Source organism: Bos indicus, chromosome 2 (assembly GCF_029378745.1).
Source record: "Bos indicus isolate NIAB-ARS_2022 breed Sahiwal x Tharparkar chromosome 2, NIAB-ARS_B.indTharparkar_mat_pri_1.0, whole genome shotgun sequence".
Taxonomy (NCBI): domain Eukaryota; kingdom Metazoa; phylum Chordata; class Mammalia; order Artiodactyla; family Bovidae; genus Bos; species Bos indicus.
The window spans coordinates 2,162,644-2,451,001 of record NC_091761.1 but is presented as its reverse complement, the minus strand read 5'-3'; the positions used below and the strand labels follow the sequence as shown (position 1 = coordinate 2,451,001).

The following is a 288,358-nucleotide window of genomic DNA, read 5'->3' as shown; positions in this document are numbered from 1 at the left end:
GGCCGGGAAGAGCTACCCCACACCCGAGGCCAGAGTAGGCGGCTTGGAGGACCAACCCCCCATCCAAGGAGCGGTGGCTGCGCGGGCACAGGAGGGCCTAGAGGAGCTATCCCACATTGAAGGTCAGGAAGGGTGGCAGTGAGGAGATACCCCTCATCCAAGGTAAGGAGCAGTGGCTGGACTTTGCTGGAGCAGCCGTGAAGAGATACCCCACGCCCAAGGTAAGAGAAACCCAAGTAAGTCGGTAGGTGTTGCAAGAGGGCATCAGAGGGCAGACACACTGAGGCCATACTCACTGGAAACTAGTCAATGTAATTACACTAGAACCGCAGGCTTGTCTAACTCAATGAAACTGAGCCATGCCCATGGGGCAACCCAAGACAGGTGGGTCATGGTGGAGAGATCTGACAGAGTGTGGTCCACTAGAGAAGGGAATGGCAAACCACTTCAGTATTCTTGCCTTGAGAACCCCATGAACAGTATGAAAAGGCAAAATGATAGGATACTGAAAGAGGAACTCCCCAGGTCAGTAGGTGCCCAATATGCTACTGGAGATCAGTGGAGAAATAACTCCAGAAAGAATGAAGGGATAGAGCCAAAGCAAAAACAATACCCAGCTGTGGATGTGACTGGTGATAGAAGCAAGGTCCAATACTATAAAGAGCAATATTGCATAGGAACCTGGAATGTCAGGTCCATGAATCAAGGCATATTGGAAGTGGTCAAACAAGAGATGGCAAGAGTGAATCAGCGAACTCAAATGGACTGGAATGGGTGAATTTAACTCAGATGACCATTATATCTACTACTGCAGACAGGAATCCCTCAGAAGAAATGGAGTAGCCATCACGGTCAACAAAAGAGTCTGAAATGCAGTACTTGGATGCAATCTCAATAATGACAGAATGATCTCTGTTCGTTTCCAAGGCAAACCATTCAATATCACAGTAATCCAAATCTATGCCCCAACCAGTAATGCTGAAGAAGCTGAAGTTGAATGGTTCTGTGAAGACCTACAAGACCTTTTAGAATTAACACCCAACACTCTTATAACAACATACAAATCAAGAAATAGACTATCGGTACTCCAGAAGTCCTCTACACCCTCTTGCAGACACTACTAGCCTGCAAAGCCCACCACTATCTCACTTCTAAATCAGGTGTTAGTTTGGCCTGATTTTAAATTTTATAGAAATGAAATAATACAATACTGCATCTTTTATCCTTCTTTCACTATGTCTTTCACTCAATTTATGATGTGAATGAATTCACAGTATTTAATATAAGAGTAATTTGTTTATTGTTTATCACAGTACTCTAGTGTGACTGTAAGGAAATTTATTCAGTTCTATGGTATGAATATTTGTGTTCTGTTTAAAATACATACATTGGGGGCGGTCCTAAGATGGCGGAGGAATAGGATAGGGAGACCACTTTCTCCCCCACAAATTCATTGAAGGAACATTTGAACACTGAGAAAATTCCATAAAACAACTTCTGAATGTTGGCAGAGGACATCAGGTACCCAGAAAGGCAGCTCGTTGTCTTCAAAAGGAGGTAGGACAAAATATTAAAAATAAAAAAGGGAGACAAAAGAGTTAGGGACAGAGACCCATTCCAGGAAGGGAGTCTTGAAAGAGGAGAAGTTTCCAAATGCCAGAAAGCCTCTCACCAGTGGATCTGTGGGGAGTTTTGGAATCTCAGAGGGCAACATAACTGGGAGGAAAAATAAATAAATAAAACCCACAGATTATGTGCCTAACGGCAACTCCCAGAGCTCACATCGGCCACCAGCAAGCAGGGGCTGAACAGGGAGGTGTAGGCTGCATTGATTAGGGTAAGGACCAGCCTGAATGCCCTGAGGGCAATCTGAGGGAACTAACATGAGATAGCAACCCAAACTGTGGGATAGCCAGAGGGAGAGAAAAAAAGAGAGGGAGAGAGGAAGAGAAAACTATCCCACAAAAAGCCCTAACCTAAGGCACTGCCGGGTGCCCACAGAACTAAGGACTGAGCGAATACCAGAGGAGAGCTAGCGGGCTTCAGACCAGCCCATCCCCAGCTGGAGACTGGGAGGCAGGAGGGGGGCAGCCAGAGCCGGAAAGGGGCAATCTCGGTCCCAGAGAGGCATTCTTTACCAAACTGCAAGCAGGCTCCCAGTTGCTAGCCAAGATTTCTTGGGATTCTGGATGGTTGACATCTGCCAGGAGGGTCGCAGCCAGAAATCAGCTCCCTAGAAAAGAAACACACCACAGCTGAGACAGGTGCACCCGCTAAGCACCCAGAAAACAGCGGCTGGGACAGGGGAGATGATAAGATGCACCTCCCACCTGGGGAGACTGTGCTTGCCTAGCACCTGATCACCTGAGATGCTCGGACCTGGGAAGGGCACAAAACGCAGGCCCAACCAAGTCTGCACCTTTGTGGAGTACTCAAGAACCTGAACCTAAGCAGCTTAGACCTGGGAAGTGCACACAACTCAGGGCCTGCCTCAGACAGTTCCCTGGCAGAGAAATCTAAATCCTGAGAACTGTAGACTGGGAAAGTGCATGCACCGTGAGCAGGGGCAAATGCAGTGTGGCCAAGATGCTGCCAGCACTCCCCACACAAGCTAGTGATATTTGTTTGCAGTGTTCCTCCCTCCCCACAGCACGACTGAACACATGAGCATAAGTAAGTGACCACCTTCGCCCCCTTGTGTCAGGGCAGAATTTAGACACTGAAGAGACCAGCAAACAGAAGAAGCTAAAATAAACAGAGGGAACTCCTTTGGAAGTGACAGGTGCAACAGATTAAAATCCTGTAGTTAGCACCAACTACACTGGGAGGGGCCTATAGATCTGGAGAAGTATAAGCCGAATCAAGGAAGTATCTGAAACTGAACTGACCCCACACTGCCAGCAACAGCTCCAGATAAATTCCTAGATATATTTTTACTATTATAATTTTTAATTTTTTTTTTTACTTTTAAGTCCTCTATTACTCCTTTGATTTTAATTTTTATAACCTACTATTACCTTGCAAAAAAAAAAAAAAGAAGACCCTATTTTTAAAGCAAACTTCATATTTATATTTTATAATTTTTGTGACTGCTTTTTATTTAATATTGTATTTTTGAGAGTCTAACCTCTACTCTATATTTTTAATATTTGATTTTTGGTATTTGTTATCAATTTAGTATCTTTAAGAACCCAATCTTTAGTACCCATTTTTACTTGGGAATGTGATTACTGGCTTGATTGCTCTCTCCACTTTTTGACTCTACTTTTTCTCTACCAGGTCAGCTCTATCTCCTCCCTCCCTCTTCTCTTCTCTCCCCAACTCTGTGAATCTCTTTGCGTGTTCCAGGTTGTGGAGAACACTTAGGTAACTGATTACTGGCTGGATCTGTCTCTCTCCTTTTGATTCCTCCTCTTCTCCTCCTGATCACCTCTATCTGCCTCCTCCCTCTTCTCTTCTCCAAGCAACCTTGTGAACCTCTCCAGTTATCCCTCACTGTGGAGAATCTTTTCATCATCAACCTAGATGTTTTGTCATCAGTGCTTTATGGATGGAGAAGTCTTGAGGCTACTGTAAGAAAGACTGAAAACCAGAGGCAGGAGGCTTAAGTCCAAAACCTGAGAACACCAGAGAACTCCTAACTCCAGGGAACATTAATTGATAAGAGCTCATCCAAAAGCCTCCATACCTACACTGAAACCAAACAACACCTAAGAGCCAACAAGTTCCAGAGCAAGACATACCGTGCAAGTTCCTCAGCAATGCAGGAACATAGCCCTGAGTATCAATATGCAGGCTGCCCAAAGTCACACCAACGCCATAGACCTCTCAAAACTCACTACTGGGCAATTAATTGCACTCCAGAGAGAAGAAACCCAGCTCCACCAACCAGAACACCAATACAAGCTTCCCTAACCAGGAAACCTTGAAAAGACACCCATCCAACTCCACCCATAGTGAGGAATCTCCACAATAAAGAGGAACCACAAAACTGCCAGAATACAATAAGGTCACCTCAAACACAGCAATCTAAACAAGATGAAAAGGCAGAGAAATACTCAGCAGGTAAAGGAAAAGGATAAATGTCCACCAAAGCAAACAAAAGAGGAGGAGATAGGGAGTCTACCTGAAAAAGAATTCAGAATAATGATAGTAAAAGGGATCCAAAATCTTTAAAACAAAATGGAGTTACAGATAAATAGCCTGGAGACAAGGATTGAGAAGATGCAAGAAATGTTTAATAAGCACCTAGAAGAAATAAAAAAGAGTCAATCAATAATGAATAATGCAATAAATGAGATTAAAAACACTCTGGAGGGAACCAAGAGTAGAATAATGGAGGCAGAAGATAGGATAAGTGAGGTAGAAGATAGAATGGTAGAAATAAATGAAGCAGAGAGGAAAAAAGAAAAAATAATTAAAAGAAATGAGGACAACTTCAGAGACCTCTGGGACAATGTTAAATGCCCCAACATTCGAATCATAGGAGTCCCAGAAGAAGAAGACAAAAAGAAAGGCCATAAGAAAAATTTTTGAGGAGATAAGTGTTGAAAACTTCCCTAAAACAGGGGAGGAAATTGTCACCCAAGTCCAAGAAACCCAGAGAATCCCAAACAGAATAAACCCAAAGTGAAACACCCCAAGACACATATTAATCAAATTAACAAAGATCAAACACAAAGAACAAATATTAAAAGCAGCAAGGAAAAAACAACAAATAACACACAAGGGGATTCCCATAAGGATAACAGCTGATCTTTCAATAGAAACTCTTCAGGCCAGGAGGGAATGGCAAGACATATTTAAAATGATGAAAGAGAAAAACCTACAACCAAGATTACTCTTTCCAGCAAGAGTTTCATTCAAATATGAAGGATAAATCAAAAGCTTTACAGACAAGCAAAAGCTGAAAGAATTCGGCACCGCCAAACCAGCTCTTCAACAAATGCTAAAGGATCTTCTCTAGACAGAAAACACAAAAAGGGTGCATAAACTCAAACCCAAAACGACAAAGTAAATGGCAACGGGATCCTGCTTATCAATAATTACCTTAAATGTAAATGGGTTGAATGCCCTAACCAGAAGACAAAGACTGGCTAAATGAATACAAAAACAAGACCCCCATATATGTTGTCTACAAGAGACCCACCTCAAAACAAGGGACATGCAAAATCAATACAATACTGTAAAGTAATTAACCTCCAATTAAAATAAATAAATTTATATGTAAAAAAAAATTAAAAAAAAAAAAAAAAAAACAAGGGACATACAGACTGAAAATGAAGGGCTGGAAAAAGATATTCCACACAAATACAGACCAAAAGAAAACAGGAGTAGCAATACTCATATCAGATAAAATAGATTTTAAAATAAAGGCTGCAAAAAAAAAAAGTACACTACATAATGATCAAAGGATCAATCCAAGAAGATATAACAATTATAAACATATATGCAGCCAACATAGGAGCACAGCAATATGTAAGACAAATGCTAACAAGTATGAAATAAATTAGCAATAACACAATAATAGTGGGAGACATTAATACCCCACTCACATCTATGGATAGATCAACTAAACAGAAAATAAACAAGAAAACATAAACTTTAAATGATACAAGGGACCAGTTAGACCTAATTGATATTTCAACCCAAAACAATGAATTCCACCTTTTTCTCAAGTGCACATGGAACCTTCTCCAGGATAGATCACATCCTGGGCCATAAATCTAGCCTTGGTAAATTCAAAAAAATTGGAATCATTACAAGCATCTTTTCTGAACATAATGAATTAAGATTAGATGTCAGTTACAGGAGGAAAACTATTAAAAATTCTAACATATGGAGGCTGAAAAACATTCTTCTGAATAATCAACAAATCACTGAAGAAATCAAAAAAGAAATCAAAATATGCATAGAAATGAATGAAAATGAAAACACAACATCCGAAAACCTATGGGACACTGCAAAAGCAATGCTAATGGGAAGATATATAGCCATACAGGCTTACCTCAAGAAACAAAACCTCAAATAAATAACCTAACTCTAAATCTAAAGCAACTATAAAAGGAAGAAATGAAGAACCCCAGGGTTAGTAGAAGGAAACAAAATTTTAAAATTAAGGCAGAAATAAATGCAAAAGAAACAAAAGAGACCATAGCCAAAATCAACAAAACTAAAAGCTGGTTCTTTGACAAGATAAATAAAATTGACAAACCATTTTAGCCAGACTCATCAAGAAACAAAGGGAGAAAAATCAAATCAACAAAATTATAAATAAAAATGGAGAAATCACAACAGACAACATAGAAATCCAAAGAGACTACTACCAGCAATTATATGCCAATAAAATGGACAACGTGGAAGAAATGGACAAAGTCTTAGAAAAGTATAACTTTCCAAAACTGAACCAGGAAGAAATAGAAAATCTTAACAGACACATCACAAGCAAGGAAATTGAAACTGTAATCAGAAATATTCCAACAAGCAAAAGCCCAGGACCAGACGGCTTCACAGCTGAATTCTACTGAAAATTTAGAGAAGAGCTAACACCTATCCTACTCAAATTCTTCCAAAAAATTGCAGAGGAAGGTAAACTTCCAAACTCATTCTATGAGGCAATCACCCTAAAACCAAAACCAGACAATGATGCCACAAAAAAAGAAAACTACAGGCCAATATCACTGCTGAAAATGGATGCAAAAATCCTTAACAAAATTATAGCAAACAGAATCCAACAACATATTAAAAAGATCATACATCATGACCAAGTGCGCTTTATCCCCGGGATGCAAGGATTCTTCAATATCTGCAAACCAATCAATGTAATACACCATATTAACAAATTGAAAGATAAAAACCATGTGATTATCTCAATGGATGCAGAGAAAGACTTTGACAAAATTCAACATCCATTAATGATAAAAACCCTCCAGAAAGCAGGAATAGGAGGAACATACCTCAACATAATAAACACTATATATGATAAACCCACAGCAAACATTATCCTCAATGGTGAAAAATTGAAAGCATTTCCCCTAAAGTCAGGAACAAGACAAGGGTGCCCACTTTCACCACTACTATTCAACATAGTTCTGAAAGTTTTGGCCACAACAATCAGAGCAGAAAAAGAAATAAAAGGAATCCAAATTGGAAAAGAAGTAAAACTCTCACTGTTTGCAGATGACATGATCCTCTACATAGAAAACCCTAAAGACTCCAGTAGAAAATTACTTGAGCTAATCAATGAATATAGTAAAGTTTCAGGATATAAAATTAACACACTGAAATTCCTTGCATTCCTATACACTAACAATGAGAAAACGGAAAGAGAAATTAAGGAAACAATTCCATTCACCATTGCAGAGAAAAGAATAAAACAATTAAGAATATATCTACCTAAAGAAACTAAAGACCTATATATAGAAAACTATAAAACACTGATGAAAGAAATCAAGGAGGACAAAAATAGCTGTGAAATATACCATGTTCATGGATTGGAAGAATCAATATAGTGAAAATGAGTATACTACCCAAAGCAATCTATAGATTCAATGCAACCCCTATCAAGCTACCAACTGTATTTTTCACAGAATTAGAACAAATAATTTCACAAGTTGTATGTAAACACAAAAAAACTCGAATAGTGAAAGCAATCTTGATAAAGAAGAATGGACTGGAGGAATCAACCTGCCTGACTTCAGGCTATACTACAAAGCTACAGTCATCAAGACAGTATGGTACTGGCACAAAGACAGAAACACAGATGAATATAATGAAATAGAAAGCCTGGAGATGAATCCACACACCTATGGACACCTTATCTTTGAAAAAAGAGGCAAGAATATATAATGAAGAAAAGACAATCCCTTTAACAAGTGCTGCTGGAAAAACTGTTCAACCATTTGTAACAGAATGAAACTAGACACTTTAAAACACCATACACAAAAATAAACTCAAAATGGATTAAAGATATAAATGTAAGACAAGAAACTATAAAACTCCTAGAGGAGAACATAGGCAAGACACTCTCTGACATAAATCACAGCAGGATCCTCTATGACCCACCTCCCAGAGTAATGGAAATAAAGGCAAAAATAAACAAATGGGATCTAATTAAAATTAAAAGCTTTTGCACAACAAAGGAAATTATAAGCAAGGTGAAAAGACAGCCTTCAGAATGGGGGAAAATAAGAGCAAATGAAGCAACTGACAAAGAATTAATCTCAGAAATGTACAAGCAGCTATGCAGTCCAATTCCAGAAAAATAAATGATCCAATCAAACAATGGTCCAAAGAACCAAACAGACATTTATCCAAAGAAGACATACAAATGGCTAACAAACACATGAAAAGATGCTCAACTCACTCATTATCAGAAAAATGCAAATCAAAACCACCATGAGGTACCATCTTACATTGGTCAGGATGGTTGATATCAAAAAGTCTACAAACAATAAATGCTGGACAGGATGTGGAGAAAAGGAAGCCCTCCTAAACTAGTTGTGGGAATGCAAACTAGTACAGCCACCGTGGAGAAAATGTGGAGATTCCTTAAAAAACTGGAAATAGAACTGCCATATGACCAAGCAATCCTACTGCTAGGCATACACACCAAGGAAACCAGAATTGAAAGAGACATGTGTACCCCAATGTTCATCACAGCACTGTTTATAATAGCCAGGACGTGGAAACAACCTAGATGTCCATTGGCAGATGAATGGATAAGAAAGCTGGGGTACATATACATGATGGAATATTACTCAGCTATTAAAAAGAATGCATTTGAATCAGTTCTAAGGAGGTGGGTGAAACTGGAGCCTATTATACAGAGTGAAGTACGTCATAAAGAAAAACACCAATGCAGTATATTAACGCATATATGTGGAATTTAGAAAGATGGTAACAATGACCCTATATGCAAGACAGAAAAAGAGACACTGATGTATAGAACAGTCTTTTGGACTCTGTGGGAGAAGGCGAGGGTGGAATAATTTGAGAGAATAGCATTGAAACATGTATATTATCATATGTGAAATAGATCATTGGTCCAGGTTTGATGCATGAGACAGTGCTCAGGGCTGGTGCACTGGGATGACACTGAGGGATGGGATGGGGATGGAGGTTGGAGGGGGGTTCAGGATAGGGAACACATGTACATCCGTGGCTGATTCATGTCAATGTATGGCCAAAACCACTACAATATTGTAAAGTAATTAGTTTCCAATTAAAATAAATTAATTAATTAAAAAACAAACAAACAAAAAGAAAGCCTTCATAAGTGATCAATGCAAAGAAATAGAAGGAAACAATAAAATGGGAAACACTAGTGATTTCTTCCAAAAAATTTGAGATACTAAGGGAACAGTTCATGCAAATATGGGCACAATAAAGGACAGAAATCATATGAACCTAACAGAAATAGAAGAGATTAAGAAGAGGTGGCAAGAATACTCAGAAGAACTATACAAAAAAGATCTCCACAACCCAGATAACCACAGTGGTGTGATCAGTCACTTATAGCAAGACATCCTGGAGTGTAAAGTCAACTTAGCCTTAGGAAGCATCACTATCAACAAAGTTAGTAGAGGTGATGAAATTTCAACTGACCTATTTCAAATCTTAAAAGATGATTCTATGAAAGTGATGCATTCTATATGCCAGCAAATTCGGATAACTCAGCAGTGGCCACAAGACTAGAAAAGGTCAGTTTTCAGCCAATCCCAAAGAAGTCCAAAGAATATTCAAACTACTGCACAATTGCACTCATTTCACTTGCTAGTAAAGTAATGCTCAAAATCCTTCAAGCCAGGCTGGAACAGCATATGAACTGAGAACTTCAGGATGTAAAGCTGGATTTAGAAAAGGCATAGGAACCAGAGATCAAATTGTCAACATCTGTTGGATCATAACAAAAGCAAGAGAATTCAAGAAAAACAACTTCTGCTTCATTGACTACAGACTTCGACTATGAGGATCATAACAAACTATGGAAAATTCCTAAAGAGGTTGGAATACCAGACCACTTAACCTAGTTCTTGATAAATCCATATGCAGGTCAAGAGAAACTGTTAGAACCAAATATGGAACAATGGACTGGTTCCAAATTGGGGAAGGAGTACATCAAGTTTATATATTGTCACCATGCTTATTTAACTTACATGCAGAGTACATCATGTGAAATTCCAGACTGGATGAATCATAAGCTGGAATCAAGATTGCTGGGAGAAATATCAATAACCTCAGATATGCAGATGACACCACCCTTATGGCAGAAAGTGAAGAACTAAAGAGCCTCTTAATGAAAGTGAAAGACGAGAGTGAAAAATCTGGCTTAAAACTCAACATTCAAAAAGTGAAGATCATGGCATCCAGTCTCATCACTTCAGGGCAAATAGGTGGGAACAATGGAAATAGTGACAGATTTTATTTTCCTGGGCCCCAATATCACTGCAGATGTTGAATGCAGCTGTGAATTCAAAGATGCTTGCCCCTTGGAAGAAAAGCTATGACTAAGCTAGATAGCATATTAATAAGCAGAGATATTAATTTGGCAACAAAGGTCAATATAATTAAAGCTATGGTTTTCCTAGGAGTCATGTACAGATATGAGGGTTGGACCATGAAGAAGGTTGAGCACCAAAGAATTGTTGTTTTTGAACCGTGGAATTGGAAAAAAAAAAAAAACTCTTGAAATCCCTTAGATTGAAAGGAAATCAAACCAGTTAATCTTGAAGGAAATCAGCCCTGAATATTCATTGGAAGACCTGGTGCTGAAGCTGAAGCTCCAATACTTTGGCCACTGGATGGGAAGAGCCAACTCTTAGAAAAGACCCTGATACTGGCAATGATTGAAGGCAGGAGGGGGAGGGGATGACAGATGAGATGTTTGAAAGGCATCACATACTCAGTGGACATGATTTTGAGCAAACTCTGCGAGTTGGTGAAGGATAGGAAAGTCTGGCATGTTATGATCCATAGGATCACAGTCAGATAGGACTGAGCAGCAGAACAGCAACAGCAACAAAGGTGCACATGGTTGCGTGGTTTTATCTCTAGGCTTTCTATGTTGCAGTATTTATCGATATTTCTATTTTGGGTCCATTACCATACTATCTCGATGACTGCAGCTTTGCAGTATAGTCTGAAATCAGACACGATGTTTCCTTTAGTTCTATTCTTCTTTCTCAATATTGCTTTGGCCATTTGGAGTTTTCTATTTTTCCATGTGAATTGTGACATATTTTGCTCTAGTTCTGTGAAAAAATGCCATTGATAATTTGAAAATGATGACACTGACTCTGTAGCCTGTATTTGATAATGTAGTCATTTTCACAATATTGTTTTTCCCAACCCAGGAATATAGAATATCTCTCCATCTGTTTTTATCATCTTTGATTTCTTTCATCAGTGTCTTACCATTTTCTGTATACATCTCTTTTGTCCCTTGGGTAGGTTTATTCAAGGTATATTGCAATGACCAGCATGCTAAGCACAGGCGGCTGCGACGACCGGCGCGCTAAGCGCAGCCGAGAGGAGCCACCCCATGTCTGAGGTCAGGGGCAGAAGCCGGGAGGACCCCATGCCGGAAGGGCAGCGGCCAAGAGGAGTTACCCCACATCCGAGGTCAGGGGCAGCGGCGGAGAGTACCAGACTGCAGTGGCACAGGAACGGCAGAGAGGAGCTACACCACGTCCAAGGTCAGGGGGGGTGGCCGAGAGGAGATACTCGGTATCTGAGGTCAGGGGTGGTGACGAGAGGAGTTACCACAAGTCCGACGTCAGGGGCAGCAGGCAGGAGGAGCTACCCCATGCCCAAGGCCAGGGGCTGCGGCCGGGAGGAGCAACCCATGCCCGGGGCCAGGGGCAGTGGCCGGGAGGACAAACCCCACGTCCAAGGAGCCATGGCTGCGCGGGTGCAGAGGGCCTAGAGGAACTATCCCACTTTGAAGGTCAGGAAGGGTGGCGGTGAGGAGATACCCCTCGTCCAAGGTAAGGAGCAATGGCTGCGCTTTGCTGGAGCAGGCGTGAAGAGATAACCCACGCCAAAGGTAAGAGAAACCCAAGTAAGATGGTAGGTGTTGCAAGAGGGCATCAGAGGGCAAACATACTGAAACCATACTCACAGAAACCTAATCAATCTAATCACACTAGAAACACAGCCTTGTCTAACTCAATGAAACTAAGCTATGCCCATGGGGCAACCCAAGATGGGTAGGTCATGGTGGAGAGATCTGACAGAATGTGGTCCACTGGAGAAGGGAATGGCAAATCACTTCAGTATTCTTGCCTTGAGAACCCCATGAACAGTATGGAAAGGCAAAATGATAGGATACTGAAAGAGAAACTCCCCAGGTCAGTAGGTGCCCAATATGCTATTGGAAATCACTGGAGAAATAACTCCAGAAAGAATGAAGGGATGGAGCCAAAGCAAAAAGAGTATCCAGCTGTGGATGTGACTGGTGATAGAAACAAGGTCCGATGCTGTAAACAGCAATATTGCATAGGAACCTGGAATGTCAGGTCCATGAATCAAGGCATATTGGAAGTGGTCAAACAAGAGATGGCAAGAGTGAATGTCGACATTCTAGGAATCAGCGAACTGAAATGGACTGGAATGGGTGAATTTAACTCAGATGACCATTATATCTACTACTGTGGGCAAGAATCCCTCAGAAGAAATGGAGTAGCCATCATGGTCAAAAAAGAGTCTGAAATGCAGTACTTGGATGCAATTTCAAAAATGACAGAATGATCTGTTTGTTTCAAAGACAAACCATTCATTATTACAGTAATCCAAGTCTATGCCCAAACCAGTAACACTGAAGAAGCTGAAGTTGAATGGTTCTATGAAGACCTACAAGACCTTTTAGAACTAACACCCAAAGCAGATGTCCTTTTCATTATAGGGGACTGGAAGGCAAAAGTAGGAAATCAAGAAACACCTGGATTAACAGGCAAATGTGGCCTTGGAATACAGAATGAAGCAGGGCAAAGACTAATAGAGTTTTGCTAAGAAAATGCACTGGACATAACAAACACCCTCTTCCAACAACACAAGAGAAGACTCTACACATGGACATCACCAGATGGTCAACACCAAAATCAGATTGATTATATTCTTTGCAGCCAAAGATGGAGAAGCTCTATACAGTCAGCAAAAACAAGACCAGGATCTGACTGTGGCTCAGACCATGAACCCCTTATTGCCAAATTCAGACTTAAATTGAAGAAAGTAAGGAAAACCACTTGACCATTCAGATATGACTTAAATCAAATCCCTTATGATTATACAGTGGAAGTGAGAAATAGATTTAAGGGCCTAGATCTGATAGATAGAGTGCCTGATGAACTATGGAATAAGGTTCATGACATTGTACAGGACACAGGGATCAAGACCATTCCCATGGAAAAGAAATGCAAAAAAGCAAAATGGTTGTCTGGGGAGGCCTTACAAATAGCTATGAAAAGAAGAGAAGTGAAAAGCAAAGGAGTAAAGGAAAGATATAAACATCTGAATGCAGAGTTCCAAAGAATAGCAAGAAGAGATAAGAAAGCCTTCTTCGGCGGTCAGTGCAAAGAAATAGAGGAAAACAAGAGAATGGGAAAGACTAGAGATCTCTTCAAGAAGATCAGATATAGCAAAGCAACATTTCACACAAAGATGGGCTCGATAAAGGACAGAAATGATATGGAACTAACAGAAGCAGAAGATATTAAGAAGAGATGGCAAGAATACACAGAAGAACTGTACAAGAAAGATCTTCACGACCCAGATAATCACGATGGTGTGATCACTGACCTAGAGCCAGACATCCTGGAATGTGAAGTCAAGTGGGCCTTAGAAAGCATCACTATGAACAAAGCTAGTGGAGGTGATAGAATTCCAGTGGAGCTATTCCAAATCCTGAGAGATGATGCTGTGAAAGTGCTGCACTCAATACAACCAACAAATTTGGAAAACTCAGCAGTGGCCACAGGACTGGAAAAGGTCAGTTTTCATTCTAATCCCAAAGAAAGGCAATGCCAAAGAATGCTCAAACTACCACACAATTGCACTCATCTCACACGCTAGTAAAGTAATGCTCAAAATTCTCCAAGCAAGGTTTCAGCAATATGTGAACCGTGAACTTCCTGATGTTCAAGCTGGTTTTTGAAAAGGCAGAGGAACCAGAGATCAAATTGCCAACATCCGCTGGATCATGGAAAAAGCAAGAGAGCTCCAGAAAAACATTTATTTCTGCTTTATTGACTATGCCAAAGCCTTTGACTGTGTGGATCACAATAAATTGTGGAAAATTCTGAAAGAGATGGGAATACCAGACCACCTGATTTGCCTCTTGAGAAATTTGTATGCAGGTCAGGAAGCAACAGTTAGAACCGGACATGAAACAACAGACTGGTTCCAAATAGGAAAAGGAGTACATCAAGGCTGTATACTGTCACCCTGCTTATTTAACTTACATGCAGAGTACATCATGAGAAACGCTGGACTGGAAGAAACACAGGCTGGACTCAAGATTGCCGGGAGAAATATCAATAACCTCAGATATGCAGATGACACCACCCTTATGGCAGAAATTGAAGAGGAACTAAAAAGCCTCTTGATGAAAGTGAAAGTGGAGACTGAAAAAGTTGGCTTAAAGCTCAACATTCAGAAAACGAAGATCATGGCATCCGGTCCCATCACCTCATGGGAAATAGATAGGGAAACAGTGGAAACAGTGTCAGACTTTATTTTTCTGGGCTCCAAAATCACTGCAGATGGTGACTGCAGCCATGAAATTAAAAGACGCTTACTCCTTGGAAGGAAAGTTATGACCAACCTAGATAGCATATTCAAAAGCAGAGACATTACCTTGCCAACAAAGGTCCATCTAGTCAAGGCTATGGTTTTTCCTGTGGTCATGTGTGGATGTGAGAGTTGGACTGTAAAGAAGGCTGAGCACCGAAGAATTGATGCTTTTGAACTGTGGTGTTGGAGAAGACTCTTGAGAGTCCCTTGGACTGCAAGGAGATCCAACCAGTCCTTTCTGAAGGAGATCACCCCTGGGATTTCTTTGGAAGGAATGATGCTAAAGCTGAAACTCCAATACTTTGGCCACCTCATGTGAAGAGTTGACTCATTGGAAAAGACTCTGATGCTGGGAGGGATTGGAGGCAAGAGGAGAAGGGGATGTCAGAGGATGAGATTGCTGGATAGCATCACTGACTCGATGGATGTGAGTCTCAGTGAATTCCGGGAGTTGGTGTTTGACAGGGAGGCCTGGGGTGCTGCTATTCATGGGGTTGCAAAGAGTCGGACACGACTGAGCAACTGATCTGATCTGATCTGATTCTTTTTGTTGCAATGGTAAATTGGATTGATTCCTTAATTTCTCCTTTTGATTTTTCATTGTTAATATATAGGAATGCACAGTTATCGCTAATATACATTGTTAGTATATAAGAATAATGTATTGATATTGTATCCTGAAACTTTACTAAATTCACTCACTCAGTCAGTTCAGTTCAGTCGCTCAGTTGTGTCCGACTCTTTGCTACCCCATGAATCACAGCACGCCAGGCCTCCCTGTCCATCACCAACTCCTGGAGGCCACCCAAACCCATGTCCATCATTTTGGTGATGCCATTCAACCATTTCATCCTCTGTCGTCCCTTTCTCCTCCTGCCCTCAATCTTTGCCAGCATCAGGGTCTTTTCAAATGAGTCAGCTCTTCTCATCAGGTGGCCAAAGTATTGGAGTTTCAGCTTCAACATCAGTCCTACCAATGAACACCCAGGATGATCTCCTTTAGGATGGACTGGTTGGATCTCCTTGCAGTCCAAGGGACTCTCAAGAGTCTTCTCCAACACCACAGTTCAAAAGCATCGATTGTTTGATGCTCAGCTTGTTTTATAGTCCAACTCTCACATCCATACATGACTACTGGAAAAACCATAGCCTTGACTAGATGGACCTTTGTTAGCAAAGTAATGCCTCTGCTTTTTAATATTCTGTCAAGTTGGTCATAACTTTCCTTCCAAGGAGTAAGCGTCTTTTAATTTCATGGCTGCAATCACCATCTGCAGTGATTTTGGAGCCCCAAAGGATAAAGTCAGCCACTGTTTCTACTGTTTCCCTATCTATTTGCCATGAAGTGATGAGACAGGATGCCATGATCTTAGTTTTCTAAATGTCCAGCTTTAAGCCAACTATTTCACTCTTCTCTTTCACTTTCATTAGGGGGCTCTTTAGTTCTTCACTTTCTGCCATAAAGGTGGTGTCATCTCTATTAATTTTGTCATGGTATCTTTAGGGTTTTTTATGTACTGTATCATGTCTGCAAACACTGAGAGCATTACTTCTTTTCCAATCTAGATTCTTTGATTTTTTTTCTTGCTGTAGCGAGGACTTCCAAAACTATGTTGAGTAATAGTTATGAGAGTGAGCACACTCGTCTTGTTCCTGATCTTAGAGGGAATGCTTCAATTTTCCCACTGTTGAGAATGTTTACTGTGGGATTATCATATATGGCCTTTATTATGTTGAGGTATGTTTCTCTATGTTCATTTTTTGAAGAGATTTTTTATCACAAAAGGGTGCTGAATTTTCTTGAAAGCTTTTTTCTATTCTTGAGATTTCATATGGTTTTTAATCTTTCCATTTGTTAATATGATGCATCACATTGATTTGTGTATATTGAAGAATCTTGAAGCCCTGGGATAAATTTAACTCAATTGTGTTGTATGATCTTTTTAATGTGTTGTTGAATTCTGTTTGCTAAAATTTTGTTGAGGATTTTTGTATCTGTATTCTTCAGAGATATTAGCCCATAACTTTCTTTCTTTCTTCTTCTTCTTCTTCTTTTTTTTTTTTTTTTTTTTGGTGTTTTAGTTTGGTTTTGGTATCAGGGTGATGGTGGTCTCATAGAATGCATTTGGAAGTGTTCCTTCCTCTGCAGTTTTTTGAAAGAGTTTCAGAAGGATAAGCATTAGCTCTTCTCTAAATGATTGATAGAAGTCAGTTGTGAAGCCATGTGATACTGGGCTTTTGTTTTGGGGGAGATTTTTGATTGGTTTTGATTTTAGTGACTATTATTGGCTTCTTCATAATTTCTATTTATATCTACTGCAGTCTTGAAAAGTTGAACTTTTCAAGAATCTGATCAGTTTTTCAAGGTTGTCAATTAAATTGGCATACAGTTGTCCATAATAGTCTTATCATCCTTTGTACTTCTGCATTTTCTGTTGTGACCACTCCTTTTTTGTTTCTGATATTGTTAATTTGATTTTTATCCCTTTTTTTGTGAATATAGCTAATGGTTTAGCAATTTTATCTTCTCTAAGAACAAGCTTTTAGTTTTATTGATCTTTGCTATTGTATCTTTCATTTCTTTTTCATTGATTTCTACTCTCTTTATGATTTCTTTCATTCTAGTATTTTGTGGGTTTTCTGTTCTTTTTTTACCAGTTGTTTGGGGTGTAAAGTTGGTTTGTCAATTCAATGTTATCCTTGTTTCTTGACGTAGAATTATATTCCTATATAATTTCCTTAAGAACTTCTTTTGCTTCATCCCACAGTTTTCAGTCATCATGTTTTGGTTGTCATTTGTTTATAGGAATTTTTTGATTTCCATTTTTATTTTTTCCATAACTGGGTCATGGCCCCTCCCATCAGAACAAGACCCAGTTTCCCCTTCAGTCAGGTCTGTCCCATCAAGAAGCTTCCATAAGCCTCTTATCCGTCTCTGTCAGGGGGCAGAGAGACTGAAAACCACAATGACAGGAAACTAACCAATTTGTTCACACGGACCACAGCCTTGTCTAACTCAATGAAACTATGAGCCATGTCATATAGGGCCAGCAAAAACAGATGGGTCATGGTGGAGAGTTCTGACAGAATGTGGTACAATAGAGAAGGGAATGACAAACCACTTCAATACTCTTGCCTTGAGAACCCCATGAATTGTATGAAAAGGAAAAAAGATAAGACATTGAAAGGTGAACTCCCCAGGTTGGTAGGTGCCCAATATACTACTGGAGATCAGTGGAGAACTACCTCCAGAAAGAATGAAGAAACAGATTCAGTGAAAAAATAACACCCAGTTGTGTATGTGACTGGTGATGGAAATTAAGTCTGATGCTTCAAAGAGCAATACTGCATAGGAACCTTGAATGTTAGGTCCATGAGTCAAGGTAAATTGGAAGTGGTCAAACAAGATATAGCAAGAGTGAACATCAACATTTTAGGAAACAGTGAACTCAAATAGACTGGAATGGATGAATTTAAATCAGATGACCACTATATCTACCACTCTGGGCAAGAAGCCCTTAGAAAAAATGAAGTAGCCATTATAGTCAACAAAGGAGTCTGAAATGCAGTACTTGGATGCAATCTCAAAAACAACAGAATGATTTATGTTCATTTCCAAGGCAAACTATTCAATATGAGAGTAATCCAACTCTATGCCCCAACGAGTAATGTTCAAGAAGCTGAAGTTGAAAGGTCCTATGAAGACCTATAAGACCTTCTAGAATTAACACCCAAAAAAGATGTCATTTTCATTATAGGGGACTGGAATGCAAAAGTAGGAAGTCAAGAAACACCTGAAATAACAGGAAAATTTGGTGTGAAGTACAAAATGAAACAGGGCAAAGGCTAACAGAGTTTTGACAAGAGAATGCACTAGTAACAGCAAACATCCTCTTTCAACACCACAAGAAAAGACTATACACGGATGTCACCAGTGGTCAACACCAAAATCAGATTGATTATATTCTTTGCAGCCAAAGATGGAGAACCTCTATAAATGTAGCAAAAACAAAACCGGGAGCTGGCTGTGGCTTAGATCATGAACACCTTATTGAAAAATTCAGGCCTAAATTGAAGAAAGTAGGGAAAACCAGTAGACTATTTACATCTAAATCAAATCCGTTATGATTATACAGTGAAAGTGACAAATAGTTTCAAGGGATTAGATGTGATAGAGTGCCTGAAGAACTATGGAAGGAGGTTCACGACATTGTACAGAAGGCAGTGGTCAAGACCATCCCCAAGAAAAAGAAATGCAAAAAGGCAAAATGGTTGTCTGAGGACGCCTTAAAAACAGCTACGAAAAGAAGAAAAGCAAAACGCAAAGGAGAAAAAGAAAGGCGTACCCATTTGAGTGCAGAGTTCCAAAGAATAGCAAGGAGAGATAAGAAAGCCTTCCTCAGTGATCAGTGCAAAGAAATAGATGAAAACAATAGAATGGGAAAGACTAGAAAACTAGAGATACCAAGGGAATATTTCATGCAAAGATAGGCACAATAAAGGACAGAAATGGTAGGGACCTAACAGAAGCAGAAGATATTAAGAAGGGGTGGCAAGAAAACACAGAACTGTACAAAAAAGATGTTCACGACCCAGATAATTAGGATGGTGTTATCACTCACCTGGAACCAGACATCCTGGAATGTGAAGTCAAGTAGGCCTTAGGCAGTATCACTGCGAACAAAGCTATTGGAGGTGATGGAATTCCAGTTGAACTATTTCAAATCCTAAAAAATTATGCTGTGAAAGTGCAGCCTTCAATATTCCAGCAAATTTGGAAAACTCAGCGGTGGCCACAGGACTGGAAAATGACAGTTTTCATCCCAATCCCAAAGAAAGGCAATGCCAAAGAATGTTCAAACTACTGCACAACTGCACTCATCTCACATGTTAGCAAAGTAATGCTTAAAATTCTCCAAGCCAGGCTTCAACAATATGTGAACCATGAATTTCCTGATGTTCTAGGTGGATTTAGAAAAGGCAGAGGAACAAGAGATCAATTTGTCAACATCCATTGGAACTTTTAAAAAGCAAGAGAGTTCCAGAAAAACATCAACTTCTGTTTTATTGACTATGCCAAATACTTTGACTGTGTGGATCATAACAAACTGTGGAAAATTCTTAAAAAGATGGGAATACCATGCTACCTGACCTGCCTCCTAAGAAATCTGTATGTAGGTCAAGAAGCAACAGTTAGAACGGGACATGGAATGACAGACTGGTTCCAAATCGGGAAAGGAGTATGCCAATGCTGTATATTGTCACTTTGCTTATTTAACTTATATGCAGAGTATATCAAGAGAAACACTGGGCTGGATGAAGCACAGCTGGAATTAAGAGTGCCAGGAGAAATATCAATAACCTCAGATATGCAGATGACACCACCCTTATGGCAGAAAGTGAAGAGGAAGTAAAAAGCCTCTTGATGAAAGTGAAAGTGAAAGTTGAGAGTGAAAAAGTTGGCTTAAAACTCAACATTCAGAAAATTAAGATCATGGCATCTGGTCCCATCACTTCCTGGCAAATAGATGGGGAAACAGTGACAGACTATTTATTTGGGCTGCAAAATCACTGAGGATGGTGACTACAGGCAAAATCAAAAGACGTTTGCTCCTTGGAAGAAAAATTATGAGCAACATAGACAGCATATTAAAAAGCAGAGACATTACTCTGCGAACAAAAGTCCATCTAGTCAAAACTATGGTTTTTCCAGTAGTCGTGTATGGATGTGAGAGTTGGACTAGAAAGAAATCTGATCACCAAAGAATTGATGCTTTTGAACTGTGGTGTTGGAGAAGACTTGAGAGTCCCTTGGACTACAAGGAGATCCAACCAGTCAATCTTAAAGGAAATCAACCCTGAATATTGATTGGAAGGAATGATGCTGAAGCTGAAGCTCCAATACTTTGGTCACCTGATGCAAAGAGCTGACTCATTTGAAAAAACCCTGACACTGAGAAAGATTGAAGACAGGATGAGAAGAGCACAACAGAAGATGAGATGGTTGGATGGCATCAGCAACTCAATGGACATGAGTTTGTGTAAACTCTGGGAATTGGTAATGGAGAGGGAGTCCTAGAGTGCTACAGTCCATGGGGTCACAAAGAGTTGGACACGAATGAGCAGCTGAACTGAACTGAACCAGTTCATTATTTTGAAACATAATATTTAGTCTCCATGTGTTTGTGTTTTTTACAGTGCTTTTGCCCATAATTGATATCTGGGCCTGTAGGGTTGTGATCAGAAAAGATCAATATGATTTCACTTTTCTTAAATTTACTGAGGCTTGATTTGTGATCCAAGATATGGTATATCTTGAAGAACATTCCATGTGCACTTGAGGAAAAAGTGTATTCGTCTGAACTTGGATGGAATGTCCTGATGATATCATTTATGTCCATCTGGTTTAATGTGTCATTTTAGGCTTGCATTACCTTATTAATTTTCTTTTTTGGTAATCTGTCCATTGGTATAAGTGTGTTGTTACACTTCCCTACTATTACAGTGTTACCATCATTTTCCCTTTTTGTGTCTGTTCATGTTTGTCTTACGTACAGAGGTGCTTCTATGTCAGATGCATAAATATTTACAATTGTTATGTCTTCTTGGATTGATCCCGTGATCATTATGCAGTGTCTTTATCTCTTGTAATAATCTTTATTTTAAGGTCTAGTTTGTCTGATACGAGAATTGCCACTCTTGCTTTCTTTTGACTTCCAGTTGCATGGAATATCTTTTTCCATCCTCTTCCTTTTAGTCTGTACATATCTCTAGGTCTGAAGTAGATCTTGCTTTTGCTTTTGTATCCATTCAGCTAGTCTATGTCTTTTGTTTGAAGTATTTAATCCATTTTTATTTAAAGTAATTATTGATATATATCTTCCTATTGGCATTTTTTTAATTGTTTTGCATTTGTTTTGTAGGTCTTTTCCTTCTCTTTTGTTTCCTACCTATAGAAGTCCCTTTAACATTTGCTGTAAAGCTTTTTTGGTGGTGCTAAATCCTCTAAACTTTTGCTTGTCTGTTTAGCATTCGATTTCTCCATCAATTTTCAATGAGATCCTTGCCAAGTGAAGTAATATTGGTTGTAGGAAATCTTTGAGTTTAATAGGATTAATTTAACTGAAATATTGATGAATATAAAATTTATGTTTTATATGTTAAGATAAATTTGTACTTAAAGTTACACTCTTTCCATTTGTTTTCTATTTTCTCATTTGTTCTTGGAAAATTTCTTTAGTTTTTCTGCCTTCTTTTGTTATTAATCAAGTACTGTGCATTATACCCTTTCTCCCCTTTATTAAAAGCTTCTGAAAACATTTTCCAATATTTGTTTATACTTACTCTTTGACATGGAGAAGGCAATGACACCCCACTCCAGTACTCTTGCCTGGAAAATCCCATGGACGGAGGAGCCTGGTGGGCTGCAGTCCACGGGGTCTCGAAGAGTCAGACACGACTGAGCGACTTCACTTTCACTTTTCACTTTCATGCATTGGAGAAGGAAATGGCAACCCACTCCAGTGTTCTTGCCTGGAGAATCCCAGGGACGGGGGAGCCTGGTGGGCTGCCATCTCTGGGGTAGCACAGAGTCGGACACAACTGAAGTGACTTATCAGTAGCAACTCTTTGACATAATTATGCAGCCTTAATTCATTAATGTTGTTGTTATTTGTGTTACACTCTTTTGAAACCCCATGGACTGTAGCCTGCCGTGCTTTTCTGTCCATGGGATTTCCCAGGCAAGAATACTAGAGTGGGTTGCCATTTTCTTCTACAGGGATTTTCCTGACCCTGGTATTGAACCTGCATCTCTTTCTGGCAAGTGGATTCTTTACCAATGAGTGACAAGGAAAGCACAAGAAACAAGCACTATCCTTTCAGCCAGTGAACTAAGTATTCATTATAATCTGCCTTAAATTATTGCTTTAATACCTCTTACACAGTGAAACAACTTGAAAGTGACTTAATATTACTTACCTATCACAAACACTTTCTGATAATATTACTGTGTATTTTTATCGACTCTTTAACTCTATAAGGCATTTTAATGATTGTTTCCGTCATTATCCATTTGGATTTCTAATTGTCTTTTTCTATTCTCTTAAATCCTTTCTCCCTTAAGAGGCTTCTACTAGGAAATATTTTATTTCTTCATTAAGAACTCTTAAAGGAAATGTTCATTTCTTTACTGAAGGTCAAAACATTATTTGAGTTTGTGTAAAAGCTATATACAACAAACCCACAGCAAACATTATCCTCAATGGTGAAAAATTGAAAGCATTTCCTCTAAAGTCAGGAACAAGACAAGGTTGCCCACTTTCACCATTACTATTCAACATAGTTTTGGAAGTTTTGGCCACAGCAATCAGAGCAGAAAAAGAAATAAAAGGAATCCAAATTGGAAAAGAAGAAGTAAAACTCTCACTGTTTGCAGATGACATGATCCTCTACATAGAAAACCCTAAAGATTCCACCAGAATATTACTAGAACTAATCAATGAATACAGTAAAGTTGCAGAATATAAAATCAACACACAGAAATCCCTTACATTCCTATACACTAATAATGAGAAAATAGAAAGAGATATTAAGGAAACAATTCCATTCACCATTGCAACGAAAAGAATAAAATACTTAGGAATATATCTACCTGAAGAAACTAAAAACCTATACATAGAAAACTATAAAACACTGGTGAAAGAAAGCAAAGAGGACACTAATAGATGGAGAAATATACCATGTTCATGGATTCGAAGAATCAATATAGTGAAAATGAGTATACTACCCAAAGCAATTTATACATTCAATGCAATCCCTATCAAGCTACCAACAGTATTCTTCACAGAGCTAGAACAAATAATTTCACAATTTGTATGGAAACACAAAAAAACCTCGAATAGCCAAAACAATATTGAGAAAGAAAAATGGAACTGGCGGGATCAACCTGCCTGACTTCAGGCTCTACTACAAAGCCACAGTCATCAAGACAGTATGGTACTGGCACAAAGACAGAAATATAGATCAATGGAACAAAATAGAAAGCCCAAAGATAAATCCACACACATATAGACACCTTGTCTTTGACAAAGGAGGCAAGAATATACAATGGATTAAAGACAATCTCTTTAACAAGTGGTGCTGGGAAAACTGGTCAACCACTTGTAAAAGAATGAAACTAGAACACTTTCTAACACCATACACAAAAATAAACTCAAAATGGATTAAAGATCTAAATGTAAGGCCAGAAACTATAAAACTCCTAGAGGAGAACATAGGCAAGACACTCTCTGACATACATCACAGCAGGATCCTCTATGACCCACCTCCCAGAATATTGGAAATAAAAGCAAAAATAAACAAATGGGACCTAATTAACCTTAAAAGCTTCTGCACAACAAAGGAAACTATTAGCAAGGTGTAAAGACAGCCTTCAGAATAGGAGAAAATAATAGCAAATGAAGCAACTGACAAACAACTAATCTCAAAAATATACAAGCAACTCCTACAGCTCAACTCCAGAAAAATAAATGACCCAATCAAAAAGTGGGCCAGAGAACTAAATAGACATTCCTCCAAAGAAGACATACAGATGGCTAATAAACACATGAAAAGATGCTCAACATCACTCATTATCAGAGAAATGCAAATCAAAACCACTATGAGGTACCATTTCACGCCAGTCAGAATGGCTGCGATCCAAAAGTCTACAAGCAATAAATGCTGGAGAGGGTGTGGAGAAAAGGGAACCCTCTTACACTGTTGGTGGGAATGCAAACTAGTACAGCCACTATGGAGAACAGTGTGGAGATTCCTTAAAAAACTGGAAATAGAACTGCCTTATGAACCAGCAATCCCACTGCTGGGCATACACACTGAGGAAACCAGAAGGGAAAGAGATACGTGTACCCCAATGTTCATCGCAGCACTGTTTATAATAGCCAGGACATGGAAGCAACCTAGATGTCCATCAGCAGATGAATGGATAAGAAAGCAGTGGTACATATACACAATGGAGTATTACTCAGCCATTAAAAAAAAAATACATTTGAATCAGTTCTAATGAGGTGGATGAAACTGGAGCCTATTATACAGAGTGAAGTAAGCCAGAAAGAAAAACACCAATGCAGTATACTAACGCATATATATGGAATTTAGAAAGATGGTAACAATAACCCTGTATACGAGACAGCAAAAAAGACACTGATGTATAGAACAGTCTTTTGGACTCTGTGGGAGAGGGAGAGGGTGGGATGATTTGGGAGAATGGCACTGAAGCATGTATAATATCATGTGTGAAACGGGTCACCAGTCCAGGTTCAATGCACGATGCTGGATGCTTAGGGCTGGTGCGCTGGGACGACCCGGGAGGATGGTGTGGGGGGGGGGGGGGGGGAGGATGGCTCGGGATGGGGAGCACATGTGTGCCTGTGGAGGATTCATTTTTGTGTGTGGCAGAACCAATACAATATTGTAAAGTTAAAAAATAAAATTAAAAAAAAAGAGCAGTAAAAAAAAAAAGAAAATGTCTTAATTTTTCTCCTATATTTTTGAAGAATGACATAAATAGCATATATTCTAGATATTTTTACTATATTCAATATATCTCCTAAACTCCTATTTTAAAAGTTACAAAATCTCTCAATGATACAATTAGACCAATATTTCCCCTTTCCTCTCTATTTTCCTATCCCTAACATGCTAATAAAACCATGTACATTTCAACAACTCCTGAGACTTATTATTGTAGGTTTTAAGAATTTTTTAAGGATTACAAGAATATCTTGAATCTTGGCAGAATTAGTTAATGTTGGCATCCTATCTGCCTTAAGCAGAACTTTTGGGTAAAATATAATTTAAAAATAGTTGGTAGGTATTGAAAGAAAAAGTCTTCAGGAGAAGAAATGAATGAGGACTCTACTATTAATGTCATACACAAGTCAGGAAGCAACGGTTAGAACTGGACATGGAACAATAGACTGGTTCCAAATAGGAAAAGGAGTACATCAAGGCTGTATATTGTCACCCTGCTTATTTAACTTATATGCAGAGTACATCATGAGAAACGCTGGACTGGAAGAAGCACAAGCTGGAATCAAGATTGCCAGGAGAAATATCAATAACCTCAGATATGCAGATGACACCACCCTTATGGCAGGAAGTGAAGAGGAACTAAAAAGCCTCTTGATGAAAATGAAAGTGGAGAGTGAAAAAGTTGGCTTAGAGCTCAACATTCAGAAAACATAGATCATGGCATCTGGTCCCATCACTTCATGGGAAATAGATGGGGAAACAGTGGAAACAGTGTCAGACTTTATTTTGGGGGGCTCCAAAATCACTGCAGATGGTTTCTGCAGCCATGAAATTAAAAGACGCTTACTCCTTGAAAGGAAAGTTATGACCAACCTAGATAGCATATTCAAAAGCACAGACATTACTTTGCCAACAAAGGTCTGTTTAGTCAAGGCTATGGTTTTTCCTGTGGTCATGTATGGATGTGAGAGCTGGACTGTGAAGAAGGCTGAGCACCGAAGAATTGATGCTTTTGAACTGTGGTGTTGGAGAAGACTCTTGAGAGTCCCTTGGACTGCAAGGAGATCCAACCAGTCCATTCTGAAGGACATCAGCCCTGTGATTTCTATGGAAGGAATGATGCTAAAGCTGAAACTCCAGTACTTTGGCCACCTCATGTGCTGTGTGCTGGTGTGCTGTGATTCATGGGGTCGCAAAGAGTCGGACATGACTGAGCGACTGAACTGAACTGAACTGAACTGAATAGATGAACTAATGCTTCTGAGGCCCAGAGGAAGACTAGAGGTGAATATAAGGACTAATATTGAACCTAATTGTTAGGGATGTAGTTTGAGCAACCAAGTGAGAATATAAGATCCAGCTTTAGCTCAGTGATTGTCAAGGAGATAACACTAAGACCTCTTCATAAACCTAGTAGTGATCCATCATCCATAATAATTATTGAACCTTACCATTTCCCAGACGTTGGGGTAGGTATTTCAAACATATTGATCTATTTGATTCTCTTACTATATGCATGTATTAGGTAGGATGGCCCTATTTCAAACATACCAAAGCATGTAAAAAGGTTCCAACATAATAGGAGTTAATTTATATCACCAATTACACTATTGGATTGTATGGGTGTATAGGTAAAAAAGATAGCCCTTCTCCTTAGAGTCACTCAGGGATTCAAGTTGGTGGAAGCTCTACTATCTTCAAATTTGGTTTCCAAGATTACTTTCAAATTAATGTCTATTCCAATCAGTAGAATGAAGAAACGATATGGAATATACTCATAGAAGGTTTTTGTGGGCTAGGCTGGAAGTGTTTCACATCACTTATACCCATATCCACTGGCTACACTCAGATCTATGTCTAGAGCTAACAACAAAGGAGACTGGGAATTGTGTTCTAGTTTTGTACTCTGGAAGAAGAGGAAATAGATTCGGTGATCAGGCAACTGTCTCTGCTATAAATCTATGAGGTATGGGTCATATTATTAGCATTATTTCACAAATAAGGAACCTGAGATCAGAGCAGTTAGCTGACTGAGACTATAAACTGTGTGTGCTAAGTTGCCTCAATCATGTCTGACTCTGCAATTCTACGGACTGTGGTCCTCCAGGTTCCTTTGTCCATGGGATTCTCCTGGCAAGAATACTGTAGTGGGTTGCCATTTCCTCCTCCAAGGGTTCTTCCTGACCCAGGGATCAAGGCCATATCTCTTAAGTTCCCTGCATTGGCAGTTGGGTTCTTTACCACTAGTGCCACCTGAGGAACAGTAGGGATTAAAACCCCAACAGCCTAGGTCGCAATTCTCCATTGATCTTGTCTCTGGGACACATAATTATATTGTAGTATCTTTTCACAAGAGAGAAAATTAAAAACTAAAGATGGAAGACCAGGAGCGTGGTCTGGTAGAAAAGGCAGATTATTGTGGACAAAAATTAGGACTCCCAACTGTGTCATGAGCTAATGCTTATCATGAATTTATACTAGCACATGGTGTAAGATTTGAAACTAAAAAATTAGTATATAAACTGATTCTTTACTTAAAAGGGCCTTGTGATACGCAACAGAGGCAAAATAACTTTGAAAGTTCACTCCCACAACATACAGCTTACGTGTATAACAAAGGAGGAACACCACTGAGACTGGGTTCATTTGAAGCTACTTGAGAAAACTGACTAGGGGTAAAGATTGGGGTTGTTGAGTCTTTCCCCCAAGGCCGCAGGTGTGAGGCCTTGCACCAAGGCTACAGAAGCAGAGCCCAGAACCAAATTTACCTCTGAAGCTGATTGAGCCTCTTTGTAATTGTTGCCAAAAGCTCCTGATCATAACTAACAAGCTTCCTGACTCCCAATTAGACAAAGATGCCCACTCCAGTAAGCACTCTATATTGCCCTAACCTAATGCCAGCAGGAATTTTCTTTGTCTTGAGGCTATAAAAATTAGCTATTAACTCATGAAAACTGTCAACTCTCCTTCGTGTGACAGGAGGTCAGCCCATTGCACTCACAGTGCCCACTTTATCTGTTATTTGTCCTTAATAAACTCACTCCTTTCTGCAATACTCTATGCCTGGAAATTCTTTTCCAACCTTCACTCAGACTGTTTCAACACTTAGTGGCCCATATAGGGACTACAAGAGAATTCCAGAAAAACATCTACTTCTGCTTCATTGACTACCCAAAGCCTCTAACTGTGTGGATGACAACAAACTATGGAAAATATTTAAAGAGACAGGAATATCACACCACCTTACCTGCCTCCTGAGAAATCTGTATGCAGGTCAAGAAGCAACAGTTACAACTGGACATGAAAACAACAGAGTAGTTCCATATTGGGAAAGGAGAATATCAAGGCTGTATATTGGCACCCTGCTTATTTAACTTATGTGCAGCAGTGGCCACAGGACTGGAAAAGGTCAGTTTTCATTCCAATCCCAAAGAAAGGCAATGCCAAAGAAGGCTCAAACTACCACACAATTGCACTCATCTCACACACTAGTAAAGTAATGCTCAAAATTCTCCAAGCCAGGCTTCAGCAATACGTGAACCGTGAACTTCCTGATGTTCAAGCTGGTTTTAGAAAAGGCAGAGGAACCAGAGATCAAATTACCAACATCTGCTGGATCATGGAAAAAGCAAGAGAATTCCAGAAAAATATCTATTTCTGCTTTACTGACTATGCCAAAGCCTTTGACTGTGTGGATCACAAAAAACTGGAAAATTCTGAAAGAGATGGGAATACCAGACCACCTGACCTGCCTCTTGAGAAATCTGTATACAGGTTAGAAAACAACAGTTAGAACTGGACATGAAACAACAGACCGGTTCCAAATAGGAAAAGGAGTACATCAAGGCTATATATTGTCACCCTGCTTATTTAACTTATATGCAGAGTACATCATGAGAAATGCTGGGCTGGAAGAAACACAAGCTGGAATCAAGATTGCCGGGAGAAATATCAATAACCTCAGATATGCAGATGACACCACCTTTATGGCAGAAATTGAAGAGGAACTAAAAAGCCTCTTGATGAAAGTGAAAGAGGAGAGTGAAAATGTTGGCTTAAAAGCTCAACATTAGAAAACATAGATCATGGCATCTGGTTCCATCACTTCATGGGAAATAGATAGGGAAACAGTGGAAACAGTGTCAGACTTTATTTTGGGGGGCTCCAAAATCACTGCAGATGGTTTCTGCAGCCATGAAATTAAAAGACGCTTACTCCTTGGAAGGAAAGTTATGACCAACCTAGATAGCATATTCAAAAGCACAGACATTACTTTGCCAACAAAGTCTGAGTGAACTCCGGGAGTTGGTGATGGATAGGGAGGCCTGGCGTGTTGCCATTCATGGGGTCGCAAAGAGTCGGACACGACTGAGCAACTGAACTGAACTGAACTGCAGAATACATCATGTGAAATGCCAGATTGGATGAAGCCCAAGCTGGATCAAGACTGCCAGGAGAAATATCAATAACATCAGATAGGCACATGACACCACCCTTATGGCAGAAAGTGAAGAACTAAAGAGCCTCTTGATGAAAGTGAAAGAGGAGAATGAAAAACTTGGCTTAAAACTAAAAATTAAAAAAATAATAATAATAAGATCATGGCATCTGGTCCCATTACTTTTTGGCAAATAGATGGGGAAATAATGGAAACAGTGAGAGACTTTTTTCTTGGGCTCCAAAGTAACTTCAGATAGTGACTGCAGCCATAAAACTGAAAGATGTTTGCTGCTTTTAAGAAAATCTATGACCTACATAGACAGCACATTAAAAATCAGAGACATTACTTTGCCAGAAAAGGTCCTTCTAGTCAAAGCTATGGTTTTTCCAGTAGCAATGTATGGATGCCAGAGTTGGGCCATAAAGAAAGCTGAGAGCTGAAGATTTGATGTTTTGAACTGTGGTGTTGGAGAAGACTCTTGAGAGTCCCTTGGACAGCAAGGAGATCCAACCAATCAATCCTAAAGAAAATCAATCCTAAATATTTATTGGAAGGACTGATGCTGAAGCTGAAGCTGAAGCTCCAATACTTTGGCCACCTGATGCAAGGAACTGACTCATTGGAAAGACACTGGCGTTGGGAAAGATTGAGGCAGGAGGAAAAGGGAACGACAGAGAATGAGATGGTTAGATGGCATCACTGACTCTATGGACATGAGTTTGAGCAAGCTCTGGGAGTTGGAGACAGACAGAGATGCCTGGCATGCTGCAGTTCATGGGGTCACAAAGAGTCGGACACGACCAAATGACTAACTGAGGAGTAGCCTCTGAATCATCGAAAAGAGTGCCTTCCACATTTCAGGTAATCACCAAAAGATGAGTCACAGTTGGTTCCAGGAAAACTCTTCTCTGTCCTTTCCTGCCCTAGCTACCAGGTGCATTTTCACACGTTTGTGCATAGGTTTGTGCACAGATTTGTGTCACTCTCCATCGTACATTCAGGGGTCACCTCTCCCTCTCATTGCAATTGTTAGAACTGTTGGCTATTTGTGCCATTAGCCGTACTGTGCCTTGAGGCATGCAGCGATTTCACTGGTACAGTTGAGACACCTTCTAGGCCAGTGAACTTTCAGTACACCCATTCTAAGGATGAGCTCACGTACATCTCAAGAACCTCCCTCAGACTCACCTCTAGGCCATATTCTCAGGAACTGGGAAAGATCTGACCTTGAAAATCTTTCTTTCTTTTTTTTTTTTTAATGGCTGACTTCCATTTCAAAATGATGGAGTAGAAGAATGTGCGTTCATCACAGGAGGATGCTGAAACCTACCAAAAAAAGATACGCTACATCCAAAGACAAAGAAGAAGCTACAGCAAGACAGTAGGAGGGGCACAATCACCATAAAATCAAATCTCATACCCGCCAAGAGGGTGATCCACAAACTGGAAAATAATAATACCAAAGAAGTTCTCCCATTGTTGCTAAGGTTTGAAACCCCACGTCAGGCCTCCCAGCCTGGGGACCCAACAAAGGGACTGGGAATCCCCAGAGAATCTGACCTTGAAAGCCAGTGGGATTTGATTATAAAACTTCCGCAGGACTGGAAGAAGCAGAGACTCTAGTCTTGGAGGGCACAAGCATAATCTTGTGCACACCAAGGCTCAGAGAAAAGGAACAGTGACTCCACAGGAAACTGAATGAAAACTACCTGCTATTGTTGCAAGTTCTCCTGTGGACACATAGGTCAGCAAGGGCACACCACAGGGATAGGGGGACTCCAGCAACTATCTGGGAAGGTCTCCTTTGGTGTAAACCTTCTTGGAGAGCACCCTTAACCAGATCACGGAACCTGTAGACCCCAGCGCTGGGTCACCTCAGGCCAAAAATCTACCAGGGAAGGAACCCAACACCACCCATCATCAGATAATTGGATTAAAGCTTTACTGAGCAAGGCCCTGCCCACCAGAGCAAGACTCAGTTTTTCTCACCACCAGTCCTTCCCCAAAAAAACTGAAAGTGAAAGTGCAAGTCGCTCAGTCATGTCCGACTCCTTGTGACCCCATAGACTATACTGTCCATGGAATTCTCCAGGCCACAATACTGGAGTGGGTAGCCTTTCCCTTCTCCAGGGGCCCTTCCCAACCCAGAGATTGAACCCAGGTCTCCCTCATTACTGGCAGATTCTTTACCAGCTGAGCCACAAGGGAATCCCAAGAATACTGAAGTGGGTACCCTATCCCTTATCCAGCGGATCTTCCTGACCCAGGAATCAAACCGGGCTCTCCTGCATTGCAGGCAGATTCTTTACCAACTGAGCTATCAGGGAAGCCCCAAAAAGCTGAGTGCTAAAGAACTGATTTTAAATTGAAAAGACTCTTGAGAGTCCCTTGGACTGCAAGAAGATCCAACCAGTCCATCCTAAAGGAAATCAGTCCTGAATATTCATTGGAAGGACTGATGCTGAAGCTAAAATTCCAATACTTTAGCCACCTGATGCAAAGAGCTGACTCATTTGAAAAGACCCTGATTCTGGGAAAGATTGAAGGTGGGAGGAGAAGGGGACGACAGAGGATGAGATGGTTGGATGGCATCACTGACTCAATGGACATGAGTTTGTGTAAACTCCAGGATTTGGTGATGGACAGGGAGGCCTGGCATGCTGCAGTCCATGGGGTCACAAAAAGTCAGACATGACTGAGCAACTGAACTGAACTGAGTCCTTCCCATCAGGAAGCTTACACAAGCCTCTTAGCTTCCTCCATCAGAGGGCAGATAGAAGAAGCAAGAAGAATTAGAATCCCACAGAAAACCATGTTATAGAAAGTTAATCAGAATGAGAAAGCAGAAAGTTATGTCCCAGATGAGGAGACAAGATAAAACCCCAGAGAAACAAATAAATGAAGTGGAGACAGGCAATCTTCCAGAAAAAGAATTCAGTGTAATGATGGTGAATATGATTCAGGATCTCAGTAAAAGAATGGAGGCAAAGATTGAGAAGGTGCAAGAAATGTTTACCAAAGACCTATAAAAACTAAAGAACAAACAAACTAATATGAATAATACACTAGAAGGGATCCACAGCAGAATAACTGAGGCAGAAGCACAGATAAATGACCTGGAGGACAAAATGGTGGAAATCACTGCTGCAGAACAGAATATAGAAAAAAAAGAATGAAAAGAAATGAAGACAGCCTAAGAGACCTAACACACCAACAGTCACATCATAGGGGTCCCAGAAGAAGAGACAGAGAAAGGACTTGAGAAAATATTTGAAGAGATAATAGCTGAAAACTTTTTGAACATGGGGAAAGAAATAATCAACCAAGTCCAGGAAGCACAGAGAGTCCCAGGCAGGATGAACCCATGGAGGAACACACAAAGACATATAATAATCAAACTGATAAAGATTAAAGATAGAGATAAAATATAAAAAGCAACAAGAAAAAAAATGACAACATACAAGGGCAGTCCCATCAGTCTATCAGCTGATTTCTCAGTAGAAACTCTACAAGCCAGAAGGGAATGGCATGACATATTTAAAGTGATGAAAGGGAAGACGCTACAACCAAGAATACTCTACCCAGCAAGACTCTTCTTCATATTTGTTGGAGAAATCGAAAGCTTTCTAGAAAAGCAAAAGTTAAGGCAATTCAGCACCATCAAAACAGCTTTACAACAAATGCCAAAGGAATTTTTCTAGGCAGAAAACAAGAGAAAGAAAAGCCCTGCTGCTGCTGCTGCTGCTGCTCCTGCTGCTGCTGGTGCTAAGTCACTTCAGTCGTGTCCGACTCTGTGCGACCCCATAGACGGCAGCCCACCAGGCTCCCCTGTCCCTGGGATTCTCCAGGCAAGAACACTGGAGTGGGTTGCCATTTCCTGCTCCAATGCATGAAAGTGGAAAGTGAAAAGTGAAAGTGAAATCGCTCAGTCGTGTCCTACTCTTCACCCCATGGACGGCAGCCTACCAGGCTCCTCCTCCCATGGGATTTTCCAGGCAAGAGTACTGGAGTGGGGTGCCATTGCCTTCTCCAAAGAAAAGCCCTACCTATAGAATATCAACTCAAAACAATTAAGAGAATCATAATAGTATCATACGTACAGATAACTACCTTAAATGTACCTCGGTTGGTTAACAGAAAACTATAGAATTCTATATTACCAAAACTAGCATTTGGTAGAAAAACCTGCAATCATTTTTTTAAATCAAGATGCATATCAGAATTATCTTGGAAATTTTTGAAAAATACCAATGTCCAAGTGTTCAGGTATTGCTTTTTTTTTGGCAAGAGCTCCAGATGTTTCTAATGAGCAGTCATGTTTAAAAACAACTGAACTATATAAGGATATTTTACTTTAATCTAGTTTGTATCACTTTTTCTATGTCATATTCAGTGCTCCCCTTTCATTTAGTTTATGTTTTCCAATTTCTCCATCTTTTATTTTCTATTTTTTTTATATTCTTTCTCAAGGCTTTATCAAGCATAGTAGATAAGCTTTTGTATACACCTATATATAACATATAAATATTTTAGAAAACATGAATTTTTACCTAACTAAAAAATTTATGATATTTTGATTCTGCTTGTTTGACTTAGTATTAATAGAATGCTATATTTCTAATTTTAAAAAATAGATATGAAAAAAGCAATAAAGGTTTACTGTACAGCACAGGAAACTATACTCAATATATTGTAATAACCTATAATAAAAAATAATCTGAAGAATAACATATGTATATGCATATAACCAAATCAAACACACAAAAAGAATTCTACTCTTTGAAATTTTATGTTTATCTTTTTGCCAGTTTTTCTAAATGTCCTGTGAACATCTAATAACAACATGAGATACAAAATTTTAAAGATATTTGTGTAGTATATGATTAATATAAATTAATTAAATATAGATCTATTATATTTAAATTATTAATAACATCATTCAAGATGCTCTTCTTCTTACCTTTTCTGCACTTGATAAAATATTCTCAGAGAAATGTTAATATGTCTCATTATGATTATATATATTTTCTTTTCCTTTATATTTCTTTTGATTTGTGCTTTATGTATCTTTGTTGTTAAAGTATCTAATGGTTTATGATGTCTATCTTCTTTGTGAAATTATACCTCTTATCATTTAAAATATTCATCTTTTGCTCAACATTACTCATTATCAGAGAAATGTGAATCAAAACCACAATGAGGTACCATTTCATGCCAGTCAGAATGGCTACTATAAAAAAAGTCTACAAACAATAAATTCTGGAGAGGATGTGGAGAAAAGGGAACCCTCTTACACTGCTGGTGGGAATGCAAACTAGTACAGCCACCATGGAGAACAGTGTGGAGATTCCTTAAAAAACTGGAAATAGAACTGTCATATGACCAAGCAATCTCACTGCTGGGCATACTCACAGAGGAAACCAGAATTTAAAGAGGCACTTGTACCCCAATATTCATTGCAGCACTGTTTACAATAGCCAGGATATGGAAGCAACCTAGATGTCCATCGGAAGATGAATGGATAAGGAAGCTGTGGTACATATACACAATGGCATATTACTCAGCCATTAAAAAGAATGCATTTGAATCAGTTCTAAGGAGGTGGGTGAAACTGGAGCCTATTATACAGAGTGAAGTAAGCCAGAAATAAAAACACCAATACAGTATGCTAACACATGTATATGGAATTTAGAAAGATGGTAATGACGACCCTATATACAAGACAGCAAAAGAGACACAGATGTAAAGAACAGACTTTTGGACTCTGTGGGAGAGGGCGAGGGTATGATGATTTGAGAGAATAGCATTGAAACATGTACATTATCATATGTGAAATACATCGCCAATCCAGGTTCAATGCATGAAACAGAGCACTCAGGGCTGGTGGACTTGGATGACCCTGAGGGATGGGATGGGGAGGGAGGTGGGTGGAGGGCTCAAAATGGGGAACACATGTACACCCATGGCTGATTCATGTCAATGTATTGCAAAAACCAGTACAATATTGTAAAGTAATTAGCTTCCAATTAAAATAAATAAATTTTAAAAAATAAAATATTCATTTAACGAGATTCCAGTCCAGGTTCGATGCACAATACTGGATGCTTGGGGCTAGTGCACTGGGACGACCCAGAGGGATGGTATGGGGAGGGAGGAGGGAGGAGGGTTCAGGATGGGGAACACATGTATACCTGTGGCGGATTCATTTTGATATTTGGCAAAACTAATACAATTATGTAAAGTTTAAAAATAAAATAAAATTTAAAAAATAAAATAAATAAATAAATGTTTAAAAATGTTTCATGTGCACCTGTAGCTCACCATTCACATGCTTAGTTACCATAGGAAGGTCACTCAACTTCTCTGAGTTTCGTTGGGTTGTTTGTAAAATGGGAATAAGAATACCTACTTTTTGCAGAGACTGTGAGAAACAAGTGAGATAGCTCATGCCAGTGCTGGGCCCACAAAAGGCATTCGGCACATGACGATCCTCCCGCCACCCCTTGAATAATTTTCCCCCCACTGCTATGTTTTATTTAAAATATTTCAAACTACAGAAAAGTTGAAAGAATAAGTACAGTTAACACATTTATATGCTTTTCATCTGTTCTCCAGGCCAGAATACTGGAGTGGGTAGCACCCTTCCCTTCTCCAGGGGATCTTCCCAACCCACGGATTGAACCCAGGTCTCCTGAACCGCAGGTGAATTCTTTACCAACTGAGCTATAAGGGAAGCCCTTCATCTATTCAGCAACTGTTAATACTTTCCCATATTTGCTTCTCTCTTGTTTTGCTTTGGATTTTTCCTTCTGAATTATTTGAGTGTAGTTTAGTTCAGTTCAGTTGCTCAGTCGTGTCTGACTTTTGTTTGCAGTTTACACTCATATTTAATCTTCTCTTTACCTATTTTAAAATTAAATTTGAGTTTAGACTGCAAACAAAAGACCATTGTTGCTCTAACGCTTTTTGATGTATCTGAGAAAAATGAAGACCCTCTTCCACATAATAGCATTCCTACTCTACAGCTTAAAACGTAATATTCATAAAATAATATTCTTTAACATAATATTGCATTTCACACTTCCCAATTGTCCTCAAAATGTATTTTATGATCTTCTTTAATTCCAAATTCTGCTCAATATTTTGTAATAACCTAAATGGGAAATGAATCTGAAAAAGGGTAGATACAAGTATATGTATAACTGAATCACTTTGCTGTACATCTGAACTAACACAATATTTATAATCAATTATACCCCAATATAAAATCAAATTAATTTTTTTTTAATCACACACGGGACTTCCCTGGTGGTCCAGGGGTTAAAACTACACTTCCACTGCAAAGGCTCAGGTTCTATTCCTAGTCAGGGAACTATGACCCTCTAATCACACAGTTAGTTAAAAAACAAAAGTCTCATTAAAAAAAAAAAAAAGAAAGAAAAGAAAGAAAGAAAGGAAAAGCTCATATTTTTTTTTGTAACAAAACTTGGAGCTGATACAAATTTGGGAACCAAGAAAAATCAGCCTCTTAATGGCACACTAAATTACAACAATCCCCCAACTTTATCTCTTTTGTGTTCTTTATGCTCAAACTTTTATGGCACTCAGTCAGAATCTGGATCTTAGGGACTCATGCCACATATGTCTTTCTGTTGCCACTTTCTCCTCTCAAATCCCTCTGTCTCTCAGAGATTGCTGTCTGTCCAGATTTATGTATGTCTCAATGTGTGTTTTTGCCTTTTGATAATATTACTGAGGTTGTCAAAGAGCTCTATTTAATTGACCTAAAGGAAAGTAAGCACTTGCAAACTAAGCAATTCTAAATTCAAGAAAAATTAAACTAAATGACTAATATTCACTATTAAATTAATACCTGGTATTAATGTTTGTTTGAGGCCCCATGAACTGTAGCCCACCAGGCTCCTCTGTCCATGGGATTCTCCAGGCAGAAATGATGGAGTTGACTGCCATGCCCTTCTCCAGGGGATCTTCCCAACCCAAAGATCGAATTTGTGTCTCCTTAAGTCTGCTGCCATTACTTTGCCAACAAAGGTCCGTCTAGTCAAGGCTATGGTTTTTCCAGTGGTCATGTATGGATGTGAGAGTTGAACTGTGAAGAAAGCTGAGGGCCGAAGAATTGATGCTTTTGAACTGTGGTGTTGGAAAAGTCTCTTGAGAGTCCCTTGGACTGCAAGGAGATCCAACCAGTCCATTCTGAAGGATATCAGCCCTGGGTGTTCTTTGGAAGGAATGATGCTAAAGCTGAAACTCCAGTACTTTGGCCACCTCATGTGAAGAGTTGACTCATTGGAAAAGTCCCTGATGCTGGGAGGGATTGGGGGCAGGAGGAAGAGGGGATGACAGAGGATGAGATGGCTGGATGGCATCATCGACTTGATAAACGTGAATTTGAGTGACCTCCAGGAGATGGTGATGGATAGGGAGGCCTGGCGTGCTGCAATTCATGGGGTCGCAAAGAGTCGGACACGACTGAGCAACTGAACTGAACTGAACTGAACTGAACTACAGCTGCTGACCTTAAATATCCACTGAAAGGAGTTCAGGGTAGAAATCAGGAATGAGGCACTCTGTGCTCTGGGGAAAACAAGCAGGACAGGGCTTCAGTTTGTTAGATATTTTCAAGTAAAAATTTTCATGAGCCCCAATTCTTGCATTTTCTCATACCTAGAGAAACACCAACATCACAGGCCAATGTCTGGCCCTGGTTATCCTGCATAGCCCCTCTTCTAGGTCCCTTGGCAGCTTTTCTACTTCTGTTAATCTGTGCTATGTGTCTCTAACCTTCCTGATAAGTTTGTCACTTCTAGAATATAAGTAAAATCTCCAGATGCTGTCACAACCAGGATACCAGCAGGTTAATACATGTACTACTCTGAAAAAGCACTTTTATCATTCCATGGACTCTCATCTCTCTCCACAAATGCACCCTGACAGAGATTGATCCCTGGGACACAGGACCCTACAACATCCCTCTAGTAGGAAGAAGCCAGCGTGGTCTCCACCCCTTTCCTCAATGATCTGGGTCCCAATGACCCTAGACAGGGATAGACAGGTAATTAGACAGGAACAGGGTGTTAATATGTCAAAAATTTGGCCCATTGATAAGAAGAGGGGGTAATGTTAAGTCCTGCCCCCAAGGTCACAGGTGCAAGGTCTCGCACTTGTGGCCTTGGGGGCAAGACTCAGCAGGGATCAAAAGTACAACTGTTAAGATTTTTTTAATTGTTTTTAAAGAATTGTAATTTTATATTGGGGTATAGCTGATTAAGAAGCTTCCCTGGTGGCTCAGACAGTAAAGAATCTGCCTGTCAATGCAGGGGACCTGGTTTTGATCATTGGGTTGGAAGATTCCCTGGAGAAAGGAATGGCTGTCCACTCCAGTATTCTTGCCTAGAGCATTCCATGAACAGAGGAGCCTGGTGGGCTACCGTTGATGAGGTGACAAAAAATCGACAAACACTGAGTGACTAACACACACCTAGCTGATTAACAATATTGTGATAGTTTCAAATAAACAGTAAAGGGACTCAGCCATACATATACATGTACACAGTATCCCTCAAACTGTCTTCCTTTCCAGGCTTCCACATAACATTGAGCAGAGTTCCTTGTGCTATACAGCAGGTCCTCATTGGTTATCCATTTTAAATACAGGAGTATGCATACGTCCACCCCAAGCTCCCTGAGTATCCTTTCCTCCTATTCTTTCCCCATGCAACCATAAGTTTCTTCTCGAAATCTGTGAGTCTCTGAGTCTCTTTCTGTCTTATAAGTAAGTTCATTTGTATCATTTCTTTTTAGATTTGACACAGAAAGTGTGTCGTATGATACTTTTTAGCGGGACAAAAAGGTTTCTCGAAGTCTTTAGGTACTGTCCAACATCATTCTCACACACAGCCTGTCTCAAGAAGAAATGGAACAGAATTTTAATTTGATATGAAATGAATGTATATACTTTTTTTGTTGTTGTTGTTCTTTGAGTCTCTTTATGTTTTTTTTCTTTTTTTAATTTTATTTTAGTTTTAAACTTTACAATATTGTATTAGTTTTGCCAAACATCAAAATGAATCCGCCACAGGTATACCCGTGCTCCCCATCCTGAACCCTCCTCCCTCCTCCCTCCCCATACCCTCCCTCTGGGTCGTCCCAGTGCACCAGCCCCAAGCACCCAGTATCGTGCATTGAACCTGGACTGGCGACTCATTTCATACATGATATTATACATGTTTCAATGCCATTCTCCCAAATCTCCCCACCCTCTCCCTCTCCCTCTCCCACAGAGCCCATAAGACTGATCTATACATCAGTGTTTCTTTTGCTGTCTTGTACACAGGGTTATTGTTACCATCTTTCTAAATTCCATATATATGTGTTAGTATACTGCATTGGTGTTTTTCTTTCTGGCTTACTTCACTCTGTATAATAGGTTCCAGTTTCATCCACCTCATTAGAACTGATTCAAATGTATTCTTTTTAATGGCTGAGTTATACTCCATTGTGTATATGTACCACAGCTTTCTTATCCACTCAACTGTTGATGGACATATAAGTTGCTTCCATGTCCTGGCTATTATAAACAATGCTGTGATGAACATTGGGGTACACGTGTCTCTTTCCCTTCTGGTTTCCTCAGTGTGTATGCCCAGCAATGGGATTGCTGGATCATAAGGCAGTTCTATTTCCAGTTTTTTTTTTTTTTTTTTTTAGGGTTTATTTTTAATTTATTTTCCTCATATAAAAAACACTGGAAAAGAGTAATTTTTTAAAAAACCATATATTTGAAAATTACTCAGGAAAGTTTAAGTAAAATGAACAATAAGAAAACATGCACTGCCAGATATTAAAATTTTCTAAAAAGAGCAATACCCTTACAGCAACTCCAGCAAAAGAATCAATGCTGAGGAGATGATCTTTGAACAATGTATGGCCTTCCTCAGTAAAGTTGACTTCAAAAGTACTTAAGAAAGTGATTTTATTTGTATAATTCCATAGTGATGTTTATCATTGTTACTGTTATACTTATTTGTTGAGCCCTGCTTTGTGTGGGGTTTTGTACTTGGCACAGAAAAGAAAAAGAATTATAAGATGTGATCTCTGGCTTCCAAGGCTTTGGTGATATTTAGGATAGAATCTAAAGATAAAATTTCTCATTTAGTTCATTTATTTCATGCAATTTTTTCTACCTTTTCTGAGGAACAAGTGAGATTGAGATTTCACAGAGTTCATAGTAGAGTTGTACATATATAGACTATAGTGGTGCTTGGGGGGCCACAAATGTGGATTCTTAAAAATAAACTCTGCAGCATCTCATCTGAATTTTCCAAGTGCTGTTCATACAATCTATGGGCTTCTTTTAACAAAAAGGAAGGGAAAAGTTTGAAATGTGCATTTAAATGTCTCTCTAAAAAATTAACCCAATAGGAGAAAGGCACAGCGATGGATGTTTGCTTCTTTCAGTTTGTATTTTTGTTGCTATTTCCAGTTTTTTAAGGAATCTCCACACTGAATGTATATACTTTTAAAGAAATTGTACCAATTTGGCCTGATAGGAGATAATACAGTTCATAATGAAAATTGTTCTTTGAGACCTCAACCTTTTCTGGGAAGAAAACAGCCTAAGAATGCTTCTCAATTACAAACAGGGGCATTTCTTATGAAAGAAGAAGAAGGCAGAGCCAAGAGCCATGGAAGACCATTCCCAGGGTGCAGGATTAAAGATATGTGCGATGAATCAATTCCAGGATTGTGATGAACTGATTTCTGTATCACTATCTGTTTGGTGATGAGAAATAGAAAAGTTATCTCTTCATTTCACAGCTGTTCTATTCAGGAGGGACAATACCTGAGGTGTATCTGAGAGACTACATCCAAAAAGCTTTGTCCATATCTAGACCTCATTTGTGTGATGAGATCCTGGCTTCATATGTAAATCTGATATAATGCTGAAACAAGACTTGGAGAATTTTGGAGGAGGTGACTGTGTCTTGTATATGGAAAATATGAATTATTGAATACCAAAAGGGGAAACATGAAAACTAGTTGGCAATCATGCTCCACAGTGATACTTGCTCCTCCCCCATTGATTCTTTTATAGTCCATGACTCTGTGATCTGCCTTGAAAAATAGAATGTGACACAAATGAAGTTGTGACAATTTGGGGTCTTGGACTTCAAAAGGCCTGATGGTTACTTTTTTGCCTTTTTTGGAGTCCTAGACCATCATGTGAAAAGTCTGGCTATCTTCTGTGAGAGATGATATAGAGGTCAAATAGAGAAGTCCTAAAACCACATAGTAGAAGAGGGAATGGGCCAGACATTGCAAACATCTCAACTGAGTCTAAACTTCCTGCAATCTCTACAAAGGTGCCATATGTGGAAGTAAATCGTCTTACATATTCTAGTCCAGTGACCACTCAGATAATCACATCCCCAGTCAATCTCACATGGAGCACAAAAATAACCCAGCTAAACCCCTAAATAAAATTATTTTTGTTTTAAGCCATTACTTTTAGGGATGGATTTTTATGCAGCAATAGGAATCCAGAATAGTTAGTGGTTTAATCCATTCTATGCCAGAAGTTCCCAGGCTCATTGTGTACATTGACCACCCTCTAGTTCTCCAACATCTCCTCCCTCTCTTCTTCAAGATGGTTCCATGGCCTCCACACAGGCAATAAGCATGGCTGCCTATATGTCTTGATTGATACATTACTTCTTCCCCTAAAGACACAAGAACTCTAAGAAAGGAACTCTAATAAATAGCACAGAATTAAGTCAGGTACCCCAATTATTAAGCAAAAGGGATAGATTAAAAAAGAGAGAAAAGAGTAAGGAGGAAGTCTACTCTATGAATGTTAAGTAGTGAACCAACATATGGCACCTATTAAAGGTATATTTATGCATATAAATTTATGGTAAATGTTAGAATCCATATGGAGAAAGTTGTACATCTGCCAATAGGTGTACTTACCTGGAACAGCCAGATGTCTCTACCCAAACTCAGAGAGCAATTTGGACCCATGAAAAGCCAACTGACATGGAGTACACTTGCAAAGAAAGCTATTACATAAAGAGATTTCAAATTCCTTTTGACTTTAACAGACTGAGAAAAGTGAAATAATGACACAACTGGGTGTCTCAAAAAACACTAAGTTAATCTGAAACCAAGGTGTGTATAAGTGAATGAGTGAACACCTTATAATACTTTCAATATTTTTATTTTTGAAAATTTCAAAAATATACAAATTAAAAAATAACATTACAATGAACTTTTTCTTAACCATGTCCTTGAGTCAAAAATTATTCACTCTTTGTCAATCTTGCTTTATTTTTTTCCCACCCACATCCACATTTTTTGAATTTTTTTAAAATATTGGAATAGGAGTTGTTTACTGTCTTCAGCCCAAAGAGGGCTACTGCTAAGTCGCTTCAGTCATGTCCGATTCTGTGTGACCCCATAGACGGCAGCCCACCAGGCTCCGCTGTCCCTGGGATTCTCCAGGCAAGAATACTGGAGTGGGTTGCCATTTCCTTCTCCAATGCATGAAAGTGAAAAGTGAAAGTGAAGTCTCTCAGTCGTGTCCGACTCTTAGCAACCCCATGGACTGCAGACTTCCAGGCTCCTCCATCCATGGGATTTTCCAGGCAAGAGTACTTGAGTGGGGTGCCATTGCCTTCTCCAAAAGAAGGCTAATTTTGACAAATATTGGATGATAGCACATTTGTGGAAGTCTGCAAATCCAGCAAATAAGTTTCAGCCCATGATTCAAACAAGTAAAATCCAAGATCGGATGCCCTGATGGGGGTAAGATAAACATTTACACTATCTGTGTCATCCTTCCCTTAAAGAGATCAACTCAGTGCCAAAACCTTATCAAACTTTATTTCTCTATTGCGAGAAAATTGAGAACATGTGAGTGATGTTCTCAGCTTCCACAGCTATGTAGGACGTTCCAAAGATACACCCACTTCTTACTCCGTTCAGAATACTAAATATTCTCCCTGACCAAGGAGAGGGGAAGGACAAGGATAATAGGAGCCAAGGTTCTCAGAAGAGATCAGAAAGAAATGGCTCCTACTGAATGCTTTGTAGACTCCATCAGGAAGCCTGCCAATAATCTTCTGAGAATGTCTAACCCAAAGGTCCCCCAATTGTCTTATGAGCAATCCCAATATACCATGTGCCACATACACACACATAGACACACACTCACACAAACTATGGCCTGCTCCCTGGGTAGGTTCCCAAGGGTAGCAAGTATGAGAATTTTTAGATGCTAGTAAGTGCATGAGAAAAACTGGACCAACTCTATGAGGCTAGGAGAAAGCACACAAATTTGAGAATTCACCACCATCCTAACAGAAAGCAAACAGAAAACTATCAGCACCCAGGCTGACTTTGCAGGATCAGGAGAATGCATAAAATCCTATGAATTCTTCCCTCAAGAAAGAATAAGAATTGTGGGTTGGGAAATGGAATCAGATCTGAGACAAGATCTGAGAAAACTTCCTAATTCCTAGAAGGGCTAAACAAAAGGTATTTGTCTCTTAAAGATTGTCAGTAATGACTGGAGGAAGTGATGTTTTCTTCAAATGTGAAAACAGCAATGAAAGACTTCAAACAACATGAAAAATCAAGGAAACCTAACATCACAAAAGGAACACAATAATTTTCCTCTAACTAAGCCCAAAAAATGAAGATCTGCAACTTGCCTAATAAAGAATTCAAAATAGTTGTCTTAAGGAAACTTAGTTAACTATATGAAAACATAGGAATACAGTGTAATGAATTTGGGAAAACAATAAATAAAATTAATTTAACAATTAAGAAATAGAACTTCTGGAGCAGAAGAATATAATGAATTAAATTAAAAATGCATTTACAGACAAGATCATTCAGAAGAAAGAATCTGTGAAGTTGAAGAAAGCCATTTGACATTTTTCAATCAGAGGAGAACAATATATACAGTAGTGAAGAAAGCCTATGTGAGTTGTGAGATACCATCAAGTGAAATTATCTGCGCATTATTGGAGTCCCACAAGGAAAACAGAGTGAGAAAGTAGCAGGCAGTTTATTTAACATAAATATTCTCAAAAAAGGAGGAATAAATAGAAGATAATTCACTCAATTTAATAAGGAACAACTACAAAAACTCTCATACTTAACCAAGGATGTCCATGCTCACCAATCTAATTCATCTTCTAAAAAGGTCTTTTGGACTCTGTGGGGTGGGGGTGGGGGGTATGATTTGGGAGAATGGCATTGAAACATGTATAATATCATATAAGAAATGAATCACCAGTCCAGGTTTGATGCAGGATACAGGATGCTTGGGGCTGGTGCACTGGGATGACCCAGAGGGATGGTATGGGGAGGGAGGTGGGGGGGTGGGGGGGGCTCAGGATTGGGAACATGTGTACACCTGTGGCAGATTCATGCTGATGTATGGCAAAACCAATACAATATTGTAAAGTAATTAGCCTCTAATTAAAATAAATAAATTTACATTTAAAAAAATAATAAAAAAATAAAAGTTCTATCTATTGAATAAAGGCAAGAAAAATAGATACACAGAGCAGAAAGGAAAGAAATAAATGTATTTTGCATTTCTTTACTTGGTAAGTGGACCTATGTGCTGATGATGTGATAGTCTACATAGACATACAAAAGTACAGAAATATACTCCTCTAACTAGCAACTGAGTTTAGCAGGAGGAAGTTTTCAAATCAAGATCAACACAGGAAAACAAACTTATTGCCTATACAGTAGCAACAAATGCATGAAAACCAAGAAAATTTATAAGCAAAACTATAATTTGAAGAAATGAAACAATACCTAAAGAAATAGGTTTTAGAGGTGCAGTCCCAAGATGGCAGAGGAATAGGGCAGGGAGAACACTTTATCCCCCATAAATTCATCAGAAGATCATTTGAATGTGGAGCAACTTCCACAAAACAACTTCTGAATGCTGGCAGAGGACATCAGACAACCAGAAAGACAGGCCAATCTCTTCAAAAAGAGGTAGGACAAAATATAAAAGACAAAAATAAAGACAAAGAATTTAGGGACCAAAGGAGATCCATCCTGGGGAGGGAGTTGTGAAGGAGGACAAGTTTCCATATAATAGGAAACCCTCTCACAGGCGGGTTGGTGGGAAGACTTGGAATCTCAAAGGGCAACATCGCCAGAAAAAAAAAAGCTTAACCAACATTACCAGTGGAGAAATTGCTCAGAAACTCATGTCTGCCAGCAGCAAGTGGGGGCTGGGCAGGGAAGCATAGGCTACATCGTCTGTCCTTAGGGTAAGAACTGGGCTTGAATGCCCTGAGAACAATCTAAGGGGCTAATACAACAGTACTTTGGCTACCTGATGTGAAGAGCTGACTCGCTAAAAAAGACCCTGATGCTGGGAAAGATTGAAGGCAGGAGGAGAAGGAGACGACAGTTGATGAGATGGCTGGATGACATCACTGACTCTATGAACATATGGACTCTTTCAATAGAAACTCTCGAAACCAGAAGGGAATGGCAAGACATACTTAAAGTGATGAAAGAGAAAAAATCTACAACCAAGACTACTCTACCCTGAAAGGATCTCAATCAGATTTGAAGGAGAAATCAAAAGTTTTACAGATGAGCAAAAGCTGAGAGAATTCAGCACCACCAAACCAACTCTTCAACAAATGCTAAAGAATCTTCTCTAGACAGGAAACAGAGAAAAGATTTATAAAAATGAATCCAAAGCAATAAAGGAAATGGTAACATTATCATACTTATCAATAATTACTTTAAACATAAATGGGTAAATGATACAACCAAAAGACAAAGAGTGGCCAAATGGTTACAAAAACAAAACCACTATATATGCTGTCTACAAAAGACCCACCTCAAACCTAGACACACATACAGACTGAAAGTGAGGGGCTGGAAAAAGATATTTCATGAAAATGGAGACCAAAAGAAAATAGGAATAGCAATATTCATATCAGATAAAATAGAGTTTGAAATAAAGGCCGTGAAAAGAGAAAAAGAAGGACACTACATAATGATCAAAGAATCAATCCAAGAAGAAGATATAACAATTATAAATATATATGCACCCAAGATAGGAGCACCTCAGCACATAAGGCAAATGCTAACCAGTATGAAAGGGGAAACAAACAGCAACACAGTAATACTGGGGAATTTTAGTACCCCACTCACACTTATGGATAGATCAATCAAACAGAATGTTAACAACAAAACACAAGCTTTAAATGATACAGTTGACCAGTTAGGCCTAATTGATATCTATGGGACATTTCACTCAAAAACAATGGATTTCACTTTTTCTCAAGTACACAAGGAACATTCTCCAGGATAGATCACATTCTGGGCCACAAATCTAGCCTTGGTAAATATTTAAAAATTTAAATCATTTCAAGCATATTTTCTGATCACAGTGTGGTAAGATTAGATGTCAACTACAGGGAAAAAAAAAAAAAAAAACTACTATAAAGAACACAAACATATGGAGGTTAAAAAACACACTCCTGAATAACCAACCAACAGATAACTGAAGAAATCAGACTATGCATAGAAAAATGATAATGAAAACATGACAACCTAAAACCTATGGGATTCAGTAAAAGCAATGCTAAGAGGGAGGTTCATAGCAATACAAGAATACCTCAAGAAGCAAGAGAAACATCAAATAAACAACCTAACTTTATGCCTAAAACAACTAGAAAATGAAGAACAAAAATACCCCAAAGTTACTAGAAGAAAAGAAAACATAAAAATCAGAGCAGAAATAAATGAAAAAGAAATGAGGGAGACTATTACAAAGATCAGTAAAATTAAAAGTTGGCTTTTTGAAAAAATAAACTAAGCAAACTGTTAGCCAGACTAATCAAGAAATTAAGGGAGAAATATCAAATCAATAAAATTTGAAATGAAAATGGACAAATCACAACAGAAAACACAGAAATACAAAAGATCATAAGAGACTACTATGAGCAACTATATGACAATAAAATGGACAACTTGAAAGAAATAAACAAATTCTTAGAAAAGTATAACCTTCCAAAACTGAAACAAGAAGAAATCGAAAATCTGAACAGGCCAATCACAAGCACGGATATCAAAACTATAACCAAAAATCTTCCAAAAAACAAAAGCCCAGGACCAGATGACTTCATAGGTGAATTATACCAAAAATTTATAGAAAAGCTAACACCAATTCTACTCAATCTCTTCCAGAAAATTGCACAAGAAGGTAAACTCCCAAATTCACTATATGAGGCTACCATCACCCTAATACCAAAACCAGAAAAAGATGCCACAAAAAAGAAAGCTATAGGCCAATATCACTGATGAATATTGATGCAAAAATCCTTATCAAAATTCTAGCAAACAGAATCCAACAACATATTAAAAAGATCATACGTCATGACCAAGTGGGCTTTATTCCAGGGATGCAAGGATTCTTCAATATTTGCAAATCAATCCATGTAATATACCATATTAACAAATTGAAAGATAAAAGTCAGATGATTATCTTAACAGATATAGAGAAAGCCACTGACAAAATTAAATACCCATTTATGATAAAAACTCTCCAGAAACTCTCCAGAAGGCATAGAAGCAACATACCTCAACATAATAAAAGCCGTATATGACAAACCAGCAGCAAACATTATCCTCAGTGGCAAAAAATTGAAAGCATTTCCTCTAAAATCAGGAACAAGACAAGGTTGCCCACTCTCACCACTACTATTCAACATAGTTTTGGAAGTACTAGCAAGAGTAATCAGAGAAGAAAAAGAAATAAAATGAATCCAGATTGGAAAAGAAGAAGTAAAACTCTTACTGTTTGCAGATGACATGATCCTCTACATAGAAAATCCTAAAGATACCACTAGAAAATTACTAGAGCTAATGATTGAATATGTAAAGTTGCAGGATATAAAATTAGTACACAGAAATCCCTTGCACTCTTATACACTAACAGTGAAAAAGCAGAAAGAGAAATTAAAGAAATAATTCCATTCAACATTGCAAAGAAAAGAATAAAACTTAGGAATAAATTTACTTAAAGAAACAAAAGACCTATACATAGAAAATATAAAATGCTGATGAAAAAAATCAAGATGATACAAATAGCTGAAGAAATATACCATGTTCATGGATTGAAACAATCAAAGTAGTGGAAATGAGCATACTATCCAAAGCAATCTATAGATTTAACACAATCCCTGTCAAGCTGCTGCTGCTACTGCCAAGTCACTTCAGTCGTGTCCAACTCTGTGCGACCCCATAGACAGCAGCCCACCAGGCTTCCCCGTCCCTGGGATTCTCCAGGGGAGAATAACACTGGAGTGGGTTGCCATTTCCTTCTCCAATGCATGAAAGTGAAAAGTAAAAGTGAAGTCGTTCAGTCGTGTCCGACCCTCAGCAACCCCATGGACTGCAGCCCACCAGGCTCCTCCATCCATGGGATTTTCCAGGCAGGAGTACTGGAGTGGGGTGTCGTTGCCTTCTCCACCCTGTCAAGCTACCATCAGTATTTTTCACAGACTTATAACAAATAATTTCACAATTTGTATGGAAACACACAAAAAAACTCAAATCACCAAAGCAATCTTGAGAAAGAGGAATGGAACTGGAGCAATAAATCTTCCTGACTTCAGATTATACCACAAAGCTACAGTCATCAAGACAGTATGGTACTGGCACAAAGACAGAAATATAGATCAATGGAACAAAATAGAAACCCCAGAGATAAATCCACGCACCTATGGACACCTTCTTTTTGACAAAGGAGGAAAAAATATACAATGGAAAAAAGACAATCTCTAACAAGTAGTGCTGGGGAAATTGGTCAACCACATGTAAAAGAATGAAACTAGAACAATTTCTAACACCATACACAAAAACAAACTCAAAATGGATTAAAGATTTAATGAAAGACCAGAAACTATAAAGTTCTTAGAGAAAAACATAGACAGAACACTCTCTGACATAAGGCCCAGCAAGATCCTCTATGACCCACTGCCAAAGTAATGGAAATAAAAACCAAAATAAACAAATGGAACTTAATTAAACTTAAAAGCTTTTTGCACTATGAAGGAAACTATAAGCAAAGTGAAAAGGTTGTCTTCAGAATGGGAGAAAATAATAGCAAATGAAACAACTGACAAAGAATTAGTCTCTAAAATATACAAGTAACTCATGCAGCTCAATATCAAAAAAATGAATAACCCAATCAAAAAGTGGGCAAAAGAACTAAACAGACATTTCACTGAAGAAAACATACATATGGCTAATAAACACAAGAAAAATGCTCAACATCATCCATTATTAGAGAAATTCAAATCAAAACCACAATGAGGTATCATCTCATGCTGGTCAGAATGGCCATCATCAAAATGTCTATAAACAATAAATGCTGGAGAGGGTGTACAGGAAAAAAGAACCCTCTTACACTGTTGGTGAGAATGCAAACTGGTATGGCCACTATGGAGAACAGTGTGGAGATTCCTTAAAAAACCGGGAATTGTAAGACAATTGTCCTTCAATTAAAAAATTAAAAAAAAAAAAAAACTGGAATAGAACTGTCATATGACCCAACAATCCCACTGATGGACATACACCCTGAGGAAACCAGAATTGAAAGAGAAACATGTACCCCAATATTCACTGAAGCACTATTTAGAATAGTTAGAAGATGGTAGCAACCTAGATGTCCATCAGCAGACGAATGGATACGGAAATTGTGGTACATACACACAATGGAATATCACTCAGCTATAAAATGGAACACATTTGAGTCAGTTCTAATGAGGAGGATAGAACTTTAGCCTATTATATAGGGTGAAAAGTCAGAAAGAGAAACACAACTCCGTATATTAATGCACATATGTGAAATTTAGAAAGACAGTAATGACAATGCTATATGCAAGGTAGCAAAAGAGACACAGATGTGAAGAACAGATTTTTGGACTCTGTGGGAGAAGGCGAGGGTTGGATGATTTGAGAGAATAGCACTGAAACATGCATATTACCATATGTAAAATAGATGACAAATGCGAGTGCAATGCATGAAGTAGGGCACAAAAAGCCGGTGCTCTGTGAAAAATCAGAGGGATGGGGCGGGGATGGGTGTGGGAGGGGGTTTCAGGATTGGGGGACACAGGTGCACTTGTGGCTGATTCATGTTGATGTAGGGCAAAAGCCATCACAATATTGTAAAGTAATTATCCTCCAATTAAAATTAATTAATCTTTAAAAAAGAAATAGGTTAACATACTATGTTCACGGATTATGTGGCTCAATATAGGAAAATTCAATTCTCCAAATATTGATCTATATATGTAATCCAGTTCCTATCAAACTCCTACCAAGCTTTTTCATAGACATAAAAGCTTATCCTAAAATTTATCTGGAAATGTCTGACTGTAGTATAGCTAACAACCTTTACTGAAAAAACAAAGCATGAGGGAGTATTCTACTTGATATTAGATTTGCTATATAAATACAACAATAAAAACACCATGGTATTGACAAGGACATAGACATATTGATCAATGGAATGAAATAAGAATTAGGAAATAGACCCACACAAATATACCCAATTGAGTTTTTTACTAAGATGCAGGAAACAATTCAGCGGAGAGCCTTTTCAACAAATAATGCAATGTTTTGTAGTTTTCAGAGTATATGTCTTTCACATACTTAATGAAATTTATTCCTATTTTATTAATCTAGGAATTCATCCATATCTTTAGTTTGTCCAACTTGTTATCATATAATAGTCCTTTATGATCTTTTTAATTTTTAAGGCATCTATCATAATAGCTTTTCTTATTATCTATTAATTTTATTTCTGGTATAATCTTTACTATATCATTCTCTCTTCTAACTTTGGGCTTACTTTGTTATTTTTCTAGTTCCTGATGTGTTAAGTTGGATTTTTTATTTGATATTTTCTTCTTTTTTAATGTAGAGATTTTATGCTATATGCTTCTTTCTCAGTACTGCTTTTCCTGCATCCTATACCTTTTCATATATTGTATTATCATTTTCATTTGTCTTGTGATCTATCCTGAATAATATTCCATGTACACTTGAGAAGAATATTCTGTTTGTTTCTGGAAAGTTTTGTTTATGTCTGCTTGATCTATTTTAACTATAGGAATATTCAAGACTGCTGGGGGGGGTTGTTGTTGTTTTACTAATTTTCTGTTTTGATGCTCTATGCATTATTGAAAGTGGAGTACTGAAGTGTAACTGTCAATTTTTCTCTTCAAATCAATATTTTCTTTATATCTTTAGGTTCTTTGATATCTACCATATATATACTTTTAATTCTTGTGTCTTCCTTTTGAATTGGTTTTGTAACCATTATAGAATATTCTTATGTAATTCTAAAGTCTGTTTTGTCTATTTTTTCTGATAAAAGAATAATCACCCTTGCTTTTTCTGGTTACTATTTGCATGGTGTATTGTTTTCCATTCTTTCACTTTAAGTCTATATATGTCCTTAAATCTAAGGTGAGTTTTTTGGGTGGGAGTTTGGCACAGTGGGGAAAGGAGATCAGAAGGTACTGACTTCGTTTTATAAAATAAATATATCATAGAGATGTAATGTACAATATGCTAACTATACTGCATTGCCTATTTGAAGGGAGTAGATCTTAAAAGTCCTCATCACAGAAAAATAAAATTGTAACTATGTATGACAGGTGTTAACTAGACTTATTATGTTGATCACTCCATAATATATGCAAACACTGAATCATGTTATACGCCCAAAACTAAGATAATTTTTATATGTCAGTATTCCTAAATAAAAATAAATAAATAAATATAAGTAAGTAAGTTCTTCATAGACATCATATAGCTGATCTTGTTTTTGTTTTTGTTCTTAATCTATATGGCCACTCTGTGGCTTTAATTGTGAAGTTAACCTGGTTGTGGTTTAGTCACTAAGTTGTGTCTAACGCTTGCAACCTCATGGACTGTAGTCCACCAAATTCCTCTGTCCATGGACTTCTCCAGGCAAGAATACTGGAGAGGGTTGTCATGCCCTTCTGCAGGGGATCTTCCCAACCAAGGCATTGAACCCAAGTCTCCTGCATTGCAGATGCATTGTTTACCAACTGAACTACCTGAACTGAATCTAATTATATTTAAAGTAATTATTACCTGATAACCTTTTGTGGCAATCTGCTTTGATTCTTTTCCCCTTATCTTTGATGAAACTACTGTAAGTTTTTTCTTTGTGGTACCTTGAGGCTTGCATAAAGTATTTTATAGATATAACCCTCTATTTTAAGTTAGTAATTATTGAACTTCAATAACATACAGGGACTCTACACTTTTACTTCCCCATAACACACATTTTGTGTTAGAGTTTGCTCTGTTTTATACTATGTATACATTAACAAATTTTTGTCTTTTAACTTTTATATTAAGGTAAAACTGATCTATGCACCATTATTCAGTTCAGTTCAGTTCAGTCACTCAGTCGTGTCTGGCTCTTTGCAACCCCATGAATCGCAGCATGCCAGGCCTCTCTGTTCATCACCAACTCCTGGAGTTCACTCAAACTCATGTCCATCGAGGCAGTGATGCCATCCAGTCATCTCATCCTCTGTCATCCCCTTTCCTCCTACCCCCAATCCCTCCCACCATCAGGGTCTCTTCCAATGAGTCAACTCTTCGCATGAGGTGGCCAAAGTATTGGAGTTTCAGCTTTAGCATCAGTCGTTCCAATGAACACCCAGGACTGACCTCCTTTAGGATGGACTGGTTGGATCTCCTTGCAGTCCAAGGGACCCTCAAGAGTCTTCTCCAACACCACAGTTCAAAAGCATCAATTCTTCAGCACTCAGCTTTCTTCACAGTCCAACTCTCACATCCATACATGACCGCTGGAAAACCCATAGCCTTGACTAGATGGACCTTTGTTGGCAAAGTAACGTCTCTGCTTTTGAATATGCTATCTAGGTTGGTCATAACTTTCCTTCCAAGGAGTAAGCATCTTTTAATTTCATGGCTGCAGTCACCATCTGCAGTGATTTTGGAGCCCCAAACAATAAAGTCTGACACTGTTTCCACTGTTTCCCTATCTATTTCCCATTATTATAGTGTTACATTATTCTGTACTTGTGTGTATATCTACTTTTAACAGTGAGATTATGTTTTCATATAGTTGTGTATGTCTTTGCTTCAATTTGAAGAACTCCCTTAAACATAGCTTATAAGACAGACCTAAGGATGTCCACTCAAACTCCCTCAGTGTTTGCTCATCTGTGCCACTATGTCTCTTTCATTTTTTAAATTATAGCTTTGTTTAGTATAGTATTCTTGATGGGCAGGATTTTTTTTTTTTAATTGAAATACTTTGAATATATCAAGTCACTCTCTGCTGGCCTGCAAAACTTCTACTGAGATACTGCATTTTGTCTTGTGGTGATTCCATTCATTATATGTGAGTAGTTGCTTTTCTCTTGACATTTTCAAAATTCTCTTTTAATCATTTACTTTTGACAATATTATTATATGCAAAATTATAGTCTTATTTGAGTTGATTCTATTTAGGATTTTTTTGACCCCCATTAATCTGGATGTCCATTTCTTCCCAAAAGATTTGGAAGTTTCCAGTTATTATTTCCTTAAGTACTTTCTGCCACTTCTCTCTCTATCTTTTTGAGCTTCCTATAGTGCATGTATTGATTCTTTTGATGATTTTCCATATCTCATTGATGTCATCACTTTTTTATATTCTTCTTTCTTTTTTTTCTCCACTGACTGAGTAGTTTTCAAATGACTAGTCTTTGAGTTCACTAATTATTTCTTCTGCCTGATGAAGTCTTATATCAAAGCTCTCTATTACATTTTTCATTTTATTCATTGTATTCTTCAGGTCTAGAAATTTATCTTTGGTTCATTTTTATGATTCTTATCTCCCTGTTAAACTTTTATTTTGTCCATGTAAAGTTTTTCTGATTTTGTTAATTTGTCTGTGTTCTGTAGCTCACTGTATTTATTTAAAACAACTATTTTACTTCTACCATGCAATTTGTGGCTATCACCTTCTTTGGAAATTGGTTTCTTAAATTTTATTTTGCTTTTTTGGTAGTGTCATGTCACCTTGATTTTTCTTGTTTCTTATAATCTTGAATTGGTGCCTGCACATTTGAAGAAGATATAACCTCTTTCAGACTTTAAGGACTGGCTTCCTTGAGGATAGACCTTCACTCCTATGGGCTGTCTGAGTAGGGTGTGTGATATTACCAGGACTGAGAACACACACAGGGATGTGTAAGGCACTATTGCCAGGGAGACATGATTGGGTACCCATGGCCTGGGCATAGATATGTAAGACTGTGACTTCAGCTCTGGGCAATTGGCAGTGGTGGCAGCTATGTCTCCAAGGGGCCACAATAGTGGCTAAGGCTCCAGTGAAACACAACAGCAAAGCCTCAAGGCAGCTTCAACATCTGAAGTAGTGTCAGCATAAATCAAGACTACAGAAGTCCTTAGCAGCAAAGGCTGCCAATGCCCTTGGTGGTGGCAAAGGCTCCTCAGGTTCTCAGTGGCAAAGTCTGCTTGGGTCTTATTGCTTTCCTTTTGTCTTATGGAGAAAAGTCAAAACCAAGGGGTCCTTCTTGGTGCCAAGCTGTACCAGACTATGGGTTTGTGTGATGCAGGTAAATGCATCTTTGATTTTCTATGTGGCCACAATCAGTTTTTTATCTTCTTCTTGGTAGCTTAAACTTGTTAATTTTACTCCAGAGCTTTCCCAAGACAACTATTGTCCATGGGTAGCTGTTAAATTATTGTTTTGGTTGGGGCATAAGGGCTGAGACCTTTTTTTCTGCCATCTTGTTGATGTCACCGTCAACATATCCCATGGTAGAGTGGAAACAAGAGACCCTAATAACCACAGGAAGGCACCTAATCTGACATGGGCTGGCTGAGTTTTAAAAATAGTGAAAAGTATTAGATTACATTGATTTTATTTTATCCTGCTCAGAACAACTCCACCCAAATCAGAAAGAAATCAACATCAAATCACAGATTGGCTATAGGGTAAATCACAGCATTTCATCTACACAAAGTCCCTGACATAGAGCTGTAGCTAGAACCTGAGAAATCAGGCAGCTTTCTGCCTTAGTGAGCTCTCCACCTACTCAGGCCTTAGACCAGCTGCTTTCCCCATCCACTGTCTGGATTCCAGGTGCAAAGATTGGTCTTAGTAACATGATATCATAGTCTCCTGAACTCACAGAGTTTTATAAGATTAAAATGATATAATTGTGAATATACTTTGAGAAATCAGTTTTACAAATATAAAGGATCATGTATACTAATAATTTTACTAAAAATTAATTAAATTATCATTGGACTGGTCAGTCTCTTCTCTACTGATTTTTTTCCTATTTGTATTGAGGCTGGAATGAAAAAAAAAAAAATCTGGAACTAGAAGCACATATATAACAAACACACTTAAATAGAGGATACTTTGAAAAAAGACTACTGTGCATTACTAATCAGTCCAAGTTCCCTGAAAAGTAACTTATGGAAAGATAAGTTCTAGAATGCAGCATGCCTTAAAACCCCCTAAAATGAGGTAATCCGTGTAAAGTACTTAGAACAGTGTTTGGCACATAGTAGTTGCCCAAAAAATGTTAGCTATTGCTATTATAAGTATTAAAAGTCACTTTTGTGCTTAGGAATAATCCTATATTTCCTTACATGACTCTATGCATTCATTTAAGAATCAGTAAGCAACATCTTTTCTGTTGTGTATATTTGCTGTCTTTTTATTTTTTTCATTTTCATGTAGTATCATTAGCAGACATTTCGGAGTTAGGAAGATTTGAATTCTAACCCCAGTCCACTCACATACTAGCTCTACAGCCTTGAGGGAGTCTGTTTACATTTGGGTAATAAGGGAACAAATATAGGTGGTCCCTTCTCAAGAGCTAAGGTTACTATTCCCTCTCTGTTTTCCTCTGTATGTCTGCTTCATTCTTCTCTGCCACTTCATCTCCCCTTCTTAACTTTCTTACTTCCCCCTAGTATTTCCAGGCTTTCCATGTTAATTGGAGTCATCAACACTAGCGCTTCTTGGTTCTCTTTCATGAGAGAATAGAGAGAATGTGTGTCTATGCACAAATCAGAGGTTCTGGCTCTTGGACTGTGTACTCACTTTAGTATCAGCTGAATTTGGTTGGCAGAGGTAGGGAGGGAGGAAGTGGCTTTTGGCATGGAGCACAACCCCTGGGGCAGCAGGACTGTGGCCAGTAAAGCACATCACCTCCAGCTCACACTTTAGCCATCACATTCACATCCTCAATTCAAGTGTTTCCTTTGACATTTATGCCCTTTCCTGGCTTTCTGCCTTGGACATACCCAAGTTTCCTTCAAAGATCAGCTCCCATCTCAGTTCCTCTCTAAAATTTTCTCTGAAGTTCCTTATCCAGTTGGTTGAAATGGTTGCATCATGGTATATGTCATTCTAAAATTCCTCCAGTTCAGTTCAGTTCAGTCACTCAGTCGTGTCCAACTCTTTGCGAACCCATGAATCGCAGCACGCCAGGCCTCCCTGTCCATCACAAACTCCCGGAGTTCACTCAGACTCACGTCTATCGAGTCAGTGATGCCATCCACCCATTTCATCCTCTGTCGTCCCCTTCTCCTCCTGCCCCCAATCCCTCCCAGCATCAGGCTTTTCCAATGAGTCAACACTTCGCATGAGGTGGCCAAAGTACTGGAGTTTCAGCTTTAGCATCATTCCTTCCAAAGAAATCCCAGGGCTGATCTCCGTCAGAAAGGACTGGTTGGATCTTCTTACAGTCCAAGGGACTCTCAAGAGTCTTCTCCAACACCACAGTTCAAAAGCATCAATTCTTCGGCACTCAGCTTTCTTCACAGTCCAACTCTCACATCCATACATGACCACAGGAAAAACCATAGCCCTGACTAGCCGGACCTTTGTTGGCAAAGTGATGTCTCTGCTTTTCAATATGCTATCTAGGTTGGTCATAACTTTTCTTCCAAGGAGTAAACGTCTTTTAATTTCATGACTGCAGTCACCACCTGCAGTGATTTTGGAGCCCAGAAAAATAAAGTCTGACACTGTTTCCACTGTTTCCCTATCTATTTCCCATGAAGTGATGAGACTGGATGCCATGATCTTCGTTTTCTGAATGTTGAGTTTTAAGCCAACTTTTTCACTCTCTTCTTTAGCCTTCATCAAGAGGCCTTTTAGTTCCTCTTCACTTTCTGCCATAAGGGTGGTGTCATCTGCATATCTGAGGTTATTGATATTTCTCCTGGCATATCTTGATTCCAGCTTGTGCTTCTTTCAGCCCATCATTTCTCATGATGTGCTCTGCATATAAGTGAAATAAGCAGGGTGACGATATACAGCCTTGACGTACTCCTTTTCCTATTTGGAACCAGTCTGTTGTTCCATGTCCAGTTCTAACTGTTGCTTCCTGACCTACATACAGATTTCTCAAGAGGCAGGTCAGGTGGTCTCGTATTCCCATGTCTTGAAGAATTTTCCACAGTTTATTGTGATCCACACAGTCAAAGGCTTTGGCATAGTCAATAAAGCAGAAATAGATGTTTTTCTGGAATTCTCTTGTTTTTCGATGATCCAGTGGATATTGGCAATTTGATCTCTGGTTCTTCTGCCTTTCGTAAAACCAGCTTGAACAACTGGAAGTTCACTGTTCACATTGTTCACGTATTTCAAATCCTGAAAGATGATGCTGTGAAAGTGCTACACTCATTATGCCAGCAAATTTGGAAAACTCAGCAGTGGCCACAGGACTGGAAAAGGTCAGTTTCATTCCAATCCCAAAGAAAGGCAATGCCAAAAAGTGCTCAAACTACCACACAATTGCACTCATCTCACATGCTAGTAAAGTAATGCTCAAAATTCTCCAAGCCAGGCTTCAGCAATACGTTGATGTCATATATAGTAATAAAACACCAATTTTCTAAACTGTCACATTACATATGCCCATTAAGCATTGTGAACTCATTAAGGCCTAGAAATAATCTATAAACCAGGCTGATCTCTGGTTTTCATGGCCATGACCTTAAAGATAGATTCTGATATCAGTAACAGTAAATAGTATAGAAGGTGACTCAAGGTTGGAGGATAAACGAAAGGCCTAGAGAATGCAAAGCATGGACCACCCAGCTGAGCATAACATGCTGGAGAAATATACCTCAGGAGACAACATCCAAGCTGAGCTCAAAGTGATTAGAAATAATACACATCATTCAGAAGTAGGTAGTATATTCTAGAAAGGTAGTAGGGCTTATATGAAGGTATTTCAACAGGATTACACATAGTGAATTGAGGATTCTGCAACTAGTCTTTCTATGGCTACTGTTTGTATGAGTAAGGAGTATAAGGAGTGAAGATGAGAAAAAAATCTAGTGATGGGGAAGTGAACTAGGTCTCAGAGGACTTCAAAGGCCATATCTAGGAATTCAGACCTCTGCTGACACACTGGGGAATCAAGGGGTGTTAAACACAATAATAAGTAAAAATAAGCAGTTTGCTTTTAGCAAAGATGATTATTTTGGATGCATCAGCTTCAAGCAATTGAAAATCATGATTTTTTTGGTTTTAATACAAAGGAAACCTTAGATGATGATCAGTTAATTGCAACTCAAAAGTCTCCTCAAAATCTTTTTATCTTTTCACTCTACATGCTGAATTGTTCTTATGTGAGAATTCTTCACTGTTGCAAAGTGGTTGCAGCAGTTCCAGCCTTTGCATACTTTCGTCCAACATGCAGTACAATCTATTTTTCAACTCTATCTGTAGGAGGGAAAAAAATCTTTACTCTGTACACAACCCTAAGTAGACTTCTTGTGTCTCACAGCCAGATTTGCATCCACTCTTATGCCTAAATGACTGATTGGTCAGTACAGTTGACTTATATTGAATTAGGCACACTCTTTGAGTCTGGATGTTCCATGGTTTACCAGAAGAAGAGGAATACCTTAAAAAGTGGAATTCTGTTCACAAGGAGGCAGGAGTGAGGTACTTGTTGAGAAGACCACAAGCTGGATCTGCCACAATAACTCCAGATATGGATAAACACCTGAAGCAGGAACATCTTGTTCTTTTAAAGTACCCAAACAACATGTGATGAGGCGTGATGTGTTATAACATGAGTGAAGATAAGAAGGAAAATTAGGAAGATTTTTAGGACTGGAATCAAAGCAATTTTGTGGAAGTATTTCTGCAAACACACTCCAACAAGAAGTATTTGCTACTTGGATCGAGTTTGGTATCTACTGTGCTGTGCTGTGCTGTGCTGTGCTTAGTTGCTCAGTTGTGTCCAACTTTTTGTGACCCCACGGATTGTAGCCCACTAGGCGACTCTGTCTATGGGGATTCTCCAGGCAAGAATACTGGAGTGGGTTACCATGCCCTCCTCCAGAGTTGTCATCTTCTAGTCCTATACATTTCAAGTAAACTCAGAAAGTGTGAGAAGTTTAACCAGAAGCTGCTTCAACATGAAATCTCTGGCAGTCCAGTACAATAAGCTGCTCAGAAGGCTAAAAGAATATCAACCTAGAGGGTGCTAAATCACTGTTTGTTTTACTTAGCAATTTGACAATGAGCAACTTGAGAGAATCACTACCAAATGACTTGCAGGATAGAGTGCATTCAGCTTCAAAATCTGAATGTATCTATAATTACTGTGAGCCATGTGAATGCAGAAAAAGCGTTTACATAAACAAAATAAAGACAGGGCTTTAACTGCACACAATTTACATTAATAAGCATAGTTTTACTAATATAGTCAAATTCTAACATTTACAAATACAAATAGCTGAATCCCAGTTGTTTAATTAAAACATATTTGAACTATTCAACTGTCACTCAAAACTTCCTCTTCAAAAACACCTTTTTTAAAACTTTCACTCAGTTTAAACACTGGTTTTTCTTTATTTATCATTTTCATGGAATTAAATGTGTAAGTACAATGGTATTTCCACTTTTCTCCTGATTACCAGTAGCAGAAAACATATATCTTCTCTACTGGAGCTATAAGAATCATGGCTACAGGATTCATTATCAAGGCCCAGGGTGATATTTAAACTCTACTGTTCTTAATGGACACTTCAGCTCAGGAAAGAAATGAGCCCACTTAGTTGCAAATATTTGGTATGATATGATAACCATCAAAATTAAAGTCACAATTTAAAACAATGGAAGCTAAAAGATTTCTAGTGCAAGCCTTTTCATCTTCTCTGTAGTGAAGATACAAATTCATTCTTACTCACAGCAGAAATAGTTTACTTCAAATTCTTACTTAACTGAACTTGGATTCACTTACCTGACATACAGCAAAACCAATCTACTGACACCAGGTTGTGGTAAAGGAAAATACAGCAATTATTGAAAGGTGCGAAGAAAGAAGAATAGGTGCAAAAGACCAAACTCCCCAATGGCTTTCAGGAAGAGTTTTAAAAGATGAGGTTACTTAGTGGTGTGGGCTACAGGGAGCCTGATCAGCTCCTGCACAGTTCTCTGATTGGTTGATGGTGAAATAACCAGGTAAGGTCACAAGAGTCAGCATTATCAATCTTCTAGACTCCAGCCTATGTGGTGTCTACATGCTCACAGTCATCATGCAGTTAACCTTTTACACCTGGTGGGACTTCTAGTGTCTGCAAAACAATTCAAGTATATGGTTCAAGATATTATCTACAGCTCTTGAGGAGGAACTACAGTTGTTTGACTTTGTTTTATGACTAAACTATTTTTATTTTGTCTTGCTTGTCTACTTTATTCTCTTTCTGCATTTTCTCACTTCTTTGATTAAATGTGCTCCTTGGAATGCAGGGAAGGCCTAGGAGGTTAAAGCTTCTCTATAAACAAAAGGCAGAGGACCCCAGAGTGTCTGTCCCTGGGAAGGCCTTGAAGAGTCCTGTTCAGTTTCAAAATGCTACTTTGCACATGGATACAAGTGAGTTGCTGTTTTTTTTGTTTTGTTTTGTTTTTCTTTATTTAATGTGTTTAGTAACTCTTGGCCCCTTGCCTGGAGTCAAATACATTCTGCCATTATCTTTTAAGCCATCCTCAAAATATAATCTGCAACCCAGTCTAACAGTTATAAATAACTTCTCTCCACTCAGGACTTCCCTGATAGCCCAGTTGGTAAAGAATCTGCCTGCAATGCAGGAAACCCTGATTTGATTCCTCTGTCAGGAAGATCCACTGGAGAAGGGAAAGGCTACCCACTCTAGTATTCTTGGGCTTCCCTTGTGGCTCAGCTATTAAAGAATCTGCCTGCAATGTGGGAGACCTGGGTTCAATCCCTGGGTTGGGAAGATCCCCTGGAGAAGGATAAGGCCTGATGAATTCCATGGACTGTATAGTCCATGGGGTCACAAACAGTCAGACTATCACTTTCACTTTCTTTCTTCTCTCCACTCTAGGCAGCAACTTTTTGTGTGAACAATATGTTTCTCCATAATATCATCTTATTTCTTCAGCTATGCTCAGATTCAGTTTTTAAATACTCAGTTTGCTTTTGATATAGGCAATAAGGTTTTTTGTGTTTGTGCGTGTGTGTACATGTGTTTGTGTTAGTACTTTCTATGAAAATAATACCCATTAGGAATAAAAACTTGTTTTTAATAGCACATTATCAAGAATGACATTTTAGCCTAGGAAAATAAAGGAAAAAGGAGGTCAGATTCACTCTATCAAGAAGATTGTTTTTAGATAAAACCATGAGAAAGATGATGATGGGGCACTGTTGGAGTAGGGACACAATTTTGGACACACGGATATAACAGCCTCACATCTTAGATCCCAATGCCAAGTGCACACTGCACAAGTGCAGTTGCAGAAAGGCATTTCTTCAGGCATGGGGTGCAGACCCTCTGCTTCTCCTACAGCCTGTGATTCAGAGTGCCTATGGTATAAGTAATCTCCCAACTGAGGACTGGTAGCAATAAAAATGATGATTACCCTTTTCCCCTGGGTCCGCAAGGACTAGGAATCACTTATTAATTTTTCATGATGATTCTACTCAGTGTTTTCTACAAACTCTACACCCCTGTGTGAAGGGGAACACAAGGGTAGGGGTTGGAGAGTGTAGTGGTGTGCTCACCCAAAACTGCGCATCATTCTCCACACTCTTACGTCATGTCCTAGGGCCTCAGGACTGCCCTGAAGAATGGGTGCTCTTATAGAGTGAATTACAGGATCCTGGTAAAGGGGCAACTGAGGCTGAGCCAACCAGAGTAGGAGACACAGTCTTTATAAAAGAACTTTCTTTTCAAGTGAAATAAGCACCAACCACATACAATTGTTCTGAATATTAAATGAGGATATATATATATAAAGTAGTTAGGATCGTGATTAAAAACACTAAGCCCTTGGTTTTACATTCCCTATTTTACAGATTATTCTGAGGCTCAAAGTAAGTACTGAATGACATCTGCAAAACTCTGATTCCACCAGACCTGTCTGATTCCAAGTTTGTCTTTCCACAGCACCTTATCTCAAATAACAATACAACACATACATAACTAAGATGTTTGAAATCAGAAGTCATTTCCACTGCTTCAATAAATATTCCAAGCTTATTTAGAATCACTCCTCTTGCCCTTTGTTTTGTGTAGATATGCTAGAATTAGCAACACTGAAGCAATTATCCATGAAATTATCCCCAAATTATAATAGCATGCCTGTAAAATAGTATTTTGCATGTAAATTAATAGTGGGTGAGTTCAATAGGACTGTCTTTAAAATGAATCCCAAGGAATTCATAACAAGAAACTATTTACTTTAGCAATTCCAGAAACTATGCAATGTGTGTAATTACAAAACACATCAAGAGGAAAAAAGTCTACCTATCAGCAAGCTGAAAATATATAAATAATCCCTTGAAATTTATATGGTTTCAATTTCAGAAACAGATGTTCCTTTTTTATCATCTTCACTTATTTTCACATGTTGTTTCCTAGGGGAGAAAATGGCAACCCACTCCAGTATTCTTGCCTGGATAATCCCATGAACAAAGGAGCCTGAAAGGCTACAATCCATGGAGTCACAAAGCATCAGACATGAATGAGTGACTGAGCATACATACCTTATTACTTAGTATCTAAACACAGCAAACATTAGTAAAAGTAACTCTCCTTAATTTAAACATAAAAGATCATTACATGATCCATCATCCTATCTGATGGTAAGGGTTTTGCCCTGGTCACCAGGCATCTGAACTAGTGGATAATGTAGAGAAAACATGTGATTGGAACCAACTGACTAGAAACCAAAGGCATTGGCCAAGAGATCTTTGCCTCTGTCTTTAGTTTGCAGGAGGAATGCCTTAGGCCAGGATGGAAGTTGGGGAGAGAAATGATAGAATCAGTATTAGCATTCATCATAAAATTTTATTACCCTGAGCAACTTATATTTAACCCCACTTTGATCCTTTTTATGAGGTGAGCAAAGAGTTTAGTCTCACTTTACATAACAATCTGAGGCCCAGAGGTTTTTTAAAAAATTACAAATCTGTCCAACATGAGGGAGAGAGCAGAGATTTGATCACAGTTCTACTGGCCCCATCTGTATCTGTTTCCAGTACAGAGTCCTTGGAGCTTATTTACTTTAACTCAGCATCTGATACACAAACTCCCTGGACTGTAAAGTAAGGGTAATAATTGTCGGTGCATACCAGTTGGAAAAAGAACAAAACAAACTGCCTGAACTTTAACAACTTTAGTTCTTTCAGGGCAGACAATGAAGGATAGAGAACAGAAGGGTAAGTTGAGGAGAGAGGCAGTGGCGGGCACCTTCAAAACGGGAGAAGAAGAGGATGGAGCTATGGGTGTTTGAGCCAGAAGTTCAGTTCAATTCAGTCATTCAGTCATGTCCAACTCTTTGTAATGCCAGGGACTGCAGCACGCCAGTTTCCCTGTCCATCACCAACTCCCAGAGCTTACTTAAACTCATATCCATCGAGTCAGTGATGCCATCCGATCATTGCATCCTCTGTCGTCCCTTTCTCCTTCCGCCTTTAATCTTTTCCAGCATCAGGGTCTTTTCAAATGAGTCAGTTCTTCCCATCAGGTGGCCAAAGTATTGGAGCTTCAGCTTCAGCATCAGTCCTTCTAATGAATACTCAGGACTGTTTTCCTTTAGGATTGACTGGTTGGATCTCCTTGCAATAGAAGGGACTCTCAAGAGTCATCTCCAACTCCACAGTTCAAAAGCATCAGTTCTTCAGCGCTCAACTTTCTTCACAGTCCAATTCTCAAATCCATACATTACTACCAGAAAAACCATAGCTTTGACTAGATGGATATTTGTCGGCAAAATAATGTCTCAGCTTTTAAATATGCTGTCTAGGTTGGTCATAGCTTTTCTTCCAAGGAACAAGTGTCTTTTAATTTCATGGCTACAGTCACCATCCACAGTGATTTTGGAGTCCCCCAAAATAAATTCTATCACTGTTTCCATTGTTTCCCCATCTATTTTACATGAAGTGATTGGAATGGATGCCATGATCTTAGTTTTCAGAAAGTTTGGTTTTAAGCCAACTTTTTCACTCTCCTCTTTCACTTTCATCAAGAGGCTCTTTATTCTTCTTCGCTTTCTGCCATAAAGGTGGTGTCATCTGCAAATCTGAGGTTATTTATATTTCTCATGGCAATCTTGATTCCAGCTTGTGCTTCATCCAGCCTGGCATTTTGCATGATGTACTCTAGATATAAGTTAAATAAGCAAGGTAACAATATACAGCCATGATGCACTCCTTTTCCGATTTGGAACCAGTCTTTTTTTCCATGTCCAGTTCTAACTTTTGTTTCTTGACCTGCATACAGATTTCTCAGGAGGCAGGTCAGGTGGTCTAGTATTCCCATCTCTTTAAGAATTTTCCAAAGTTTGTGTGATCCACACAGTCAAAGGCTTTGGCAAAGTTAGTAAAGCAGAAGTAGATGTTTTCATGGAACTCTCTTGCTTTTTTGAAGATCCAATGGATGTAGACAATTTACCTCTGGTGCCTCTACCTTCTCCAAATCCTGCTTGAATATCTGGAAGTTCATGTGTTGTTGAAGCCTGGCTTGGAGAATTTTGAGCATTACTTTGCTAGCATGTGAGATGAGTGTAATTATGCAATAGTTTGAACATTCTTTGGCATTGCCTTTCTTTGGGAGTGGAATGAAAATTGACCTTTTCCAGTCCTGTGGCCACTGCTGAGTTTTCCAAATTTGCTGGTGTATTGAGTGCAGCACTTTCACAGCATCATCTTTCAGGATTTGAAATAGCTCAATTGGAATTCCATCACCTCCATTAGCTTTGTTTGTAGTGATGCTTCCTAATGCCCACTGAACTTCACATTCCAGGATGTCTGCTTCTAGGAGAGGGATTATACCACTGTGGTTATCCAGGTAATGAATCATTTTTGTACAGTTCATCTGTGTATTCTTGCCACCTCTTCTTAATATCCTCTGCTCCTGTTAGGTCAACAGTATTGCTGTCCTTTATTGTGCCCATCTTTACATGAAATATTCCCTTGGTATCTCTAATTTTCTTGAAGAAATCTCTAGACTATCCCATTCTATTGTTTTCCTCTATTTCTTTGCACTGATCACTGAGGAAGCCTTTATTATTACTCCTTTGTACTTTGGAACTCTGCATTCAAGTGGGTATATCTTTCCTTTTCTCCTTTGCCTTTAACTTCTCTTCTTTTCTCAGCTATTTGTAAGGCCTCCACATACAACCTTTTTGCATTTCTTTTTCTTCACCATGGCCTTGATCACTGCCTCCTGAACAATGTCATGAACCTTTGTCTATAGTTCCTCAGGCACTTTGTCTGTCAGATCCAATCCCTTGAGTCTATTTGTCACTTCCATTGTATAATCATGAGGGATTTAATTTAGATCATATCTGAATGGTCTAGTGGTTTTCCCTACTTTCTTCAATTTAAGTCTGAATTTTTCAGGAAAATGTTCATGATTTGAGCCACAGTCAGCTCTCAGTCTTGTTTTTGCTGCCTGTATAGAGCTTCTCCATCTTTGGCTGCAAAGAATATAATCAATCTGATTTTGGTGTTGACCATCTGGTGATGTCCATGTGTAGAGTCATCTCTTGTGTTGTTGGAAGAGAGTGTTTGCCATGACCAGTGTATTCTCTTGTCAAAACTCCGTTACCTTTGGCCTGCTTCATTTTGTACTCCAAGGCTAATTTGCTGTTACTCCAGGTATCTCTTGACTTCCTACATTATCATTCCAGTCCTCTATAATGAAAATGACATCTTTTCTGGTGTTAGTTCTATAAAGTCTTGCAGGTCTTTATAGAACCGTTCACCTTTAGCTTCTTGAGCATTACTGGTCGGGGCATAGACTTGGATAGCTGTGATATTGGGTGGCTTGCCTTGGAAACGAACAGAGATCATTCTGTCATTTTTGAGATTGCATCCAAGTAACTGCATTTTGGACTCTTTTGTTGACTATGATGGCTACTCCATTTCTTCTAAGGGATTCTTGCCCACAGTAGTAGATATAATGGTCATCTCAGTTAAATTCACTCATTACATTCCATTTTAGTTTCAATTCAGTTCAGTTCAGTCACTCAGATGTGTCTGACTCTTTGCGACCCCATGGACTGCAGCACTCCAGTCCTCCCTGTCCATCACCAACTCCCAGAGTTTACCCAAACTCATGTCCATTGATTTGGTGATGCCATCCAACCATCTCATCTTCTGTCGTCCCCTTCTCCTTTTGCCCTCAATCTTTCCCAGCATCAGAGTCTTTTCAAATGAGTCAGCTCTTCCCATCAGGTGGCCAAAGTATTGGAGTTCCAGTTTCAACACCAGTCCTTCCAATGAACACTCAGGACTGATCTCCTTTAGGATGGACTGGTTGGGTCTCCTTGCAGTCCAAGGGACTCTCAAGAGTCTTCTCCAACTCCACAGTTCAAAAGCACCAATTCTTCAGTGCTCAGCTTGCTTTATAGTCCAACTTTCACATCCATACATGACCACTGGAAAAACCATAGCCTTGATTAGTCGGACCTTTGTTGGCAAAGTAATGTCTTTGCTTTTTAATATGCTGTCTATGTTGGTCATAACTTCCCTTCCAAGGAGTAAGCGTCTTTTAATTTCACGGCTGCAGTCACCAACTGCAGTGATTTTGGAGCCCCAAAAAATAAAGTCAGCCACTGTTTCCACTGTTTTCTCCATTTTGGTTTACTTATTCCTAAAATGTAAATGTTCACTCTTGCCATCTCCTATTTGACCACTTCCAATTTGCCTTGATTCATGGGCCTAACGTTCCTGTTTCCTATTCAATATTGCCCTTTACAGCATCAGACTTCCATCAGCAGTCACATCCACGACTTGGTGTTGTTTTTCTTTGGCTACATCTCTTCATTCTTTCTGGAGTTATTTCTTCACTTTTCATTATGAAAGGCAAAAAGATAGGACACTGAACCAGAAGATGGAATCCCAAATGTGTACCAAGGGTCATACAACTCAATATTAGGGAAACAAACAACCCAATCAAAAAGTGGGGAAAAGACCTAAACAGACATTTTTCTCCAAGGAAGACATATAGATGGCTAACAAACACATGAAAAGATGCTCAATATCACTCATTATTAGAGAAATGCAAATCAAAACTACAATGAGATGTCACCTCACACTGGTCAGAATGGCCCTCATCAAAAAGTCTGCAAACAATAAATGCTGGAAAGGGTGTGGAGAAAAGGGAACTCTTTTGCACTGTTGGTGGGAATGTAAATTGATACAGCCACTATGGAAGAGGATATGGAGATTCCTTTAAAAACTAAGAATAAAACCACATATGACCAGAAATCCCACTCCTAGGCATATACCCTGAAGAAACCAAAATTGAAATAGACAGATGTATTCCATTATTTATTGCAGCACTATTTACAATAGCTAGAACATGGAAGCAATCTAGATGTCCATCAACAGAGGAATGGATAAAGAAGTTGAGGTATATATACACAATGGAATATTATTCAGCTATAAAAAGGAGTGCATTTAAGTCAGTTCTAATGAGATGGATGAACCTAGACGCTATTACACAGAGTGAAGTGAATCAGAAAGAGAAAGATAAATATCTTCTAACACATATATATGGAATCTAGAAAAATGGTACTGAAGAATTTACTTACAGGGCAACAGTGGAGAAACAGACATGGGGAATAGACTTATGGAGGAGAAGGGAGGAGAGAATGAGCTATATGAAGAGTAACATGGAAACTTACATTACCATATGTAAAATAGATAGCCAATGGGAATTTGCTGTATGGCTCAGGAAACTCAAACCGGGGCTCTGTATCAACCTAGATGGGCAGAATGGGTAGAGAGATGGGAGGGAGTTTCAAAAGAGAGGGGATATATGTATACCTATGGCTGACTCATGTTGAGGTTTGTCAGAAAACAGCAAAATTCTGTAAAACAATTATCCTTCAGTAAAAAATAAATAATAATAATAATAACTAAAACAAAATATGTCCCAAGGGAATAAAGGCAAACATCAGGTTGAAAAGGGGAAGTGCCTTTAGCAGAGAGAAAAACAAATGGAAATCATGAAGGTTAAGAAGTACCAGGCATGTGCAGGAAAAGTGAGTAAAATATTGAGTCTCACACACAGTGCATAGCCCTGAGCATGAGAGGTGTGAGGAAGGAGTCATACTGGGGCATACGGACTATGTTCTGCAGTCAAGGAGTGTCCATGTCAGTGGTGCTATGTGCCAAGTAAGTTACTACCAATAATGAGAGTGACAGGTTGTTGCTGAAGCACAAAAGATGCCAGGATTCTCAGCCTCTGGAGGAGAGGAATTCATTTGGGGGCCAGTGAGGAGGCTTGATTGCTCAGAGATTTTGTATAATAAAGTTTTAATAAAGTATAAAGGAGATAGAGAAAGCTTCTGACATAGACATCAGAAGGAGGCAGAAAGATTGCTCCCCTGCTAGTCTTTAGCCAGATGTTATATAGCTACTATCAGTCTGCTAATTAGAGAAAGGAAATGTCTCAAAATTCAGACAGTGGCACCAGGCCCCTCACCCACAACATGCATTTTGAGATAACATTGGCACAAGTTGAGTTGTCCTGGCCATAAAATGATTGACATGAATCTTAAAGAAAGGCAGCTTTCCAAGCAAATACAGTCTCACTAACATAGCTTAAGAGAACATTTGCATGAGAAAACATACTGGTTTGTTAAGTCAGTTCTGAGTCTTAGGCAGAACTGACTTGAAGACAGAGTCTAGGGTAAATACATAGTTCATTAGCATAGCTTAAGACAAACATTTCCATAAGAAAGAAGCATTGGTTAGCTCAAAGTTTGAGAAAAGTTAAGTTCAGATGAAGCCAGGTGTCCTCATGGCAACACAGAATTTTAAGAGAAACCTCTTTTTAAATTTGTATAGAGAAGGGGAAAAAATCTAACACTTGTAGTTTGTTTCCTCCTGCCACTTAAGAGAGAGATAAAAAAATGTCTGACACTTGCAGCCTATTTCCTCCATTTGGAGACCCCTAGCCTTCTTGCCTGTTACCCTCTCAAGAGGACATGTGTTTGAAGAATTCCAAAGTAGAAAGTGTTAGGGAATTCAAGAAGACTTGAGTCATACTTGCATTCTGATACTCTTCGTCAGTGGGAGAAAAACTGGGGAATTGTGTACGTGCCATAATTTTATTTTTGGTAGTGTTAAGATGATGTGAGACCAAGGGGCCCAGAATGCCCCAATTCAGCCTAAAATCACAGCTATTCCTTCCACAATGCTCTGCATTAGGGTGCTGATTCATCTCCATTAGCCTGGAAACAAAACCTTTCCCAGAAAGTGAAACTTTCAGTACTGAATTCTGGGAAAGTCCCACATACCTGACATGGTAACTCCCTGGTCACTCCCTCCTCATATATTCACAAAAGTCACTGGCAAGCAGGGATCAAGGTTCCGTTCTTACTTGGATATAATTTGCTAAAAGCTTCATGAAATACTCTTGGGAATGGGGTGGAATTAAGACAGAGTGTGCACTTTAGAATCAAGGCCTTAAAATGGGCATCCAGGTGGTTACTTCCTGCCGAACTCTTAGTGTCAATGAAGGGGATAGTCCTATCCTAGACTTCCCAAGTGCAAAGTGAAGAGAAATCTTACAGAGTATGTCAAGGCTGTGTATTGTCACTTTGCTTATTTAACTTATATGCAGAGTACATCATGTGAAATACCAGGCTGGATGAAGCACAAGCTGGAATCAAGATTGCCAGGAGAAATATCAATAACCTCAGATATGCAGATGACACCACCTTTACGGCAGAAAGTGAAGAAAAACTAAAGAGCCTCTTGATGAAAGTGAAAGAGAAGAGTGAAAAAGTTGGCTTAAAACTCAACATTCAGAAAACTAAGATCACAGCAGCTGATCCCATCACTTCATGGCAAATAAATAGGGAAAAAATGGAAACAGTGATTGACTTTATTTTGGGGGGCTCCAAAATCACTGTGGATGGTGACTGCAGCCATGAAATTAAAAGACATTTGTTCCTTGGAAGAAAAGTGAAAGTGAAAGTGAAGTCGCTCAGTCGTGTCCAACTCTTTGCAACCCATGGACTGTAGAGCACCAGCTTCCTCTGTCCATGGGATCTCCCAGGCAAGAATACTGGAGTGGGTTGCCATTTTCTTCTCCAGGGGATTTTCCCGACCCAGGGATCGAACCCCGGTTTCTGGCATTGTAGGCAGATGCTTTGCCACCTGAGCCACCAGGGAAAAGCCATGACAAATCTAGACAGCATATCAAAAAAGCAGAGACAGGCTCTACTACAAAGCCACAGTCATCAAGACAGTATGGTACTGGCACAAAGACAGAAATATAGATCAATGGAACAAAATAGAAAGCCCAGAGATAAATCCACGCACATATGGACACCTTATCTTTGACAAAGGAGGCAAGAATATACAATGGATTAAAGACAATCTCTTTAACAAGTGGTGCTGGGAAAACTGGTCAACCACTTGTAAAAGAATGAAACTAGAACACTTTCTAACACCATACACAAAAATAAACTCAAAATGGATTAAAGATCTAAACGTAAGACCATAAACTATAAAACTCCTAGAGGAGACCACAGGCAAAACACTCTCCGACATACATCACAGCAGGATCCTCTATGACCCACCTCCCAGAATATTGGAAATAAAAGCAAAAATAAACAAATAGGATCTAATTAAACTTAAAAGCTTCTGCACAACAAAGGAAACTATTAGCAAGGTGAAAAGACAGCCTTCAGAATGGGAGAAAATAATAGCAAATGAAGCAACTGACAAACAACTAATCTCAAAAATATACAAGCAACTCCTCCAGCTCAATTCCAGAAAAATAAATGACCCAACAAAAAATGGGCCAAAGAACTAAATAGACATTTCTCCAAAGAAGACATACAGATGGCTAACAAACACATGAAAAGATGCTCAACATCACTCATTATCAGAGAAATGTAAATCAAAACCACTATGAGGTACCATTTCACGCCAGTCAGAATGGCTGCCATCCAAAAGTCTACAAGCAATAAATGCTGGAGAGGGTGTGGAGAAAAGGGAACCCTCTTACACTGTTGGTGGGAATGCAAACTAGTACAGCCACTATGGAGAACAGTGTGGAGATTCCTTAAAAAACTGGAAATAGAACTGCCTTATGACCCAGCAATCCCACTGCTGGGCATACACACTGAAGAAACCAGAATTGAAAGAGACACGTGTACCCTGATGTTCATCGCAGCACTGTTTATAATAGCCAGGACATGGAAGCAACCTAGATGTCCATCAGCAGATGAATGGATAAGAAAGCAGTGGTACATATACACAATGGAGTATTACTCAGCCATTAAAAAGAATACATTTGAATCAGTTCTAATGAGGTGGATGAAACTGGAGCCTATTATACAGAGTGAAGTAAGCCAGAAGGAAAAACACCAATACAGTATACTAACGCATATATATGGAATTTAGAAAGATGGTAACAATAACCCTGTATACGAGACAGCAAAAGAGACATTGATGTATAGAACAGTCTTTTGGACTCTGTGGGAGAGGGAGAGGGTGGGATGATTTGAGAGAATGGCATTGAAATATGTATAATATCATAAATGAAACGAGTTGCCAGTCCAGGTTTGTTGCACGATACTGGATACTTGGGGCTGGTGCACTGGGACGACCCAGAGGGATGGTATGGGGAGGGAGGAGGGAGGAGGGTTCAGGATGGGGAACGTGTGTATACCTGTGGCAGATTCATTTTGATATATGGCAAAACCAATACAATATTTTAAAGTTAAATAAAATAAAATTTAAAAAAATAAAATAAATAAAAAAGCAGAGACATTACTTTGCCAGCAAAGGTCCATCTAGTCAAAGCTGTGGTTTTTCCAGTAGTCATGTATGTATGTGAGAATTGTACCATAAAGAAAGCTGAGCACCAAAGAATTGATGCTTTTGAGCTGTGGTATTGGAAAAGACACTTGAGAGCCCCTTGGACAGCAAGATCAAACCAGGCCATCCTAAAGGAAATCATTCCTGAATATTCATTAGAAGGACTGATGCTGAAGCTGAGGTTCCAATACTTTGGCCACCTGATGCAAAGAACTGACTCATTGGAAAAACCCTGACACTGGGAAAGATTTAAGGCAGGAGGAGAATGGGATGACAAAGGATGAGATGGTTGGCTGGCAGCACTGACTCGATGGACAGGAGTTTGAGCAAGCTCCAGGAGTTGGTGATGAACAGGGAAGCCTGGCATGCTGCAGTCCATGGGGTCACAAAGAGTGGGACAGTACTGAGTGACTGAACTGACTGAACTTGGCAGAAACAGAGCAACAGAGGAAATAGAGAAGCCACACCAATGCACATGAACCTCCAACCTATGATGAACCTGCCCACTAGTTGTGTGTATTGGAAATTGAATCAATCATCAGTATTCCCTCTTTTGGAGGGAAAGGAGGAAGAGTAGGATGGAACTTTTTTACCCTACAAAATCCGTTATAGGTTTTTAGCAAGGAAAGAACAAGATGATAGAGAATAGCCCTTCAAAAATTCATGCATTCATTCATTCTCTCACTGAATAAGGATTATACAACTAGTAAGTGTCATAAACAATCCTGTATACTGGGTATATAGCCCAGACCAAAATAGAATAAATCTTGCTTTCATGAAGTTTGTATTCTAGTGGGACAAGACAGACACCTCTGTCTCTGGCTCTGGCTCTATCTGTGTGTGTGTGTGTATGTGTGCATATATATATATATATATATATATATATACACACACATATACATATATATATATACAGAGAGACAGACAGACAGAGACAGAGGTGTCTGCCTTGTCCCACTAGAATATATACACACACTCAGGTGGGATAAATGCTAAGAGGGAAAACTGAGGGTAAATTAAAATTTTGGAGGTTGTTATCAGGAACTCAAGTGAATCTGCCTACTAATGCAGTAGACAAAAGTGATATGGGTTCGATCCCTGGGTCTGGAAGATTCCTTGAAGAAGGAAATGGCAATCCACTCCAGTATTCTTGCCTGGAAAACCCCATAGACAGAGGAGCCTGGCAGGCTACAGTCCATGGACTTGCAAAGAGTTAGACATGACTCACCATGCACACACATATTTTAAACAGAATATTTAAAGCCAGACTATTAAGTTGATATTTGAAGTACTGGGGCTTCCCCAGTAGCTCAGCAGTAATGAATCTGTCTGCAATACAGGAGCTACAGGAGACGTGGCTTTGATCCCTGGGTTGCGAAGAAGCCCTGGAGAAGGAGATAGCCTTCCTCCAGTATTCTTGCCTGGAGAACCCCATGGTCAGGGGAGCCTGGTGGGTATAGTCCATGGGTACGTGTGAAGTTGCAACTATTTCCCTGGGGGAAACATCTTAGACAAACAGAGTGACAAATACAAAGACATGGAAGTGAATAATGCTGCTCTATCCCACAGTAATGGGGAGGCCAATTGCAGGGAAGGTAATGGGCATTGACGGCAGAATAGATGCAAGAGACTATGAAGAGAAGGACTTTGGCAGACGTTGTAAAGACTTGGCTTTTCACTTTTTTTGTTTCTTCTTTTGCTTTTTTGTTTCTTGGTTTTGTTTGCTTTAATTTTTATTGGAGTAGAGGCACTGGCGACCCACTCCAGTACTCTTGCCTGGAAAATCCCATGGATGGAAGAACCTGATAGGCTGCAGTCCAGGGGGGTCGCTAAGAGTCTGACACGACTGAGCGACTTCACTTTCACTTTTCATTTTCATGCAGTGCAGAAGGAAATGGCAGCCCACTCCAGTGTTCTTGCCTGGAGAATCCCAGGAATGGGGGAGCCTGGCAGGCTGCCGTCTATGGGGTCGCACAGAGTCAGACATGACTGAAGTGACAGCAGCAGTAGCAGCAGCAGCAGAGTTGCTTTACAATGTTCTGGTAGTTTCTGCTGTACAACGTTCAGGTCACCATAATCCATTAAGCAGAGCTCCCTAGCTCCAGTAGGTTCTCATTAGTTATCTATTTATACATAGTATCAATAGTATATACGTCAATCTTCCAATTCATCTCATCCCTCCTTTCCCCTTCTTGCTATCCACATATTTGCTCTCTACATCTATGTGTCTCTCTCTCTTTTCTTTTTTGCAAATAAGATCACTTATAGCATTGTTCTAGATTCTACATATAAGTGTTACTGTACAATATTTGTGTTTCTCTATGTGACTTACTTTATTTCTATATGACACTCTCTAAGTCCATCCACATCTCTATAAATGACCCAAATTAATTCCTTTTTATGGCTGAGTAATATTCCATTGCATATATGTACCACATCTTCTTTATCCATTTCTCGTGGATTCACATTAAACTCAAAATTTATTAAAGCCCTGCATGTAAGGTCAGACACTATAAAACTCTTAGAATAAAACATAGGCAGAAACACTGTTTGACATAAATTGCAACAAGATCTTTTTTATCCACCTCCCAGGGTAATGCAAATGAAAAGAAAAATAAACAAACGGGACATAATTAAACTTAAAAGCTTATGCATAGCAAAGGAAATCATAAATGAGACAAAAAGACAACCCTCAGAACGGAAGAAAATATTTGGCTTTTTTCTTGACTGGTTGGAAGAGAATTGACTATAAATGTAAAAGTAGAAGGAGGGAGATCAACCCAATCTAGATGAAAAGTGATGGTAGCTTGTATTAATAATAGGACAGTAGCCATGGATAGCGGAGAAGGCAATGGCACCCCACTCCAGTACTCCTGCCAGGAAAATCCCATGGATGGATGAGCCTGGAAGGCTGCAGTCCATGGGGTTGCTGAGGGTCGGACACACTGAGCAACTTCACTTTCACTTTTCACTTTGATGCATTGGAGAAGGAAATGGCAACCCACTCCAGTGTTCTTGCCTGGAGAATCCCAGGGACGGGGGAGCCTGGTGGGCTGCCATCTCTGGGGTCACACAGAGTCGGACACTACTGAAATGACTTAGCAGCAGCGGCAGCAGCCATGGATAGAGTGAAAAGTAGCTACATTTTGGATATTTTTGAAGTTAAAGCCAATGGGATTTGCTGATGAAACTGATATGGAGTGTGAGAAAAAGAGAGATGTTTTCCAGATGACTCTAAGGTTTTAAACAGAATAAAAGGAATTACCATTAACTGAAACAGTAAGACAGTGGAAGGAACAGACTATGGGCTAGAGGAATCATGTGTTGAGGTTTTGTTATTTTAAGTCTGAGGTATCTAAAATGCATTCAAATGGAGGTATGGAATAGGGGACTGGACATTCAGGTCTGCAATTGAGGGAAAGAGTGAAGTAGAGATAAATGAAGAGTCCTTAGCACACAGATACTATACAGAATCATAGAAACTGATGAGACTATCAAGAGACCAAGTCCAGGACTGAGCTTTAACATCCCAAAGTCCAGGAAGATGAGAAAGGTGCAGAGAATGAGCCCCAAATAAGGTTGTTTATGAAGTAGGAGTCCAGAAGGCTAAGTAAAAGGGGTGTTCTCATGAAGACCAACTGTGACAAATGCTTCTGAGAGGGTAGGAAGATGTGGACTGATGTTCAATTACCCCATGGATGGTTTGAGATAGAAGGAATGGAAGTGGACAAACCTCTTCTGATCGTAAGATGGAAGTGATACAGGAAAATACAGTTGGATCCCAACTGACATTTAGGGGCATCTTTTGGAAAACCCTTGCCCAGTTCAGCTGGTTGATGGACCAATGTAGTGATGATGACTTCTGTCTAACCATGTTCCCCTCACTTGCCCACAGTTTTTCAGGAGAGCATTTTTCCATGTAATTCTTGTATGCAAACCTCCATCTCAGAAGCTGTTTTCCATGGAACCCTTGCAACCCAACCTGGAATATCAGATGGATAAGATAGAGGGAGGGATTAGCAAGAGACCTAAGGGTGTATGTAAAGATAAATGTGATGCTGAATTACAAAAGATAGGTAGAGTAAAAGAAGAAATGGGAACCTTGGGCTGCTGGGGCATAAAATGTGGGCTGCATTCCTCTGGATATCAGAATCATAGTAGTGCCAGTACAAAGAGTACAGACTGGAAAGTGACAAGGCAGAGCTTGCAGAGTGGGATGCCCCAAGTCAGAATGATGTCACTGTTGGTAACGACAGAGTCTAAGGTTGCATAGGGGTAGCAGGTGGCTGAAGTGAAGTGGAGAACAGGACCACTGGCAAGAAGATCATGGGTCTGAGCAACCTGGAATTGTCTAGGTAGTTATTAAAATCATAAGGAAGGGAACTTCTCTGGTGGTCAAGTGGCTAAGAATCTGCATTGTAATGAAGGGGAACCTGGTTGGATCTCTGGTCCAGGAACTAAGATCTCACATGCCCCAGAAGCCCACAGGCCACAACTACTGAGCCCACACTCTAGTGCCTTCATGCTGCAACTGCTCAAGCCCATGCTCCACAATGAGAAAAGCCACCACAATGAGAAGCCCATGCACTGCCACTAGAGAGTGGCCTCCACTTGGCACAACTAGAGAAATGAGCAATGAAGAGAAACAGTGCCAAATTTATTTTTAAAATTTATTTATTTTTTATTGAAGGATAATTGCTTTACAGAATTTTGCTGTTTTCTGACAAATCTCAACACGAATCAGCCATAGGTATACATATATCCCCTCCCTTTTGAAACTCCCTCCCATCTCCCTCCCCATCCCACCCTGCTAGGTTGATACAGAGCCCCTATTTGAGTTTCCTGAGCCGTACAGCAAGTTCCCATTGGCTATCTATTTTACATATGGTAATGTAGGTTTCCATGTTACTCTTTCCATACATCTCACCCTCTCCTCCCTCTCCCCATGTCTGTAAGTCTATTCTCTATGTCTGTTTCTCCATAGTTGCCCTGTAAATTAAAAAAAAAAAAAAATCATAAGGAAGAACTGCATCAACATTGGGGAAGGTGATCAAGGAGCCAGTTCCTCAAGGAATGAGTAGCGTGGCCCAGAGGAATAACTAGTGGGAAAGCCTAATGTGTGAATTTCCATGGAACAGGGCTTTATTTCCATGAACAACGTAAGCCTTTGCTTCTTTTTTCTTTTTTTCTATTTTTGACAAGATTAAACGTTTAATAAAGTACTCATGTGCTGTGCTGTGTTTAGTTGCTCAGCCGTGTCTGACTCTTTGGGACCCCATGGTCTGTAGCCCACCAGGCTCCTCTGTCCATGGGATTCTCCAGGCAAAAATCCTGGAGTGGGTTGCCATTTCCTTATCCAGGGAAACTTCCCAACCCAGAAATCGAACCAGAGTCTCCTGCATTGCAGGCAGATTCTTTACCAGCTGAGCTACCTGGGAAGGCTTGCACAGAGGTATGCTGCTTCCAGCTGTACTGTAAGATGTATATTATTTATTAGTGAAAAGCAGTGTTGTTATATGAGGTATCATGTTTTTAAAAAATTTTCACTTCAAAAAAAATTGTTACTTCAAATATCATTTAATAACAAGGGGAGGTGGTAAATCTACCAAAACTTTCAACACCAACTTTGGAATGGCTTAGCTTTAGTTCTTCTTTGAGGCATTAATTATCTTGTATAGTATGTTGACTATTTAGATTATAAAAATATACAATGTTAATATAAGTAATATTTTTTCTGAGCTAAAAGGGAAGAAGCACATCTACTTTTAAAAATCTGCTGCTGCTGCTGCTGCTAAGTCACTTCAGTCGTGTCCGACTCTGTGCGACCCCATAGACGGCAGCCTACCAGGCTCCTCCATCCCTGGGATTCTCCAGGCAAGAACACTGGAGTGCATTGCCATTTCCTTCTCCAATGCATGAAAATGAAAAGTTAAAGTGAAGTCACTCAGTCGTGTCCTACTCCTAGCGACCCCATGGACTGCAGCCCACCAGACACCTCAATCCATGGGATTTTCCAGGCAAGAGTACTGGAGTGGTTGCCATTGCCTTCTCTAGTATCATGTAATTCTGAGAAATAGAATAAGATTCCTGTAGGGGTTATTACCAGTGACCTATCTACATTTCTTCTGCATTTACCTACAAAAGCCACTTACTGTGAATGCCTAAAACTCTCTATTTAAAGGCTTCTTTCCAGCAGATCATAGGAGGCCTAATAGCGAGGCAAGCCAGAAATGCCAGAAAAACAATGTATCTGAAGTATATCTTGATAATAATGTTCTAAGCAAGAATTCTACCTTGCCTGTTTCTAACTCTCTAATATCTGGTGGCTCCTCAAAATCCTTGGTGTTCCTTGACTGTAGCTTCCTTAGTCCAGTCTTTGATTTCCTTGTTTTATGGCTTTCTTTACTGTGTGTTTTCAGGAATGTGTCTTTTTACAAAGCCACCAGTCACTGAATTTAGGGTCCATCCTATTCCAGCATGACTTCATCTTAACTAATTACATCTGCAAAGAAACTAACTCCCATAAAAGGTCCCATTCTCAGGTCCCAGGTAGACATGGATTATAGGGGAACACAATTCAATATGGTCCACTGGCTAATAACTGTTACTTTACTTTTCACTCCACTTTCTTCTACATATTTATCTTGTTCAGTAGCCTTTCTTCTTTATGCTAAACTCCCTCAGCACTTTCAGAGTATTTTCACCACAGTTTCAGGCCTTTCTTACTTCCCCTTATGTATTCTTCATTCTTTCCCAGGTGGGTAGGGGATGTTGACCACAGAACCATTGCTTTGGTTTCACAGATCTGGGCTGATTCTTGAAGCAACATGTTCTGAGTTTCTGAATCTGCTGCTTTCTGAAGATGTACCTGGGATGCAAAGAGAAAAGTTTCAATATAGTTCAGTTCAGTCACTCAGTCGTGTCTGACTCTTTGTGACCTCATGGACTGCAGCATGCCGGGCTTCTCTATACATCACTAACTCCCGGAGCATGTTTAAATTCATGTTCATTGAGTCGGTGATGCCATCCAACCAACTTATCTTCTGTCATCCTCCTCTCATCCTGCCTTTGATCTTTCCCAGCCTCAGTCTTTTCTAACAAGACAGTTCTTTGCATCATGTGGCCAAAGTATTGGAGTTTCAGCTTCAGCATCAGTCCTTCCAATGAATATTCAGGACTGACTTCCTTTAGGATTTACTGCTTTGATCTCTTTGCAGTCCAAGGGACTCCCAAGAGTCTTCTCCAACACCACAGTTCAAAAGAATCAATTCTTTGGCACTCAAAGTTTTTTATATTCCAACTCTCACATCTACACATGACTACTAGAAAATCCATAGCTTTGACAAGATAGACCTTTGTTGGCAAAGTAATGTCTCTGCTTTATAATATGCTGTCTAGATTTGTTATAGCTTTTCTTCCAAGGAGCAAGCATCTTTCAATTTCATGGCTGCAATTACAATCTGCAGTGATTTTGGAGCTCAAGAAAATTAAGTCTGTCACTCTTTCCGTTGTTAACAATATTGCATAGGAACCAGCAATGTTAGGCCCATGAATCAAGGTAAATTGGAAGTGGTCAAATAGGAAATGCCAAGAGTGAACATTGACATTTTAGCAATCAGTGAACTAAAACATCCAAGAAAGGGTGAATTTAATTCAGATAGCCATTGTATCTACTACTGTGGGCAAGAATCCCTTAGAAGAAATGGAGTAGGCCTCATAGTCAACAAAAGAGTCCAAAATGCAGTACTTGGATGCATGAATGATCTCTGTTCATTTCCAAGGCAAATCATTCAATATCACAGGAACCCAAGTCTATGCCCCAACTAAAAATGCCAAAGAAACTGAAGTTGAATGGTTCTATGAAGACCTACAAGACCTTCTAGAACTAACACCCCAAAGTGATGTGCTTTTCATCTTAAGGGACTGGAATGCAAAAGTAAGAAGTCAAGAGATACCTAGAGTAACAGGCAAGTTTGGTCTTGGAGTTCAAAAAGAAGCAGGGCAAAGGCTAACAGAGTTTTACCAAGAGAAGGCACTGGTCCTAGTAAGCACTCTTTTCCAACAACACAAGAGATGACTCTACACATGAACATCATCAGATGGTCAATACTGAAATCAGATTGATTTTATTCTTTGCAGCCAAAGATGGAGAAGCTCCACGCATGTGTGCTAAGTTGTTTCAGTCATGTCTGACTCTTTGTGGCCCTGTGGACTATAACCTGCCAGGCTGCTCTGTCCGTGGGATTCTCCAGGCAGAATACTGGAGTGGATTGCCATTTCTTCCTCCAGGTCAAAAAGCTCTATACAATCAGCAAAAACAAAACCAGTAGCTGACTGTGGCTCAGATCATGAACTCCTTATTGCCAAATGCAGACTTAAATTGAAGAAAGTAGGGAAAACCACTAGACCATTCAGCTATGACCTAAATCAAATCCCTTATGATTATACAGTGGAAGTGACAAATAGACTCAAGGAATTAGATCTGATAGACAGAGTGCCTGAAGAACTATGGATGGAGGTTCATGACACTGTACAGGAGGCAATGATCAAGACCATTCCCATGAAAAAAGGGAAAATGGTTGTCTGAGGAGGCCTTACAAATTGCTATGAAAAGAGAAACAAAAGGCAAAGAAAGGAGAAAAGGAAAGATACACTCATCTGAATGCAAAGTTCCAAATAATAGCAAGGAGAGATAAGAAAGCCTTCCTCAGTGATCAATGCAAAGAAATAAAGGAAAACAGTAGACTGGGAAAGAGAGAGATCTCTTCAAGAAAATTAGAGAAAAGTTTAATGGTCATTTAAGCATACACATTTAAATGAATCATCACTTTCCAAAAAAGGTAACTTCAGGAAGTTCACATACTGCTGAGTGATACTGCTGTTGTTCAAGCCCTTTGTTTCTTGTTGATGTGACTTCAAGCATTCTTTTGAACACTATCTTTAGCTTGCCAAGATACATTTTTATAACTTCAATAGTTTTTATTTTAAGAATTTTAGATTTACAGGAAAATGAAAAGACAGGACAGAGGTCCTATAACCCATATCATCGTTCCTATTGCCAGCATCTTTTATTAGTGTGGTACAGTTCCCATATGAATGAACCAATGCTGACACCTTAGTATTAGTATGAAGTGTATACTTTTCTGGATTTCCTTAATGTGTACCTCATGTCCTTTACCTATTGCATGATCCCATCCTGGACACCACATGGCATTTCATCAATGTGTCTCCTTAAGCTCCTCTTCACTATCACCATTTCTTAGATTGTCCTTATTTATGATGACCCTGACATTTTGAGGAGGACTGTTCAGGTATTTTGCAGAATGCTCCTCAGTAGGCATGTATCTGATGTTTTTCTCATGATTAGACTGGGGTTATGGGTATTGGAGAGAAAGAACACAGAGTATAGCTCTCATTACCTGATTTCAAAGGTAAATCCTATCAACAGGACTTACTGTCATCGATAGCAATTACCGGGCTGAGGTGGGTTTGTCTAGTTAGTGCAACATAAGAAAATTATTATGTGCAGCACACTATTAAGGGATGGAGTATTATGCTCCACCTTCTGAAAGCTAATCTATATAAATTGATTGAAGTCCTTTTACATTGGAGATTTAGCTATTGTTTCTCATTTATTTATCCAATCATATATCTATAATGTTGTAAACTCATGGATATTTATTTTATACATTGGGTTGTAATCCAATACTACATTTTGGTTGTTGTTGCTCCATTTTTTCTAGTTTCATCCACTAGGAGATTTTTAATTGGGTCTTGTATCTCCTTGATACATAATTGTGGGTTGTCTTAACCACTTTCTTACTTTCTGGCACTACAAGATATGCTTGGCTAATCTTGCATATTTTCTCACTAGCCCTGGAATCATCTGTTTCTCCAAGGAACTTTAATTGTTTTTATTGGAGAATGGTATTTGAAACCAAGATCTAGGCCCTGTGTGTACTCATTGTTACTAAGGTGTTGTTACTTTTAGTACTTCTCAGCTAATATAGAAAGGAAATATGTGTGTGTTTATTAACCCATTTATACGGGAAGATCACCTGGAGATCTTCCAGGGGATGGCATGGCAACCCACTCCAGTATTCTTGCCTGGAGAATCCCCATGGACAGAGGATCCTGGTAGGCTACATTCCATGGGGTCGCAAAGAGCTGGACATGACTGAGCACCTAAGCACATATACACATATCTGTAAATATTTCTCTATATAGCCATGTGTGTCTATGTTAAACTGAACAAGAGTTTATTCTGTCTCTAATCCAGTACAACATGATGATTCTAACCTTTCTACCTTTAACTTCAACAGTAAGAAACCTGGTTCCCACCAGCTACCATCCTTCTAATTAGTTGCTTAATGTTAGTCCACGTGTAGAATGGTTTCAGAATTGCTAGTTTATACCCCAATTAGAAGCAAACTTAACAACTAGAGTACAATGCTTATGTACAGGTCTTTTTGCCTTTAGTCTAAGAGTCTCTAATCATTTCCAAATTGAATTAGTTCATTTCAGTTGGTTGTTATACAGCAAAATTGTCCTATCAAAATATGCATCCTATCCTAGAATCCTCCAACTCCCTATTTTTTAGAATCTCCCTATATTAAGGTTTAATTTTTAAATGGGCTTTGACAAACATATACTGTGATGTATCCAATTTTATTTTGTCACACAGAACTGTGACTGCCTAACGATTCCCTGCACTTCACCTACTCAACCCCTGTTTCCAAATCCTGGGCAATAACTGATCCATTTACTATAGCTATACTTATGCTTTTCTAGAATATACCATATTAATGGAATAATACAGTGCATTATTTTTTCATACTGGCTTCTTTCACTTAGCACCATGCATTTAAGATTCATCTATGTTTTTACATAGATTATAGCTTACATTTAGTTTTCCACTATACAGGTATACCACAGTTTATTTAATCACCTATAAAAGAATATCTTGGTGGCCTTGAGTTTTGGTCAATTATGAATAAGGCTGGTTTGAAAATATCACACAGGTTATTCTGTGTATTAACATTCTCATAACAGTTGTGCAAGATATTGATAAGCACAAGTACTGGATTATATAGTTAAACTACATTTAGATTTTTAGGAAACTTCCACACTGTCTTCCAAGGTAGCTATAACATTTTGCACTCCCTCCTGCAATAAATAAGAGTTCCTATTGTCCTGGGTCCTCAACAGATCTAGGCATTGTCAGTTTGTGGATTTTAGCCCTCCTAATAGATATGTAATGGTATCCCATTTTAATATTCATATCACTAAGATGGCATATTCTGCCGAGCATCTTTTATTATGTTATTTGGCATGTGTATATGAAACTCTTAAATTTCAATAAAAAACAAATAACAAAATATTTCTAGGCATATTTATTTGGATCTGTTGCCCATTTTAAAAATTGGGTTGCTTGTTTTCTTATTATTGAGATTTAAGGGTTTTTTAATTTTGGATACAAGTCCTTTACCAGATATGTTCTCACAAATGTATTCTTGGTGATTTTTTTTAACATTGTTTTTCAAAGTAAAAATTTTAGTTTTAATAAAGCCCAATCTATTTTTTTCCTTTCATAGATCATGATTTGTAGGTTATATCTAAAAGCTCACCAATATTCTCAAAGTAACATGGATTTTCTCATAGGTTTTCTCCTAAAAATTTTATAATTATGTGTCCTGTATTTAGGCTTATGCATCTAAGTTCATTACTTTACAAATGAATATCCAGTTGCTTCAGAATTATTTGTTGAAAAGACTATCCTCTCTCCATTGCATTGTCTTTGCCTGTTGTCCAAGAACAGTTAATTACATTTCTAAGGGACTATCTCTGGGTTTACTATTTTTTTCAATCAATATATGTGGTGATTCTTCCTCAATTAACATGCTTCACTACTGAAGCTTTATAATAAATTTTGAATTCAAGTATCATGAGTCTTTCCATTTTATTCTTCTCTTAAGTTGATTATTTTAAATCACTTTCATATAAACTTTAGAATCACTTTCTTGATATTTACAATATAGTTTAAAGGAACTTTTGCAAAGTATTGAACCTATCAAGTTGAAAAGGACTGAAATATTAACAAAATTGAATCTTCTAACCCATGAACAGAGTATGCTGTTGTTGTGAAGTCACTCAGTCGTGTCTGACCCTTCACGACCTTTTGGAATGCAGCATGCCAGGGTTTCCTGTCCTTCACCATCTCCCAGAGCTTACTCAAACTGATGCCCATTGAGTCAGTGAAGCCATCCACCCATCTCATCCTTTGTCATCCCCTGCTCCTCCTGCCTTCAATCTTTCCCAGTATGAAGGTATTTTCTAATGATTCGGCTCTTCACATCAGGTGGCTAAAGTATGGGCACTTCGGTTTCAGCATCAGCTCTTCCAATGATTATTCAGGGATGATTTCCTTTAGGATGAACTGGTTTGATCTCCTTGCAGCCCAAAGGACTCATAAGAGTCTTCTCCAATAACACAGTTCAAAAGGATCAATTCTTCTGCATTCAGCATTCTTTATGTTCCACTCTCACATCACACATGACTACTGAAAAGACCATTGCTTTGACTAGATGAAACTTTGTTGGCAATGAGATGACTCTGCTTTTTAATATATTGTGTATGTTGTCATAGCTTTTCTTCCAAGCAGTAAGCATCTTTTGATTTCATGGCTGCAGTCACCATCTGCAGTGATTTTGTAGCCCAAGAAAATGTTTCTCCACCTATTGGCTATGAAGTGATGGTACCGGATGCCGTGATCTTCATTTTTAGAATGTTGTTTTCAGCCAGCTTTTTTACTCCCCTCTTTCACCTTCATCAAAAGGCTCTTTAGTTCTTCTCTTTCTGCCATAAAGATGGTGTAATCTGCATATCTGAGGTTATTGATAGCTCTCCCAGTAATCTTGATTCCAGTTTGTGCTTCATCCAGTCTGGCACTTTGCAAGATGTACTCTGCATATAAGTTAAATAAGCAGGGTACGAATATACAGCCTTGATATACTCCTTTCCCACATTGGAACTAGTCCATTATTTCATGTCTGGTTCTAGCTGTTGCTTCTTGGCCTGAGTACAGGTTTCTCAGGAGGCAGGTAAGGTGGTCTGGTAGTCCCATATCTTTAAGAACTTTCTATAGTTTTTTGTGATCCACACAGTCAAATTCTGTAGCGTGGTCAATGAAGCAGAAGTAGATGTTTATCTCAAATTCTCTTGCTTTTTCAATGATCCAACGGATGTTGGCAATTTGATCCTTGGTTCCTCTGTCTTTTCTAAATCCAACTTGAAAATCTGGAAGTTCTTGGTTCACATACTGTTGAAGCCTAGCTTGGAGAATTTTGAGCATTACTTTGCCAGCATGTGAAATGAGTGCAATTGTGCAGTAACTTGAACATTCTTTGGTATTGCCTTTCTTTAGGATTGGAATGAAAACTGACCTTTTCCAGTCGTGAGGCCACTGTTGACTTTTCCAAACTTGCTGGCATATTGCGTGCAGCACTTTCACAGCATCATCTCTTAAGATTTGAAATAGCTTAGTTGCAATTCCATCACCTCCACTAGCTTTATCTGTAGTGATGCTTCCTAAGGCCCACTTGAGTTTGCACTCCAGGATGTCTGACTATAGGTGAGTGATCACAACTTCATGGTTATCTGGGCCATTAAGATCTTTTTTGGATAGTTCTTCTGTGTATTCTTACCACCTCTTCTTAATGTCTTCTGCTTCTGTTAGGTCCATACTGTTTCTGTCCTTTATTTTTTTTAATATAAATATATTAATTTTATTTGGAGGTTAATTACTTTACAATATTGTATTGGTTTTGCCATACATCAACATGAATCTGCCACAGGTATACATGTGTTCCCCATCTGGAAACCCCCTCCCTCCTCCCTCCCCGTACCATGCCTCTGGGTCATCCCAGTGCACCAGCCCCAAGCATCCTGTATCATGCATCGAACCTGGACTGGCGATTCCTTTCATATATGATAATATACATGTTTCAATGCCATTCTCCCAAATCATCCCACCCTCTCCCTCTCCCACAAAGTCCAAAAGACTGTTCTATACATCTGTGTCTCTTTTGCTGTCTCACATACAGGGTTATCATTACCATCTTTCTAAATTCCATATATATGTGTTAGTATACTGTATTGGTGTTTTTCTTTCTGGCTTACTTCACTCTGTATAATCAGCTCCAGTTTCATCCACCTCATTAGAACTGATTCAAATGTATTCTTTTTAATGGCTGAGTAATACTCCATTGTGTATATGTACCACTGCTTTCTTATCCATTATCTGCTGATGGACATATAGGTTGCTTCCATGTCCTGGCTATTATAAACAGTGCTGCGATGAACATCGGGGTACATGTGTCTCTTTCCCTTCTGGTTTCTTCAGTGTGTATGCCCAGCAGTGGGATTGCTGGGTCATAAGGCAGTTCTATTTCCAGTTTTTTAAGGAATCTCCACACTGTTCTCCATAGTGGCTGTACTAGTTTGTATTCCCACCAACAGTGTAAGAGGGTTCCCTTTTCTCCACACCCTCTCCAGGATTTATTGCTTGTAGACTTTTGGATCGCAGCCATTCTGACTGGCGTGAAATGATACCTCATTGTGGTTTTGATTTGCATTTCTCTGATAATGAGTGATGTTGAGCATCTTTTCATGTGTTTGTTAGCCATCTGTATTGTGTCCATCTTTTCAAGAAATGTTCCCTTGTTATCTCTGATTTTCTTGAAGAGATCTCTAGTCTTTCCCATTCTATTGTTTTCCTTTATTTCTTTGCATTGATCACTGAGGAAGGCTTTCTTATCTTTCCTTGCTATTCTTTGGAAATTTGCATTCAGATGGATATATCTTTCCTTATCTCCTTTGCCTTTTGCTTCTCTTCTTTTCACAGCTATTTGTAAGGCCTCTTTACCAACCATTTTGCCTTTTTGCATTTCTTTTTCTTCTGGATGGTTTTGATCACCACTTCCTGTACAATGTTATGAAACTCCATCCATAGTTCTTCAGGAACTCTATCAGATTTAATCCCTTGTATCTCTTTGTTATTTCCACTGTATAATCATTAGAGATTTGATTTAGGCCATATCTAAATGATCAAGTGGTTTTCCCTACTTTCTTCAATTTAACTGTGAATTTGGCAATAAGGAGTTCATGATCTGAGCCACAGTCAGCTCCCAGTGTTGCTTTTGCTGACTATATAGAGCCTGTCCATCTTCATCTGCAAAGAATATAATCAATTTGATTTCAGTATTGACCATCTGGTGATATCAATGTGTAGAGTTATTTCTTGTGTTGTTGGAAGAGGGTGCTTGCTATGACCAGTGTGTTCTCTTGATGAAACTGTTAGCCTTTGCCCTGCTTCATTTTGTACTCCAAGGCCAAACTTATCTGTTACTCCAGGTTTCTCTTGACTTCCTACTTTTGCATTCCAGTCTTCTGTGATAAAAAGGAAATCTTTTCTGTTGTTAGTTATAGAAGATCTTGTAAGTCTTCATAGAACTATTCAACTTCAGCTTCTTTGGCATTTATGGTTGGGGCATAAACTTGGATTATCGTGGTATTCAATGGTTTGCCTGGAAACGAACAGAGATCATTCTGTCTTTTTTGAGATTGCACTCAATTCCTGCATTTTGGACTCTATTGTTGACTATGAGATCTACTCTGTTTCTTCTAAGGGATTCTTGCCCACAGTAGTAGATATAATGGTCATCTGAATTAAATTTGCCCATTCTTATCCATTTTAATTCATTGATTCCTAAAATTTTGATACTCACGTTTGACATCTTCTCTTTGACCATTTCCAGTATATCTTGATTCATGAACCTAACATTCCATGTTCCTATGTAATATTGTCCTTTACAGAATCAGACTTTACTTTCATCACCAGACACATCCACAATATACAGTATGTACAATATATACAGTATATCTCACCATTTATTTAGATATTTTAAATTATGTCATCAGTTATAGATTCCATATAAAAGACCTGTAATATTTTTAGATTAACATGTGTTTCATTTTTGGTGCTATTGAAAATACTATTATTTCAATTTCATATTCTTATTAGTGATTGCTGGCAAGGAAGCAATTGACTTTCTTTTTTACATTTCTATTGAGACATCATTTACATACCATAGAATTCATCAATTAAAATATGCAAGTTGATGGCTTTAGTAGTATCCATAGAGATGTACAAACATCAACACAATGTAGGTTTTGAACAATTTTATCACCTCAAAAAAAAATCCCATATCTGCTAGCAGCCACTCCCCATTCCCCAAGCTCATTGTCCATTCACTGGCAACCCCTAATGCACTTTCTGTTTTTTGCATATTCTAGATATTTCATGTAAATAGAATCATATACTATGTACTCTTTTCTGTTTAATTTCTTTCAGTCACATATTTTCAAAGTTAATCTATCTTGTAACATGTATCAGCATTTCACTTTTTTTCTTGACAAATGTTATTCTGTTGTATTTCTACATCATATTTTGTTCATCCTTTCTGTGCATGTTCATTTGGGTTATTTCCGCATTTAAGCAATTATGAATAATGCTTCTATAAATATTATGTACATATATGGTTTGGGGGGGTAAAGTAAAATTATAAAATTTTACTTTAATCAAAACCATAGAACATGAGAAGACACTGGTTCAAACACTGTCAGCACAACTATGGTAAAACCAACATACTCTCCCTCTTCACAAAGAGGGAGAGTATGAATATGAGTTTCATTTAGCTTTTAATTGAGAAAATTGTACATTCACAAGTAGCTGTAAGAAACAATAGAGATCTCTTGTATACAGTAAGTCCCCTACAAACAAACCTTCAAGTTTCAAAATTTCAAAAATGCAAATCTGCATTCACATGTCAAATCAGGTAAGTTAATTTGCTGTACATTGTCACATGCATGCATCCCTTACAAGGTGTTGTGCCTGTGTGTTCTTTCCTGTACAATACTGTATACAGTACAGTAGTACAGTGTCTGTATCTCAAGCTCAGTGTGTCCAGAAGCAAGCATAAAGGTAGTGCTGGTGTAGTGGATACTTTTTGAGGTACTACTAAACTGTAACATTAAAAATGCTTTCTTTATTTTTCTTTGTTTTTTATGTATTATTTGTGTGGAAAGTATTAGCTGATTGTGTTATTTGGGTACCTAGGCTAACTTTAGGTCATACTTGAATGGTCTAGTGGTTTTCCATACTTTCTTCAATTTAAGTCTGAATTTGGCAATAAGGAGTTCATGGTCTGAGCCACAGTCAGCTCCTGGTCTTGTTTTTGCTGACTGTATAGAGCTTCTCCATCTTTGGCTGCAAAGAATATAATCAATCTGATTTCGGTGTTGACCATCTGGTGATGTCCATGTATAGAGTCTTCTCTTGTGTTGTTGGAAGAGGGTGTCTGTTATGACCAGTGCATTTTCTTGGCAAAACTCTATTAGTCTTTGCCCTGCTTCATTCTGTATTGCAAGGCCAAATTTGCCTGTTACTCCAGGTGTTTCTTGACTTCCTACTATTGCATTCCAGTCCCCTATAATGAAAAGGACCTCTTTTTTGCGTGTTAGTTCTAAAAGGTCTTGTAGGTCTTCATAAAACCGTTGAACTTCAGCTTCTTCAGCATTACTGGTTGGGGCATAGACTTGGATTACTGTGATATTGAATGGTTTGCCTTGGAAATGAACAGAGATCATTCTGTCGTTTTTGAGATTGCATCCAAGTAGTGCATTTTGGACTCTTTTGTTGACCATAATGGCCACTCCATTTCTTCTGAGGGATTCCTGCCCGCAGTAGTAGATATAATGGTCATCTGAGTTAAATTCACCCATTCCAGTCCATTTCAGTTCGCTGATTCCTGGAATGTCGACATTCACCCTTTCATCTCTTGTTTGACGACTTCCAATTTGCCTTGATTCATGGACCTGACATTCCAGGTTCCTATGCAATATTGCTGTTTACAGCATCGGACCTTGCTTCTATCACCAGTCACATCCACAGCTGGGTATTCTTTTTGCTTTGGCTCCATCCCTTCATTCTTTCTGGAGTTATTTCTCCACTGATCTCCAGTAGCATATTGGGCACCTACTGACCTGGGGAGTTTCTCTTTCAGTATCCTATCATTTTGCCTTTCCATACTGTTCATGGGGTTCTCAAGGCAAGAATACTGAAGTGGTTTGCCACTCCCTTCTCCAGTGGACCACATTCTGTCAGATCTCTCCACCATTACCCACCCGTCTTGGGTTGCCAAATTAAGACTTAAATTGAAGAAAGTAGGGAAAACTATTAGACCATTCAGATATGACCTAAATCAAATCCCTTATGATTATACAGTGGAAGTGAGAAATAGATTTAAGGGACTAGATCTGATAGATAGAGGGCCTGATGAACTATGGAATGAGGTTCATGACATTGTACAGGAGACAGGGATCAAGACCATCCCCATGGAAAATAAATGCAAAAAGCAAAATGGCTGTCTGGGGAGGCCTTACAAATAGCTGTGAAAAGCAAAGGAGAAAAGAAAAGATATAAACATTTGAATGCAGAGTTCCAAGAATAGCAAGAAGAGATAAGAAAGCTTTCTTCAGCATCAATGCAAAGAAATAGAGGAAAACAACAGAATGGGAAAGACTAGGGATCTCTTCAAGAAAATCAGAGATACCAAAGGAACATTTGATACAAAGATGGGCTCGATAAAGGACAGAAATGGTATGGACCTAACAGAAGCAGAAGATATTAAGAAGAGATGGCAAGAATACACAGAAGAACTGTACAAAAAAGATCTTCATGGCCCAGATAATCACAATGGTGTGATCACTGACCTAGAGCCAGACATCCTGGAATGTGAAGTCAAGTGGGCCTTAGAAAGCATCACTACAAACAAAGCTAGTGGAGGTGATGGAATTCCAGTTGAGCTATTCCAAATCCTGAAAGATGATGCTGTGAAAGTGCTGCACTCAATATGCCAGCAAATTTGGAAAACTCAGCAGTGGCCACAGGACTGGAAAAGGTCAGTTTTCATTCCAATCCCAAAGAAAGGCAATGCCAAAGAATGCTGAAACTACCACACAATTGGACTCATCTCACATGCTAGCAAAGTAATGCTCAAAATTCTCCAAGCCAGGCTTCAGCAATATGTGAACCGTGAACTTCCTGATATTCAAGCTGGTTTTAGAAACGGTAGAGGAACCAGAGATCAAATTGCCAACATCCGCTGGATCATGGAAAAAGCAAGAGAGTTCCAGAAAAGCATCTATTTCTGCTTTATTGACTATGCCAAAGACTTTGACTGTGTGGATCACAATAAACTGTGGAAAATTCTGAAAGAGATGGGAATACCAGACCACCTGACCTGCCTCTTGAGAAATTTGTATGCAGGTCAGGAAGCAACAGTTAGAAGTGGACATGGAACAACAGACTGGTTCCAAATAGGGAAAGGAGTACGTCAAGGCTGTATATTGTCACCCTGCTTATTTAACTTATATGCAGAGTACATCATGAGAAACGCTGGACTGGAAGAAACACAAGCTGGAATCAAGATTGCCAGGAGAAATATCAATAACCTCAGATATGCAGATGACACCACCCTTATGGCAGAAAGTGAAGAGGAACTAAAAAGCCTCTTGATGAAAGTGAAAGTGGAGAGTGAAAAAGTTGGCTTAAAGCTCAACATTCAGAAAATGAAGATCATGGCATCCGATCCCATCACTTCATGGGAAATAGATGGGGAAACAGTGGAAACAGTGTCAGACTTTATTTTTCTGGGTTCCAAAATCACTGAAGGTGGTGACTGCAGCCATGAAATTAAAAGACACTTACCCCTTGGAAGGAAAGTTATGACCAAACTAGATAGCATATTGAAAAGCAGAGACATTACTTTGCCAACAAAGGTTCATCTAGTCAAGGCTATGGTTTTTCCTGTGGTCATGTATGGATGTGAGAGTTGGACTGTGAAGAAGGCTGAGCGCCAAAGAATTGATGCTTTTGAACTGTGGTGTTGGAGAAGACTCTTGAGAGTCCCTTGGACTGCAAGGAGATCCAACCAATCCATTCTGAAGGAGATCAGCTCTGGGATTTCTTTGGAAGGAATGATGCTAAAGCTGAAACTCCAGTACTTTGGCCACCTCATGAGAAGAGTTGACTCATTGGAAAAGACTCTGATGCTGGGAGGGATTGGGGGCAAGAGGAGAAGGGGACAACAGAGGATGAGATGGCTGGATGGCATCACTGACTCTATGTAAGTGAGTCTGAGTGAACTCCGGGAGTTGGTGATGGACATGGAGGCCTGGCGTGCTGCGATTCATGGGGTCGCAAAGGTCGGACATGACTGAGCGACTGATCTGAATCTGATCTCTGAGTCTGAGGCTAACTTTGTTGCACTTATGAACAAATTGGATTTATGAACTTCCATCTCAGAAGGGAACTCAGAACTCAGTTCCTATGTAGGGTACTTACTGTACTTGTTCATTTTCCTCCAATGGCAACATTTTGAAAAACTGTAACACTTACATTACACATCCAGCTATGGACATTGATACAATCCATTAATTATATATAGATTTACTCATATTCATTTTGCTTGTGTGTGTGAATCTATATAATTTATTACTTATTAAATACTGTGTCCATCACTATTGTCCAGACACTAAAATGTCTGGACTAGCACCACCTGGAGTCTTCTTATCTTTTTAACCACACTCACTTTCCTTCCCTTCCCTCTGCTGCAATCCTTGTTTACAATACTATATTCCTTTGTCATGATTTTAATGTCAGTGGAATCAGTAGTGAAGACTCTTCTCTCATTTTGATATTAGTAATCGATGTCTTCTCCCTCTTTTTTATCTTTGTTAGCCAGGCAGATGTTTATTAACTTTTTGATGATTTCAGTGAACGACCTCTGGTTTTGTGACTTTTCTCTATTGTTTTCTTGTTTTTGATGCCCTTGTTTCTTTTCCAATTTTTATTACTTTCTTCTGTTTGCTTTAGGTTTAATTTATTCATCTTTCTCTGGTTTTTGAAGGTGGAAGCTTAATTTTTTTATACCTTTCTTCTTTTCTTATAAATGTATTTAATTTATAAAGGAATTTAATTATAAATTAATTAATTTATAAATACATTCAATATAATTAATGTATTTAATTATAAAGGAAATTCTATAAATTTCATTTAAATCAATGATTCATCTACATCTCATATATATTGCATATTGTATTTTCATTTCTATCTGATTCAAAATCTATTTTAAAGTTACTCTTGAAACTTCATTGACTCATAGATCACATAGAAGTGTCTCACTTAATTTTCAAAATTTGGGGATTTCTCCAACTATCTTTCTGTTACTTACTTCTATTTTAATTCCACTGTGATCAGAGAACATACTTTGTACTTTGTCTATTCTTTTAAACTTGTTAAAGTATGTTTATGGCCCAGAATGTGATCTATCTTGATTAATGTTCCATGTGAGCTTGACAAGAATGTATATTATGCTGTTGATAAAGTACTCCATAATGTCAATTAGATCATATTGATTGATAGTGCCTTGCAGATCATCTATATCCTTATTAAGTTTCTGCCTGCTTTATCTATCAATTCTATCAACTGATAGAGAGGTATTGAATTCCCCAACTACAGTCCTTGGATTCATCTATCTCTCTTTGCAGTTCTATCCGTTTTTACCTCATGTATTTTGGTGCATAGCTGTTAGGTATGCACAAATTAAGAATTATGTCTCCTCAGAAAACTGACTGCTTTATAATCATGTAATGCCCCTCATTGGAGAAGGCAATGGCACTCCACTCCAGTACTCTTGCCTGGAAAATCCCATGGATGGAGGAGCCTGATAGGCTGCAGTCCATGGGGTCGCTAAGAGTCGGACACGACTGAGCAACTTCACTTTCACTTTTCACTTTCATGCATTGGAGAAGGAAATGGCAACCCACTCCTGTGTTCTTGCCTGGAGAATCCCAGGGACGGGGGAGCCTGGTGGGCTGCCGTCTATGGGGTCGCACAGAGTCGGACACGACTGAAGTGACTTAGCGGCAGCAATGTCCCTAATTACCCCTGATAATTGTCCTTGCTCTGAATTTTACTTTGCAATTAATATTGCTACTCCAGTTTTATTTTGAATAGAGTTAATATGTCATATCTTTTTCAATCCTCTTAACCCATATGAGTCTTTATGTTTAAAGTGCTTTTATTTTAAGCAGCAAGTAATTCTCATTTTTTGATCCACTCTGACAATCTCTGTTTTCAAATTGCTGTGTTTAGACCATGCATATCTAAAGTTATAAGTGATATAGTTAGCTTAATATCTAACTTTTTAAACTGTTTTCCTTTTGTCTTTTTAACCTCTTTTTATGTCCCATTTGGTTTTAATTGGGCATTTTACATGATTACATTTTAATCCTGTCTCTTAGAGTATTGCTTAAAATTCTTTTAAAATATAGTGGTTAGCCCATAGTCTCCACTATACAAAAAGTTTAATCTCTTGCTATTATGACAAGTCAGTCACAGATCAGATTGAGCAGCTGAAGACTGGCTACTGCTTTCCTACCCATCTCTCTTATTCTGAGATTAAGCCTGAAGAAGTAGTCCTTACACGGTCGATGCTAGTTTCACGACAGAGGCCAATTAGGAAGCAATAAGGATAAATCATGTTAGCCCTTAGAGTTTCTGCTCAGACATGGAATGCATACATGGCCAAATCTAACATAAATAGGGGGGAAAGTTTTCCTCCTCTCGCTAGGATGGCACTCCACCTTACTTGGAAACCAGTGAGGGTACAGAGTCTTTTTACAAGGGAAGTAGAGAATAGCAGACACAATAACTCTTCTAAAATCACTGTCAGGTCAAACATCTCTCTAATACCTCTAACATCTCTTTATTGACATCTGTTGATTGATTTTTTTGTTCAGTTTGAGGTCTTCATGTTCCTTGGCACGATGAATGATTTATTCCTTGAAAGTTGAACATTTGGATACTGTATTATGAGAATCTGGACCTAGTAGAGTTGTGACTCCCCACCGGGCTTCCTCTGACACCATGGGGTGGGGGCTTTGTTTGCCCCTGGTGGCGGTTAAAGTCCTGACTCACAATGACACCATTTCTTCAGTTGGCGGGGAGGAAGCAAGGTGATGTCTTACTACATGTGAGTAGAAGGCCAGGTTCTTCATGTGGTTTCCATGGACACTGCAGTGCTGGTGGGCATTCGTTACTGCCCAGCCCAGTGGGGATGGCAGTTCTGGCTCTGACATTACCCAGTCTCGGAAAGGGGAACCTCATTACTCTCTGACCAGGGTAAAGCCGACTTCCTACTCAGGTGTGACAACAGGTTTTCTGTGGTGTCTGTTTTCAGTTTGGGGTTGTTTTATAGCAGTCTCTGTGTTCCTAGGCTGCCCCTCCCCTGGTCTGTTGGCAGAGAGATCAGTTTTTGGCAGGTCCTCTTTTCTCCATGCTTGTTGCTATTTCAAGATCGCTGTTTTCTCTGGCATTCCATCTGGAATATGTGAGGCAGAGGCCCAGAAAACTCCTTGTGTCCTTCCTTTGTACCAAGGTCCTTGATTGGCCTGCTGCCTCTCTACCTTTCAGAATAGACTTATTTATTTCATATTTAAAGTCCAGTTATTTTAGCTGTGCTCAATGGGAAGAATAGGGAAAAGTCTGTCTACTCCATCTTCACTAAAATGAAAGTCCCTGGAGGAGATAGTTCTATGTTGAGTTTGATTTTTGTCTTTTGTTGAATTGTTTGTTTACAATGAGCATGCATTGCCTTGACAATTAAACAAAGCACATGCTTGTAATTGTCCTCTCCCTTATCTCCAAAACACCTTTGTTCATCAAGATATTTGCTATTTTTCCACTGAGTACAACCCTATGAATTGTATCCTTCTGGGAAATGAAAGCAAAGCTATCCTGTCTGTGGTTTTTGCTATTTGGAACAGAAGACATCCCAAGATATTATTTTCCATCTTTAATTACAGAATTATAATTGAACATTTTAATTAAAATTCAACCTTCCTTAGCAAATGCCAGCCATGGCTGGAAGTGAACATCTTCCAGAGCAGTGGTGAACTTTTTTCCTTCTCTAACAGTTCTGTCAACATCTGTCTTCACCTTGGTTTTATCTGCATGGCCATATGGAACACAGATCCCTCTCTCAACATTCATTAACTTCAGGGCATTCTGAATTGTTATCTGCCAGACTAAATTCAAAGAAGCAAATGGACTTAACCCTTAAATACACGACCACCCATGGAAAATAATATCATGATGTGTGTGTGTCTCTGTGTGTGTGTGTGTCTGTGTGTGTGTATGTTCAGCAGCAAATCAACAATATCATTGTTATTATTTTGTGGGTAATTTGTGGGAGCTGCTGTCAGGAAGTTTGCAGATTAATGGGCAGGAGATGGCAGATTATAACCTCTACAATGGGGCCCTAAGGTTTAAGGCACCCCTAAGCCAAAAGGATACCCCAAGGAGAGAAAATTGAAGAAACATACTAGCCTGAATAATAATCCTTGAGTATAGAGGCCAGATCTTATAATGGGCTATCTTCTAAGATGTCTATCAATGAGCTGTAACTTCTAGAAGAGGCTCAGTAATTTTTCCATATCTCATTTGACAACTAAGCTCTATTCATTTGTCTACAGTTGGCCACCATGTTCTACTTGCACAAAGTTATATACACAGTAGGAGGTACAGAGGCATTTTAGAAATGTTCTGAGATAAACACTACCAGTTGGAAAGAATATATATAGATGTGTGCTAGAACAGGGTGTTGAGGGTGCAGAGGGTAAAACAGAGGTATTTATGCCATTTTCATGAAGGCTTTTTCTTATTAAACAAAAGATCACAAGCAATTTAAGCAAGACACAAGGCCTAGGGATACCAAATGGGTAGATAATCAATCTCCAGCAAGCTGGCCTACTATATAAGTAACCATAGGATTTGGAAAACTCTCGGCTGAGGGTACCCAGGTGCCCATTCTGCATATTCATCAGTTTCTCTTTTACAACAAAATGCTGGCACACAAAGCAAACCAGGAATTAAATTGGGGTTATTTTCACAGGATCCCTGTCATGCATCCAATGCTGCACTTAATTCAGTAAGTCAAGATAAAGATAAAGAATAAGGTAAAGTACCTGTTGCCTTGGTGTATATGCTAGATTATAATAGTAAAAGTCAGTCTTCATCCTCCAAGTCAGTATCTAACAGGGGACATTTTTCAAGACTTGTTGATCGTTGTGGAGGCTGAAGTGGAAGTTTCCACTGCCTCACTGATTTCCCTCAGACCTTGGTTTCTCTATTGGTCAAAGGTTTCCTAGAAAGTAGATAGTGCTGATGGTGAAGAGTGTGGTGGAGAGGTTGGGCTCAGTGACTCTAGTGAAGCTGGTGAATCCTAAGTTGCAATAAGGTGACAAAGACAGCAATCTTTGGAGGAAGTGGAGAATGTCACAAATGGTAGTTGTATTAATATCTTGACTAGAGGGCAGTGTTACAGTTTGGAGCAGTTGCCTAACAACATATTGTTGGTGCTATCTGTGGAGCATCCATAGCTATGATGAGTGTGGTATCCAATAGTCAACAATAGGCAAAGTAGTACTGTCAGAGGCAGCATGCCACACTAACCCTCTTAACAATATTTACAGGGTTTAAGATGTGTACTGGATTCACCTCTGCAAAATAAAGATGTGCCCTATAAATTTCTAGTTTTTTCTGTGTTGTTCTCACCACTCAAGGAAATCTATAGCTGCTATGACTATTATTGTCAATATTGTTCTAAGCCTATTTGCCCTGTGCCACACTGGGCTAAATTTGAGCATTCAATAATAGTGCTGTACAAAGATGTGTCCTGCCATCATATACAAAGTAAATATCCATGTTTTTATTTTCGCTGTATGTCCAGTGTTGATAGGCTTCCAGGTGGAGTGAGTGAGTGAAAGTCAGTCAGTCGTGTCTGACTCTTTGCGACTATACAGTCCATGTAATTCTCCAGGCCAGAAAACTGGAGTGGGGAGCCATTCCCTTCTCCAGGGGATCTTCCCAACCCAGGGATTGAATCCAGGTCTCCTGCATTGCAGGCAAATTCTTTACCAGCTGAGCCACAAGAGAAACCCTCAGTGGTGCTAGTGGTAAAAAACCTGCCTGCCAGTCCTGGAGACATAAGAGATGTTTGTTCTATCCCTGAGTCAGGAAGATCCCCTGGAGGATGTCATGACAACCCACTCTAGTATACTTGCCTGGAGAACCCCATGGACAAAGGAACCTGGCAGGCTACAGTCCATAGAGTCACAAAGAGTCAGATACGACTGCAGTGACTTAGCACGCACCCAGTGTTGATACAATAGACGATAGTGTTCTTCACACCTGAAAATTTTGTAAAGGGATAATACTATTCTCTTTAATTTAATGTAAAATGCTTTTTTCCTTGGACACCCAGTAGGATTTATTATTGGTGGGTGCTGTAATTTCACCTATATTATATGCACCTTTTGATTTTTTTTTTTTTTTTTTTCACTTAGCACTTTCCTTCTAACTTAGCGTCTGGGGTGCTACTAGTGATATTTTTTATTTCTGTGAGTGGTTTCAGGATTAATTCCCTAGTTGTTTCACCATTGCCTTACTGCTTCGCATATTGCTTTAGTCCAAGTTTTCATATCTAGATTGTTAATAAGCAATCTAAGCTTTTGCTCAAGCAAGCCATTACACCTTTCAATTGATCCAGAGGCAGCTGTAGGATAAGTGGTCATGCCACATTATGCCCTATTCTTTGGTCCAATCTTGTATTATTTGCCTGTGAAGTGGGTTTGCTGGTTATATTCTGTGATGATTGAAACACTATAGTGGGCAATCCTGGTTTCCAATACCCTGATGGTGGATTTTTTTAATCACTTTTCCTGCATGATTAGGGTAATTGTATTCCTGACCATGTGTCTACAATGGTGCCTGCACATACAGTTTAGTCTCAGATATAGGCAAGGGTCTTATGTAATTAATTTGCATAATTTGGAAAGTTCTCTCAGCTTTGACCTTATCTGGCATTTTAATTAATGACCTCCAACTTTAAACTTTCAACAGTTATCTCACATTTCTTTTTTTTTTTTTGAAATATAGTTGATTTACAATGTGTTGATTTCATCTACACAGCAGATATATACACACACAGGGTAAGTCCCCTACATACAAACCTTCAAGCTGCAAACTTTCAAACATAGAAACATTCTACTACCCAGATATCACTGGATTTTTTTTTTCTTACTTTTAATTTTGTATTAGTGTATAGCCAATTAACAGTGTGTGATAGTTTCAGGTAAAAAGCAAAGGGACTTAGCCATACATGTACATGTATCCTTTCTCCCCCAAATTTCCCTCCCATCCAGGCTGCCTCATGACATTGAGTAGAGTTCCGTGTTCTGTACAGTAGGCTCTTGTTGATTATCCATTTTAAATACAGCAGTGTGTCACAAATTAAGCAGTGTGCTTAATTTGAAATTTGACATATTTGGTAGGTACATAAATGTTTCTTTCTCTAACCACTTTTTAGTGCCATGTACACCAGTAGGACTTTTTTGATGTTGTGCCCATATAATAATTCTGTCAGTATATCTACCTTTCCTGGTTTATCTCCTATTTTTCCTTTGGTTTATGCATATTTTCAACAGTCTCCTTTTTACCTAAGAATCATGGTTTGTTGTTGTTGTTTTTTTTTAATAAATCTCATTTTCCTGTGTTTCTTGTACCTGTGAAAACTGAAAAGTGTTAGTTGTTCAGTCATGTCTGACTCTTTGCAACACCATGGACTGTAGCCCACCAGGCTCTTCTGTCCATGGAATTCTCTAGACAAGAATACTGGAGTGGATAGTCATTCCCTTCTCCAGGGGATCTTCCCAACCTAGGGACAGAACCCATTTCTCCTGCATTGCAGGCAGATTCTTTACTGTCTGAACCACCTCTAAATACTGGAAATCATGTCATTCTGTCTTCTGTGGGTGCAGCTTTTAGGATGACCTTTATAACTGTTTTTTGTTGCCTCCAGATATAGCAGTGATGGCATCTGTCCCCTGTTATAAATCATAGTCAATAGTCCTAATTTCATTATTATATTAAGAGTTTCCCCTGCTGTTTCTCATTAAGAAGCTTTAAGAGATAACATATTATGTATAGGTCTTGTAAATCTCCAGGCTACTACGCACAAAGATTTTTGTAAATTAGTACAGTGTTCTCCAAATATTCTAATGTGTTGATTAAATTTCAAGTCAGTGGTGACTAGTTTGAGTTGTAGAATCTCTGCCAGGTGATCTGCTTCGTGAGACTGCTGCCTGCATCGTCACCTCTCCCAGGTAGGAGCCCCAAAATCTGCAGAGAGCTATTTAGATCAACAAAGGGTGACCTTGCCCAGAACCAACACTCTGAGCAAGCCTTCACCAACTCTTGTTATCTAAAGCCTAAATTGAAGAAAGTGGGGGAAACCACTAAACCTTTCAGGTATGACCTAAATCAAATCCCTTATGACTATACAGTGGAAGTGAGAAATAGATTTAAGGGACTAGATCTGATAGACAGAGTGCCTGATGAACTATGGATAGAGGTTCATGACACTGTACAGGAGACAGGGATCAAGACCATCCCCAAGAAAAATAAATGCAAAAAAGCAAAATGCTGTCTGAGGAGGCCTTACAGGTAGCTGTGAAAAGAAGAGACGTGAAAAGCAAAGGACAAAAGGAAAGATATACCCATTTGAATGCAGAGTTTCAAAGAATAGCAAGGAGAGATAAGAAAGCCTTCCTCAGTGATCAATGCAAAGAAATAGAGGAAAACAATAGAATGGGAAAGACTAGAGATCTCTTCAAGAAAATTAAAGATACCAAGGGAACATTTCATGCAAAGATGTACTCAATAAAGGACAGAAATGGTATGTACCTAACAAAAGTAGAAGATATTAAGAAGAGATGGCAAAAATACACAGAACTGTTCAAAAATTACCTTCATGACCCAGATAATCATGATGGTGTGATCACTCACCTAGAGCCAGGCATCCTGGAATGTGAAGTCAAGTGGGCCTTAGGAAGCACCACTACAAACAAAGCTAGTGGAGGTGATGGAATTCCAGTTGAGCTATTTCAAATCCTGAAAGATGATGCTTTGAAAGTGCTGCAGTCAATATGCCAGCAAATTTGGAAAACTCAGCCATTGCCACAAGGCTAGAAAAGGTCAGTTTTCATTCCAATCCCAAAAAGGCAAGGCCAAAGAATGCTCAAACTACTGCACAATTACACTCATCTCACACGCTAGTAAAGTAATGCTCAAAATTCTCCAAGCCAGGCTTCAGCAATATGTGAACCATGAACTTCCTGATGTTCAAGCTGGTTTTAAAAAAAGCAGAGGAACCAGAGATCAAATTGCCAACAACCGCTGGATCATCAAAAAAGCAAGAGAGTGCCAGAAAAACATCTATTTCTGCTTTATTGACTATGCCAAAGCCTTTGACTGTGTGGATCACAATAAACTGTGGAAAATTCTGAAAGAGATTTGAATACCAGACTACCTGATCTGCCTTTTGAGAAACCTATATGCAGGTCAGAAAGCAACAGTTAGAACTGGACATGGAACAACAGACTTGTTCCAAATAGGAAAAGGAGTACGTCAAGGTTGTATACTGTCACCCTTCTTATTTAACTTATACGCAGGGTACATCATGAGAAACACTGGGCTGGAGGAAGCACAAGCTGAAATAAAGATTGCTGGGAGAAAGATCAATAACCTCAGATATGCAGATGACACCACAGTTATGGCAGAAAGTGAAGAAGAACTAAAAAGCCTCTTAATTAAAGTGAAAGTGGAGAGTGAAAAATTTGGCTTAAAGCTCAATATTCAGAAAACTAAGATCATGGCATCTAGTCCCATCACTTCATGGGAAATAGATGGGGAAACAGTGAAAACAGTGGCTGACTATTTTTCTGGGCTCCAAAATCACTGCAGATTGTTTCTGCAGCCATGAAATTAAAAGACACATACTCCTCGGAAGGGAATTTATGCCCAACCTAGACAGCATATTAAAAAGCAGAGACATTACTTTGTCAACAATGGTCTATCTAGTCAAGGCTATGGTTTTGCCAGTAGTCATGTATGCATGTGAGAGTTGGACTATAAAGAAAGCTGAGTGCAGAAGAATTAATGCTTTTGAACTATGGTGTTGGAGAAGACTCTTGAGAGTGCCTTGGACTGCAAGGAGATCCAACGAGTCCATCCTAAAGGAGATTAGTCCAGAATATTCATTGGTAGGACTGATGTTGAAGCTGAAATTCCAATACTTTGGCCACCTCATGCGAAGAGCTGATTCATTTGAAAAGACTCTGATGCTGGGAAAGATTGAGGGCAGAAGGAGAAAGGGATGGTTGGATGGCATCACCAACTCAATGGACATAAGTTTGGGTGGACTCCTGGAGTTGGTGATGGACAGGGAGGCCTGGCGTGCTGCGATTCATGGGGTCACAAAGAATCGGACACTACTGAGCAACTGAACTGAACTGAAACCTCAATAGTGCAGTTGCTTTTCTGCATGTTCTCATCACAAGCCCCCAACAGTACATGTGGACAGCTGAACTTGGTGCTTTCTCTTCCCTGTCCCAGGTTTAGTCTCTGGTCGGGGAACTATTAATAAGATCTTATAGCCAAGTGGCTAAATAAATAAAATAAGAGCAATAATAATAAATTTTAGGAAAAAACTTAAAAGCTGTTGGAATTAAGTGGAGCTTTGGAAAAGGCAAGGAAGGAAAAGGAGTTAAGTTGGGGACAAATGAAGAAGAGCATTTCAGTGAAGTAGATGTTATGTCTTCAAATAAATGAAAATAAGGCTTAGGAAGGTTGGTTAGATCCAAGTTTCCGTGACCTGTGCTGCCAGGCCAAGAGCTATGGATGCTACACCCCAAGCTAGCAGTTGGCAATCATTTACCATAAAGGACTAGGCTGTAAATATTTTAAGTTACCATCTCTCTTGTAACTAGTCAACTCTGCTGCTGGAATCAAAATCATCCATAGACAATTTATAAATAAATGAGTGTTTCAATAAAAAAAAAAAAAATCCTGGCACAGCTTCCACCATGTAAACAACTTCATTCTGAGATTAAAACAAGTGGGTTGGAAATCATAACAAGCCACTACACAACACAGGGTGACTGGAGTTCACAGGGAGTGATCCTCTGGCTCACTGTATACATAAGATATATATATAAATAGATAACTATATATATGTATTTATATATATATATATATATATATATATATATATATATATATAATAGATAGCTATGCATATAATTACATAACTAATAAGGACCCACTGTATAGCACAGGGAACTCTACTCAATACTTCATAATGGCCTATATGGGAAAAGAATCTGAAAAGAATGGAGATGCATATATATGTAGCTGATTCACTTTGCTGTAGAGAAGAAACCGACAGTACATTGTAAATTAACTACACTCCAATAAAAATTAATTAAAAAAAAAAATAAAGGCAAAGGGTGACCCTGGTCTGGTGCCAGGGTGACAAAAGCCATCAGCAACCAGCGTTCTCAGGTAGATTCCCATTCAGACTGTCTCCAGCAAAACGGTTCTTTGACTCCTGAGTTTGGAAAGTAAGGTGAGGCTCCTGTGGCTGCTGAGGTCTTGGACCCTGGCAGGCCCAGGTCTGTGAGTCCAGCCTGTACATTGCCCACAGGTGGTCCAGGAGAGCACCCAGTCCTGCGCACCTGCCCTGGGCTCTCTGGAACCTCCTGGTCTATCCAGTCCAGCTATGGTCTGTGGGGTCAGAACCCATGTGGTCACATCTGGGAGTCATCCTGGTGTGAGACCACCCACTGCTGTTGCACCCATCTCATCCTTATCTTGGGAGGCTGGACAGGCGGAATCAGGCTCCCCATTGTCCTACCCAATTTGGGGTCATGGGCTCCAGCAGGCAAGTCCTCAGATGAGCTCTTTAGCATTCTTGTCTGGTTCCTTTAGTTGCTCCTGGTTCCCATGACATCAGGAAGGTCCTGGAATGTGTGGTCAAGTCTTAGTTGTCACCATTTCTACTTTCTCCTGAGATTCCCTCTGTTCATCTGTCTTCCCACCTCCTTGCTGGTGTCCAGCTGGATCCCCACTCTGGTACAATGAGTAGGAGGTTCAAGGAGCCTCTTCTGAGGTATAGTCCAGCCAAGCTCCTGTGAATCCTTGAAATGCATTTCCTTCCAGTGTGTAAGTGCTAACTCGATTCAGTCGTGTCTGACTCTTTGAGACCCATGGACTATAGCCCACCAGGTTTCTCTGTCCATGGGATTCTCCAGGCAAGAATACTGCAGTGGGTTGCCATTTCCATCTCCATAATTCTAATCCCTATGTGACATTAATTCTTCTAGAATGCTTTCTTTTGGTTGGGCATTCTGCTTATGAAACATGTATTTTAAAACAGAATGACTGGAGGAAATCCAATTTCATTGCATAGAGTCATAGAGATTACTTTTTGAGTGGAGTGTTTTTTTTTTGTTTTGGTTTTCCTGCCTTCACTTTTACCTAATTTCTTCTAGAAAATCAGTATCATACAGTGGCCTTTAACACAGTATAGGGAAGTGTGTATTTTTATTTTTTTTTAATGAAAGTACTGAGGCTGAAACTGTTTGCATAACAAATGTGGTTGACCATCACCCAGAACTGATCTCTCTTTTTGTAAGAGATTTTATTTGATTACTCTAGTTTATTCATGGAGATAATGTAGAAGTGAGAGAAATTCTAAAATGTTGTGCTTTAGAGTGTCATCTACTTTCACTAGGAAGAATGCAAAATGTTTCCCACTATGTGCCCTGGAAGCTTCTGGGCTTTTCTGCTTCAGGAAAGCCATGCCAGGGTAACACAGCACTGATGTTGAGTCCTGGAGCATGAAATGTCCCTGCAGTGGTCCCAGAAACTATGGATGTTTAGCATTAGATGTTCTGAAACACCTGCCTCTGCAGTGTGCTTGGAATTTCTGGTGTTCTAGAACTATTTTCACATTCTTAAGTGAAATTAATTTATCACACACATATTTAACAATCTTATTTTTAAGAGAGAGATGGAAACTTGGGACCTCACTGTTTTAATTTACATTTTCCTAGTGACTAGTGAGGATGAGAAATTTCATGGGATTATTAGCCATGTGTTAGTCCTGGTGGAAACACTTGTCCATTTTTCAAATGCATTTATTGACTTTTTCTTGTCATTTTAAGAACTTTGAGGGAATTGGGTCCCAGCACAACTGGAAGTCTTCTTATAAGTAGAAGATATATTAGATAGAATAACAGCCCCCATAGATGTCCAGGCCCTACACCCTGTAACCAGTGATAAGTTATGTGGTGACCCTGTGGACTGCAGCCCACCAGGCTCCCCTGCCCATGGGATTTCCAAAGCAAGAATATTGGAGTGGGTTGCCATTTTCTTCTCCAGGGGATCTTCCCGACCCAGGGATCAAGCCTACATTGCAGGGGAATTCTTTACCTTGGAATTCTTCCCAGGGCCACCTGGGAAGCCCCTGTAAGAGTTACACTTGGGCAAATATTTCTATCTTTGAAGATGGATCAAGGAATGTTAAGAGCCCTCTAAAAGCTGGAAAGGGCGAGAAAACTGATTCTCCCCTAGAGCTGCCCAAAGAGAAGCAGCCCAGTGAGACCCATGACATACTTCTCACTGCCAGAACTGTGAGATAATAAACTTGTGTTGTTTTAAACCACTAAATTTATGTAATTTGTTACAGCAGAGAAATGAAGCTAATATGCAGGATGTGGGTGTGTGGGTGTGTGTGGGTGTTAAGTCGCTTCAGTCATGTCTGACTCTTTACAACTCCATGAACCGTACCCCACCAAGCTCCTCTGTCTGTGGAATTCTCTGGGTAAAAATACTGGAGTGAGTTGCCATGCAAGACCTCCAGGGGGTCTTCCTGACCCACGGATCAGACTGAAGGAGAAGTTGGGCTCTGATGTGGTAATGACAAAGGCCTCAGCCAGTCCTACAGGGAACTCTGCTGCTAAGACAGCTGTGTGGAGCCTGACAAGCAGGGAAAGACTTGATAGCCCTATACAATTAGTCACTGGGAGCAGTCCACTGGGAGCACCCCTTGGGAGGTGTTACTGAAAGGTGCAGCCTCCCAGCTGCAGGGAGAATAAAGCTTCTATCCTGAAGAGGAATCTCCTGAAACACCCACTGCACATTAACTAGGAAAAGTTTGATGGAAATGTCCATTGCAAATTTTATGTCACCTTTGAGACACAGAAGTCAAACAATTATACTTCATAAAAGAAATATTAAACAGCAAGTACTTAGTAGCTAGTCTGGCTTCCCTGGTGGCTCAGATGGTAAAGAATCCACCCACAATGCAGGAGACCTGGGTTCAGTCCCTGGGTTGGGAAGATCACCTGGAGAAGGGCATGGCAACCCACTCCAATATTCTTGTCTGAAGAATCCCATGGACAGAGGAGCCTGGCGTGCTACGGTCCATGGGGTCTCAAAGAGTCAGACATGACTGAGTGACTAAGCACAGCACACAGCACATTTAGCAGCTGTGTCAGCTTGGACATGTTACTTTTCCTCTCTGTGCCTCCATTTCCTCCCATCTAAAATAGGATAATAATACTACCTGTCTCTTAAAATTGCTTTGAGGAATAAAAATATATTAATATCTTTAAGGCATTTTTAAAAAAAATCTTGTCAGTTGGTAAATACTCTTTACTATTTTCCTGGGGTACTTGGGCCTTTCAAAACAATGCTTCTATACTTTCAAATGCTTATTCTTGTCAAACGTGTACATTGTGTTATGAGCAAAAGACTCTCAGAACTTAGAGGACTTCTATTGCTGGATCAGGAAGAACCCCTGGAGAAGGGAATGGCTACCCACTCCAGTATTCTGGCCAGGAGAATTCCATAGACTCTATAGTCCATGGGGTCGAAAAGAGTTGGGCACGACTAAGCGACTTTCACTTTTTTCATTGTGTATATTATATTAAATGTAATAATTTAGACAAAATAATTCAATGAGGAAATGAAAGTTTTTTCAACAAATGGTGTTGGAAAAATTGGAAGTTGTCTACAAATAGACACACACAAAAATATCACCAACACAGGCACCAAGCACTACTTATTGCAAACTAACTCTCATACAAGTATGGTTCACCTCCAGATGTATAAAGAGGTTGAGATGAATGAAATACAGAATTCCCATGGTGTCCCTGTCACACCACGGTGCTAAACAAAGGGCCCTTAGCAATGACCACCATTGACATTTACATAACTTCTGAAGCTGATAATCTCTGCATTCCATTATGCTGTCTTTGGAATTTCTACCCAAAATGACAGTACTAGTGGAAAGTAACCAACTCCCAGTTCAAAACCACAGTCTCTGCAGCTCCTGCTAACCTGCTCCTCACTCAGCCTCTCAGCAAGCTCGCCTTGCAGTGAAATGCTCGCCCGCCATTTTGAAAGAGAAATTTCAGATTGTTGTCCCTCATTTTTGTCCTGATGCTTCCCACCCATAGTGAAATGAGGAATTTACTGATAAAGTGAATCCAAACATTTTTTTCTTCCTCTAAGTTTTCCTTTTAGCTGGATGGAAGAAGAGAGAGAGAGAAAGCGGGCAGGTAATATTTAAGTAGCGATCAAGTTTCAGGGAAGTACTTTCATTGGTAAAAAGCTGCTCCAGGCAAAGGCTGAGAGCAAGTTAATTTCCTAGGATTTATGATGCTGTATAAAACCTATAGTTGCACATCATGGCTTAATAACTTCATTTTATTTCAGGAAGATATTGTGCATGGTTGGGGAGCTGAAGTCTCACCCCCATGATGAAACAGAAGGGTGGCTCTTCCTGGGAGCCTGCCCCCTGAAGCTGTGTATCATCTATCTCTGCCTAGCTGGAAATGAAAGCTGCCCTAGAAGAAATGAAACAAAATAGACTGATGATTATTTTTATCCCCACCCCGCCATGTTGCACTCTCAACAACACTTGAAACATTTCCCATGCCTTCCATATCTTAATTAAAAAGTTGATTCATTGATTATATTGATATAGTCTCTGTTGATATACAGAATCTCTAAATTTGGGGGTCCAGCTCCAATATTCGTGTTTCAGTGAGTTGCTGAAGCTACATGACTATGAAGAATTCACTTGAACTTTCTGAGCTTTAGTTTCCTCCCCTGTGTCATCTGAGGAATAATATCCTACCAGTCTTCCTCCCTGAGTTTGTTAGTGCAGTAATTCCCACAAATATTTCTTAGGTATAACTGAGCAACACATACAAAAGACGTCAACACCACCTCTAGTGGGCAGCTGCTGCAATGGCCCTCGTGATACCTGCCTCTTTATATTCATGTCCTTCTGTAATAGCCTCCCCTTGAGTGTAGACTGGACCTAGTGACCCACTTCTAACAAACAGAATAAGGTGGGTGTACTAGTTTCCTAGGGCTGCTGTAACAAAATGTCACAAATAGTTGAGTTAAAACTATAGAAACTTATTCTTTCACATTTCTGGAGGCTGGGAGTTCTAAATCTAGGTGTCAGCAGGGCCACACTCTCTCTAAAGGCCTAGGGAAGGATGTTTCTTTGTCCCTCCTATCTTCTAGTGGTTGCCAATAATCTTTGGCATTTCTAGGCTTTTATATGCTTCACTCCAGCCTCTGTCTCCATTGTCATAAAAGGCAAAAAAAGCTTTTTTTGTTGTTATTCTGTGCTTTTCCCTTCTCTGCTTTTGTTTTCCTTATTTTTTTATGAGCTACTTGAACTACATTTTCAACTTTATTTTCATTTATCTACAGTATCTCTTTGTGTAGCTCTTTTCATAGTTGTTCTAGATGTTTCATTCTATATGTATAACTTACCAAAGTCTGTTGGTGTCAACAGCACTTTACTAGTTTTAATGGAGGGTAGAAACTTTATCTCTCCTTCTGTCCCATCACTTTCCCCATTTATGATACAATTGTCTTAGACAATTTCGCTACATACAGTGATAATCACATTAACAGTGATACACTTTTGGCTTTCATCATCAGTAATAACTTAGGAAACTAAAGCAAAGTCAGAAATCTATTGCATTTACCCAGTTTTGCTCTTGCCACATTCCTGATGCTCTAGATTCCTTCTTTTATTGTTTCCTTTCTGTTTGCAGTACTTCTTTTATTCAATCTGTAAGGTTCAGTCTGTTAATGGCAATTTATTTTAGCTCTTTTCAATTGTAAATGTCTTTATTTCCCCCTCATTTTTGCAGGATAGTTTTACTGGGTCTTAGAAATCACACTTGAGATATTGTGTCTCTTCCTTTGTCCTTGCTGGTTTAAGATGAGAACCCCTCTGCAGTTCAAACTGTTTCTCCATGGATTCTTTCAAGATTTGTTTCATTGTCTTTAGTTTTAAGAAATTTAACTATGATGTGTTTGGTATAGATTTATTTTGATTTTATCTTCTTTGGGTTTTTCTCAGTTTTATGAATCTATAGGTTTATGGGTTTTGCCAGACTGGGACATTACAGCCTTTATTTCATCGAATATCTTTTCAGCTTCACTCTCTTTCTCTTCTTCTGGAACTTCAGCAACACAGACATTACATCTTCTGTTAGAGTCTCATAGGTTTCTGAGGTTCTGTGCATTTTTAAAAAAGTAGACAGCCCCAATAGAAATAATTTCTGTTGTTCTTTTTGGGTAATTTCTACTGTTTTACCTTCAAATTTACTGATTCGTTCTTTCTGTCCAATCCATTTTGCTGTTATAAACATCCAGTGAATTTTTTTTTTTTAATTTTTGTCTTTGTAAATATTTTTGTTGTTGTTCAGTCACTAAGTCATGTCCAACTCTTTGCAAAACCATGGACGACAGCATGCCAGGCTTCCCTGTCCTTCCCCATTTCCTGGAGTTTGCTCAAACTCATGCCCATTGAGTCAGTGAAACCATCCAACCATCTCATCCTCTGTCACTCTCTTCTCCTCCTGCCCTCAGTCTTTCACAGCATCAAGATTTTTCCCAATGAGTCAACTCTTTGCATCAGGTAACCAAAGTATTATAATATTATGCCATTCTAAATTTCCATTTGGTTCTTCTTTATATCTTCTATTTCTTTGCTGGGATTTTTCTATTTCTTAACTGAGATTGCCTGCTTTTTCACTTGTTTCAAAATTGTTTAAATTGCTAGTTGAAGGATTTTTATGATGGCTTTGCAGTATTTCTTACATCACTTGAATAGTAAGTTTATTGGTTATCTTTTTTTCATTCAGTTTGAGATCCTTTGACTGTGAATCACAACAAACTGTGGAAAATTCATCAAGAGATGGGAATACCAGGCCACCTGACCTGCCTCTTGAGAAATCTGTATGCAGGTCAAGAAGCAACTAACTGGACATGGAACAATAGACTAGTTCCAAATTTGGAAAGGAGTATGTAAAGGCTGTATATTGTCACCCTGCTTATTTAACTTATATGCAAAGTACAATCATGTGAAATGCTTGGCTGGATGAAGCAAAAGCTAGAATCAAGAGTACCAGGAGAAATATCAATAGCCTCAGATACATACATGACATCACCCTTATAGCAGAAAGTAAAGAAAAAGAACTAAAGAACCTCTTGATAAAAGTGAAAGAGGAGAGTGAAAAAGTTGGCTTAAAACTCAACATTCCCTGACATGCTGCGATTCATGGGGTCACAAAGAGTTGGACACGACTGAGCAACTGATCTGATCTGAAAGTAACTGCAGATGGTGCCTGCAGCCATGAAATTAAAAGACACTTGCTCCTAGAAAGAAAACTAAGACAAACCTAGACAGTATATTAAAAAGCAGAGATATTCCTTTGCCAACAAAAGTACATCTAGTCAAAGCTATGGTTTTTCCAGTACTCATGTATGGATATGAGAGTTGGACTATAAAGAAAGCTGAACATCGAAGAATTGATGTTTTTGAACTGTGGTATTGGAAAAGACTCTTGAGAGTCCCTTGGACTTCAAGGAGATCCAACCAGTCCATCTTAAAGGAGATCAGTCCTGGGTGTTCATTGGAAGAACTGATGTTGAAGCTGAAACTCCAATATTTTGGCCACCTGATGCGAAGAGCTGACATTTGAAAAGACTCTGATGCTGGGAAATATTGGAGGCAGGAGGAGAAGAGACAACAGAGGATGAGATGGTTGGATGGCATCCCTGACTCAATGGACATGAGTCTGAGCAAGCTCCAGGAGTTGGTAATGGACAGGGAAGCCTGGTATGCTACAGTCCAGGGGGTCACAAAGAGTCAGATATAACTGAGTGACTGAAGTGTAACTCTTGAGATCTTTTTCATTCTAAGGATGGCAAGAGATTAAAATTCAGACATTTTGGAGCATATATTATTTATAAATTAATTAATATGAACAATATTTAATTTTATTAAAATAAAATTATTTTAAGTTTTGTTTAAATCGTTTTTCAGGTATCTTCCTTTTGAGTTGAGTCCGGTGGTAGGACTTCCCCACCAGTGCCAGGTGGGGGTCTATGTCTAGGTCCTCAATTTGACCTCCACTGACAGCTGGGGAATGAAGGATCACGTGACTCTGTTGATAAATGTTGTGAGTTCAGGCACCCCACTTGGCCTCTGCTGTACCACACCTTCTCAAGGTGGTAGAGGTGCCTTGTTTCTCCCTGAAACCAAAAAGGTAGGGGTTGGCCTTGTTGCTATCGGGTGACTGTGAAAATCCTGACTGTCCACTAGGACTCCCCTGATAACATCTCAACATGGATGAACATTGCAGCCTGGCAAGAGAGGAAGTCCAGGATTCCCACTTGGCTTTTTCTGGTACTCGGGAGTGGGAGAAAGTTTTCTCTGTAGTATTTGGCTACAGTGGATCAGTTATTATATAAAAGTTTTCCATCTTGCTAGGCTAGGCTGTCACTTTCCTTGTTTCTTGGGTGATGAAAGCAAGACTTTCTTGGGGCCATTTTGTCTGTGTTCATTGGTGTTTCTGAGATGCCAGCTACTTCAGTTACATGTCTGGGATGTATGGGGTAAAGTAAAATTTGGGTAATTTGAGAGCATCAATTCCTAGGCAAGTTGATAAGTCTGGGGATCCCTGAGGAGAGAGGGGACTGGTGTTCTGAAGGAGGAGATAGGGGTCTGGAATTCTCAAGGAGGAGGAAAGGACAAACATTTTGTTTGTTTTCTCTACATTCCTTACTCTTAGTCACATAAAACGTTTTTTTCTTTAAGCCCAGAACTGATGATTACACAACAAACAACTTAGTTTAAACTCTGTACTAGGGATTATATAACAACAATGTATCCTGCCTGAGGACAGTTTCTCCTTCCCGAAAACCTTCTGACTAATCCTGACATCTTAGAATGTATATTATGGGAGGGGGTCTGGTATGATTTTTTATTGTTAAGTTCTAATCCTGTTATCCTAAAACGTAAATTGTGGGAGCGGGTCTGGTAAAATTTTTACAACCTTGAGAAATTATTTTAATTTTTTGTAATAACTAATTTAAAAAGTATATAATTCCCTTTCTAAAGACTAGCAAGTGGGGCACTCTCCGCCCCCCTTCTAATGTCTATGTCAGAAGATTTCTCTGTCCCTTTTCACTGTAATAAAACTTCTGCCACACAAGAGCCCTGAGTGGTCAAGCCTGGTCTCTGGTCCTGAAGCTAAATCTTTGGAGCTCATGTCCTGAAGCTAAATCTTCTTTGGAGCTCATGAATCCGACATGGTTCACTGTAAGCTTTCAAATTCATCTTTATATTTATCATGGGTCCTGAGGTCCCTATCTGATATGTAATTTTCTCTCCACCTTTCAGAGTCCCCTTGTATTTTTTAAATATATAATATTCTGAGATTTTCATTGTACTCAGAGGAAGGAAACAGGAAATTTACATATACTCAATCTTCTAGGAAACCAAAGTCCCTCCTTCCAAAATGTTTTTATGCAAAACTAGTTCTGTTCAAATATAAAGATTTGTTCTTTACTATAAAGTATTTGAGATGATTTCAAATTTTTCAGCAAAATAGCACTCTCTCTCTCTCTCTCTCTCCCCATATATATGAAAGTGAAAGTCTCTCAGTCTTGCCTGACTCTTTGCAACCCCATGGACAGTCCATGGAATTCTCCAGGCCAGAATACTGGAGTTGGTAGCCTTTCCCTTTTCCAGGGGATCTTCCCAACCCAGGGATTGAACCCAGGACTCCTGAATTACAGGCAGATTCTTCACCAGCTGAGCTATGAGGTAAACCCAAGAATACTAGAGTGGGTAGCCTATCCCTTCTCCAGGGGATCTTCCCAACCCTGGAATTGAACTAGAGTCTCCTGCACTGCAGGTGGATTCTTTACCAACTGACCTATGAGGGAAGCCTCAAAATATATGTGTGTGTGTGTATATATATATAGCCATTTATAATAAGAAATACATGTTTGGTCTTTGTCTCCATTTCTGGCACAGAGCTCCTAAAATCCTTGGAATTTAAGTGATGAGCATGATAAAGGTATCTTTTGTTATATTCATACAGTGACATTTGTAATACCTTTTGTCACCAGAGGAACCAATTACATAGGTGATTAGAGTGTTGGAAAGGTCAGTCCCATTCCCCTTGACCTCCAGGGAATGGATAGGGCCTGGAGGTTGAATCAGTCACCAATGGCCAATGATTTAGTCTTATCCATGTAATGAAGCCTCCATTAAAAACCCAAAGGGAAAGGATTCAGAGAGTTTCCACATTGGGAGACACATGAGAATGTGGAAAGAATTGCACGCCTGGAAAGGGCATGGGAACGCATGTTGCAGCAAAAATAGAAATGAAGTTTTTTCTCTCCTGAAAACAAGGAAAGTAAAGGGAATAATGAACAGGACAGAGAAGAAGCATAAATAGATCTGAAATAGTTAATCAATCCTAGTTTAACTGTTCCAAATCTGTAGTCAAGTGGGTGGAAGAGGATGAGATGGTTTCGTGGCATCACTGACCCAATGGACACGAATTTGAACAAACTCTGGGAGAAAATAGAAAACAGAAGATCCTGAGGTGCTGCAGTCCATGAGGTCCCAAAGAGTAAGACACCATTTAGCAACTGAACAACACTAACACTCTGTAGTCTGTAACTAGTTTTTCTTTTCACAAAACTAACTTGACACTATGTAAATTACATCCTGAATCTATTACCCCTTGTGTGTGTACATCCAAAGTCGCTTCAGTAGTGTCAGACTCTTTCGACCCTATGGACTGTAGAATGTGTGAGCCTCCTCTGTCCATGGGATTCTCCAGGCAAGAACACTGGAATGGGTTGATGGGGACCTTCCTGACACAGGGATGGAACCCACTTCTCATGTCTCAAGTACTGGCAGGGGGTTTTCTACAACCAGCACTACCTGTGAAGTACTTGTTGTTGTTGTTGTTCAGTTGTCCAGTCGTGTCCAACTCTTTGTAACCCCATGGACTGCAGCATGCCAGGCTTCCCTGTCCTTCACCATTGATTGTCCCAGAGATTGTTTAAACTCATATCCATTAAGTCAGTGATGCCTTTCAAACATCTCATCTTCTGCCATCCCCTCTCCTCCTGCCTTCAGTGTTTCCCAGCATCAGGGCCTTCTCAAATAAGTTGGCTCTTCACATCAGGTGGCCAAAGTATTGGAGTTTCAGCTTCATCATCAGTCCTTCCAATGAATATTCAGGACTGGTTTCCTTTAGGATTTACTGCTTTGATTTCCTTGCAGTCCAAGGGACTCTCAAGAGTCTTCTCCAATACCATAGTTCAAAAGCATCAATTCTTCTGCATTCAGACTTCTTTATGGTCCAATCCTCACATCCATACATGACTACTGGAAAAATCTTAGTTTTGACTAAATGGACCTTTCTTGGCAAAGTAATGTCTCTGTTTTTTAATAGGCTATCTATATTTGTCATAGCTTTTCTTCCAAGGAAGAATCATCTTTTGATTTCATGGCTGCAGTCACTGTCCTCAGTGATTTAGAAGCCCAAGAAAATAAAGTCACTCACTATTTCCATTATTTTTCCATCAATATGCCATGAAGTGATGGGACCAGATGCCATGATCTTAGTTTTCTGAATGTTGAGTTTTAAGCCAACAGTTTCACTCTCCTCTCTTACTTTCATCAAGAGGCTCTTTAATTCTTCTTCACTTTCTGCCATAAGAGTGGTCTCATTTGCATATCAGAGGTTATTGATATTTCTCTGACAATCTTGTTTCTAGCTTGTACTTCATCCAGTCCAGCATTTTGCATAATGTACTCTATCACCCCCTTAACTCTATGCAAATTACATCCTATACCTGCTTCTTACCTTTCCCATGCTCACTTTGCAGACCACCTTTTTTAGCTTTTTTGCATTTCAGAAAGAAGGTCACAGTACAATAAACCATAGAAAAGCAGACCCAATTTCCAGACTATAGGACTCATTTGCCAGGCTACCTGAAGCCAACTCTGACTGCAAGACTCTCACTACTTTGTTCCTTTATCACATACCCCAGACCACAAACCCCATCTATATGATCCCTTCAGATTTCCCATGGTGGGGTGGGGTTGGGGGGAGGGCACAGTTCTTGAGGCACTAGCTTGCTGTGTTCTCCCCTCAGCTAGCTGAGGGCTAAAGCCATCTTTCTACTTCCTCCAAACTCTGCCTCCATCATTTTTTATTCAACTTCAGTGGGCAGAGAGAGCCAAGATTATGTTGGTAACATTCAAGTCCCTTCCCCATACCTTGCCCTATGCATCTCTTCCATCTGGCTATGCCTAAGTTATATACTATCTTTTCCATATTTTTTTCATTTTTTAATTAATTAATTTATTTATTGAAGAATAATTGCTTTATAGAATTTTTTTTTTGTCAAATCTCAGCTTGAATCAGCCATAAGAATACATATATCCCCTCCCCTTTGAGCCTCCCTCTCATCTCCTTTCCCATCCCACCCCTCTAGGTTGATACAGATCCCCTGTTTGAGTTTCCTGAGCCATACAGTAAATTCCTGTTGGCTATCTATTTTACTTATGATAATGTAAGTTTCCATGTTACTCTTTCCATACATCCCACCCTCTCCTCCCCTCTCCCCATGTCCATAAGTCTATTCTCTATGTCTGTTTCTACATTGCTGCCCTGTAAATAAATTCTTCAGTAGCATTTTCCTAGATTCTGTATATATGTGTTAAAATACAATATTTATCTTTCTCTTTCTGACTTACTCCACTCTGTATAATAGGTTTTAGTTCATTCACCTCATTAAAACTCACTCAAATGTGCTCCTTTTTATGGCTGAGTATTATTCTATTGTGTATATATACCACAACCCATTCCTCCGTAAATGGTCATCTAGGTTTCCCCCATGTTCATAGTAAGTAGTGTTACAATGAACAATGGGATACATGTGTCTTTTTCAATTTTGGCTTCCTCGGGGAGTGGGATTTCCGGGTCATATGGTGGTGTATTCCTTGTTTATTAAGGAATATCCATACTGTCTTCCATAGTGGCTGTATATTTCCACCAAGAGTGCAAGAGCATTCCCTTTTCTCCACACCCTCTCCAGCATTTATTGTTTGTAGGCTTTTTGGTGATGGCCATTCTGACTGGTGTGATGTAATATCTCATTGTAGTTTTTATTTGCATTTTTCTAATAATGAGAGACATTGAGCATCTTTTCATGTGTTTGTTAACCATCTATTTGTCTTCTTTGAAGAAATGTCTGTTTAGGTCTTTTTCCCACTTTTTGATTAGATTGTTTTTCTGGTATTGAGTTGTATGAGCTGCTCGTATATTTTGTAAATTAATCCTTTGTCAACTGTTTCATTTGCTATTGTTTTCTCCCATTCTGAGGGTTGTCTTTTTGCCTTGCTTATAGTTTCCTTTGCTGTGCAAAAGCTTTTAAATTTAATCAAGTCCCACTTGTTTACTTTTGTTTTTATTTATATTACTCTAGGAGGTGGGTCATAGAGAATCTTGCTTTGATTTATGTCATTGAGTGTTATGTTTTTCTCTAAGAGTTTCATAGTTTCTGGTCTTACATTTAAGTCTTTAATCCATTTTGAGTTTATCTTTGTGTATGGTGTTAGGAAATGTTCTAATTTCATTCTTTTACATGTAGCTGTCCAGTTTTCCCAGCACCATTTATTGAAGAGGCTGTCTTTGTCCCATTGTATATATTTGCCTCCTTTGTCAAAAATAAAGCATCTTGGAATAAACCCAACTTGATCATGGTGTGTTGCTGAATTCCGTTTTCTAAAAACTTGTTGAGGATTTTTGCATTTATATTCATCAGTGATATAAGCAGTTTTCTTTGCAGATGACATGACAGATTTGCTTTATGTTTTCCTCGCAGACATTGCAAAAAGTGAGATAAACTTTGCTAGATATTCATGGTGTTTATAAACTAACAATTAATCATTATTTTAAGGTGGAAGGGATATCTTGACATTCTCCAGATTCATGGATCTCCAGAAATTTCACTGAGGTATGGACGAGACGCTGAACACTTTCTTTTCAAGAGCTTATGGAACATTTATGAGGAAAGAAATATGTTAGGCTTTAAAATAAATCTTACTATATAATAATATTAATATAAAATAGCAATGCTATAGTATAAGCACTGAGGTATATTCTCTGACACAATAGAATTACATTCAAAATCAATGACATGTAACCATAAGACAAAGACAAATTCACAAGAGAAATTAGAAAGTACTTCAGTACTGACTCACAGTGTAAATAAAACATACATATTTGGGGAATGCTTCAAAAGAAGTGTTCACAGGTAAATGTATAGCTTTAAGTACCTACCTTAAAGGGGAAGAAAAATCTAAAAAGTTTACTACTGTACAATTTACTTGTGTGACATTCTGAAAAAGACAAAATTTTAGCAATTTAAAATAGATAAATACTTGCCAGTGGTTTGGGAAATGGGAACAGATGATTACATACAGTAAGGAGATTTTTTTTTAAGGTTATGCAGCTATTCTGCATGATGCTCTAGCATCATGCTATAAATTAGCACACATAGAACTTTCAAGCACAAAGAGTTAACCTCACTATACGCAAGTAAAATTTTAAATAAAAGGTCAAAGATTCATAGGATAAAATATAGATTATGGTAAATTAATCTTATTTCACATGTGTGTATGATACAACTTCACTGAAGGGGATAAGAAGAAAGATGTTGATTTAACTAACTTTTTAAACAAGTACAGACTGTAAGACTAAAGACAAAAGGAACTGTAGAGAAGCACTGTACTCCAGCTGGTAAAGTTGTGTCTCACCACAAGATATGAGTTAACAGTTCTAAAACCACTATCCTCGTATACCAGGTCAATGGATAAAAGTTGGGGCCAGTTTCCTCTCTGCTGGAGTAGGGCATTGTACATAAGCAGGGTGAGAAGGCTAGAATGATAATATGATACTATATAGAGTGGGGGATACCAATATGAACTCAAGTTTAGCTTAATACAGAAGCAACAATAATCCAGAGGTAGGGAGCACACTTAGTGCACAGACTTTGGTTTCTAATATCATTGTCCAATAAAAAGGAACAAGTGCTCCTTGGAGAAATGGCTGAGTCTGGATTCAAAGCAAGGAATATATAAGATGAGCTATGAGTATATGGCAGAGCCAGAGAGTAAGGAAACACTTAAAACATGCACATGCATATACATCCTCACAAACACACACACAGAGCAACAAAGAAATGCAGTAACCAATTGAAAGAGCCACCAATGGACAAACCTGGAAAAAACATGGCATTTATAACCCAAGTAGCATAAAATCAATACTTTTAAATCCATGCTGATATAAATGATTGAATTCATAAGTGGATGAGGATAATAGACAGATCTCCCATACAGGAGAATCCCAGATACTGCTTTTAGATACCCTTCCTCAAGGAGATGGGGTGAAAGGAGATAGGGTTATTCCAGTTGTCCAACTTTGACTATTAGGAACTGTCTTAGTTGGTTCCTGTCTCTCTTCATTGTATGCCATCATTTTCTTTCTTCTCTCTTTTTGCACATTCTTACTTTTAGGCACTACAAGTCTCTCCAGGTTTATCTTGCATATATTTTTTACCCTAGTCCATTTCTCTAAGGCATCCTGGTTCCTTTCAGTGGAAAATGGTGTTAAAAACAAAGATCTGGGGCTAAGTGTACTCACTGTTACTCAAGCGTCATTGCTTCTAGACCAATCCGTATGTGTATACTAACCTATATATATACACACACGTCTATACATATTAGGATGAGATGGTTAGATCTGGTTAGATGGTATCATCGACTCAAGGGACATGAATTTGAGCAAACTCTGCTGCTGCTGCTGAGTCACTTCAGTCGTGTCCGACTCTGTGCGACCCCATAGACGGCAGCCCATCAGGATGCCCGGTCCCTGGGATTCTCCAGGCAAGAACACTGGAGTGGGTTTCCATTTCCTTCTCCAATGCATGAAAGTGAAGTCGCTCAGTCATGTCTGACCCTCAGCGACCCCATGGACTACAGCCTTCCAAGCTCCTCCATCCATGGGATTTTCCAGGCAAGAGTACTGGAGTGGGGTGCCATTGCCTTCTCCAAGCAAACTCTGGGTGATAGTAAAGGACAGGGAAGCCTGGAGTGCTGCAGTCCATAGGGTTGCAAAGAGTCAGACATTACTTACTGAATCAACATCTCTACATTAAGCTAAACTTGAGTGCATACTGTTGTCTTCAACTATAATCCTACTGCAATAATTCTAGTGTTACTCTTTTGCTTAAGGTAAACTTCAACTCAAACAGCAAGAAGTCTGACTCTACCATCTTCTACTATCCATTTAATTGTTTAATTCCAGTATACATGTACAGTGGTATCAAAATTGTGAACATGAAGCCCTGTGGGAAAACAGGTTTTTCTCACCTAGTGCAAGTCTCCTATCTTTTTATTATATATAATATGTGCATAAGAATTGTGCTTGCACATATAAGAACTTTACCAGTGGCTCAGCAGAAAAGAATCCGTCTGCAATGCAGGAGACACAGGTTTCACCCCTGGGTCAGGAAGATCCACTGGAGTAGGGCATGGCAACCCACTCCAGTATTCTTGCCTCGAGAAACCCATGGACAAAGGAACCTGACAGGCTATGGTCCATAGGGTCGCAGAGAGTTGCACATGACTGAAACAACTTAACATGCACACATTTACACATATAAACACATTTTATGTGTATAAATAAAAGTGTACTTCAGCATTCGTGATATGTATGCATCATCTGTAAAAATGTAAGTATGCAAATTGGTAAGTTTCTATGCAGGTCAATTTAGTAATACATACAGACACATATACCTTAGTCCAGAAGTTTAGCCTACAGATAGATTTTGGAGATATAGGAAGATATATGTACAACTTAATAATTACAGCTTAGTTTGTAATAACAAAATAATACAACAATCTAATATACACCCATCTGAGTTTGGTTAGATAAATTATAATAGATCCAAACAAAGTAATACCATATAAAAGTTAAAAAAGAATGAAGCTGTTCAGTGTGTACCATTATGTAACAATTTACAAGATTATATTTTAGAAAAGAAAAAATAAATATATAATGTGCTACCATTTTTTAAGGAACAAAATATGTTTTGAGTGGGGAGTAAAGATATATGAAAGTGAAATTCCAGTCCATGGAATTCTCCAGGCCACAATACTGAAATGGGTAATCTTTCCATCTCCAGGGGATCATCCCAACCCAGGGATCGAACCCAGGTCTCCCCCATTGCAGGCACATTCTTTACCTTTTAGAACTAACACCCAAAATGATGTCCTTTTCATTATAGGGGACTGGAATGCAAAAGTAGAAAGTCAAGAAACACATGTAGTAACAGGCAAATTTGGCCTTGGAGTACAGAATGAAGCAGGACAAAGGCTAATAGAGTCTTGCCAAGAACATGCATTGGTCATAGCAAACACCCTCTTTCAACAACATGAGAGAAGACTCTACACATGGACATCACCAGATGGTCAACACTGAAATCAGATTGATTATATTCTTTGCAGCCAAAGATGGAGAAGCTCTATACAGTCAGCAAAAACAAGACCAGGAGCTGACTGTGGCTCAGATCATGAACTCCTTATTGTCAAATTCAGACTTAAGTTGAAAAAAGTAGGGAAAACCACTAGACCATTCAGGTATGACCTAGATCAAATCCTTTATTATTATACAGTGGAAGTGAGAAATAGATTTAAGCGACTAGTTCTGATAGACAGAGTATTTCATGAATTATTGACTGACATTCAATAAGTGACATTGTACAGGAGACAGGGATCAGGACCATTCCCATGGAAAAGAAATGCAAAAAAGCAAAATGGCTGTCTGAGGAGGCCTTAAAAATAGCTGTGAAAAGAAGAGAAGTGAAAAGCAAAGGAGAAAAGGAAAGATATAAACATCTGAATGCAGAGTTCCAAAGAATAGCAAGGAGAGATAAGAAAGCCTTCCTCAGCGATCAATGCAAAGAAATAGAGGAAAACAACAGAATGGGAAAGACTAGAGATCTCTTCAAGAAAATTAGAGATACCAAAGGAACATTTCATGCAAATATTGGCTCTATAAAGGACAGAAATGGTATGGACCTAACAGAAGCAGAACATATTGAGAAGGGGTGGCAAGAATACACAGAAGAACTATACAAAAAGGATCTTCATGACCCAGATAATCACGATCGTGTGATCACTGACCTAGAGCCAGACATCCTGGAATGTGAAGTCAAATGGGCCTTAGAAAGCATCACTATGAACAAAGCTAGTGGAGGTGATGGAATTCCAGTTGAGCTATTTCAAATCCTGAAAGATGATGCTGTGAAAATGCTCCACTCAATATGTCAGAAAATTTGGAAAACTCAGCAGTGGTCACAGGACTGGAAAATGTGTTTTCATTGCAATCCCAAAGAATGCCAAAGAATGCTCAAACTACTGCACAATTGCACTCATTTCACACACTAGTAAAGTAATGCTCAAAATTGTCTAAGCCAGACTTCAGCAATACGTGAACCGTGAACTTCCAGATGTTCAAGCTGGTTTTAGAAAAGGCAGAGGAACCAAAGATTAAATTGTCAACATGAGCTGGATCATCGAAAAAGCAAGAGAGTTCCAGAAAAACATCTATTTCTGCTTTATTGACTATGCCAAAGCCTTCGACTGTGTGGATCACAATAAACTGTGGAAAATCCTGAAAGAGGTGGGAATACCAGACCACCTGACCTGCCTCTTGAGAAACCTATATGCAGGTCAGGAAGCAACAGTTAGAACTGGACATGGAACAACAGACTGGTTCCAAATAGGAAAAGGAGTACGTCAAGGCTGTATATTGTCACCCTGCTTATTTAACTTATATGCAGAGTACATCATGAGAAACGCTGGACTGGATGAAGCACAAGCTGGAAGCAAGATTGCCGGGAGAAATATCAATAACCTCAGATATGCGGATGACACTACCCTTATGGCAGAAAGTGAAGAGGAACCAAAAAGCCTCTGGATGAAAGTGAAATAGAAGAGTGAAAAAACTGGCTTAAAACTTAACATTCAGAAAACTAAGATCATGGCATCTGGTCCCATCACTTCATGGGAAATAGGTGGGGAAATAGTGGAAAGAGTGTCAGACCTTTTTTTTTGGCTCCAAAATCACTGCAGATGGTGACTGCAGCCATGAAATTAAAAGACACTTACTCCTTGGAAGGAAAGTTATGACCAACCTAGATAGCATCTGTCACAGTAAAATAATTAGCTTAATCAAAACTTAATATTTTACATTGAATTGGGGTACTTTACACACCTAAAATATGTGATCTTGGCTTGGTGGCAGAGAAAATAGAAGACCCATATATTGCAGTGGCAGAAAATTTGATGAAACTGCTGGCTCTCCACAACTCAGAAGGCAGGTCGAATTGTTGGCGAGCCCATGGCAAGTGCATGGCTGCTAGGTCACTTCAGTTGTGTCACCTCTTTATGATCCTATCAATTATAGCCCATCAGCCTCCCTGTCCAGGAGATTTTCCAGGGAAGAATATTTGAATGGGTTGCCATGTTCTCCTCCAGGTGATCTTCCTGTCCCAGGGATTGAACTCACATCTCTTATGTCTCCTGCATTGGCAGATGGGTTCTTTAACACTAGCACCACCCACCTGGGAAGCCCTGCTCTAAGTGAGGGTGTAGGAAATAAACTATGTTGCTTTTACTTTCTGCTTTTAGCAAGATGCTATAAAGAAGGTATAAGCTCTGGGTAGAATTGGTATGTTTGCAAACAAAAATGAGAGGGAATAAAGAAGATTCAGAAATTTTGGGATTCAAACTTTTAGAATATTGATTCTATGACACCAAAAATTAAAGATAAGATTGAGAGAAGTTTGCTAAGGAATGTACTCCTTCAACTTATTTCTAAGTCAAAGATCAGATGTGTGCAGCTTACATCCATGCCCTGTGTTTCTGACAAACTCAAGGTTAAGAGAGCCAGACAGGGGGTGAGGAAGTAAAACAAAAAACCAAATCTGGGTTTGGACTATGCCTAGGAAAGAATTTTGTTCATGTTCTGAGGCACATAGAACTAACTAGAGACAAATAGATGAAAGATCTACTAAGTTGTAAGATTTATGTTGCCAAAGAGATCATGAACCCAGCCTAAAGAACAACCTTTCAATGTTGGAGCCTTAGAAGAGCTCTTATTATGTTATTATTATGTCCCTTTTCCATCACTGGATATCTAAAGAGCCTGAAAGGGAAGCAGATAGATTGTATTGTTATTCTACAGGTGGCTGGGATGCAGGGATCCCACACTCCAGATCTGGTGGAGGGCACTGGGCATCCTTCCCTCCTTGGAGTTGGATATAGCAATGGCAAAGCCCAGAGAAATTCATTTTCCTAAAAGAAAATCACATTCACTTTATCTTCAAAGGTGGAATGCTATCAGAGGGTAGACTGCTGCAGATTTCTGGCTATTCATCCAATTCGTGTATTTATTTTCATGTATTCATGTATTTATTTCCTGGTTTAGACCAAATGCCTCATTTTTCCTTGAAGGGAGGACAGCCATCTGACCAAGTTCTAGCCAGTGGGATGCAAGAAACCATGATCTGCTCCAAAAAAAACCCACCCATACTTGATGCTTCAAATTTGCATATTGATGGGAAGGAGCACAGTGGCCTTGGAAATTGTATATTGATGAAGAAAATGTAAGGAAGAAGCTTTGTTTTGGGGGGAGAGCTGCATGCTTATTGTGAGCACCTGTGTGGGGTTTCGTATTGGCTACACATGAGCTTCCATTGAGTTCAGCCACTAAGTTCAGGGATCTGCATGTTATAGCAGCTCATGCTACCTGATACCAACACAGATGTGCTGATAAGGAGGGTATGGAATAGTGCACACAATAGGACCCTAATTTATAATTTAAAAAAGCACAGGTATGGAGATTCCTTTAAAAACTAGGACTAAATCTACCATATGACCCAGCAATCCCACTGCTGGGCATATACCCTGAGAAGACCACGACTCTAAAATATACACATACTCCTATATTCATTGCATCACTATTTACAATAGACAGGACATGGAAGTAACCTAGGTGTCCATCAGCAGATGAATAGATAAAGAAGATGTAGTACATTTATACCATGGAATATTACTCAACCATACAAAAGAACAAATTTGAGTCAGTTCTAGTGAGGTGGATTGGAGAAGGCAATGGCACCCCACTCCAGTACTCTTGCCTGGAAAATCCTATGGACAGAGGAGCCTGGTAGGCTGCAGTCCACGGGGTTGCTAAGAGTCGAACACGACTGAGCAACTTCACTTTCACTTTTCACTTTCATGCATTGGAGAAGGAAATGGCAACCCAGTCCAGTGGTCTTGCCTGGAGAATCCCAGGGATGGGGGAGCCTGTAGGGCTGCCATCTATGGGGTTGCTCAGAATCAGACACGACTGAAGCGACTTAGCAGCAGCAGCAGCAGTGAGGTGGATGAACCTAGAGCAGGTTATACAGAGTGAAGTAATTCAGAAAGAGAAAAACAAATATTGTATATTAATGTATGTATATGGAATCTAGAAAAAAGTATTGATGAACCTATTTTCAGGTAAGGAAGCAGATGTAGAAAACAGACTTGTGGACACAGTGGGGGAAAGAGAAAGTGGTACGAATGGAGAAAGTAGTATCTACATATATACACTAAAATGTGGAAAATAGCTGATGAGAAGTAGCTATATAACACAGGGAGCCCAGCCTGGAGCTCTGTGATGATCTAGAGGGGAGGGATGGAAGAAAGAGAGGGAGACCCAAGAATGGTAGAATATACATATAATTGTGGTTGATTCGCATTGTTATATGGCAGAAATTGACATAACATTGTAAAACAATTTTCCTCCAATCAAAAAATAAACTTAAAAAAAAAAGCACAAGTGAGACAGGTCCGGCATTGCTGGGCTGGCCACTTCCGCACTTCCGCTTTCCTGCCCAGCCAGCGTCCGTGATGACTGCCACTCTCCAGTCCCACCTGAGTGTGGAGCAGGCCATGCTGCAGGCTGCCCTCTGCTTGGAGGATTTCTCCTCCCAGATAGTGGAACAACACAACAGGCTGGAAGTGGAAGTCAGAAGTATTCTGACTCATTCATTTAGAAAGAGCTCATTCTACAACCCATGACCATCAGCAGGACTGAGAAGGAAAAGATTCTGATGAAATGCTCCATCAACTCTGTCAGGGTCAGCATTGCTGCAAAACAGGCTGATAAAACAGAGTCAATTCTAGGTCACAAGTTCATGCACCTCATCATGATGCAAGCAGAGAGCTTCTTTATCCTCTGAAGGAAACCAGTGGAGGGGATGACACCAGCTTTTTGTTCACCAACTTCCACACAGAGCAGACGTATAAACACAAGTTTGTGGACTTTGTGATCCCCTTCATGGAAGAAATTGACAAGGAGATCAATGAGATGAAGCCGTTGGTCAATGCCCGTGAGCGCTTTGTGGTGGAGGAGTTCCTCAAGAATGTTTAAACTATCTGGCTGGATCTCATGGCCTTACCCCTCAGACGCCTGCATGTCTCTGTGAAGGCATCCCGGAGTTAACGTCCCAGAGTGGCAGAGGTGGCAGTAGCAGAGCAGAGCTGAGTCGGGGTGGGCATTAGATGCAGGAGGTGGGTGTTGTGCTTGCTCGCTGGGCCACAAAGCAGCAGTGGACCTACCCCCAGGCCACATGTGCCTGGTCAGGCTTGCTTCTTATGTCCTGGGCCAGGACAGATTATTCTTCTTAACATCTTGAAACATAAAACTTTGTGCTTGTAGGAGACTGCAACATTTTTTTTTTTTTTTAAGAAACAAACGATCTCCACCTCCAGTGACTGTGACTGGTCCCAGTGATTGTACCTTATTGGTTGCTGTGGGTCTGCGAGGGCCTGGGCCCAGAAGGCAGCTACTGCTCCTCCCCCAGAACCACCCCAGGTGGGGACAGAGGGAGGTTTCAGACTTGCGTTCCTCTCCCTCATCCTCCTGTCTCCTTGGGCCCAGTAGAAGTGGTAGGGACCCTCTGCCAGCTTCCTGAGCTCTGCCTGCAGTTGGCCACCCTGCACTGGCTGGGGACAAAGGCTGAACTGGTGGCCTCCAGGCACACCTAGGAGCTGGGACCTAAAAGCTAGGCTGTCTTTGGCCCCAGGGCCTGCTTCTTGCCCTCGCAGCTGAGAGGGGGTGCTGTTTCACCTTGTCTGTCAGAGCAGTGCCTGTGCTAGAGGTGGAGAGGTGAGTCCTCCAGAGCATCCCTACTAGGGCCTCCTGCCTGGTCTGGTTCCTCTGCTCCCATGCTTGCTATATCTTTTCTTATTCTGGTGGATCCTCCCTCCCCTTATTTGCCCCTCTAGGGCTGCATGAATAATAATAATGTGCTTTTTTTAAAAAGCACAAGTATGTGAAAGATGTTTTTCTGGAAGAAACTGTGGACAGTGGGGAGAGAGACTTCCTGTTATGAGTAAACAGGAGATCTTTATTTTTCCTTTTGTGATCTATATCAGTTTGACATTTTAAATATGTACCTATACAGATTCCATAAAAGTTATAAAAATATGCTTCTTTCTGAGACATAATCTTTTGCATATTTGAAACTTTTATAAGAAATATTGTGTATTATTTGTGCTGTTTTCAGAGAAATGAAGATTGATGAAAAGGATGTAAGGAGAAACTTGTGAGCTCAAGTGTGAATTTATTTCTTGGGAACAAAAGTATTTTGCCCCACAAGGAACTGTGTGCTGTCACCCACAGGGGAAGGATGCATATCAAGGAGCCTAAGAGGATTTCTCACACTGAGGAGGACATTAGACAAAGCGGTGGCTGGCAGCTTGTTTCATTGAATGGTAATAGTTACTGACAGCCTATTTCATAAACTGAGGGAGCTTTTCAAGATCTGAAGCAGAGTCCTGGGTGCCCCCGGCACCTGTGGTGCCTCCTAATGGCCCCAAGAATAAAGGAATCTGTATCTTGTGGCACCAGTAAGCCTTAACCGTGCTGTGCCACTATTCACAGCCAACTAGTTCTGTCATCCAAGTTCACAGCCTTCACCAGTTGGCAGCACATGATGGTCTGTAAAGGGCCCAACTCGTAATTCTCATCAATGGTCATGACTGCAGGCTCTTCACTCTCAGCCCCAGGTTCCCTAGCACCCTCCTCTTCTGCAGCCTTCAGGGGCATGGTACAGAGCAAGACACAAGAGCTGGCCTGGAGGTTAGCACAGGAGGGCAGCCAGCACTAGATGGAGGGTGGCAGGGATGAGCTGTCCACATGGAAGGAGAATAAAGAGTACAGATTTGGATTCTCTTGACAGTGCAGGCCACTTTAAGATAGTGATGGAGCAGAAAAACCTTTAACCCTGGGATTGGGAAGAAATTCTGGATTTCCCATAACTGGAACACTAATAGATCACTAATTCCCAGGAAATGGGATTTATACACAGCCCTCAACTGTATATCCTGCTTAATTTTTTTGTATATAGGAATAATTTAGTGATATATGGAGTAAACATAGCAATTTATTCATTCACTCCAAAAGCATTTTTAGGGGGTGGCTACCTCCTATGTACAAGGGATAACACTGTGGTTGTTGTTCAGTCTTTAAGTCATATCTGACACTTTGCAATCCCATGAACTGCAGCATGCCAGGCTTCTCTGGTATAGTCCACCATCTGATGGCAGAGAAAGGAAGTAACTATTGCTGGTGACATCCAGAGTTCTGAGGTAGCCCTGAGGACTGGACTCCCTGTGTTACATAGCAACTTCTCACCAGCTATCTATTTTACATGGTAGTGATATATGTCAATGCTACCTTCTGCATTCACCCCACTCTTTCCTGCCTCCACTGTGTCCACAAATCCATAGTCTACACCTGCATATCCATTTCTTCCCTGCAAATGGGTTCATCAATAACATTTTTCTAGATCCCATATATATACATTAATATGCAATATTTGTTTTTCTCTTTCTAACTTACTTCACTCTGTATAACAGGCTGTAGGTTGAGGGTCCTGAAGGCTACACCCAATCTCACTGAATCCCAATGTCAGTGACATGGGCTTCATGTACTAGAACCTCTCAAGGAATAACAGTGGGGTTTCTGGACTCCACAGACCACACAACTATTGCACCTCATTTTTGAGGGTCATGATGGACACACCAGATAGTCAGGACCATACATAGGGGTACCTTCTGCTAGTATCTCCATGATGCACTGGATTCTGATTCAGTGCAGGAATCAAACTGATTCCTGAATCAATTTACAGGCTCACTGAGGAGACAAGACTAATTGAGATGAAGTTAGAAGGAAAATGCCTCAGAAAGCATAGAAGTGACTGTAATAATGGTCCCATCTGGCACTGAACCAAAAATAGAGTTGCATGAAAGAATGAATGAGGGGACAATGACATAGAGCTGTGGGTGATCCAGTTTTTCAATGACAGAAGCATGGTGGCAGCATGCCTGATATGAGCGATGTCAGGTACTGGCTGAACATAGGGATCACTGTCAGTGAAGGACACTGAGTACCCCTCCTAATGCCTGGGACTTAAGAGAAGATATGTAGTGAAAGAAAAGGATCACCCCCCTTGGGACTGCCTCAAATAACCAGCATCACAAATGTTCTATTATCTAGTGTCATTGTTGTTTGGGGAACTCTGGAAATTTTCCTCATCTTTACATTTTCATCTAAATATGCGGTAGGGTTAGACACAGGTGTGCTTTGAATTAATGTGAAAGAGATCTTTTTTCACTTCCTTGTTTCAAGGACAGTGTTTGTTGGTTTTATTTGGAGACCATTGGGGAAAGTTTTAAAATGCTATCACATAACATAGAGACCCTTTCATAAGAAATTCCTCTCCTGTGGGAACTGTGTAAGAATTTAAAATAAAAGAACGTCTGACACTTCTTAATTAAAGGCAGCCCTTAGTTAGGTCGTTATGCCAGCAGATGTATTTTGCAGCTGCTGAAGAAAGGAAACAAGCCTTTATGTTCCTCACACAAGAGACAAGACTAACTGAGATGAAGAAGTCAGAAAAAAAGTGCCCCAGAAAACACAGAATTGAGTGTAAGTGGGGGAGAAGCATTTCCTCCTGGAGAGGCCAGTGTATGATTTGAACCCAACTGTCTTTTTCCTTTGTCTCTTCTCTTTTTCCTTTGACATGCCTGTCAATGGCCATTTGGGCCCTCGTGTCAAGTTATAGAATACATATTAGGGAAAAATGCTTTCAAACCAGCAGTTCACATAAGGCAAATGATCTTTCCTCTGCTGCTTCCAATACTATTGAATTGTGATGTTTTCTACAAAATAACCCAGCAGTCTATTGGGACTCCGGGTGTTGGAGCTGTCCATCCACTCATGTTGCCAACAGCCAGCCTGCTCTACAGCTGCCATTGGCCTTCCGTCATTTCCTGAGAGCAGGTGAGAGAGCTGCATGTGTGCATGACTGACCCTCCAGACACATGTCTCCACCCGGGGACAAGACAGGGGAGCATGCCCTTTGTTGCTTATTCATCACAGCAAGTGTCAGTGAAGGGAGATGGCTTGTCAAGCTAAGGAAGCATTTTGGCTCATTTTGTCATGTGGAGGATGTACCAAGCACTCCAATTAGCACAAAACATCCTGACAGATCAGCCCTATTAACATATTTATATGCTGTATTTGTCCCATTGCGTTCGAGAATCAATACTGCATCGATTCACTCTTAATTGTCCTCTAAAAGTTCTATATCTGTCAGGCCTGTCTTTGTTCTTCAGATGACAGCTTCAAAGGAGACAGGACCACTTGTTTCACCTTTCCTGGCACTTGGGCACTATGTGGCAGATGGTGTGCTTTAGTAGAAAGAACACTGGATGAGGGCTGGACAGACCTGAATTTGCATCATATTTTGAAAAACTATTTCTGCTTTCCAAGTCTCCATTTCCTTATCTACAAAGTATGAATACTACCACCTGACTCCCAGTTATTGCTAGGATAATAAGCCAGTGAAAAAACACAGAGCACTTTCACACAGTATGTCCGGGTTTCTCCACAATCAAGGAACACAACTTCTTGGTTTCTTGATAAATATATCCCCCATTTAGCTGGAGACATCACACAAAGTGACCAGGTCCAGAAAAAGGTATATGTCCCAATATGTGTGTTTTATTACTTTGTGAACCCTGGATTAGTCCTACTTCACTGTATGGTTCCTAAATTCACCTTTAGGATCACCTAGGAGGTTTTACAACATATAATATCCCATCCCTAGAGAGACTCTGATCTAGGAGGTCCAGGATGGGTAGTGAGCTTGGCTAGAGGCTGTGTCCCTGGCTGGAACATAAAGCTACCTCAAGCCCTACAGGACTGAGCTCATAGTGTGACCTTCAGGCTTCTCTTTTCCTCCCAGCACTGTCCTGAGCACCAGGCCCTGAGGTCTGATTGGGGTGGGCAGGGCTGTGCAAGGATGCAGAGAGAGGAGAAGAATAGAAGCCTCCCCCAATCTGAGTGACAGCCCTTATTAGTCTCCTGGGGGTCAGTCTCTTCAACTTAGGCCCATCTGCTTGCTGCTGCCAGATGGATCTTTCTGATACAAAAAAATAATCACTTCCGTCACCAGCTTAAAACTCCTCCCTGATTGTTGGCTTAATGATAGTGACAATAGGTAATTTTACCTACTCCTCATCACAGAAGGGAAATCCAGAGCACAGAGATGCTCAGCCACACACAGCCAGAAAGTGGGGCAGAACCAGAAGCATTTCTCCTGGGCCCTTGCCATCGTGCTGTTCCTGGAGCACTATGGCTGAGCACTGCTCAGGGGCCTGCCCCAGTCTGTCATTCCTGTCCCATCAGGGGCCACCTGCGCCCTCCACTGGTCACTTCCTCTCCCTGCCCTGAAGTCCAGACTGCCCTAGGGAGACTGGATGCCTCTTTTCTGTTCTCTAAAGTAATGGATCCTACACTTCAGGGGAGGCATCCTTGCCCCCCTCTCCCTACTGGGCACTTCCCAGTGATAGAGAAAATTGCCCAGACTTGGTACTAGCCTAGCATAGGGGAGGTTTTCTCTTGGTTTGAAGAGTGAGTGAGGAATGAAAGGCCTGTGGATGCCAGCAGTACAGAAGGATCGAGATGGGGAGCATGAGAGCACAGAAACTCCTAGTCATGGCAAGCTGCTGCTGCTACTACTACTACTAAGCCACTTCAGTCTTGTCCGACTCTGCGACCCCATAGACGGCAGCCCACCAGGCTCCCCCGACCCTGGGATTCTCCAGGCAACAACACTGGAGTGGGTTGCCATTTCCTTCTCCAGCCACGGCAAGAGCTAATGTGAAATCTGTGCCTCTCAACCTTTCCTAGGCACCATCCTCAGTATTATCAAAAAAAAAAAAAAAAATGGCTTTTATTTCATTGCAAAGAAATTCCACCAAGTAACACTGTGCCAGAAATATCTGAGAGTGAGTTATATTCCTAACACATATACTTTGCTGGGTTTTGTTTGCAAGAAATCTTGACATACAAATGAAAGAAAATCCTATGTGGTCAATTTTTCACCAATAATTTTATTTGGCCAGCAGGTAAACATAGGCTGCATTAGACATCTCTATGAGACTTCCTTTAAAATTGTCAAAATCATCTTCTCTCTGACATTTACTACCCATCCTGCAATAGTTTGTTGTGTAATATATAACAGTAGCAACAGCAAACATAAGCAAACAATAAGCAAAAATTAAAAAGTAACCTCTAGAATGTGAGAAAATGTCTGTAAATCATCTGATAGAAGTGTATATACAAAATATATCTTAAAACTCATGCAGTTCAAAGACAACAAAATTAAACAACCCGATTTTAAAATGAACACCCATGGCTGATTCATGTCAATGTATGGCAAAAACCATACGTTCAGTTCAGTTCAGTTCTGAAGTAGTGTCCGACTCTTTGCAACCCCATGAATCACAGTATGCCAGGCCTCCCTGTCCATCACCAACTCCCAGAGTTCACTCAAACTCATGTCTATCGAGTTGGTGATGCCATCCAGCCATCTCATCCTCTGTCGTCCCCTTCTCCTCCTGCCCCCAATCCCTCCCAGCATCAGAGTCTTTTCCAGTGAGTCAACTCTTCGCATGAGGTGGCCAAAATATTGGAGTTTCAGCTTCAACATCAGTCCTTCTAATGAACACCTAGGACTGATCTCCTTTAGGATGGACTGGTTGGATCTCCTTGCCAAGGGTCCAAGGGACTCTCAAGAGACTTCTCCAACACCACAGTTCAAAAGCATCAATTCTTTGGCACTCAGCTTTCTTCACAGTCCAACTCTCACATCCATACATGACCACTGGAAAAACCATAGCTTTGACTAGATGGACCTTTGTTGGCAAAGTAATATCTCTGCTTTTGAATATGCTATCTAGGTTGGTCATAACTTTCCTTCCAAGGAGTAAGCATCTTTTAATTTCATTGCTGCACTCACCATCTGCAGTGATTTTGGAACCCAAAAAAACAAAGTCTGACACTGTTTCCACTGTTTCCCCATCTATTTCCCATGAAGTGATGGGACCAGATGCCATGATCTTTGTTTTCTGAAAGTTGAGCTTTAAGCCAACTTTTTCACTCTCCTCTTTCACTTTCATCAAGAGGCTTTTTAGTTCCTCTTTACTTTCTGCCATAAGGGTGCTGTCATCTGCATATCTGAGGTTATTGATATTTCTCCCAGGAATCTTGATTCCAGCTTGTGCTTCTTCCAGCCCAGCATTTCTCATGATGTACTCTGCATATAAGTTAAATAAGCAGGGTGACAATATATAGCCTTGACGTACTCCTTTTCCTATTTGGAACCAGTCTGTTGTTCCATGTCCAGTTCTAACTGTTGCTTCCTACCTGCATACTGATTTCTCAAGAGGCAGGTCAGGTCATCTGGTATTCCCATCTCTTTCAGAATTTTCCAGTTTATTGTGATCCACACAGTCAAAGGCTTTGGCATAGTCAATAAAACAGAAATAGATGTTTCTCTGGAACTCTCTTGCTTTTTCCATGGTCCATCAGATGTTGGCAATTTGATCTCTGGTTCCTCTGCCTTTTCTAAAACCTGCTTGAACATCTGAAAGTTCACAGTTCACATATTGCTGAAGCCCGGCTTGGAGAATTCTGAGCATTACTTTACTAGCGTGTGAGATGAGTGCAATCATGCGGTAGTTTGAGCATTCTTTGGCATTGCCTTTCTTGGAGATTGGAATGAAAACTGACCTTTTCCAGGCCTGTGGCCACTGCTGAGCTTTCCAAATTTGCTGACATATTGAGTGCAGCATTTTCACAGCATCACCTTTCAGGATTTGAAATAGCTCAACTGGAATTCCATCACCTCCACTAGCTTTATTCGTAGTGATGCTTTCTAAGGCCCACTTGACTTCACATTCCAGGATGTCTGGCTCTAGGTGGGTGATCACCCCATCATGATTATCTTGGTGTGAAGCTCTCTTTTGTACAGTTCTTGGTGTATGTATTCTTGCCACCTCTTCTTAAGATCTTCTGCTTCTGTTAGTTCCATACCATTTCTGTCCTTTATTGAGCCCATCTTTGCATGAAATATTCCCTTGGTATCTTTAATTTTCTTGAAGAGATCTCTAGTCTTTCCCATTATATTGTTTTTCTCTATTTCTTTGCATTGATCACTGAGGAAGGCTTTCTTATCTCTTCTTGCTATTCTTTGGAACTCTGCATTCAGATGCTTAAAGCTCTCCTTTTCTCCTTTACTTTTCACTTTTCTTCTTTTCACAGCTATTTGTAAGACCTACTCAAACAGCAATTTTTCTTTTTTGCATTTTCTTTCCATGGGGATGGTCTTGATCCCTGTCTCCTGTACAATGTCACGAACCTCTGTTCATAGTTCATCAGGCACTCTGTCTATCATATCTAGTCCCTTAAATCTATTTATCACTTCCAGTGTATAATCATAGGGATTCTATTTAGGTCATACCTGAATGGTCTAGTGGTTTTCCCCACTTTCTTCAATTTAAGTCCGAATTTGGCAGTAAGGAGTTCATGATCTGAGCCATAGTCAGCTCCCAGTCTTGTTTTTGCTGACTGTCTAGAGCTTCTCCATTTTGGCTGCAAAGAATATAATCAATCTGATTTCGGTGTTGACCATCTGGTGATGTCCATGTGTAGAGTCTTCTCTTGTGTTGTTGGAAGAGAGTGTTTGCTATGACCAGTGAGCTCTCTTGGCAAAGCTCTATTAGCCTTTGCCCTGTTTCATTCCGTACTCCAAGGCCAAATTTGCCTGTTACTCCAGGTGTTTCTTGACTTCCTACTTTTGCTTTCCAGTCCCCTATAATGAAAAGGACATCTTTTTTGGGTGTTAGTTCTAAAAGGTCTTGTAGGTCTTCATAGAGCCATTCAACTTCAGCTTCTTCAGCATTACTGGTTGGAGCATAGGCTTGGATTACCGTGATTTTGAATGATTTGCCTTGGAAATGAACAGAGATCATTCTGTTATTTTTGAGATTGCATCCAAGTAGTGCATTTCATACTCTTTTATTGACCCTGATGGCTACTCCATTTCTTCTAAGGGATACCTGCCCACAGTAGTAGATATAATGGTCATCTGAGTTAAATTCACCCATTCCAATCCATTTTAGTTCACTGATTCCTAGAATGTCGATGTTCACTCTTGCCATCTCCTGTTTGACCACTTCTAATTTGCCTTGATTCATGAACCTGACATTCCAGGTTCCAATGCAATATTGCTCTTTACAGCATTGGACCTTGCTTCTATCATCAGTCACATCCACAACTGTGTATTGTTTTTGCTTTGGCACCGTCCCTTTATTCTTTCTGGAGTTATTTCTCCACTGATCTCCAGTAGCATATTGGGCACCTACTGACCCAGGGAGTTCCCCTTTCAGTATCCTATCATTTTGCCTTTTCATACTGTTCATGGGGTTCTCAAGGCAAAAATACTGAAGTGGTTTGCCATTCCCTTCTCCAGTGGTAGCCTCCAATTAAAATAAATTAATTTTTAAGAAATGAACAGAAGGCTTAAATAAGCATTTTTCCAGAGAAGACATACAAATGGTCAAAAGATATATGAAAAGATGGTCAACACCACTAATAATCAGAGAAAATCAAATAGAAACCACAATTCAGTGTTACCTCTCACTTGCTGGGAAGACTGTATTCAAAAAGGCAAGAGACAAGTATTGGCAAGATGAAATATAACTCATGCACTGTTGATAGAAACATAAATTATTATAACTACTAGGTAAAACAGTATGGCAATTTCTCAAAAAATTCAGAGAGCTACCCACTTTTTGGTATATTGCTGTTCAGTCACTAAGTCGTGTCCAACCCTTTGCTATCCATATGAACTGCAACACACCAGGCTTCCCTGTCCTTCATCTTCTCCCGCACTGTGCTCAAATACATGGAAGATGTCCATTGAATCTGTGATGTTATCTAACCGTCTCATCCTTACCTGACCCCTTCTCCTTTTGCCATCAATCTTTCCCAGAGTCAGCTCTTCACATCAGGTGGTCAAAGTATTGGAGCTTCAGCTTCAGCATCAGCCCTTTCAAAGAATATTTAGAATAGATTTCCTTTAGGATTGACTGGTTTGATCTCTTTGCTGTCCAAGGGACTCTCAGGAGTCTTCCCCAGCACCACCATTCAAAAGCATCAATTCTTCATCCCTCAGCCTTCTATATGGTTCAACTCTCACATCTGTACATGACTACTGGAAAAACCATAGATTTGACAATACTTCCTTTGTCGGCAAAGTGATGTCTCTGTTTTTTAACATGCTGTCTAGGTTTGTCATAGCTTTTCTTCTAAGGAGCAAGCGTCTTTTAATTTAATGGCTGCAGTCACTGTCCACAGTGATTTTGGAGCCCAAGAAAATAAAATCTGCCACTGTTTCCATATTTCCCCCACCTATTTGCCATGAAGTCATGTGACTGGGTGCCATGATCTTAGTTTTTTGAATGTTGAGTTTTAATCCAGGTTTTTAACTCTCCTCTTTCAACCCCATCAAGAGGCTCTTTAGTTCCTTTATGAAGACTTTATGCCATTACAGTGGTAGTATCTGCATTGTATTAAAGGTTGTTGATATGTCTCCCAGCAATCTTGATTCCAGCTTGTGATTCATTCACCCCAGCATTTTGCATAATGTACTTTACATATAAGTTAAATCAGCAGGGTGACAATAAATAACCTTGATAAAGAATAAATAATTCTTTAGGAATTCTCCACAGTTTCTTGTGATCCACAGAGTCAAAGGCTTTAGCATAGTCAATAAAGCAGAAGTAGACGGTTTTTTGGAATCCCCTTGCTTTTTCTATGATCCAGTGGAAGTTGACAATTTGATCTCTGGTTCCTCTGCCTTTTCTAAATCCAGCTTGTACATATGGAAGTTATGAGTTCATGTACTGTTGAAGCCTAGCTTGAAGGATTTTGAGCATCACCTTGCTAGCATGTGAAATGAGTGCAATTGTATATTAGTTTGAACATTCTTTAACATTTTCTTTCTTTGGGACTGGAATGAAAACTGACATTTTCCAGTGTAGTGGTCATTACTGAGTTTTCCAAATTTGCCAACATATTGAGTGAAGCACTTTAACAGCATAATCTTTTAGGATTTGAAATAGCTCAGTTTGAATTCCATCACCTCCAGTAGCTTTGTTCATAGTGATGTTTTCCAAGTCCCACCTGACCTCACACTCTGGGATGTCCGGCTCCAGGTGAGTGATCATACCACCATGGCCATCTGGGGCATTAAGATCTTTTTTGTATACTTCTTCTGTGTATTCTTGCCAGCTCTTCTTAATCTCTTCTGCTTCTGTTAGGTTCTTGCCATTTCTGTCCTTTATTATGCCCACCTTGGCATGAAATATTCCTTTGGTACCTCAGATTTTCTCAAAGAGATTTCTTCTTTCCCAATCTGTTGTTTTCCTCTATTTCTTTGTGTTGCTCATTTAAGAAGGTTTTCTTATCTCTTCTTGCCATTCTCTGGATCTCTGATTTCATATGGGTATATCTTTCACTTTCTCTTTTGCCTTCTGCTTCTCTTCTTTTCTCAGCTATTTGTAAGACCTCCTCAGACAACCACTTTGCCTTCTTGAATTTGTTTTCCTTGGGGATGGTTTTGGTCACCTCCTCCAATAATGAATTTCTATCCATAGTTCTTCAGGCACCCTGTCTACTAGTTCTAATCCCTTGAATCATCACCTCTACTCTACAATCATAAGGGATTTGATTTATGTCACAACTGAATGACCTAGAGGTTTTCCCTACTTTCTTCAGTTTAAACTTGAATTTTGCAGTAAGGCACTCATGATCTGAGTCACAGTCAGCTCCAAGTCTTGTTTTTGCTGACTATGTAAACTGTCTTCATCTTCAGCTGCAAAGAATATCAGTTCAGTTCAGTCACTCAGCCGTGTCTGACTCTTTGTGATCCCATGGACTGCAGCACACCAGGCCTCCCTGTCCATCACCAACTCCCAGAGTTTACTCAAACTCATATCCATTGAATCACTGATGCCATCCAAAATTGTCATCCCCTTCTCCTCCTGCCTTCAATCTTCATCAGGGTTTTTTCCAGTGAGTCAGTTCTTCGCATCAGGTGGCCAAAGTATTGGAGTTTCAGCTTCAGCATCAGTCCTCCCAATGAATATTCGAGGCTGATTTCCTTTAGGATGAACTGGTTGTATGTCTTTGCTGTGCGAGGGACTCTCAAAAGTATTCTCCAACACTACAGTTCATGAGCATCAGTTCTTTAGTGCTCAGTTTTCTTTATAGTCCAACTCTCACATCCATACATGACAACTGGAAAAACCATAGCTTTGACTAGATGGACCTTTGTTGGCATCTGATTTCAGGTGGTCAGTATTGACCATCTGGTGATGTCCATGTGTAGAGTTATCTTTTGTGTTGTTGGAAGAGGCTGTTTGCTATGACCAGTGCATCCTCTTGGCAAAACGCTGTTAGCCTTTGCCCTGCTTCATTTTGTATTCCAAGGCCAGACTTACCTGTTACTCCACGTATCTCCTAACTTTCCACTTTTGTATTCCAATCCCCTGTGATGAAATGGGCATCTTTTTTGGTGTTAATTCTAGAAGGTCTTGTAGGTCTTCATAGAACCATTCAACTTCAGTTTCTTTGGCATTAGAGGTTGGGGCATAGACTTGGGTTACTGTGATATTGAAGGGTTTGCTCTGGAAACAAACCAAGATCGTTCTGTCATTTTTGAGATTCCACTCAAGTACTCAAGTACTGCATTTCAGACTCTTTTGTTAACTATGAGGGCTACTCCATTTCTTCTAAGGGACTGTTTTCCACAGTAGCAGATATAATGGTCATCTGAATTAAGGTTACCCATTCTCATCCATTTTAGTTCACTGATGTCTAAAATGTTGATGTTCACTCTTGCCATGTCCTGCTTGACCATGTCCAATTTACATTGATTCATGGACCTCACTGGAGAAGACAATGGCACCCCACTCCAGTACTCTTGCCTGGAAAATCCCATGGATGGAGGAGCCTGGTAGGCTGCAGTCCATGGGGTCGCTAAGAGTCAGACGCGACTGAGCGACTTGACTTTTACTTTTCACCTTCATGCATTGGAGAGGGAAATGGCAACCCACTCCAGTGTTCTTGCCTGGAGAATCCCAGGGACGGGGGAGCCTGGTGGGCTGCCATCTCTGGGGTCGCACAGAGTTGGACACGACTGAAGTAACTTAGCAGCAGCAGTAGCAGCATGGACCTCACATTTCAGGTTCCTATCCAATATTGTTCTTTACAGCATCAGACTTTAGTTTCGCCACCAGGGATATCCATAACTGAGCATCATTTCTGCTTTGGGCCAGCCTCTTAATTCTTTCTGGAGTTATTTCTCCACTCTCCCCCAGCAGCATGTTGACCATCTACTGAGCTGGAGGTCTCATCTGCCAATGTCATATATTTTTGCCTTTCATACTGTTCGTGGGGTTCTTGAGGCAAGAATACTGAAGTGGTTTGCCATTCCCTTCTCCATTTGGGTATATATCCAAAGAAAATAAAAACCTTTCTCAAATATATTCACCCTCATGTTTAATGCAGCATTATTCACAATAGCTAAGACATAGAAACATCCTACTTATCCACTGGTGAATGAATGGATAAAGAAAATGTGGTGTGTGTGTGAGCACAAAGAACTGATGCTTTTGGTTGTGGTTCTGGAGAAGACTCTTGAGCATCCCTTGGACTGCAAGGAGATCAAACCAGTCAATCCTAAAGGAAGTCAACTCAATGGACATGGATTTGAGCAAACTCCAGGAGAGAGTGGTGTGCTGCAATCCATGAGTTTGCAAAGAGTCACACATGACTTAGTGACTAAACAACAACAACAAATATATATATTCAACTGTGTGAAAAGTAGGAATAGTGTCTTTTGTAACAATGTGTGTATGTGGATTTTGAATTTATTATGCTAAGTGAAATAAGGCAGACAAAGACTTTATGCTCTCACTTATATGTTGTGTCTAAAAATGTTTGATGCCATGGAAAAGAAGAGTATAATTGTGGCTGTCAGGGCCTGAGAGATAGGGAAAATACGGTGATGTTGGTCAAAGGGTAAAAACTAGATATAGAATAAATTTATTCTGGTAATAAAATGAATATACAGCATCATATATATAATTAACAACACAGTATTATATACTTGAACTTCCCAGGTGGCACTAGTGGTAAAGAACCTGTTTGCCAATGCAGGAGATATGAGATTCAGGTTCAATCTCTGGGTTGGTAAGGTCCCCTGAAGGAGGGCGTGGCAACCCATTCCAGTATTCTTGCCTAGAGAATCCCAAGAACAGAGGAGCCTGGCAGGCTACAGTCCATAGGACTACAAAGAGTTGAACACAACTGAAGTGACTTAACACGCATTACACACTTGAAATGTTTGAAAGTATAGATTTTTAATGTCATCACCACAAAAATATGGCAAGTATGTGAAGGAATAAGGTGTTAACTTACCTTGCTGTGGTAATTATTTTACCAGATATACATACATGAAATTGCTACAGTTTACACCTTATGCTTACACATATGTCAATATAATATTGCAATTATTTGGGGAAAAAAATCTGTTTCTCTGGACTTGAGGGAGCTAGCTATATTTAACTGCTTAAGATAAAAACATTATGCTTTTTATTTTTCTTCTAATTATCAGAGGCACTCTAAAAGAAAATTTCATATAGTATAGTCTCTTTACTAAAACTGTGTTTATATTTTAATACAAAATATGGTCTGAGTAAGTAATATTCTGATTAAAAAGTCATTCAGAAATGCTACTGTTAGTTGTCTTGGGCATCATTCATAATAAGCAGGTGCTGTACAAGGATGTACCAAAAATGTTATGAAAATCATTCACCAGACATATATGATAATTACATGTTTGAAAACTTAAGAGGAAAACAAATGTACGTGTAAGACTCGGTTATTTACAAAGTCTTACTGAGCAGCTTAGTAGGGAATCAATTTTGCATTTATACATCAGCAATAGTTTCTAATCTCAAATTTGAATTAGACCTCCTGGAAATAAGAAAGAGAGATGGTATAAATTTGAATAATCCTTTAAAAAAATCCATGGCCTATACACAGGGCTTCCCAAGTAGTGCTAGTGGTAAAGAACCTGCCTGTCAATGCAAGAGACATAAGAGACACTTGTTTGATCCCTGGGTTGGGAAGACCCAGGCGAGAAGTGGCAACCCACTCCAGTATTCTTGCTGGGACAATTCTATGAACAGATGATCTTGGTGAGCTACAGTCCACAGGGTCACAAAGAGTCAGACACAACTGAAGCAACTGAGCATACACAGTGGAAAAGCAGTCTTTGTAAACTTATCTCTGAGGAATCATCGACACTGGACTTACCAGAAAAATATATAAATCATCTGTTTTAAATATGTTCAAAGAACTGTAGGAAACCATATGTTAAAAATTAAAGTATGACAGTGATGTTTCACCAAATAGAGAATGTTGATAAAGAGAAATAATTCAATAAAAAAGAACCACATACAAATTCTGAAATTGAAAAGTACAATAACTGAAATGAAAAGTTGATGAGGAGGGCCAAACAGCAGATTTTAATAGCCAAAAGAAAGAATTAGGGGATTTAGAGACAAGTCCATTGATATAAAATCTGAAGAATTGAAAGGAAAAGAGTCAAGAAAAATTATGAGCCTCAGGGCCTGTGAAACATAATCAAGAATATCAGCAAACGTATATTGGGAGTCACAAAAGAAAAGGAAAGAAATAGGCAAAATACTTGAAGAAGTGACAATCAGAAACTTTCCAATTGTAATGAAAAACATTAAATCAAGAAAGCTAATGGAATCAAAATATGATAAATTCAAAGATATCCATAGCTTTTGTATATTACTATCAAAATTCAGTTCAGTTCAGTCCTTCAGTCGTGTCCAACTCTTTTCAACCCCATGGACTACAGCATGCCAGGCTTCCCTGTCCATCACCAACTCCTGGAGCTTGCTCAAAATCATGTCCATTGAGTCGGTGATGCCCTCCAACCATCTCATACTATCAAATTGTGGGACATTAAAGTCAAAGAGAATCTTGAAAGCAGGAGGAAACAAATAATTCAGGTACAAGGACTCCTGAATAAGATAAACAAGTGATTTTTCATCAGAAATCATGAAAGTCAGAATGCAATGAAGTGAGATATTCAATGTAATTAAAGAAAAAGACTGTCAGTTAAGAATTCTACATGCTTATGGTGTTAGGAAGTGTTGTAGCTTCATTCTTTTGCACACAGCTGTCCAGTTTTCCCAGTACCACTTATTGAAGAGGCTCTCTTTTCTCTATTGTATATTCTTGCCTCCTTTGCCAAACATAAGGTACCCATAGATAGGTGGGTTATCTCCAGGGTTTCTATCTTGTTCCATTGGTCCATATTTCTGTTTTTCAGCTAGTACCACACTTTCTTGATTAACGTAGCTTTGTAGTATAGTCTAAAATCAGGAAGTCTCATTCCTCTTGCTCCATTTTTCTTTCTCAAGATTGTTTTGGCTATTCAGAATCTTTTGTGTTTCATACAAATTAATTATTTTGTTATAATTTTGTGAAAATGCCATCGGTAAGTTGATAGTGATTGCACTGAATCTGTGGATTGCTTTGGGTAGTACAGTCATTGCCACTTTATTGATTCTTCCAATCCAAGAACATCCTCAGAATGAGAGAAAATAATTGCAAATGAAGCAAGTGACAAAGGATTATACTCCAAAATATACAAGCAGTTCATGCAGCTTAATGGCAGAAAAACAAACTACCCAATAAAAAGGGAGGGGGGCAGAAGACCTAAAAAGACATTTCTTCAAAGAAGACATAGAAATGGCCAACAGGCACATGGAAAGATGTTCAACATCACTCATTATTAGACAAATGCAAATCACTGGTCAGAATGGCCATCATCAAAAAATGTACAAACAATAAATGCTGGAGAGGGTGTGAAGAAAAGGGAACACACTTGCACTGTTGATGGGGATGTAAACTGATACAACCACTATGGAGAACGGTATGAAAGTGAAAATGAAAGTTGCTCAGTCGTGTCCGACTCTTTGTGAATACATGGACTATATATAGTCCATGAACTTCTCTAGGCCAGAATACTGGAGTGGGTAGCCTTTCCCTTCTCCAGGGGATCATCCCAGACATAGGGAGAACAGTATGGAGATTCCTTTAAAAGCTAGGAATAAAACTACCGTATGACCCAGCAACACTATTACTGGGCATATACCCTAAGAAAACCATAATTCAAAGAGACACATGTACCCCTATGTTCAATGCAGCACTACTTACAATAGCTAGGACATGGAAGCAACCTAGAAGTCCACTGACAGATGAATGGATAAAGAAGTTGTGGTACATATATACAATGGAAGATAAACCATAAAAAGGAATGAATTTGAGTCGATTGAAATGAGGTGCATGAACCTATGCAGAGTCAAGTCAGAAAGAGAAAAACAAATACCATATATTAACACACACACACACACATATATATATGTAATCTAGAAAAATGGTACTGATTAACCTATTTGCAGAGCAAGAATACAGACACAGATGTAGAAAATGGACTTGGGGACACAGCAGGGCAACGAGAGGTGGAATAAATTAGAGAGTAAGATTGATATATATACACTACCATGTTTAAAATATTAATAAATAGCTGGGGGGGGGGATGAAAATAGCTAGTGGGAAGCTTCTACATAACACAGAGAGCTCAGCCTGGTGCTCTGTGATGACCTAGAGGGCTGGGATGGGAGGAAGGCTCAAGAGGGAGGGGATATATATATATATATATAGTATACATATATATATATTTATATATATATGTAGTATATATATATATTTGTATATATATACACACACACACTTAGAGCTGATTTACATTGTTGTATGGAGAAGGAAATGGCAACCCACTCCAGTGTTCTTGCCTGGAGAATCCCAGGGATGGCAGGGCCTGGTGGGCTGCCGTCTATGGGGTCACACAGAGTCAGACATGACTGAAGCGACTTAGCAGCAGCATGCAGAAACCAAAAGAATATTGTAAAGTAATTATCCTCTAATTAAAAATAAATTTCAAAACATAGAAAGAAAAAGAAATAACAAAGAAAATGAGCTAATAAAAATAACCAGTACCATCATGATATAACTACAAATTTTGTTTATGGCTTTTCTTCCTCTTTCAGACACTTATTAATCATTAATCCACATCTGCCCTGTGTACTTCCATCCACTGCTTTTCAGGAAATTAAGTCTTTCTCATATGGTTCTAGGAGGTTTCTTTAAGCTGTTACCTCTGACTCAGATCAACTGTCAGCACCACAGGAAAGGGAGCTCAAACATTCAGGTGGTCAACTGGTCAACTCCCAGTTGACCACCTGGGTCTTGAGTCATCACCTTGATGTGCTCATACCTCATATTCTATAAACAGAAATATCTCTGGCCAAATACACCATGGGAAATGCAACTTTCAAGTCAATCCCACCTACGTTACTTCTCTCCCATCATATACACTATGATTCTCCTATCACTATATGCTTCAGTTCAGTTTGGTTCAGTGGCTCAGTCATGTCCAACTCTTTGAGACCTCATGGATTGCACACCAGGCTTACCTGTCCATCACCAACTCCCGAAGTTTGCTCAAATTCATGTTCATCAAGTCAGTAATGCCATCCAACCATCGAATCCTCTGTCGTCCCCTTCTCCTTCTGCCTTCAATATTTCAATATTGGCAGCATTGGGGTCTTTTCTAATGAATCAGTTCTTTGCATCACATAGCCAAAGTATTGGAGTTTCAGCTTCAGCATCAGTCTTTCCAATGAATATTCAGGGCTGTTTTCCTTTAGAATGCACTGGTTTGATCTCCTTGCCATCTAAAGCACTCTCAAGAGTCTTCAACACCATGGTTTGAAAGCATCAGTTCTTTAGTACCCCCACTTTCTTTATAGCCCTACTCTCATATCCATACATGACTACTGGCAAAACCATAGCTTTGACTAGACAGACCTTTTTCGGCAAAGTAATGTCACTACTTTTTAATATGCTGTCTATGTTGGTCATAACTTTTCTTCACTATATGCTTCAGTTCAGTTCAATTCAATTCAGTTGCTCAGTTGTGTCCTACTCTTTGTGACCCCAGGAACCACAGCAAGCCAGGCCTCCCTGTCCATCACCAACTCCTGGAGTTTACCCAAATTCACGTCCATCAAGTCAGCGATGCCATCCAGCCATCTCATCCTCTGTCATCCCCTTCTCATCTTCCCCCCAATCCCTCCCAGCATCAGAGTCTTTTCCAATGAGTCAACTCTTTGCATGAGGTGGCCAAAGTACTGGTGTTTCAGCTTCAACATCAGTCTTTCCAATGAACCCCCAGGACTGATCTCCTTTAGGATGGGCTAGTTGGATCTCCTTGTGGTCCAAGGGACTCTCAAGAGTCTTCTCCAACACCACAGTTCAAAAGCATCAATTCTTCAGCACTCAGCTTTCTTCACAGTCCAACTCTCACATCCATACATGACCACTGGAAAAAAACATAGCCTTGACTAGACGGACCTTTGTTGGTAAAGTAATGTCTCTGCTTTTTAATATCGTGTCTAGGTTGGTCATAACTTTCCTTCCAAGGAGTAAGCGTCTTTTAATTTCATGGCTGCACTCACCATCTGCAGTGATTTTGGAGCCCCAAAAAATAAAGTCTGACACTGTATCCACTGTTTCCCCATCTATTTCCCATGAAGTGATGGGACCAGATGCCATGATCTTAGTTTTCTGAAAGTTGAGTTTTAAGCCAACTTTTTCAGTCTCCACTTTCACTTTCATCAAGAGGCTTTTTAGTCATCTGCATATCTGAGGTTATTGATATTTCTCCCTGCAATCTTGATATAAGCATCTGAATGCAAAGTTCCAAAGAATAGCAAGGAGAGATAAGAAAGCCTTCCTCAGCGATCAATGCAAAAAATAGAGAAAAACAATGGAATGAGAAAGACTAGAGATCTCTTCAAGAAAATTAGAGATACCAAGGGAACATTTCATGCAAAGATGGGCTCAATAAAGGACAGAAATGATATGGATCTAACAGAAGCAGAAGATTACACACAAGAACTGTACAAAAAAGATCTTCATGTTACCATCTTTCTAAATTCCATATACATGCATTAGTATACTGTATTGGTGTTTTTCTTTCTGGCTTACTTCACTCTGTATAATAGGCTCCAGTTTCATCCACCTCATTAGAACTGATTCAAATGTGTTCTTTTTAATGGCTGAGTAATACTCCATTGTGTATATGTACCACTGCTTTCTTATCCATTCATCTGCTGGTGGACATCTAGGTTGCTTCCATGTCCTGGCTATTATAAACAGTGCTGTGATGAACATTGGGGTACACGTGTCTCTTTCCCTTCTGGTTTCCTCAGTGTGTATGACCAGCAGTGGGATTGCTGGATCGTAAGGCAGTTCTATTTCCAGTTTTTTAAGGAATCTCCACACTGTTCTCCATAGTGGCTGTACTAGTTTGCATTCCCACCAACAGTGTAAGAGGGTTCCCTTTTCTCCACACCCTCTCCAGCATTTATTGCTTGTAGACTTTTGGATCACAGCCATTCTGACTGGCGTGAAATGGTACCTCATAGTGGTTTTGATTTGCATTTCTCTGATAATGAGTGATGTTGAGCATCTTTTCATGTGTTTGTTAGCCACAGCAAAAGAGACACCGATGTATAGATCAGTCTTATGGACTCTGGTGGGGTGGGTGGGAGATTTGGGAGAATAGCATTGAAACATGTATAATATCATGTATGAAACGAGTCGCCAGTCCAGGTTCGATGCACGGTACTGGATGCTTGGGGCTGGTGCACTGGGACGACCCAGAGGGAGGGTAGGGGAGGGAGGAGGGAGGAGGGTTCAGGATGGGGAATGCGGGTATACCTGTGGTGGATTCATTTCGATATTTGGCAAAACTAATACAATATTGTAAAGTTTAAAAATAAAATAAAATTAAAAAAAAAGAAAAAAAAATCTTCATGACCAAGATAATCACGATGGTGTAATCACTCACCTAGAGCCAGACATCCTGGAATGTGAAGTCAAGTGGGCCTTAGAAAGCATCACTATGAACAAAGCTAGTGGAGGTGATGGAATTCCAGTTGAGCTGCTTCAAATCCTGAAAGATGATGCCATGAAAGTGCTGCACTCAATATACCAGCAAATTTGGAAAACTCAGCAGTGGCCACAGGACTAGAAAAGGTCAGTTTTCATTCCAATCCCAAAGAAAGGCAGTGCCAAAGAATGCTCAAACTACCACACAATTGCACTCATCTCACATGCTAGTAAAGTAATGCTCAAAATTCTCCAAGCCAGGCTTCAGCAATACGTGAACCGTGAATTTCCAGATGTTCAACTGGTTTTAGAAAAGGCAGAGGAACCAGAGATCAAATTTCCAACATCCGCCTGGATCATGGAAAAAGCAAGAGAGTTCCAGAAAAACATCTCTTTTTGCTTTATTGACTATGCCAAAGCCTTTGACTGTGTGGATCACAATAAACCCTGGGAAATTCTGAAAGAGATGGGAATACCAGACCACCTGACCTGCCTCTTGAGAAACCTATATGCAGGTCAGGAAGCAACAGTTAGAACTGGACATGGAACAACAGACTGGTTCCAAATAGGAAAAGGAGTATGTCAAGGCTATATATTGTCACCCTGCTTATTTAACTTATATGCAGAGTACATCATGAGAAACGCTGGGCTGGAAGCAGCACAAGCTGAAATCACTATATGCTTAGGTGAGTACAACTCATTAATCAATACCTTCAGAGTTTTTGCAGACATGTGCAGATTGGAGAAAATTTTGTGTAGTCTTCACACATCTCCTCAGCTGAAATCAAATAAAATGATGCCTTCCTGTTAGAGCTTTCATACCAATATGAACAAAAGGTGGAGATGGAAGGGGAGAGTGCAGTGCCAGCAGCCCAGCTCCAGCTGAATGGGTTTGAATCCTGACTCTGGCACCTACTAGTGGGGAAGCCTCAGGAAAGCACTTAGCACTTCTGAACCTTGTTTTCTCTTTTTAAATAAAGAAGGCAGAATGAGTTATTTTAGGATTTAAGATCACTATCTATGCAATATATATAAATATTTCCCCTTGGAGAAATGTTTCACACACACACACACATACACACTTTGGCCAGGCATGGAATTCCCAATGAGAAATGCATTTATTACAAAAATGCAAAGTCACTGTCCCATGGTCTTCTAACTTCAATGGTGCTATTAGTAGTGCTATCTTATCTGATACTTTACCTAGTAAATACCTAGTTCTTTAAATCTAGCAACTTGTTCATTCAATTCTGGATGTTTTTTCTTTATTATTCTTTAAATAAGTTCTTCCTTTTGGGATAATGGTTCTCTCTGTAGAACAGTCAGGCAGATACTTGGCCAATCCACTGGGTAACTGTCTGCATTTCCTCTTAGATTTGTCCCTTTTCCCATAAAGAAATCCTCCCCATCGTGCTTTTATATAATTAAAGAGCTGATTAAGTAGAAAGATTTATTATTTTCAGGGCAAGAAGGCAAAATATTATAAGCTTGCTGCTGCTAAGTCACTTCAGTCATGTCTGACTCTGTGTGACCCCATGGACGGCAGCCTACCAGGCTCCCCTGTCCCTGGGATTCTCCAGGCAAGAACACTGGAGTGGGTTATTACAAGCTTAAATCTATAAATACAATAAAATCACAAAACTTCTGTTTGTGTGTGGGGGTCTGTGTATGTGTGTGTGTGTGTCTGTTTGTGTATGTGTCAAGCTTATCTTAAAATGCACAGGATTATAAAGAGACAGGATAATTTTGGAGAAGAAATGGAGATACACTCCCTAACAATTACCAAAGCTATTATAAAGCTAGGGTAATTAAGATAGAATGGGATATTAGCATAAGAATAGACAAATTAACCAATGAAATAGAAAAGAGAACTCAGAAACAGGACTTGAAAAATTACACAAGAGCTTTAGAAATCAGAGGGGAAAAGATGAACTTTTCAATAAGGGATGCAGGGACTCTCAAAGTGGCAAAATTATAGCAATAATAATAATAATAACAACAAAAATACTTATTTGCTTTCACCATTAACAAATTAACTGAAAGTAGATTAAAAATCTAAATGTGAGGAGAAATAATTTTAATTTTTTTTAAAGAAGTGATAAGAGATACACTTATGATCTGAGCTTCCCTGGCAAGTCAGTGGTAAAGAATCTGCCTGCCAATTAAAGAGACACAATAGACATGGGTTCAATCCTTGGGTCAGGAAGATTCCCTGGAGGAGGAAATGGCAACCCACTCAGTATTCTTGTCTGAAAAATTCCAGAACAGAAGAGCCTGGTGGGCTACAGTCCACGGGGCCACAAAGAGTCAGACACAACTAAGCAACTGAGCCCCCCCACACACACACTTATGATCTAGAAATAGAAAAAAAATTCTAATACAAGACACAAAATTAACCAACAATAAAGAAAAGCAAAGTAATAAATTTGGCTTCATTAAAACAAAAAATCTAAACAAAAGAACAAAAGTTATCCTGTAAAAGGTTAAGGTAAAAGCCACATGTTGGAGTTAGATAATGAAGTGTAGAGATAGAGGCAATGCATTTATCAGCATGACCATCTGTCCGGTCAACCGGGAACAGTTCTGATGTACATCAACTGCCCTAGTGTAATTGTTATTAACCGTGTTTTCAATCTGAGGAGGCCTTAAAAATAGCTGAGAAAAGAAGTGAAAGACAAGGGAGAAAAGGAAACATATATCCATCTGAATGGACAGTTCCAAAGAATAGCAAGGAGTGGTAAGAAAGCCTTCCTAAGTGATCAATGCAAAGAAATAGAGAAAAACAATAGAATGGAAAAGACTCGAGATCTCTTTAAGGAAATTAGAAATACCAAGGTAACATTTCACACAAAGATGGGCACAATAAAAGACAGAAACAGTATGGACCTAAAAGAAGCAGAAGATATTAAGAAGAGGTGGCAAGAATACACAGAAGAACTATACAAAAAAGATCTTAATGACCCAGATAGCCATGATGATGTGATCACTCACCTGGAACCGGACATCCTGGAGTGTGAGGTCAGGTGGGCCTTGGGAAGCATCACTATGAACAAAGCTACTGGAGGTGATGGAATTCCAACTGAGCTATTTCAAATCCTAAAAGATGATGCTGCACTCAATATGCCAACAATTTTGGAAAATTCAGCAGTGGCCACAGGATACAAAAAAATCAGTTTTCAATCAAATCCCAAAGAAAGACAATGTCAACGAATGCTCAAACTACTGCACAATTGCACTCATTTCACATGCTATCAAAACAATGCTCAAAATTCTCCAAGCCAGGCTTCAACAGTATGTGAACTGAGAAATTCCAGATGTTCAAGCTGGATTTAGAAAAGGCAGAGGAACCAGAAATCAAATTGCCAACATCCGATGGATCATAGAAAAAGCAACAGAATTCCAGAAAAACATCTACCGCTGTTTCATTGACTATGCTAAAGCCTTTGACTGTGTGGATCACAACAAACTGTGGGAAAATGTTAAAGAGATGAGAATACCAGATGACCACACCTGCCTCCTGAGAAACCTGTATGCAGGTCAGGAAGCAACAGTCAGAATTAGACATAGAACAACAGACTGGTTTCAAATTGGGAAAGGAGTACATTAAGGCTGTATATTGTCACCCTGCTTATTCAACTTATATGCAAAGCACATCATGTGAAATGCTGGGCTGGAAGAAACACAAGCTGGAATCAAGATTGGTAGGAAAAAAAATCAATAACTTCAAATAAGTAGATGACACCCCCTTATGGCAGAAAGTGAAAAGGAGCTCAAGAGCCTCTTGATGCAAGTGAAAGAGAAGAGTGAAAAAGCTGTCTTAAAACTCAACATTCAAAAAACTAAGATTATGGCATCTGGTCCCATGACTTCATGGTAAATAGATGGAGAAGCAATGGAAACAGTGGAAGACTTTATTTTCTTGGGCTCCAAAATCACTGCAGATGGTGACGGCAGCTATGAAATTAAAAGACGCTTACTCCTTGGGAGAAAAGCTATAACAAACTCAGACTCCATATTAAAAAGCAGAGACATTGCTTTGCAGACAAAGGTCCATATAGTCAAAGCTATGGTTTTTCCAGTAGTTATGTATGGATGTGAGAGTTGGATCATATAGAATGTTGAGTACCTAAGAATTGATGCTTTTGAACTGTGGTATTGAAGAAGACTCTTGAGAGTCCCTTGGACTACAAGGAGATCCAGCCAGTCCATCCTAAAGGAAATCAGTCCTGAATATTCATTGGAAGAACTGATGCTGAAGCTGAAATTCCAATACTATGGCCATGTGATGCAAAGAACTGATAAAGACCCTGATGCTGGGAAAGATTGAAGGCAGGACAAGAAGAGGACAACAGAGGATGTGATGGTTGGATGGCATCACCAACTCGATGGACACAAGTTTGAGCATGCTCTGGGAGTTGGTGATGCACAGAGAAGTCTGGTGTGCTATAGTCCATGGCATCACTAAGAGTCAGACATGACTGAGTGACTGAACTGAACATCACTCTCAGAAGATACCTCAGTTCAGTTCAGTCGCTCAGTCGTGTCTGACTTTTTCCGACCCCATAGATACAGCACACCGGGCTTTCCTGTCCATCACAAACTCCCAAAGCTTACTCAAACTCATGTTCATTGAGTCCGTGGTACCATCCAATCATCTCATCCTCTGTCATCCCCTTCTCCTCCTGCCTTCAATCTTTCCCAGCACCAGAGTCTTTTCCAATGAGTCAGCTCTTCGCATCAGGTGGCCAAAGTACTGGAGCTTCAGTATCAGTACTTCCAATGAATATTCAGGACTGATTTCCTTTAGGATGGACTGGTTGAATCTCCTTGCTGTCCAAGGGACTCTCAAGAGTCTTCTCCAACACCACAGTTCAAAAGCATCAATTCTTCAGCACTCAGTTTTCTTCACAGTCCAACTCTCACATCCATACATGACCACTGGAAAAACCATAGCCTTGACTAGACAGACCTTTGTTGACAAAGTAATGTCTCTGCTTTTAAATATGCTAGGTTGGTCTAGGTTGGTCATAACTTTCCTTCCAAGAAGTAAGTGTCTTTTAATTTCATGGCTGCAATCACCATCTGCAGTGATTTTGGAGCCCAGAAAAATAAACTCAGCCACTGTTTTCACTGTTTCCCCACCTATTTGCTATGAAGTGATGGGACCAGATGTCATGATCTTAGTTTATGTTGAGCTTTAAGCCAACTTTTTCACTCTCCTTTTTCACTTTCATCAAGAGGCTGTTTAGTTCTTCACTTTCTGCCATAAGGGTGGTGTCATCTGCATATCTGAGGTTATTGACATTTATCCCAGCAATCTTGATTTCAGCAAATCTCTTATGCTGATAATAAATGTGGTGTGGTAAACAGAGAGTAACAGTTGTAGTTGAATATGTGTCAAATCCCTGCTTTAGTATTTTAAGAAGCAACTCTCAAAGTCCAAGTCAAGCCCCTCAAGTCCACTGAAACTTGGATTTTCCTCTCCATGGGACAAGAGGAATAAAGCTGACCTGTGGATTTCCTGTATGTGTTGGAAGCAATATATGTAAGCTACCTGCCTGCAGTATGAGCTCAAATGTTTCCACTGACCTCAGTGGATTCGGGTGCTCTTCCTCTTACCCCTACTCCACTACTGACCAGACTAGGCATCTGGCTTCCTGATGGTATTAATGATAAACTCATATAGGATGCCTCTTCTACAGACTTGGGGCTTTGGAGAATGATATAAGAGTGCTGCCCACTGCCCCCACCCCCACCCGAGTCTGCAGCTCCAGAACCAACACCAGAGGCTGGGTGTAAAACTGAGTGAGGGAAAGGGTGACTGAGTGAGGTGACTGAGAATGAATAAGGGATTGGGAAAGAGAGTGGATAAGAGATTGAGAGAGAGAGAGTAAGGGAGAAAGAGAGGTCTTTCTTGGCCCCTTGAAGGACAGCAAAGATAACTAAGTCCTCCAGACCCTCAGAATTGAGACTACAGTCCACAAAGGAACCAACAGGTGAAGTGAGGGCACTCAGGGAAAATGAGGTTAATTACATTGAACCCTGAGTGGAACCTATAGTGTCAGTCCCAATGTGTACCTCCAAAGGTATTAGAGTTGTACCTGAGGGCCTGACCATGGGCCTTCTCCATCAGCCAAGAACCCCTCCTGCAGGGGCTCCTTGGGGCCTAAGAGAAAGGGAGGAAGTTCCCACAGGCAAAGATGGGAGGGCTTAGCCCCTTTCAGCAGGTAAAGGAGGTGAAGGAGATGTTGATCTATACCCAGGGCCGAATTGGGTATTTTGGATCCATTTCATAGATGAGAAGGCAGTGGTTCAGGGAGATTAGGTAACTAACCAAGGCTATACATGCAGCCAGTAAGACATCAAGGTTACAGCTCATGCAAAGATCATGCTCCCTACATTCAATGGGCTGTAGAAGAGGAAAAGACCCTTGGGTGGAGAACACTGTGGAAGGAATCAGAGAGAGGAGCCACTGTCAGCTGCTTGAGTGAACAAATAGATTCTCTTTATGCAGTACAACCTTGCCTTGCTCTCAGGTAGGCTCTTTAGCTGGAACATGTACGGGTAGTAAGTGTAAACACTTACTTACATGTGTAAACATGTACGGGTAGTAAGTGTAAAAACCAATTAATAGCTACTATTACAGAATGCCAGATGAGAAGAGGGGCATTGAAGACATTTTACACTTGATGCTTACACAAGCCCTAGCAGGTACTGCCCATTCCATTTTACACACAAGGGCACCAAGGCTCAGTGGATAGGTGGCATGTCCAAGATCACACAGCTGGCAAGCAGGGCTTGAGCTCAGGCTGCACACCTCCAGAGACTTTTCATGTTCCAGCAACTCATGCCACCTCTCTACATGTTAGCTTCACCTTATGTTCACAAATCATTCACAATAGAAGTAATCCTCAAGAAAGTCCACAAGAAACCCATAGCCAGGAGCCAGGTCATCCCTCACCCCAAAGAAAATCTAAATGGGAGAATTTCTTGATGGTCCAGTGGTTAGGACTTGGTGCTTTCACTGCCAGAGCCAGAATCAATCCCTGGTTGGGGGACTAAGATCCTGCAAGCCATGTAGCACAGGCAAAAAGAAAGAAAGAAAATCTGTATGGGAAACCATAGGAAAACCTGCTGAAGACACGAGCTCCTCTCCCTGCGGCGACTGGAGCCATGTCCTTCTACAGCAGCTCTCAACTCTCCAAGCTTCTGGGGCAGCCAGATTCTGCCAGTGCCCACTCGCCCAGCTCATTACTCACTTTTACTGCCAAGCCCCAGAGCCTCTCCCTCTGTTTGAGAAAATGCCCACAGTGTGAGCCCTGGAGAAAGACCTCAGCCCCTCCTCAGAAGCTCATAGCCACAGCCTGACTTCCCCAGACTCCTAGGTAGCCAGAGAGGTGGATCAGAGCTGGAGGCTTGCAGACACCCCATCCACACTCTGCCCTTGGGGCCTGGCCCTGTGCTGGGCCCAGGTGGGCTGCAGGTGGACCACGGGCCTGGTTACAGCCTTCCTTCCTCACTCCTACTCAGGAACGATGGCCAGGAACCATTTAATAAAATGCTTTTCTTCTTCCAATCAGCAAAGTCTTTGCTGCTTTCAGCTAAAAATCTTCCTTCACGCACTCATTTATTCATTTATTCATTCACTCACCAAATATCCATTGGTCCCCTGGGATCCACAAGCTCCTGAGTAATCTCCACTACTCACTGCTGGGTGACTGCAGAGGAGCAATTTGCTTTTGTGCTCAATTTCCTTACCTATAAAATAAGAATAATTATCACCAGTAGCTCATAGTACTGCTCTAAGATTTAAATGAGTTACCATATGCCTGGGGCACAGTAGGCTGTATGTATTAATACTCGTTAATGTTATTGTTATCATCATCATCATTGTCATTATTATTATTATAGCCACAACTACTACTAAGGGCCAGGCACACATGTGGGCTTTGGAAAGTAAGTACCACCAGGGCCTTAATCCCAAGAAGCAGAAAATCTGACTGTGAAACAGGCCAGACATGTGACCACAATGGGAGATGGTCAGTGTTGTGGAAGGGAAAGAACAAGAGGGGGTTGCTCCATGGAGGGGTCAAATTTGCATCTGAGAGGATCTATCCCAACAGAGGACCAAAAATCTTTCCCTCACTAACTAGTCTAAGATGGACCAATACCACCCCATTTTTTTCTGTATTCTTTCAAAATACAAACATTCAGGGGGCAGGGAAGGAGGGTCAGGGTGGAAGAAGGGTGTCTCTTGATGTCCTCCCTTCTGAAAAGAGGACACACAGCAGCTACTGTCAAGGGCGAGAGGTGAGAACATCTCCAAGAGGCAGAGAAGGGAGGTGGGGAATAGTGGGAATCCCCAGCAAACTCCTGATTTTGCTGAGGGGGTTGTCATCCAGGGCCAGCTGCCTACCAGCCCTGGGCCAGAACGTGACCCTGAATTTTGATCAGAGACGAAGCCCCACAGCCACCCGGGCAGGGACCCAGCAGAAGAAAATGAAAAACTCACTTGGGGAGATGTGCCTTCTACTAGTCCTCACTGAGCCCACCCCCCCACCACCACCACCACGTCATCAGCATCACCCCAGGGCACATGGGGGAGGACGCTATCTTGAGGGGCTGTGGGATAGGAGAAAGCAGCTCTCTGAGGAGCCCAGATTGTGGCGAGGAGCAGTTTCTCTGTTTTGGTCTTGTTTTCTTGGGTCCAGGGGTTCCTCCCCTCACTGTCTTCTTTCTTCCTATCCTCCCCTAGGTTTCCAGGATCCTCACACTGTCCCCAGGTGGTCTGCAGTCCCCTCTATCGTAGCCCTTCCAAATGGACATCTGCCAAAATACCTCCTTGAAGCAGACAGTAGTCTATGCCACCTCTTTCCCCTCTACACAATGGTTTATCACAAGCTGATCCTGGCTTTCTCATCCAACCCATTCATTCCCTTGCTCCAGGACCCAGCTCAGGTGCCAGGCCCCTCAATGGGTTGGATGAGGAAGCCAGGACCAGCTTGAGAAAAGCTTGAAACCCCAGGATTTCCTATAGCCAATCATGAGGAAGGTGGAAAGGTGGGATAGGTGTGTTCGTGGAGAGGGTGGGGCTGGGGGACATGGATGCAGAGCCAGCCCATTGGAACTTGTTCCTGTTGGTGCTGGGTGGTGGACCCTGAAGATCTGCCATCGTGTAGAGGGGAAAGAGGTGGCAGTAGAATTTTCCTCTGTTTTCTCCCTCTTATACGTCCTCTCTTTTGTGTCTATAGCACTCTGTTCTTACCACATTCCGCGTGGATACTAGTGGGCCACACTCAAAAAAATTTTCAAATGTAACAAAAATAATCCAAATGCACTGCTTATTTCTCACTGAGAAATGATGATTTCACTGGACATTGAACAAACATCCAGGACATAACCACAAACCACATGACAGAAACAGAAAAAGTCCCCTTCTTACTTCTATTCTTTCCCATAAATTCCTCCCCCTCCCAGCCTTGTCATCTTGCCTCTTCTTTTTCCTACATTGCCCTTCGCAGTCCAGTTCATCTTAGCTCTCAGCAACCTCCACTCCTCACCCAGCAGACAGTCTCAGCAGCTCTCCAGAGCATGAACGCGCATGCGCGCCCACACATTCTGCAAAGTAAGTGTCCCCCTTATTACACTACTCTCTGTCCTTGAGACTGTATGGTGAAGGCTCAAAAGGGGTTTGAGTGGAGAGGGAGACGCATGCCCCAGAATTCCCTTGGTTCCGGATTTGCTCCGCAAGTGGGAGAAATGTGGTTTTCATCAACAAAGCAGTCATTTTCACTAGGGTCTATTTTGATAAGAAAATAAGATTTGTGTCCAAATGGTCACATTTTTAAATGATTTATGTTAATCAGTTCTCCTATGGCTGTGAGCTCGGCTGAGACTGGTCCTTCCTTCCTTTCCCTGCACACTCAGAACCACGTGGAGGTAGGTGGTACAGGATCCAACCCAGAGGCCCACACACCAACCCCAGCGTCAAGTCCCTGTCCCACCACCACTGTGATTGTCCTCGTCACTACTGCAGTTTCTGGTCTCAGTAAATATGCCCTGAACTAAAGGAAACAGTGGTTGGGCTGCGGGTATTTGTTAACCTACTGCCTTGAATGGAGGGAGTATCTCCCAGAAACTTCCATATTCATGACTTCAATGTTGTTTGTTCTGCCAATAGTGCAGCCCAGCCACAAAGAAAGGAGACAGGGTAATTCACACCTTCCTCAAGAGTCAATCCTGAATCTTTATTTATGCAAAGTCTTGCCGGGGGGATCATCAGACCCAGCCCACTTGGGGACACAGCTTTAACTCCAACTTCCTAGGCAATGAACATTGGTGCCAGGGGAGGTGAGCAAACAGGCCCACAGGCCATGGTCTCCCAGCAGGCAGACAGCAGGTGTCCCGGAGCAGTCCTTGGAGGAACATGAATAATGATAAAGCCCAAAGAAGAGCCTAGTGATTTCTCTCTGTGACAACAGTCTGCAACGCCTGTCACATGCACTACTCATCAAACAAGTAACTCCCCTGTGCCTCCTGTGAAAGGCCTCCCATGACACATTGCTTTTATTCTAGAGTATGCCTGGGGAGTGTGACAGGTGGCAAGATCTAAGAATATCCTCATCTGCCTTCTAAAATGAGATCGAAAGGGGCCCAGCAGGGGAGTCCTGTGCTGAAATATTATTATTATCAATTATAGTGACACTTTCTGACAGTACAGTGCTTTGTGTTATTTCAAAGCCTGATAACATCTGCTCTTTTCTTTGGCCCTCACCAGGTCACTTTGCAAAACAAGGGCTGTGATCCTCTACCTCTGCCGAGATAGGGAACTGGATTTGGACTTGGACTTCAGAGGCTGGGCTGAGGCCACATGGAGGCAGTGGCCTCAATAGTCTGGGTCTGCCTGGTGCCCTCATGACATGTGGTACAGCCTATGGTCCAGGGAGCAAGAGCAGGAGGGAGGGAGCTGATGCCCAGTGCTTGGGCACTCCCAGCTTTGCTTGGCTGCTGTTTAAGATGGGGAGTTTGCCTCACTGCTCTGCATATGGTCACCAGTTTCCTCCTGGCATAAGGGGCACACATGCTAGTGTGTCCTGAATTGTGAGGGTCTGTAAGAACTTACATATGGTGAAAATGTGTTCCAAGAACTTTTAAAATATTTATGTTGTTTGATCCAGTCATTACATTTCTGGGAATGCATCCATAACAGAGGAAAGAGAGCAGCCTTGAACTTCACATGTATCAGGGTTCACATCCTGACTCCATATTCACTTACTTGTCAAATGGGAACGTTACCTGCCCTCCTCTTATCTCCAACTCTCTCGATTGTGAATCAAGAGTCACAAGTCCAATGGACAGTGCTGAAACACAATGGTCACTCCATACTGACCAATGTTATGAATACAGAAAAACCACATTCACAAAGATGCTGTCACAGGTGTATTTAGAGAGTAGAAAAATCAGAAAAAATTAAATGGTGCAAAAATAGGGAGATTCATCCCAGAAATTTAGAGTTTAATTAGATGCGAATTTTTAGTAGATGCCACAAACATGGTGAACTTCCAAGGCCAAGGAGCCTGACCTACTGGCCAGAATTTGAAACCTGGGACACAACCAAGGGACAGAAAGACCTCTGAGCAGAGGTGAGGGTGAAAAGACAGAGCTGAGTTGTTCATATATTTTATGATCTGATTACAGTGAGAAAGAAGAAGCAAGTCCAGCTCTCTACAAGCAGGGTGCCCAATATCAGCCCATCAGTGTCCTAGAGTCACATCCAATTCAGCATTTGCCCTGAGTTTATTAATGAAATCTTATTACTAGTAGTTGTATTCAAATAATCCAAGATAAATTTTCAGACTGCCATTTTACACCTCAAGCTTCTGCTAAGGTCTGTTAAGTAGCATTTACAATGAACACGCACAGAGCTTTCCCACCAGCAGCTGAAAGGTGAAGGGAATAAGTCCTATGTAAACATCTCCCTTTCAAGGATAGAATGCCAGGTCACTGCTCCCATGCGAAAGCTCACTCAAACATAAGCCCTTAGGGACAGTTAATTGCTCCTGGCCACTGGGGTGATAGAAATATCCAAGGATACCACTCCTGCTCCAGGGGGGCCCGTGGTCAGTCATCCTCAGGCTGTGGCATGCAGCACCCCATGAACACATGTGGGAGAGTGAAGCTGAGGACTCCAGCTGTGACGCATGCACAGAGGACCTTGAAGTCTCTGCTACAGTGTTTGTCAGGCAGCCATTTACTTGCTTTATTATTCTGTAACACTTTCAAAAAATTTTTTTCAATAAGCACTTTCAGTAGAAATAAGCTCAAAGGAACTCATTCAAATTTACTGAAAATTAAGTACTGAATTTCTCCTTCTGAAGGAAGTTGGTAATAGATATGCACATTAATTTGCACCAAATGTCAACATTTACCATGAGAACCCTGGAAACTCAAAGCCCCAAACTTAAAAGAAAGGGATCAACTTTTAATCCAAAGTTCAAAGTCTTGTGTGTATGTGTGCTTTAACACTGTGCCATGTGATGATGACTAAACCCCACGATTGTAGGATGTACCACTCTATCTGTTATGCATGACTTTTATTTTTTTTAATGTAAGTATAACTGCATTTTTATATAGCTGGTTTCTTTGTTTTTATTTAATTTCATATTAAAGTATACTTCATTTGCAAGTATACTATCGTATTAGTTTCAAGTAGTACAGCATAGCAATTCAGAATATGCATATTCTCTTCAGATTCTCTTCCCTTGTAAATTATTATTAAAACAAGACATTGAGTATAATTCCCTGTGCTATACAGTAGGTCCTTATTGGCTATCTATTTTATATATAGTAGTTGCTATTTAGTGCTCAGTCGTGTCTGACTCTTTGCAACCCCATGGTCTGTCCATGGAATTTTCTAGGCAAGAATACTGGAGTGGGTTGTCATTCCCTTCTCCAGGGGATCTTCCCCACCCAGCGATTGAACCCCGGTCTCATGCATTGCAGGCAGACTCTTTACCATCTCTGCTACTAGTGAAGCCCATATTTAGTAGTGTGTACATGTAAATCCCAAACTCTTAATTAGCATGACTTTTTATTTACATCCACAGATATGCTCTAGAATGTATTTCTTTTGTTTTAATGAAGTGATTGATGTGTAGTTACAAAACATAAAGTGATAGTTGACTTCACCAGCAAAAAAAAACATCACACACAATGAAATGATGCCAGGTTTACACATTGTCCTTAGATGCCTCCAGTGGAAACTATTTCATTTCAGTAATGGTCTTTATTTTCTCATCAATCTAGGGAATCAACATCAAGCTTTTTTAAGTTCATTCATCAAAGGTGAAACATTTGACATTATTATGACTGTTATTATAAATCAGTTTAAAGGTTCAACGCTGAAAGTGAAATAATTGTTTTGCAATGATTACATGATTAAAAAATTTTAATAGCACACAGTACGTGGTACAAAAACAATATTCTTACTAAATTTAAAAAAGTGTAGCAAAATATATTTGGAATAAATTGTATTCTACATATAATTGACGGAGAAGGCAATGGCACCCCACTCCAGTACTCTTGCCTGGAAAACCCCATGGACGGAGGAGCCTGGTGGGCTGCAGTCCGTGGGGTCGCTAAGAGTCGGACGTGACTGAGCGACTTCACTTTCACTTTTCACTTTCATGCATTGGAGAAGGAAATGGCAACCCACTCCAGTGTTCTTGCCTGGAGAATCCCAGGGACAGGGGAGCCTGATGGGCTGCTGTCTCTAGGGTCGCACAGAGTCAGACACGACTGAAGCGACTTAGCAGCACATATAATTGATAATTGCATTCGAGAAAGCTGCACTATTTTATTTAAATAGAAAACACAGTTTTCACATTTAAAATACTTTTATACATACATAGAGAGATGGATTTCAAAATGATTATAATAAAACTGACATAGAAAACAAAAAATCACCAGATTACTCCTTTACTTTCTCTCTTTGTGGTCTATTATCAAGCTGATATTAGAAGTATTTGAAACTTCAAAGAACTACTTTGTGAACCAGCATAAATGGCTGAGTGATACTACACCTTTCTTCAAATGAGTCCATGAAAGTCTAGTTGCATTTAGACCAGAAGTATTCAAAGAAATACACACACACACACACACATACACACAAATTTGCTTTGAGACTTTTATCAAAATTTAATTTTTGGAAACAAACAGGAATCCATTGAAATTTGTTCCTTTCAAACATGAGCTTAACAAAATAAGCAATTAAAAGCTCAAGTTGTATATGAGGTTTTATATAAAATAATAAATTGTACTCTGTAATAGTTTCCCTAGTGGCTCAGATGTTAAACCGTCTGCCTGGAATGAGGGAGACCTGGGTTCGATCCCTGGGTCGGGAAGGAGAAGGAAATGGCAGCCCACTCCAGTACTCTTGCCTGAACAATCCCATGAAGGGAGGAGCCTGGTAGGCTACAGTCCATTGAGTTGCAAAGAGTAGGACTGAGCAACTTCACTTTCACTTTCAATATTTCAACTCTTAGGGAGAATCTTTTAATAGAACTGTTTTTATTGCATAAATTTATGCTCTAAATTGTAATAAAATAAAATCAAGAAAGCCCATGATTTCACAGCATCTAAATTCAGCAAAATCTTCAAAAAATCATACAGATAACATAAAAAGTTTCTTTAAAGAAAGTGCTCATAGAGGAAGCTATGAGATAATTCCTACTGACATATTTGGGCTAACATTTTTCCATAAAATACAATTTTTAAAAAATTGCATGTAATCTTGTGGACAAAAAAAAAAAATTACCACACTGAAAATTACATTCTTTAGAACAATACCAGGAACAATGTACTAGAAAAAATAAATGGCTAAAAACTAGATGAACAGCAGTCAAATTTTAAAATCAAATTTAAGATAAAGTCAAGCAATAATTTATAACAATTGATATTTCATCAAAAAAGTTCTTTTAAAGAATGTATACAAAAAAGAGGGACTATATGTATATGTGTGGCTGATTCACTTTGCTGTACAGCAGAGACTGACACAGCAGTATAAATCAACTCTACTACAATTTTTTTTAAATGTATTTTGCCACTTTATTTTAAATTATGTTTAGATAAGATGTCCATGTCTAAACAACTATTATGCAATGCAACAACTACTCCATACTGTTACTTTATGATGTTGGTTGTAGGATAAGCATAATTCTACTGTACATTAGGTATTCTGAAGCATCCATTATTTACATAACTATTAAATCTATTGTCAGTCTCATTTTTTTTATAATTTTATTTTATTTATAAACTTTACATAATTGTATTAGTTTTGCCAAACATCAAAATGAATCCACCACAGGTATACATGTGTTCCCCATCCTGAACCCTCCTCCCTCCTCCCTCCCCATACCATCCCTCTGGGTCGTCCCAGTGCACTAGCCCCAAGCATCCAGTATCGTGCATCGAACCTGGACTGGCATCTCATTTCATACATGATATTTTACATGTTTCAATGCCATTCTCCCTAATCTTCCCACCTTCTCCCTCTCCCACAGAGTCCATAAGACTGTTCTATACATCAGTGTCTCTTTTGCTGTCTCGTACACAGGGTTATTGTTACCATCTTCCTAAATTCCATATATATGCATTAGTATACTGTATTGGTGTTTTTCCTTCTGGCTTACTTCACTCTGTATAATAGGCTCCAGTTTCATCCACCTCATTAGAACTGATTCAAATGTATTCTTTTTAATGGCTGAGTAATACTCCATTATGTATATGTACCACTGCTTTCTTATCCATTCATCTGCTGATGGACATCTAGGTTGCTTCCATGTCTTGGCTATTATAAACAGTGCTGCGATGAACATTGGGGTACACGTGTCTCTTTCCCTTCTGGTTTCCTCAGTGTGTATGCCCAGCAGTGGGATTGCTGGATCATAATGCAGTTCTATTTCCAGTTTTTTAAGGAATCTCCACACTGTTCTCCATAGTGGCCGTACTAGTTTGCATTCCCACCAACAGTGGGAGAGGGTTCCCTTTTCTCCACACCCTCTCCAGCATTTATTATTTGTAAACTTTTGAATCGCAGCCATTCTGACTGGTGTAAAATGGTACCTCATAGTGGTTTTGATTTGCATTTCTCTGATAATGAGTGATGTTGAGCATCTTTTCATGTGTTTGTTAGCCCTCTGTATGTCTTCTTTGGAGAAATGTCTATTTAGTTCTTTGGCCCATTTTTTGATTGGGTCATTTATTTTTCTGGAATTGAGCTGTAGGAGTTGCTTGTATATTTTTGAGATTAGTTGCTTGTCAGTTGCTTCATTTGCTATTATTTTCTCCCATTCTGAAGGCTGTCTTTTCACCTTGCTAATAGTTTCCTTTGATGTGCAGAAGCTTTTAAGGTTAATTAGGTCCCATTTGTTTATTTTTGCTTTTATTTCCAATATTCTGGGAGGTGGGTCATAGAGGATCCTGCTGTGATGTATGTCAGAGAGTGTTTTGCCTATGTTCTCCTCTAGGAGTTTTATAGTTTCTGGTCTTACGTTTAGATCTTTATGGCCAAATTGCTCCCCCAGGCTAACGGCTTAGTTGCTGACTCAGTGGCTAGAAGCACAGTGCTATTTCTCATTGCTTACTGTCTACTTACATGAAATTAAAAGACGCTTACTCCTTGGAAGGAAAGTTATGACCAACCTAGATAGCATATTCAAAAGCAGAGACATTACTTTGCCAACAAAGGTCCGTCTAGTCAAGGCTATGGTTTTTCCAGGGGTCATATATGGATATGAGTTGGACTGTGAAGAAAGCTGAGCGTCAAAGAATTGATGCTTTTGAACTGTGGTGTTGGAGAAGACTCTTTAGAGTCCCTTGGACTGCAAGGATATCCAACCAGTCCATTATGAAAGAGATCAGCCCTGGGATTTCTTTGGAAGGAATGATGCTAAAGCTGAAACTCCTGTACTTTGGCCACCTCATGCGAAGAGTTGACTCATTGGAAAAGACTCTGATGCTGGGAGGAATTGGGGCCAGGAGGAGAAGGGGATGACAGGGGATGAGATGGCTGGATGGCGTTGCTGACTCGATGGACGTGAGTCTGAGTGAACTCTGGGAGATGGTGATGGACAGGGAGGCCTGGTGTGCTTCGATTCATGGGGTCGCTTAAGAGTAGGAAACAACTGAGCGACTGAACTGAACTGTCTGCTTAGTGTGTATTATGTGCCAGGAGCCACACAAATAACCTGACAAATGTTATATCTCAGTTATCACAGTCCCCAACTTAGAAACAAGGGAAATGAAACTCAGAAGGCTTAAATTCCTATGCCAGGACCTCATGAGCAGAAAATGGGCTCCATTTATCATGACCTATGAAGTCCCCATGATATTGTACTGTCCTTCATCCCTAGAACACAAAACCTTTAAAGCCCACTTAAATTTACAGTGTCTCCTACCATTCATTTATTTCTTTTTCATGTTTTTCTTTTTTTAATCTTAACTCTTCTGTTATAAATTATTTTTGTCAAAATGGAAAATATTAGTTTTGCTTTTCTGATCTTACATACATAGTCCTCCTTGAAAGTGGGGGTTTTGCCTTCTTCAATACAGCTGTGATGAACAGGAGAGATCATGGGCCACTGTACATTATAAACACTGGCCAACACATTACTCAGTGAAATTTTGTATAGAAAAGAAAGAAACAACCATGAACTGAATTTCTCAAGTCTTCATTGATGAATGGAGCTTATTATTTGTCCATGTGGTCAGTCTCTCTCAGAGGCTGGAAATTTACCTTCTGATAACTGGGAATCACCAATTGATATCTGCAACCACTAGAAACATTCTGAGATTCTTTAAGCATGCACTGTTCCTTTAGGGAAGAGTAAGGAATGAAGAAAATAACCTTACTTTTGTTTAAAATTAATTTTTATTTGAGTATATTTGCTTTGCAATGTTGTGTTGTGAGTGTGAATCAAAGTGAATCAGCTAAATGTGTATATATATCTGTTGGGGGAGTATGTAATTTCTCCATTCTGTCTCACCACAGCAAAAATTTGAAGTGGCAGATCAGTGTTACAGCTCTGGTATAGCTCAGTTTAAATGGCAGACTAGTGTTACAGCTCAGTTTTATTTGGCAAGCAAAGGACAATACATCCTTGAGGTGTGAGGGAAGGCCAACCCAAAAGAAGCAAAAAGAAAAGAGAAGAGGTCAATTTTGGCTCCTCTTTTTATGTTTTTTCTCCTCCCCCTGACCCTGCCCTATATAAATTGAGCTAACCAGGAGGGCTTTTTGTTTCACCTGATGTTCTCACTCCAGTCCTCAGATCTTCCTTTGCTCTATTTTCATGGGCTTTATCCTGCTTTGTCTTTTAGCCACTGCCATTCTGGACTCCTTTTTCCTATTCCAACTACCTAACATTCCCCACTCAAGAGGCCCAATTCTTTCAGAATAGCAGTGTTGAGGTCTCTCTGGCTACTTCCTGCTGAGCTGGGACAGCAAGGGGCATTGGGCCTCCCCTTCTTACTATTCTCAAGCCTCGGAGTCCTTATAGTGGTGTCCGTCTAAGGGTGAGTGATATTTTCTGTGGTTACGTGTAGTTTTATATATCCTTGTTGAATTGGCACTGCATGTTGTAGCTTGTTGACCTGGGCAGAGACAAAATGGGTTAGACAATTGATAATACATAGAGTAATCATAAGCAGCATCAATATGGTGATAACAGATATTAGTATGGGCATTAGCTAACTCCAAATTCCCCCTCGCCAGGAGAAGAATCCCCTAAAGAGAGATTGTAGCCACCCCGAGAACTCTCCAACTTGTTCTTTAAAATCCTATGGGATCTGAATGTTTTTCTTGAGGACTGTAAGACTTTCTTTAACTTAACTGGAGGTATTGACCCAGAAACAGCATGTCTCATTCAAGATGGCTCAAGTCCCTCCTTGTTCAGGGATCAGAAGATCTATCTCCTATTTGTTTTGGAGTACAACCCCTGCCAAGCTGTGTTGGCTCTTTAGAGCTATCATGAGAAATCTTATCCCCAGAAACTTAATTTTGGGGGTCTTCATTAGAATGGCACTCATCCGTAATCCTTAATAGGTATCAGAGATCTCCCTCAGACTCATGGGTGTATTGAATGTCCTCTTCTGTTTTCTTCCCCAGCTTGACTCTTGAGTAGTGAATCCAGGAATTGTGTCCTGGTACATTGACTGCTGTGAGGGTAGAAAGTATTACAAGGTAGGGGCCCTTCCATGTGGGCTGGAGTTGAGCCTTTCCAGACCTATCTTTCCCTACTTTAATTAGGATTTGAGTCCCTGGGGTATACAGTGGTGGCTCTTTAGAATATTTTGGGTCCTGGTTGACACCCCACAAGTGTATATCTTGTTGGAATTGCCAAATGGCCATGGCATAAAAGTGGACGGTCTGAGCCTCTGGATCTAGGAAGAGGTCACTGTCATAAACAAAAGGTGTCCCATATAGCATCTCATAAGGACTAAGACCAACCTCTTCCTTAGGGGAAATACAGGTGTGGAAGAGATCTATTGGTAAAGCGCCTTCCATTCCAGGGAGGTCTCCTGGGTTATCTTTTTTATTGGTGATTTTAAGAATTGGTTGGCTTTTTCTACATTTCCTAGAGACTGAGGCCTACATGCACAGTGGAGATAATAAGGAATGCCCAACTCTTTAGAGACCCCTTGGGTGACCTTAGAAGTAAATGATGTCCCATTGTCACTTTGTAATGACCTGGGCAGACCAAATCTCAGAATGAGTTCATGGAGCAGTTTTTTCACCACCTCTTCAGCCTTTTCATTCTGGGTGGGAAAGCCTTCAATCCATCCTGTGAATGTATCTATCATGACTAATAGGTATTTATACCCTTGAGAAACTGGCATCTGGGTGAAGTCCATCTGCCAACCCTCTCCTAGGTAGGTCCCACGCCGTTGGACAGACTGGGCCAGCTGGGGCCTTTGAGCTTCTTGGAGGTTGTTTAATTGGCAAGTGGGACAAGAGAAGACCACTTGCCTTATAGTCTTTTGGACCCCTGTTCCTCTGAAGGACCTTTCTAGTAATCTTTGGAGGGCCTTCTCCCCTAAATGAGTGGTTGCATATAAGGAGTTAACCTACTTCCATTGGAGATTCCCAGGTAGAAAAAGGAGTCCCTCCTTTCGGAATCACCCCATATGATCTTCTTGAAAGCCATCACTCTTAGCTTTAAGAGTCTCCCCTTCAGTATATGAAGGAATTTCTGGCAAATTAGTCTGTGAAACTAAGGTTTCAGTAATGAAACCTATTAAATCATTGTTTTGTAATGTTAGTCACAGCTGCCTGATTGGCTGCTTGGTTCCCTCATACCACTTCTGTGCTCCCTTTTTGGTGTCCTTTACAGTGGGAGACTGAAATCTCAGAGGGAAGATGGACTGCCTCCAAGAACCTAAGGATTTGATCACCAAATTTGATTGGGGACCCTCGGGTGGTCAAGTGGCCTCTTTCTTTCCAAATAGCAGCATGTACATGTAGCACCAGAAAGGCATATTTGGAGTCAGTGTAAATGGCTACTCTTTTCCTTTGTCCAGCTCTAAAGCTCGAGTCAGGGATATGAGCTCAGCCAATTGGGCTGAAATAACTTGTGGCAAAGGTTTAGTCTTTATGCTCTCAAAATTGGAGACTAGTGCATATCCAGCTCTTCTTTTTCCATCCAAGACAAAGCTGCTTCCATAAGTGTACCAGATTTCCTCAGGATTGGTCAGACAATCTTCTGATAATCCCTCTTGGGGTTTTGTCCAGTGGTCCAAGGTTTCTAGGCAAGAGTGAAAGGGGAGAGAGCCCTCAGGGGTAGGCAGGAGAGTGGTTCAGTTAAGAACCTCACAAGGGGATATAGCCATGCCTGAATTTTCCATCAGCACTACTTGATATCTGAGGATTCTTCGATCAGACAACCATAAATGGCCTCTCCCATTCAGGAGTTGTTTCACTTGGTGGGTTGCCGGGGTCCAGCCCTGGTGGATCCAGGGAATTCGAAGGGGAGACGGCTTCGGTGATCAGGATACGATAGCTTTAATTAAATATTAATTAGAGATATAAAGAGTAATAGAATGAGGATAGGTCGGTAGGAAAATTCAGTGGAGAAAAGAGGCTGAATAACTTGGTTTACGTGGAAAGCTAGTAAAATTCCAAGGCAAGGAATTTATGTCACCTACGTAGGCCGCAGGCGTCCTCCTGTTCTCCTGAAGGAGAGGAGACACTAAGGCCTCCCTGGTCAGATCTTAGAAGCCCAGGCATAATTAGTAGGCTTGATGAGCCTCCACGTTCCAGATGGGGATTCAGCCAGAAGGTGAGAGAAAGAATGACATGGGGAGACCAGTCTTTTGAGGAACTGATCCCATTTTTTATTTTTCCAGGGTCTGTTTTTATACACTGAGATGTTATACAAAAGTCACACATGGTCAGCAGTCCTGACTTTTATTAAAGTCAGGTGCTTCATACAAATGTATACAGAGGTCTTAGGGGTGTTACATCATCTTCTGGCCAGGGGGCCTGCTGACAATTTATGACCCTCTCCTTGTGACAGTGGTCAGTCAACCAGAACACTTATTTCTCCAGGGGTGATTATTCTTAAAATAGATGCCACCTTCCGAAGGTACCAGATAAAGTTACATTCCTATAGGGTGAGGGTGTAGTGGGTTTTAATTAAGAAAAGAATTTACTTAGCCTAAGGTCCAACGTGATTAATATCAAAGGTTAATACTTATTTCTTCTATATATTCATTAATGTGTATAAGGGCAGGGGATGTGGAGACTTAGCAGTAAACATTGGCTCAACGAATGAAAAACCCTTCACCAATACAATTTCTAATCAGCCCACTATACTTATACTAATAGTTTTCTAACTTCTCTAAAGAACCTGTTTTTAGAAGGTTTAAAGCATCTCATGCCTCTCATGGTTGGGAGGCTGTGAGCAATCACATGTGGCCGGACAAGCCTGTCAGGCAGGCTAGAGAACCTTCAGAGGAGTTTGTAGGTTAAAACACTCCCGTCACGCCCAGGAATTATTATTAACTGGAGCTCTAAGTTAACTCCTTCTCCGAAAGAGGTGGTGGGGGACAGCCCCCCGTAAAGTTAGAGGTGCAGGTGAGAGCACAAAGTAGTAAAGTAGGCAGGCTCTGGTTTTGGGGGTAGATGCTCGAGAATTTCCAGGGGGACTCCTGAGGCTCGATCCCGCCTTTGCGTATGCCGAACCTCCTTCCTAATGACCTTTGCCACAGGCAGAGGTCCTCATGCTGGCTCCTGGCAGTGGATGGTAAAAATAGTTTGTCCCCAAGCGAGAGTTTTAAAGCATCTTCTATCAGGACTGAAATAGCTGCAAGATTTCAAAGGTAGGAAAGATTTCTTCCCAATAAGGCAGTAGGACACTCAGGGACCCCCAGAAACTGGAGGGAAAATATTTGTCCATCCAAGCAACAAAGAAATGCTCAGGTGAATATTTTTGTAATTGTTTTTCCTGTAGCACCCAAAATGGTACAGGTTTGGGAGGAGAAGGCTCCAGAGTAGGAGGTCAGGACAGAGTAGGTAGACCCTGTGTCAACCATGAAATTCTCAGGCCTACTTGCCACATCCAGTTGCACCCTTGGCAACTGTGATAGTTATCTGTGACAGGTGAGCTGGCTAGATTGGGCTGCTTCAGTCCTGTTGAACCACCGTGAGGGAAGGCTTGGCGCTTGACCTTGAGGCTCTTGTGTCTCAAGGGCAGAGTGCCACCCAATGTCCCAATTGATGGCATTTGTAGCAAGCCATTTTAGGAGACTTGCCATGGTTTGGACACTCTTTGATCCAACATCCTGCCTGTCTACAAATTAGGCATATGCCTCATGCCTTGTCCTTTAAGGACTCGGGGTTTGCCATAGGGTTTCCCTAGAGGGCAGCCAGCATCTGGGCATGCCTTGTCTCTTCTCTTCTCTCCTTTTCCTGGACCTTGGCCTCCCTCTCCTATTCTCTGTTATAAAAGATATTGGTGGCTGTCTGGACCATCTTATCTAAAGAGGCAACAAGGTCCTGCTGCTTTAGCTGTTATAACTTTATCCCGATATTTGATGCACTTTGGGACAGGAATTTGTTAAAATCACCTGTCCCTCTTAAGAGTCTAAGTCCAGATTGGTAAACATTTGAAGGGCTTCTTTTAGCCATTCCAGAAAGGCAATGGGGTTCTCATTGGGCTCTTGAGTTATTGTTGAGACCTGGGCATAGCTCATTACTTTTTGCTGGGATACTTTTAGTCCTGCCTTTACTCAGATCAGAAAATGATCCCTTTCCATGATGTGCTCAGGGTCGTTATAATTCCAGCTAGGATCTGAGGAAAGGACCGCAGTTTCCCTCACTGGGTATTCATTACTTGACATGTGAAGCCCTGTGGCATACCTTCAGGTTTCCTTTAATACCCTAGCATACTCAGGTTCAGATAAAATTTAACTAAATATGGCCAGGATGTCCTTCCACGTCAAGTCAAAGGTCAAGGTAATGTGTTGGAATGTATCTATATATTTGCCTGGGTCATCTGTATAACTTTCCAGGTCTTGTTTAATCTGTCTTCATTCTAAGAGGGATAAAGGCTTATAGATCCAGGTTGGCCCAAATTCTCCTCCAGTTTCAACTAAGGGACATACTCGAGTTGGCTTTTGTGGAGGGGTGCTCCCAGATATGGGGGCACATTTGAATACAAGGAAGGAGGACCAAGCAACTCGGGAGCTGTAGAAGGTGTGCTATCATGGACGGCTTCCTTCTCTTGGTTGTCTGCTTAACACCATTTGCCTAGTAGGCTCACTTTTAGGGCATACAACAATCCCATACTTAAGATAGAGTTCCTTCATATCTCTTAGTCAGAAGAAAATTTGGACACAGGGGATTTCTGTCCATTTCCCTTGTCTTTTGCAGAATAAGTCTAGCTGCAGGATGGTATTGTAATTTAAACTCTCATCCGCAGGCCAGTGTTCCTTATGCTCCAGAGGATACCGCAGCTGTGTAGCACCACAAAAGAATTTTAAGCCACTTCTCCTTAGAGTTAGAGAACTGAACAGCTTCCAGTTATCAAGGATGCATCTCAAGGGTGTCTGTCAGGAAGTGGATTGGTTATTTCCCATCTGAAATACAGTGATGACAGGGAGGGGGGAAAAAAAAAACCTAATAGGCCTCCTTCTATTTTATTGGTGGGCATTTTTAGGGGTAAGTCTTTCTGAAGCTTATCCTACCCAGTACTGTTACAACCTGAGAGTCGGATGTACCTGGGTCAGGGTGCAGATCCCCAGGCAGGCTGAGGTGTGACAGTCCTCTTGAGATCAAATCTCTGCGCAGGTCGAAGCAGGTCAACCTCCTGGGACCCCCTGACTGGAGTTGGGCATCCCCAAGGTCTTCAGCATCACCACTGCTGGGTAGGATTAAGGGGTTGTAATCTTAACTCATTGCTATTTTGTCCACCATGGATGGGAATAGATATCATGATGTAAAGCAATCCAAGCCTGTGCCCTGAGACTGGAACCTGGTGAAACAGCCATAAGCCTTATCCTCTTATTGCTCTGAGGGAATGTAAGTCACAGATTTCCTTCCCAGTCCTCCGTAAGAACAGCTTAGGATGTTTCCAATGCTAAACATCTCATTGTCATAGACGTACTTTAGGTAATAACAGAAGTAATGACAAAGGAGTGGGTTAACTGGTCCTGTTAGGGGTATTAGGAGTATTATAATAATGAGCAGGATGTTGCCTACAAGGGGGCAGGGTCCTGGCTGTAGAAGTTAGTAAGTGGCTTAAGAACAAATTGATAAAAGGCAACAGACCAGATGTTCCATAAAAGTGAAATGGAGATTTGATCCAGGGGATATGTTTGTAGCTTCAGGAGAAGGGTGGTAAGGGTTGGGGCCCAAATGGCTTGCAGGGCTAACTCCCAAAGTGGCAAACATTGTCCCTTGAAGCCCAATTGCCATTGAAGTGATGCAACCAATAGATGGACTTCTAGCAGGCATTATGTGCCTGTCACCCACCCTAGTGCATTCACTGAGAGATGCTATTGTTGCAAATGTTGTAGGCAACATAGAAGATGAATGCCTGAATACCTAGACAGACTGGATATTATACAGTATTTCCCTCCCAAGAGCCAGATATTTTCTGGTTGTCCCTCCAGAAGATTGTTGAGGCAACATTGTGGGCCTGGACGGGGCTTGGGGAAAGAGCATGAAATAGGAGCAAAGGGGGCAGGGCACAATTTTTGAAAGAATGACATCAATTCAGTTCAGTTCAGTCGCTCAGTCACGTCTATTTGCGATCCCATGAACAGAAGCACTCTAGGCCTTCCTGTCCATTACCAACTCCCAGAGTCCACCCAAATCCATGTCCATCGAGTCAGTGATGCCATCCAACCGTTTCATCCTCTGTGGTCCCCTTCTCCTCCTGCCCTCAATTTTTCCCAGCATCAGGGTCTTTTCCAATGAGTCAACTCTTCACATCAGGTGGCCAAAGTATTGGAGTTTCAGCTTCAACATTAGGCCTTCCAATGAACACCCAGGACTGATCTCCTTTAGGATGGACTGATTGGATCTCCTTGCAGTCCAAGGGACTCTCAAGAGTCTTCTCCAACACCACAGTTCAAAAGCATCAATTCTTCAGCACTCAGCTTGCTTTATAGTCCAACTCTCACACCCATACATGACCACTGGAAAAACCATAGCCTTGATTAGACGAACTTTTGTTGGCAAAGTAATGTCTCTGCTTTTTAATATGCTGTCTAGCTTGGTCATAACTTTCCTTCCAAGGAGTGAAGCTGCAGTCACCATCTGCAGTGATTTTGGAGCCCAGAAAAATAAAGTCAGCCACTGTTTCCACTGTTTCCCCATCTGCCCAAGGGAATAACATAAACCGATTAAAATCAAATGGGTCCAAGATGATAAGTCAAATTCAACTAAACCTTGATTCTTAATCTGCAAGCTAAATGACACACCCAGAGGTGCCAGGACAGTTCCAAATCACAATCAAAAGACTGAGGGGTGGGTGGTTCCCCAATTGTTGGAATGATCCTCCACTCATTAGCATATGAAATCACCCAGCTCGTGAAAACTAACCACATCATATTCCATGGCCACTGCACTCACCCTCTGTAATGGTCCGCACTCTTGGAGTGTGCTTCTCTCTAAATCTGAACAAATCCACCTCTTAGCTATTTTTTGTGTCTCTCACTGAATTTATTTTCAATGAGACATCAAGAACCTGAGCTTCATTCAGTTCAGTTCAGTCTTTCAGTCGTGTCTGACTCTTTGTGACCACATGGGCTGCAGCACACCAGGATTCCCTAACCATCACCAACTCCTGTAGCTTGCTCAAACTCATGTCCATCGAGTCAGTGATGCCATCCAACCATCTCATCCTCTGTCATATCCTTCTCCTCCTGCCTCCAACCTTGCCCAGCATCAGGATCTTTTCCAATGTGTCCATTCTTCACATCACGTGGCCAAAACATTGTAGTTTCAGCTTCATCATCAGTCCTTCCAATGAATATTCAGGACTGATTTCCTTTAGGATGGACTGGTTTGATCTCCTTGCAGTCCAAGGGACACTCAAGAGTTTTCTCCAACATCATAGTTCAAAAGCATAAATTCTTCAGTGCTCAGCTTTCTTTATAGTCCATCTCTCACATCCATACATGACTGCTGGAAAAACTATAGCTTTGAGCTCATTAGGTCCTGAAACCAGGCACCATTGGTTTTGGTTGGGCTCAAGTCCCAGTAGGATACAACTGAGTGACAAAGCATAACACAGAGTCCCTGCCATGTGGGTTTGAGTCCCAATCTTAGGTAAACAGTTCCAAACACAACTTTTCCCCTTCAGGAAGGATGGTGACCTGCCCAATACTTGTAAGCAGTGGCATAGCTGGAGAGATGAGCTGAAGAACAGGAGGGAAAAGCAGTGGGAAAAATCTGCTGAGGAATCCCTTTCACAACCTGCTGGAAAATCTGCTGAATGTCTAACTTGTGCTCACAGTTTTCATTGCCCTTATCCTTGGCACAAAGAATATTAAGGATAGAGGAACCCTCACCTGCTTGGGCAACAGCTACTAGGGCATAGCAGATAGTGGAGTCTTCAGGACACACTGGGGAGTAGCCCCTGCCAGAGTCCCTCAGTTGCACCCACTGCCACTCACCTGTTCACATGGTATTCGAGGAAACAAGAAAGGAGAGATTGTAAAAGAATTAAGATTTTGTTGGCCATATGTACTTCCAGCCATAGTAGCAAGGACCTCCTACCTTAACCTGAGGTTTTCTGGAATCTGAGACTGAGTCACATGAGCTTTCTGCCGAGTTTGTTTTTGCTGTCCTGGTTTCCAGCATGTGGGCTTCTTGTCACTTCTACTGTGCTGGGTTTTCTTTGCATTCAGCTTCCACAGCGGGAGCTTTTGCCCAGTTGGGCTTCTGCTATGTTTGGCCTCTACCTTGCGAGGGCTGAGCCGAGGTTGTTTCAGCCAAGTTAAATCTGAGTAACAGCACCAGAGATGTCAGGGGAGTGTATGTGTAATTTCCTTGGTTCTGTCTTGCTGCAACAAAAATTTGAAGCAGCGGACCAGTGTTACAGCTTGGTTACAGCTCAGTTTAAATGGCAGACCAGTTTTACAGTTCAATTTTATTTGGTAAGCAAAGGAAAATACATCCTTAAGGTGTGAGGGTGGGCCAACCCAAAAGAATCGAAGAGAAAAGAGAAGAAATCAATTTGGGCTCCTCTTATGTTTTCTCCTTCCCCTGAGCCTTGCCCTAGGTAAATTTGGCTAGCCAGGAGGACTGTTTGTTTCACCTGAGGTTCTCACTCCAGTCCTCAGACCTTCCTTTGTTCTATATTTATGGGATTTTTCCTTCTTTGTCTTTTTGCTACCATCATTCTGGACTCCTTTTTCCTATTCTAACTACCTAACGTATCCATGAGTTTATGGGTTTCCTCCCAATTTAAGTAACCACAGAGCATCAAGTAGAGTTCCTTGTGCTATACAATAGGGTCTCATTAGTTGTCTGTTTTATATATAGCATCAATAGTGTATATATGTCAATCCTAATCTCCCAATTTCTCCCTCCCTGTTTTTTTTCCCCTTGGAATCCATACATTTGTTCTCTACATCTGTGTTTCTACTGCTTTGCAAATAAGATCATCTATAATGGTTTACTAGATTCCACATACATGCATTAATATTTTTCTCTTTCTGACTTACTTCAGCCTGTGTGATAATCTCTAGGTCCATCCACATCACTACAAATGAATGACCCAATTTCATTCATTTTTATGGCTGAATAATATTCCATTGTATATATGTACTGCAGCTTCTTTATCCTTTCCTCTATTGATGGACATTTATGATTTTTTCCATGTCCCGGCTATTGTAAATAGTGTGCAATGAACACTGGGTTGCATGTGCCATTTTGAATTATGGTTTTCTCTGAATATATGCCTAGTAATGGGATTGCTTGGTCATGTGGTAGTTTTATTTTTAGCTTTTTAAGTAACCTCCATACCATTCTCCATTGTAACTGTATCAATTTACACTCTCACCAACAGGGCATGAGGGTTTCCTTTTCTCTACACCTTCTCCAGCATTTATTGTTTTTTTTTTTTTTTTTTTCCATGATGGCCATTCTGACCAGTATGAGGTGATACCTAATTGTAGTTTTGATTTTTATTTCTCTAATAATTATTGAGAGCTTCCCAGGTGGCTCAGTGGTCAAGAATCCACCTGTCAATGCAATAGCCACAAGAAACAAGGGTTCAATCCCTGGGTCAGGAAGATCCCCCAAAGGAGTAAATGGCAACACACTCAAGTATTCTTGCTGGTATAATCCCATGGACAGAGGAGCCTGGCGTGTGTCCATGTGTCCATGTGTCCATGGGGTCACAAAGAGTTGGACACAACTGAGTGACTGAGCATGTACACAATAATTAGTAACGTTGAGCATCTTTTCAACATTGAGTATTTGTTAGCCATCTGTATATCTTTTTTGGAGGAATGTCTATTTGGGTCTTCCATAAAATAACCTAACTCAACCATAGTGATTCCTTTAATTAAAACATAAGTGTTATAGTCTGCTATTTTCATTTGTAACTCTTACTTTCTAAGGGCATTCTAATTGCAGACAACTCTAACTAAGAATTTGATAGATATCAAATATGAAAATTAATGAGGAAGTATTGATTATTATATTCCTGAGAAATACATCTACTAGGTCAGTAATGTTTTATGAAATTTTGATATCCCAGAGAAGATCACACAAAGTATATTTGCAAAAAGCTAAACAAAGTGGAGAAAAAGGAAACTTATGCATGCCCCTATCTGAAGTCTCCCAAGCTTCATCATCATCCTCTCTACTTCTTAATTAGCACTGTTTCCCTAAGAAGGTACTAAGTTCAGCATTTTACACATTGGTTATGTATTATTTTCCTCTTCTTATAAATAAGGAAACAGGTTGAGAGAAGTTATTAAATAATTTTGGCAAGATCACTCCACTTGTAAGTGGCATGGTAGAATTGGATAAGAGCTGCCTAATTCAAATCCACCTCAGCCTTCCTCTTCTAAACTATCTGAGAAATGGAAGTCCCCGGCACAGAGCAACTCTCTCTTATTATAGATTTAACATGTGGAGGCAGCCATAAAAAATGCCATTATCTAAACACAGACTATTTTTTGTTTATTTATCTTTTAATTGTAGTAAAATACATATAAAATAAAATTTACCATGTTATCCATTTTTAAGTATATAGTTCAGTATGGTTTTCCAGCGGTCATGTATGGATGTGAGAGTTGGACTGTGAAGAAAGCTGAGCACCAAAAAATTGATGCTTTTGAACTATGGTGTTGGAGAAGACTCTTGAGAGTCCCTTGGACTGCAAGGAGATCCAACCAGTCCTTCCTAAAGAAGATCAGTCCTGGGTGTTCATTGGAAGGACTGATGCTAAAGCTGAAACTCCAATACTTTGGCCACCTCATGCGAAGATTTGACTCATTGGAAAAGACTGATGCTGGGAGGGATTGGGGGCAGGAGGAGAAGGGGACCACAGAGGATGAGATGGCTGGATGGCATCACCAACCCGATGGACATGAGTTTGGGTGAACTCCGCGAGTTGGTGATGGACAGGGAGGCCTAGCTTGCTGTAATTCATGGGATCACGAAGAGTCAGACACAACTGAGCAACTGAACTGAACTGAACTGGAGTGTTAATTACATCTAATTGCTGGGCAACCAGCCTCCAGAACTTTTTCATCTTTCAAACAGAAACACCAATTCCCTGTTTCCTTTTACACCCAACCCCTGGTGACCACCATTCCACTTTCTGTTTCTATGATTCTGACTATTCTTTAGGTACCTCACACATGTGGAACAGTGATGTATGCAAGGTTCTTCTCCATTGTAGCATGCATCTGAGTTTATTATTTTTTAAGACTGAATAACATTTGTTCCATTGTATGTATATGCTACATTTCATTTATCCTTTCATCCATTAACGGACTCTTGGGTTGCTTCCACATTTCGGCTATTGTGAATAATCCTACTATGAACACTGACGTACAGATCTGTGTTCAGATACTTCTTTGAGACTCTGCTTTCAATCCTTTGGAGTACTTACTCAGAATGGAATTGTTGGATCTTATGTTAATTCTGTTTTTGTTTTTGTTTTGAGGAATGGCCATAGTGACTCTACCACCTTATGCTCCCTTCAATAGTATTCAAGGCATCCAATTGCTATACACCCTTGCCAACACTTGTTATTTTTATTTTTTTATATTAGCTATTTAGTGGGTGTGAGATGACTTTTGATTTTGATTTGGATGTTTACTAGTTAATGATATTAAGCATCTTTTCACGTGCTTCTTAGCCATTTACCCATCTTTTCAAGTCCTTTGCCACCACACACAAAAATTAGCTCAAAATGGTTTTAAGATTTGAAATCATAAAACTACTAGAAGAAAACATAGGAGAAAAACTCATGAACATTGACCTTAGCAATGATTTTTTTTTTTAATTTGAGACCAAAAGTACAGGCAACAAAAGCAAAAATAAGTAAGTGGGACTATATCAAACTAAAAGTTTCTACATAGCAGAGGGAAAATTTTGAAAAATGAAAATGCAACTTAGGTAATAGGAGAAAACATTTGCAAGCCAAACATATGATAAATGGTTAATATTCAAATTATATAAGGAACTCATGCAACTCATGCAAAGAAGTAAATAACACAATTTTAAAATGGGTTAAGGACCTGAATAGATATTTTTCTGATGAAGACCTACAGATGGCCAATAAGCACATGAAAGGACGACCAGCATATCAGAATTTTATAGTTTTAGGCCTATGTTTATTTATCAGGGAGATGCAATAAAAGCCACAGTGAGATTTCACTCCACATCTCTTAGGATGGCTATTACCATAAAGCCAAGAGACAAGTATTGGTGAGGATATGGAGACAACAGAATCCTCTTAATGGGAATGTAAATTGGTGTAGCCATTATGGAAAACAGGATAAGGTTTCTCAAAAAAATTTTAATAAAGCTATCATATGATCTAACAATTCTATTTCTGGGTACAAATCCAAAGGAAAAGAAATCAAGATCTCAAAAAAATATTTGCACTCACATGTTCATTGAAGCATTATTTATAATAGTTAAGATATGGAAACACCTAAGTGTCAGTTGATGGTGAATGGATAAAAAAGAGGTGGTATATGTAAATAATGGGATATTGTTCAGCTTGAACGGAGAAGGCAATGGCAACCCACTGCCGTACTCTTGCCTGGAAAATCCCATGGATGGAGGAGCCTGGTGGGCTGCAGTCCATGAGGTCGCTAAGAGTCGGACAGGAGTGAGCGACTTCACTTTCACTTTTCACTTTCATGCATTGGAAAAGGAAATGGCAACCCACTCTAGTGTTCTTTCCTGGAGAATCCCAGGGACGGGGGAGCCTGGTGGGCTGCCGTCTATGGGGTCGCACAGAGTCGGACACGACTGAAGCGACTTAGCAGCAGCAGCAGCAGTTCAGCTTGAAAATGAAGGAAATCCTGCCACTTGCTACAATATGGATAAACGTAGAGGACATTATGCTAAATGAAATAAGCCAGATACAGAACAAAAAATATCCCATGATCTCAATTTTATATGGAATCTTAGAGAAAAAAACCCAAATGCATAATAAAAAAGGGTAGTATTGTAGTTACCAGAGGATGGGGACAGGGAAATAGGGGAGTTATTGATCGAAGAATACAAACTTCAGTGACAAGACAGGCAAATTCTGGAGACCTACTGTATAGCCTGGTGACTATAGTTAATAAAGTATTGTATACTCATATTTGCCTAAAGAGTAGGTCTCAAGTGTTCTCACCACACCACACACACACACACACACATACACACACATGCACGCACACACACACATGCCAATGGTAACTATGTGAGGTGATAAATATATTGATTAGCTTGATTGTGGTAATCATCTCACAATATATATGGATAATAAAACATCACATTATATTTCTTATATATAAAATCTTTATATTTGTCAATCATACCTCAGTAAAACTGGGCAAAATCCTTTGCCCATTTTAAATGAGTTGTTTTATTGTATTGTTACTGAGTTTTAGGATTTTTTTAATATTCTATCCAGATTAACCCCTTATCAGATACATGATTTGCAAATATTTCCTCCCATTCCATAGGCTGCTTTTTCAATTTGTTGCTTATGTCCTTTAATGAAGAGAAGTTTTTAATTTTGGTAGAGCCCAATTTATCCATTTTCACTTTTGCTGTCTGTACTTTGGTGTCATATCCAAGAAATCAATGCCAAATCCAGTGTCATGACGCTTTTCTCCTATATTTTTTTCTCAGAGTTTCATAATTTTAGGCCTTATGTTTAAGTCTTTGAGCCGTTTGAGTTAATTTTTGCATATGGTGGGAGACGAGTCCAGCTTCACTCTTTCTCATGTGGATATTCATTTTTCCTGGCACTATTCACTGAAATGACTACCCATTGAATAGCCTTGGAACTCTTATCAAAATAATTTGATCATATATGTTCAAGGGTATTTCTGGGCTCTCTATTCAATTCCACTAGTTTTGTATGTCTTTCTTTAGGCAAGTACCAAACATTTTGACTACTGAAGTCCTATAGTAAGTTTTGAAATTAGGAATAGTAAGCCCAACTTGTTTTTTCTCTTTCAAGATTATCTTGGATATTCAGGATTCTTTTCTATTTTTGCAAAAAAAAAAAAAAAATCATTATGTTGTTTTTAGGAACTGTTGAATCTGTAGGTCACTTTAGGTAGTATTGACAACAGTGTTAATTATTGCACTCCATGAACACAACATGTCTTTCCATTTATTTGTGACTTTAACTTCTTTCAGCAACATCTTATGTTTTTCAGTGTTTAAGAGTCTTCGGTCTCATGGTTAAGTTTATTCCTAAATATATTGTTCCTTGGATGCTATTGAAAATGGAATTATGTTTAATATCCATTTAAGAATGTTCACTGTTAGCAAGAATAAATGTAACTGATTTGTGTGTGTTGATTTTATACCCTGCAAGTTTGCTGAATTTGTTTATTTATTATAATATTATTGTTGAATCTTTTGGGTTTTCTACATACAAGGTCATGCAAATAGAGATAATTCTACATGCTCCTTTCCAATTTCAATGCCTTTTATTTCTTTTTCTTGTCTAAAATTTCTGCCTAAGACTTCTAGCACAATGTTGAATAGTATTGGTTAGACTGGGTATCCTTGTCTTGTTCCTGATCTTAGAGGAAAAGCTTTCAGTTTTCATCATTGAGTGTAATGTTAGCTGTGAGCTTTTCATGTATAGCCTTTATTGTTTTGAGATAGTTTCCTTCTATGAACATAGATCTTTTAACTGCAGCCTGAAAAAGTGATTTAAAAGTGACCTCAATGCTCCAAACGACAAATATTGATATAGCACCGTCCATGGCCCTGACACTATGCAACTCCATGTGAAGTGATTCACAGTCTTGGCCTTGAAGATAGTTATCTTTGTTGGAGAAATAAAACAGCAAAAAGAAAACTTATAACACAGTGTAAACTACAAAATAAAGGAGAGTAAACATGGCAGTTGTTCTGAAGGGAAATGGACACAGGCTCTAGTGAGCAAGATGCCATCCATCCTGGAAAAGGAGAACTCTGAACTGAATTTCAAAGATGAGCCTGATTTAAACAGGCAGATTGTGGAGAGCACCCTCCACAAACACTCTGCCCACCTGCCACATATCAGACAACCTTTGGGGATGATCTTATGTAAATGTCCATCTCCACTAGATTGCTTCCCAACCCTTCCTAGTTTTATAGCATGAACCACCACTGAAATCTTGCTCTGTATTTATCTGTTTGCCTGTTTATTGTCCCATGGCAGAATGTGGACTCCATTAGAGTTGTATTTTTGTCTGCCTTGTTCACTCCTAAATGCTCAGGTTCTACAACAGATTCTGGCACATGGTAGAGGGAACAAATTAACAAGTGGATGAAATATAAGGCCTTAGAGTCAGAGAAGTGAAAGTGTTAGTTGCTCAGTTGTGTTCAACTCTTTGCAACACCATGCACTATAGCCCACCAGGCTTCTCTGTCCATGGAATTCTCCAGGCAAGAATACTGAAGTGGGTTGCCATTTCCTTCTCCAGGGTGTCTTCCAGACCCAGGGACCAAATTCAGGTCTCCTGCATTACAGGCAGATTCTTTACTGTCTGAGCCACCAGGAAAGTCTTAAAGTCAGAGCAGAAATATGTGCTAAAGACAACATCAAAGAGGTGATGAGTTGGACCAGATGCCCAATGGCTAGACAAAGTCTTGATATACTGATTTAGGGCAGGCAGTGACATGAAAGAAAAGTATAAGGGTTTGGTGACATCTATGCCAAAGAAACAAAAAATCTATGACTTTTTCCTGTGGAAATTGACCAGAATCTTTAACAGATACTGTCTCTGAATACGAAGGTTATGAGTGAGTTTTAAAAATCCATTTCTCCTAATTTTCTATATTTGGGTGGTTTATTTAATAAATGTATATCACCTTTATAATAGAAAATATATTTTTAATTTTAAAAGACCAGGAAAGTGAATATAGTAGTAGTTTGCAGAAGAAATAGAAAGGACAGAAGGACAGAAACTAAAGATGAAAAACCCAATTTGCCAGAATGTTAAATAAATAAAAATTTCAACCTATGTGAAAGCTATTAAATCCCTTGTCCTCAAAAAAGTAAACAAATGATATTCAACAGGATTTTCTAAGTGTTTTAAGATATAAACTTTTAATTAATGAGGATCATAAGACCAATCATAACATATTGATGTGCCAAGTTATTAGAAAGAACAATTCAATTATCTCAGAATTTGGTTGACTCTTGGCACCCTGCTCTGAGAACTGGAGAGCTGACTGACCTGCCAAATGACAGGTTCTCACTGAGGATTTTAACACTATAAACAGCCTCTGTCTTGAAGGCTTATTTGAAATCAAAACACGCATCTTTAAGATCCTAAGAGGTGCTCATAGGGAAATGGATTTGAGTGGCAAAGTTGGCTCCAGCCCAAGGTTTCTGCAGGAGTCCTTTTACTACAAAAATATATATTTGTAATTAATGGAGATGAGCATATGGCTCCCTGGAACCATGAGGGCACAACCTCAGGTAGAGACAACCTCAAAGAGGAGGTGATATGGAACAAGGTTCTCAAAGACAACCACTCTGGCTGCTTAATGTTTGGAACAGCACCCTTGGGTGTAATCCAGAAATAAGAGGGTGAACCAATGAGGCCCTAGACAATTATAGAGGCTAAGAGAGAGGGGCACAGAATGATTATAGCCAGAGGACACCCCACACAGTGGAAACAGCTCATCTGGAGCTTGCCTCTCTCCTGTCAAAAGTAAGTCACTAAATATCTCTTATACTACTTCAATATAGAAGACATGGGCATAAAGAAAAACAAGTGACAGGAGGCAGTAAAAGAATATTTACAGAGTAAACTTTGAAGCGACATAACCCTCTTTATGCTTCAGCATTTTCACTAATATTCTCAGAAAAATAAGCTACTCCTCAAGACTTAGAATTACACTTGGTGGTGACTCAGCACTCACTGCATGAGTCAGAAGCAACTATAAGTCGAGAGCGGGCTCTGTGAAAATAAAGTGCACTAGGAGAGATTGACCTGCTGTCACAGACACCTGTGAGCATCATGGTAGGCACAGGGAATGAGCAAGAGCATGGCTAGGTGTAGCACTTCCATAGCAAGAAAGGATGGGAGTTATATCAGAAAAGAAGGTGCGTTTGTTGTATGTGCTACAAGTGTGTCTGAATGTGTTATCTATGATATGTGTATAGAGACATACACATGCATGAGTGAGTTATATATTACATGTGTGTGCATAAATATACATGTAGGTGTATGCATTGTGCTGTATATGCTATACATATGCATCAACTTGCACATATATTAGTACTATATATAGTTTACTACAAAATATGCTGGATCACAACAAACTGTGGAAAATTCTTAAAGAGAGGAATACCAGACCACATTACTTGCCTCCTGAGAAACCTGTATGCAGGTTAAGAAGCAACATTTACAACTGGACATGGAACAACTGACTAGTTCAAAATTGGGAAAGGAGTATATCGAGGCTATATATTGTCACCCTGCTTATTTATCTTTTATGCAGAGTACATCATGTGAGATCCTGGGTTGGATGAAGCTCAAGCTGGGAGAAAAATCTCACATATACAGATGACACTATCCTAATGGCAGAAAGCAAAGAGAAACTAAAGAACCTCTTGATGAAACTGAAAGAGGGAGGGTGGGAGAGGGAGACGGTGGGAAGATTTGGGAGAATGGCAATGAAACATGTAAAATATCATGTAGGAAACGAGTTGCCAGTCCAGGTTCGATGCATGATGCTGGATGCTTGGGGCTGGTGCACTGGGACGGCCCAGAGGGATGGTATGGGGAGGGAGGAGGGAGGAGGGTTCGGGATGGGGAACACATGTATACCTGTGGCGGATTCATTTTGATATTTGGCAAAACTAATACAATTATGTAAAGTTTAAAAATAAAATAAAATTAGAGAAAAACTAAATGCAAAAAAAAAAAAAGAAATAAAAGTACTTCAGTATGATTAACTACTACAAAAAAAAAAAAAAAAAACTCAACATTCAGAAAACTAAGATCATAGCATCCAGTCCTATCACTTTATGACAAATAGGGGAAAAAATGGAAACAATGACAGACTTTATTTTCTTGGGTTCCAAAATCATTGTGGATGATGACTGCAGCCATGAAATTAAAAGATGTTTGTTCCTTGGAAAGAAAACTATGAAAAACCTAGACAGTGTATTAAAAAAGCAGAGATATCACTTTGCTGGCAAAGGTTCAGATAGTCAAAATTATGGTTTTTCCAGTAGTTATGTACGAATGTGAGAGGTGGACCATTAAGAAGGCTGAGCACCAAAAAACTGATGCTTTCAAACTGTGGTGTTGGAGAAGACTCTTGAGAGTCCCTTGGACAGAAAGGAGATCAAACCAGTCAATCTTAAAAGAAATCAACCCTGAATACTCATTGGAAAGACTGATCCGGGAGCTCCAATACTTAGACCACCTGATGTGAAGTGCTGACTCATTGGGAAAGTCCCTGATGCTGGGAAAGATTGAAGTCAGGAGTAGAAGGTGGTGATAAAGGATGAGATGGTTGGATGGCATCACGGACTCAATGGACATGAGTTTGAGCAAACTCTGGAAGATAGTGAAGGACAGGGAAGCCTGGCATGCTGCAGGCCATGGGATCACATAGAGATGGACACGACTGAGCAACAAAGTTTACATATACCTATATATGCATATGTAAGTATTCACATACGTGCATACTTGTGTATGTGTAAAAGTCAGTTTTGTAGTAAACAGTATATAGTTCTCTTCTGTAGACTGGCTTCAATTATTCTCTGTCCCAGAGGCCACCATATTTTGCTCATGGATACAGCAGACCTGTCCCACATGGTCACAGCATAAACCTTCAACTCACTCCAGTGAGCTCTTGTGGATCTTCACACAGCATTCTTACAAGACCATGAGCTTCATGAGGGAGGCTGGGGCCAGAGGCAAAAGGGACAGATGTGGGCAGGCTACAGACCTGCTCAATAATTATGAGTGAAAATGAAAGAAGGGATAGCTAATGAGTAAGAGAGTGAGTGAACAAACTAATGAAAGAGCCCAGGAAGGTTTCCTCCACTAACACAAATAATTCACACTGCCACAATAGATGTCCATGTACTCAGTTTTCAAAATCCCAGTAAATCAATTATTTTAGAACAATAAAAGAAAAGACAGAGGGAATAAATCTTCCCAGGGCAAACCATGGTTTGAGGAAAATGTATGTTCAAGGGAAGTGAAGCCCACTGGGAAAGTCAGAACAGACCCTGCATTTCTTGGGAGAAATTCTCCTGTTTAAATCACTGCCCCTCTGCTAATGATGTTTTACTTCCACTGGCATAGATGGCTACCATGTATTACTTGTTCTTGACCTGTGGGAGTCTATATCTTAGAGTATTTTTTCACACCAAGGAAGTTTTTACTTTGTTATTACTATTATTATTATCATTAAAGCTGAATCAAGGGAGTGAATTCAATATGAGAAGCATCCATTCATTGCAGGCCTCACCAGCTGAGATCAGCTTCATGACCTTGGCAGCAGAAGACAGCAGAGTTGGGAGGAGACCAGCCACAGGGAGTCTCGATACAAGTGGTTTATTTTGTCACCATGTTTATTGTATTCATTCAGTGCTTATTTGAGTGTTTCACAGGTATCTGCTGCCCAAGGCCAGAAGTAATGGGGCAAGTCCATTTTTTCTTAAAGGCACTCAACTTCAAAGGGAGAAAGAAAAGCAAAAAGGACCCATGCTCACTCAGAAGTGAGGGGCCTTTGACCTGTGAGAGGAAGGCTGGCTTTTCCTGCAGTGGAACCCCACCTGCTAGAAAGCCCACCCCTCAGTGGAGAGTCTGTTTCCATTTGTCACACAGCTGGAGGTTCCACTATTATCCTAGCACCTGTGGGTCACTACCTTCAAAACTACAAGTGACCAGGGTGTCACCAAGGCCTCCACAGGGCCAGAGTCTCCTTGCAGGATCTGGAGGGGCTGCCAGAGCCAAGGGTAGCTGCCCTCAGTACCCTGCTGGAACACACTGAGCTTCACAGCTAAGCGTAATACAGGCCACCCCAACTGGTCCAACAGGCAGGTTCTGCAGGGCAATGCTGGGTCTGCAACACCTCCTGCTAAGCCAGACAGGCTTGAGTCCTAGGAAAGGCTTTCCTCAAAGACACTGGGTGACCTCAACCTAGCACTATTTCCCTGGGTCCTTTGGTTTCCCCATCATGTAATGAGGTGAATGAGCTGAATGATGGCTCTCTGAGGGCCTTTTAAGCTCTAGCATATACATGATGATTTTACGTTTTTCACTTCCTTCCAACAGCTGTTTTTGCATTTTCTAAAAGAAAATTAATTTGCTTATGTGTTTTTTCATCTACTGTCCTCCTTTCCACCACAATCCCATCTTGTGAAATATGCAAACTGCGCTTGCCACCCAAGATGAAGTTAATTAAAAATGCTAAAGGAGTGTCCACCACCAGGTCATCTTCGTCAGCAGTGGTGAGTGATTATAGGTCCAAAACACAGACCTCCCTGCACCATCTCAGACACATGTCATCATCACAGTGATCATGGGGGCAAATCATGCTCCAAACCACACAACGAGCACTGAAGTCACTGAGTGGGAGGACTGCTCCCCCTTCTCCACCCCTTACCCCCCAAAAAACACACAAAGGTACATTAGCTTAACTTTAAATGTCTAGTATGCATTATTAGCTGCTAATAAATCTAATAAACCTAATGAAAAATGTCCTCAGGACGTTCTCCCAAAAATTCTTTTTATTGGAAGTTTATTTTATGGAAAAAATGGTTTGAATTATAGCAAGAAAAATCCAAGCTACAGAAAGGAAGCAGCAATTCAACAATATCAGTTCCTAGGAATTTAATAAAAATGGTACCCAAAGCAAGGTGCAAAAAAAAACCACAGTTGACTCTCAGTAGTGTTTGACTTTTCTTGAAACATCCTCTTCCCTGGCTTCTGTGTCAACATTTCCCACAAGTTGTCTTCCCACGTCTCCTGTCTCTTTCAATCTCCTTTGAACTCATTCTCTGGGCCCTGACTACAAATGTCTGAGCTGTTCAAGGTGCCTCTCAGTCTCCCATTTCCCTCCTGGATGCCATCCCCTGGCCAGCCCCAGCCATGGGTGCCACCTGCTTGCCAGCAACTCATCTCTTTATATCAACCCTGACCTCATCTGTGGCCTCTAGACTAGCTGACCTGCCATCCTGCCCTTCCTCAACCCCTCCTCTCGGATGTTGCAATGGTATAGCAAACTCAATACATCCAGCGGAGTTCATCTTGTTCTCCAGTGGAAACTCCATCAATTGGATCATATAAGCCAGAACCTGAAACTCTGTACTAAGTTGTCCCTCTCCATCCTCAGCCCATCATCAAATCAATAGATACTGGCTTCAAAACCATATATATATATATATATATATATATATAAACATATATATCAGTTCAGTTCAGTCACTCAGTCATGTCTGACTCTTTGCAACCCCATAGACTACAGCACACCAGGCTTCCCCATCCATCACCATGTCCCAGAGCTTACTCAAACTCATGTCCATCGAGTCAGTGATGCCATCCAACCATCTCATCCTCTGTCGTCCCCTTCTCCTCCCATCTTCAATCTTTCCCAGCATAAGAATCTTTTCCCATGAGTCAGTTCTTTGCATCAGGTGGCAAAAGTATGGGAGTTTCATTTCCTTTAGGATTGACTGGTTTGGTCTCCTTTCTGTCCAATGAACTCTCAAGAGTCTTCTCCAGCACCACAATTCAAAAGCATCAATTCTTCAGTGTTGTGTCTTCTTTATGGTCTAGCTCTCACATCTGTACTTCACTACTGGAAAAACCACAGCTTTGAGTAGACAGACCTTTGTTGGCAAAGTGATATCTCTGCTTTTTAATACACTGTTTAAGTTTGTCATTGCTTTCCTTCCAAGGAGCAAGCATCTTTTAATTTCATTGCTGCAGTCACCATCTGCAATGATTTTGGAGCCCAACAAGATAAAATCTGGCACTGTTTCTACTTTTTCCCTTTTATTTGCCATGAAGTGATGAGACCAGATGCCATGATCTTAGTATTTTTAGTGTTGAGCTTTAAGTCAGCTTTTTCACTCTCCTCTTTCACCCTCATCAAGAACCTCCTTAGTTCCTCTTTGCTTTCTGACGTTAGAGTGGTATCATCTGCACACTTAAGGTTGTTGATATTTCTCTCTGCTATCTTTATTCCAGCTTGTGACTCATCTAGCTCGGCACTTCACATGATGTACTCTGCACATAAGTTAAATAAGCAGGGTGACAATATACAGCCTTGACATACTCCTTTCCCAATTTTGAACCAGTCCATTGTTCCATGTCCAGTTTTATATGTTGCTTCTTGTCCTGTGTAATGTTTTCTCAGGAGGCAGGTAAAGTGTTCTGGTAGTCCCATCTCTTTAAGAATTTTCCACAGTTTGTTGTGATACACAGTCAAAGTCTTTAGTATAGTCAATGAAGCAGAAGTAGATGCTTGTCATGTATAAGGCCAAATGAAAATGGCAAATAATTCCCAAATTATTTGGGAATATTCAAAAGCAGGAATTATACAAACCACAATCATTATCCACAATAAATGGACCACAAAAGGATACCCCCCACCAAACTAATTCACTCGACAAGCAGGAAGTTGACCTGAGTAGACCTCCTGTGTACCTTTCCTACAGGTAGGGATGAGCACAAGTAATTGGAGATGCCAAGGGGCCAGGGAAGGGAGACGCTAGGTTCAGAGCCACATAGCTAGGCTTTAACCCTCCTTGTCCCGTTTTGAGTCCCCATCTCCTAGTTGACAGTCCCTTGTACCCAGCCCCTTCCAAGCCTGCCATCCTGTGTAGACCACTGATAATTGAAGGTGTGAGAGTCTGGGTGAATGCAGCCTAAAAACCTGAGGCTCGGGTCTGGGTCTGCTTCTCCAGGATATGTTTGCAGAAGGCCAAGAAGAGGCTGAAACAATAATTTACAAGAGAGTCAGTTCACACCCTTACCTGCCAGGACAGGAGGTACCAGAGCCAAGGAAGAAAGGGCTAGTCCTGAGCCTGCCTAGTTCCTGTCATAAAGCTTATGCCCCAGTATAATCCTAGAGACTAGGCTTGGGTCCTAGAAAGAGAACTATGTGTGAAGTTGGGCATCTCACTACTGCTTCTAAGAGAAGTAAGAAGTCAGCCAAGGGCAGCTTGGGTACCTCTGGATCCAGCAGGCTGAGAGATATGGTGTGGGGTTGGGGGGGAGGCATTTCTGCCTGTCAAAAGACAGTGCTGGTCATGACCAGCAATCATGGCTTTGGTGGGAACAATGGCAAAATCATCATGACCCTGAGTGTTGCTGAGGGCAGGAGACATTGCCCTCCAAGCCATAGGAGCAGGAGGAAAATGGTAGCCCCAGAATGGCCAAGAGATCCAGTTCATGTCACTCGTGACTGACCCTTGAATTCCCAGAACTCCCTGGGGCTGGATTCAAAGTTTAAACCTGGCTTGAGCCAGGATAATACAGATTCCTGATTGTTAATAGTTATTTTACTTTATAAGAAGATATTTGTCTGGGTCTTTATTTTTTTTTTTTTAACAGTTAGCTCCACAAGCTCCAGACCCCTGCCTCTTCACAGAGGAGGCTCACCCAAATCTTGAGCAAAGGATAAATATTCAACACTGAATGGCCTGGTAAATGAGATTGTAATATTTCATATTTGCAATGTTCTTCATCAAATAAAGAACATGCATACTTTCTCAATGGATGCTAAGTGAGGATTGCTATCTTATAGATCAGAAGATTGAGGCATAAACCAATTCCGGGCTTACACAGAACCACTTAGCTACTGAGTGTGGGGGCAACATAAACCCAGGTCTCCTAGCCAACCAGACTCTCAACCCTCCTCCCTGTGTTTCCTGGTGGAGGAGAGATGCCCTGAGCTAGTCCTTCCCCAAGAAGGCTCCTTGGCAGTGAACATTTAGAAGGTTTTTTAGGAGAGTCACATTGAATGGTAACATTTCAAAGGCTTGGAGAAGTTCTGCAAAAAGGAAACCTAATGTTTCCTAAAATTTTTAGAACACCAACCAATTTTCTTTTCCTCAAATCCCCACTAACATTGAGGAAAAGCAATGTGGAAATCTGTTCTTTACTAAAAATGAAACTAGCTTATACTGAGGTATTAATGAGAAAGGAATGGCTACCCATTCCAGTATTCTGGCCTGGAGAATTCCATGGACTGTATAGTCTATGGGGTTGCAAAGAATAGGACATGACTGAACCACTTTCACTACTTCAGTTCAGTTCAGTTCAGTCACTCAGTCGTGTCCGACTCTTTGAGACCCCATGAATTGCAGCATGCCAGGCCTCCCTGTCCATCACCAACTCCTGGAGTTCACTCAAACTCACGTCCATCAAGTCAGTGATGCCATCCAGCCATCTCATCCTCTGTCGTCCCCTTCTCCTCCTGCCCCAGTGCCTCCCAGCATCAGTCTTCCAATGAGTCAACTCTTCACATGAGGTGGCCCAAGTACTGGAATTTCAGCTTTAGTATCATTCCTTCCAAAGAACACCCAGGACTGATCTCCTTTAGAATGGACTGATGATTAATAGCTTAATTTATTTTCCCAGCCTATGGATTTAACATTTCAACCACCCAATAAAATCAGAAATTCTGTATAATGGGAAGAAGAATCAATCAGCTAGCAGGAAGAGGCCCTTTTTTTTTTTTTTCCTTGACAAATGCTCCCTGAAATGTCTGAGGAAAATCTTGACAGCTAGCCCAGGGCAGCACAAGAACTGGGGTGATATGGACCCTGAGGCCCAAGAGAAGCAGAGGCCTGGGCAGAGGCTCAGGGCAGATTTGGGGTACTCAGGTCATGTCAGAATTTGGCTGTTTTTAATGCGTCTAGGCCTCAGATTTGCCATCAGTCAAGTGAGGAATCTTCTCATCCTTGAACATTTGTAAGCTCAATTTATTTGTAAGCCCAACAAATTTAGCAAAGGACCCAACTAACACAATCAGCTATATATAGTACTGTATTGTAATAACACTTTTCACAAAAATAATGCATAAGAAGCAAACATAAAAAATGAAGAAAGCATTTTGAATCTTACAGTACAGTACCTTGAAAAGTACAGTAGTACAGTACAACAGCTGGTATACAGGGGCACATTCACATCTTTGAAAGTTTGAAACTTGAAGGTTCTTACATAGGAGACTTACTATAGTGGTGGAAAATGAGCATATGGAATGAGAAGTACTCTGCACTTAAACAGCACCCAGCTTCCCCATGCCTCAGCTTCCTTCTCTACTAGATAGTTTCTTATTACCTGCCCCTCCCACCCAGAGTTTCCACAAGTCTATGAGGATTATGTCATAGTGTATAAGCCATCACATAAGGGGAAGTGACTTTTATTGTTATCTAAAGGGATAATAGTGTTAGTAGCTCAAGTAGTAAAGAATCTGCCTGCCAATGCAGGAGACACAAGAGACACAGGTTTAATCCTTGGATCAGGAAAATCCTCTGGAAGATGAAATGGCAACTCACTTCAGTATTCTTGCCTGGAAAATTCCATGGACAGAGCAGCCTGGCAGACTACAGCCCCTGGGGTCACAAAGCGTCAGACACGACTGAGTGACTGAGCACACAAAGAGATAATGGAGGTGTCTATGTTGATGGCACCCTGTATTATTTTCATTAAGTCACACTGAATTAATCATAGGCTTCCCTGGTGGCTCAGACGATAAAGAACCTGCCAACAATGTAGGAGACCCAGGTTCAATTCCAGGTCAGGAAGACCCCCTAGAGAAGGGTATGGCAATCCACTCCAGGATCCTTGCCTGGAGAATTCCATGGACAGAGGCTCCTGGTAGGCTATTGGTCCATGGGATCGCAAAGAGTTGGACATGACTGAGCGACTATTTTCACTCAGTAGCACTGAATTAATTAGCTGCTAATAATTAAATACCTGGTGCTGTGGAAGGCTGGGGGAAAGGAGCAGGTTTGACGAGAAAGATTATGAGTTGGTTTTGGTGCAAATGCCCCAGAGGGGATGGCACGTGCAGATCTGGTATGGAAGATACCAGTTAGGGAGCAGGTGAGACCACACAGGGATGCCAAAGCCCAGTCCTGATCCCCACAGGCAGCCCAGCCTCCTAACCTAGGTCTCAACTGAGGAGGTTTCTCCTCCTCCCCATAGGTGGTCATGGTCCCCCATGTGGCCACGGACCCAAGCCCCTACCCCTTTTGCAGAAGGCTCACCCTTTAAATGTCCCTTCCTTCTAATCCCCCTGTCTCTCCCCTTCCTATGATCATCCCCATCAGCAAACAAGCATTCTCTAGAATCTCCCATGAAAAAAAGGATGATTCCTTCCAGATACTTCTGCATTTATCTTATTCTCTCCTCACAAGAAAGCCTTTCAAAAGAATTGCACACACTTGCTCCCTCTCCATTCCTCCTCCCGTTTGCTCCATCAACTTTTGTTCCATCAACTCCTCCCTTCAGGAGGAGTTCCCTCCTCCTGAAGTACAGCTGTCACACCTTCAGGACACAGCACACAGAGCCCTCTCTGTATCCCATTTTCTGGAGCAGTTCCCCCATTTGTTTTTATGTTCTTGTCACATTACCTGTTTAACTCCATCATTACATAGTCCATAACTGTCCTGTTTATTATTCAATTGCTTACAGCCTTTCTCTTTTACTAGGATATGAGTGAACACCATGAGGGTAAGAACTTTGTCTTGCTGTCACTTACACTGTGACCCAGCATAGCAGCCCAGTACAATTTGCTGAATAAACACATGAAAACATTTATTTCTGAAGGCACAAGGAAAAGCCACTCATTGATCACCATAAGTTGGGGCTGGGCTCAAAACAATGAAGGCTTATTTTGTAGCTGAAACTTTAAAACTGTTGTAGGTTAGCAGAGGAGTCCTGCTTGTTGCAGTGATGGGGAGCCAGGTGGACAGGACAGCTGCCAGTTTGGAAGGAAAAAGAAACTATGGAGGGCTACTTGGCAGCATTCAAATGTCCCTGCTCAAAAGTGATATATGTCACTCTGGGCTCACTGTCCAGATTTGAGCACAGGGCCATGGAAAGCCCGAGGAAATGAGGAAGCCCAGCCTCCCACATGCTTCAGGAGAAAGGTAAGGGAATGGCAGAGCACCATAGAACTGCCATGGCCATTGAGGAATGGTCAATCCAAGAGAGAGAGAAGAACCATCCAAAGGCGTAGGGATCGGGGGTCAGTAATGCCCAACCCTGCAGAGAAGTCTCCAAGTATCTGCTGCATTTGGCAACTAATAACTGACTAGAGCACATGAACTTCTGGTGCTCTGGGAGTGTGGGGAAATCCAAATTCAATGGATTGAGCAAAAGAGAGAGGTGAAGAAGTGAAAATAGAACAGACAAAATTTTCAGGAATGTAGCTGCTAAGGAGGGACTGGGGCACTAATTTAAGACATAAAGTGGTAATGTTCTAGGAGCAAGAGAGGAGCACATATCCACTGGGGGCTGGGGTGGGAAGACTGAAGAGCCAAGGAGGAAACAGGTGGAAGTGGAAGAAGGTGACCTGGAGACCCTTCTGGAATCTTGGGGGTGGAGTGGGAAGAGGACAATGAGTGAGAAGTGATGTGCTTTTCGGTGGAGGACTGGAGATCCTAACAGCTCTGTGGGAACTCTGAGGAGACACTGCATTTTGTCAGTTATTACAGGATTATTGTCCTACATTTTGCTTCTTCAATAAGATCAGAAACTGCAGCTGTGAGAGAAGGAGGCCCAGATGGCAAATAACTGGTAATGTAACTTCTTGGGTCATTATTACCCCACTGGAGATGGAGAGAATGGAAAGGAAAAGGGTACTACCAACAGCAGTCAGAGCACAAATGCTGAGGCTAACCAGCCCAGAAGGAAGAGTGGGACAAGTGCCAGGAAAGATATGGACAGAGGGGCTGAAAGTTCACTCCCAAAATTGGGACAAGTGAGCATGGAACCAACCGCCTCTGTCTAGGACAACGCAGGGGCTGGCTCATGTTTGGCCAGCAGTCAAGGACTCGGGATGAGAAGTCAGGCCTCACTGCCAAGCTCAGAAATAACCTGGTGGCTCAATAGTGAAGAATCCACCTGCCAATGCAGGAGAGATGGGTTCAGTCTCTGGGTCAGGAAGATCCCTGGGAAAGGAAAATGGCAACCCATTCCAGTATTCTTGCCTAGAATATTCTTGCTGCCCTTGTGGCTCAGCTGGTAAAGAATCAGCTAAAAATGCAGGAGGCCTGGGTTTAATCCATGGTTTGGGAAGAGCCCCTGGATAAGGGAAAGGCTACCCACTCCAGTATTCTGGCCTATAGAATTCCATGGACTATATAGTCCATGAGGTCGCAAAGAGTTGGACATGACTGAACAACTTTCACTTTCTCACTTTCTCATACATGTTTAATATTAGTGATAAGAAATTTTGACTTTATTAATTTTTCTTACTTTTTCTTTATTTTCTTTCTTCTCTATTACATTTTTCAGCACATAAAATTTTAAATTAATAAGTATCCTACCAAAAATCCTTATGTTAATGAGAAATGTTACTAGAACTAAGAGTTAACCTTCCCAAGATTCAAAGACTTCTGAGATGAGAAGGGGATGAAAGGGATGTTTGTAGCACGAAACATTGCTAAGATTATGTTACATATTTTACGGACCTTATTTGATTTCATGTTTCCAATGAGATTGTTGCTGTTGTTCAGTTGCTCAATTGTCCAACTCTTTGTGACCCCATGGATTGCAGCACACCAGTCTTACCTGTCCTTCACCGTATCTCAAGTATGCTCAAACTCATGTTCATTGAGTTGGTGATGCCATCCAAACATCTCATCCTATGTCATTCCCTTCTCCTCCTGCCTTCAATCTTTTCAACATCTGGGTCTTTTCCAATGAGTCAGCTCTTCGCATCTGGTGGCCAAAGTATTGGAGCTTCAGCTTCAGCATCAGTACTTCCAATAAATATTCAAGGTTGATTTCCTTTAAGATTGACTGTTTTGATCCCCTTGCTGTTCAAGGGACTCTCAAGAATCTTCACCAGCCCCACAGTTTGAAAACATCAGTTCTTTGGAGCTCAGCTTTCTTTATGGTCCAACTCTCACATCTGTACATGGCTACTGGAAAAACCATAGCTGTGACTAGACAGACCTCTGTCAGCAAAGTAATGTCTCTGCTTTTGAATACACTGTCTAGGTTTGCCATAGTTTTTCTTCCAAGGAGTAAACATTTTTCAATTTCATGGCTGCAGTCACAGTCTGCAGTGACTTTGGAGCCCAGGAAGATAAAATCTGTCACCGTTTCCACTTTTTCCCCATCTATTTGCCATGAAGTGATGGAACCGGATGCCATAATCTCAATTTGTGGAATGTTGAATTTTAAGCCAGCTTTTTCATTCTCCTTTTTCACCTTCATCAAGAGACTCTTTAGTTCCTCTTTGCTTTCTGACATTAAAGTGGCATCATCTGCATATCTGAGGTTATTGATATTTCTCCCAGCAATCTTGCTTACACATTGAGTTTCATCCATCCATTTCACATGATGTACCCTTCATATAAGTTAAATAAGCAGGGTGACAATATACAGCCTTGACGTACTCCTTTTCCTATTTGGAACCAGTCTGTTGTTCCATGTCCAGTTCTAACTGTTGCTTCTTGAACTGCATACAGGTTTCTCAGGATGCAAGTAAGGTGGTCTGGTATTCCCATCTCTTTAAGAATTTTCCACAATTTTTTGTGATGCACACAGTCAAAGGCTTTCACATAGTCATTGAAGCAGAAGTAGATGTATTTCTGGAATGTTCATGCTTTTTCAATGATCCAACGGATGTTGGGAATTTCATCTCTGGTTTTTCTGCCTTTTCTAAACTCAGCTTATACATTTGGAAGGTTTCAGTTCACATACTATTGAAGCCTAGCTTGAAAGATTTTGAGCATTACCTAGCTAGCACGTGAAATAAGTGTAATTTTGTGGTAGTTTGAACATTCCTTGGCATTTCCCTTCTTTGGGATTGGAATGAAAACCAACTTTTCCAGTCCTGTGGCCACTGTTGAGTTTTCCAAATTTGCTGGCATATAGAGTACAGCACTTTCAGAGCATCATCTTTTAGGATTTGAAATAGCTCAGCAGGAATTCCAACACCACCAGTAGCTTTGTCCATAGTAATTGTTCAAGTAAAGTTTGTAGCTTCGTTCAAGTAAAACCGACTTGAATTTACACTCTAGGATGTTTGGTTCTAGGTGAGTGATCACACCATCATGGCTATCTGGGTCATTAAGACTTTGATTGTATACTTCTGTGTATTCTTGCAACCTCTTAATATCTTCTGCTCTGTTAGGCCAATAACTATTGCTGTCCTCTGTTGTGCTCATCTTTCCATGAAATATTCCCTTGGTATCTCTAATTTTCTTGAAGAGATCTCTAGTCTTCCTCATTCTATCGTTTTCCTCTATTGCTTTGCACTGTTCACTTTGGAAGGCTTTCTTATCTCTCCTTGCTATTCTTTGGAACTCTGCATTCAGATGGGGTTATCTTTCCTTTTCTTTTTTGCTTTTCTCTTCACTTCTTTTTCACTATTTGTAAGGCCTCCTCAGGCAACCATTTTGCCTTCTTGCATGTTTTTCTTGGGGATGGTCTTGATCACTGCCTCCTGTATGATGTTATAAGCCTCCATCTATAGTTTTCTGGCACTTTATCAGATCTAATCCCTTGAATACATTTGTCACTTTCATTATATAATCATAGTTCAGTTCACTTTAGTCACTCAGTCATGTCCGACTCTGTGACCCGATGGACTGCAGCACGCCAGGCCTCCCTGTCCATCACCAATTCCCAAACCTTACTCAAACTCATGTCCATCGAGTCGATGATGTCATCCAACCATCTCATCCTCTGTCGTCCCCTTCTCCTCCTGCCCTCAATCTTTCCCAGCATCAGGGTCTTTTCCAATGGGTCCATTCTTTGCATCAGGTGGCCAAAGTATTGGAGTTTCAGCTTCCAGTCCTTCTAATGAATATTCAGGGCTGATTTCCTTTAGGATGGACTGGTTGGATCTCTTTGCTGTCCAAGGGACCCTTAAGCGTCTTCTCCAACATCACAGTTCAAAAGCATTAATTCGTTGGCTCTCAGCTTTCTTTATAGTCCAACTCTGTCATCCATACATGACTACTGGAAAAACTATAGCTTTGACTAGATGGACTTTTGTTGGCAAAGGAATGTCTTTGCTTTTTAATATGCTGTCTAGGTTGGTCATAGCTTTTCTTCCAAGGAGCAAGTGTCTTTTAATTTCGTGGTTTCAGTCATCATCTGCAGTGATTTTGGAGCCCAAGAAAATAAAGTCTCTGTTTCTGTTGTTTCTCCATCTATTTGCCGTAAAATGAGGGGACCAGATGCCATGATGTTAGTTTTCTGAATGCTGAGTTTTAAACCAACTTTTTCACTTTCCTGTTTCACTTTCATCAAGAGTCTCTTTAGTTCTTCTTCACTTTCTGCCATAAGGATGGTGTCCTTAAAAAACTGGAAATAGAACTGCCTTATGACCCAGCAATCCCACTGTTGAGCATACACATCGAGGAAACTAGAATTGAAAGATATATGTGTACCCCAATGTTCATCGCAGCACTGTTTATAATAGCCAAGACATGGAAGCAACCTAGATGTCCATCAGCATGTGAATGGGTAAGAAAGCTGTGGTACATATACACAATGGAGTATTACTCAGCCATTAAAAAGAATACATTTGAATCAGTTCTAATGAGGTGGATGAAACTGGAGCCTATTATATAGAGTGAAGTAAGCCAGAAAGAAAAACACCAATACAGTATACTAATTCATATATATGGAATTTAGAAAGATGGTAACGATAACCCTATATGCGAGACAGCAAAAGAGACACAGATGTATAGAACAGCTCTTTGGACTCTGTGGAAGAGGGAGAGGTGGGGATGATTTGGGAGAATGGCATTGAAACATATATAATATCATATAAAAAATGAATCGCCAGCCCACGTTCAATGCAGGATACAGGATGCTTGGGGCTGGTGCACTGGGATGACCCAGAGGGATCATACGGGGAGGGAGGTGGGAGAGGGGTTCAGGATGGGGAGCACGTGTACACCTGTGGCGGATTCATGTTGATGTATGGCAAAACCAATACAATATTGTAAAGTAATTAGCCTCCAATTAAAATAAATAAATTTAAATTAAAAAAAAAGGATGGTGTTATCTGCATATCTGAGGTTACTGATATTTCTCTGGCAATCTTGACTCCAGCTTGTGCTTCATCCAGCCCAGCATTTCACATGATATACTCTGCATATAAGCTAAATAAGCAGGGTGACAATATACAGCCTTGACGTACTTCTTTCCCAATTTGGAACCAGTCTGTTATTCCATGTACAGTTCTAACTGTTGTTTCTTGACCTGCATAGGTATTTGATTTAGGTCACACCTGAATGGGCGAGTGGTTTTCCCTACTTTCTTCGACTTAAGTCTGAATTCTACAATAAGGAATTCATGACTGAGCCACAGTCAGCTCCTGGTCTTGTTTTTGCTGACTGTTTAGGGCTTCTCCATGTTCAGCTGCAAAGAATATAATCAATCTGACTTCAGTATTGACCAATGTCGATGGTCAACACTATCGGTACTGACCTTCACAAGGTGATGTCCATGTGTAGAATCATCTCTTGTGTTGTTGGCAGAGGGTGTTTGCTATGACCAGTGTGTTCTCTTTACAAAGCTCTGTTAGCCTTTGCCCTGCTTTATTTTGGGCTTCCCTTCTGGCTCAGGTGGTAAATAATCCAGCTGCAATGCAGGAGACCTGCTTTCAATCCCTGGGTTCAGAAGATCCCCTGAAGAAGAGAAAGGCTACCCACTCCAGTGTTCTGGCCTGGAGAATTCCAAGGACTGCATAGTCAATGGGGTCACAAGGAGTCGGACACAAGTGACTTACTTTCACTTTCTTTCTGCTTCATTTTGTACTCCAAGTCCAAATTTGCCTGTTAGTTACTCCAGGTATCTCTTGACTTTCTACCTTTGCATTTCAGTCCCATGTGATGTAAAGATATCTTTTTTTGTGTTAGTTCTAGAAGGTCTTGTAGGTCTTTATAAGACCATTCAATTTCAGCTTCTTTGGCATTAGTGGTTGGGGCACAGACTTGGATTGCTGTGATATTGAATGGTTTGCCTTGGAAACGAATGAAGAGTCTGTCATTTTTGAGAATCAACCCAAGTACTGCATTTCAGATTCTTTTGTTAACTATGAGGGCTACTCCATTTCTTCTAAAGGATTCTTACCCACAGTAGTAAATATAATTGTCATCTGAATTAGATTCACCCACTCCCATCCATTTTAGTTCACTGATTCCTAACATGTTCACTCTTGCCATCTTCTCTTTGACCATTTCCAATTTACCTTGATTCGTGGACTTAATGGGCTACTGTGATAGCTCAGTTGGTAAAGAATTCACTGCAATGCAGCAGACTGTGGTTTGATTCCTGGGTTGGGAAAATCTGCTGCAGAAGGGACAGGCTACCCACCCCACTATTCTGGGGCTTCCCTTGTGGCTCAACTGGTTAAAAAAAAAAAACTGCCTGCAATGCAGGAGAACTGGGTTTGATCCCTGGGTTGGGAAGAGCCCCTGGAGAAGGGAAAGGCTATCCACTCCAGTATTCTGACCTGGAGAATTCCATGAACCGTAACCATGGGGTTACAAAGAATCAAACACGACTGAGCGACTTTCACTTTCAAGGACTTAATATTATAGGTTCCTATGCAATATTGTTCTTACAGCATCAGACTTTACTTTCACCACCAGACACATCCACAACTGGGCATCATTTCTGCTTTGGCTCAGCCTTTTCATTCCTTCTGGAGTTATTTCTCTGCTTTTCTCCAGTAGCACACTGGACACCTTTGGACCTGGGGAGTTCATCCTTCAGTGTCATATCTTTTTGCCTTTTCATACTGTTCATGGGGTTCTCAAGGCATGAATGCTGAAGTGTTTTGCCATTCCCTTCTCCAGTGGACCACGTTTTATGAGAACTCTCCACTATGACCTGTCTATCTTGGGTGACCCCACATGCCATGGCTCATAGTTTCATTAAGTTACACAAAGCTGTGATCCATGTAATCGTTTTGGTTAGTTTTCTTTGATTTTGGTTTTCATTCTGTCTGCCCTCTAATGAATGAGGGTAAGAGGCATATGCAAGCTTCCTGATGGGAGGTACTGGTTATGGGAATACTGGGTCTTGCTCTGGTGGTAAAGGCCATACTCAGTAAATTGTTAATCCAATTTTCAGCTGATGGGTTGGGCTGTGATCCCTCCCTGTAGTTTGGTCTGAGGACAAACTATGGTAGGGGTAATGTTGGCCTCCTCCAGAAGGACTTATGCCAGCACACTGTGCCTCCCCAGATTGCTGAAGTCAGTGTCCCTTGACCCCGCAGCAGGCTGCTGTGAACCCATGCCTCCACTGGAGACTCCCAAACACTTCAGGCAAGTCTGCTTCTGGTAAGGTCACTGTTCCTTTCTCCTGGGTCGTGGTACACACAAAGTATTGTTTGTGCCCTCCAAGAGTTTCTGCTTCCCCAGTTCTGTGGAAATTCTGAAATTAAATCCTGCTGACTTCAAAGTCAGATTCCTTGGGGATTCTTGCACCCCTTTGCAGGATCCCCAGGTTGGTAAGTCTGTTGTGGGAGGTAGAACTTTCACAACAGTGCAAGAACTTCTTTGGTATATTTGTTCTCCAGTTTGAGTATCATCCACCCAGTGGCTTTATAGTGGGGCTCATGGCAATCTCCTCTACAAGGATTTATGCCACACTCTGAGCCCACCAGGACTGCTGCTGCCAGATCCCCTGTCCCTGCAGCAGGCAACTGCTGACCCATGCCTCTGAAGGAGACCCTCAAACAGCTACAGGCATGTCTGGCACAGTCTCTTGTATGTGTGTGTGTGTGGGGGGGGGGAGGGGGTCACTGCTCCCTTCCCTGGGTCCTGGTGCACACAAGGTTTTGTTTGTGCCTTCCAAGCATCTCCTGAGAGTATGAGGTTTGATTTAAACATGACTGCACTCCTCCTACCATCTTGCCACAGTTTCTCCTTTGCCCTTGGATTCGGGGTACCTTTTTTTGGTGTGTTCCAACATTCTCCAATTGATGCTTGTTCAGCAGCTAGTTGTGATTTTGGTGTTCTTGCAGGAGGAGATGAGTGCACATCCTTCTACTCTGCTATCTTCGACTGTAGCCTCCCAGTCTCTTCTGCACATGGAATTCTCCAGGCAAGAATACTGGAGTGGGTAGTCATTCTCTTCTCCAGGGGATCTTTCAACCCAGGGATCAAACCTGGGTCTCCTGCATGGCAGGCATATTGTTTTACCATCTGAGCCACCAGGGAAGTCCTTCCAATGAGATGGTTGAATATTAATATTTTATTTGGTTCAACATAAAAAATTAATCAATGTAATATATTAGATTAATAAAATGAGGAGGGAAACACATGATCATCTCAATGAAAAAAGAAAAAACTTTTGACAAAATTATGCCTCCATGATAAAAGTGTCAGAAAACTAGGACTATAAAAAGCTTTGCTAAAGTAATAAAGAGCATATGTAAAAACTCATAGCTATTCAATGGTTAAAGACTGAAAACTTTCTCCCTAAAATCAGGAACAAGTCAAGAATGACCACTTTCATCATTGCTATTCAATATTGTGCTGGCTGCTGCTGCTGCTAAGTTGCTTCAGTCATGTCCGACTCTTCGTGAAGCCATGGACTGCAGCCCACCAGGCTCCTCCATCCATGGGATTTCCCAAGAAAGAGTACTGGAGTGGGGTGCCATCGCCTTCTCCAACATTGTGCTGGATGTACTAGCAAAAGAAATTAAGCAAGAAAAATAAAAAGAAATGAAATTCTGACACATACAAGAACATGTGGTGGTTTAGTCACTGTCATGTCTGACTCCTGTGACCCCATTGATTGTAGCCCACTAGGCTCCTCTGTCCCTAGGATTTTCCAGGCAAGAGTACTGGAGTGGGTTGCCATTCCCTTCTCCAGGGGATCTTCCTGACTCAGTGAGCAAACTTAGGTCTCCAGCACCTCAGGCAGATTGTTTACCTGTTGAGCCACAAAGTAAACCCAAAAATAGTGGAGTGGGCAGCCTATCCCTTCTCCAGAGAATCTTCCCAACCTAGGAATCAAACCAGGGTCTCCTGCATTGCAGATGGATTCTTTACCAACTGAGCGATCAGGGAAGCCCTACAGAAAGGTCCCTCAGAGATTTGAACTTGGATCACTGGATTCAGAGTCCAGAGTGCTAACCATTACTCTAGAAACTAACCACAAATGGGCTTCAGCACACTTTCTGGGATGCTATAAATGCTCCATCCCTGGAGAAGGGCATGGCAACCCACTCCAGTATTCTTGTCTGGAGAATCCCATGGACAGAGATGCCTCATGGGCTATGGTCCATAGGGTCACAAAGACCCGGATATGACTGAAGTGACTTAGCTTGCATTCATGCATAAATGCTCCATACTATGATACAGATGTAGGTTACATGAATGTGTACATTTGTCAAACTCTATACTTATGTGCATTTCACTTATGTAAATTATATCTCAATATAATTATTTCTAAATTATATCTAAATATAAATATATTGGAGAAGGCAATGGTACCCCACTCCAGTACTCTTGCCTGGAAAATCCCATAGGCAGAGGAGCCTGGTAGGCTGCAGTCCATAGGGTCGCTAAGAGTCGGACACGACTGAGCAACTTCACTTTGACTTTTCACTTTCATGCATTGGAAGAGGAAATGGCAACCCACTCCAGTGTTCTTGCCTGGAGAATCTCAGGGACGGGGGACCCTGGTGGGCTGCCATCTATGGGGTCGCACAGAGTCAGACACGAGTGAAGTGACGCAGCAGCAGCAGCAGCAGCATAATTATTTCATGCATATAAAATAATTGACACTTTCTAAAGGGGTGTTAAGTGTTTGACATTGTGCTTAATGTTTTTAATTTTCTTAAGTCAGGGAATTCTTTTTTCAACTAATACAGCCTGTATTTAACAGAGTATCTAGAATATAGAGGCTATCAATAATTAATTGTTGTTGAATGAGTGATTGAGTGTGTATGCTCTAAGGTATCCTTTAAATTATCTTCAGTTCTCTGGATTACATTCCACTTGCTAAATGAATTTAATGATTTATTTACTAAATAAAATAATAATTTATTCTCTACATAGTTATTCTGAAGAGTAAATGAGATTCTGTTACACAAACTGCTCTATGAATGTTGGTAGTAGTTGTTGTGGTGATGGTCACAGCTGTGGTTATATTGCATTATATATTGTTGATGCTGTTGAAAGTACACTCTCACAACAAATGTTGCCTTCATTTTCCTGGGGGAAGGTAAATGGGTCTATATATAAAACTTTCAGAGACTAAAGGAAATGATAAGACTATTCTGAAAGTTCTATTGGGTGATAAACAGTCATCCTTGGTCCCCGTCCCCTTAAAGCCTCACTCTACAGTGAAAATAAAAGACACTTACACCTTGGAAGGAAAGTTACAACCAACCTAGACAGCATATTAAAAAGCAGAGACATTACTTTGTCAACAAAGATCTGTCTAGTCAAGGCTATGATTTTTCCAGTAGTCACGTATGGATGTGAGAGTTGGACTATAAAGAAAGCTGAGTGCCAAAGAATTGATGCTTTTGAACTGTGGTGTTGGAGAAGACTCTTGAGAGTCCCTTGGACTGCAAGAATATCCAGCCAGTCCATCCTAAAGGAGACCGGTCCCGGGTGTTCATTGGAAGAACTGGTATTAAAGCTGAAACTCCAATACTTTGGCCCCCTGATGCGAAGAGCTGACTCATTTGAAAAGACCCTGAAGCTGGGAAAGATTGAGGGCAGGAGGAGAAGGGGACCACAGAGGATGAGATGGTGTTATGGTATCACCGATTCAACGGACATGAGTTTGGGTGAACTCGAGGAGTTGGTGATAGACAGGGAGGCCTGGCATACTGTGGTTCATGGGGTCACAAAGAGTAGGACACAACTGAGTGACTGAACTGAACAGTGAAGGAAGAGGACCCCTCAAATATTTATATTGTCTCTTCAGGGCTCCTGCATGACCAAGATGATTAACAATGTACCTCACTTTATACAATATATAAATTAATGTGATACAGTCCTTAAAAATCATATCAACTTTCGAAAATTAAATTTATATTTTAAATTCATTAAAGGAGCTGGATATTTATGAATAATCTTCCTTGTTTCTTTTAGGAAAGTTCTAATTTTCCCCTAACGGGTTTGCTCAAAGGCAAGGGCAACCTATCTTCAGGAATCATTTCTACAAACTGCACAGCCCTGGAATGAGCTCCAGAGAGTAGCAGCCAAGTGAGAAGCCCAGCCAGCTCCTAACCCTCTGGAGTCCCAGGAACCATCCTCAGTAGTTCTAGAGTTTTCACTTGATGTTTTTGTCTTTTCCAAGGAATTCCTCTTTTGCTATCAGTGAAAATTCATAGGGGGTTGGTCCTGATGAAAAAGGCCAGTAACCCAGATATTCCTGAACCCAAAATGAGAGTCTCATCTGTTTTTACTTACACGGGCCTACTTGGGACTCACAAAAAGTCCTTAGGGTACACAGGTCGGGGACTGTTGGGATAATGATAAAGATGATGACCACCATTCTATAAGAGTAAAGAGTGGAAGATCTGATCCCAGAACCCAAGGCTAGTGGGCTTTCACCCACCCCACCCCAAGTTGCTTTCCGAGCCATATTCACCATCTCTGGAGGTAACCAATGATACCACCACTGTTACCCTAAAGCATCAGAGATGTGATCTCACCCAAAGAGCCTGAATAAGAGAGCAGAAATGTCTCTTTTTCTCCAGTGTTTAAGAGAAGCATTAGACAAAATAAACTCCAAACTTAAAGAATACTGAGTTCAGTTCAATTGAGCAACATTTAGAGAGCAACCTGTACTAAGCACTGAAGTTACAGCAATGTCTCAAAGAGTCCAGAGTCCAGAAGACAGAGAAGAGCAGGCCAGCTGCCCCTCACTGCCATGAGCAGTTTTGGGGTCAGCACCCCACCTCCCAAGCCCGCCCTTGTGGGGAGAGGTCTGTGCCATCTATGGCCTGGAGGCAGGGATGTAGCATTTGTGTAGGGAGTTAGGGGCAAACAGGGCTTAGCCAGAGACACAGCAGGTAATGAGCCATCCATAAGCCTGAGCAGCCCCTGGGAGATGACTTCCCTAAGAAGATTTGCTATTCTGACAATGACTTGACCTGGCTCAGCTTACAGTGGACAGTTCATGATTCCTCTCCCTCGCATCAGCCCTACCTCAGCAACCCCTTGAAAATCCTTGACTCTTTGGCCCTGGGAGTCAACCCCTGCCCTCCTAGAGGGCAGTACTCACTGAGAGGAGGGACTAAAGCAGGTGCCCATGCATGCTCCAGTCCCAGGACACAGGGCTTCAGCCCTGGACACAGGCCAGTAGCAGGGCCTCAGCACATCAGAGTCCTGGAGGAGAGCCACCCTCCATGCTGAGAGCCCAAGGCACCACCCCTGCCCCTGAGCACATCTATTCCTGCACTCCCATCTCAGTCACTGCCCAGGCTCCACCCTTACAGCCTAGACCTTTCCTGGGCAGCATGGGAAGCTTCAGGCTCTCAGGTGACTCTCTAGCACAGCCTCTGTAAGACAGACTCTCCCACAAGTCTGCAGGGCCAGCTCGACACCACCTCCCCAGAAAGCCTCAGAACAGATCCTCAGCTCAAACTCTGTCAGAGCCACTCCATGGGCCCAAAGCCTCCACTGATACCCTCCCAGCTAAGATGTCTGTGTCTTGCCACTTGTCCTTCAAGACACTCACTTACATTCACTTTTCCCTGTGAGCTACAAGCCAGGGTGTGTCCTGGGATGTTGATGTGTGCAGAAGACCTGATTCAGTCGCTCCTGACAGCAGAACTTCTCAGGCTTTTGTCATCATCACCATCCACAGATTACACTCTCCCCCACCTCAAATCCCCACCCCCCACCAAGGAAAAATATTGCACTTAATTTTATGAGAGAAATAAATGAGGAAAAAAAAAAAAAAACAGAAAAAAGTAGGGTAGGAAGAGCAGGTCACAGGGAAGAGAAATAATATTTAATGATTATTCTATGTCAAGTGTACACTAATTTATTAAGAGAGAAATTAGATATTAAGGAATATGAGTTTGTCATATAGACTTGAGCTATTGAGAACAATTAACCAATGTAATAGTTAAGATTTTTGTCTCCCCCAAAAACCAATGTTTTGTTCCTTTGGGGATGATATCGCCCTACTGAGAATCATGCCATAAGAGAAAAATCCTCAAGTGAACAATTACATTAAAATGCAGCCTGAGACCAGCCCTTTCCTCCAGCTCCATGTTCCCCATGGGTCCACAGAGGTAGGCCAGGTAACCCCTCTGCAGTACATCTCCAAGTTCTGCAGGGCCCACCTCCTCCTGGCTTTGGCTGGGCATTTTTTCCAATGTTTCTACATCAAAGTCAATTCTCTCCAAATTGTGAAAGAGCTCTACGTGGGCAGACAAGAGATGCTTCCAGAAGCCCACAGGTTTGCTCCCTTTGTCAAAGAAGAATTCTGCTGTCCCCAGGACTCTGACCTCCCCAAGAAAGAGCTGTGGTCACTTGGTAACTTTGCTACAACCCTATCCTACACAGACATAGGCCAGCCCAGTTCCTATGGAACAGAGGAGGTTAATTGAATTGTGAAAGTAGGTACAGCTCACTGTTTCACAGTCTTTCTAATTATTTACTTATTAAAAAGAACCTTAACTGTTTATCAAGGGACTGAATATGTATTAATCGTAGACAGGGCTATTTGTGTGATGCCTTTGATGGAGAAACTAAATATTACTTGACACCTTACCACAGAGCTTTCTGACAGGGCTTTAAACATCAATCAATTATTTAAAGTCCCACATACATTGACTTTTTTTAATTACAGAGCTTTCCAGAGCAAAGGGAGTGTAAAGGAAGAAAGAATGAGGTTGCCGCGAAGAACATTCCATTTGTCTTAGGGTTTGACCCATTTCCCTTCTGCTTTATTAAGACCTCACTTTGTTTTATAGATCCTATGACCAGTAGCCAATTTGTTTTCAAGACACAGAGTTTTGCTTATTTTTTCTCAGGGCAGGAGCCTTTCCACTTAATTGGGCCTGTCTGGAATGGATCGAGCCTTCAGGAGAGGACATGGATTCTGAGTGAACTGAAGTCGCATCTGGGAGCTTGAGGCCTGTGGGTAATCCTTCCCCACTCAAACACCCACTCTGGTTGTTTTGGGAAAGAAGTAAGGAGATTGTGCAAAATCTTTCCCCAAGGAGGAAAATGAAACCACACATTAGAAAATAGACCTACCTTTATGGAAGCTATGATATGCTATTTTTTTTATAGCATATATGATATGCTATTTTTTTTAAACAATAAGGGTCAGTGTTTCTTCATTCCAGAACACTCCACAGTCCAGAAGTCAGGCAAATTTATGCTTTATGAGCATCAAGTCTAGCCTTGTGCTGGGCACTGGAAACAGTGTAAATATGGCAGAATAGCTGCCTTCAGAGAGTTTGTTGCAGTCTTCCAGTAAAGACAGCCAGTAAAATACTTAAATAAACAAGGTAACTTCAGGTATGGAGAAGTGTGATGGAAAAAATAAAAGGTGCATCATAAACAGCTGTTTATGATGACCCAGGACAGCTCACTGAGATGGTAGCATTTGACATGAGACCTGAGGAATGAGAAATAGGCAGTTATGTGTGGGTGTGAGGGAGAGGCATCCTGAGAGGAAGGAGCAGCAGATGCAAAGGCTCTGGAACAGGGCAGAAATGAGACTAAGAAGACATATGGATTGGTTTCCCTGGTAGCTCAGATGGTAAAGAATCTGCCTGCAATGCGGGAGACCTAGGTTCAGTTCCTGGGTTGGGAAGATCCCCTGGAGGAGGTCATGGCAACCCACTCCAGTGTTCTTGCCTGGAGAATCCCCAAGGACAGAGGAGCCTGGCAGGCTATAGTCCATGGGGTCACAAAGAGTTGGACATGACTGAGTGACTAAGCACAGCACATGGACGGGAATGAGGCCAGAGTATGGGGAGGTCACAGTGAGGAGGTCCCAGAAGGTTTCCAGGTTTCCAAGAAAGGGCTAGCATTTCAGGGTGACCCCAAAGCCACACTGGCTCATCTCTGTGCCACATGGTAGGCCTCCTCAGGGACACCCCAGTGCCATCTTCTGGGAGGATGACCTCTATGTAGGTATAAGACTTCATTGCAAGCCATATCATCTTTATAACCAAGATCAGAGATAGGTTCTCCCCAGGATGCTCATCTTCTGGTTGGCCAGACACAGCGACGCGTTTAGTCTAAAGACCATGGGGATTCTCCTCAACCGTTTTTCACACTCCTTAAAGACAACCCCACCTCTACTAGTCTCCCATCCCTCATTCATCTATTTGTCCATTCCAATAGCACTTGGGCCAGACAGCCAGACCACCCCAGGCCCTTGGGAGACCCCAGTCTCAACAGAGAAGGACATAAATAGTGCCATGCCACGGGGCAGTGTAGGACTGGATGCAGGGACAAGGCACACAAGTGTACCCCACAAAGACCACCGGACACTGCCTAGGGCAGCCAGGGGGCTTCCTGCTGTGGGTGATTCTGCTGAGGTTCAGTCACTAAGATTTCTTCCCTTTTTTTTAACTGGGTGAATGTTTTATTTTGACTCAATCTTTAGAAACACAAGGCATCAGATAGAAATGCAGAAACTGACAAGTCCATCATAAGATATATATGGAAACGTAGTAGACTAGAAGGACCATAACAATCTTAAAGACTTCCAAGAATGTCAGAAAAGTAATAATACCACATTTACCAATCTTAAGGTTATAATGTTCAAGATTGTGTCACAGTGGCATATGGTTAGACAAGTAGAACAATAGAACAGAACTGTGTGCTATTTATACATTAAGTCCAATGCTAAGGACATCAGCTACTCCTCAGGATACATAAAATTCAAGTTGTAGAACAAAATTATAAATCTAAGTACTATACATAGTAGATTGGCAAAATATAGTGTATCAGCTGACTTATTTCTTATGAATTTTCCTCCTGAAGGATGAAACTGCTTACATACTTGTGGAGGTATATCAAATGGAATATTAAACTGTTGTTAGAACTTGAAGGGGCCTCAAAACCACAGTGGACATTGCAGTCATCATTGGGCATCCGCTAAACAATGTTTCCCCTTCCTTCTTTCCAACAGACTCCAGTCTGTTCAGCTTTCCATCCTCCACTATGTATCTGTGTGCTCCAGAGGAAAGGGCCAATCCCTGAACAGGGAGTGGGATGGGGCCCAAAGCATTTCTCATGCCATCAATTAATCTAGGCATGGACCTGTGACATATAAATAATCTTCACAATGGAGACACAAAGAGTCTTCTTGGGATCGTTTTGGGAAAGTTTTCCACATTGATAAAAGACACCTAGAAGAAGAAACACTCCTCTTCTTCCACTGGAGGGGGAGTCAGCACATGACACCTGGCACTCTGGCAGCTACATTGGGAACATGAGGATGCCATCTCTGGCAGACTGAGAATAATGGAGTGGCAATGTGGACAAGGACATGAGCCACTGTTGAAAGTCTGGATTCACTAAAGCCAGAGCCATCCAACCTCAGCTGACATGCCTGAAAAATTGCCTCAGAGGCTCCAGCATCTCTGACAGGCCAAGGGATGATCAAGTGTAACTGCAGACCCACTCAAGACCCTCCACTTACACTTGAGTGTAGACTCTTAGCAGTTTAACATCCTAGGGTACATGTTGCTTGTGCTTTTACATCTGACTTAGAAGCAAAGTTTTAGATTAAAGAGATGAAGCTCTAAGTGTCTAGTCTCATACTGCCGGGAGTCTAGGGATCCCCTGGGAGGGAACAGAACTCAGATTCATGGAATATCTCAGCTAGTGGCAGCAAAGTTTGGGAAATGACCTAGTCCCATGATCTAGTCCTCAGTTTATCACAAGGACATACATCCCACTGTGAGTGTGAGACAGCCCAGCACAGAGCCCGAGTGCCCAGCTTCAGCCAGCAAAACTTCATTCACACTGATTCTAAGAAAAAGCAGGGACTTTAGACCAGAGACTTGCATTAGGTCAAGACCTTGCTCCTCACCTCACCCAGCAGGGAGCCTCAGCCTGCCTGACCTCCCAGGGTCTTCCCTGCCTCCCTGTGAATAGCAGCTGTCCTCACTGCCATCATGAGGACTAGAGGAGATGACGTGGCAAAAGTGGCCAGTGCTCCCCAAGCCCCTCTCCCCTTCTAGACACAGGAAGGCCACATTCTCCAGCCTCTCCAGAGTTTGGTGAGGCCAGTGGCAAGTGGCACACAGCACCTGCAGGCCAGACCCACCCATGCTGAACAGCAAGCCCTCTTTCTCTCCTGAATGTTGACTGCTGGATCCAGAGCAACCAGTGGAGGATGCTGAGGAAGCCCTAGCAGATAGCAACACTTACACATTGAAGAGCCTGGATTCACAAATTGCCAAGCTGAAAGCTGCCTGCTGAATGCCTGCTCAGGATTTAATGTCAACAAAACTAAACCTCTATTATGTTGGGTTGTTTGTTACATCAGCTAGCATTAAGAATCCTGACTAGCACAAATGTCATGTAAGGCATAATAGTAACACAGATGCTTTTAAAAATCATGATTTCCTTTTCTACCTCTTGCTTTCTTCTCTCTTCCTAGAATTTGCTCTGCCCTTTAAAATTCAAGGAGCAGGCATTCGTACTGAGACGATGAGCAGGAGGCTCCTTTAAAACCCTTCCAGTGGACTCTGCCCACTCAGCTCCTGTTGGTCAACTCTGAAACTCATAGAAGTTTAGGATCTGTGCCATCTGCAGGAGGCTTGTACCTCCAGGCACTTCCTCTGATCCCCACTGCTGGCCCAAGATGTGTGCCAAGTGCCTGGGACCTGGAAAGCAAGGCTCTCTCCTGTCTATTTTGACCTCATTAAATGTCCCTGTTTTCAGGAGGCTGGAGGAAACAGGGTAAAGCAGGTGAGGACAGTTCTCCAAAACTAGCCTTGAGGCTTCTGCTTCTTACAGGGCAGTGGGACTGAGCATGCCCAGGGACATCTCTGAAAGGCGGTTTCCACCCTTGAACAACCTCAGAAAAGAGAGAGTGTGTAGCCTCACCTCAGATAGGATGATGATTCTGAATCTGTTCTTAACAGTCTATGTTCTGGGGACATAAAATGGTTTGGTTTGTTTGCAGTTTATCTATGCGTCCAGTTCTATGACCCTTATGTTCCACACATAGTCTCTGTTTTCTTTCAAAACACAGCATCTCTTCAAGGTTCCAGAAAAAATCATCTCTCATAAAAAAGCCAGGAAGCATCCATACTTTTGCTGCTGGACTCAAGATACATAGACAGGGAGGGAATTAAATCACACACAACTTTGCCAAAAACTTTTGAATTCTTGTTAGACTTTTAGTCTTCCAAAAAACAATCCCCACCCAGGACACATCACCACTGTTCCCTCTTTCCTCAGTGTTGCAAGGGACTCAGGGCTTTCACAGTGACTGCCCCCAAGTCTACATAATAAGCCCCCAGTGGCCACCAGAACAAAGGCCTCCTTAGAAGGTAACTGAGCTGCATCTGTTCTTTGTCAGGTTCTTCCCTCAGGAGCCAAAACTCTCCCCAGTGAAGGATCCCATCCCCCATCAGCCACGCTTTGTCATCCTCCTGCAGCTACAGAGCTGAGCCTGCCTGTCCAGTGAGGTTGGGGAGAGCTCTCCTGAAGTAACACTGGGTCAAACTGAGAGGAAGTACAGACAGGTGAGAATTCAGGTGACTGAGCTGACTGATGCGCTGGTTATCAGGGTGGAAGAGAGAGGGCTAGAAGTGGCCTTGTTATATCAAGGAGAAGCTGAGACTCAGAGGAGGCAGCCCCTTTCCCTGGGTCACAGTCAAGTTCCTGACCTTTAAGAAGAAGACCCAAGCCCCCGCCTGGCTCTAGTATGTCTCCTAGCATGTTCCCTCTGAAACTCAGAGCCACGCAGTCCAGGAGATTTCCAGACAGAGGGTTGCAGTGGGGCTGGGGAGGGATTGGGGAGGGTAGGTTGGTCCTTAGTGCCCCTTGGCAGATGCCAAATGGAGCAGCCCAATCCTACAGTCACAGGCTCTAGACCAGGGGAACACAGGCTTGCCTGGGGTGCTTCAGATGGGAGCAACCCACAAGAGTCCTGGGTGCAAGGAACACACTCAGCCAGAAACCAGGAAGGACTGTGTGGCTCCCCTTGGGGAGGGGAAGAAGGGAGTGACACTCAGTGTGTCTGAGGAAGAGGGGGTAACCTCGATGTGGGCTCTAGTGTGCCACAACCATGACTTTTGTTTTAACTGAAGGAGGGTTTTAAGCCAAGCAGTGACTTGGTTTGTAAAGACCAAAAAGGCAGAAAACTTGCATTCGTCCAAATGGAAGAGGTGAAGGGTGTTTGGTGGTGGCCATGGAGAGTTGTCTGCATTCAATTATAATCCGAAGGTGGACTCAGGAAGAGAGCCCAAGGGAGCAGAAGAGAAGGTGACATCCAGAATGACCCCGAATTCACTGCCTGTGAGGTCATGAGGGGACCATTGAGACAGGTGGTCGAGGGAAACGACCCACTGGGTGGGGAAGATCAGGACTCAGGACAGGAAGGTCCACTGGAGGTACCTTCAGGACATCAAAGAGGTAGCTGGACATGCAGTCCAGAGCCACAGAGGAGGTGACCTGGAGTGACAGCCTTGAGTGACAGTGGTGTAATGATAGTAACAGGAGTGTGGCACAGGCAGGATGACAAGCACGCGTGCCTGGAAAAGAGAGCTACAGGCTGCAGAGGCTAAGTGCGGCACCTGCCAGGCAAGGCCGAGTGAAGGGCAGCAGCAGTGTGACTGTGGGGAGGCCAGGCCCCTGGGGCCCAGCTCAGGGCCTGCTCCATGCTCTCCAGGAGATCATTACCCTATCAGCCTGGCTCAGAGCTGCTGTCAGGTGGGCAGACAGGCACAGACCCGCCCCCGATGGATTAGTCAACAGGGGTCAAGAAAATGCAGGATGCGGCTCTTTGGCAGCTCCCACACCCACAGCATCCCCGCCAGTCACAGACTGTGCTCCTCTGTGCCTCTCAGGCTTGTATCTGTGAATGAGGAGCTGTACTAGTTCCACCTCTGTACACAATCAGGAGAAGCGACTTCAGGACACAGTCATTAGAATGACACAAAACAAAACGTGTGGACGCTAAGAGGGGAAAGGGGGGGATGAATTGGGAGACTGGGACTGACATGTGTATATACTATTGATACTATGTATAAAATAGATAACTAATGAGAACCTGCTGTACAGCACAGGGAACTCTACTCAGTGCTCTGTGGTGACCTAAATGGGAAGGAAATCTGAAAAAGAGGGGATATATGTATACATATGACTGAATCACTTTGCTATGCAGTAGAAACTAACTCAACATTGTAAAGCAACTATACTCAGATAAAACATTTTTTAAATAAGAAAAAAGGACACAGTTATGCATGTTGATTGTTGTTGTTTAGTTGCTCAGTCAGTCAGTTCAGTCGCTCAGTCGTATCCGACTCTGTGCGACCCCACAGACGGCAGCCCACCAGGCTCCCCCGTCCCTGGGATTCTCCAGGCAAGAACACTGGAGTGGGTTGCCATTTCCTTCTCCAATGCATGAAAGTGAAAAGTGAAAGTGAAGTTGCTCAGTCGTATCCGACTCTTAGCGACCCCATGGACTGCAGCCTACCAGGCTCCTCCATCCATGGGATTTTCCAGGCAGGAGTACTGGAGTGGGGTGCCACTGCCTTCTCAGTCGTGTCCAACTCTTTCATGACCCCTTGGACTGTAGCCCACCAGACTCCTCTGTCCATGCAATTTTCCAGGTGGGAATACTTGAGTGTGTTCCCATGCCCTCCTCCAGGGGATCTAATCCACCCAGGAATCAAACCTGCATCTCCTGCATTGCAGGTGGATTCTGTACCCACTGAGCCACCTGGGAAGCCACCTGATGAGTAAATGGAATCAATCATCAAAAGCAATTAGCAGATTCTTGGTCAATGAAATTGATTACGGAAAATGAATGAATTAGGACCACCCCCAAAAATACTGAATTTAAAATAATTTTCAGCCCAACAATGTTTGGCAAATCAGCCAGCATAATCTCTGTGTACAGTGTATTCCATAAGCAAGTAAACCTTGTAAGTTTCTCAGGAAAATGCACTGATTTTGATAATGATGTCAAGATGCAACTATTCCACTGGAAAGACACCCAGTGTGATACAGCAGTTACTCCTGCTCCCCACTTCAAAGTTCTCCTCTAGAAGTTTCTTGCCAATACTTTATACATAGGTCTTCATTACGTCCCAACATGGACCCACTAACCATTTTTTCTACATTCAGGAGAGAACTGATTTAATTGATGGAACAATAAGAATTTATTGGAATATTTTTCATAGCTCAAATCTGCTGAAAAAATGCAAAATGTTAATTTAGGAAAGTATTAATATGTTCTCTATAGATAATACACTTCCCGTTGCCTGATACATTTTAAAGCAATTTGAGACAAACACTAGACATATGCAATTATGGGTCTCATGAGATATCAACAGCATCTTTTTCTTAAAAACAACCTGGGCAGCCTAAGAGTATTAGCAAGTGATATAAAAGAAGCTAATTATCACAGCAGACTGGGGCAGCAATCTTTAGCACATAGATAATACAGCCTTCCTTCAAACAAACAGGTGAGAAAGGATTTTTTTCTCCAAGACCCATCTGTACAGAAGAAACAGATATAAATAAGATCATTGTTTGTATGTGCAGAGGATGACACCAAAGGCCTTTCTTGGCACGTTGGTGACCATAGTCCAGCTTCACCATCTTAAACCCATCCCCCACCTTGCAGCCCTTCCTAAAGAGCAGCTTGTCCACATCACAGCTTCAAACATCTCCGTGCTTTGCTGGCCCCAAGGTGCAGTCCAGACGCTCATGAGGTTTGCACAACCTGGGCCAAGTGACCCGTCAGTCTCTGGGCCCCTATTCTGGCTCTAGCAGACTCTGTGCTCCAGTCTCTGCCACACTCCCCTACTCACTTTTAGACTTTCAAGGACCAGCTCAGGTGCACTCTCCAGAACCCACCTTCCAAGGACTCCACAGCATCTTGTTAGCTGTGTCTCACCTGCAGTAGGCTCTCAGAAATATTCTGTTGAATAAATGAATAATGAGCGAATGGGGGAGCGGTTGACAGACCATCCCAAATCCCTGACCAGTTCCCACCAAGATGAGGTAAGCCTGTGAGCACGATGACTAAACAGTGTCCCCTTAGAGAAAAAGGGGGCTGCCTGTGGCTTGGGTCTTCTGACAGGCCCAGGGCTCTGTCATGCTACCTCTCCAGACTGGGACTAAGGCACAGCCTGAACCAGCAAAGTGAGTGACCCTATGTTAAGCCCAGGAAGGCTGATGGCAGCTTTTCTGTTCTAAGCAGTGTGTTTCCTTGTGCTCCAGCAAGCAGATAAACTCTCCTGTGTGGCAGTGCAGCTCAGTGGAGAGATGGCAAGAAGGGCTGTCCCAGAACAGCAGCTGGGTGTGTTCCTGAGCTAGAAGGTAGCTGTCTGCAGGGGGAGGGGGCCAAAGCACCCTGCTCCAACCTACCACCACCACTCTCCCTTCCCTGCCCTGCACAGGAGCAGGTTTCCTGAAAGAAGAACAGAATCCTGGAGGTTCCAATGCTGCACAGGATTCAGCGATCAACATTGATTGGATGATAGATAGATAACATGTGAGGGCACCAGTGGGTGGGGTCTCCCCAGGTAAAGCTGTCTGGAAACAAGGTTCACTTTGCAGAGCTGCCAACTACAAACCATGCAACATGACCTGGTGCTCATCCCCGGGAAATCACGGCTTAGAAGGACAACTTGTCTGTAGGTAAAAGTCGATGTCCCCCAAAGCATACTCTAGGACCCTCTACATACATTTCCAGAGCTAAAATTACCACTCATATGCCAACAGCTCCCAAAGCTGGGACCCCAGCACAGGCTCTCAACCTAACATCCCACAGCCTGTCACATGGATGTCCCACAAGAACTTGAACTCAGAACTGAGCTTGGCATTATTCTCTGTGCCCAGATCCAATGAATTAGACTAACAGTCAACCAGTTTTCCAAATCTAATGTGGGAAATTCATCCCTGATTTCTCCTTCTCCCTCTTCCTCCACTACTCTAGCTATTCCCCAAATAGCAAGGACTTTACTTTCCAAATAACTCTCTAGCTGACCTTGTATCTGCAGGCCAATTCTCATAGCTTTTCTCCAAAACTATTGGTACAGCCTCTTTAAAGTTCCCTGAAACCCCATCCTTTTCATTCCATCCTCCACATGGGCCACCAAGGTGGCTGTATCACCTTTGCTGCTTAAAATCCTGTCTTTCATCCCCAACCCTGTCTTTCCCTACTCTATTCTGTGACAGCAAGTCTGAAAATCTGCACACAGCCATTCCCAGACTTCAGAACCATCTGGTTCTGGTTAAGATGCACCACTGGAAGGCACTGGTAACAGGAAGGGAGAATGGGCTCCTGTCGGCACCAACATCACTAGCTTTCCTGTAGAGGAGTAAAACATGTTAGCTCCAACGTTCTGTGGAACTCCCAGCCCTGGCTCTGCAGCACACCCCTCAGGATTATGACAACTGCTCTTGAAGTACCCCTCAGCAGCCCAACAAAGATACTGTGCCCTCAGAAGTCCAGCCACAAGCCAACTCCTTGAAGATCTCAGTGGCACTATCTCTGAGTTTCTAAGGCCTGGGGAAATCCATTTGTTTCTACAACCTTAAGCATAATAGCTTTTCCATGTTGTTCCTCATACCAGAGTTACTACAGGGCTCCCTTCACTCTGCTCCCTTCACTCTGCTCCAACACCAGTGTGCTAAGTCACTTCATCATGCCCAACTCTTGGCAACCCTATGGACCATAGCCTGCCAAGTTCCTCTGTCCATGGGATTCTCGAGGCAAGAATACTGGAGTGGGTTGCCATGTCCTCCTCCATGGGAATCTTCCTGATCCAGGAAATCAAACTCACATCTCATGCATTGGCAGGTGGGTTCTTTACCACTAGCGCCACCTGGGAAGCCCCCAACACCAATACCTTGTGCTAAATCTCCTCTAATTGAAATGTCTTACTTGGTTTCTGTCATCCTCACCATACCTCATTTGATACAGATAAATTGAAAATACAAGTCTGTGTCTATTCCTTCATAAAATACCACTAAAGTAACAGTTTCAAAAAATTTAAAGGTATAAATCTTCAAGTATAATGAAAACACATGAAAAGATAACAGCAGATGAGAGATATCAGCCACATTTTGCAGAAGGGAGAGCAGCTAAGAAAGTGGCAACTAATTTGGCAGACCAGAGAAAACAGAAACCTGGGTACCTACAGTTGCTTGGAGAAGTTAGGAAGAAAGGCAACTTAAATAGCAGAATTCTAGAAAAGCCCAGAGCTGGGGACTACAGACACTCCTGGTGAGCTTAAAGGGTGAGGCTAAAAAGCGAAAAGAGTTGTTGTTGTTCAGTTGCTAAGTCGTATCCAACTCTCTGAGACCCCATGAACTGCAGCACTCAAGACTTTCCTGTCCTTCACAAATTCCCAGCATTTGCTCAAACTCATATCCATTGAGTCAGTGATGCCATCCAACAAGCTCATCCTCTGTCACCCTCTTCTCCCCTTACCCTCAATCTTTCCCAGCGTCAGGGTCTTTTCCCATGACTCAGCTCTTCCCTACACAAACCTATAATCTACTTACCAAGACAAATCCTTTCCTTCAGCCATAACAGCAGAAGCTGTTCCTCCCCATGAGTGAAGGATCACTGAGTAAAGGATCACTGAGTGAAGGATCACTACTGAAGAGGGAGGAGTTGTTAGGAACACAGGGAGTGGGGTGGGGTAATTCAGCAACAATCTGCAGCACAAATCAGTTAGCTTCTTGTTTCCCCTCTCTCTGCTTCCTGGGAGCTACCAGAGCACATGCACCAGCAAAAGGAAGACAGGAATAGGCTTTTAGACACCACGCCAAAAACACAGGTGACAAAATGTAAAAAATAGATGGATATCATTCAGAAAGTAAAAAGATAACTTTTTTTTTTTACCTTTTATAGAATAGAATGTGGAGAAAAGGGAACATTATTGTACTGTTGGTGGGGATATAAATTGGTGCAACCACTGTGGAAAACAGTATGGAGGTTTCTTTTTAAAAAATTGAAAATAGAACTACCGTATGACCCAGCAATTCCTGAATATACATCTGGAAAAGATGAAGACTCTAATTTTGTTTTATTTTTTTTTGTAATAATATATTTATTTTATTGTATTTTTTAACTTTACAATATTGTATTGGTTAACCCTCCTCCCTCCTCCCTCCTCCCTCCTCCCTCCTCCCTCCTCCCTCCTCCCTCCTCCCTCCTCCCTCCTCCCTCCTCCCTCCTCCCTCCTCCCTCCCCGTATCATCCCTCTGGGTCATCCCAATGCACCAGCCCCAAGCATCCAGTATCCTGCATCAAACCTGGACTGGCTCAAATCTTAAAAGTTCATGTACTCAAATGTTGATAGTAGCACTATTTACAATAGCCAAGACATAGAAGCAACCTAAATGTCCATCAATAGATGAAGGAATAAAGATGATGTGGTGTGTATATATATATATATATATATATATATATATATATATATATACACTACTCATCCATAAGAAAGAATGAAATTTTGCCATTTGCAACAACATGTATGGACATGGAGGGGATTATGCTAAGTAAAATAAGTCAAGCAGAGGAAGACAAATACATATTTGGAATCTAACAAATAGAGCAAACTAGTGAATATAACAAAAAAGAAGCAGACTCACAGATATAGAGAATAAACTAGTGGTTACCAATGGAAAAAGGGAAGGGGGGGTAATATAGGGGTGGAGAATTAAGAGGTATAAACTAATTAGGTATAAAATAAGTTACAAAGATATGTTATAAAACACAGAGAACATAGACAAAATATTACATATTTCACTCTAAGTGAAATATAATCTTAAAAATAGAATGGAGAGAATATTTGTACATCATGTATTCCATGAAGGACTTGTATCTAAATATATAAAGAATTCATAAAAATCAATGAGAAAAATTTAAGTAACCTGATTAACAAATGGACAAAGGATCAGAAAATAGACAAAGGATCAAAATGGATATTTCTCCAAAGATACACAAATGGCCAATAATCACATTAAAAAATGCTCAACATCATTAGGGAAATACAAATCAAAACCACAATAAGATTCCATTTCACACCCCTTAGGATTACTATAATCAGAAAGGTAAAATAAGAAGAGTTACTGAACAAGTAGAGAAATTAGACCCCTCATACACTACTGGTGGGAAAGTAAAACTGTTCAGCCTCTGTGGAAAACTGTCTGGTGGCTCTTCAAAAAGTTAAATACAGTTTCACCATATAACCCACAATTCTACTTTTTTGATATACACGCAAGAGAAGGGAAAACGGGTCCTAAACAAATGCATGCACATCCCTGTTCATAGCAGCACTGTTCACAATTTTCAAAAGGTGGAAACAGCCCAAGTATCAGCATATCAATTGATTATTTTAAATGTAGTATATACACACAATGGAATACTGTCCATTCATAAAAGAATGAAGCGCTGATAAACATTATGTGGATGAACCTCAAAAACATTATACTAAGTGAAATGCCAGAAGCAAAAGGCCACATATTATATGATTCTATTTATACAAAATATTCAGAATAGGCAACTCTATAGAGAAAGAAAGTAGATTAGTAATTGCCAGAGGCTTGGAGAAAGGGTATTGGGGAATAACTGCTAGTGAGTATTAGATGTCTTTGAGGTGTGATGAAATACTCTAAAATTACAGTAATTGCATAACTCTTATTACACACACACACACAAAAAAAAAAAAAACCAAAATACTGAATTGCCCACTTTTAATGGCTGAAATGTATGGAATGTAAATTTTATTTCACCTGACTAAACAAAGTTGCCTGTGTGAGGTGTTTCAGATAATTAACATATTCCATACTAGCCTTACCTGGGCAGGACATAACCATAGCCACAGGGCAGGAATCACGCCTTCATTGCAGAAAATCTATGCAGCAATTTATGAAGGATTATGGCTCCAAATGATGATCTAACTAACTGGAACACTCCTGAGATAACAGAAATAACTTTTGTACAATATTTTCCACTTTGAAATGTGCTTTATAATTGATCTGAAGGCTCTCAGCCTACATCATTTCTTCATGGGTGTCCAGCAATCAGTTCAGTTCAGTCGCTCAGTCGTGTCCAACTCTTTGTGACCACATGAACCACAGAACTCCAGGCCTCCCTGTCCATCACCAACTCCCGGAGTCCACCCAAACCCATGTCCATTGAGTCGGTGATGTCATCCAACCATCTCATCCTCTGTCGTCCCCTTCTCCTCCTGCCCTCAATCTTTCCCAGCATCAGGGTCTTTTCCAATGAGTCAGCTCTTCGCATGAGGTGGCCAAAGTATTGAAGTTTCAGCTTCAACATCAGTCCTACCAATGAATATTCAGGACTGATCTCCTTTAGGATGGACTGGTTGGATCTCCTTGCAGTCCAAAGGACTCTCAAGAGTCTTCTCCAACACCACAGTTCAAAAGCATCAATTCGTTGGCGCTCAGCTTTCTTCACAGTCCAACTCTCACATCCATACATGACCACTGGAAAAACCATAGCTTTGACTAGATGGACCTTTGTTGACAAAGTAATGTCTCTGCTTTTGAATATGCTATCTAGGTTGATCATAACTTTCCTTCCAAGGAGTAAATGTCTTCTAATTTCATGGCTGCAATCATCATCTGCAGTGATTTTGGAGAAATCAGAAAAATAAAGTCAGCCACTGTTTCCACTCTTTCCCCATCTATTTCCCATGAAGTGATGGGACCGGATGCCATGATCTTAGTTTTCTGAATGTTGAGCTTTAAGCCAATTTTTTCACTCTTCTCTTTCACTTTTATAAAGAGGTCCTTTAGTTCCTCTTCACTGTCTGCCATAAGGGTGGTGTCATCTGCATATCTGAGGTTATTGATATTTCTCCCAGTAATCTAGAGTCCAGCTTGTGTTTCCTCCAGCCCAGCATTTCTCATGATGTACTCTGCATATAAGTTAAATAAGCAGGGTGACAATATACAGCCTTGACGTACTCCTTTTCCTATTTGGAACCAGTCTGTTGTTCCATGTCCAGTTCTAACTGTTGCTTCCTGACCTGCATACACGTTTCTCAAGAGGCAGGTCAGGTGGTATGGTATTCCCATCTCTTTCAGAATTTTCCACAGTTTATTGTGATCCACACAGTCAAAGGGTTTGGCATAATCAATAAAGCAGAAATAGATGTTTCTCCAGCAATCAGACACACACAAACATGAACCCTCATACACACATACCTTACAAACATGTGACAGAGTTATGTTTAGGGCAGATTAAGATGTCAATCTTCTTGCAGTGTCTGATTTCCTTTTAGAAATATGTTAGCAAAAAGAAGGTTTCCCAGGTGGTGCTAGTGGTAAAGAACTCACCTGCCAATGTAGGAGATGCAAGAGACCCAGGTTTGATCCCAGGGTTGGGAAGATCCCCTGGAGGAAGGCACTGGCAACCCACTCCAGTATTCTTGCCTGGAGAATCCCATGGACGGAGGAGTCTGGCGGGCTATGGTCCATAGGGTCACAAATAGCTGGACATGACTGAAGCAACTTAGCACACAGCACACACACACACAAACACACACACAGCAAAAAGGACAGCTTTGAGTTGATGAATTCAATATGAGGATGATCTGGTTGTGACGACAGTGTCACATCAGTTTGGTCAGTCTCAGAAGACTGGGAAGGTCCAGGCAAGCACTGTCCTTAGCAGGTATAGAGGAGGGGGAAGAGCAAAGGGAGTCAAGCAGATATGGCATCATTTGACTATTCTCAAGGAAAGCTGTCACCAAGAGTTTGTGCAAACTATTGCCACAAAAGAAGGCAAAAAAGACACCATGGCAAGGCAGACAGAACTTCTAATCAGGAAGCCAGGCTCAGATTTGCAGGACCCAGGTAGGAGGATGGCGGGGGTATGAGGCGCCTGTGCAAGGGGAGGCCGAGTGGTCAGAGGAGCAGGCCTGTGAGCACCTGCTGTTTATCTGCAGGTCTTCTTTCCCCTCCCATCCTTTCCCTCAGCACCTCAGCCACTGCCCTCCTGAGACCATCCAATGAGGAAGACCACCCCCATGCCTGTAGATGGTTTGTGAGTTGCTCCATCAACGTGCAAGCCTACTGTGAAACTAGCTTCAGCCCCTCTGCCACTAGATTTGACAGGAAAAGGTCATTTTTCAACTCGAACACAGAACAGTCCACCAGCATGTGTTCAAGATTGTAAAGCACCCTCTCCTGCAATCTCTTTTCCCACAAATCTTCTTTACCAGCCCCCACACACCACAAGCCAGTGGCTCTCACACTTCAGCCAGCATCAGAAACACATGGAGGGTTGTTAAGGCATGGGGTACTGGGACCCTAAGTGGAGACACCACACGCTGAAACCCATCTTCCAAAAATTCTGCCCAAGCCCTCAGGTGTGCTTGATAGCCATGTGACCTCAGAGAAGTTCTTGAACCTTGCCTAGCCTCAGTTTCCTTATCTGTACAATGGGGGTGAGAGTACCTCCCAGCTCACAGGATTGTCATGAGGATGAGTAAGCTAATGGGTATGAGGTTTGGGACAGTGCCTGATACTCATTAGGTGCTGCACCCGTTTCCAAGCTTGTGACCATCCCTCAGTGACTCACCACCACAAGGATCAGGTGTTTGATGCATTCAGTCTCTGGTGGAGAACCCTGTTCATTTTCTCATGAGAAGTGGATCTGGTGCAATTGTTTCTGCCTATATCATAGTTGACATTTCAGTTTAGATGCCAGCTGTACGCATCTCTTCACAGGTGTGTCAATTAGTCTGGTAGCTTTGAGTGAGAACTTCCTTTCCAGATGTGATGTGCTGGCATCCGCCCCGACTTCTCAGCTCATTACAACCCTCCCTGCCCAGGCCAGGTTGGGGAGAATGGAGAGGCTGGCCTGTCCAGCTCAGTTCAATTTAGGGGTAACAATTACTTGACTTATGTTCTAGTTTTGTACCTCTAAATAAACTACAAGTTAGATATAGACAGATGGATACATAGATAGATATGTAACTGAATCACTATGCTATACATCTGAAACTAGCACAACATTCTAAATCTACTCTGCTGCTGCAGCTAAGTCACTTCAGTCGTGTCCGACTCCGTGCGACCCCATAGACGGCAGCCCACCAGGCCCCGCCGTCCCTGGGATTCTCCAGGCAAGAACACAGGAGTGGGTTGCCATTTCCTCCTCCAATGCATGAAAGTGAAAAGTGAAAGTGAAGTCACTCAGTCGTGTCCAACTCTTAGCGACCCCATGGACTGCAGCCTACCAGGCTCCTCCGTCCATGGGATTTTCCACCTCAATTTAAAAAATAAGCCACAAGTTCTTTGTAGGCAGTGATTCCTTCTTTTGTGCTGACAAGACATGGGGGTGCCCTGGGGAGAAACAAAGGTGCCCGTGCCTGAGTGAGGCCATTTGTGAAATGAGGGGTCAGGTGAGCAAAGCCAACACAGAGTCCCATGGAGAGACCGCTACTTGGAAAACCAGAAGGGACTGGGGCTTGGACAACCTGCTGGGACTCAGCTCACAGCAGGCACTCACTAGAAGTTGTGATCCAGCATCCACCATGTGGGCAGTCTTTACTGGCCTCTCTGTAGGCACAGTGGAAAGACCAGGCTGCCCCATGTGGGATCCCAGCACCCAGCACAGCCTGGCTCATGGAGGGTCTCAGCTGGCATGGACAGAATGCGTGGCTGGGCTTGTGGCTGAACTCTGTGCTGCCAGGGGGCTGGGCCCCCACTCGTAAGGGCAAGTCAGGCATTCATCCTACTCACTATCTACTGTAGCCTATCGATTGCTACATGCTTGTTTCTGCTCTCCCAAGCAGTTGCAAATTGATCATTTGATGATCTATTCCAGCAGCTTCTTAAGCTGATAGATGCCTAATTGTGGGCCCAGCCTTCCTGAGAGTGTATTGTGACCAGAGCTCCTTAGGGGCAGCAGAGAGGCCAGGCTGTGAGCTGAGAAGTTCTTTCTACAAGTTTTTGATCTGCATCTCTGCAGCAGTTGTTCTCAAAGTGTGGTCCCAGGCCAGCACCATCAGCATTACCTGGAATCTTAGAACTCCACATTGACAGGATCCAGCTGAGATCAGCTGGCTCTGACTCCTGGGGGTTGGAGCCCATCACTTTGCGCTTTATGAGCCTTCCAGGTGATTTCAGTGTACAGTAAAATTTGAAAGCCACCATTCTGAGGACCCCAGGAGAAGGTTAGGATTGAGGCAGTAACCCCATATTAAAGGTGAAGAAATGCAAAGCCAAATGCACATGATTTGTTCAGCGTGACTCGTTTGTGTGTTCTTCTATTCTCTCGTTAATTTGTCAAACACTTATCAGTTGCCTGCTCTTTGCACAGCACTGAGATAGGCACATGGGCTGCTGCTCTTCAGACTGAAGTCTCTTCAGTCGTGTCCGACTCTGTGTGACCCCATAGACGGCAGCCCACCGGCTCCCCCGTCCCTGGGATTCTCCAGGCAAGAACACTGGAGTGGGTTGCCATTTACTTCTCCAATGCATGAAAGTGAAAAGTGAAAGTGAAGTCGCTCAGTCGTGTCTGACTCTTAGAGAACCCATGGACCGCAGCCTACCAGGCTCCTCCGTCCATGGGATTTTCCAGGCAAGAGTACTGGACGAGCCCCATATTCAAGAGTTCACAGTCTGGTGAGAGGACTCAGCCCTGTGGAAGATGGGATTAATATCTGCCAATGCAGTCAGCAAGCACTCTCGTGGCCTAGAAGTGCTGGGCAGCTGCCTCCGGACATGATGGTGAACATGTCACCACATGTCCAGGATCATGGAGGCTGTGCTGAGGAGGGTGCCAGATTTCCAGAGAAACACTCAATGCTACAAAGGTTCCCAGGGCAATGTGGGCAATGACGCAGCAGATGAGTAGACTGGTCTGCAGGGTCCAAACAGCCTATGGGGGTGAAAGCTGCACTGACGGGGAAGGATGGACAGGGATGGGAGGAAGGGAGGGGCATCCGCATGTGCCAGGCTGCAATTCGGCACATCCAAGGGTCCAAGCATTGTCGGTCCAAGTGAGATGTCAAGAGAGCAAGAGAATATTTGGATCTGGGACTCTGGATCAAGAGACCAGGCTGAAGATGAGCAGGTGACAGTCTGCATGTTTGGGATCTGTGAATCCTGACACTGCATGGGGAAGGAGTGCAGGCAACCCACCTGATGGATAGGGGTGGAGGGGTAAGGGACAGGGTGAGACTGGCAAAGATGAGAAGTTCCACTGTGAGGACATGACTTCCTAGCTGGTTCTCTTGTGTGCTCAGTTGGTTTTTTCTCCATACCATAGGAGACATGAGAGTTAGAGGGGAGGTCTCATGGACAAAGAAAGATCCCAAAGCAGAAAGAAAGGGCAGAATCCAGAGCATGGGAGGCTGTTGTCCTCAGAAAGAGAAGCTCACAGCTCCTCTGCTATGACAGGAGGGGGAGGAAAAGAATGGCTATAGATGCAAGATGATAGATGGCCTTGGAAATGGAAGCTACAGGTATCCCTGGATGGCTTCCACCTTCCTGGAGAAATATGTAGGTGTCCCCTGCTAAAGGAGAGGGAGGAGCTAGAGGTGGGAGGACAGTCCAGATATATTGTTGCAGGCAGTGAAAGTGCAAGCTAGCCGGGCAGATATATTGATGTTATTGTTGTTCCATTGCCCAGTCATGTCCGACTCTTTGCAACCCCATGGAACAGCAGCATGCCAGACTTCCCTGTCCCTCACCATCTCCCGAGGTTTGCCCAAGTTCATGTTCATTGCATCGGTGATGCCATCCAGCCAGCTCATCCTCTGACACTTTCTTCTCCTTCTACCCTCAATCTTTCTTAGCATCTTTTACAGAAAGATCTACCAACACTGCCAGGCTAATGGAGGGCTGGGCAGGATGGGCAACACAGATGTACATCCTCCACAACAGCCAGCCCTCTGATTCCTCTGCCTGACAGACCCAGAGAGATGCCTGTCTCCAAGCTAAGGGGAAAGACTCGAGGGCAGGCAGAAATTTTATGAAAATGGCCGTGCATTATATGGGCCCGGGGCATGTTTCAAGCCTTGGTTCTGATCAGGATTAGTGGTGGCCTCTGGAGCAGCCTAGGTGGCTTCACAGAGCCTCGCCTTCTTCCTTAGCAAAGAGGGATAATCACACACTGTGATTAATCATGGCACCGTGCTGGTCCACAACAGTGGTGCAGTCACTGGCAAGAGGTAAGGCCATCTCACAGGCTTCCCCAAGTCAGACCTTCACGTAGCCACACAGCTCTTCATAAAAGTGTTCAGCGAAGGTCCCCAGAGAGAACACCTCAGCTTAATCACTTTTTCTCACCCTAATCCAAAATAACTTAGCCATGAACAGCCACAACGTTTGTCACCCTAGGCCTTAAGTGGTCATTCCTTCAAAAGTAAATCTCTGGATTTTCTAAAGCTCTGAAATCAGCTAAGCTGGTCTTCACTAAAGAGGCTTATGCACTTCACCTGTGTAATGCTCAGTGAGGCCCGGTGTGAACAGAGCAGCTGCTTCCTGACGCACTTGCCTGGGGCTACACAAGTTCTGCGGGACCCCTTTCCCTCCCCACTGTCGTCCCCGGGTTTGCAAGAAGAAAGAGGGGCATCATCCCGCTTGCAAACAACAGAAGGAAGAAAGATTCCAGTAAAGGGTAAATTATATAGGGAGTGGCATTCAAAATGTGAGGCTGCTCCTATAGACATTTCTCCAAAGAAGACATACAGTTGGCTAACAAACACATGAAAAGATGCTCAACATCACTCATTATCAGAGAAATGCAAATCAAAACCACTATGAGGTACCATTTCACGCCAGTCAGAATGGCTGCGATCCAAAAGTCTACAAGCAATAAATGCTGGAGAGGGTGTGGAGAAAAGGGAACCCTCTCCCACTGTTGGTGGGAATGCAAACTAGTACAGCCACTATGGAGAACAGTGTGGAGACTCCTTAAAAAACTGGAAATAGAACTGCCCTATGACCCAGCAATCCCACTGCTGGGCATACACACTGAGGAAACCAGAAGGGAAAGAGACACATGTACCCCAATGTTCATCGCAGCACTGTTTATAATAGCCAGGACATGGAAGAAACCTAGATGCCCATCAGCAGATGAATGGATAAGAGAGCTGTGGTACATATACACAATGGAGTATTACTCAGCCATTAAAAAGAATACGTTTGAATCAGTTCTAATGAGGTGGATGAAACTGGAGCCTATTATACAGAGTGAAGTAAGCCAGAAGGAAAAACACCAATATAGTATATTAACACATATATATGGAATTTAGAAAGATGGTAACAATAACCTGGTGTATGAGACAGCAAAAGAGACACTGATGTATAGAACAGTCTTATGTACTCTGTGGGAGAGGGAGAGGGTGGGAAGATTTGGAAGAATGGCATTGAAACATGTAAAATATCATGTATGAAACGAGATGCCAGTCCAGGTTCGATGCACGATATTGGATGCTTGGGGCTAGAGCACTGGGACGACCCAGAGGGATGGTATGGGGAGGGAGGAGGGAGGAGGGTTCAGGATGGGGAACACATGTATACCTGTGGCAGATTCATTTTGATATTTGGCAAAACTAATACAATTATGTAAAGCTTAAAACTAAAATAAAATTAAAAAAAAAAAATGTGAGGCTGCTCCTTTAGGAAGAGTATCTGCTTAGGGAGCTTCAAAGACTGGCCTCCACAGCTTACTTCAAGGCTGAACTCTAATGAAACCTGCACATCTAAAACTATACAAATTAACTCTCTCATTAGGGCCCCAGCTACAGACACTATGCAAAACAGGCCCATTTAAATGTAAATCTTGACATTCAACCCAGGACTAGAAAAGAAATAGTTTCCACACCTAAGCACTGGTTAAGAGGATGAGGATTAAATATTAATTCTTTATGAAGGAAGATTTTTTAATCATGTTTACTTTTAGGCTATCATGATTCTGAGTCTCCTTTCCTTCTTGGAGAATATTGGATTTTTAATTATCCGAAACTCAGAGACAGCATCCACACACTTCTTGGGTCTCCCTCTAGGCCACAGATAGTATGATTAAGTGTAATTTTGTTAAAAGTGGAGCTCCCAGCACTGTTAATTGGCAGGGATCCAGGGGACACTGAAAATTTTCAATCAGAAATGCAAACGTGTGATTCTGGCCAAAAATGAAAAGAGAAACCTGCTCTGTATAATAAAGCATGCTACTGATAAAGTTTCTTTTCTTCATAAGACAGCAGAAAAGCTAACATCCCCTATGTGTTATGCTCTGCTAAAACAATCTTGGCAGAAATGTAGTCATTTCAGCTATCTAAGAGCAGTGTGATTTCCCTGTCTGCTTTTGCATCAGACAGCCTGGGCTCAAATCCCTACACTCCCCTAATGAGCTGGGTGAAAGGAGTCTTGTAACTCATCTGAGCCTGTTTGATCAGTAGGGTGAAAACACCCTTCTGGCAGGATGTTATAAAGGTCAGTGTGATGGCCCAAGCCAGCATCCAGGTGCCCAGGCCCTCACAGAACCTCTCCCACCTCCCCAACCACCCACTGGGGTGGCCACACAGAGATAACAGCAGAACAGTGGGGACCAGGTTCTAGCTTTTCTTAATTGTGGCCATGCAATCCTGAGAATACGGCCCAGAGTCCTCATTGGCAAGACAGGGAGCACCCCACTTTGCTGGACAGCTGTGAGAACACACCCAGCATCAAGTCAGTGTTGCTTCACTATCACGTCCATTTGCCCACAAGAACAACATGTGCCTGGATCATCCTGGAAAATGTGAAATAGCGAGTATCAATTTCCCCTCTTGAACGTACTTAGAACACATACCTCTATACACAGGAAAGGCAACCAGGTGGTACCAACCCAGGACATCCACTGAGGCTCCATGGTGGCAATGAACAAATCCTCAGGGCATCTGCTACATCTCAGAGCTCCAGAACTGACCTGGCTGGGTGCCCATGAGCCCTGGGCATTGCATGCACAGCTACAACTGCTGATCCCTCTGCCCCTCCCTCAGGACCCCTGCTTGTCCTTGAAGTTCTGCCCTCACACTCCAACCACATGAGAATGAGTGTCTTCTCCACTGTATGCGTATTTTGATTTCTCACCCATGAACCTTGCTGCCCCACCAGCCATTCATATGTGCACTGTGGAGTCTATGTACTTCTCAGTACCAGGCACTGGCAGAAAACAGTAGTGGTCCTAAGTGGAGCCTTGAAGACATTTAGAACCTCAGATCTCCATAGGCTTTAAACCACTCTAAATTATCATTTGGTCTAAGCAAAAGCAGTTTTCCTATTCAAATGCAGTCTTCCAAGAGTCACCTAGCACCCTAACCCATTCTGAGTCCCTCCACTACAGAAATTCTGGAGTTTCCACTGGGCTACAATCTTAATAAAACTAACTCTTGCTTTTAAGAGCCTCACAGTCCAGTTAGAAGCAGGATGGTCAAGAGTCAAAAGAACACCCCGGCACCAGCAAGCCCAGAGTGACACAAGCCCCTATGCTCCTGAAGGCCAGCACCCAGAGCCTGTGTGGCTTAAGGAAATATGGGCTAGAGAAATGGGCAGGAATGAAAATGGAATGGGCCCCATGCCCCAGGACAAGGAACATAACCATCATTAGGGCAGCTTGAATCTGGGGAGTGACTGGTCTCCTTGAGAACCACTCAGTACAGATGTTGGATGCAGGAGACCCAAGAGGCAGGTAGACCTCTTAGTGGAGAGACTGCTTCTTGGGTCTAGGAAGACAGAGGGTGGCAATGGAGTGGATGCATGTGAGGCAGAGATAGCTTAGAGACAAGGATTGGGGCTTTGTTCATTCATAGGAGGCTATTGCAAGGTGGATTAAGGGGAAGCAGATGCCATGATGTCTGGGTGTGAGATGTCTGCACTGGATACAAGAAAGGCATCAAGAACCTGTGAAAAGAAGTAGAGATGGTAGGGCCAGGCAACACAGTGCAGGTTGGAGAGGGCTTGGCCAGGCAGGAAGCCCTTTGGGGCATGTGTTGCCATCAGGATGGTCCTTCACCAGGCTGAGGTGGCAGGGCCTTTGCATACCCATCTCACGAAGACCGCAAAAGAGAACCTGAAGGAGCTGACTGTTGGATGCTGTCCACTGCCCTTGAAGGGGGTCAGTGGTTGACTCCATGTTCACCACTGGCACCTTCAAGAGAAGGGCAGTTGGAGGTGACACCTCTTGCTTCTGTCACTGTTTGAGGAAGCAGACATGGGGATGAGGGAGGCAGGAATGGGGCTGAGTACAGTGTGGGGGGAGAGAGGATTTAGGGGCCTGCTGAAGGTGCTGGGATTTCTGTGTCCTCTTCGCAGAGTCCAAAGATGTGTCCTGTTCATTTGAGAAAGCACAAGAAAGTTCCATCAGGCACTGCAAAAATAAAACACTCTAGAACAAGAATTCAAAGAAAGAAAGTTCTGCTTTGCATATTTGTAGTAAAGGTAACTGCTTCCCATGAAATTATATAGACTCCTCCTTTGATAGTCCAATGTGAGAGCAAGTTGTGAAATACAGGAAATTTCAAGATTTAATTAAAACCCAGTTCACCATACTGAGTTCACTTACAAAATATAGCAAAGATTAATGACAGATATCAAACCAAACTATTTGTGCATGACCTGTTGGGTGATAATTTATGGGCATGAGAGGGAAAGAACAAGATCATAGCCTTAAAATAAATTTACTGCTTTTCTAGCTTAAGTAAAATGGAAATAATAAAAACCCTTGGGTCAGTTAAACTGCACCAGAATGAAATGGTAGGCAGGCCAGGTAGGAGACAATCAATCAGCAGGTATCTTTTAGTCTGTTAAATGCACCACTACACTCACTGAGAAGGGCACAGGGAGAGAGAAGGGGACCCCACCTTACTCCATTTATTCCTCACATGACTACAGTGGTGATTAGCCCTGCTTTCCAGAGGAGGAAACTGAGGCTGAGGGAGACCAAGTCACTTGCCCACAGCTGAAGTGCCAGAGGGCCTCCAGGTAGCTCAGTGGTAAAGAATCTCTCTGCCAATGCAGAGATACAGAGACTTAAGTTCAGTTCCTGGGTGGGAAGATCCCCTAAAGTAGGAAATGACAACCCACTCCTGTCTTTTTGCCTGGGAAAGCCCAAGGACAGAGGAGCCTGGTGGGCTATAGTCCATGTGTTGCAAAGAGTCAGACTCAACAGAGCACACACACATGCAATGCCTGAAGGTGGTGGAGCTGGGACTGGACCGGCCATCTGGCTCAGAGTCCATGCTCTCCCACCATAACCTGCAGCCACCCTTACACTCCATCATTCCAGGGCCCTGACCATCTAAGTGAGCAGATGTGGATGGAACATGCCAAGTACCAGATCCAGACAGGGACACCCAACTTAGGACAGAGTAGCTGGACAATGAATGCCCCAAAAATGCCCATGTCCTGATCCCTGGTACCGTGTTCCCCTATGTGAAGGTTAATTTCAATGTGTCAACTTGGCTGGGCCACAGAACCAGCTATTTGGTCAAATATTATTGTAGATGTTTCTATGATGGTGTTTTTAGAAGAGATTAACACTCAAATCAGTAGACTTTTAGTAAAACAGTTGACCCTCCATAAGGTGAGTGGATTTCAGCCAATCAGTTGAAGGCCTTGAAAGCAGAGACTGAGGTTATCCAGGGAAGAGGGAATTCTGCCAGCTTTTGGACTTGAGCTGCAACACTTCTTCCTGGGCCCTCCCTGCTGGCCCTCCCTGCTGGCCCACCCTGTAGAGTTTAGTCTCACGGGTCAGTTCCTTAAAATGAATCTAAGTGGCTAGACAGACAAATAGACAAAAGAGATAATATTGCAGAATGTGGAGAGTGATGGATATCAGCATGTGTATGTGTATATGTGTATGTGTATGTGTATGTGTATGTGTATATATATATATACATATATACATATGTATACAGACAAATAGACAAAAGAGATAATATTGCAGAATGTGGAGAGTGATGGATATCAGCATGTGTATGTGTATATGTGTATGTATATGTGTATGTGTATATATATATATACATATATACATATGTATACATATACATATATACATATGTATATACATATATATATATGTGTATATATATATATATATATATATATATATATATATACACATATATGTATATATTCTAACTCTCTGGAAAACCTGTTGTTCAGTCACTCAGCCATGTCTGACTCTTTGCGACCCCATGGACTGCAACGTGCCAGGCTTCCCTGTCCTTCACAATATCCCAGAGCTTGCTCAAACTTATGTCCATTAAGTCGGTGATGCCATCCAACCATCTCATCCTCTGTCACCGCCTTCTCCTCCCTTCAGTCTTTCCCAGCATCAGGGTCTTTTCTAATGAGTCACCTCTTCACATCAGGTGGCCAAAGTACTCCAGTACTTTGACAATACATACTACATGATGAAAGAAGGATTTTGCAGATGTGAATGTTAATGATGTTAAGATGGAGGGGATCATTCTGGGTTTTTCCAGGCAGGCCCAGTGCAATCACAAATACCTTTGTAAAAGGGAGGCAGAGGAATTTCCCTTGTGACCCAGTGGTTAGGAATCAATACAGAGGGCACAGGTTTGATCTCTGGTTAGAGAACTAAGATCCTGTATGACATGGGGCAAAACTCACATGCCACAACTACAGAGCCCACATGCTCTGGAGCCCATGCACCAGAACTAGAGAGAATCTCACATACCACAGTGAAGATCCCATGTGCTACAACTAAGACCAAACGCAGCTGTTAAAAATAAATAAAAATATTATAAGAAAGAAGAGGAGGGAGGCAGAGAGTGGAAGGATGCAGTCAGAGGCCAAGGAAGGCCAGCAGCCCCCAGAAGCTGGAAGCAGCAAGACACAGATTCTCCCCAGAGGCTCTGGAGGCTGGAGCAGCGCTAACACCCTCATTTCAGACTTCTGACACCCAGAGCTCTGAAAGAATAAATTTCTATGGTCTTAAGCCATCCAGTTTGTGGCAGTTCATTATACTAGCCCTGGGAAACTAACAGGGGGCAACTTTCAGAAGAAAGCAGGGGGTCTTCCTGGTGGGTGGAGTGCCTATCATTGAACAAAGCCTCAAGGGGTACTGCTTAATGTGCTCCCTCTCACCCACCCCAGTCCCCAAAATATCCTCTCTGGCAAATCTCCTCAACTGCACCTTTTTTCCTTTCCTGGAAGGGGCTGGCATTGCAAACAGTTTGACCACACTGCAGACCATTGAGTGTCTTTGGGGCTGCCACACTCCTCCCCCGCAAGCCACAAGCACAGCCCAACTAGGCTGAGGAATCAGGATATTTGCAGGGGTATTAGGAAGATCATGGAGCGCAGGAGCTGAGTGGGAGTTCTTTGTAACGCAGGCTGGGAGGGGAAAGGGAACCTTCTTCACATATTCCGCTTAACAACCGTGCACCAGGTCCCAGCCTGCTGTTAATTGCTCTCCCTTCAACCACTTTTCCAGTCTTAACAAAGCTAAGCTCCTTCTCACCACACTTAAGGACTCAAGAGGAGCGAGACTCTGAGTCAAGAGCAGGACCACAGGCCATCCCACCCATTCTGCCCTCAGTTCATATGTCAGGGAAGTCCAGCCACAGCTGAGTCCAGGGCCCAACCCTAGGGTCTGCTCAGGACTCCCAACTCAGACTCAAGTGCAAACTCTCAGAGGAGAAGGTGGGGAAAATGAGGGCACTGAGGGGAAAGCACTGTGGGCTGATGCACAGCAGTTTCCAGGATGATGAGTATAATGTCCACCACCACAGTTCATGGACACCCCCTCCTACACTCAAGAGCAGCTCAGTCCTTCCCTCCCTCTGGGGTCACTTGCCCAGCATCAGTGATAACACATGTAACAATCATCCCTCGTTCTGCATGGTGTTCTGAGGTGGCAGCCCACGCTCAGCTCTGGCCTTTGGACTTTACCAAGTATTGCAATCAACCTGGGAGCCACCCACATGAGGTTGTAGAGACAAGGAGGGGAGCAGGGCAGTGCCGGACACAAGCCACATCCACCTGACCTCAGAGGAATCATCTCAACAGCCTTACTGCCTACCCCAACACATGTCTGAACTCATGTGATCTTCAGAGAATCCTGTGACTTTAGGCAACAGCAAGACATGAGGGTGAAAGCAAGACAGAGGCCAGCCAACTAGGAATTGTATACCAACTACATCCAAACAGGACACCAAACAGAAATGAGATGCCATAAAAAAGCATTCAACTCAGTAGGGTCATGGTGCAGGTGGCCATGTACTGATCTGTGGTCACAGTGATGCCCATCAGTGGAGGGCAGCTGCAAGTTGTGCCCACAAGGAGAGGCTCCCAGGGCCAGCACTTCTCTTACTTGGAACTGTCACTCCATCCAAACTGATGTCCTTAGAGATGTGCACAGACTGTTCATCAAAGTTTCACTTGTAAGAACTAAGAAGTACAAACAACCCAAAGTCTACCAATAGTGGAATGGGTACATAGATGATGGCAGACCATGGAATAATACAGAGCAACAAAAATGAGTAAACTACAGCTACACAAAACCACATACAAATCTCAAAGTAATCCTTCATTAACTAAATAAAATCTTTGATGTGCTTTTATTTAAAAAACAAAAAAGAAAGCAGACACAAAAAAGAACATACTATCTATACAATAGGGATCATGGTTACCATTGAGGAAAAGGGCATAATGATGGGAAGAGGCTTGAGAACACAGAATGATTTTGGAAATTAAAAGCATGATAGGTGAGAAGCAATCTACAGATGTATTGCAATCCCTGTCAAAATACTCAGGACATTTTCCATAGAACTAGAACAAATAACCCTAAAATTTGTATGAAACCACAAAAGATCCAGAATTGTCAACTCCAGAAAAATAAATGACCCAATCAAAAAATGGGCCAAAGAACTAAATAGACATTTCTCCAAAGAAGACATACAGATGGCTAACAAACACATGAAAAGATGCTCAACATCACTCATTATCAGAGAAATGCAAATCAAAACCACTATGAGGTACCATTTCACGCCAGTCAGAATGGCTGCCATCCAAAAGTCTACAAGCAATAAATGCTGGAGAGGGTGTGGAGAAAAGGGAACCCTCTCCCACTGTTGGTGGGAATGCAAACTAGTACGGCCACTATGGAGAACAGTGTGGAGATTCCTTAAAAAACTGGAAATAGAACTACCTTATTATCCAGCAATCCCACTGCTGGGCATACACACTGAGGAAACCAGAAGGGAAAGAGACACGTGTACCCCAATATTCATCGCAGCACTGTTTATAATAGCCAGGACATGGAAGCAACCTAGATGTCCATCAGCAGATGAATGGATAAGAAAGCTATGGTACATATACACAATGGAGTATTACTCAGCCATTAAAAAGAATACATTTGAATCAGTTCTAATGAGGTGGATGAAACTGGAGCCTATTATACAGAGTGAAGTAAGCCAGAAAGAAAAACACCAATACAGTATACTAATGCATATATACGGAATTTAGAAAGATGGTAACAATAACCCTGTATACAAGACAGCAAAAGAGACACTGATGTATAGAACAGTCTTATGGACTCTGTGGGAGAGGGAGAGGGTGGGAAGATTTGGGAGAATGGCATTGAAGCATGTATAATATCATGTATGAAACGAGTCGCCAGTCCAGGTTCGATGCACAATACTGGATGCTTGGGCTGGTGCACTGGGACGACCCAGAGGGATGGTATGGGGAGGGAGGAGGGTTCAGGATGGGGAACACATGTATACCTGTGGCGGATTCATTTCGATATTTGGCAAAACTAACACAATATTGTAAAGTTTAAAAATAAAATAAAATTAAAAAAAAAAAAAAGAAATCCAAGAAAAAAAGAGCAAAGCTTGAGGCATAATCTTCCAGACTTCAGTTGCAAAGCTACAGTAATCAAAGCAGCATGGTATTGGCACAAAAACAGACATATACATCAATTAATCTTTGACAAAAGGAGGCAAGAATATCCAATGGATAAAAAATAGTCTCTTCAGTAAAAGGTGTTGGAAAAACTTAACAGATACATACAAATGAATGAAGTTAGAACATACCTTTACACCATACATGAAAATAAACTCAAAATGACTTAAAGGCCTAAATATAATACATGATATCATAAAATTCTTAGAAGAAAATGTAGGCAGAACATCCTCTGACCCAAATCTTAGTAATATTTGCTTAAGTCAATCTTCCAAGGCAAAAGAAATAAAAGCAAAAAATAGACAAATGGGACCTAATTAAACTTTAAAAAGCTTTTGTACAGCAAAGAAAAGCATCGTCAACCACACACACACACACACACAAAATGACTACAGAATGGGAGAAGACATTTACAAATAATGTGGCCAACAAGGAGTTAGTTAACATTCAAAATGTACAAAAATCTCATATAACTCAATTCAAGGGAAAAAATAATTCCATTAAAAAAAATAGGCAGAAGACCTAAATAGACATTTCTACAAAGAAGACATACAGATGGCTAAGAGACACATGAAAAGATGCTCAAATGTTGTATGGCAGAAACCAATACAACATTGTAAAGCAATTATCCTCCAATTAAAAATAAAATAAAAAGATGCTCAACATCGCTAATGCAAATCAAAACTGCAACCAAGAATCACCTCACACCCATCAGAATGGTCATTATCAAAAAGTCTACAAACAACAAATGGGGAGGATGCGGAGAAAAGGGAACCCTCCTACACCATTTGTAGGAACATAAATTGGTACAGTCACTGTGGAAAAGAGTATGGATATTATTTTTTAAACTAAAAAAAAATATATAATCTGATCCAGCAATTCCACCCTTGGTTATACACCTTGAAAAGACAAAAACTCTAATTTGTACCCCAATGTCCAGAGCATCTCTATTTATAATCATCAAGATGTGGGAGCAAACTAAGTGCCCATAGACAAACAATTGGATTAAAAAGACGTGGAATGTGTATACAATGGAATATTATGAACCCATAAAATGAATGAAATACTCCATTTGCTGCAACATGGATGGACCTAGAGAATGTTAGGTTTAGTTAATTAAGTCAGACAGAGAAAGACAAATACTATTTATCACTTATATGTGGAAGCTAAAAAATACAAGCACAAGTGAGTCTATATACAAAAAAGAAACACTCACAGAGAGAAAACAAACTTATGGCTAACAAAGGAGAAGGGAAGGGAGGGATAAATTATGAGTATGTGATTAGGAAGCACAAACTATTATACATAAAATAGATAAACAACAAGGATTTGTCATATAGCACAGAGAATTATAACCTATTATCTTTTAATAATCTATAATGGAGTATTATCTGCAAAAATACTGGGTCATTACTGTTCTGTACACAACTAACACGATGTTGTAAATTAACTATACTTCAATTTTTAAAAAGGTGAAATTTTAAAAGTCCTAGAAAAGTTAGAAAATAAAGTTAACAAAATCTTCAAGAATTCAAGATAAGTATAAGAAACCATAAGAAAACTGAAGGTCCGATGTAGAAGATTTAATAATGGGAGTTGCAGAAAGAGTGAAGATAGGTGATGCCAGGCCAGGGGTGCAGTTTGTTTTTTTTTTAAATTAAAATTTATTTATTTTAATTATATGCTAATTACTTTACAATATTGTATTGGTTTTGCCATACATCAACATGAATCCACCATGGGTGTACATGTGTTCCCAATCCTGAACCCCTCTCCCACCTCCCTCAGCAGATGAATGGATAAGAAAGCTTATATATGTGTATATTATTATATACATAATGTTCCATTGTGTATATGTGGTACATATACACAATGGAATATTACTCAGCCATTAAAAAGAATACATTTGAATCAGTTTTAATGAGGTGGATGAAACTGGAGCCGATTATACAGAGTGAACTAAGCCAGAAAGAAAAACACCAATACAGTATACTAATGCATATATATGGAATTTAGAAAGATGGTAATGACAACCCTGTATGCAAGAAGCAAAAGAGACACAGATGTATAGAACACTTTTTGGACTCTGTGGGAGATGGGAGCAGATAATTTGGGAGAATGGCATTGAAACATGTATAATATCATATAAGAAACGAATCGCCAGTCCAAGTTCAATGCAGGATACAGGAAGCTTGGGGCTGGTGCACTAGGATGACACAGAGGGGTGCAGTTTTAACACAGCCCAGTTTTCTCCTTGCAGAGAGAAACAAGTAAGGCCACCTCCCAAGCTCTACATCACAGTCATCACGTCCCCCAGAGAGACTAGCTCCCTCCACAAGCCCTACGCTCAGAAATCTGAGAAAAGGAGACAAGTGGACCAGATTGAATAAACAGGCCATTGTGACTGCTGGTCAACTACAGTCAGGGCTAGAGAAGCCTGCCAGTACAGAGCCAAATGTTGATCCTTGGGGAAAAGGTCCACTGACCAACAGGCCAGCCCCACACATCCATTCATTCACTCACCCATTCATCAGGCTCTTGTTGCGAGGGCCAGCCCTGGGCTGGGAACTCAGTAGTGCTCCTGACCTCTGAAGATGATGACTTAGCAATGTCCTGTGGCCACAACTGCCAGTGTGTGGACAGCATTGCTGTAGGAAAGGTCTATTGAGCAGCCTACAGGATGTAACTGGGAATTTAACAATGCAGTGAAATCTTGAGCTCTGGAATGTCTTGCTTCACTATCAGTTTTGCACAGCTGATTCCCTTTGGTCAATGTCTTTGGAGGGAAAGGAAACTTAATGCTTCTTTAGCTTCTACTGGGTTTTACATGTAATTAACCACACATCTCAGAGCACTTGCACTGGAGGCAGCTAAAATGGCAGCAGGGATGTGCACAAATGGGATACTGAGGGGAAGAAGAAGAAAGAAAAAAAAAAAAAACGCGTGAAAAAAAACTGTCATTTTTATGAGGCTGGAACCTCTCAGTTGCCTTATGTTACAGGGAAAACTACTCTCCAGTCTTTGTGGAGGGAGCCATGCCAAGCACTTGCCCCAAGGGAGAGAGAGGCTTATCCTATGGAGTGGTTAGGAGAAGGGGGCTCTTGGCCCCCTCTCCCCCCTCTCACCTGGGGTTCTCCTCTTATGGGGCTCACCCACAGAGGGTGGGATGGGTCTGAGCCAACAAGGAGCCTCTCATACACTACGAGTCTGTCTAAAGTTGGAGACTGGTATTAGAAAACCCAGTTTCTATCAGGAAAATAGTTCACTGCTTGCCTTTCCCTTAACTGATTCAGACAGAAATTAGGAGAAAAAAAAATATATTGAGTTCCTTCAAACCCCCCAAAGTTGACCAACAGAGAAATCACCCTGAATTTCTCTAGGTTTCATGGGTCTGTGGAATGTTTAGCTCTACCCCAGTATCTGCAATGATTCTCACATCATCCATACCTCAGGCCTCACCAGCCCCTCTACTCTCTGTCCTGCAGCAAGTCCCCTGCAGGCCTGGCTGCCTCACACACAACCCAACTTACCTCTTCCTCAAGAGGGGCTCACATGTTCCTGGTCTCCCTGGAACCCACCACCCCCACCCTCACAGCCTGAGGCTCAGTAACACACACTCAACAAACAAGTGAGCCAGACCTCACTCACTTCCCACAGCAAGTCTGGGCTTCTCTAACTCTCTGTGGAGAAGGGCCTATTTCATTAAACTCCCGTATGTTGCAGACTGATTATTTAGCACAATGCAATAAAAATAAAATACTATAAAAATGAAATGAAAAAACAATGACACACAGAATACAAGCCCCCTACACCCTTGTGATTAGACCTAACACACATGAATTACTCAGAAGAACTACAGTTTCTACAACAGTTTCTAGCTACATGCCTCTATTCTGCCTTTATCTTCTTGTGTATAGGTGGTTCATGATGTGAGCACACTTGCACAGGGTCCCCTCCTTGTCACCTCTCTGCCTGTGCATAGCTCTGGAAGCTCAGCACAAGCCAGGAGGTTTGACCAAGCAGCCTATGTTCCTGAAACAAATTGCTTTTCTGGAGCCATAAAATTAACTTCTGGAGTAAAATATTAAACTTCACTCTGAAAACAGAATGATTTATGCTCTTTACTGAAGAAAAATATCAGTGCAGCTTTTAGCTTCCCAAAGTAATTTAAATCTCAACTTAGTTTCAACTTAGAGAAAAAAATAAATAAAAACAACAAAAAGCACTACTAAAGAAAGTCTTCCTTACTCAGGGAAACGTATGGCATGGGGATTTCAGCCCTTCTCAGTGCAAAGCCAGGTCCCTGTGGGACACTTCAGGGAACTTGCTGGAGGCCTATCTGCTGCCCATCTATCTACTGCCCTCACCATGCTGGTCCACCACTTCTGCCTCTGACAGCCACAGCTCCCTGCAAACAGGATTAACCTGCAAGGCAGCAGCTAGTTAAAAGAGCAATTAGAGGCACTGCCTTAGGGCTCTGTTCCTCTTTTCTACCAGGAAGGCACAGTCTGAGAGAGACTACAGGAGAAATGCAGAACTGCCACCATACTGGTCAGCATCTGGATTCCTGCAGCCCCTATCTGCATACACTTTCTCCATCTCCCTCTGTCCTCAAGGACTGAGGGCACCTTCATACTTCCAAGTCAAGCAAGCAGGCAACTGCTAAGAGCTGAGAGGTACACAAAGCTTTGGGCAGTCTTTCAGGACTGTGCAGTGGGAGTTGAGTCTTGCCCAATGAGGAAGAGGTGATCTGGTGAGCACAGTCATGTCTCCCAGAAGGCTCACCTCACAAACACTAAGACCCAGCTTCAACTAGAGCAGGTTAAGGAGATTTCTTCATGTTAAAAGCCTGCCAGAAACACATAAATCCTATCTGGAGAAGCAGAACCCTCATCTAGAGCTTTGAATTGTATCCATGATTAAAAAAAAAAAAAAAAAAGCTGTGCAAAAAGTCAAGAACTGACCAAAACAAAAAGGAACAAGAGACATGAGAAACAGACCACTGGAGATCTGAGTTATCAGAAATTTGTATTAAATAGCTGTGATTACTATGTTCCATAAGTTAAATGATACAAGGTTTTAGCAAAAAAATCAAACGAAATTTCTAAATTAAAAACAGAAGTGAGAATTCAATAAACAGCAGTTTAAAGATAATTAATGAAATAAAAAATGATTTACAAGAACATACGTAGACTGAGGCACAGAAGTTGAGAAATACAGAAACAAGCAAGAAACACAGTGACATGGTGGAAATGTCTTTAATATGGTAACTGTGGTCCCACAGGAGGAGAAGAAGGATGAAGCAACAACCAAAACATGATGCAGAGAATATTCTCCCAAAAGATGAAAGATATCAAACCACAGATTCAAAGAGGTCATAACCTGTAAGAAAACAACACTGAGTATATCAAAAAGCCAAAAGAGAGAGAGATTTTTTAATGCAGCCAGAAGAAAAAATTACCTGTAACAGAGTAATAAGACTGAAATAAAATCCCTCACAGAAGTAATGGAAGCCAGAAGAAAATGGAACAGCATCTTTAAAGTGCAGAAGAAACAAAGTAATTGTCAATCTGGGTACTCTATACCCAAAAAAATATATCCTTGAAACAAAGGCAAAATAAAACATTTCAAACAAACAGAATTCATCATCAGGAAATTCACTCTAAAAAATACCACACACACACACACACACAAAATACCAGAGTAATTTTTTTGAGCAAAAATATGGAAGTATAGGAAGAAATTAAAAATGCAAAAGATAAAAATATGTAAAAATCTAAATGAATGCTAACTATACAAACAAAAATAATAATAATGCCATGTGTGGTTTAAAAATATATGTAGAATTTGTATACATGACAAAAAATCACAAAAGTTGGAAAGCAATAAATAAAGTTATTTATTAAATAAATAAATAAAATAAATGAAGGTCCAAACATTCCTGGAAAATAGTAAAAATACTACTTTAAATTAGACTGTAATTAGTCAAAGATACATGCTGTAACCTTAAGTGTAAGCCCTTAAAAAATAAACAAATGTATGCCTAAAATGGTATTGTTGTTGTTCAGTTGCTCAATCATGTCCAACTTTTTGCAACCCCCTGAACAGCAGCACACCAGGCCTCCCTGTCCTTCACTGTCTCCCTGAGTTTGCTCAAACTCACATCCATTGATTCCATGATACCATCCAACCATCTCATCCTCTATCATTCCCTTCTCCTCCTGCCTTCAGTCCTTCCCAGAATCAGGGTCTTTTCCAATGAGTTAGCCCTTTGCATCAGGTTGCCAAAGTATTAGAGCTTCAGCCTCATCATCAGTCCTTCCAATGACTATTCAGGGTTGATTTCCTTTAGGACTGACTGGTTTGATCTCTTTGCTGTCCAAAGGACTCTCAAGAGTCTTTTAATTAAGAGGTTAAAAAAAATGAATAATAAAAATACACCTGACTACTCCAAAAAAAAGATAAGAAACGAAAGAAAACATAGTTTAGATGAGAAAGAGAGACTGAAAAAGAAAATGATCAATTTAAGCCCAAAATATTGCAGCAATTGAATTAAATGTAAATGGATTGAATACTCCAAACATTGAGACTTCAGAAAAACTTTCATGTTGCTTGTAAGTTGTTGTTGTTGTTTAATTACTAGGTCATGTCTGACTCTGCGATCCTATGGACTATAACCCACCAGGCTTCTCTGTCCATAGGATGTCCTAGGCAATAATCACACATCCCTGGTGGCTCAGACAGTAAAGTGTCTGCCTGCAATTTCAGGAAAACTGGATTCAATCCCTGAGTCAGGAAGATTCCCTGGAGAAGGAAATGGCAATCCACTCCAGTACTCTTGCCTGGAAAATTCCATGGACGGAGGAACATTGTGGGCTACAGTCCATGGGGTTGCAAAGAGTCAGACACGACTGAATGACTTCACTTTCACTTTTAATAATACTGGAGTGGAGTGCCATTTCCTTCTCTAGGAGAGTTTTCCAGCCCAGAGATCGAACCTGAGTCTCCTGTATTGGCAGGTGGATTATTTACTGCTGAGCCACCAGGGAAACCATTGCATATAAGAGATACATCTTAAACATAAGAACAAAAAGATTGAGAGAGAATGAAAAAGATATACATGAAAAAAACTGATCAGAAGAAAGCTGATATGAAGCAACTTAAATATAAGAACAAAAAGATTGAGAATGAAAAAGATATATATGAAAAAACTAATCAGAAGAAAGCTGATATATCAGCCAAAATAGATTAAGTCAAAAATTTTGAAAACACATTACTAGATAGAAAAAGGAATATCTTCATGTGATAAAAGGATCAATCCATGAGGAAGAATTAACATTTCTAAACATGGATGCACCTGATAAAATAATTTTAATATACATAAACCAAAAACAGATGAAACTAAAAGGAAAATCAGACAAATACACAATCATAGTGACAGACCTGAACAATTAATAAGGCAAGTAGACAAAAAAAGTATTGAGAATACAGGTGATTTGAACAGCACCGTCAACAAATCCACCTAGCAGACATGTACAGAAGGCAGTATCCCTCTGCAGGTTGCATGCTCCTTCCAAGCCCACATGAAATAATTATCAAACAGTCCATAATATTAAGCCTTAAAGTAAGTCTCAAGTCTTAGAATCACTCAGAGTATATTCCTTGAGCATTCTAGATCAGTAGTCAATAACAAAAGGTAAATATAAAATCCTCACATTTGGAAATTTAAGCAAAATACGTGAAAAAAAAATTCATGTGTGTTCAGTTGCAAAGTCATGTCCAACTCTACAAGGCCATGGACTGCAGCCCACCAGGCTCCTCTGTCCATAGGATTTTCCAGGCAAGTATACTGGAGTGGGTGGTCATTTCCTCCTCCAGGGGATCTCCCCAACCCAGGGATCAAATATGGGTCTCCTGCATCTCTTGCATTGCTAGGCAGATTCTTAACCACCTGAGCCACCCGGGAAGCCCAATAAATTCAAAAGTCAAACAAAAAAGTCACAGTGGAAATTTTAAAATACTTTTAACTGATGATGAAAATATGACACATAAAAGTTTGTGGGATATAGCTAGATTCAAAATTAGTGAGAATTGTATAGCCATAAATGTAGATATTAGAAGAAGGAAGGCTAAAAAATAATCTCAGAAAAAGCAAAGAAAATAAAAACAAAGAAAATAAAGACTTCCCTTGTGACCTAGTGGCTAAGGCTTCATGTTCCCAATGCAGGGGGCCCAGGTTCAATCCCTGGTCAAGGAACTAGATCCCACGTGCCACAACTAAGACCTAGCACAGCCAAATAAATAAGTAAATACTTTTAGAAGAACAAAAAAGTATTAGGAACAATAATATTAAGAATAGAAATTAAAGAAACAGGAAACATATAATACAAAAAATAAGCATCACCAATTCTTTTTTTAATTCTAAGATATCCAGCCAAGAAATAAGGGGAAAAGTCACAGCCAACTAACATCAGAAACAAAAAGCGGATCACCAGTATAGATTATACAGAGATTTAAAAGATAGAAAAATAATTTTATAAAAAGTTTATGGTAATACATATGAAAATTTAAATAAAATGAATAAATTCCTTGAAAAACACAACCTACCAAGACTGACCAAAAAGAAAATCTAAATAAGTAGATATATTTTAAAAATTGAATTATTAACTAAAATTCTTCCCACACAGACATCTTCAGGTCAAGCTAGCTTTAACAATAAATTCTATTAAATATTAAAAAGAAATAACACAAACTCTTCCAGATAGTGAGGAAAAAAGGAACATTTTCCAGCTCATTTTAATCTTGCTACCTAGATAGCATATTCAAAAGCAGAGACATTACTTTGCCAACAAAGGTTCGTCTAGTCAAGGCTATGGTTTTTCCTGTGGTCATGTATGGATGTGAGAGTTGGACTGTGAAGGAGGCTGAGCGCCGAAGAATTGATGCTTTTGAACTGTGGTGTTGGAGAAGACTCTTGAGAGTCCCTTGGACTGCAAGGAGATCCAACCAGTCCATTCTGAAGGGGATCAGCCCTGGGATTTCTTTGGAAGGACTGATGCTGAAGCTGAAACTCCAGTACTTTGGCCACCTCATGTGAAGAGTTGACTCATTGGAAAAGACTCTGATGCTGGGAGGGATCGGGGGCAGGAGGAGAAGGGGACGACAGAGGATGAGATGGCTGGATGGCATCCCTGACTCGATGGACGTGAGTCTGAGTGAACTCTGGGAGTTGGTGATGGACAGAGGCCTGGCGTGCTGCGATTCATGGGGTCACAAAGAGTTGGACACAACTGAGCAATTGAACTGACTGAACTGAATCAAAAGTCGACAAGGGCATTACAAGAAAGAAAAACCACATACCAATATCTCTCATGAACATGGTTGCAAAAGTCATAAACAAAATACTAGCAAATTAAATCCAGTGACATATACAAAGAAACAAGCTATATTTATTTTAGGAAAGCAAAATTAGTTTACAAATAAATTCAACTAATGTAATTCAACAGAGTATCCAATAAGGGAGTAAAATCAACTGAGCATCTAAATAGATACAGAAAAAGCATTCGATAAAATTCAACATCCATTTAGGGAACAAAAAAGATTTTAGCAAACTAGGAACAGAGGCAACTTCCTTAATCTAATAAATAGTATCTACTACAGAGAAGGCAATGGCACCACACTCCAGTACTTTTGCCTGGAAAATCCCATGGATGACGGAGTAGCCTGGTAGGCTACAGTCCATGGGGTCGCTAGAGTCGGACACGACTGAGCAACTTCACTTTCACTTTTCACTTTCCTGCATTGGAGAAGGAAATGGCAACCCACTCCAGTGTTCTTGCCTGGAGAATCACAGGGATGGCGGAGCCTGGCTGGCTGCCGTCTGTGGGGTCACACAGAGTCGGACACGACTGAAGCGACTTAGCAGCAGCATAAACAATCCCTGCAGAAAATATTTCCCCTAAGCAGTAAAATATTGAAGACCTACTCTCTGAATTCAGGGCCAAGAAGGATGACCACTGATTATCACTTCTATTTAACACTTTATTGGAGATACTGGCCAATGCCTAAGGCACGCAAAATCTAATACAAGATTTGGAAAGGAAGAGATAAAACTATAATTTATATTTCTATATTCCAGCAACAAAAAAATAGAAAATGAAATTTGAGAAAGGATATCCACTTATAACAACCAGGAAACATGAAATACCTAGGATTAAATCTGACAAAGGAGGGGGGGCACATCCTCTACACAGAAACACAATATTATAGAAGGAAATCTTAAGACACATAAACACATACACTGTAAGTTTCTGTGATGCAAACATGTCAGTTCTCCCCAGATTCAGCAACAAACTCAAAGCCATCCAATCCAGCTCCTGCCTCATCTTGGTCAGTCCCGGTCCTGAGCCGAGCACAGGCCCCTCCAGGGCTGCCTACTCCAAGCCTGGGAGCTGCACTTGCTTCCCCAAACAGCCACAGCCTGACTGGAGGCTTTGGAACGCCCCTAGGTCCCCAGTCAAGGCCAGTCTATGAGTCCTCAAGTGTCACCTGCCATTAGCAGACCTGCCTGCCAGCGTCCTGTGCTCTGGAATGACTCCTCACATCATCCTCTTCCCTGTCCTGCTCTGAAGATGCTCTGCTGACTGCATACATCTGCCCCACCCCACTGGGTATGCTTACTTTCCTCTGAAATAGGCAAGCTAGAGTCAGGCCAATGCCAGTTTTCATCCCAGCGTGGTCAACCTGCTGAAGCTTGTGTGTTCCCCCCGAGCTTGCATGTCCACACACACAATCCTGACATTGTAGTGTTGATGTGAAAAGTACAATATAATGCAGACAGTACCTGGTCAGGTGAGGGCCTGACATACAGTAAATGGTTCAAAATGAAGACAGATGGGAGATGTCAGGAAAACACGCTTTTCTATGAGAGTGTTCACATCTTCCTAAACAGTGGTGGGTCTAAAGCCAAACTTAATGGGTTTTTCCTGTCCTTCTTGAAATAAACTCAGCCCTTCTGTGCTTGTCTTTGCAAGTTTCCTCATAGCACAGGTATTCTAAATATCCTGCTCTAGTCCAGCCACCATAAAGTAAAATGGAGCCTTCACAGTACAAATTAATAGTAGGTCTTACTTAATTAAGATTAATTTTATGTGAGATCTTGGGAGCCTAATCACTTCATATGATCCATCCTTATTCTTGATCCCAAAACCTCCTTTGGAAACATGCTTGGTTAGGTACAATTTAAGTTTTCTAGTTTAATTATTTATTGAGCTTCCACTATGTGATACTCACTTTGTATACCTTATCTCTAAACCTCATAACAACCTTACAAAATTAGGTATTAATACCCCCATTTTACAGATGAAGAAAATGATGCTTGCAGAAGGAAGACGACCCTGCCTGGGGTCACAAGTGAAACACTCCTGGAGTGGAGTTTACCATGAGTCTCTAACCCTAAATCATGCAGCCTCCCAGGGCCAACAGCTGGGAATGAGTTTCCAGGCTCTCCTTCTGAGCACTGGGGATTTCTCTTATCCCAGTAAGTATCACTGGTCCATAGAAGTATTAACAGGAGAGAAGGAGGTGCATCATTTCAACAAAATTGTCATGACACTATGAATTCAGAAGTTACTTCTCTACTTGGTCTTATGAAGACCAACAGGCCAGTACTCACCTTGATTTGGTGTCAAGATTGATTTTCACTGCAGAGTACATCATGAGAAATGCTGGACTGGAAGAAACACAAGCTGGAATCAAGATTGCCAAGAGAAATATCAATAACCTCAGATATGCAGATAACACCACCCTTAAGACAGAAAGTGAAGAGGAACTAAAAAACCTCTTGATGAAAGTGAAAGTGGAGAGTGAAAAAGTTGGCTTAAAGCTCAACATTCAGAAAACTAAGATCATGGCATCTGGTCCATCACTTCATGGGAAATAGATGGGGAAACAGTGTCAGACTTTATTTTGGGGGGCTCCAAAATCACTGCAGATGGTGACTGCAGCCATGAAATTAAAAGACGCTTACTCCTTGGAAGGAAAGTTATGACCAACCTAGATAGCATATTCAAAAGCAGAGACATTACTTTGCCAACAAAGGTTCGTCTAGTCAAGGCTAAGGTTTTTCCTGTGGTCATGTATGGATGTGAGAGTTGGACTGTGAAGAAGGCTGAGCACCGAAGAATTGATGCTTTTGAACTGTGGTGTTGGAGAAGACTCTTGAGAGTCCCTTGGACTGCAAGGAGATCCAACCAGTCCATTATGAAGGAGATCAGCCCTGGGATTTCTTTGGAAGGAATGATGCTAAAGCTGAAACTCCAGTACTTTGGCCACCTCATGCGAAGAGTTGACTCATTGGAAAAGACTCTGATGCTGAGAGGGATTGGGGACAGGAGAAGGGGACAACAGAGGATGAGATGGCTGGATGGCATCACTGACTCGATGGACGTGAGTCTGAGTGAACTCCAGGAGTTGGTGATGGACAGGGAGACCTGACATGCTGCGATTCATGGGGTCGAAAAGAGTCGGACATGACTGAGCGACTGATCTGATCTGATCTGAATGATTATGAGTTGAGAGTAGGATCCAGAGAAGCTGCAGAAAGTGACATTTCAGACTTCTCACTCTCAACGTTCTGGGCACTCAGTGAGAGGAAGCAGAGTCCCCTCAAGCACACTTCACCCAGATGTCACTCAGAGGTGTGCACCATCCTGGCTATGAGACCCTCTCTTGTGAATTAAGCACTTAGCTAAAAAGCAGGAAGGAATTGACAAAAAGTGAACAATGCCTCTGAGTCAGCCTGGCTGCTGTACATACAAATCTCATCATTGCATCATTTGTCTAAGAAAATTAAAAAAAAAAAAAAACTGAAATTTGAAGAATTTATGTGGTTAGTTCAAGATCACATAGCATGGTATAGTGGAAAAAGCATGGGGCTTGAATCTTGGTTCCAACATCTATTAGCTTGGACAAACTACTTAAAATCTTTGAGTCTCAACTCTCTAACCTGTAAAATGAGGTAACAAGAGATTCTTACCTCTGGCCAAGATGGAGTGACAAGACCAGATTCTCCCTCCTATTTGAAACAGTTGAAAAAATAGACAAAATACATGAAAAAACAGTTTTTAAGATACTCTACATCAAGCAACAAAGGACAGGGGCCACTAAGAGGTGGCCAACAAGTGAGAACAGCCTTATGATGGTTCCAGCTTACTGCTCAGAAAAAAGTTCCAGGCCACAGCCAAAGGAGAGAATTCCCTAGGACTCACAGTCTCTCTGAATTGAGGTTCTAGGGAGACTGGCTAGTTTCCAGAACAGAGTATCTGAGAAAGAGAAAAAAGAGAGAGAAAACTGCAGACTAGCAGAGGACCCTTCTTGAGTATTCACAGAGTCCTGATATATGCATAATCATGCAAGGTAACATAATCATGCAAGGAAACTATGGTCAATCAGGGAAAAGCTACCTTAAAAAAATGGAAGGTAGCAGTTCCGAGAACTCACATGGGGATGGAAATATTGCCTATCTCCAACACTCAGACTGGAAAATCTCAAGGTTAAAGGACACTGGGTGGAGTATACCGAAGGGTCTTGCCTCAGGAGTGTGGAAAAATTAACCTTAGGGTGAGTAAAACAGTAAAACATCCAGTTCTATCGAAAAGAATTTTAAATCCAAAAAGGATCAAAGTTGACCTAAATAATTTAACTGAATCTCACAACAAAATTCAAGGAAACTGGTGGCACTACAAGGTAACTATACAAAGGCTGTTGTTGTTGTTCAGTCACTAAGTCATGTCTGACTCTTTCCAAACCCATGGAATGCAGCACACCAGCCTTCCCTGTCCATCACCAACTCCTGGAGCTTGTTCAAACTCACGTCCATTGAGTCAGTGATGCCAACCAACCATCTCATCCTCTGTCATCCCCTTCTCCTTCTGTCTTCAATCTTTCCCAGCATCAGGGTCTTTTCCAGTAAATCTGTTCTTCGCATTGGGTGGCCAAAGTATTAGAGCTTCAGCTTCAGCATCAGTCCTTCCAATGAATATACAGGGTTGATTACCATTAGGGTTGACTGGTTTTATCTCCTTGCAGTCCAAGGGACTCTCAAGAGTCTTCTCCAACATGACAATTTGAAAGCATCCATTCTTCAGTGCTCAGGCTCCTTTATGGCCCAACTCTCACATCCATACATGACTACTAGAAAAACCATAGCTTTGAATAGATGGATCTTTGTCAGCGAAGTGATGTCTCAGCTTTTTAATATGCTGTCTAAATTTGCCATAGCTTTTCTTCCAAGAAGCAACTGTCTCTTAATTTAATGGCTGCAGTCACCATCCACAGTGATTTTTGGAGTCCAAGAAAATAAATTTGCCACCATTTCCACATTTTCACTATTTACCAGGAAGTGATGGGACCAGATGCCAATCTTAGTTTTTTCAATGTTGTTTTAAGTCAGTTTTTTAATTCTCCTCTTTCACCCTCATCATGAGGTTCTTTAGTCCCTCTTTCTGCCATTACAGTGATATTATCTGCAGTCAAGGTTGTTGTCTCCTGGCAATCTTGATTCCAGCTTGTGATTCATCCAGTTTGGCATTTCACATGATGTATTCTGCATAGTTAAATAAGCAGGATGACATTATGCAGCATTGAGGTACTCCTTTCCCAATTTGGAACCAGTCCATTGTTTCACATCTGGTTCTAGCTCTTGCTTCTTGACCTGCATACAGATATTTCAGAAGGCAGGTATGGTGGCCTAGTATTCCCCTCTCTTTCAGAATTTTCTAGTTTGTTGTGATCCACATAGTCAAAGGCTTTCATGTAGCCAATGAAGCAGAGATTGATGTTTTGCTGGAATTGGCTTGCTTTTCCTATGATCCAGCAGATGTTGGTATTTGATCTCTGGTTCTTCTGCCTTTTCTAAATCCAGCTTGTACATCTGGAATTTCTCAGTTCATATACTGTTGAAGCCTAGCTTGAAGGATTTTGAGCATTACCTTGGTAGCATGTGAAATGAATGCAATAGTATGGTAGTTTGAACATTCTTTGGCCTTGCCTTTCTTTGGGATTGGAATGAAAACTTACCTTTTCCAGTCCTGGGGCCATTGCTGAGTTTTCTAAATTTCCTGGCATATTGAGTGCAACATTTTAACAGCATCATCTTTTAGAATTTGAAATAGCTCATCCAATCAAAAATTACCAGACAGGAAAAGACACAGGGAAATACAACTCATATTTCTGACTGCAGGCTCTTAAGAAAAAGAAATTGGCAAGACAGGAAATGATGTTTCATTTAACTTTGGGTTATTTGTCTTGCCTCAAATCTTCATTAAAAAACCAAAAACAAAAATGTTAATCTTCTTAGAGAATAATAGAAAAGAGATCATCTGAAATTTATAAAGTATTTCGGTTAATAGGCTCATTTTAATAATAGCTGATCCGAGGAGAGGTTATTCTGCCAGCTCAGCAAGTCTCCTCGAGGACCTTCCAGGGTGATATTTACTGCTAAAACATAATAAAAATACAGAGAGTGGTTGCCATTCTTGGAGAACAGTAACACCCTGTTCTAAAATCTTACAAGTCATTTGATTCATTTTATTAACTAATTTTTATAAATGTCCAGCCAATGCTAAGCCAGAATTAGTGAACACAGTTCCCAGTCCACACAGGAAGGACTTTACCAAGGTAAAGAATAAATTGGTGAATAAATTGTCGGCCTCTACAGATGCAGAACCTGACCCAGACCTGGCCAAGAAGTCTTGCTTCTGCCAAGATGGACCCTTCAAACTGCTCCCAGACCCCATAGCTGGGCCTCTTGTGTGGCCAGCCAGAACCTGTAGCCTCTGCCTGCCTTGTCCACTGTCATGAGCCCCTGTAGCCTGTCTGCCTGGACGACAGCATGTGTCCAGCAGTTTTGGCTCACTGATCCTTGAAGAGCTCCAGGCTGGAATCCCTCTAAGATTATTTCTTGCCAGGCTTCCCACCCTCAGCCCCCAAAGCCTACATTCTGGACCCTGGGCTGGCTTGTTTCTGACTCTGTTGTTCCCATCAGTATTCACATGGCACTTTATCCCTGGAGTTCAGTCTCCACCTTCAGCTGCCCCGACTTGGGCCCTGGGGATGCAGAGGTGAATGGAAAAACACCCTCCCACCACCACTGAGCAGTACCCAGGCCAACAGACCAGAGCTACTTCCATTACTCCTAAGGTTGGGAAGGACTTGTGAGCAACTGAATGCCAGATTCTCTTTGGGGGAAATGTCCTCAAGAAAACAGCTGTATTTGTTCCCAGAAGATCAAAGTGCAACACAAAAAGTTCTTAGAAAATATAAAACACTAAACAAGTGTGTTCATTATTGGCCACAACTTTGCTTTCCACAAAACCACCCAGATGTCCATGCCCCTAGCAGATGTTCAATAACCACAGACCACTGGGTCACACCCAGAATCTCACACCAGACCCTGCATGAAAGGTTTTATTGCTCCTTTAATTCTCACAACAATCCTACAAACAAGGCCTGTAGTTGTCCCAGTTTATAGAAAAGAAACTGACATGCAGAGAGTCAAAGTGACCTGCCCAGGAAGGTCATGCAGCTGAGAAGTGCAGAGCAAGAATGGAGCCGAGCACATAGCTCCAGTGTCTGAGTACCTAACCACTCTACAACACTGCCCTCTACAAATGCAGCCTGCAAGATACTGCAGAGGACTGCTCCTGCAAGAAAATATATATTGGGCAAACACTAAGTAGTCCTGCTACATGCCAGGTCCAGAAATGAGAATATCCAGCCCAGGCATCAAGGAGTCCTCATCACAAAGACCAGTCAGATTTGCAACAAGCCAGGATGACTTGGATTGTTAGTAGACTGGCAGTGCTTATCCACACAAGGTCCAAGTGCTTCCTCGCAGTTCACATGTGGAGCTTGGCTCACTGATCTACACACATCAAACCTGATCATTTTAATAGAGTTATCTCCCTTCTCCATGGTCACACCAGCAGCCTCCAATTTCCTATGGCCGCTGGGAAGCTGCCCCTGCCCACCTCAGGCCCTGCAGACAGACACAGAAACATAGAGTATTAGGATGTCTCCCCCTCTTCCTGGTCTGAAAAATCTATGCTTTTTACAATTTATTGTTTTTAATATTACCCCAGAAGTGGCAAAATTGCTTCTTTACTCGGTCTGCAAACAGGAGTTAAATACTCATGAAGTTGTTAGAAAGAATAAATATGTTATAAAATTGATTCTAATAAGCTTCTTTCCTCAAAAAACCAATTTAATGAATACAGTTTGACTTCTATTCCATTAATAGTATGCCCAATCACTCTGCTTTGTAAGAAGTGACTATATGCAGAGGATATTACTGTAGGACTACATTTTTTTCTGTACAATTAGCTGCACACGTTTTCTGACAGACTAATTTATGTACTAATGCTTTTTAAAAGCAAAGGCATTTTGCATAGAACTGTACTTCTTGGAATCCATCTGTTGACAAACGTGTGTGTTTCTCACTTTATTTGTTAATGTTGTCCCCTGCTCTGGGATGATCTGGCAGAGGAGTCAGCCTGTTTCCTGGATGAAATAAATACTAAAGGGTAATTAAAGACCAGATGTTAGAAGGTAGGAAAGTGCCCAAAAGGTGTGGTGAGTTCTTGGGTTGAACTTTTTGCTGCTATTAAGTGGGAATTGAATTAAAACATGATTAAAAGTTCTACTTTGGATTTCCTTGTTTGCCTATCACCTTCTCTACCAGGTGGAGGTCATTGCAAGTTTGTTAAACTAGCCCAAGAAAGCATCAAACCACAGTCCATCAATTTGGAATATGCTGGACTTCGTCAGGCTGGTTTGATATACAGGTAGAACTTGCCATCATCCACAGGGCACAGCTGAAGCTGTCCTCAGGGATTCAATCCTTTGTCCCAGGAGAGGAATAAGCCTGCTCCTCACTTGCAGAGGGCTTTGAAAATTACAAAACACCTTGATTTCCAATATTTTATTTTGTCCCAATCTTAACTGTTGATGCTCACCAGCCAAAGACCACCAGGAAGAGAAATAGAATTGGGTGCTTTACTTGATGGAACAAGGGAGGCGGCATACACAGGTGACATGAGGTGCTTTGATGCAAGGGAATCCAGAAAGCCTTACTATAGGATTGGGGCTTATGTCCGTGACTTTGGAAAACGTTCAAGGCAGCAGGAGTGTATTGTAGGTTGAGTACTGCAGGACAAGGAAACAATTCAAAAAGCAGATGTCTTGGTAAATTTTATCTGGGAGGCAAGGAGAACAGATCAAGGCTGGAGCTGTTGTGGGAGGAGAGTTTTGCATAGAACTGTATGCATGTGTGGCTGCCTAGTGTTGTTTGTCTGTCTGTTCCAGCAGGACTGGGAGGTAGGATCTTGTTCTAGCATGCTCACAGAGTGTTCAATTGTGTGTGCACCTGGGAGCTGTGAGCTGCTGCCTATGATCTCATAGCAATCCCCTGGGCAAGGTACAGTTCCTGGGATGGAGCAGCCAACAAATGTCAGTCAGATGACAGTAGGGCAGGTAGAGGGGAATAAATGAGTGGGTACCTACGATCAACATTATCAGCATTTTACCAATGAGGAAATTCAGGCTCTGAAGGGGGTTGGAGGTCACTTTCCCTATTATGCTGGGGACCAGCCCCGGCTGATCCAGGGTATTCGAAGGGGAGACGGCGTCGGCGACCTATTCAAATGGTAATTAGAGATATAAAGAGTAATAGAATGAGGATAGCTCAGTAGGAAAATTCAGTGGAGAAAAGAGGCTGAGTAGCTTGGTTTACGCGGAAAATCAATATAACCCGTGACACCAGGTTAGCTCTGACCACGGAGGCCGCAGGCGCCCTCTCGAATAGCGGAAGGTGCCCCACCTTAGACACCTTCTCGAGTGGGTCTTAGAAGCCCAGGCAAATAAGTGGTCGCAGAGGATATCCACGCTCCAGATGGAGACTTCAGCCGGAAGTTAAAGGAAAGAATGACATGGGGAGACCAAGCATTGGTGAGCAAGGCCCGTAGCTTTATTTTTAACAGGGGCTTTTATACCCTAAGTTACACATAGAGGATAATAGGGGATGCAAAGTCAGCAGTCTTTGATTCTTATCAAAAACCAGGGTTTCTTTCCTGCAAATTTATCGTATACAAATGGTTTAGGTGATTTACATCATCTTCTGGCCAGAAGGCCTACTAACATTTTATGACTCTTGACAAGGACTTATCAACAAAGACTTATTTTCTCTAAGAGTAATTATTTTAAGGTTTGGCGCCATCTTCCAAAGATAAAATTGCATTCCTATAGGGTGGATGTGTAATGGGTTTACAACAAAGGAAAGAATTTATTACCTAAGGGTCTAAAGTTACTAACACCAAGGCCGCTACTTATTTTTTCTACATACCAACTATATTAATTAATACACATTCAAGGATACAATTCAGGGGATGTGAAAACTTGGCAGCAAGCATTGGCTCATCAATGAAATCCTTTACTAGTTTATTCTGACAGTTTCTAACTCTCTTAGAGGCTCTAAGCTATTTGAATATCTTAAGCTTCCTGTGCCTCTCGAGGCTGGGAGACTGTAAACAATCGTATGCATAGCTGTAGGAGTCCGGGTAAACTTGTCAGGCGAGTTAGAGAGCCATCTGAGGGGTTTGGATTTAAACACTCCTAATTGCCCAGGAACTTTATGAATTGGAGCTGTAAGTTAACTCTTTGACAGAGAGAGCGAGATGGTGGTAGGGGACAGCCCCCAGTAAAGTCAGAGGTGAGAGCACAAAGCAATAAAGTAGGCAGGCTCTGGTTTTTTGGGGGAAAATGCTCGAGAATATCCGGGCGGACTCCTGAGGCTCGATCCCGCCTTTGCGTATGCCGAGCCTCCTTCCTCATGACCTTTGTCACGAGCGGAATGCCTCACCGGCTCCCGGCACTATTAGGCTTGGGAGGCAGAGAGAAGACCCACTCAGTGCCAACCTCTGGAATCTTACCTTAGTAAGCTTTTCACAGCACTATTAGCACCAACCTACCTTACAGGTCTGAAAACTATGGATGAAGTGATCGACTCATAATCATCAAATGATTAGATACATAATTAACAAAAAATGGCCTGTGGCTAACTCAAATACTCTGGTCTTTCTACCACTCCAGCTTTCTCAGGTCAGCTCCTATCTAGAGAGAGCTGTAAATCGAACCTCAGGTCACAAAGTTGGTGGGTTTCCAGCATCAGTGGAGGTGAGGTTGGGGGTGCCTCCTGTCTGACTCTGCTCCTGTCACACTTTGGAAGCCCAGCCAACCCTGGCCCTGTTGTCTGCAGAGGCAGAGACACAGAGAAGGAAACAGGATCCCTTGATCCTGCGGAAGGCCAGGGCCAGATGGCTGTGGAAGGAGCCTGAGCTCAACCAGGCAGCTCCCTAGAGGAGGTGTCTGTGAGCCAAAGGACAGGAAGAGAGCAGCTGCCCCAAGAGGGCACAGAGCAGCATGATGTTCATGATGTTTATGAAACAGCTGCTGTGGGGTGGTCATTCCTGTCCCTGTCACAATGTGAAAAACCTGAACTCTGCAGAGGCATGAGTTAGCAAGTTAGTGCAGCCAATGCTCAAAGTCAGGCCCACCGTGTTCCACAGTGCTATCTGGCACATGACAGATGGACAATGACTAACCTTTACGATGGGAGTTAGAGAATGCAGAAGGACCCATCCCTAGCTCTGCCATCTGCCTCCAACTCTCTCTGAGTTCTGAGGCATCTCTATGTCTGAAATGGAGCCCTGCCCAAATGAGCACTCCCCAGGCCAGGTTCATGGAGCCCAGGGACACACAGAAACTTGGAGACCAGTGAAGCTTCTTCACCAGCTTCTCCTCCTCTCCAGAACTGCTGCCCTCCAGGCTGGTTTCCAGGTGGGAGTGAACTTTGGGTTGCATTTACACAAAGGTTCTGTTCAGATGCCATCACTCTAGGATGTTCCTATTCAGATGAGATGCCTCTGGACTCACTTCCCCACCTCCCAGTCAGGCTCCCCAAGTCTGCAAGGCTTGCCAGTGGGGCTTGTGGAGCCACTCACAGGTTCACCCAGGCTCCCTGGCAGCACTGTGGGCACTAAGGAAACACAATCTCCCCCGCCAGCTTTCCTGCCCACCCCACTGCTGCTCTCCACCCCAATCTGGGGAGGGATTTGAAGGAGCAACTCTTCACAGCAAGTTCAAATACCCAATTTCTTTGCCTGCTCACCTAATACTTGCCCTGCCACACAGATGGGCAAAATGCACCTTCAGCCAATGACATGAGCATCCTCCCACCGTGCACTGATAAGCAGTCACTGCTTTCCGAATCGCTCTCATCTTGACATCCTGGGACATAGGTACACCCTGTCAGTTTTCCTCTGCTTGCTTTGAGACTGAACTTAATCTTATAATTACATGAGATAAACTGATAAACTATTACTGACTTTGGGTAAAAGACCACAGTTAACTTGGAATCCTGTTCCCTCTCACTGAAAGATAGCGCACTTTGATTTGTTTGTGGTTGTTTAGTTTTTTTGTTTGTTTGTTTTAAGCAATTGAATTGCAACTTCACAGAGCAGCCGGCAAGTGTGAAGCAGAAGGGAAAGTGTGCATGTATGAGAAATCACCCTTCATTTTCCTTCCAAATGATTCAAAGCATAAATTTGCTTGAGATAGCATCTTGCAAATAACAGGACATCAAAAGGGAAGGAAGTGAATCTTAGCAGCAAAATCCTGGTGATTCCAAGACATGAATTTACCAAATGGTTCTGGTGAACTCCCTTCAAACATTGGTTCCTCCATCTTCTTGAAGACCCACCAGCAGAGGCCAACTCAGAGGAGGAGGAGGAAAGCAATGCTTCTAGGGGGAGAAAAGCTAGCCTGTGTCCAGCAGCTCCTGCACCAATCACACATCCCACCAGCACAGGCTCCTGAGGATTAATCCCCAGATTGTCTACCAGTTTGCTTGCTCCTCCCACAATATGACCACTCCCTACAAAAGTTATTGGATGAGAACAGATCAAACCCAGTGATCCATTGGCTAATCATCCATCAATCACCTCCACCTCAAAGGTTGGAAATGAGAGACAGAGAAAGCATGTGCAATTGGTAAGAGAATTTTAGTTAACGGGGTTGCATTGAATTCAGGTTTCATGATCATATTAGACAGAGGCACAGAGAAAAGGTGGCAGAAACAGAGAAGGAAAGAGGCAGTGCAAACAAGCTCATACATGGAGGGGAAAATAAAAGCCATGGAAGGGAAGTTGTCACTAAAGGACAGTTGTCACTAAAGGAAGTTGTCACTAAAGGAGTGTTCCAGCTCCCAGCCCTGTACCTATGGTTCTAATGTGTCTCCTCTTGCAGCCTGTCCAATCTTCCTAACAGGCCTGCAGTGCAGTAATGAGGAAGCTGAGGTGTCAAAATTTTAAGTTATTTACCAAAGTTATGCAAAGAATTGTTATTGTTGCTGTTGTTCAGTCACTAAGTCATGTACAACTGTTTGTGAACCCCATGGACTGTAGCACACCAGGCTCCTCTGTCCTCCACTATTTCCCAGAGTTTGCTCAAATTAATGTCCATTGAGTTGGTAATGCTATCTAACCATCTCATCCTCTGCCTCCCCCCTCTCTTTTTGCCTTCAATCTTTCCCAGCATCAGGGTCTTTTCCAATGAATTGGCTGTTCATGTCAGGTGGCCAAAGTAGAATACCTGATCCCAAGGACATTCTCGATTTTTGAAGCCCCAGTCATCCAACCTCAAAAATGAAATTTGTAGGAAGACCCTCTTGGCCTCGATCATATGAGTCTTTTTTTTTTTTTTTTTTTTTTTGCTCATTCATGCATCCACTCATCAATCTTTGAAAGCACCACCAAGCTCCAGGTCCTTCCAAGGCATTGGGATACTCAGACGCTGACTCTGCCCACTATGTTTCATGAGGAGCTTGTGTCCTGACTGCTAAGTCCCACCAGAGCACTCTGCAGGCACCCATCCTTCAGCCCAGCTTGTGTCCTAGTGTGGCCTGTCTGGGTCCTGGTCATATATAACTTGGTATTCTTTGTTCTGGCTCATTTTTTAAAAAATTTGAGATTGTCCCCATGTACCATCTTGTGCACTTTACACACTATCTGTCTTTAGCACACTCATTCACACACTCACACCTGACTGGAGAGAAACTGGGTGGGTAACATACAAACCTCTGTCTTTGAACGGGGATGTCCTGTTTCCCAGTTCTGCACTCATTGGGACCACAGCTCTTGTGTGGTGGGAGTGGTTTCCACCTGGCCTGATCCCATCTGAAAACGAGTCCCTGGGGGCCTGCTCAGTCCCTGAGGGCCATGCTTCCTCCCCACCTCCTCTGTAATGAGGGGCTGCAGAATTCATCTGTGTGGTTACTTACACAGATTAAATGGCTCCCCAGTTTCAATTACACGATTTGGGACAAGTTAAACCACCCCATCTAGGGCTTCCCAGGTGGCTCCATAATAAAGAATCTGCCAACCAATGCAGGAAGCATGGGCTCAATCCCTGGGTCAGGAAGACCCCTTGGAGAAGGAAATAGCAACCCACTTCAGTATTCTTGCCTGGAAAATTCCATGAACACAGGAGCCTGGCAGTCTACAGTCCATGGGTTGGCCAAAGAGTTGGACATGACTTAACAATTAAACAACAACAAACCAACCAACCTTTAAACTTTAATTTTCTCACTTTCAAAACAGGGTAATAAGAAGGACCATCTCCTAAAACTAATGAAATAAAAGGAACTAAGCTCTTAACACTCAAGCAGGGCCTTGGTGGCACTGTACCCTCACTCTCCTCATTCTGGCCTCATTGGCATCACCCTGGGCCCTCTCCCCACAGCCTTCTGCTGAAGCTTGGTACTGGGAAGACACTTAACCCCTTTGTGAGGGGAGATACCTCCTCCCTCTCCCTTCACCAGCAAACAGCCCAGCAGAGTCCAGACATTGTGTCCATCCTAAACCTGCATGCAGGTGTTGGGTGTGTGCATGTGAAGTCCTGGAGGAGCTCCTCAACCCATGGCTCGTGAAGATGAGAAAAGTGCTTGTAGCAAGGAAGACCCCACTTGGAGAACTGAGCTCAATGTATGTCACATACTTAAAATAGAAAAGCTACAGTGTGGGCTCTGACCTGTTTTTACTTTCATCCATCAGTGAACAAAAACAATATAGGTCTTAATATAGGGAATTCACTGTAGTTTGTCACAAAAGGAAAATCACACCAAAGGGTCACAGCTGCATTGTTTTCAGCCTACATATATATCACACACACATACATACATACACACATTCACACTCAAAGTCCAGGTGAAAAATCAGGCAGAAAACTCTCAATTCACTTAGAGAATTTTTGACAGTTAACCAAAGGTGTTATGAAATTAAAATTAGCATAGGCACATAGTTTTCTTTTAATTTAAAAATAAAATATTGAAAGACTTTGGGCAGGGAGTGGTCAAGATGGCACAGTAAGAAGGTCCTGAGCTCACCTTCTCCTACAAGCACAAGAAAATTACAACTATTTGAGCCCCTCCTTTCTGCAGCACTCGAGGGACCACGGCCAATCCTCGAGTGAGGCAGATCAAGATCAAAACCGGCGTGGTGAAGTGATTGGTCAAAGAAAAAATGATGTATGAAAAAGAAGCAAAACAACAAGAAGAAAAGATTGAAAAAAATGAAAGCCAAAGATGGTGAAAACTATGCTATTAAAAAACAGGCTGAGATCCTGCAGGAGTCCTGGATGGTGATTCCATACTGCCAGCACAGGTTGGAAGCTGCACACACTGATCTTCTGCAGTTATTAGAGAGTGAAAAAGACTTGGAAGAAGCTGAGAAATATAAGAAGGCACGTTTAGTACTGGATTCAGTGAAATTAGAAGCCTGAATTTTTCTGTACAGGGTATTTTTTGCATTAAATCCTGGGATCCATTCCACAATTTATTATTTTTGACCACTGCTATGTGTTCAAGTAGTACAAAAATGTGATTCTTTTTATGCAGTGCATATATTTTTCTTTGCCTAATTTAATGTGTCAAATAAATGAGTTCATCTAATAAAATTGCTTCTTTCATACAAAAAAAAATTACAACTATTTACAGAGTAACTATCTATGAGAACAACCTGAAGGCTAGCAGAAAAGATCTCCTACAACTAAAGACATAAAGAGGGAACCACAAAGAGGCATGTAGGAGGGGTGGATTCACGGTACAGTCAAGGCCCAAACTCCAGGTGGGCAACTTCCATAAAGAAAGATAATCACAACTGCAGAGGTTTTCTCCAAGGAGTGAGGGGTAGAAACTCCCCAGCCAAAGATCCTGCATTGAGAAGATAAGCCCCCAGAAGATCTGGTCTTGAAGGCCAGGGATTTGCTTTAGGAGAGTCAGAAGCTGTAGGAAACAGAGACTCCACTCTTGAAGGGCAAAATCTCATACTCCAAGACCCAGTGCAGAGGCAGTAATTTGAAAAAAGCCTGGATCAGACCTACCTGCTGATTTTGGAGAGTCTCCAGGAGGCAGCTGACACTCTCCCTAGAGACACAGACAGTGGTGAAGCCATTTTGGGGATCTTACTCCCCCACAAAAACACTGGTGCTGACAAATATCAGATCGGAATCTTCCCTCTAGCCTCTTGCCTGGGGCTCACTGCCCACCAGTCAGCTGGAGTCAGTCCTGAAACCAAGTCTCAAGCAGCCAGCTATGAGAAGAACCACATACAGCCACAAATGGCACCAGCCCCAGGACTCCCTGGAACCCCCAACTAGCCACTCCTCTGGGACTAGCCCTTCCTACAGTGACTGGCAACCTTCACATGAGGAAAGACCTGACGGCCAGTAGGGCCAGGAGCCAGCTCTGTGATTGTCCGATCACATCACCCAGACCCATGCAGCACAAACAAGACGCACCCCTAGAACATAGAGGTCCAGGAACAGAGGGGAGTACTCTGCTGGGACACACACATCTCCCACATAAGGTGATTCTCCAGGACTGGAAAATGTAACTGATATACCAATGATGTTGTTGTTTAGTTGCTAGTTTGTGTCTGACTCTTTTGTAACCCCATGGACTGTAGCCTGCCAGCCTCCTCTGTTCATGGGATTTCTCAGGCAAGAATACTGGAGTGAGTTGCCATTTCCTTCTCCAGGGGATCTCCCCAACCCAGGGAGTGAATCAACATCTCCTGAGTCTCCTGCATTGGCAGGCAGATGCTTTACCACCTGGTAAACCTGATATACCCAATATGTAGAACTAAAAAGAGAGTCAGGCAAAATGAAAATACAGAGGAATATAGTCCAAAAAAAAAAAAAGAATAAGACAAAAACTCAGAAGAAGAACTGAGCAAAGTGAAAATAAGTGATATGCCTAATAAAGAGTTCAAGGTAATGATCATAAAGATGCCCAATGAACTCAGAAGAACTGTGAAAAGTTTAACAAGTTAGAAAATGTAAAGAAGAACCAAATATAAATGAACTGACTAAAATAAAATATATATTAGTAAGAATCAACAATAGATTAGATGATACAGAAGAATGGATCAGAAGGCAGAATAGTGGAAACCACCCAAGCTGAACATTAAAAAAAAAAAAAAAAATCCAAAGAAGGAATTTAAAGAGAACTCTGAAAGAACATCAAGTCTACTAACATTTGCATTATTAGGGGTCCAAAAAGAAAAGAAAGGGAGTGGTTGTGGTGGTTTAGTTGCTAAGTCGTGTCTGACTCCTACAACCCCATGGACTGTAGCCCACCAGGCTCCTCTGTCCATGGGATTCTCCAGGCAAGAATACTGGGGTGGGTTGTCATTTCCTTCTCCAGAGGGTCTTCCCAACCCAGGAATTAAACCCAGGTTTCCTGTATTGCAGTCAGATTCTTTACCAACGGGGCTATGAGGGAAACTCCAGAGAGAGGGGGAGGGGCAGGGAAATATTTGAAGAAATAATAACTGAAAACTTCCCTAACCTGGGAAAAGAAACAGACATCCAGGTCCAGGCAGCACAGAGAGTCCCAAACAAGATGATCCCAAAGAGATCCTCATCAAGACACACTGTAATTAAAAGGGCAAATACTAAAGATGGTGAGAGAATATTAAAAGCAGAAAGGGAAAAACAATTAGTTACATATGCAAGTGAAAGTCACTCAGTTGTGTCTGACTCTTTGCAACCCCATGGACTGTATAGTCCATGGACTTCTCCAGAATACTGGAGTGGGTAGCTGTTCCCTTCTCCCGGGGATCTTCCCAACCCAGGGACCAAACCCAGGTCTCCCACATGGCAGGTGGATTCTTTACCATCTGAGCCACCAGGAAAGTTACATATGAGGGAACTCTGTATGATAAACAACTGATTTTTCAGCAGAAATTTTGCAGATGAGAAGGGAATGGGTGCAAGATATACAAAGTGATGAAATGAAAAATCTACAACCAAGAATACACTACTCATTGAAGCTATTATTTAGATTTGAAGGAGACAAAAAGTTTTAAAGGCAAGCAAAAGCTCAAAGAGTTCAGCTCCTCTAAGCCAGCTTTAAAAGAATGTTAAAGGGACTCTTCTAAGCCTGGGGGAAAAAAAGACCACAAGTAGAAATATGAAAATTATGAAAGGAAAAATCTCACTGCTGAAGGTAACATACACTAAAGGTAGTAGAACAATCACTTATAAGGCTAGAAGAAGCTTAAAAGACAAAAGTAGTAAAAACCATTTATATCTACAATCAAATAGTTAAGACATACACAAAACAAAAACATACACAAAACAAATAGTTAAGACATACACGTAAAAAAAAAACACAAAACATGTAAAATATGATGTTAAAAACTTTAACTGTAAGGGGAGGGGTAGAAATGCAGGATTATCAGAATGAGTTCAAAATTAAGAGATTAGCAACTTGAAATAACTATTCAATCCTTGGTTCAGAAAGATCCCCTGGAGAAGGAAACGGCAACCCACTCCTTGCCATTCTTGCCTGGATAATTGGTAGAGGAGCCTAGCGGGTTACAGTCCATGGGGTCACAAAAAGTCTGACATGACTGAGCAACTAGCATACACACACAAACTATGATTCTGGTGCAAAATTATTAATAGACAAATGGAACAGAATAGAGACCCCATAGATAAACCCACAGTTACATGGTAAATTAATCTATAGCTAAGGAGGCAAGAACATACCTTGCCTGAAATAACCTGAAATAACCAACTATTGTTGGTTTGGAGGCAAATAACATACCTTGCCTGAGGCCAGTGCAGGAGACAAGGGTTAGATCCCTTTGTCAGGGAGATCCCTAGAGAAGGAAATGGCAACCCACTCCAGTATTCTTGCCTTGGAAATACCATGGACAGAGTCTGGTGGGCTACAGTCCATGGGGTTGCAAAAAGTCAGACATGACTAAGCGACTACACTTTTACTTTTGACTTTCAGACTTGACTAATTCAATAGGGAATAGACAGCCTCTTCCATAAAAGATGTTGAGAAAACTGGAGAACTACATGCAAAAGAATCAAACTGGCCTATTTCTTCACACTATATACAAAAATAAACTCAAATGGATTAAAGACTTTAATGTAAGATCTGAAACCATAAAGCTTCTAGAAGAAAGAATAGGCAGTATGCTCTTTGACATTCTTAGCAATATTTTGTTGGAAGTCTCCTCAAGGAAGGAAAACAAAAGTAAAAATAAACCAGTGGAGCTATGGCAAACTAAAAAGCTTTTGTACAGTTAAGAAAACCTATCAACAAAGTGAAAAAGCAGTCTGTTGAATGGGAAAAGGTAAGTGCAAAGATATAGCCATTAAAGGTTTAATAAACAAAATATACAAAGAACTCACACAACTCAACATCAAAAAAATAATTTTAAAATGAGCAGAAGAACTGGATAGACATTTCTCTAAAGACAACAAACAGATACCCAACAGGTACATAAAAATATGCTTAGTATCAATCATTATCAGGGAAATGCAAATCAAAACCACAATGAGATTTAACTTTATACCTGTCAGAATGGTTATTATCCAAAAGACAACAAATAACAATGGTTGGCAAGGATGTGGAGAAAGGCAACCCTCTTACACAATTTGCAGGAATGTAAGTTGGTGCAGCCACTAAAGAGAACAGTATGGAGGTTTCTTAAAAAACTAAAACTAGAGTTGCATATGATCCATCAATTCTGCTCCTAGGCATATAACTAGAGAGTACTTTAATTCAGAAAGGTACATATACCCCAATGTTCACAGCAGCACTATTTACAGTAGCCAATACATAGAAGCAACCTAAATATCCATCAATAGATGAATGAATAAAGATGTGCTACATGTATGTAATGGAATACCACTCAGCCATTCTTTCTTAAGAATGAAATATTGTGATTTGCAGCAACTTGGAAAGACCTAGAGATTATCATACTAAGTGAAGTAAGTCAGAAAGGGAAAAACAAGTGAAAAGATATCATTTATCAAAATGGCTAAAATAAAATATAGTAATAAAACCTGGTGAGTATGCTAAGAAACTGGACCACTCGTACATTGCTAATAGTGATGTGAAACAGAACAACCATTCTAGAAAATAGTTTAGCAGTTTCTTTTAAAATTAAACGTGCTTACCAATTGCACTTTTGGATATCTATCCCAGAGAAATGAAAACTTACATTCAAGGACTATTCTTAGCAACTCTAATCATTATAGACAAAAATTGAGACAATGCAAATTTCCTTCAATAAATGAGTGGCAAGAATGGTCCATCCGTGATGCAGAGTAAGACTCAGCAATAAAAATTGAATGAACTAGTGATACATGCAGTAACTTGGATCAATATTAGGAAAATATGCTGAGTGAAAAAGATAATCTCAAAATTTTCCATCCTGTATGATTCCATTTATATAACAGTCTTGAAATAACAAAATTATAGAAATGTTGAACAGATTGTTACAAAAAGTGGGGTTCAGCTGCTTGCCACTCAAAAGCCAAAAAGAGGCCTGATTGGTGAAAAGAAGTTTGCTTTATTTTGGATGCCAGCAACTTGAGGGTAAGGGTGTTGTCTGTCCAAAGGCTGACTCCCACTACTGACAATCAGAGGGTGAGAGCTATTGTAGACAGAGGGAGAAGGCTCCATGCAAAAACAACACAGTCAGCTCTGACAGTCATCTTCAAATTGGTTATCAGTGGACTGACCAGTGTCATGTTGGTTGTTCTAGGTACAGTTAATCTTCTGTTACAGGATCAATTTGTTCCATTTCTTTGAGGCCAGTTCTCAAGGAATTGTGGCAGCTTGTCATGCGGGCTGCTTAGGTGGCTCAGTGCTAAAGAATCTGCCTGCCAGTGCAGGAGACAAGGGTTAAATCCCTTTGTCAGGGAGATCCCTAGAGAAGGAAATGGCAACCCACTCCAGTATTCTTGCCTTGGAAATACCATGGACAGGGGAGCCTGGTGGGCTACAGTCCATGGGGTCGCAAAAAATCAGACATGACTGAGTGACTTCACTTTCACTTTTCACTTTCAGACTTGACTAATTCAACTCTGATTAAATCTAGATGGAAACCCTCACAGCTCCAAAGATAGAATAAAAAGTAAACTCTGCCAGCTTGACAACTCTGCCCAAATACGTCTGTTCCAGTTTGAACCAAATGTTCTCAGCAGACACTTCCTCATACCTGGATGGGGAGAGAAATGCCATTAGTCCAGGTAACATCAGGGTCATTTTGCTCTAAGCTGACTTTACATCTTTAGGTAAACAGGAATTTGAGTCCTATTTTCCATCGCTAGACTCCAAAGTCTATGGAGTGTCTTATGTGTGGCACCATCACCATTATTATCCCTGTTTCGTCTGTGAAGATACCTAGATTCACAGCGATTAAGCAATCTTTCTAAGGTCACAAGCCAATAGGTGCCAGAGCTAGGTCTAACCCCAGGATAACCTATGTCCAAAGTACATATTCTTTCTACCCCACCCACACCACTGCCCTGTGCCCAGCATCCTAAACACTGTGCAAATGAAAACAAAATTAAGTCCTTGCTCTTAAAATCCCCTGGTGGCTCAGATGGTAATGAATCCTCCTGCCAATGCAGGAGATGCATGTTCTATCCCTGCATCAGGAAGATCCCCTGGAGAAGGAAATAGCTACCCACTCCAGTATTCTTACCATGGGATTCCCCATGGACAGAAGAGCCTGGCAGGCTACAGTCCATGGAATGGCAAAGAGTCAAACATGACCGAGTGACTACCACTTCACTTTCTTTCTTTCTTAGGGAGTGCAGCTCTGCATATGCATACAACACAAGAGGAGTTGTTCCATTTAGTTACAGTGTGTTCATCAGATCATGAGAGCAGGAGAGCATCTAAGAAGGGAGTGGTCAGTAGCCTAGAGGGCCAGAGGGGAGAGATGTTGGGGGGAACAGCCCCTGTGAGGACAGGCAGCATTTGGGCAGGAATAGGTAAGTTATTGTTATTGTGCTTTGTAACAAAATATATGCATTTTCATTTTATTTCCTAACCATCTTATTTTGACTTCCCAAAGCTAGTGTCTCCGTGTATGGGGACATAGGTCATTATATCAGAAAACAGTGGTTTTCATTGTATTGTTTAATGTATTTATATATTTATTTTTGAGGAAAAATGAAACTGATTTCCCACCCTGGACCCAAAGCAGCTGATACTCCAGGCAAGTGAGTCAGGCAGCATTTCAATAAGAACAAGCATTATTTATTGAAAGAGTATGTGATCTTCATTCTCATTTATTTGCATCCTTTTTTTCCAGAGAGTACATCAGGGGCTGGGTACCTACCTGATGTTTTTATAAGTCTTGTTTCTCAACACCATGCCCTCAACATTCCTGGGAGACTGTTCTAGTTATCAACATGGAGAGGACCAAAACATTATGGTGCCCCCAACTCTGACACCAGAGCATCAAGGACTCCTCCTAGAGATCAGCTGTATAATACACAGTTACACCAACACAAAGAAAGCAAACACCACCTTACAGATGCAGATGATTCCCTGAACAAGATAAGATTATCTCACTAAAGACAGTAAATTACCCAAAGGTTACAGTTTATGTTCCTATAGTACTTTCAGCAGTGTTGTATCTAGCCCAGTAACTACTTTCTTTATTAAATTACCTATAATACCTAACTCTTCAAGTGTTCTTCAGGCTGGCTTTGATGTTTTATTTGTTCCCTCATTAACTGGTGAGCTGAATAAGCTCTTTGATGTATGTTTGTTTTATATTTGCATCAGTCATGATTTGTAACCTTAGGAAAATTATACTTTAACAGTTTAAACACACACAAAAAATAAGATATCTCCCTGAAGGAGACAAGAGCTTTGTGGCCAAGCAAATGTAGGCTCAAACTGAAGCCTTTCTACTTATGTCTTGGGACAGAAGTTACTTCACTCTTAAATCTCCAGCTTTCACACTTGTAAAATAAGGATAATATCTACCTTGCTAACGTTATGAAAATTAAATGAGATAATACATGCAGGCATTTAACACATTACATAATCCCATAAATGGCATCTATTACTACTGTAAATATTGATAATATTATGAATAATTCTTGGGGTATCTGCCCATAGTGTCACCTTGTCCTTGCCTATAACTGACTAGAACAAAGATGAACACACCAGGGCCCATAAAAATTCCATCTCTCTCTCTCTCTCAGGAATTTAGAATAGGGATTCAAAGATATTAGTTTTCCTTTGTTCATTATTTAAACTAAAGATATGTCAGCTTGGACCTGAGGCTACTTCTGTGGGGTAACCACATTCAGCCACATGCCTGAAGTTGGTTTTTAAAGAGATTAAATGCAAACAGTGAAAGCAATAAGCACCGAGGCAAAAGAAAAAGAGCAGGAAAGAAGGAAAAAAAGGAAGGAAGGAAGAGAGAAAGAGAAAAAGGGGCCCAGCTCAGAGAGGGTTTCAACTCAGGCAGCCCTAGGCCCTGCCTTCAGTAGCACAAATTGCCCTTGGGTACTTAACAATAAGCATCTCTTTACGATTGAAGCTGAAGCTATGATGAAATTGTATCACACACAGTCAGGTGAACTTTGACTAACACTAATGTTATTGTAACTACTATTATTACTACTATTACTATCATTATTGTTGTTTAGTCACTAAGTCGTGTCCACATCTTTTTTTTTTCTTTTTTCTTTTTCCTTTATTTATTTACTTTAAGTGGAGGCTAATCACTTTACAATATTGTGCTGGTTTTTGCCATACATTAACATGAATCAGCCATGGATGTACGAGTGTCCCGCATCCTGAAACTCCCTCCCATTTTGCTCCCCATCCCATTCCTCAGGGTCATCCCCATGCACCAGCCATGAGCACATGACTCATGCATCGAACCTGGGCTGGTGATCTATTTCACATATGATAATAAACATGTTTCAATTCTCTTCTCGCAAATCATTGTACCCGTGCCTTCTGCCACAGAGTCCAAAAGTCTGTTCTTTATATCTGTGTCTTTTTTTCTGGCTCACATATAGGGTCATTGTTACCATCTTTCTAAATTCCATATATATGTGTTAATATACTAAACTGGTGTTTTTCTTTCTGACTTACTTCACTCTATAAGCTCCAGTTCCTTCCACTTCATTAGAACTGATTTAAATGAATTCTTTTTAATAGCTGAGGCAGAAAGTGAAGAGGAACTAAAAAGCCTCTTGATAAAAGTGAAAGTGGAGAGTGAAAAAGTTGTCTTAAAGCTCAATATTCAGAAAACAAAAATCATGGCATCCCGTCCCATCACTTCATTGGAAATAGATGGGGAAACAGTGGAAACAGTGTCAGACTTTATTTTTGGGGGCTCCAAAATCACTACAGATGGTGACTGCAGCCATGAAATTAAAAGACAATCCTTGGAAGGAAAGTTATGACCAACCTAGATAGCATATTCAAAGCAGAGACATTACTTTGCCAAAAAGGTCCGTCTAGTCAAGGCTATGGTTTTTCCTCTGGTCATGTATGGATGTGAGAGTTGGACTGTGAAGAAGGCTGAGCGCTGAAGAATTGATGCTTTTGAACTGTGATGTTGGAGAAGACTCTTGAGAGTCCCTTGGACCGCAAGGAGATCCAACCAGTCCATTCTGAAGGAGATCAGCCCTGGGATTTCTTTGGAAGGAATGATGCTAAAGCTGAAACTCCAGTACTTTGGCCACCTCATGCGAAGAGTTGACCCATTGGAAAAGACTCTGATGCTGGGAGGGATTGGGGGCAGGAGGAGAAGGGGACGACAGAGGATGAGATGGCTGGATGGCATCACTGACTCGATGGACGTGAGTCTGAGTGAACTCTGGGAGTTGGTAACGGACAGGGAGGCCTGGCGTGCTGCGATTCATGGGGTCAGAAAGAATCCAACACGACTGAGTGGCTGAACTGAACTGACTGAACTAACACACACTATTAAAGTAAAGCTTAAAATTCTCCATGTCAGGCTTCAGCAATACGTGAACTGTGAACTACCAGATGTTCAAGCTGGTTTTAGAAAAGGCAGAGGAACCAGAGATCAAATTGCCAACATCTGCTGGATCATGGAAAAAGCAAGAGAGTTCCAGAAAAACATCTATTTCTGCTTTATTGACTATGCCAAAGCCTTTGACTGTGTGGATCACAATAAACTGTGGAAAATTATGAAAGAGGTGGGAATACCAAACCACCTGACCTGCCTCTTGAGAAATCTGTATGCAGGTCAGGAAGCAGCAGTTAGATCTGGACATGGTATAACAGACTGGTTCCAAATAGGAAAAGGAGTATGTCAAGAATATATATTGTCACCCTGCTTATATAACTTATATGCTGAGTACATCGTGAGAAACACTGGGCTAGAAGAAGCAGAAGCTGGAATCAAGATTGCCGGGAGAAATCTCAATAACCTCAGATATGCAGATGACACCACCCTTATGGTAGAAAGTGAAGAAGAACTAAAGACCTCTTGATGAAAGTGAAAGAGGAGAGTGAAAAGTTGGTTTAAAGCTCAATATTCAGAAAACTAAGATCATGGCATCCGGTCCCAACACATCATGGCAAATAGATGGGAAAACAGTGGAAACAGTGGCTGACTTTATTTTTCTGGGCTCCAAAATCACTGTAGATGGTGATCGCAGCCATGAAATTAAAAGACACTTACTCCTTGGAAGAAAAGTTATGACCAACCTAGACAGCATATTAAAAAGCAGAGACATTACTTTGTCAACAAAGGTCCATCTAGTCAAGGCTATGGTTTTTCCAGTGGTCATGTATGGATGTGAGAGTTGCACTATAAAGAAAGCTGAGTGCTGAAGAATTGAAGCTTTTGAACTGTGGTGTTGGAGAAGACTCCTGAAAGTCACTTGGACTGCAAGGATATCCAACCAGTCCATCCTAAAGAAGATCAGTCCTGGGTGTTCATTGGAAGGACTGATGCTAACGCTGAAACTCCAGTACTTTGGCCACCTGATGTGAAGAGCTGACTCATTGGAAAAGACCCTGATGCTGGGAAAGATTGAGGGCAGGAGGAGAAGGGGACGACAGAGGATGAGATGGTTGGATGGCATCACCGACTCAATGGACATGGGTTTGGGTGGACTCTGGGAGTTGGTGATGGACAGGGAGACCTGGAGTGCTGTGATTCATGGGGTCGCAAAGAGTTGGACACAACTGAGCGACTGAACTGAAACTGAATATTCCATTTTGTATATGTACCACAGCTTTCTTATCCATTCATCTGCTCATGGACATCTAGATTGCTTCCATGTCCTGGCTATTTTGCACAGTGCTGCGATGAACATTGGGGTACACGTGTCTCTTTCAATTCTGGTTTCCTCGGTGTGTATGCCCAGTAGTGGGATTGCTGGGTCGTATGGCAGTTCTATTTCCAGTTTTTTAAGGATTCGCCACACTGTTCTCCATAGTGGCTGTACTAATTTGCATTCCCACCAACAGTGTAAGACGGTGTATTTTTCTCCACACCCTCTCCAGCAATTTTTGCTTGTAGACTTTTTGATAGCCATTCTGATTGCTGTGAGATGATACCTCATTGGGGTTTTCATTTGTGTTTCTCTGATAATAAGTGATATTGAGCATCTTTTCATGTGTTTGTTAGCCATCTGTATGTCTTCTTTGGAGAAATGTCTGTTTACTTCTTTGACCTATTTTTTTTATTGAGTCGCTTATTTTTCTGGAATTGAGATGCAGGAGTTCGTTGTGTATATTTGTGATTAATTCTTTGTCAGTTGTTTAATTTTCTATTATTTTCTCCCATTCTGAAGCCTGTCTTTTCGCCTTGGATATAGTTCACTTCGTTGTGCAAAGGCCTTTAAGTTTAATTATGTCCCATTTGTTTATTTTTGCTTTTACTTCCATTACTCTGGGTGGTGGGTCATAGATGATCCTGCTATGATTAGGTCAAAGAGTGTTTTGCCTATGTTTTCCTCTAGGAGTTTTGTAGCTCTGGTGTTGTGTTTAGATCTTTAGTCCATTTTGAGTTTATTTTTGTGTATGGTGTTGGAAAGTGTTCTAGTTTCATTCTTTCACAAGTGATTGACCAGTTTTCCCAGAACCACTTGTTAAAGAGATTGCTTTTTCTCCCTTGTATATTCTTGCCTCATTTGTCAAAAATGCGGCATCCATAGGTGTATGGATTTATCTCTGGGCTTTCTATTTTGTTCCATTGATCTATATTTTGTCCTTGTGCTGGTACCATACTGTCTTGATGACTGAAGTTTTGTAGTATAGTCTGAAGTCAGGCAGTTGATTTCTCCAGTTCCATTCTTCTTTCTCAAGATTGCTTTGGCTTTTCAAGATTTTTTTTTATATTTCCATACAAATTGTGAAATTATTTTTCCTAGTTCTCTGAAAAATACCATAGGTAGCTTGATAGGGATTGCATTGAATCTATAGATTGCTTTGGGTAGTATACTCATTTTCACTATATTGATTCTTCAGATCCATGAACATGGTATATTATTCCATCTAACTGTGTCCTCTTTGATTTCTTTCATCAGTGTTTTATAGTTTTCTATATATAGGTCTTTTGTTTCTTTAGCTAGATTTATTCCTAAGTATTTTATTCTTTTTGTTGCAATGGTGAATAGATTGTTTCCTTAATTTCTCTTTCTGTTTTCTCATTATTAGTGTATAGCAATGCAAGGGATTTCTGTGTGTTCATTTTGTATCCTGAAACTTTACTATATTCATTGATTCAGATCAGTTCAGTTGAGTCACTCAGTCATGTCCGACTCTTTGTGACCCCATGAATTGCAGCACGCCAGGCCTCCCTGTCCATCACCAACTGCCGGAATTCACTCATACTTATGTCCATCGAGTCAGTGATGCCATCCAGCCATCTCATCCTCCAATGTCTGCTTTTCCTCCTGCTCCAATTCTCTCCCAGCATCAGAGTCTTTTCCAATGAGTCAACTCTTTGCATGAGGTGGCCAAAGTACTGGAGTTTCAGCTTTAGCATCATTCCTTCCAAAGAAATCCCAGGGCTGATCTCCTTCAGAATGGACTGGTTGGATCTCCTTGCAGTCCAAGGGACTCTCAAGAGTCTTCTCCAACACCACAGTTCAAAAGCATCAGTTCTTTGGCACTCAGCTTTGTTCACAGTCCAACTCTCACAGCCATACATGACCACAGGAAAAACCATAGCCTTGACTAGACGGACCTTTGTTGGCAAAGTAATGTCTCTATTTTTGAATATGCTATCTGGGTTGGTCATAACTTTCCTTCCAAGGAGTGTCTTTTAATTTCATGGCTGCAATCACCATCTGCCGTGATTTTGGAGCCCCAAAAAACAAAGTCTGACACTGTTTCCACTGTTTCCCCATCCATTTCCCATAAAGTGATGGGACCAGATGCCATGATCCTAGTTTTCTCAATGTTGAGCTTTAGTAATTTTCTGGTGATGTCTTTAGGGTTTTATGTGTAAAGGATCTTGATTCCAGCTTGTGCTTCTTCCAGCCCAGCATTTCTCATGATGTACTCTGCATATAAGTTAAATAAACAGGGTGACAATATACAGCCTTGACGAACTCCTTTTCCTATTTGGAACCAGTCTGCTGTTCCATGTCCAGGCCTAACTGTTGCTTCCTGACCTGCATATAGGTTTCTCAAGAGGCAGGTCAGGTGGTCTGGTATTCCCATCTCTTTCAGAATTTTCCACAGTTTACTGTGATCCACACAGTCAAAGGCTTTGGCATAGTCAATAAAGCAGAAATAGATGTTCTTCTGGAACTCTCTTGCTTTTTTCATGATGCAGTGGATGTTGGCAATTTGATCTCTGGTTCCTCTGCCTTTTCTAAAACCAGCTTGAACATCTGGAAGTCCACGATTCACATATTGCTGAAGCCTGGCTTGGAGAATTTTGAGCATTACTTTACTAGCATGTGAGATGAGTGCAATTGTGTGGTAGTCTGAGCATTCTTTGGCATTGCCTTTCTTTGGGATTGGAATGAAAACTGACCTCTTCCAGTCCTGTGACCACTGCTGAGTTTTCCAAATTTGCTGGCATATTGAATGAAGCATTTTCACAGCATCATCTTTCAGGATTTGAAATAGCTCAGTTGGAATGCCACCACCTCCACTAGCTTTGTTCGTAGTGATGCTTTCTAAGGTCCACTTGTCTTCACATTCCAGGATGTCTGGCTCTAGATGAGTAATCACACCATCATGATTATCTGAGTCATGAAGATCTTTTTGTACAGTTCTTCTGTGTATTCTTGCAACCTCTTCTTAATATCTTCTGCTTCTGTTAGGTCCATACCATTTCTGTCCTTTATCGAGCCATCTTTGCATGAAATGTTTCCTTGGTATCTCTAATTTTCTTGAAGAGATCTCTATTCTTTCCCATTATATTGTTTTCCTCTATTTCTTTGCATTGATTGCTGAGGAAGGCTTTCTTATCTCTCCTTGCTATTCTTTAGAACTCTGCATTCGGATGTTTATATCTTTCCTTTTCTCCTTTGCTTTTCACTTCTCTTCTTTTCACAGCTATTTGTAAGGCCTCCCCAGACAGCCATTTTGCTTTTTTTGCATTTCTTTTCCATGGGAATGGTCTTGATCCCTGTCTCCTGTACAATGTCATGAATCTCCATCCATAGTTCATCAGGAATTCTGTCTATTAGATCTAGTCCCTTAAATCTATTTCTTACTTCCACTGTATAATCATAAGGGATTTGATTTAGGTCATACCTAAGTTGTCTAGTGGTTTCCCCACTTTCTTCATTTTAAGTCTGAATTTGGCAGTAAGAGTTCATGATCTGAGCCAAAGTCAGCTCCCAGTCTTCTTTTTGCTGACTGTATAGAGCTTCTCCATCTTTGGCTGCAAAGAATATAATCAATCTGATTTCGGTGTTGACCATCTGGTGATGTTCATGTGTAGAGTCTTCTCTTGTGTTGTTGAAAGAGGGTGTTTCCTATGACCAGTGCGTTCTCTTGACAAAACTCTATTAGCCTTTGCCCTGCTTCATTCTGTACTCCAAGGCCAAATTTGCCTGTTATTCCAGGTGTTCCTAGACTTCCTACTTTTGCATTCCAGTCCCCTATAATGAAAAGGACATCTTATTTAACTTATATGCAGAGTACATCATGAGAAATTCTGGGCTGGAAGAAGCACAAGCTGGAATCAAGATTTCCAGGAGAAGTATCAATAACCTCAGATATGCAGATGACACCCCCCTTATGGGAGAAAGTGAAGAGGAACTAAAAAGCCTCTTGATGAAAGTGAAAGAGGAGAGTAAAAATGTTGGCTTAAAGCTCAACATTCAGAAAACTAAGGTCATGGCATCTGGTCCCACCACTTCATGGGAAATAGATGGGGAAACAGTGTCAGACTTTATTTTGGGGGGCTCCAAAATACAAAAAATTTTGCATTTTTAATATGATATTTTTGACAGTCTAACCTCTACTCTAGACTTTTAATCTTTGCATTTTGGTATTTGTTATCAGTTTTGTACCTTTAGGAATCCAATATTCAGTGCCCATTTTTACTTAAGGGTATGATTACTGGCTTGATTGCTCTCTCCCCTTTTGACTCTCCCTTTTCTCCCCCAAATAACCTCTATCACCACCCTCCCCCTTGTCTTCTCTACTTAACTCTGAATCTCTCTGGGTGTTCCGGGCTGTGGAGAACACTTCAGTCAGTCAGTCAGTCAGTTCAGTCGCCAGTCGTGTCCGACTCTTTGCAACCCCACGAATCGCAGTACACCAGGCCTACCTGTCCATCACCAACTCCCGGAGTTCACTCAGACTCACATCCATCGAGTCAGTGATGCCATCCAGCCGTTTCATCCTCTGTCGTCCCCTTCTCTTCCTGCCCCCAATCCCTCCCAGCATCAGAGTCTTTTCCAATGAGTCAACTCTTCGCATGAGGTGGCCAAAGTACTGGAGTTTCAGCTTTAGCATCATTCCTTCCAAAGAAATCCCAAGGCTGATCTCCTTCATAATGGACTGGTTGGATCTCCTTGCAGTCCAAGGGACTCTCAAGAGTCTTCTCCAACACCACAGTTCAAAAGCATCAATTCTTCAGCACTCAGAACACTTAGGGAACTGATTACTGGCTAGATTAGTCTTTCCCCTTTTGAACCCCACTCTCTTCCTGGTCATCTCTATCTCTCTCCTCCCTCTTCTCTTCTCTTCTCTTCTCTTCTCTTCTCTTCTCTTCTCTTCTCTTCTCTTCTCTTCTCTTCTCTATGTAACTCCATGAACCTCTCTGGGTGTTCCAAACTCTGGTGAGCACATAGGGAATTGATTACTGGCTGAGTTACTCTCTCCCCTTTTGACTCCGCCTCTTCTCCTGGTGGCTCAGATGGCAAAGCATCTGCCTACAGTGCGGGACACCCGGGTACAATCCTTGCATCAGGAAGATCTCTAGCAGAAGGAAATGGCAACCCACTCCAGTATTCTTACTTGGAAAATCCCGTGGACGAAGGAACCAGGTAGGCTAGAGTCCATGGGGTAACAAAGAGTTGGACATGACTGAACAAATTCACTCACTTACTCTTCTCCTCCTGATCACCTCTATCTCCCTCCTCCCTCTTCTCTTCTCCATGTAATTCTGTGAACCTCTCTGGGTGTCCCTCACTGTGGAGAATCTTTTCATCATTAATCTAGATGTTTTATCATCAGTGCTGTGTGGATGGAGAAGTCTTGAGGCTACTGTAAGAATAAGATGGAAAACCAGAGACAGGAGGCTTAAATCCAAAACTTGAGAACTCCAGAAAACTCCTGACTCCAGGGAACATTAATCAACAAGAGCTCATCCAAAAACCTCCATACCTACACGGAAACCAAGCTCCACCCAAGAGCCAACAAGTTTCAGAGCAAGACATATGAAACTAATTCTCCATCAAAGCAGGAACATAACCCTGAGCATTAAAATACAAGCGGCCAAAAGTCACACCAAACCCATAGACACCTCAAAACCCACTACTGGACACTTCACTGCACTCCAGAGAGAAGAGATCTAGCTCCACCCACCAAAACACAGACACAAGCTTCCCTAACCAGGAAATCTTGACAAGCCACTTGTCCAACTCCACCCACAGTAAGAAACCTCCACAGTAAAGAGGAACCACAGACTTCCAGACTACAGAATGGCCACCCCAAACCCAGCAACTTAAACAAGATGAAAAGGCAGAGAAATATTCAGCAGGTAAAGAAACACGATAAATGCCCACCAAAACAAACAAACAGGAGGAGATAGGGAGTTTACCTGAAAAAGAATTCAGATTAATCATAGTAAAGATGATCCAAAATCTTGAAAACAAAATGGAATTACAAATAGACTAGAGACAAGGATTGAGAAGATGCAAGAAATGTTTAACAAGGACTCAGAAGAAATAAAAAAGAGTCAATCAATGATGAATAATGCAAAAACTGAGACCAAAAGCAATCTGGAAGGAACGAACAGTAGAATAACTGAGGCAGAAGATAGGATAAGTGAGTTGGAAGATAGAATGGCTGAAATAAATGAAGCAGAGAGGAAAAAAGAATTAAAAGCAATGAAGACAACCTCAGAGACCTCTGGGACAATGTTAAACACGCCAACATTCAAATCACAGGAGTCCCAGAAGAAGAAGATGAAAAGAAAGGCCATGAGAAAATACTCGAGGAGATAATAGTTGAAAACTTCCCTAAAATGGGGAAGGAAATAGCCATCCAAGTCCAAGAAACCCAGAGAGTCCATACAGGATGAACCCAAAGTGAAGCACCCCAAGATACATATTAATCAAATAAACGAAGATCAAACACAAAGAGCAAATATTAAAAGCAGCAAGGGAAAGCAATAAATAATACACAAGGGGATTCACATTAGGATAACAACTAATCTTTCAATAGAAACTCTTAGGCCAGAAGGGAATGGCAGGACATACTTAAAGAGATGAAAGAGAAAAACCTACAACCCAGATTATTATACCAGCAAGGATCTCATTCAAATATGAAGGAGAAATCAAAAGCTTTACAGACAAGCAAAACCTGAGAGAATTAAGCACCACCAAACCAGCTCTTCAACAAATGCTAAAGGATCTACTCTAGACAGGAAACATAGAAAAGGTGTATAAACTCAAACCCATAACAACAAAGTAAATGGCAACAGGATCATACTTACCAATAATTACCTTAAATGTAAATGGGTTGAATGGCCCAACTAAAAGACAAAGACTGGCTGAATGGATACAAACACAAGATGCCTATATATGCTGTCTACAAGAGACCCACCTCAAAACAGGGGACACATACAGACTGAAAGTGAAGGGCTGGAAAATGACATTTCACACAAATGGAGACCAAAAGAAAGCAGGAGTAGCAATACTTATATCAGATAAAATAGACTTTAAAATAAAGCCTGTGAAAAGAGACAAAGAAGGACACTACATAATGATCAAAGGATCAATCCAAGAATATATAACAATTATAAATATATATGCACCTAACAAGGAGGTACCGCAATATGTAAGGCAAATGCTAACAAGTACAAAAGGGGAAATTAACAGTAAAACAATAATAGTGGGAGACTTTAATACCCCACTCACACCTACGGATAGATCAACTAAACAGAAAATTAACAAGGAAAGACAAACTTTAAATGATACAAGGCCCAGTTAGACATAATTGATATCTATAGGATATTTCAACCCATAACAATAAATTTCACCTTTTTCTTGAGTGCACACACAACCTTCTCCATGATAGATCACATCCTGGGCCATAAATCTAGCCTTAGTAAATTCAAAAAAAAAAAAAAAATTGAAATCGTTTCAAGCATCTTTCTGATAACAATGTGATAGGATTAGATGGCAACTACAGGAAAAAACAATTAAAACTATAAACATATAGAGCCTAAACAACACACTTCTGAATAACCAAGAAATCACATAAAAAATCAAAATATGTATGGAAACAAATGAAAACACAACAACCCAAAACCTATGAATTCAGTAAAAGTGGTGCTAAGGGGAAGGTTCATAGCAATATAAGCTTACCTCAATAAATAAGAGAAAAATCAGTAAATAACCTAACTTTACACTAAAAGCAACTAGAAAAAGAAGAAATGAAGAACCCCAGGGTTAGTAGAAGGAAAGAAATCATAAAAAATTAGGGCAAAAATAAATGAAAAAGAAGCAAAGGAGACTATAGCAAAAATCAACAAAACTAAAAGCTGTTTTTTTTTGAGAAGATAAAATAGACAAACCATTAGCCAGACTCATCAAGAGAAAAGGGAGAAGAATCAAATCAACAAAATTAGAAACGCAAATGGAGAAATCACAACAGACAACACAGAAATACAAAGGATCATAAGAGTCTACTATCAGCAACTATATGCCAATAAAATGGACAATTTGGAAGAAATGGAAGAATTCCTGGAAAAGTATAACCTTCCAAAACTGAAGCAGGAAGAAATAGAAAATATTAACAGACCCATCAAAAGCACAGAAGTCAAAACTATAATCAAAAATCTTCCAACAAACAAAAGCCCAGGAGCAGATGGCTTCACAGGTGAATTCTACCAAAAATTTAGAGAAGAGCTAACACCTATCTTACTCAAACTCTTCCAGAAAATTGCAGAGGAAAGTAACTGGCAAACTCATTCTATGAGGCCACCATCACCCTAATACCAAAACTAAACAAAGATTACACAGACACACACACACAAACTACAGGTCAATATCACTGATGAACATAGATGCAAAAATCCTTAACAAAATTATAACAAACAGAATCAAACAACATATTAAAAAGATCATATATCATGACCAACCGGGCTTTATCCCAGGGATGCAAAGATTCTTCAATATTCACAAATTAATCAACATGATACACCACATTAACAAGTTGAAAGATAAAAGCCATATGATTATCTCAATATATGCAGAAAAAGCCTTTATATATAGAACAGTCTTATGGACTCTGTGGGAGAGGGTGGGAAGATTTGGGAGAATGGCATTGAAACATGTGAAATGTCATGTATGAAACGAGATGCCAGTCCAGGTTCAGTGCACGATGCTGGATGCTTGGGGCTGGTGCGCTGGGAAGGCCCAGGGGGATGGTATGGGGAGGGGGGAGGGAGGAGGGTTCAGGATGGGGAGCATGTGTATATCTGAAATCAAATGAAAATTTAAAAAAATAAAATAAAAAAAAATTCAACATCCATTTATGATTAAAAAAAAAAAAAAACTCCAGAAAGCAGGCATAGAAGGAACATCAGATCAGATCAGTCACTCAGTAGTGTCCAACTCTTTGCGACCCCATGAATCGCAGCACGCCAGGCCTCCCTGTCCATCACCAACTCCCAGAGTTCACTCAGACTCACGTCCATCGAGTCAGTGATGCCATCCAGCCATCTCATCCTCTGTCATCCCCTTCTCCTCCTGCCCCCAATCCCTCCCAGCATCAGAGTCTTTTCCAATAAGTCAACTTTTTGCATGAGGTGGCCAAAGTACTGGAGTATACCTCAACATAATAAAAACCATATATGATAAACCCACAGCAAACATTATCCTCAATGGTGAAAAATTGAAAACATTTCCCCTAAAGTCAGGAACAAGACAAGGGTGTCCACTCTCATCACTACTATTCAACATAGTTTTGGAAGTTTTAGCCACAACAATCAGAGAAGAGAAAGAAATAAAAGGAATCCAGTTTGGAAAAGAAGAAGTAAAACTCTCACTGCTTGCAGATTACATGATCCTCTACATAGAAAACCCTAAAGACACCACCAGAAAATTACTAGAGCTAGTCATTGAAAATAGTAAAGTTGCAAGATACAAAATTAATACACAGAAACCCCTTGCATCCCTATGCACTAATAATGAGAAAACAGAAAGAGAAATTAAGGAAACAATTCCATTAATCATTGCAACAAAAAGAATAAAATACTTAGGGATAAATCTATCTGAAGGGAAAAAAAGACCTATATATAGAAAACTATAAAACTGATGAAAGAAATCAAAGAGGACACAGTTAGATGGAATAATATACCATGTTCATGGATCCAAAGAATCAATATAGTGAAAATGAGTATACTACCCAAAGCAATCTATAGATTCAATGCAATCCCTATCAAGCTACCAACGGTATTTTTCAGAGAACTAGAAGAAATAATTTCACAATTTGCATGGAAATACAAAAAAAAAAAAAAAACCTTGAATAGCCAAAGTAATTGAGAAAAAAGAATGGGACTAGAGGAATCAACCTGCCTGACTTCAGACTATACTACAAAACTACAGTCATCAAGACAGTATGGTACCAGCACAAAGACAGAAATATAGATCAGTGGAACAAAATAAAAAGCCCAGAGATAAATCCACACACCTATAGACACCTTATCTTTGACAAAGGAGACAAGAATATACAAGGGAGAAAAGATAATCTCTTTAACAAGTGGTGCTGGGAAAACTGGTCAACCACTTGTAAAAGAATGAAACTAGAACACTTTCTAACATTATGAACAGAAATAAACTCAAAATGGATTAAAGATCTAAATGTAAGACCAGATACTATAAAACTCCTAGAGAAAAACATAGGCAAAACACTCTATGACATAAATCACAGCAGGATCCTCTATGGCCCACCTCCCAGAGTAATGGAAATAAAAGCAAAAATAAACAAATAGGACCTAATTAAACTTAAAAGCTTTGCACAACGAAGGAAACTATAAGTAAGATGAAAAGACAGCCTTCAGAATGGGAGAAAATAAGAGCAAATGAAGCAACTGACAAAGAATTAATCTCAAAAATATACAAGCAGCTCATGCAGCTCAATTCCAGAAAAATAAACAATCCAATCAAAAAATAGGTCAAAAAACTAAATAGACATTTCTCCAAAGAAGACATACAGATGGCTAACAAACACATGAAAAAATGCTCAACATCACTCATTATCAGAGAAATGCAAATCAAAATGACAATTAAGTACCATCCCACATCAGTCAAAATGGCTGCTATCAAAAAACCTACAGACAATAAATGCTGGAGAGGGTGCAGAGAAAAGGGAACCCTCTTGCACTGTTGGAAGGAATGCAAGTTAGTACAGCCACTATGGAGAACAGTGTGGAGATTCCTTAAAAAACTGGAAATAGGACTGCCAAACGACCCAGCAATCTCTCTGCTGGGCATACACACCAAGAAAACTGGAATTGAAAAAACACATGTACCCCATTATTCATCGCAGGACTGTTTACAACAGCTAGGACATGGAAGCAATCTAGATGTCCATCAACAGACGAGTGGATAAGAAAGCTGTGGTACATATACACAATGGAATATTACTCAGCTATTAGAAAGAATGCATTTGAGTCAGTTCTAATGAGGTGGATGAAACTGGAGCCTATTATACAGAGTGAAGTAAGTCAAAAAGAAAAACACCAATACAGTATATTAACATATAATGCGAAATTTAGAAAGATGATAATGATGATCCTATATGCGAGACAGCAAAAGAGACACAGATATAAAGAACAGGCTTTTGGACTCTGTGGGAGAAGGCAAGGGTGGGATGATTTGAAAGAATAGCATTAAAATATGTATATTACCATATATGAAATAGGTCACCAGTCCAGGTTCAATGCATGAGACAGGGCACTCAGGGCCGGTGAACTAGGATGACCCTGAAGGATGGGATGGGGAGGGAGGTGGGAGGGGTGTTCAGGGTGGGGAACACATGTACAGCCATGGCTGATTCATGTGAATGCATGGCAAAAACCACCATAATACAGTAAAGTAGTTAGCCTCCAATTAAAATAAATTAATTTTGTTAATGTAACTAATACAAAAAGAATATTGAAATTGGTGGCCATGCCCTCTTACAGGGGATCTTCCCAACCCGGTGATTGAACCCATGTCTCTTAGATTGCCTGCATTGGCAAGCAGGTTTTTCGCCACTAGTGCCACCTGGGAAACCCATCTAAGTCCTTGTGTGGATGTGTGTATATTTGCATTTATCTTGGGTAAGTACTCTATTAGAGAAACATCCCAAAGCTCACCCATTGCTCATGCAGGGCCACCTGAACCCACAGAGCTTAGGCTCATCTGGCTTCCTGGGCGTGCTTTGCTCTTGTCCTCATATCCTGCTTTCTGGCTGGCAATTATAATCCCTTCCCCAGGGACCAGTATCTTTCTCAAGGCCTTGTCCCTTCTGTATTTGCTGGAAGCTTACTCAAGGAGGACTAATGAAAATTATAGCTATTTATCCACCAGCTATAAAATCATAAATTATGGTTCCCAAAGCCCCAGATCATTGTACTGTGATAAATAATATTGTTTCCTTGATTGCCCAGAGTGAGAACGACACAGAAGGAAAGGCATTGCACATCTTCCTCTCTGCTATCTGATTATCAAGAGAATAAGCTAGGATATTTTATCAGGAGAATTCAGCATAGAATATTTTAAAAGTATTAATCAGGTGCTTGTTAGGCATTTCAGTGAAAAGAGGCCTCTGCATCAACATACAGCCTGCCAAATTTAACACAGAATTCAAAAGTAAGCAATACTTCACAGAGAGGCCACCATGGAGAGGTAGAAACACTGTCTCCCAAACCAGGAGACCCTGGGTTGTCATTTCAAGCTCCTAGAGCTCTCCCTACTGACAAGTTTAGGGGCTGTCATGAGAAAAATGCAGTCACCAACCATGTAGGGAATGAAGAGCCCAGAAGGTGGGGTACAACTTGGCGCTCATGGATCAGGGAATCAGGTGATGGAGGAAACTCACAGAGCATGGGAAGGGCCTGTCATCCCAACTTCTCCGAAGGAGGCTTCTCAGAGAAGCCAGCTTTTGAGCAGAGCTTTAACATGTGAGAACACAATTTTATATGTCAACCATATCTCAAAAAAGCTGGGGGGAAAAAGACATGAGAACCCCATGATAAAGAGAGATTCTGGTGAAAAAGAGTAGAAAGATCTTTCTGGTAGGAGAAGTATCTTGTGCAAAACCACAGAATCCTGAGAGACCTATTGTTCAGAAACTTCCCAGATAATGGTGATTGGAGGACAGATGTTGGAGCGGGGGTGGTGCACAGGAGCCAAGCCAGCTGGGGATGTATGATCTGTGATGACACAGAGAGCCTAGGACATAGGCCAGGTGACACCCAGGCAGGAGGGTGTGCTGTGTGTGTGAGAGAGTATGTGAGAGCATATGTGTGTTTCACCATGTGTCAGTTTGTGCAAGTCCATGAGTCTGTGTGAATGTATGTGTGAGAGTGTCTGTGTGTTGTGTGTGTCTGTATGTGTGTGCATGTGTTTGTAGGGTCTCACCCCTGCTTCTGGCTAATTTCTCTGATGCTTGCTCAGTTTTTAAGATAGTACTGGGGCCAGTTTGTACTCACGGGGTCCCTGGAGAGCCAGAGCTCATGGGGTTACATTCCACCCAGCAGCATTGCTAACACTTCTTACACAATGTACACATTTCTCATTAACCCTCAGAGACAACTATACATTTTCACTCTCAGTTCAGTTCAGTCGCTCAGTCGTGTCTGACTGTTTGCGACCCCATGAATCGCAGCACTCCAGGCCTCCCTGTCCATCATCAACTGCCGGAGTTCACACAGACTCACGTCCATCGAGTCAGTGATGCCATCCAGCCATCTCATCCTCTGTTGTCCCCTTCTCCTCCTACCCCCGATCCCTCCCAGCATCAGTCTTTTCCAATGAGTCAACTCTTCACATGAGGTGGCCAAAGTACTGGAGTTTCAGCTTTAGCATCATTCCTTCCAAAGAAATCCCAGGGCTGATCTCCTTCAGAATGGACTGGTTGGATCTCCTTGCAGTCCAAGGGACTCTCAAGAGTCTTCTCCAACACCACAGTTCAAAAGCACCAATTCTTCGGTGCTCAGCCTTCTTCACAGTCCAACTCTTACATCCATACATGACCACAGGAAAAACCATAGCCTTGACTAGACGGACCTTTGTTGGCAAAGTAATGTCTCTGCTTTTCAATATGCTATCTATGTTAGAGGAGCAAACTGAGGCACAGGGGTGGTGCCAGTCAGGGAAAGAGCTCCATGCTCATTTCTGTCCCATTTCTGACCATTGGCTTCTTAACACAGCCACTGCATGAAACAAGGACCTTAGCCATCTCTAAAAGCCCTGCTTAAAGAGGAGGGTCAGCTAGGTGCTGGCCAGCAAGTATTGTGCTGAAATGGAAAGAAGCAGAAGGTGGAGGGGAGGCCAGAGTAGAGGAGAGGCTCTACAGCTCCCTTTCTAGCTTCTCACCCTCTAACAGACAATGGGTCAGGAGCCTACATTCTGAGTCAGCCAGGGCAGCTGACACTAAGTTTATAATCCTAAGATGGCTCAGCACAAGTGGCATGAGACGTGAGGTTGCTGTGTATCCTCAGCCTCTTTGGAGCCACATTCAGTACATCATCCAAGAACAGACATCTTCTATTTGTGGGGCCAGGGAGGCTCTGGATTTCTGATCTAGGAGTGGTTGCCCATGCTTGGAGGAAGCCTCATGCTACCCAAATACAGAGAAAACCAGGGCTCTTGCCCAAAATTTCAACCTCAGTCACTGTTTTCTTCTGCCTCTGCCTTTCTTTGTGCTTTGGAGATTTCCATTTAAAAGCAATTCTCACTGTTTTCAGCCCTGGCTTAATGAATTATTTATTGGAAGTCTTCCAGGTAACCAGGAGGCATGCATGTAGATAGAGGAGGCTTGTCACCTCATGGAGTTTTCTCTGGTCTCTGAAGTTCACTGTCAGTTTCCATGGAATGATTTCAGATTCTCTGCTTCTGTGATGAAAACCTTCTGTGGAATGAGGGCAAACAGTGTCAGCGGTGCCCAGGAGCCACTAAGAGCCATGAGATAGTATAAACCCACAAGTCACAGCTATATCAATTCCTCCGCAGGGAATAAGGTAGAGGTTAATTGACTTGAGATTGGCTGAGAAAAAAGTAATGTAATGGGTCACACACTGTCCTGAAAATATTTTTTTTTTTTATTTTTAAAAACACAGAGCAATCATTAACCTGCCCCAGGGCAAACCTGTCAGCTCCATCCTAAGGAACCAAAGCTTAGAAGTCAGGTCTCAGCCTCCTTACAGGACAGGATACTAAGC

The 288,358-nt window shown here is 41.0% G+C and overlaps 2 pseudogenes; both read left to right on the top strand.

The window, feature by feature from the left end:
* Nucleotides 1–126,698: 126,698 nt before the first annotated feature.
* Nucleotides 126,699–127,221, top strand: LOC109576265 (actin-related protein 2/3 complex subunit 4 pseudogene; annotated as a pseudogene).
* A 2,956-nt stretch (nt 127,222–130,177) lies between these two features.
* LOC109574907 (tubulin-specific chaperone A pseudogene) lies at nt 130,178–262,754 on the top strand (annotated as a pseudogene).
* The last annotated feature ends 25,604 nt before the right edge of the window (nt 262,755–288,358 follow it).